Source organism: Podarcis liolepis (assembly GCF_965112155.1).
Source record: "Podarcis liolepis genome assembly, chromosome: 5".
Lineage (NCBI taxonomy): Eukaryota > Metazoa > Chordata > Lepidosauria > Squamata > Lacertidae > Podarcis > Podarcis liolepis.
Genome location: NC_139556.1, coordinates 47710395 through 47998752, shown reverse-complemented (window position 1 = coordinate 47998752; position 288358 = coordinate 47710395). Strand labels below are relative to the sequence as shown.

The 288358-nt window shown below is 41.9% G+C and overlaps 1 protein-coding gene and 3 long non-coding RNA genes across 6 annotated transcripts; 1 reads left to right on the top strand and 3 right to left on the bottom strand.

Annotated features, from left to right (window-relative positions):
- Nucleotides 1-1175: 1175 nt before the first annotated feature.
- On the bottom strand, nt 1176-4168 carry LOC310706916. The gene is made up of 3 exons (XR_014526244.1): nt 4057-4168; nt 2758-3018; nt 1176-1640 (listed from the first exon to the last, which is right to left on the bottom strand). It is a non-coding gene; the product is annotated as an uncharacterized lncRNA (long non-coding RNA).
- A 38268-nt stretch (nt 4169-42436) lies between these two features.
- On the bottom strand, nt 42437-119382 carry CHST15 (carbohydrate sulfotransferase 15). 3 transcript variants are annotated; one of them, XM_083506177.1, is made up of 8 exons: nt 118428-119382; nt 69988-70999; nt 66317-66656; nt 61898-62035; nt 59027-59183; nt 47593-47749; nt 46300-46447; nt 42437-43052 (listed from the first exon to the last, which is right to left on the bottom strand). In XM_083506177.1, exons 2-8 carry the CDS (start codon nt 70531-70533, stop codon nt 42862-42864), a joined length of 1677 nt encoding a protein of 558 aa, XP_083362303.1. In that variant the 5' UTR covers nt 70534-70999; nt 118428-119382; the 3' UTR covers nt 42437-42861. The 3 variants fall into 3 exon arrangements, with proteins under 3 accessions (XP_083362303.1, XP_083362305.1, XP_083362304.1); XM_083506179.1 differs by having other exon boundaries at nt 118238-118436; XM_083506178.1 differs by lacking the exon at nt 118428-119382 and adding an exon at nt 117898-118080.
- Nucleotides 119383-169864: 50482 nt separating this feature from the next.
- On the top strand, nt 169865-184718 carry LOC310708225. The gene is made up of 3 exons (XR_014526928.1): nt 169865-169936; nt 177978-178115; nt 184584-184718. It is a non-coding gene; the product is annotated as an uncharacterized lncRNA (long non-coding RNA).
- On the bottom strand, nt 175654-277049 carry LOC310708215. Its single transcript, XR_014526917.1, has 4 exons — nt 276784-277049; nt 272407-272501; nt 269735-269845; nt 175654-175749 (listed from the first exon to the last, which is right to left on the bottom strand). It is a non-coding gene; the product is annotated as an uncharacterized lncRNA (long non-coding RNA).
- Nucleotides 277050-288358: the final 11309 nt, after the last annotated feature.

The following is a 288358-nucleotide window of genomic DNA, read 5'->3' as shown; positions in this document are numbered from 1 at the left end:
TCCTTTTTCTGGTTTAATATTCTTTTCTGGTTTAATATCTGACAGGCCTTTTTGAAAGAGATCTATTTTCTGTAGCTCACTTAGGAGATACCGTGGCCAAAACAAGTTTTCTGCTTCCAGGAACTGTTAATAGTACTGAATATATTGTTTATTGCAGGGAATCAAAGTGTACTGAAACCCACTGATTGCTACATAGAGAAATTTGGAACAAAAAATATGGCATGATCATTTGAGAAAACTTGGCAAGTTTTTGTATACTTCTTTTCTTCTGATTTGTGTAAATTGACTTGGGGAAGTTCTGATTTGATTACTAGACCATCCTTATGATAATGTGCCTTAGGTGGGCCTGTGTTGCTGGAAGCTGGCACGGCCTATCCTTGAAAAGCACAGCAAGAAGGAACTTAATGAAAAGCATCGAAGAAGGCTGCCAATTGTGATGCATTCATCCGGCAGGACAGTCAGAGATCTCTAAATCGGTCTGCTTCTACTGTTCATCTGAGGGGGAGCCACATCAATAATCAACATGCAAAACAAATCAAGGATAACAAGTGAAGCTGAGGCAGGGCTGCAACAGCATATGCCTCTAAAAGAGTAACACTAATCATGGGCTTAAAGATATGCAACTCAAGGTGGCCAGAGCTGCCTCTACTGTAACAGCAACATGATTTCCCATCACCTGAGATGCCACCATGGCTATGGCTTCACATTGAGTAGGGTTCACTTTTTCTGGCATAATGCCGCTTCCAGTTTCATTTTCAGGCAATATTAGATGCCCTAGACCAGACCATGGTCCAGAACCCAGAAAACGGATGTCTTTAGCTATCTTCATCAGCCTGCAAGTCACAGAATTCATTGCCACACTCAGGTCAACTAGGGCACCATGAGAGGAACAAGGGTTTCAGATTTGTTTTGAGCAGTAATGAAGGGCAAGCTTGTTAGCGCAGCCATCTTAGCAGCTATCTTCTCAGGAAAACCAATTCTTGTGTTCATTTGAATACAAACGGAAGTGCCAACAGCACTGATAAGAGCCTAGTGATTCCATGTCTGACTCACTGCACCTAAGCACTAAATTCCTGCCCAAGGGGAAAGGGAACTGCATCCCTTAAAACAGAATTTAAGATTGGAAAAATGTGAAACTGGGGGAACCAAAATTGACATATTTGTCCATCCCTAGTTACAACAAAATTAATAAAGGATATTTTGGCACCTTAAAGACCAACTATTTTAAATGATACAAGATTTTGTAGGCTTGAGTCCATCCGGTGCCAAGAAATCTCATCCATGAAAGCTTATGCTAGCAGTACACTATAATTCCCATCAGCCTCAGTCACTATGGTCAGTGTTGGGGATGGTGGGAGTCCCAAAAATATCTGGAGGGCATCACATTGACTACCTCTGGCTTATGCCACAATAATAATAAAAAGATCTTTAATGTGCCCCATAACTCTTTGTTCAAAATGGAAGGTGTTGCAATATTTCACTAATGAACAAAAGTTGCAGGAAAATTTTCTGAGAAGTCAGAGTTCTAGCATTATGTTGTAATACTGGTGTAACTATGAAGGATTGTTTGTGCAGCACTTATCTGAACCAATACAAAAGGGCAAAAGTATTATGTAAACACACCACCACATGATACATTCCTGGAAGACAAGAAGAAAGCAGGAATCAAAAGGACAGCTGCAGCAGGGTGAAGATCAATAGCAAAAAAATAATAATAATTGTGTGCTTCTCAGTTTCTGCGGAATATGCTTTTTCAGATCTTCATACTGTACTTCCCATTATATTTTACCTCTTTCTCTCTCTGATGCCATTTGTGTGGCTGCAACCAACTGATTTTGTTGTTGTTGTTAGAAACACCAGTCTCCCAAGGCTATATTAACATTTTATGAGGTTTTGTGTTCCCGTGGGAGTAAAATGATTCCACAGTTCACCTTTAAAACAGAAACTTATAAATAGAAGTTTTGGCCAACCGTGCTGTGTCTTCAGTCAAGGTGTTTCATGAAAATATTTTCTATTCAAGCTGCTTGATGTTGACATCTATATTGTGGTTTGTTAAGTTGCAGTACCTTGTGAGGTCTGAACCAAGAAACTGTAGTTTGTGCACTACTTGAAAACTAGGTTATCAGGATCTGATCCTGGAAGATCCAGGCTTGATCCCAGTTACTTCCCAGAGAGTCACAGGTAGCTGCTCATGGTAGGTCTTATATTACTGGTCACCCATTCCTTCAGAAGTAATCTGTCAAAGGCCACATGCCACTTGTATAGGATGAGAGCCCAAGGTGGGCAGTTTGCAGGATTGCATAGCAAACTTGCTCACTGACACCCCATATCTCTCCTCCTTTCTCTGCTCCCCCTCCCTCTCTCCATCCAGTTTGCATTCTCATACTGCCTTTCCCTCCTCCATTAACACAGATTACAAGTGACTGCTTGCAGTTGGCTTTCCTTCCATTGTTTCGTCCATTTCCATTTCCCCCTTTCTACTGTCCCCCCTCCCCATCCCAGGCTTCCCCAACCCTCCAGTTTCCTGCCAAGTTTTTTTCGCCCAGCCTTATTCTGTAGCAACAACATCTTCTCTACCTCTCTACCCCTATCTCTCACATTCACAAAACAGGAGAATAAATGACCCCAAGGAGGTGAACTGGGCAGCTATAGTGAACCTGCAGTGTCCCAGAGAACTGCATTAAATTAGACTGGCGACAACAGGTTCCCAAGCACTGCACTAGGGCATGCATGTAATGGATCAGTTTTAGGACTTACTGGTGTGACCTTGACCATTTATGCTGAAAGTTATTATATGTTCTATGTTCTTGAGCAGACTTCTTGAATCCAATATATCTTGGTTAATCAAGTCACATGAATATTGTCATGCAACCAGACAGGTTTCTTAGGGTCCTTGGAGATTATGGCAAAGAATGTGCTGTCAGTTGACCCATCAAAGATCCTATAGAGAAGAAGCTTGTCCCTTCCAAACATCATTTCTCTGCAAAGTTGTTTCCAAGCTGAACAAGTGTTGTAAGACTGCAAATGAAAAAAGCTGATTATTTGGGGTTGCATTTTCCACCTTGCTCAGGTTGAAAGTGTAATTCAGATTAATTGCAGCTGGACAGCTGGAAACACGCTCCCCTTCTACCAGCATCCTTTTCTTTGCTAATGCCTACAAGATGATGATACGTTTATATGTTTGAAAGGTAGACTTCTTTGATAAAATGTATGTTCCACTGAAATTTATAGCTTTCACACGCAGACCAGATGAACTAGAAATAGCAATCTGGCAAATATGATCTCTCTCAAAATAATGCTTGACTCATTCTGTGATTGTTACTTCAAGTTTCAAACCCCAAATATTTATAAATTCGTTTTTATTGTGCTTCTTGCCATATTGGTACACTAGCCTGTGTACAGCACATTGTCAAAACAGCAAAAGGTGCGTCTTTCAAAGTCCACACCTCTAAAATAGACACCTTTTTAAACTAGGTGTTTTGGGACTACAATTCCCATCATCCCTGACCACTGGTCCTGTTAGCTAGGGATGATGGGAGTTGTAGTCCCAAAACAGCTGGAGGGCCAAGTTTGGCCATCACTGAGGTAAAGGCATGACTTTACTGCAATATATTTTATTTCTCCTATCAATGGGGAGCCTGATCCAATCATGTGTGAATGAGGGCGAGAGAGCAAGCGTTCATCTCATTGTCAGAATCTGACAGGAAGAGATGGTGAGTGGGAGACCACGCTCCAAATTCACACTCGGAGAAAGGCGTTTGGAAGCTGACGAAAGCCACTTCTGTTAAAATGACTTTTATTATAAAGGAGGAACAGAATAACTTTTCTCCAGCATAAAATGCCCTTACAATACCAAATCCTGTCTTGTGCAATAAACTAATACTGCAGTCATTTCCCCCAGTCCAGTTCCTTAGGATGTTGTGAAGTTCCCTGGCTGTTCCTGTGAATGTTATGTTGCTCCTTGGCATTGCTGCTAGCCAAATCCCAATTCACCTTACAGCTCTTCTCTCTCTCGTCATTATTTTTCCTCCCTGCCTCTATCTACCACAGTCACACCTGGAACTTGGCTGCAGGGTCCCCTCACTGAATGTGCTTCACAAACTCACAGCAACACTTTCTTCTTCCTTCCTAGCCCACCCTTCCTGCTCTTCTCTTCTCTTCCCCCTTCCCCTGCCTAATTGCCCCATTGTCACTTTCCCAACATTCTGATTCCCTTGGCAACAGTTGCCATGACTGCCCAGAACTCTCTTGCCCTCAGCTAGTTACACACACACACACACACACACACACACACACATATATATATATATATATATATATATATATACCTATCCCATTTTTCCCCAGGCGACTAGCCTTATGAAATACACGAAAACCAAAACAGAAATGTTCAATGTTCAATAAATTTGAAAATATGACTATACCTATGTCATCTGTCCCAGGGCATTTCCAGGTGGGGGTTTCATATTGCAAATGGGTTGTTCAAATGTCATCACAACAGCAGCTAGAGGGGTGTGGTGTTAGCGTTGCATTATCTGCAGAAAGAGTAAATCCAGATTAAATGGGGGAAATCCAGGCTGGCATTTTGATGGCAATGATGTCATGTGAAGCCTACAAAAAAAAAAAATTGCATGAGGTGTGCCTATCCCACAAGAAACACCCACCTGGAAGCACGGGGAAATACATTTAAAAAGTGTGGCTTAACAAAAGTTTTCCAGGTTCTTTAACTGAGCAATTTCTGAGTTCAACCAGAGAGAGCTATTGATTAACACTCTGCTCTGCAACTGTTTGCAAGCCTGTTTTTGTAAGCCTGACAGTTTGTTATCTGGATGTGTTTTGCTCATTAGCCTTAGGTCAGTGTGAAGCATCTTTCCAAGATAACACAATGTACTTTGAAATCTAAAAACCTAAAAAATAGTAAGAGCAGGTTTTATCTCTGGACTCTTTGAAGAAAATTAGGAGAAAAGTATCATGAACAAAATGTGCATAAGCAGAAATCAGGATTTGGCAATCTCTTTTAGAGGTGATGGTTTTTTTCCACTTCTGTAAGTTGCAGACCATAAGTAAATTATGAATTTTGTTCCTTGGGCACATTCTAAACACGGCAGCATTAGTTAAGAAGCTCCTTAAAGCAGTAGCGCAGTCCCTTGGGGAAGCAAACAGAACAAGGTTAACTTTCTTGCTTAGATGCTTTGAAGACAAAACTGCTTGTGTCGGCTGTTGCCCATGAAATCTCATGCTAAATTAAAACCAATTTGTCACAAAGATGCTGTAGTCGGCTATAGCACTCTGAAATCCCAAATACACAGGGCTGATATTTCCTTGCGATTTTGGTCAGCTCCTTGAAGATCTTTCGCTTCCTCTCAAATTATCCTGTCAATGCTATGGAACGGTTCGCAGGCCAGGAAGGTCCCCAAAGATTGTTTAACGCAACCTCTTCCCTCAGGCAGATTCCTCCAAACATTCTTGGACGTTCCCATTCCACCTCATGATGAGCGTGGTGTATTATAAAGCGAAAGCTAGGAAGGTTCCCTAAGGCAGGGAGGCCTGCTTGGTTCAAGGGATACATTATTCAAGTACAAAAGTGCTTGACTAGAACATCACAACTACTATTCCATTCTAAGGCAGTTTTTGTATGCCTGTTTTTTTTTTGGGGTGTATGTGCAGCATGAGGACAGTCCACCGTGGCTCCCTTTTGAGAATCTATAAAACAACCATCTTGCCTGGATAATCTTTTCATTAGCACCAAACTTGTGTTAGGGATACTCTTGAGTCTGACAGCTTATCCTCACTGAGAGGAAATTACTTGAACCATTAAACGAATTCACCAAAGGATGAGTGCAAAAGAAATATCTTTCATGGGACTGAATGGAATCATTTTTTAAAAACATTGCCATCTGTATCACCCGAACTTTCCACAGCAAACCAAAACTGTTCTGCACGTAATTATCTTGGTCTTAGGTAGGTGAGAATGGAGGTGGGAAAGAGGAACTCGGCAACAGAATGGCACATTGTGCTGTCACGCACATGTTTTTTGCTCCCTGGTAATCGACATGGCAGCAGGTGACAGCAACTTATGGCAGGCAATTAAAGTGTGGCTGCAGAGTGTCAAAACTGGATACCTAGCTTGCAGCGGCTATCACTGCCCCAGATTTGATCTCCAGTCTCTGCACTTCAAGAAAATAGTTTCCTTAAGTCCTAAGAAAAGTGTTGTGTTTTTCCTTTAAATTCTAGCCTTGGAAGTGTGCTTACCATTCGTTTATTCCTAGGGTCCAGGAGAATTTTTAACTATCCTGTCTATTTCCCTACTGCACTCCTATATTCAGTGTAGGTGATATCATTCAGTGTAAGTAGGAACAAGCAAAGCATACCATGCCCCAAACAAGTTTCATTTAAAATAAGATAAATAAAATAAAATAAAAATTGCTCTACAGATGAAACCAGGCCACATGTGCCCAAAGTTTAAACAAGCAAAAAGGGATATCAGTCATTCTAACCTGGGAATGTGGAAGTCCTCAAGTATGGAGAAATTGCTGAGATGCTTCCAAGTACCATCTCCAATGGTAGGGGTTTTGTGATCTTTGCTTAGTAGTTTCCCACACACAGCTGTGATCCCACCTGCTGCCTGAATGTGGCCTTCAACGGGGGGGGGGGGGGAGTTTCCAACTACTAATCTATTGGCTGCAGGAGCTGTATACTCATTGCACCTCTTCCACTCTGAATTAATTGTAGAAAAGATCAAGCATGTTCGCATTAGTATTATTCTAAAATTCAAAAGCTCTTCGGAGAAGAGCAAAAGGACGTGATCATTCATGCTCCAAAGAATATGGAAATAGCAAGTAAAGACCTTAACTTTAATGTCATGTGAGCTGTAAACATCTACAATTAGCCACATGCTTCTTCTAGCTTACAACTTTAACTTCATGAACCCATATTTTGCCTTTTTCTTTTAAGACTCAGTTCTAGTACGTTGCAGTTTAGGTCTGAAGCTGAGATCAGGGGTAAATATCACAACTAAAAGAGAGAGGGGGAAAAAACTCTCCTCTGCCCTTTCAAAAGCTTAAGCAAGTTGAATTGTTTTCACCTGTAGCAACAGGAAGGTAAGGAACCAAATGAATTCTGCTGGGAAATCAAAATCTGGGGGCCACCACAGAAAAGACTCTGTTCCTGATGCTGCCAACCTTTCTTCAGATAGTGGCATCTCTTGGAGCAGAGCCTCTCCTAAAGAAATCAGCATTATGGTTAGGTTTACATGGGACAAGGAGACCACATGCGGCTAAGGTTGTTTAATGCTTCAAAGATCAGTGTCAGGGATTGAATTGCACTCAGAAACCAACATGAAGACATCGAATATCATTCATCACCAGAGGTATGTACTCAGAATTTTGGGTTCCTATTAAAAGCCTGTTTGCTGCTGGGGGAGCTGCTGTTTTTAAATGCTTTTCAAGGGCAGTCCTATGTAAAGTGCATGTTAATAGAAGAAGGATTTTCTTGCTGGTCAGGTAGGGCTGTGGGTAACCCTGATCTGAAATCCTGGAGAGCTGCAGGAGTGTAGAAAATACTGAGCTTGATGGATCAATGTTCTGACTTGGTGGAAGGCAGCTTCCTATGTTTCTCATTTTAATCATTCTCTTTGCTTTGCATGAAATCTCTGTGTGTAAATTACATATTCTTGCATTAGCCTGCCCTCTTGTGGTATTCTTAGCTTCAGAACTGACAACTCATCTGGCAATTAGGTTATATCCTGATACATTTTAAAATCAACGTTCACTCTTCTTTCTCCAAAAGCTCCAGGCCACATTTTCACTGACTTTATAGCCCTTCTAGCAGGTGAACTGCTTAACAAACTCAGCACTAATACAGATGTCTTTCCACCTGAGCTTCAGGTGGCCTCTCCATCTTCCTGCATTTGGATGTTTGCTCAGGTTTGTTGGTTTTGGTTTGTAGTCATAATTACCTTTTTAATAGTTAGAGAAACTGCTTGGAGGCAGGGGGTGAACATGTGACATCACAGGGGTCAGCCAACCAGTGCCCCGTGCAATTGGCTTATGTTGCAAACAGGAAGAATCAGATTTCTGGGATTTGGTCCTGAAGAGAAGACTACAGTTCCTCTTCTGGTGTTCCACTCGTGTGATGAAAAAAGTGGGGAGAGATCGCAGCAGCCCCCACTCATAGAATCATATGCGTACATAGTCCTCTATTGCATGAATGGCAAAAACAGTGGTACCTCTGGATGCGAATGCAACCCGCGTCTGCACATGCGCAGGTCGCAATTCGCCACGTCCATGCATGCGTGTCATTTTGAGCGTCTGCGCATGCGTAAGCAGTGAAACCCAGAAGTAACGCGTTCCATTACTTCCAGGTTGCCGTGGAGCATAACCTGAAAATGCCCAACCTGAAGCATATTTAACCCGAGGTATGACTGTATGCCACTGATTGGGTGCCTGTTCACCTATATAGAACCACCTGTACCTTCAGGTGTTTGCATGGAGCCTCCTGTCAGAATCAGTACATGAAAGGAAAGGGTCCATAGGGTCATTAATCTTGTGAGCAGAGCCCCTGAAGGAGGTGGTACATATGTGTCGAATATGGCAAGTGGAATTTCTCAGTGGGATTAATAACTCAAAGTTGTGTATGTCATGCACAGCCTAAGCCTTCAAAAAGAACTCTCTTTTTTGTTCTTGTAATAGGTGTGTTACTCTCTTGCATGCATCCAGTTACAGATAGGTAGCCGTGTTGGTCTGCCATAGTCAAAATAAAAAAATTCCTTCCAGTAGCACCTTAAAGACCAACTAAGTTAGTTCTTGGTATGAGCTTTCGTGTGCATGCACACTTCTTCAGATACAACTTTCTCTTGCATGCAAAAAGTGAGGAGCAGGACTTCCGGTTCCGGTCGCGACCAGCGAGGAAGCGCGGAAAACCTGCTCTCGGTTTTTCGGGCTCTGCAGAGGCTTGGGGGAGACGCTAGGGCGCAGCGCACCCCAAAAACCCCAAGGGGGGCACCCTTGGGGGATAGGCACCCAGCAGCGAGGTAGCGGTCGTACCGTTCTCCCGAGTTCGTGCGAGGAGAGACGAAGGACCGCAAGCGCGAATTGGGCGAGGCAACGACTCTGCAGGGCAACGCCTCGAGCTTCGGCTGAGTTCAAGCGACGGGCCGCCTTAAGAAAGGAATGGAACCCCCAGCGTTTTTTTTTTATGTGTTTTTCCTTTTAATGAGCAAGGCGTAAAGCCAATGTTGGAGCTGGGCGATTCCTGGTGGACTTTGGACTGTGTATGGGAGTTCGTTCGGTGGAGGAAATAAGACGGTGCAGTCGGAAAGTTGATGATTTGAAGAGGTTTTTGAGAGTCTGTCTGAGTGAGAGTAACATGTTGTGAGGACTTAAGAACTGCTAGATTCGGATATTTAGGACTAATCGGTCCCTGGTGAGTGTTACAGTTTGTTTTGTGGGGTTGTTTTCTTCGTCTTTTTTTTTTTTTTTTTTTTTTTTGCTCACGTTGCTCACGTTGTGGCGCAGGGGCGAGCGGCCTTTGGTGTCTGCAGACCACAATTTTACAAGTAAGACCCGGAGTGCGTGCGATATCCTCGGAAGGGAGTTAAAGGCAACACCGAAGGAGATAGCAGGCACAAGGCATAAAACGAAAGGACTTTAAAGACTTTAAAGACTCTGTGTCTGCGGCTACACTTTATCTGCTCTGCCTCCTCTTTCCCCCCAACTGTGTTTGCCGCCCCTTCCTTGCGATGGTTGGAACTGAATAGGAAGATTTAAGATAGAAGAGGTGGTGCGTTGATTTAACTCAACCCCTCGCGGCTCAAAGAGGCTGGTGTATTTTATAACCTGGAATTTGGCTACAAGGGACAAAGTGGATTAACCCGGACTAGATACCTTTAAGACTTACTCGCCTCCCTGTGGCTAAAAGAGGCTGGTGTAGTTTATTTGACCTGGACTTCTACTGGGGGGTTCTTGAAATTTGAACCGTGATTATAATCTGGAAGTCATCTATAATCTTGAACTGGGCTACAAGGGATGAAAGTGGATTAACCTGAAAGCGGATTAATCTGGACTAGATACTTTTAAGACTGGACTTTTACGCCCCGCCTACGGATGGGCTAGGTGGATCATTCAGGGGTAAAGAACGAGAACGCTAGGAGGTGTAGGGGGTTTTCTCCCCAACCTTTTCTAGTGGATTGACCACAGGATTTTCGCCCCAGCTTGCCTGAAAAATCTGCCTGGACATTACTAAACTTTGAGGGGAGTAGCCAACCCCCGCCTGGGCTTTATTCTTATTTTTTGAGCTCACCTCGTGGGGTTACTATTGACAACTCCAAGCTGACGACGGTTACTAACAGGGGGGTTAAAAAGGGAAGGAAGTAACGGTAGGGGGGGAGTGAGGGAAGGGGGAAGGGGGTGCGAGATCTGGTGATGATGGGTAGGGAGGGGAAAGAGCCGAAGAAAGGGGGAGGGACCCCGGGAGAAAGAAAGATGTCGCGGCAGGAGGAAATTAAAGATTTAGATAATCTGTGGGCCAAAATAAAGGAGGAGTTCAAGCAAAATGTATTATACATGGAAAACAAATTAGGAGAGGTCCAGGAGATGATCGACCAAAAGATAGAGGGAGCAGTGGGTGAACTCTCAGCCAAAATTCAAGATCTCTCAGTAAAGTCCAAAATGATTGAGGAATCTAACAAAAAGCTGCAGAAAGAGATGAGGGAACAAAAAAAGGAGACACTGAAGGTAAAGGAAGAATTGGGTGAGCTTAGCATCTCTCAAGACAGGATTTGGGATAACTTAGCCATGGCGGATATGCGGTCAAAACAGCTCCATCTTAAATTCAGGGGAGTAGCAGAGGGGAGAAACGAAGATATTAGAGGGAAAATGATAAAAGAACTCTCTAACTGGTTAAATTTAAAGGAAGAAGAGGTGGCAGCTACGGTGGATAATGTATATAGAATGAGTAGGCCTAATCATTTGAAAGCGAGTAAGTTCTTGGGGGATTGCTTGGTGATTTTTAATTCTTCGGAAATGAAAAATTTAATTTTGAGAAAGAGCTACAATAACAGACTAAGAATTGATGGAAGGCCTATTATCATTTATAAAGAAATACCGGTCAGGCTACTTCGTAAAAGAGAAGGATATAAACAAGTGGTAGCAGCTTTGAAGAGAAATGAGATCCCATTTCGCTGGGAGTTCCCGGAGGGGATCAGCTTCTTCTATAAAGAGAAAAAATTTAGATTGCTGGATACACAGGAGGCGGATAAGTTTTTGAGAAGATATGAAAAAGATCTGGGAAGGATAGAGAATAGATTAAGGAACAGGTTGGAAAAAGAGGATGGAGAGATAAGAAATATACACGAGGAGGAGAGGAGCGCAGAGGGGGAGGTGGTGGAATCAGATGAAGAGGATGAGGAGACCGCAGTGGGAGCGGAGACTGTAGAAGAGGGGGAGCTCTCAGGAAACAAGGGAGAGAGTTCATAGTCGTCGAATTCGGTTAAAGGTTTAGAAGTAGACAAAAGGTAAATCATTACACACTCACTGAAATTTTTATCCTGGAATGTAAATGGGTTGAACGAGAAAGTTAAAAGGAATAAAATTGAGAAAGTCTTGAAAAATAAGAGATATGATGTAATCTGCTTTCAGGAAACTCATATTGCTAAAAAACACAAACATATCTTGGTGAATAAAAAATTAGGGGTAGATTTTATTAACTCCGATATTGGGGAAAAAAGAGGAGTAGTAATATATGTTAAAGAAAAATGGGAACCGACTCTGATTTGCAAGGATGAGGAAGGAAGAATTTTAGGAATTCAATTAAATTTCCGGGGGGAAAAAATTAATGTTGTAACGATATACGCTCCGAACACAAACAGAGGGGAATTTTTTGAGAAACTTGAAAGCATGTTATTAGAATTGGATAACCGAAAATTAATCTTGCTTGGGGATTTGAATGGCGTCCCAGCGCCGGATTTGGACAGGAGTACAGAGAAGGGAAAACTGAATAGGGGAAAATTGCCGAAATCATTTAGGGATATGGAAGAAAACCTAGACCTAATTGACATTTGGAGACACCAAAACCCCACCTCTAAACAGTTTACTCATTATTCCGAACCACATCAGAGCTGGGGTAGAATAGATCAGATCTGGTTGACAAGAGCACTCTCTATGAGAGTTAAGAACTGTGAGATTCACCCTAGGACATTATCAGATCATTGTGCTCTAGATATGGAAATAAAAAATGAAGTGAAGGGACAATATAGATGGAGGATGTGCGAGAACTTATTTGACAGTGAAGAGGTGAGGGAAAGAATTAAAGGCACCCTAAAAGAATACTTAAACTTAAACCTGAACAAAGAAACCTCTATAGATGTAGTCTGGGACGCCAGTAAGGCGGTCCTGAGGGGTCTCTTAATACAACAAAATAATTATAGGAGAAAGGTAAGGGAGCGTAAGAAAGAGGAGATCCTCTCTCAATTGAGAAATTATGAGAAAAAATTAACTAAAAACCCAACAGATGAGGCTGCTAACCGAGCCTCCAAGGTGTTACAATCTCAATACTCAGCAATACTAAATCAAGAGATAGAGTGGAAAATTAAATTTACAAAGCAAAGGTATTTTGAGTCGGCAAATAAAATGGGGAAGTTACTCGCCTGGCAGTTAAGAAAAAGAAAGAAACAAAATACGATAAATAAAATAATACTGGAGGATAACATCATAGAAGACCCAGAGGAAATAGAAAATAGGTTTACCCAATTCTTTGAAAAGCTATATGAAAAAGGAGGGGAAAACAGTGTAGAGATCAAGAATTATTTGGAACAAAACGAAAAGAAATATATACTAGAAGAGGATAGAATACAATTGAATAAGGAGATCACAGTAAATGAGATCAAGGAGGCCATTAGTAGAATGAAGACCGGGAAAGCCCCCGGGCCGGACGGTCTGTCCGCAAAATATTATAAAACACTAGAAGAACATCTAGCCCCGGTCCTAAAAGACGTGATCAATAATATCTTCCAGGGGGGGGAAGATCCCGGCCTCGTGGAAGGAGGCTTATATAACTCTGATCCCAAAAACAGAAAAAGAAAAAACAGATATAAAAAACTACAGGCCAATCTCTTTGCTTAACAACGATTATAAGATTTTTGCGGACATCATGGCCAGTAGACTTAAGAAGCTCCTAACGAAGTATTTACACAAAGACCAAGTGGGTTTTCTCCCAAACAGACACCAGAAAGAAAATGTCCGCCACATATTAAACATCATTGAATACCTAGATATGAGAATAGATGTCCCGGCTGCACTAATCTTTATAGACGCCGAAAAGGCCTTCGATAACGTCTCATGGGAATTCCTATTACAATGCTTGGGAAAGGCAGGCATTGAAGGTCCTTATCTGAAAGGCATTAGGGCAATATACTCAGAACAACAGGCCAGGCTGATTATAAATGATAATCTGACGAAACCATTTAAGATTAAGAAGGGTACAAGGCAGGGCTGCCCTCTGTCCCCCCTGTTATTTATAATGGTTCTAGAAGTTATTGCAAATAGAATAAGGGAGGCAGTGAATGTGAGGGGGATAAAAATTGGGAACAAAGAATTTAAGCTTAAAGCCTATGCTGATGACCTGGTTCTGTCTGTGGAGAACCCAGTGGATAGTGCAAGCAGAGTGGTTGAACTTTTGGAGGACTTTGGTAGGCTGTCCGGTTTTAGATTAAATAGGAAGAAAACAAAAGTCCTTAACAAAGAACATGACTGAACAGGAGAAAATTCATTTGGAAGAAAAGATTGGCATTAAAGCTGTGAATAAAGTGAAATATTTGGGAATTTGGCTCTCACCTAAAAATATAAACTTGGTTGAGGACAATTACAGTAAGGTGTGGCAGGATATTAAAAAGGACTTAGATACCTGGCATAGACTAAAACTCTCATGGACAGGGAGGATGGCAGCCATTAAGATGTGCATCCTCCCGAAATTATTATTCCTCTTTCAAAATATCCCGATAATTAAAGGCACCTCCCTCTTTAAGATCTGGCAAAGAACCCTGACCAAGTTTATTTGGCAGGGGAAGAGGGCCAGAGTAAAGTTGAAATATCTAACAGACTCGCGAGAAAGGTGCGGATTTGCGGTCCCAAATATTAGGTTATACTATGATGCAGCCTGTATCTGCTGGATAAAGGAGTGGGCCACCCTCAGAAACTCAGACCTCTTAGATTTGGAGGGCTTTAATATAAGATTCGGGTGGCATGCCTACCTATGGCAAGATAAAGGGGAGGTCCACAGAGGATTTTCTAACCATATTATCAGAGGCCCATTATTGGAAGTGTGGAAGAGGTATAAAAAACTGATTGAGAAAGGTATCCCATGGTGGCTTTCCCCAACTAATATTATTAAAATAAAAAAAATAAATATGGCAGATGAAAAATGCACGTATGAGGATATTCTAGAAAAGACAGAAACAGGATGGAGGGTGAAGCCTTATGAGGTACTGAAAGATAAAATAAAAGACTGGTTCCACTTCCACCAGATTCACGCCTTATGGGGTGAGCATAAGAGACTGGGCATGAATGAGAAAAAATCGTGGTTTCAGGTAGAAATCCTGGAAAGTAATAATAAATCCCTCTCAAAAATGTATAAACAATTATTGGAATGGGACACTAAGGAAGATCGGGTGAAAGGGGTTATGGTAAAATGGGAGAAAGACATTGGTCATAACATAGATTACAACAAATGGCAAATACTTTGGACGAAAGGTGTAAAATTTACAGCTTGCGTAGCTTTGCGGGAAAATCTAGAGAAAATGGTTTACCGTTGGTATTTGACCCCAGCAAAGCTAGGAAAAATGTATAAAACTGTTGACAACACCTGCTGGAGATGCAGAGATAAGGTCGGGACCTTCTTCCACATTTGGTGGACCTGTGATGTAATAAAAGAATTTTGGATGCAAATTCATGACGAAATGAAAAAAATTTTGAAATATAACATCCCCAAAACCCCCGAGCTGTTTCTTTTAGGGTTGACTGGTAAAGAAATAAAGAAAATAGATCAAACCTTTTTTCAATATGCCATGGCTGCAGCGAGGATCCAAATAGCACAAAAATGGAAAACCCCTGACTTACCTACTATAGGAGAGTGGCAATTGAGGCTATACCAATACATTGAACTAGCGAGATTAACACAAAAAATAAGACAACACAACTCGAGTAAACTCAAAGATGAATGGAATAAATTTTTAATTTATTTTGAAAACACCCAGGGAATAAATAATTTATCAGTAGACGATAGCTGAAATCATCGATGTATATTTGCTTTATTAAAACTGCAGTAATAATATAAGAATTGGTAACTCCAAGACCGGGCTGGACGGAAGCTCTGTTAATTGTACCTGCATTTATGGTTCCTTCGTCTCTCTTTTTCTTTTTTTATTCTTTTTCTTTCCTTTTTTTTACTTTTATCTTTTTTCTCTCCCTTTTTCATCCCGTATTTTCTTGACGGGACGCTTTTTTAGCCTGATGGAACACTTTTTTCTGATGGAATTCTTTCTTTGTATGTTTGTACTTGTAATACTTGTAATGTATTGTAAACTGTGCATGTTTTCTTAATAAAATAAAATAAAAAAATAAAAAAAGTGAGGAGCAAATATCCCCATTTCTTTCTGCAATAGCATTTATCTTCTTAATCTTGGTAGAACTGATTTTTCTTTTGTTTCAAACCCTTGACGATAAAGTACATAGTATCTCAGACATTTAAAAACAATGTAGAAAGTATCTAAGCTTGCATACTGTGTAACAGTATATAAAGTTACTTTTGAATATCACTCACTAGCAAACTACCAGACTGTGGAATGTGACTAAAATACATTTGTTCCTGTCCTGCGTTTGCCAACACAGGTGGGTGGATTAAATTATCCTCTAATAGCAAGAACAAGGAGCTTTCCAATAGGTCAGAAAAGGTTGCTAAGAGAGCAGGAAGCTGTCCATCTATAGAGCCACATGGAGCTGAGACAGATAAGATGGTACACCAGGATTGTCTATGCACCACTTGCATTAGTTCTGGCCCCCCAACTAACCCTGCCACTCAACTCCTTCCTGGAACATCACCTGGGCCCTGATCAAGAAAATGTGTTTGGCTATTGCCCCCTTTCCCAAAAGTCTTGTTCCTTGTGGTCTAAGACTCTGCTTGAACACCCTTTCATCTCTTTTCTCAGGATTGTGGGGTTAATTTGGGGGTGAGAGGTGGAACCAGCCAGAATGCATTTGCCCCCTAAAATCTGGAATCCCTACAAGTGTGGCACTTTCCTTGGTGGTATATGAGGAGGTTTATGAGTCTCCACTGGCCCCATCTTGATTCCCAATATAGAAATTAGGGCCAACAATGGGACCCTCCTCTGAGCAAGAAGATCCTACCTGGATTTAGTTGTAGTTCCTGTAGGGCAGTGGTAGAAACTTTTTCCAGCCTCTTGAGCAACCTTGCAAGGGACATATGCTAGTCGTGGCTGGGGCCATAGGCAAAAGTGGGGCAGATATGGCTCTTACATTTACACAACAGGATTCAACCTCAATATGTTAGCCACCATCCATCCTCCAACTGCCTCCAGACACTCACACAGGACCTTCTCCGCCTTCACTGGTTCTGATTTGAAAGAGAGGTAGAGCTGGGTGTCATCCGCATACTGATGAACACCCAGCCCAAACCCCATGATGATCTCTCCCAGCGGCTGCATGTAGATGTTAAAAAGCATGGGGGAGAGGACAGAACCCTGAGGCACCCCACAAGTGAGAGCCCAGGGGTCTGAACACTCATTCCCCCCCCACCACCACCACTTTCTGAACACGGCCCAGGAGGAAGGAGCGGAACCACTGTATGACAGTTCCCCCAGCTTCCAGCCCCTCTAGACGGTCCAGAAGGATGTTATGGTCGATGGTGTCAAAAGCTGCTAAGAGATCCAGCAGAACTAGGAAACAGCTCTCACCTTTGTCCCTGGCCCGCCGGAGATCATCAACCAGTGCGACCAAGGCAGTTTCAGTCCCATGATGAGGCCTGAATCCCGACTGGAAGGGATCCAAATGGTCCGCTTCTTCCAGGCGTGCCTGGAGTTGTTCAGCAACCACTCGCTTGATCACCTTTCCCAAGAATGGAAGATTTGAAACTAACAAATGTAATAAATAATAATAGCTCACATAATCTTCTTTTTCTCAGTAATAAAAAATAAAACATCAGACCTGTTATCATTACAGGTACACACTTGTAACAGGCCTGTATCTATAGCTTTTCAAAAGCAGCTGTCATGTTGAAGAGAGGAGAGGCCTATTTATTTATAAAATACATCTAATACATAATAAAACCATGTGAAATATTGTTAATTATCTCTCCACCCCACCCCACCCCCACCCATGGATCCTGAAATGTAAGGAGAAAGTGACTTTTTGGTCTCACTCATCTACTGAAATACAGAGTGCATCCATTGAAGTCTCAGTGGAGTTAATTCCCTCTTCAAATTAAATTTAGCTTAATCAAATAAAGAGTTTTCCAAGGAATATTCTCTTTCTATATCAGGATGTTGGTTAACATTGGCCAAAGAGGTTAGGTCTTTTTGTATAAATAATATGTCCCTGGGGCATTGCTTACATTCCAGTTTAGTACCGTGCCATCAACATAGTACCCAGAAACCTCTGTAATTGGATGAATTGAGCAGTTTTGTAACACCAAGCACTTAATCTGGTTTGATCTATGCACATAAACATAGCCTTGGAAGTTGCATATGATTTAATTTTAGCAGGAAATTAAATAGACATGAAGAGCTCATCCTTTCTGGGAGTGCTACAGTCACTTCTCAACATCATCAGCATAATGACGTGAGCACTGCTTTTCTGTTGCTGAAGATCCCTCAACAGAGCCCTTCTAGCCACTTCTCAATATGTGCAGAAAAGCCTGAATTGTGGCCATACTGACTTCCAAATATCAAGTAAAAGATCCAATATTAAATATTAGTTCCTATCAAATAGAATCGGATACCAAATGTCAAGTGTCAATAATCAAACCCTGACAACATTTTATTTATTTTTTAGCCTGATGGCCATTATAAAATTACTTTAGGCTATATATGAATCTCTGAGAATACTGGAAAGTTGTTTGGTATCCCGGTGGTCCTAATCAGAGAAACTTGAAAACCAGATCTCTGTTTGGGAATATTCTACAGCCTACAGCATGCTCCCTTTCTCCCTCCTCTCCACATGAGTAAAATATCACAGCTCCTCATGAGCCTCAAGCGATTTTTCACTCTATTTTCTCTGCATTGAAAAGGATCTCCCCTTGCTCTCCACTGTCAAAGCATTTGTTTACTAAGCCTTTGCCAGCAACATGTCATAATGAATTGATGACAAAACTGGGTTTATGTATATAATGTATGTATGTATTGTTTCTGTTGGGGTTTTTCGCATTTAAGAAACAGAAGGGGTGTCACGGCTAAAATGGCCGCTGTTTCTTTAATGCGAATAAAGCTGGGTCAGCATGACTCAGCGGCCTGTAGCAGGTTGTATATATAAAGTGAGAAATGTTAGTTTGTGCTGAGGCTGGTGTTTGGGTTGGTTAGTGCTGGTGTGTATAGTTATTCACTGGGGATTGCCACAGAATCTAGGGAAATCTGCAGATTGAAGTCCCAAGTGACAGTATAGATAAGATATACAGTAATTTGCGCACCCTGGGACCTTTGGGTGAATGATAGATTATAAAAACCGTATTTTTTGCTCTATAACACGGACCAGACCATAACACGCACGTAGTTTTTAGAGGAGGAAAACAAGAAAAAAATATTCTAAACGAAATAGTGGATATATGATTTTTGTGGTTCATACTGTAGCCACAGACATGTGATCTGACAGTGAGTTTGGAGTAGCCCAATGCAAAAATCCTGAGGATCCATGTGGATCCATGCTTTGTAACCACGGAGGAGGGAAGGAAGGGGAACCATGGATCCTCTGCTCACGACTGCAGCAGATCCCCCCCCATCACCCACAGGCATTCACTCCATAACACGCACAGACATTTCCTCTTACTTTCTAGGAGGAAAAAAGTGAGTGTTATGGTGCAAAAAATACGGTACTTTTAACAAACCAAATCAAATTAAATAATTAAATTCAGCTGCTGGGCATGGAAGCCATTTCGAAGTTTCCACTCAACTAGCAAATTGCAGGCAAAAAGTTGGGCTCCAACGGAAAGTGCCCAATAAACTCATCCTTTCATACAAAGTCTGCTGTGAGCCAATATATCAGTGAGAAACTGAGGTATTTCCCCTCCTCACCTCCACCTACATAAGCAAACCTAAGTTTGTCACAATTGCAATGTAGAGCTGCAGCCAATCAGAGCACCCCAAACATAGAGCTGAAGCAAATTAGGTCACACTGCTGAGCATATCTGTGTGATGCTCTTACAAAAACTTATTTGTTGCATTTCTACTCTACATTTTAGGTGTTGTCAGAGATTGAGATCTCCTGAGAATAGATTTTTCCTTAGAATGTGGGAAGCCAGCAGATTGACCATTGAATTTCACAGGGTGACAAGGCCACTACTCTCAAATGTGTTGGCTCTGTCATTGAGTTTTGCTTTGACAAATAACAACTGGAGTGATTCTCCATGTTTTTAGGCTTTTAATTATTTTTCTCCCCTTTTAATTAAAAATGGATCAAAATGTTCAAAAGCATGGTTGAATTAAAGTCAATAGTCAATATAAACAGAAGTCATTTCCCTTCTTTTAAAACATCTTTGGCACATGCCATGAAAGTGTAATTTACTGAAATGTAACTTGTGCACCTTTTCTTTTTTAAAAAAGAAGCACTGTAAATGCATAGCAAATAGGTATTTTTAAAATGAAGAGCAGAGCAGCTGCCCCCATGAATCTGAGAAAATAACTTTTCTTACTACAGGAAGAACTTGGATTTTACATACAATATAAAAGTGTTCTGAGTAAAAGAGCTTTGGGGTACCATTAGTAACATGTGCTTAGCATTTACCATGGCAACTGCTACTTCAGTAACAAGGAGCAAGCTGAGATCTCCTAGAATCTAGCACACAAGTTTTCATCAATTTCTTATATGCCTGTAATGTGTAACTAACGGCTAACTTCATTTTGTACTATACACAAAGAAGAAAAATCAGTTAAGGAGACTTGGGGGAACCGCAAGATATACTTGTAACACATGTCTGGGCTTCATTGCTCTGTGTGGAAACTGTTGGGAAACTGCCAGGGAGATAACGTCCATCATGGCCCCCAAGCCGGAGTTCTGGACGACCATCGGCCTCCCGTAGTCACGCAGATCCAACAGTTAGGGGCACAAAGCCTTTGGAATTCCTAGCCACATTCCTAGGCTGGGTGCACCCTCTTTCAGCAGAAAGCACAGTCAAAAGTTTGCACCGCAGAAGAGCAGAAGAGCATAATTTACAGACTTTATTAGAACATGAACAGAACAAAAGAAAACACGTCCATTCTGTCAGCGTCTCTGAGCCGACTGAGAAAACGAAAGGAATATCAGCAGAACATAAACATCCTGTGAATAGGACATGCGCAGACTCTGTGACTCCCCAAAGCCTGCTCCCTTTTAAGGTGGAACGGAAATATCCTAACATCCTCCCCCTTTCCGTGTAACCTGTTGTACCTGTGGTTCACCCAATTGCAACCTTTGTACATAAACCTTAAGTTGTTCTTTGTTAACAACCTTAGACAACAGATCAGCAGGAATTTCATTTCCTGGCATGTAGGACACCTGAATAAGTCCTTTCTGAATACACTCCCTTGCACGATGTAGCTTAATCTGCAAGTACTTGGTTCTCTGCTTGCAACTCTCGGAGTTCAGCAAAGCCAAACACGATCTATTGTCTTGATACACTTGTACAGGACATTTCACAGACACTCTGATGTCCTTAAACAGTTGCATCAACCATTCACAATCCATGAGTGAAAATGACAGAGCATTGAGTTCTGCTTCACAGGAACTTAGGCTCACTGTTGTCTGCTTCTTGCACAACCAGTCAAACAGGCAGTGGTTGTACATGTAGCATACTCCAGAAGTGCTTGTACCATCCGTGGTGTCACTTCCAAAACTTGCATCTGCAAAGATTTCAAGACCTCCAGTCTTCTGACTGGTGAACCTCAGCCTGTAGTGCATAGTCCCTTTCAAATAGCGAGCTATGCGCTTCAGAGCTTTCCAATCCTGAACTGTAGGATTGTTGGCATGTCTGCTAAGCAGATTACAGCTTACAGCAATGTCAGGTCTTGAACATCTGGCAATGAAATTCAGCTTGCCTAGAATGCATCTGTATAGCGTTGTGTCAGAAAACGCTTCAGCAGTACTATCTACCTGGTAACCTGTCACCATCGGTGTATCTGCTGGGTTTGCATCAACCAAATTCAACTTGGTTAACACATCAGCAATTTTCTGTGTTTGGTGTACCAGAAAATTACCTGCTTGGTCCTTCTCCACCTGCAGAGAAAGATAGTTGGATACCTCACCAAGATCCTTCATGTCAAAGTGCTCCTTCAGCTGAGCTAGGGTGCTTAGGTAAAAAGCCTGATTCTTCCAAAACATCAGAAGATCATCAACAAAACATAAACAATACAGTTTGTTTTGCCCCTCCTCCTTGACAAACACACATGGATCAGCTTTGCCCTGGTGAAAACCTAGAAAAAGCAATGTCTCAGTGAGTTTTGTGTTCCAACACCTGGCACTCTGCTTAAGACCATATAAGGATTTCCGCAGTTTACAGACCATTCCCTTCTGTATCTCCATCCCATCAGGTGGAAGCATGAACAGCTGTTCATTCAAAATCCCGTACAAAAAAGCTGTATTAATGTCGTGGTGGGAAACATGCAGTTTCTCCTCCGCAGCGACCTTGAGCATCAGCCGAATGCTCTCATATTTGACTGTGGGTGAGTAGGTCTCGTGGTAATCCTGTCCTGGTACCTGTGAAAAACCTCTGGCAACCAATCTGGCTTTGTGTCTGACTACCTTGCCATTCTGGTCTGTCTTGGCCTTGAAGACCCATTTGCTGCCAACCAGTCTCATTCCTGGGACTACCGGTACCAGTTCCCAAGTTTGGTTCCTGTTCAAGGAATCAACTTCAGCCTTCATGGCATTAAGCCAAGGCTCAGCATCTTTAGAGGTCAACTCCTGAACCTCTTTGAAGCTTGAAGGTTCCCATACCTTCTCTGAGCTACTAAGAACAGCAGTTGCTGTCTTAGCAAACTCATCAGCATACCTCTTTGGAGGTCTGCCTTTGGTCGCCCTTTCAGATCTGCGTACTAGACGCAAGTCTTCTGGACTCATCTCCTCTTTCTTAGGAGAAAAGTGACCAATGGTGAACAGTGGTTCTTCCAGTTCATTGTCAGACGCATCAGATGGTCTGACTGAGGCTTTTGCGCTCTGGTAGTCTGCTGTGTCGTCACTGTCACTGACATCAGCAGCAGCGCCGCCCACTGAACTGGAATCCGAACTCTGATCATCATCATCATCATCATCCTCATCAGCAGCAGCAGCAGCTTTCTCATCTTTAGCTGCTTGCTTGACATCACCTTCATCCTCCTCTGGGTAACTCTGGAAAATTCCCACATTTTCCCCCCACTTAGGATTGTACTCAACACTCCTTGTGAACTTAATGGACTTAGAGTCAGTCATCCATACCCTGTATGCACCTTTTTCGTACCCCATGAACAAACCATGTGCCCCACGCTTCCCAAGCTTGTTGGTTTGTTGTGTACGTACCCACATGTCAGAACCAAATATTTTCATGTGTTTGGTGTTGGGTTTCTTGCCAAACATCTTCTCATAGGGGGTACAACCAATGGATGATGACAATCTGCGATTAAAGGAATAAACAAAATTCCCCAAAGCCTCCCCCCAAAACTTATCAGGGAGATTGGCATCATGCAACAAGGTTTTGATTCCTTGCAGCAATGTTTGATTTGCTCTCTCCGCAAGACCATTCATCCATGGCGATCTGGGCGTTGACATGTCATGCTGGATTCCCTTCTCAGTCAGGAAAGCTTCAAACTGCTGAGAAGTAAACTCCCCGCCCCGATCAGTAAACAAAGAAGAAATACGTTTACCGTGCGCATTCTCCAACCAAGCACAGAATGCCTTAAACTTTGGAAACGCTTGCGATTTCTGTTCGAGCAAATACACATGAATGTACCTGGAAAAAGAATCAATCAGAATCATGAAGTACCTTGCTCCCCCTAAAGAGGGCGCAAGTGGCCCAACCAGGTCCGCATGCACTAGCTGGTAGGGCTTGGAAGCCTGCCTGCTAGACTCCTTGCCTTTTGGAGCAACCTTCACCTTGTTCTCTGCACAAGATACACATTTCATGTGAAATTTACAGGGTTTGATGTTCAAACCCTCAACCACCTCTGGCATCTTGGCCAGTGCCTTCCAAGAGAGGTGACAAAACCTTCGATGCGCATCGTGAATGCAACCTGCATGAAGAACTTTGTTAGTTTGTGCAACACAACAAGAATCAGCATTTGACACAACAACAGTGTCATCATAAGTTATATGGAACAAACCATCCATAAACTTTGCATGCAAATAGTCCTCTTTGCCTTTACTGATGACACAGACGCTCCTCTTGAAGGAAATCTGAAAACCACGCCCAGTAAGCTGTGGGACGCTCAACAAGTTGCTTGCAGCGCCTGGAACATACAGTACACCGCTGATGGTTGTGTGCAAACTTGCAAGTTTCACAGTCCCTTCTCCTGCAATTTGCAACGTCCTTCCATCAGCCAGGTGGATCTCACCTTCCTGAGGCTTGAAGGAGATAAAGAGATGGCGGTCCTTCGAGATGTGGCGATTCGCACCTGAATCGACAATAAACCTGCCTTTGGCTGTTGGAGCAGTCCTTACAGCAAGCAAACCCTTGTTTTGCAGTGGTGTGGGCTTTTGCAGCTTGCCCCCCTGCTTCTGGTCAGCAGACGTGCCTTTAGCCTTTGGTGAAGCTGTGCCAGTAAACAACGCTTTGTTTTTCCCTGGCGCCGCGGGCTCTTAACCCTCCCTCTGCTCCTGGCCATCTGCAGGTATCTGCGTCTGCCTCTGTTTACCTTTGCCTTTCCGGCCTCTGCAAAGGCGTTGACCTTGGTTCTCACGAGAAACAGAGCTCTCAGCTGCCGACTCCTTGGCTCCCCCTGGAGGCTGGAATGCTGCCTGGGACGACGTGACGGTCAGCTCCCCCTGCAGCTTGCAACCGGTGCCTTCAGCATCCCTGCATTCTTTCGCATTCTGGGAAACAGCTAGGACCTCCGATGCAGTCAAACTCTGGGCTGGGATTATTGGCTTGTGAGCTTTCATCAAAGCAGCCCACATTGCACGTGCAGTGGTGTTGCCAGCCAGCGTCTTAATTTCCTCAAGAGAGACGGATAGGACTATTATGTCTATCGCTTTCGAATCAGCTGATCTCCATTTCTCTGTCAGAGGAACTGGGGGGGGCTTCAGAAACGACATGCCATACCCCAAACTGACGCAGCAAACTCTCACACCATTTTGCCCAGGTTTCATAATTCTGCCCATGTAACTTAAGGCATTCAGCATTTCCAGAAGCTTGGAAAAACTCCATTTCCAGCTTTCTGCTTTAGCCGTGAGTCCTTTTAAGCCTTCAAAGACTCCTTATCTTGGCAGCCCATTAATCACGAACTCTTTGGCTCGGCTCCCAGGCCAATTAAGCCTTGCCGGAGTTCAAAAGCTCCTTGCCGAGGTAAAACAGAAAAGCGTCCCTTTCTTTCGCTTTCCCCACGTACCTCAAACGCAGTCTGTTGCAGCATTACTCTCCTGTAGGTGCTGTGAACCTGGGCCCATAACCTTGTTGTTGGGAAACTGCCAGGGAGATAACGTCCATCATGGCCCCCAAGCCGGAGTTCTGGACGACCATCGGCCTCCCGTAGTCACGCAGATCCAACAGTTAGGGGCACAAAGCCTTTGGAATTCCTAGCCACATTCCTAGGCTGGGTGCACCCTCTTTCAGCAGAAAGCACAGTCAAAAGCTTGCACCGCAGAAGAGCAGAAGAGCATAATTTACAGACTTTATTAGAACATGAACAGAACAAAAGAAAACACGTCCATTCTGTCAGCGTCTCTGAGCCGACTGAGAAAACGAAAGGAATATCAGCAGAACATAAACATCCTGTGAATAGGACATGCGCAGACTCTGTGACTCCCCAAAGCCTGCTCCCTTTTAAGGTGGAACGGAAATATCCTAACAGAAACTTCAGGAGAGCAGTAGCAAAACAATCCACCTCTCAAAGAGAGATGGGATCTGAAAGCCACATTGGCTCAGGAGAAATGCACTAAGAATTACATAAATTACATTTATTTCTTTAATTTGCCACAGCAAAATGGATGTCCTTTCAAAGTCAAGCTGAGGGTTAAAAGACAAATGGTGTGCTTTTGCTGCTGCTTATTATGGTTCATCTTCAATGACTTGCTTCTTTGTCTAACCATTAGGAATCACTATCATCTACAAGGATTCCCAAATAATTGTTTGTGTCTACTCCTGGATGTTCTCTGCAAGCAGCTTAAAGTATCTGCAAAATAGAATAGAATAGAATAGAATAGAATAGAATAGAATAGAATAGAATAGAATAGAATAGAATAGAATAGAATAGATTCTTTATTGTCATTACCTTAATGCCAGTTAAGGTAAATATTTGTGGTCTCTCTGTTTCTTCTTCCCAGTGATATCTCTCTCTCTCTCTCTCTCTCTCTCTCTCTCTCACACACACACACACACACACACACACACACACAAAATTTCCAATGAGCTGAAATGTTTTGAAGGCTAAGAGACAGTCCTTCAAAATCAGGTATGTTCCTGAAAGGACCAGCTACTCATCTTGCCACTGTGGAAAACCGGTTTTTGCACATCCTTCCCCAACTTGGTACCCTACAGATGTTTTGGACTACAACTCCCATCAGCCCCACTGAGCCTGCCCAATGGCCAGGGATTATGGGAGTTGTAGCTCAGCAATATCTAGAGAGCACCAGGTTGGGGAAGGTTACCTTAGAGCACAGTTAGCCAATGGGATGTCTTCCAGAGAAGGAGCAGAGCTCTTAAGGGGAAAGGCTACAGCTCTGGAGTTAGTGCATATGTTATGCATGCAAAAAGTCCCAGGTTCAGTGTACTTTAGTTGTCAATATTTGTTTTTAAAAGTATTACTAGTTTTATCTGTGCATTATTGATTATTGTTTTATGTAATTGTTAAAACAATTTTGTGGATTTTTGCTGTGTTTTATCAGTAATTATATTATGCACATCACTTGGAGAGTTTTGTGATTAAGTGGTTTATGAATATAAATAAGTAAAAATAATTCCCTAGTGTGCTCAGTGAAGGCTGGAAAAGACTCCTGCCTCAGACCCTAGAGCAGGGGTAGGCAACCTAAGGCCTGAGGGCTGGATGCGGCCCAATCGCCTTCTCAATCCTGCCTGCGGATGGTCTGGGAATCAGTATGTTCTTACATGAGTAGAATGTGTGCTTTTATTTAAAATGCATCTCTGGGTTATTTGTAGGCATAGGAATTCGTTCATTATTATTATTTTCAAAATCTAGTCCAGCCCATCACATGGTGAGGGACGGTGGACTGGCCCACGGCTGAAGAAGGTTGCTGACCCCTGCCCTAGAGGGCCATTGCCAGTCAGGGTCAACAGTATAGAGTTAGAGGGTTCATTGGTCTGACTTACTGTAAGGCAGCTTCCTATGTTCAGATCTTGTTGGACTACAACTTCCATCAAAACCTCAAACTCACAATTCCTTTGTCCCCAAATAGAGGAGAAAATTTTGGATGCCAGTTTGCAGGACAGAATTTTCTTTATTGCTTACCTCAGCTGGGGGGGGGGGCGGTCCATCACTAAACCTATTTTGCCACTTGCAAATAGGTTGGGGGATTTGGAGAGGCAATTTTTTTCCTCAGAGCTACAGAAGTAGTAGTCTGAAGAGGTGGCTTTGCATGGGATGGTTGATCATGTAGCAGCGTGTTTGCGGTCGTCTCTCTCACGGCACAAGCCTATGCATATCTACTCTGACGTAGTTCGATGACATTTACTCAAAGCTAAATTTTATAGGGGACGCAGGTGGCACTGTGGTCTAAACCACTGAGCCTAGGGCTGGTTGATCAGAAGGTTGGCGATTCAAAAACCCTGTGACAGGGTGAGCTCCTGTTGTTCGGTCCCAGCTCCTGCCAACCTAGCAGTTCGAAAGCTCGTCAAAGTGCAAGTAGATAAATAGGTACCACTCCGGTTGGAAGGTAAATGGCGTTTCCGTGTGCTGTTCTGGTTTCACCAGAAGCGGCTTAGTCATGCTGGACACATGCCCCAGAAAAACTGTCTGCGGACAAACATCGGCTCCCTCGGCCAGTAAAGCGAGATGAGCGTCGCAACCCCAGAGTCATTCGCTACTGGACTTAACTGTCAGGGGTCCTTTACCTTTAAATGTTATAGGGTTACAGCTTCAGTCTCTCTATTTCTTACATGTGTCTACACTTGCAATAGAGAATATCTAATGCTGTAGGTCTCCGTTATACCGGAATACCTTTCCCCACACTGACTTCAATACTGTATGTTTCTAACTTGTACATAAATGAAAACTCTTGTTCCTCTGGGTTAAAAACAGCAAACTTTTTAAACTGGTGGAAAAGAAAGCAATAGTGCCCTCTAGTGATTTGCCAAGCACTGAGCAGAGCCGTGTAATAATGCATCCTAGGGAATTTAATCTAGGGCCATAAATGGATTCGAATTTACTGATTTGTTGCATAACAGATAGCAGGACTGTGCAATTCTCACTGCACTGTATCTTTCATAAACTGCAGAATATCATTGTGATCTGTCAAATTACAATCTGTCTATATCACAGTCCTGGTTATTCAAATCAGTTCTGAGAACACTTACAAGTGCTAATCTGAAAGATTCCAAATCCATATATGAAAAGCATTTCACTCCTCATAAATTAAATAAGATATATCAGCTGAATCTATTTTGTTGGAGATGCAGGAAATTAAAAGCAGATTATATCACATTTTCTGGAGGCGCATCAAAATAAGAAATTTCTGGAGCAAAGTCCTTAAAACAATACAAAGAATAGACCATATCAAGAAATCCAAAATATTTACTTTTTTGTTTACTAAAAACAAAAGTGGGAGACATAGACTTGCAGCTTGTTTCCAGCTTGCTTCTGAGAGCTAAGATAGGTATCACACAATTATGGAAAGAAGAAAGACCCATACCTTAAGAGAGTGGATACAGAAGTCCTGGGAAATTGTTTTGTTAACTAAATTGATCCACCAAAGGAAATAATCAATTAAGCAACAAGAAGATAAATACATGAAAAATGGGCACTTTAAAAAAAATACTGGAACACAGAAACAATCTAAAACAATTGTGCTTATATGGAAATCAGAAGTTGTTCCTGCACTATAAAAAATCATTGTGTGTTAATTTGGGCCTGGCCTCCTCCATCCCAATCCTAAATACTGTACACATGATTTTTAAAGGAGTATTTGTTCATGTGTGCACATACATAAATTGGAAGAGGAGAAGTAGTAATATTACATACAGGAAAGTTGATGGCATTTCAAAGATTCTTAACATAATGATTATTATTTGATTATATTTCATAACTCCAATGAAAACTATATCCAATTCAAAAAATTCATGCTTGTATGAGATTATTTGCAAATCCTATAATTAATGTTTCTTGACTGCACTAGTTTGATTCACTTTCATAATTATCCTTGATGCTTCATAATAATTAAGTATTTAGAATAAGCGGCATGTGTAAAATTTAGAGAGTTCATTCCAGAGATTTTGACACCCCTGTAGTGAATGAGACAGTGAGCTGGGTTGCCAAATCTGCTTCTCTAGCCAGCTGCTGGGCTAGACTACAATTTAGATTCCTTGTAGTTATTTAACAAGGTTGGTGATGATGGGGGGACTTTTTTCTTCAGCACATTGCCCTAACTGATGATCAGAGAAAACTAGGAAATGATGGCCTTTAAAGATGAAGCCCAGACCTGCTAAACAAAAAGGACCAAGTGGATCAGATATTGCCAAATCCACACGCCCTGATTCTTCCTCATCAAAAATGCTTCCCTCATTCCCCAATTCAGTTGACTCCCACCCCACTCCTGACTAAAACCCATCCAAATACTTTACATTCCCTGACAGTGATGATGGCAGTTTTAGTTCTCCTGTTGTGCACCTTTCCCTGTTGTCTACCTTTCTGGAGCAGCCAAAACAGCACACACTACAAGAATACATAAGAATAGCTCATCGGGATCAGGCCAGTAGCCCATCTAATCCATCACTCTGCTCCCAGAGTGGTCAACCAATTACCATAAGATAATGGGAAGCCTGCAAGCAGGACCAGGGTTACTCTTCCCACCTGTCATTCCCAGCAGCTGGCCTTCAGGCAAACTGCCTCCAACAATGGCGGCAGAATATCATGCAACTGTGGTCCATGAACCCCTTCATTCAGAGGGTCCATGGCATGTCCCTTAAAATACAATTGAAAATCGTACAGCATCTTGCTACAACAGGCAGTAATGTTGAGTATCTGCCAAGAAACTCAGCAATTTTCAAGTAGTCTATAGAGGAAAGTTTGGGAAACACTGGGTCAGACCATGCTTATTGCAAAAAGATCTCTGTTGCAGCAAGGCATGCTGGGATGAAGGAGCGACAGCTGTTTTCCCTCTCGAGATGTAAAAGCCAGCAGCAGTTTGGCTTTGCCACTAGCATTAACCAGAGCCCAGCAGAGAACAGAAGCAAAGAAAAATGGAGATATCTTTATATTAGCAAACCTGAAGATTAATTTTAGGTGATGCACAAGGCATGGAATCTATTGAAGCCAATTCAGGTAGTGATGGGTGCTGAGCATGTTGTTCTTGTTAGGGTGTGAAACCTAAGACGCTGGCAAGTTAGCAATGTCATGTAACTTTAAGTAGTCAAGCTCGTTAAGTTGTTAAGTTGCTCAGTATATAAAGAGTGTTTGTTTCTCTGTGGTTGTGGGGCGTGAAGCAAAAATGTCCGAAAGCTCCGGAGGTGTTTCTGTTATCTTTCTGCAATAAACCTGTCTTTGGAAAGACAGGCTTCCCTGTGTCCTTATTTCTTTGCTGCTGAGACTCTGAAGCTTGTACTGCAACAAGAATCTCTGCACTGGACTTAATTAATACTCTGCAAAGAGAGCTGTTGCTGGTGGCGCAGCGGAAGTGTTTACTGGACCAGTACACAAACTCTCTTAGGTTATGGACCCCTTCTACATTTCTACAGCTGTATTGTGTGCAGAGAAAGTGAAAGCAGCTTTCAGATGAGAGAAGACCGGCTTGGTCGTAAATCCAGCTCTTAAAGGCTTCAGAGGAGGCTGGAGGCGTCTGAAAAGTGAGTAAAACAAATCCCAAGGGGAAAGAGAAGAAAGGGCACACAGAGGGAGTAGCAGCAGACCCCAAGAATGGCAATGGAAAATTTCCAGGTTCCCTTTACAAAGTTGAACTCTGCTAATTACGTGCAGTGGTCTAAGAGGGCTCAAGTCTGGTTGGAAGCCAAAGAAGTGTGGGCTGACTATGTCCAGAGGCGAAAGCCGTTTGTGGCTGTTGCAGCAGATGCCACAGCAGAGCAACGGGCTGCTGCACATGCTCAGAACAGGGAACATGATAAAATGGACACTAAAGCTAGATGCATGTTGATGGTATCGATAGACGATTCCCAATTACCTCATGTGGAAAATTTAAGGTCTGCATTTGAAATTTGGGAAGCTCTTAGGCGAATTCACCATAGAGCCACGCCCGGAGAGAAGGTGAACATTATACGTGCTTTGTATGAGTTGAAATTGAAGCCAGGGGATAGTGTGGTTGAACACACGTCACAGATGACTGAGTATTTCAACCGACTGTCATCTTTAGGTGTGAATTTTCCTGAAAATATTAAAGTTTATACTCTGCTTAGCAGCCTGCATGCAGGGTTTGAAAACTTAGTACTAACTTTACAAGTTTTGCCAGAGGACCAGCTGAATATGAATTATGTGACTGGTAGATTGTGTGAACAAGAATATCAACATCATCGAAAACGTATTGATAATTCAAATACCCCAAGGGTTGGATGTTCAGATAATTCCCAGTGTGGGGAAACTAGCAAGCAGAGCTGTAAGGAAGCCTCACAAGTGTCTGCTTTGGCCAGCAAGTCATGTTTTCGATGTGGCAGCAGGTTTCATTTGATAGCAAAGTGTCCAGAAAAGCAACAGGAATTTCAACAGTCCAAGGCCAGTTTCCAGAGTTACAGGGGAAGATGACGTAAGAACTACAAGAATCAACGATCCAGAGGGGGAGCAGGTGCTGATAAGGGACTATCTGCAATGGCAGCACAACAGAGTCCTAAAAGAAGCCAACAAACTTTGAAGTGGATAATTGACAGTGGAGCAAGTCACAGTTTAGTTCCAGCGACATCTAGTGGCCGCTTGATGAACTGCAAGACATTGCCAGTTGCAAAAACTGTGACTATAGCAGACAATAGTAAACGAGAAATGAACCTTAAAGGCACAATTTATGTTAACTGTTTGCAAACTAACCTTCCTGTTTTTGTTCTTCCAGGAATGAAGAATGGACTTTTGAGTGTGTCATGCCTGGTAAAAAGTGGTTTTAAGGTTGAGTTTGAAAATGATGTGTGCAGCATTTCAAAACAGGGGAAGGAGCTAGTTAAAATTCCCTGTGAGGATGGGCTTTTTGTTTTGGATGAAGAGCAGTTAGCAGCAGGTAGATGTTCAACAGGTGAAGCGCAAGCTAAGTGTGTAAATAAGGCTCCTCATACAGGTTGTGCACATCTACTACACAGAAGGTTAGCTCATATATGCTTTAAGTATGTAAGAAAGATGCCAAATTTAGCTGAGGAGTGTAACATTAAACCCTGTCCAAATTTTCTGGATTGTTGTGCTTGTAAACATGCTAAGGTTAAGACATGTAACTATCCTAGATCTGATAGAGAAAGCAAGAAACCCTTTGAACTTGTGCACACAGACGTGTGTGGCCCTATGCCAGTCAAATCGCTTGGAGGTGCAAGATTTATGCAGATTTTGGTGGATGATTTTTCAAGGGCTAGTTGGGTTTTCTTTCTGAAAGAAAAATCACAAGCAGCTTCCATCCTGATGGATTGGATTGAAGAAGTCGAATGTAAATTTGACACCAGGGTACGTAAAATACAATCAGATCGTGGTGGGGAATATGTGAACCACACGCTGGAGACATGGTTAAAAAGGAAAGGTATAGTTCATAGACTTACCAATCCCTATTCACCACAGGAGAATGCAGTTGCCGAAAGAAAATTTCGAACATTACAGGAAGCCATTGCTGCTTTGCTGTTTGATTCTGGACTTCCACAGCGTTTTTGGGCTGAGGCTGCACTGTATGCGAATTATACTTTTAACAGAGTGTACAATAGCACAGTAAGCAACACTCCTTACTTCATGCTATTTGGGAAAAAACCAAAAATTGATCATCTAAGAGTTTTTGGATGTCGTGCTTATGTGCTGGTGCCTAGGGCACAACGTAGGAAAGGCGATCCTAGGTCTAAAGAAATGTTTTTCTGTGGTTATCAAGCAAACACAAAAGGTTGGAGATTTGTGAATGTAGAAGGCAATCAAACAAAAATCACAATCAGCAGAAGTGCGGAATTTTGTGAACAGGATGGTTGGAATAAAATTCATGGGAATCCTGACATACTATTTGATGTGGTGAACAGTAGCAATGAAACTCAGGCCCCAGGGCAGGTATTAGTTCCAGAACAGACTGAGGAATTTAAGTCTGAGGACGAGGGTGAGAAATCGCCTAGTTCACCCAAGTCTGTAAAGTCAGAATCTTCTAGCTCTAAAAGTTCACCTATACAGCAAGAGAGACGTGTAAAGTCAGAATCAGAAAGTTCTTCAACTACTAGTGACAAACAGGTGACGACTAGTGATTCTGGGTCAGAGGGGGAAACTGAAGGAACATCGCAGGAACTGTTAAGGCGTTCTCAGCGTACCAACAAAGGTAAACCTCCTGAAAGGTACCAAGCTATCAGTGTTTGGGCTGGTTTGGCAAATTGTGAACCTGAAAGTTTTGAGGAGGTTGAGCAATTACCCCAGGAGGAGGCCAGTAGGTGGCGTGAGGCCATGCAAAAGGAGTTGAATTCTATGAAAGAACTGGGTGTGTTTTCCATCACCAAACTGCCAGAAGGTACCAAGGCAGTAAGTTGTAGGTGGGTGTACAGGATAAAGACAACAGCGATGGGGAAACCAGAGTACAAAGCAAGGCTTGTAGCTCGAGGTTTTACGCAAAGAAAGGGGTTACATTATTCCGAAGTCTATGCACCCACTTCAAGGAGTGAAACCCTACGGGCACTATTAACAGTTGCTGCTCAGAAAGGGTTCAAAGTGAATCAATTTGATGTCTCTACAGCTTATCTTCATTCAGACTTGGCTGAAGAGCTCTATATGGAGCTACCGCCAGGATTGAAAGTTGGTAAATCAAATCAGGTATGGAAACTACATAAATCTATTTATGGACTCAAGCAATCTGCTCATAATTGGAATGAGTGTTTGAATGATGTTTTGGTAGGCATTGGTTTTAGCAGGAGCAAGGCTGACAATTGCTTATATTTCAGAAGTTCAGGAGATGCTCAAGAATCTTTGCTTGTTTATGTAGATGACCTGATTTATACTTCAAAGACACAAGAACAAGTAAAAAAACTAGCCAAAGAGTTAAATAAACACTTCAAAGTTAAGAATCTTGGTGATGTGAAGGTCTATCTTGGTGTTCAGATAGATAGAACCAAAAATGGCAGTTTTCTACTAAATCAAAAAGGCAAGATATTGCAAATGTTGAAAAAGTTTAACATGACGGAGTGTGCAGGTGTTAGAACACCAATGGAAATGGGTTTTGTAAAAGACAATGAGTTCAAGGATAGTGCTGAATTCAAGCATGCTGAAATCTTTCAGTCAGCACTGGGAAGCTTACTTCATCTTTCGCAATGGAGTAGACCAGATATTGCTTACGCTGTTAACTTACTCAGCAGAGAAGCTTCGAAACCTAGTGTGAATGCATGGAAAGGAATTCAAAGAGTGTTAAGATATTTACAATACACCAAAGATTTTTGCCTTGAATTATCTTCGGAAGGACAAGCACAGATTACTTGTTGGGCAGATAGTGATTGGGCGAATTTAAAGGATAGAAAATCAGTGTCTGGCTGTGTAATAAAATTTGGTAACTCTCTGATTGGGTGGAGATCCAAGAAACAGAACCTAATTGCTTTGTCGTCAACAGAAGCTGAGTTCTGTGCCTTATCTGAGTTATGTAGAGATCTAGAATTTTACAAATGCTTGGCACAAGAGATGTATGAAAAGGCCATCACTCCAATCACTGTATGGGGTGATAATCAACCGTGTCTTAAGTTAGCACAAAATGGGCAGTTTAAAGGTCGTACAAAACATTTGGATATCCGCTTTCAAAATGTTTGTCAAACGGTAAAAGCAGGAATTGTTAAATTAAATTACTGTCCCAGTCATGAAAATCAAGCTGATGGTTTTACAAAACCGCTTGGGTTTCAGCGGCATGAAAACTTTTGTGAAGAAATGGGTCTGAAGTAATTTTTGTTTTTTGTATTGCCAGCGAGAGGGGGTGTTAGGGTGTGAAACCTAAGACGCTGGCAAGTTAGCAATGTCATGTAACTTTAAGTAGTCAAGCTCGTTAAGTTGTTAAGTTGCTCAGTATATAAAGAGTGTTTGTTTCTCTGTGGTTGTGGGGCGTGAAGCAAAAATGTCCGAAAGCTCCGGAGGTGTTTCTGTTATCTTTCTGCAATAAACCTGTCTTTGGAAAGACAGGCTTCCCTGTGTCCTTATTTCTTTGCTGCTGAGACTCTGAAGCTTGTACTGCAACAAGAATCTCTGCACTGGACTTAATTAATACTCTGCAAAGAGAGCTGTTGCTGGTGGCGCAGCGGAAGTGTTTACTGGACCAGTACACAAACTCTCTTAGTTCTTTCCCCTGTCATTAGGCAATAAATTGAAAGGTGGTGGTCTTAAACTTTTGGAGCAGCTGCTTTTGATATTCTTTAGTATTCAAAATGTAACCATGGTGCATATTTGTTTATTTATTTACTGTCTTTATAAATGGAGCTCAGGGTAGTTAAAGTCACAGTATACAGTCATAAGTGCAGATGTAGCGTATAGGCAATGTACCTTTTGCAATTGCCACATAACATCATTTCCTGGCCAATCCTTCAGTGTAGCAGCACCAATGTTCTGCAGCTCCCTGGCTGTTAGGATTAGGCAGGTGCCTTCATTGTATTGTTTTCCATGTCTGCTATAAAGGTTTTTAAAGGCAGGCCTATCCAAGACACATAATTTATGATGCCTTAATAGCAGGATTTCCAATTGTGCCTTTAAGGTATGTCTTTTAATTACAGGCTGCCTTGTTGTGCCACAGTCCTGTAGAAAATAACAGATGCCCCATATTTGCACAGAACAATCCAATGCCACAGATTCATAAAAAAAGCCCTTTGTTGTTGTTGCTTTCCAAAATTCTGATCTTGTACGCTGCAGGATCCCAATGGCTTCTAGCAGCTTTCAGCTCAGCGGTCTATTAAACCCCCACCAAGTTGACTTGTGTATGAATCATTTTAAGCACCATTATGTTGATACAGCACAGGGACAAGGCAGCTATTTCATAAAATGTTAATGTTTCAAAGGCAAGCCTGGATAGGGGCTTGAGGAGCTTGTCGCTATCGAAAATAATGATTACCATCAGCCTAGGGCAGGGAAGTTTCACACCCAAGAGCCATACTGGAAACTTAGTTACTTATCATCATCAGAAGAGGCCATGGCAAGTTTGCCACTTTTTGTTAATGTACCAGGGAAATCTCCCAGCACATCTCTTGCTAGCTGAGCCCTCCAGTTGACTGGGAGGATAAAAGGGGGCTGATCTTGCCAAGCCAAATTTATGCTTGCTCTTATACAATATCAGGGGCTCATATTGCATCCATTAATTCCTTTTCAGCATCTCTGGACTGCTTTTCAGAGAAAAACCCAGCTGACACAGAACATAAAACATTGCACGACAACATCCTGTTTCACTGCAATGCAGCCATGTTAAACAGCAGTTTCAAACATCTCACAATCCCGTCCAACACCCATATAAAGCTAACTAAGCCACAGGAAAACCATTTTATGCCAAGCGTGCCGAGTCCTCGTCAGACATGTTCAGTCTGAAGAGGGCTTCTAGATGTGAATGCGCTCAAAGATCCCAGCCGTCCAGAACCCTGTGTGATCACAGTTCATGATTATGGAGAAGTTTCTACATGTATTCAACCAAAGCTATACAGTGGTACCTCGGGTTAAGAACTTAATTCGTTCTGGAGGTCCGTTCTTAACCTGAAACAGTTCTTAACCTGAGGTACCACTTTAGCTAATGGGGCCTCCCGCTGCCGCCCTGCCACCACTGTGCGATCTCTGTTCTCACCCTGAAGCAAAGTTCTTACCCAATGTACTATTTCTGGGTTAGAGGAGTCTGTAACATGAAGCATCTGTAACCTGAAGCGTCTGTAACCCAAGGTACCATTGTATTCAGACATTTGCATGTAATGTAAGGCAACCCCTCATGTTGAGGTCAGGACTTGCAGGCACAGCCCCTTCTCTCCTCCAGGTTTTAAACCACTGGCAAACTGGCCCAGTCCTACTGAGATCTAGTGTGTTTTGTGTTTCTGGTCTTGGTCTTCAGTCCTGACTTGTTCAGTTCTGCCTCCTCAGGTTGTGCTTTCTCTTTGGTCCCTACACCTGGCTCGTTCTACCAGGCCAGCCTTGGGGTTTCCATTCTGTTCTGGATTGCTCTTTAGTCCTGACTCCTTGTTCCCAGTTACGGGCACAATCCAGGCCACTGTCCATGCCTTGACACTTTATTTGTATGTTCTAAGCATAGGAATACAGGGAGCTGCCTTATATGGAGTCAAACCATGGGTCAACCTAGTTCAGCATTGTCATTACTGACCGGAAGCAGCTCTCCAGGATTTCAGACAACAAGCAGAACTTCCCAGGGATTGGACTTGGGAACTTCTGCATGCAGAACATATGTTCTACCACTGAGCTATTGGTCTTTCCCTTATATCAGATCAATAGACAACAGAGATATCATTAAAAGAAAAAGAAACTATACAGGGATACATATGGCATCAAACAATTTCCTGTCATGGTTTGAAACAAAGAACAGCTGATCAGAACACAGTTGTTCTTTGAGTATCCTCACTGTGTGTGTTTTGCTGACAGTTATGAAGCTCTACAGGCTCACAATTGGTTGGTTGGTTGGTAGGTAGGTAGCCCACAAGAGCGTACATCATAATTAATGTGCTAGTGTTTAGATACCACAATAGGTATTTTGTGTTGCCTTATTTCATGCGTTATTTTCTGGGAGTAGGCGGCCCCATTTTGGAAATTGCACCAGCCCCCCCCCTTTAATCTAAATCATAGTTAAGAGTAGACCCAGTGAGATCAATTTACTTTAGTGGACCTACTCTGATTTAGTCGGATGCAACCAATAGAATATAAACTAATATGATACATGGCAATTCAGCAATTTTCAGTACTCATGGCTGTAGTGTAGATCCACCCTTTTTCGTGACAAAAATGTCCTATATTTAGGTTGAAGAGTCCAGAGAATATCGAAACAGCAACCTCCTTTCCACCATATGGATCTAAACTTACTTGAAATAATTTCAGAAAGTCAAAAAAAGAGTTTGAAGTAGCAGAGAAGAAACTCATCTGTTTTGCAAACTTATTGCAAAGAACAGTGTTATCCCTGAACGCAAGGTGGCAGCACAGCACTTGCCTTTCCTCTTTTTAATCTATTATTTCAAAGGCCAGCAGAAAAAGATAGTGCTTTCACTAGGGACAGACATTGTTCAGGGTAACGTTAAACACATGTACGTGCTCAATCTGGACAAGGTATCTAATGTAAATTGCTTTCTTGCAAAGAGCTTAGTGTCTTCTTATACACACACACAAAATGCCTCTGGCTTAGTTGGGAAACTTGGTTAATTCTTGGCAAGGTGACAGACGCATAGCTTGAAGGAACTTCTTTGTTTATCTTGAGATTATTAGGTTGAAAAAAGACATGCCTGAGCCCTGGGATCAACAGGCAACAATGCCTTGTTTTCTACATAAATATAAAAGTCAGTTTGTCTTGTTTCAAGGCTAATTTTTTCTTTGTGGTATGATTATACTCTGTTTCTGCTTCCAGCTTTCCAAAACTCATAGATATATTGCAAAGCTTTACTAAAATATTTTTTGCTACTAAAGGCACAAAACAAGAGGTTAGAGGATGTTTTGAAATCCACCCTTTCCTGAATCTATGTTATCTTCAGCCTCCCCTCGATTCCCACAGTTAAAGAGAAATTAGTGGAACTAAATGATAAGTCCTAATTAATTTGTATTTTGACAACGTATGAAGCTTGACAAGTACTCTGGCAATGGTGCAAAACCTTGGTCCAGGAAATGCTAGTCTTTTACGCTAAAGTGCCACTCTGAATAATGCTGCTGGAATATTTGGGATTTGTTCAACTGGTCTTAGTCCAAACCAGATTGCAGTGCCCTGTAGGTTACTCATTATCTCCTTACCCTTGAGAACAGTATGGTCAAAACTCTGAGGCTCGTGGGAACGTGATCCTGGACCATAAACAAGTACCAAAACATGGGACATATAATGTTGGGAAGGTAGTTTTAAGAACTTGTGGGGAAATTTTCCCTTACATTTATGATCTCTTTGTAAAAGGAGAGCAAGCAGGCCCTGGGTCACCCATTTTCACTGGTGGCCCCAGGGCTGGTGAATAACCTCCCTGAAGAAATTCACTATGCAACTGGACTTCGTAATTGTAGGCATGCTGTTAAAACTTTTTACTCTGCAGCTTGTTGGTGTTTGGTGGAACTATTGCTCTTGTTTGCTGTGTTTTATTACTCAGTGCTGGTTTGATTGTACACTGCCTTGGGTATCATTCTTTCACAGAAATGTTATAAATAATATAGCTATATATATATATACAGGGCAGACTATCCTGACCAGTAGTGTGGGTTGGAGAGAGATCTGGGATACATCCACTTGACTCCACTAAGCTCTGCCAGCAGGCCGTGCATCTGAACTACAGTGGAATGGAGGCAGGGTGAAGAAGAGTTGGGCCACCCAAGGATCTGCTGGCTCTTAAGCCTGGAGTTGGCACAGCAAAAAAATCTGGGAGGGAGGCTTCTGTCCTAGATGGCATGAGCAGTGGGGCTTCATATATGGCAGTGGCTCCACCATTTTGTTCAGCCATGCTGCTTGTTGGTCTAGAAGTTAGGCTTGCCCCCTTATTGCTCCCTATAACACTAGATCCCTAAGCAAATACACACCCCTGAGCTTACGTTTAGTGGTGCATCATCAGAACTCGCTATGCATTGGGCCCATCTATTTTTTTCAGCCTCTAATCTATTTCAATTCTCTTCACTGCATGATGGGCTGAGTCACATAACTTGGTGTGAGATTTGGCAGAAAAATAGAACCGCAGCCTAATGGCCAAACTGCCCATTACATGAAGCACACTGTTTAAACATTCAGTTAGGATCTGCCACTTCAGCCCCTTAATGAATGCAGGAGGGCCATGGCAGAATTAACCTCCCCGCTCCCCCATTTCCTGCTCCCTCTCTCTAAAATCACCCTCCCTCCAGGTGCTTTTTGCCCCGTAAGGTATTGATGAAGCAAATAGCACATTCTAGATGCCTTTGTTGGTGGTAAAGAAACTGGAGGGAGGATTTAACCCCCCTACCCCGCATGCCACAACCCCATCTAGTCTTGACCCAACCACCCCACCCCCTCTTAACAGCTGCTTTTCTTACAAAGGAGAGCAGGCAAGTCATAAACATGTGTTGCACAAGGACTTTATGTAACATGTAGTTTGTCCCTATGATGGCTCCCTAGTGTCATGGCTAACAAAGATGCTGAGGAATGTGTGAGATCTGCAGAGAATTACCCTCAACATCCTCCCATACCTTTAATCCACAGCTGCACTCCAAGAAATATTACCTGTCTGCTTTTGCTTTTCCCCTTGAGTGGGATCCATGCTCTTAGGTATCCCTGGGTTTCTATGCAATAATAATGAAGGAAAGAGGCCTTTCAAAGAGGTCTCCAAGAAGCAAAGTGTGAACTGTAGGAGAGAAAATGGAAATAAAAATATAACAAAATGGATGAGAGTCTCATGGGTAGGGGTGTGAGAGAGGGAGAGGGGAGGGGTAATGGAGGGAGATATTGAAGGAAGGCTTCAAGAACGAATGTCTGCAATGAAGATCTCATCACACTGCTCCAGGGTCCTGCAGGGCTGTTTTCCTTTGGAGTTAATGGTGATGGTGGTTGTTTTGTTTTGGGGTTTGTTTGTTTGTTTTGCAGTGTGTGATATGCTTTTATCTGTGCCTGCTTGCAACAATACTTTTTATCTGTTAAGTTAAAATTTATCTTCCCAATGTGCTTGCATCAGTATTTTGAATGCTACAGTTAATATTCCCTTTCTATTTTGGAATCAATACCTTTGGGGTGGGGATAGGACAAATTCTCCATCTCTTTTTGTCTTTCAGATTTTCATGTACTGTATGTTACTGAGGTGCCAGCTAACTGGCTAGGGCTGAGCTTCCTGGATGCTCTTGGGGACAAGAAACACTTTCTGATGGAGTGGTGTGAGAAGGCAGCCGGTGATCATTCCCTCCTGGTCCCACTCATCCCCATCTCTTTGAAAGCCAAGTGGAGATAAACTGCATTGCTAGGTGGGTGCCAGTGTTGATACTTCCTCTCTTTTTTACATGGTTATTAATGATGTTGCTGTTGGGAGAGCATAGATTATACAGTGAACTAGTTAAGCTGATGTAAACTAGGTCTCATGGCAGCTATCTTAATTGTGGTGTAGGCCTAGCTTGCACATTGTTTGATTGTGTAGCCTAGGGGTGTCTACTCCACAAGCTGTATTTAGCCTAAGTGATATGTGGTGGTCCCTAAGACCTCCAATAATGCAATGTTTGTGGTGGCAAAAAGGGGGGGACTACTCTGCTATTGACAGGCAAGGTGTGCAAAGGAACCCCCCAAGGTTTTCAGAGTAGTTAAGCCTCAGCATTTGTGGTTGAGAAGCCAATAACAGAGTCAGCTTGAGAGTCATAGGTCTGTTGCTTATTGCTACTGCAGTCACAACAGCTTGTATCAGATACACATCTCAAATAAGCATCCTGCCCCCTTCCATGGGAAAGCTTGGCACCGTTTTGCTTTACTGTGGGCTGTGATGTGTTACTTCCATTGAGTCCTTTCTGGGGAAAGTTTCTTTTTCTTTCTTTTCTTTTCTTTCTCATGCAAAACATTTTTTTAACTAGTAGCCATTGAGAAGGGCATATGGGGTGTTGAGGAGGGGTAGTACCTCTGGTGGGGGACTCAACTCTCACCTGTGGCTCCTAGAAGCTGTTAGCATGTGACAGAGGCCACATCCCAGGAAACTGCTTTGACTAAACCAGTTGAGGAAACTGCTTTGACTAAACCAGTTGAGGGTAGCCAATGGGTCTCAAACCCTTGTTCAGATAGGGGCTTCCCATGCATGAGGGGGAGATAATGTGAATAAGTACTACTTCAGAATGGATTACTTGGACCCTGAGAAGTTCCTTGGGGGGAAGGCTCAAGGAGCTAATCAAAAAGCTCATTGGTCTAGAATGGACAGTGAGGGAAGTCAACTCAATATGTGTATGCATGAATTTGTGTGTGTATGGGTATGTGTGGCGAATTTGTATTGTGTGTGTATGCATGCACAACTTAGAGCAAGTGCATGTTTGGTGGCCCAAACCACTTTGTCCTAGTTTGTGGCCATTCTTGAATGCTGCCCTTGGGCTGAAAATATTAACCACACCTGGCCTAAGCTAATCATCAGGCCTAATCATCAGGATTTTAGGCTGTGTACTTCAGTGGAATATTGTAATTCTATAGCTAGATCTGCTCTGTAAGTCAAACTCCCAGTACTTTCGATAGCTTTTGGATGAGACCCATATTGCATAGGGACAGAAACAGCACATAACTATACCAAACGAAAAGCAAAGCTATAATTTCCCTCCCTCCTTCTTCTTTTATTTTATTTGATTGTAAACTTATTATGACTGGATCATATTCTTACATCAGTTTGAAAGTCAGCCCTCTTTTCAATTAATATTTTAGAGTAAGTCACCATTGAGAAAATTCTTCTCTTGATCACTGTTACAGTGGAAGGATTCATTCTGCTTTGGGCTTACTAAAACACAATCATCCATTAAAAAGTTACTTGGTTTTGAATTAAGTTACACAGCTCAGGCAGATTCAATAGGTTTATTATGGGCAAAGAGAACACATATTGAAGAGTTTGTTGAAATTAAAAACAGACTTCCAGATGAAAATCAATTAACTTTTAATGGTTAAAAAGCTGTTTTGAATAGTTTCAAAAGAACGCGAGACATATCTTAAAAATTAGAATGAATGTGCATTTTTAGGTGGCTAGTGCTTTCTGTACTGTAACAATAGCTTAAAAATGGCATTTCAAAAACCATAACCACAGAATGCGAGACTGCTTCATATCAAGGCTATTGGCGCACTGTTTGCTGAGAGAGAGAAAAGTTTACAAAAGACATTGATAGAGCTTTATGTTCTTCTATGGCAAATCTGATATAACTTCGTTGACATATTGTATGCTGAACGTGGAGACAAAGATTTAACTGCAGTAGGCTTGCTTGGCCTCAGAGTGGGCAATTGCTTACAGCTGAAAACAAGTTTTAAAAATAATCCCAAGCACTGTGTTTGTGGTACCGGAATTGACACATCAGGATTTTTTCCATAAAAAAGCTTCATCAGAAAGAACTTGAGCCAGTTTTGTGTTGAAAGGCTGATAGAAATCTCGTAGAATTTCCTTTGTGATAGGTAACATGGGGCCCAAATTGCGATCTTCAGGCCTCCTAGTGTTTGATGCAGGACTTTTGGTAATTAGAGCTTCTTCTTTTTCACTTAGAGCACCTGTAGTAAAATTAAGAAAAAGAAAAAGATAACCACAAAATATGCTTGTATAGCTTTCTGTTATGCATTTCCTGAAACATTTCTAAGTTAAGTGACATGAGATGTATAAACGTGGCTTTTGGACATTATAGCTTGTTGTCTGAACAGGAAGCATGGCTTCTTGGCAGTGCCTGAAGCACACACCACCCCTTTTATTAGGACCAAACTATACATGGCATGAAATGTTTGCACGCATTTACTATACAAGATTTTGGTTTTTAAATTGTTGTTCTTTTGTTCTTTTCAGCTGGTAGGGATAAACAGCCCCATGGAATGTAGAGAGGAAGCTTAGCCTTTTCTGTACATGCACCAAAAATCCCCCATCCGCAACTGCTATTGATGCCAATGGAAACTTCTCTGCTAGGGCTAATATAGCAGCTTTGGAAAGAATGTATATGAAGAAGAAGAGCTCTCTGCTGGATCAGGCCAAAGGCACATCTAGTCCTGTGCCCTGTTCTCACAGTAGCAAACCAGATGCTTGTGGAAACCCTAGAAGCAAGACTTGAGCACAACAGCACTCTTCCTACTTGTGATTCCCGGAAACTGGTATTCAGAAGCATGCTGTCTCCAACAGTGGAGATAGAACATTGTCATCATGGCTAGTAGCCACTGATAGCCTTGTGCTCCTTGAAGTTGTCATTAAGGACCTTTTTCAGTGCGACTCCATTATGTGAGGAAAGGGTTACCGTATTTTTTGTCCCATAGGACGCTCCGTCCCATAGGACGCACCTGGGTTTTTTGGGGGGGAAATAAAGGGAAAATTTTTTTCCCTTTATTTCCCCCCCAAAAGCAGGTCAGGGAAACAGAACCAGGTCAAGGAACAGTGGGATGGCGGCGCTGCGCCTCCCTGCTGTCCCCCGAGCTTGTGGGGCTGGCCGATGTCTGCCTGGCGCGAGGGGCGCTCTGCTTCAGGGAGCCCCTCGCGCCAGGCGGCAGGCTGCTATCCGCAGCGTGGGGAGCCCTGCGGGGAACTCCTGCAAGGCTCCCCACGCTGCGGATGTCTGCCTGGCACGGGGGGCGCTCTGCTTCAGGGCGCCCCTCGCGCTGGGCGGGAGGCTGCTATCCGCAGCGTGGGGAGCCCTGCGGGGAACTCCTGCAGGGCTCCAACACACTGCGGATGTCTGCCTGGCACGGGGGGCGCTCTGCTTCAGGGCGCCCCTCGCGCTGGGCGGGAGGCTGCTATCCGCAGCGTGGGGAGCCCTGCGGGGAACTCCTGCAGGGCTCCAACACACTGCGGATGTCTGCCCGGCGCGGGGGGCGCTCTGCTTCAGGGCGCCCCTCGCGCTGGGCGGCAGGCTGCTATCCGCAGCCTAGACATCCCTGCGGGACCTCCCGCAGGGCTGCCTAGGCTGCGGATGTCTTCCTGAAGCCTGGAGAGCGAGGGGGTCGGTGCGCACCGACCCCTCTCGCTCTCCAATCTTCAGCAAAAGCCTGCATTCGCCCCATAGGACGCACCCAGATTTCCCTTTCATTTTTGGAGGGGGAAAAGTGCGTCCTATAGGGCGAAAAATACGGTAATTCTCCCCTTCTCTTGCACAATGGCTCTGGTTATGTTCACTGACATTCCCACTCTTTAAGGAAGGGAATTCATGCATATTGAATGCTTGCATGCATTTAACCTCAGATCATTGTTTGCCCCATAGGAGCGTGAGCTTGAGATGCAGAAATAGGGGTTCTAGCCATTTTGTCCTACTCAAGAGTACCCCCCTTGAAAAGAATGAATATAATTAACTTTGGGCCTTTATTTTCAGTGAGTCTACTGTGAATAGAACTTAGCTGGATACAACCCTAGGTATGTTAGTTCAGAGGGACCATGTGAAAACATGAAGAGTGTGACTCCTGTTCCACTTGCAAGCCATTCTAAGTAAATATGTGTTCTTTTATTTCTTTACACAATGTAAAAAAAAAAATTCCCTGCTGGTGCTGGATCGTTCTAGCTCAACACCCTAATTCCCACATATTAATACAAGTTTAATGCAACTGTTCTACTCCAGGTTATGTTCTGTAGTATTTAGACAGTTTTTAAATACTTAAAAGTTAACTGCATTTAAAACATAATATGATTCCATCCCCCATGTATCACTTAAATCATTTTGCATCGTAAGCAGCATGAATTGTTCATCTATTTTTAAAATGTCTAAACCAACCTTCATCCAAACAGAATAAATCCTTATGGCTGATTGTTTTCTCGGAACAATTTAGCATAAAATAATCATGAATGTACATTCTTTCTCCTTTTTTCTTAAAAGTTATCCTCTTATGATGGAGCTCCTGATGTCAGGAAGCATTTATGTCACTCATGCATAGAGGTCCAGCACACCCTCATGCAAAAATGATAGCAATTCACTTTTGAAATATATTACATGCTGCAACCTTTTGATGATCTAAAGCAGAGGTAGGCCACCTTGACATCTGGGTGGAGCTGAATACAAGCCCAGGAATCAGCTCCACTTGGGAGCAGTTCCCAGCAGGACTTGCATTGGTGCCATTTAAACAAAAAACACCAAACCCAAGTCCCATTTGTAGGGGAACAATTGGAACCACACTCAAATGCTCCCGATTGTTCCTTTGCAGTTGCAGCTTTCCCTTACCCACAGATGGCAGCAGGTGGACACGGCAAAAGAAAAAATGGCCTCATGGGCCAAATTAGAATCCCTGGTGGGCCTAATTTAGCCTGTGGACCACGGTTCCCCATGCCTGATTCCCAAACCTGACCTAAAGGCTGCTATTTAGCATAGCAGCACATGTTGATCAGTTTCCACATAGAAATGGTTCACTGAAGGCCATTTTTGATATAGATAATCACTAAATTGCTCCATGTGGAGGGGGGGAGTGTGCAGCCATAACTTGATGCAACTGCACTACTTCATAAGTCTGTACATCTGCCAGTTCTTCCAATGAACATGCAACATTCTTAAATGCAATATTCTTATACTATCTGTATAGGAAAGCATGTGGCAAGTGACCCAAAGGTAACATGAACCTGTGGATTAAAATTAAATTTAAAATAGCATACCTCTTGGTTAAAGAATGGCTAAATTTAAGCAACTTGTTTTTCTTTAAATTTGAATATATGTGATCTAACTACAGAGCAATTACCAGGGACTGTCTGAGAGCAGATTTAGGAAGGGGGCTGAAGCAGATCCTTAGAAAAACAGGGCAATTTCATTAAATGTGCTTTAATCAGAAAGGTCAGAAAATTTCCTACCTAAATCCAGAAACTGGAACACCATGTGCATAGTAAACTTAACGTTGGATGCATGATCCTCCAAGCGGAGAACTAGTATTTGATCTTTATTAAAAACTGTCAGCCAGTCCAAGAGAAAAACAACATACAGACCAACCTGGAGCCTTACCTAAAAGAATGAAAAACAAAATAAATTATTGTTTTAAGAAAACACTCCAAATGAATTGGCCATGGCAGACAACAATAAGTGAGATTATGCAAGGCATAGTTTTATTGCAGGAATGTGACATACTCGTGGGTCACCATATTTGCTATAGCAGAGGACTCCCATTCCTGAAATTAGACTTTGGAAGGCTAACTTCTTACCTCCGCCTCTGCACCCATATTAGGCTTGAAAAACAGCAAGAAAATCATTTTTAAAGCCTAAATGGAGATGGGGAGAAAGTGAGTGTGCATGTGTTGTGCATACTTGCAGGGATCATGCGTACAGCTGCAGCACTTCCATTGTACCCACAACAGTTTACCTGGTTTGCAAATGTGCCCACGGACCCAGAAAAGTTGGCAACCCTGGCATACATGCATCAGGAAAGCCCAGAGGGGAGATGATAGTTCTCCCTCAGCTGTTATGCTGCCCTCCGATACGGGAGGCAGCATGCAGCCACCATGGCAAACAGCCATTGGATTTGTCTAATCCCCTTTGAAAGCCAAGCTGGTGACCATGACCATATCTTGTGGCAGCAAATTTTTTATCTTAAGTATGCATTGTGTGAAGAAGTACTTCTGACTTTACAACATTCAGCTTCATTGGATAATCTCCTGTTCTAGACCAGTGTTATGAGAAAAGTAGAAAAATGCCCCCGTCTTCATTTTCACTGTGCTATGCATAATTCTATACACCTCTATCATGTTCCCCTTTACTTCCCTTTCCCTCCAGACTAAAAAGACCCAAATGCTGTAAAGGGTCCTCACAGCGGAGAAAGGGGATAATAGTACATGAAAGCACCCATTAATGCTCTAGCTGGGTGCTCACCTGATGGAATGCTCCCTTCTTACCAAAGATAAACAGTTAAATCCCCAATTTAGAAGAAGATCCAGCCTTTTGTCTTCTATGTGGATGGATTTATTTTTAAGCAGAAAGACTTTGTCATATGAACCACCAGGTTCAAACACAAGTTTATGAAGATAGTGGTTTTTTCTGGTGTTTTCCCCTAACTCTGTAATATATTTGTTACATATTCTAATATGTGATAATACCAGCTTCATGAAATTCTATTGTCTAAGAATCATATCAAGTGAGAACTGAAATGTACGTACGGGCATGGCATTGTTAATGGTGTTGTTGTACACACAGGCTCTCAGGGAGTAATCTGCCAGGCAATTTTCAAAGAGCTGCAATGATTCAGCCACTTTTTCATGGAAGTCTTCTACAGATTTGTTAGCACTTGCAAAGTAAAGATAATCAGAATACAATCTGTAAATGAAATAACACAGGAACAATTGAAGCACAATTGCAGCTAAGCCATCCCTCATCATCATCATAGTAATAAACCAATAGCTATTGTCCAGGCAAGAAAAGAAAGAGTGCTATTTGTATAGTAAGGCTGTGCTTTAATTTCTTGTTTATTCCAGCAGAAGTCTCACAGCTCCATTCCAAAGAAAATTAAACTGAAATGCCAGGCTGATCCAAGTTGCCTATCTGGCAAAGGAATCCTACAAGTACCTCACCTTAGTGGAGCATACTTCCCAGCATCTTCCCACCATCTCTTCGGTCATGCCAGGGGTGTCAGATGAGAACAAATATTATAGGAACAAGATCTAATAATACTATTACTTGTCTTCTTTTTGCTAACTTACCATTTTTATCTCTCAAACTAGCCATATGAACCACACGATTCAGATCTTACCCCATATTGCTCCTTGCAGACTATATTCCTTGCTGCTCTTATTCATTCTTGTTTGCTACCACTTTTATATTGATTATCGAAGTCGCATGGCCACTCTCATTAGTTTTGCTTATTTATTAGTCACTCCTTTCTTCGATTCCCCATCTTCAGTTATCTTACTCTCAAGCCTCCCTCACCTCCAAATACCCTTCCTTCAGGGTCTTCTTTTCCAGTCCAGTGTCCACCGAACACTCTTTTTCAGCCACCTCTCCTCTGGTCTCACTATCTGTTGATTCCCTCCTGCTGTGGCCCCTTCCCTGACCTGTGCCTGCTACACAAAGTCACACTCATCCCTAGGAACCACCTTGACCTTGGAATTTTGATACACTTTACTTCAGCCCACTGTCACCTTTTGTTTTAAAAGATGTTTTAAGGTAAAACACCTGCTAGCAGCTTCAAGCTTGTTTACTTTGAAAGATATCCCCCCTTCCTTTCATGTGACGAATAAAAACTCTATTGATTTTCATGAGAAGGAGGAAAAGAGAGTGCAGCAGAGATGTCAGAACAGCCAGAGGTGGGAAAGGAGGGTCTCACTAACTGCTGTGTCTCTGTGTGGTATGTTATATCAACAGAGCCATGTACGAATGGGAAGCTCTGTCTGTAGGTGTAATGAAAACAAACAGAAAAGTGTGCCACTCCCAGCTTATATTTCACTTACAATACGGACGTGCTGAATATTTGGCCGTGCTTAATATTTTGCTGCCTTAGGCAGCCGCCTGTTTTACTGTGCATGAAATAGTTGGCTGTGAAACTGGAAGATATGAGAAAAACAGGAAGGATGGAGCCAGCCGATTCATTAAATGCGGCACTTTGAAACATAAACAATTTTCCCCCACTTTCCCTGCAGAAATGTGTGTGTAGAAGAAGGTTACTCACTAAAAGCACATTATCAAAAGAAATCGAGAAAGGTGAAGTTTGCAATTTCTGCCTTGAGTAACATCAGTGCTAGCTAATAGCGCTTGCTATCTAGGTTAGACAGGCGAGAAGGTGGCCAAGAAAGTGAGCCAAAAGGATGGCTGGCATATGCAGCTCATTTAGATGGCTCTTTCTTGCCAACACCATTTAATCACATTCTCTAGATCCAAGGTGGGGAACCTGTGGCCATCCAGATGTTGGTGGGCTACCAATCATGCTGTCTGGGGCTGATGGGAGTTGTGGTCTAACAAGATCTGGAGGACTGCAGTTTCTCTATGCTTGCTCAAGATGGTAGGAAACTTAAACAGATAAAAATAAACAACATGATCATACATATCCATTCCAAAATAGAATGTGAGTATGAAATTCTGTCTCAGAATTAAAATCTAATCTTATAGGAGGGCGGCAGCTTTCTGTACTTACATAACCATGAAGTTACCCCCTAGAGCTTAGGATCAAGAAATAAGAATTGCAACTAAGCTAGTCACAATTGTGATAGAGTGGAAATCACTTTAACGTCTGGGATAATCTGGACATATGGCAACCCGTGCTGGGAGTGTCATTTAAAAATAGCTCAAAAGCTTCAAAAAAAATGGGGGGGGGGCTTAACAACTTTCCTGTCCGGGTTTTCACTTTCTGAAATATGGCAACCCTGCATTTGATTACTATTATGCAATTTACACCCATAACAGCTAATATTTTGCTTGATACCAAGGAATATTCCTCAAAAAACTGGGGATCTGTCATTCATTTTGATTATAATCAACTTCAAATATGTTTCTCTCTGTGTGCTTTCTGTTGTTATCACTTGTCTGAATATTAGCAGAACCATGCCCAGCACAGTATGCTCTGTCAATGGTCTATCAGTTATACTTTTTTAAAACAAAAACAATTCACTAAAATGTATATCTTAAAAGACCAATCAGATTCTTATAACCAATTTTCCCATTACAGGAAACTCATGCCTGTATCTTGGTTAAGTACAATGACCTTTAGAGTCTTATCTCCTTCTCCAAACCCTTTAACTGAAACCAATCTGCTTTCTGATGACCTTTTCCTGAATAGTCTGTTTATGTATGTGTGTCACAACAGAATCCTATATATGTTTACTCAAAATTAAGCCTCAGAGATCAGTGGAACATACTCCCAGGTAAGTATGGATTAAGATTGCAGCCTTAGTTTCTCTTGGTAGAACATTTCTCCAAAGAGGGAATGAAATTGATTTTCCCAAGAGTTGTTAGAGATACATATGTTCATGTTTGTATGTCCAGATAAAATATGGTTTATGCACAAGCCTTGAGCTCTCAAAACTCCCCTCCCTCTGCATGGCCAAGAGGGGGACTTTGCTGAACTAGGGAACCTGGTTCACATTGACTATGGTTTATTGAAGCAGTACAGCTTGAGAAACCAAGGTTACAACTTCCTATGTTTTTGAGACGTACCATTATTAGAGTTATACCACAGTCCCTGCCTCAGAGAAAAGGAGGTTAAAACTGTTAGCTAACTAAAGGGTTGATTAAAATGAAAAGCTTAGGAAGTCCTTCTCCCAGATGCAGGGGAGAAGAGATGGCTGAAGCACACCCTACACAGTTTAGTGATTAAACTATGGTACAGCAAGGGGACTTCATGTAGACAGAGATTCTCATACAGTGGTGCCTCGCAAGACGAAATTAATCCGTTCCGCAAGTCTCTTCGTCTTGCAGTTTTTTCGTCTTGCGAAGCACGGCTATTAGCGGCTTAGCGGCTATTAGCGGCTTAGCGGCTATTAACGGCTTAGCGGCTTAGCGGCTATTAACGGCTTAGCGGTTTAACGGCTTTAAGAAAAAGGAAACAAACTCGCAAGAACTCGCAAGACATTTCGTCTTGCGAAGCAAGCCCATAGGGAAATTCGTCTTGCGGAAAACTCTTTCGTCTTGCGAGGTACCACTGTATTCTAATGAAATCTGTATAAGTTGTAGGATATTTCCTTATTTATTTATTTTGCTTTGTGGGACATCTTTATAAAAACCAAATATTTGCTGATGAGGATTTCAGCTGCTCTTGCTACTTATGGCTCACTTGATGCTGCTACCGACTGCCATAATCTATCACAATTAAGTGTAGGTGCACATGACTGCCTCTTCATCAGAAAAGATTGCAGAGGAAATGGAACCTAGCATAAAAAGTGGAACCATTTCTTTCAAGCACAGTTCCATATTTCAATTCTATCAGCATAAATACTTGGTTCTTGATGTGTTCCCTATGTTAACAACTTTGCAGAAGCTGTTTAATGATAGCAAAAATGAAAGGCTGAACCAGGCTTTAAATAAATGTTCACGGGTGGTCACATGGGCCTGCAGCTCTCAACGGTGTGACTGTTCCTCTTCCCTCTGTGTTGTCATGGTACAGAAATGTGTTTTTCCACAACTAAGGAAACATGCAGCTACATGGTAGCTGCCTGCTTGTCTCTCTAATGCCAGAAGGAAAAGAGAAGGAAAACAAAGGCATTGGAAAGGAAAAGTGAGTGAGCAGGCATGCCATAACACAACAGTCACATGAAGTGCTAGGGCAGCAGAAGAGCAACTGCAAGTGCAGCTGCCATAGTGTTCTGTTGCATTTCTAAGTTTAAACTATTAAATAAATTGCTGTATGAATCCCCTTGTTCGTGCAGATTCTAGGAAAGGAAAATATGTGCACTGCAGCTACTGCTGGAATATTAAGGGGAATAGCAGTGGCGTAGCGTGGGGGGTGCAGGGGGGCCGGCCGCACCGGGCGCAACATCTGGGGGTTAGGGTTAGGGGGCGCAAATCCACTGGTTAGGGGGCGCAAATCCACGGGTTAGGGGGCGCAAATTACTTGCCTTGCCCCGGGTGCTGACAACCCACGCTACGCCACTGGGGAATAGTACCAATGAGGAATATCGAGGCATTACCACAACCATGGCCATTGTATTCTCTTCCAGTACCCAAGATAACACAGATTCTCTATTGGCCAAATACTAGTATCTCTGAAGATATTTTACAGCTGAGCTACGTAATTATAGAATTCCATGGCTCAAAATGACTGGAAGTCAATTAGTTTACAGGGGGAAGCTATGCTGTATATCAGTGTACAATTTTTCTAGACATAAAACACATATTTAACTCCAGTCCAGTTTAGGACTCTTAGTTTTTCTTTCTCCATCCCTACAGCATTCCTCTAAAGAAAACCCCAAAACAATTAAATAAATAGTGACAATAATATTGCAACTCATTACCAAACTTGGAGAGACCTGGTTCAAACAAAGACATTGGATTCTTATCTCATTATACATGACTTAGCCATTTTTCACCCTCTCACCCCTTGCCTTTTCCTGTAAGACCTATTGCAGTCGTTAAGAGTCGTCAACAGGCTCATCTCAGCTATCTGCCAATCTACCATTCCCACCACCCTTCTGAGTAATACCCCTCCCCACCTTCTCTCTCTATATAGAAGGATCTGGCAACTTCTGTTTCAGTGTATCTGAAGAAGTGTGCATGCACACGAAAGCTCATACCAAGAACTAACTTAGTTGGTCTTTAAGGTGCTACTGGAAGGAATTTTTTTATAATAATATTGGTGTAACCTCCCTTAGGTTAGGATAAAACCAGCATGTGGGTCTTTACTCTATCCATCAAATATTTACATTATGGCAAGGCACAGTTATGCTACTTGGCTGTCAGGACTAAAGAATTTACAATTCAGCAGTACATATAGGGTTAGATTTATCCCGTGGTGAGAGAAAAAGCACAATCTATTGTAATGGAAACTGTATCCATTACAAGTGGACAAAATTGGTATCTCCCAAGTTAAGGGGGTATATTACGATATGAGACAGACACTAAAGCAACAGCTGGTGAATATTAGAGTCATATTGCAGAGCATTTCCAGATCATTTACAGAAGAAAGCCACTTCATCCAGCTCTCTTGCATACAATTACCATCTGTTAACATTCAGAGGCCACAAAATATATTTATCAAGTCAACAGTGCACTGTCTGCCATGCAGGGGGCCATGAGGTGACTTGGGCAATGGGGAGCACTACTGTTGACAGCTCTTATTCTATGTAGTGCTGTTGATGAGAATAGAATTCTAATAAGGAAAACATTCACATCAGGCAGTAGTGTGTTTTCCCTATGACTATCTTTCAAAAAAGAAAAAAAATTAAAAGCCAATTTACATTCTAATATTTGATTTTTATATATGTGGCCATGATGCAGGAAATGCTGATGGCACTGGAAACTGATTTACCACCTTTTCTCCCATTTTGTAAAAATGACTGATCTGGAAAGAGGCAGAGCCTATGGACACAAATCAAATGAGACAAGGCAAATAGTCTATGAGCCTGATCAGATTTTACTTCCTCCCCTACTTCCCACTGTACCTCCTTTTCACAGGGGGAAATGAATGAACCATACGTTCATCCATTTATTTGAATATGGCATGACTAAAACTTCTTGGAAGGAATTTAATGTCACAATGGGCCAGTTTAAGATTTACATCTTCCCTTGTATCAGGAAAAGAACATGTGATCTTGCATGAATCCACAGCTCTCCCTAAGTATAAGCTGATCAGAAACAGCATATGAACGGAACCTTTAAATAGGGATAAAAGTTATCATTTCCCTACAAAAATAATCTCATTCCTAAATTCCACAAGTTACTATTTTCAACCAGTGGTGCAAGTAATTATAGCCTCTTTAATAGTTTTATACCCCGACCCCCCTTCTCTTTAGATGCTAATGTGTATTACTTCACAAATGTGGTAAGCTAGCCCTCCTATATATAGAGTCTCTCTTGTTCAGTCTGCTGAGTTTGACCTTCCAGCTCTGTTCTAACCAGCACCACTGTGTTAGAGATGAACAAAAATCCCCATGTTCCACTTGAAAATCATTTGAGTTTTCCAAGCATTTCCACTGAGAACATTTTATTTTCAAGCACTCGCAAAAGCCTTCGAGCTTTTGTGAATGCTTGAAAATAAAATGTTCACAAAAATCCAATGTGCCCACTGAACTCAATGCAGGCATCATGCCTCCATTAGTTTTAATAGACAGATTGAAACCTGTTGTGTACCCCAAAATGGCTGATGAGGGACAAAAAGTGATAACAGCTGGGAGCAGCTCCTGCTTGAAATCCTGGAGAGCTGTTATCAGTCGCTGTCAACAAGACTGAGCTAGATGGATCAGTGGTCTGATATGTTAATGTTTCAACAGGCAGATATAAACCTGCGGCATTCTCTCAAACACCTGGCAGGGGGGCAACAAGCAATGCACTATCTAAGAAACTTTAGGACTATTCCTTGGAAACTGAAGCCAGCACATTAAAGCCTTGGGGAAGAGGGGAACAGAACTGATGCAGGAGACTTGCTCAAGTCACCTTAGAGAAAAGTGTATCTTTGCAGCAGCAGAATAAGCTTCTGATCCTGCAACTGTAGTATTCTCATTGCACAAAAGGAAGCAACAGTGAGTGATATTGCAGTGGTAGGGAAGCTTGCTTGTTTCTTTTTAAATACAAAAAGGGGAGATATGTGCCATGAGGCTAGAAAGGAGGAGCACATAGACTTGTGGGAGACAACTATGTGCTCCCTTGCACCACTTTTTCTTTTCAAGGATTACACAAATGCCTGTATAGCATTGTGGTAGGAATGGAGAAGACATGGAAATAATAGCTGACAGAACCAAGAAAAAGAACAACCACCACAAATACAAATACACCTTAGAGTTGGGGGTCCCAAAGTATGGTCCATAAACTTCACCCAGATGGTCTGTGGATTTGTAGTTGAAGATGACATATTCATCACATTAAATATAAGTATTGATTTTTGAATTGTACTTTTATTGCTTCTTTTGTTTCACATTTTGCATTTTATTATATTAGGATCTGAATCCTATGGCATTCAAACTGCAATACAATGAAGTACAATATATGAGAAAAAAGAGCAATAAAAATAAAATTAAGAATCATATAGCATCTAGCACAGCACATTTCAATTGCTACAACAGGCAGAAAAAATAATTAAGTGATCCACCAAGACCCTGGGCAATCTTCAAGGGGTCCATGGGGTAGAGTGTGGACAGTTTGGAAACCACTGCCTTCGTGTGCATAAGCTCACATCAAAAGATGTGGCTGAGTATTGCAGATGATATTTTCCTTTACTATCCTTGCCTGGGGCCTGCAGAGCAACATATATTGCTTTCCAATATATGTTGCTAGCCTCTGCCTAAAATATACACAAAAGAAGAAAAGAACTGAGCATGCTTTTAGTAAACTGAGGAAACAAATATTTCCAGAAAACAAATGTTATCACTTCAAGCTAGAAATAAGCAATACTTTGACCAAAAACCATTGGAATAACAGGTGGGGTTTGGGACCTGAATTTCAGCTGTCCTGCATTCCTCAGATGTCCAAAGTTCTTTATAGTTTCACCTCTTTCTGCTGTAACAGTAAAAGGATGAAAGTCATGGAATCCACTCCTAATAATGATTTTTTTTTTTTAATATTTTTATTGGGTTTTCACATTTTATATAGACAAAGACAAAAAACACATAACACCAAAACAAACATAAAAGACAACAAACATGCATAATTCCCAAAAATCTTATTTTCTAACCCTGGTCCTTGACTTCCCCCCATCCCCTCCCTTGCATCCCTATTCCCAAATTTATGTCAGCAAGTTAACATTTCTTTCCATCTTAGTATTAATCCTTTTATAAAAACAGAAATAAATTTTCCCTAAGTTGGACCCCAATTCTCTTCCCTCGATTCTCATTTTTTCTTGACTAATTTTCTTATTAACTAAACCCCCTGGTCTTGAGTGTTGTTTCAATTTAAATACTTCCCTCCCTCCCATCCCCGCTTTGCGTCCTTTCCCAAAACATGTCCAAAATAACAGTTTTTAGCCTGGATTCCGCACATCCGAGGCTCTCAAATCCCTTTCAGTCCCTCTCCGCCAGTTTTGTTGGTGGCCCTTTTTGTCGGTCATCAGATCTCGAAAGATTTCTTTAGCGGTCAATCCAGTCAGTCCATAGTCTCTTCCCATATTTAAAGACAACTGCTGAAAAATTTCCACAAGGCCTAAGTCTTGATGATAGTCAAAATCAAAGTCTATGTGGAGGCCCCATTTGTACTTCTTTATTTCAAATTCCTGAATTTTATAAACTCCCAGGGCCTCCACTTTCGTCTTCTGTGTCTTTCGTAGGCTTAAAATGGATTTAATCCAGTAGTCTCCTTGCTTGTGTTCTCCAGATGTCGGCTTCTGGTTTGTATTTTCCCACATAGCTTGTTCTCTTTCTTGTTGTGTCTTTTCCTCTTCTTTGTTTGTTATTTCAAATTCAGCTGTGGGTTCCTTCTCACTCTGGTCCTCATCACATTCAGCAGAACTACTTATTTCCAAATTCAAGGTCAGCAATTGTTCAGTCATAACTGTAGTCTGCTCCTGTAAGGTTCCCACCAGTGCAAACATCCTTTCGATTTCTCTCAGTATCTTTCCACCCACAGCCATTGTAATTCCACAGAATTCCCCCTAGAGGGAATCTGGTTACTTAATAGTCTTTTCTCCAACAATCCTCTGTCCTGTTATTGTTTCTTTGTTTCCCCCACTTTGGATTCAATTGTAGCTCCTTTTAATCCGGAGAGGTCTTAAGTAACAATTTTTCCACTATTAACAGTCCATTTGACAGCATTGACAGCTGTCAAATTCTGCTCCTCTGTACAGGCTCCAAAGCAGGTCGCTCCCGGGCCCGGGAGGGAGGGTTGTTTACCACAAAACGAAGGCTCTTCCAACACTCCACTCTCCTGCTCAAATTCACCTTTCCAAATCTTGGAAGTTACTGTCTCTTTGAAACTCACCCTTTACCGGGTAGGCACTCCAGCTTAGCTCATAAATCGTTGCTCTGGATCTTCTGCAAGGGGGGGGGTGGGGACTTCCTTTTAGCACACCCCCCGGTCGTCTCTAATTCAAAAGGTAGAATTTTTAAAGTTCGGTTCCAAATTACTCACGGGTTCTTTTTTTTTTCAGTCCAAATTTCAAGGAAGGAAGTCAGCGCTCTCCAGTTATGGCTCGCGGCTTCTCTCAGCGGCGGTAGTAGACGACTCTCAGTGCCGCGCCGTCCCCCGTATCCCCTTTCGCGGATCAGGGGGGGCGTTTAAGGCACCCGCCGAGTCTTCAGTCCGCAGGCATCCGCGCCTGCGGTTTTTAAGGGTCCCCGTGTCGCCGGCACGGCAAAGACCCATCCACCGCTGAGCCGATTCCCTCCGGAGCTCGGAGGGAATCCGCCATTTCCAGATCGCGCCAACCCGGAAGTCCTCCACGCCTAATAATGATTTATATACTCAGAGGAATGGTTGTTTGAAATTTAAAGCTTTGTTCTGATTTATCCCAAACTAATTATAAAAAGCAGACCTCAGCACTAGTGGGCCTTGCCAGGATGTAAGAGCTCCAAATGCCAATGCCAAGCCTGGATGTGGTGACCTTAATATAATATTACTATTATCTGTCATTTTACATATGATGAGACGTCTTTTGAATATAGTTAATGAGACCTGAGCTTAATCATATCATCAAGGCTTTTTTACTTAAATCCTTAGGAAAAGACGGTGCTATATAGTTCCATAAAACTGTCTATACCAGTTGCCATGGGCTCTTTCAGGAGGAAGAGCAGGACAGAAATGTTACGAATAAATAATAAGAGAATACCATGTGACTGTTGAAATATATCACTTTACCATTTTAAAAAGGTGAGAATTGGACCATGCAATACAAGGCAAACAAATCCTTATATCTCACCAAAAACAGGGATATTAAGAAGCCGGTGGAATCCTGTGAAGAGGGTTAAAATATTTATTCCCATATTACTGCTAAGGAATACATGTCAGCAAAGGCTGAAGAACTGTGTTTCCTTTTCTTTCACTACAACTTGGAGTGGACTCTTGACCAAGGTACACACTACCTTGTGCAGGGGAGGAAAACCTGTTGACCTTTATTTCCATGCCTTATAGCAGATGGGATACATTTGCCTTTTTCACACTGAAATTGCCCTAAGCAACTGGGATCTCCACACAGTTCCCGGTTTCCATAGTTACCTGCATCTCTGCTAATGTCAACAAGATGAAAGATTATCTGTTATGGGAGTTTTACTTGTTCAATTTTACAACTCATATCAGTTCAGATTGCATACTGTATTAACTCTTTCCCAGATCATGCACAAGAATTAAAGGTATTCAAAGTTTTTCCAATATATAGAAATGAGGGTTGAAAATGTGATTAATTCATTCAGAATGGGAAGTCAAAGCTACCAGAGACTGTAATTCACCTTATTCTGAACACTAAGCAAAACAAGGAACATTCGTCCTTTGGTCCAGAGCCACATGCCAGTGGTGGGTGTGGCTACTCCACCCTCTCGCATGCACTCACACATCTTCCTAAGGTAAGCTAAGTGAATTAGCTGACAGGGAAAGGGAGGTGCCCCCCTCATCAAATGATCAATCTGATAAATAGTGAGGGGGGCAATTTGCATCAGGGCTGGGTGGAGAGGTTCAAACCTCTCTGCCCTCTGTCGTACCATGTCTACTTTAAATTTTCTTTTCTCTATTGCTGTTACCAATGTTGTTGAAGTCTTGGGGGATTGCATCAGGCTACTGGGCTAGAGCTTCCTAAAGAATCCATTTCTACACTAAAAACACTATAGCTTTCCAGATTGTATTAGTCATATTAAAAACAAGTTTTTTAAAACAATGGATTCAATGAGGTGGTACGAGTGTTTATGGAGTCGAGTTGCAGGTGAGTTATGCTGCTCTCAACTTACCAATTTTGGGGGCAGCTGTCAACTATCCATGAGAACAAATAAAAAGAATAAAATACATTTCTTTGATACTATGTAAATATTGCTTGCTAACCTTTCAACAGGATCCCTAAGCATAACAATCAGCTTTGCATTTGGCTGGAAGGCATGGATGAAGTCCTGTATTAAGAATGGAGGCTCCCCTTCTGTACTGTTGTCATAGAAGAAAATCCAAGCGTTGTTGTCCCACATTGTCGAAGCACTCGCCTCTCCTAGGAATGACAAAAAGCTGCAGATCAGGGTCACTCTAGATGACTGGCTCATTCTGAGCACTGTTGTAAATGCACTGCAGGACCAGAACATTAAATGAAATATGCTAGGTCACTTCCTATTCTTGGCTATGGCAGCCAAAAATGCACTTCTTAATAGTTGAGGGAGTTGGGTATGTCTTGGGCGGAGACTGAAAGGAAATACAATTGAGATCCCTGCATTGTATTGGATGATCCTTGGGATCCCTTCCAACTCTACAATCATTTGATCTTCAAATATCTGAAGGGCTACCACATGGAAGAGGGGGCAAGCTTATTTTCCACTGTTCCTGAGGGTAGGGCCCAAGCCAGTGGATTCAAATTACAAGAAAGCTGATTCTGACTAATCATTAGGAAGAACTTTCTGACAGTAAGAGCTATTCAATAGTGGAACAGACAACTTGAAAGGTAATGAAAGGTCTTTCAAAGGAGGTTTTTAAACAAAGGTTGGATGGCCTTCTGTCACAGATTCTTTAGCTAATATTTCTGCATTTCAGGGGGTTAGATTAGATAACCCCTTGACTTCCCATCCAACTCAGAAATTCCATGATTCTATTGTTTCATCATCTCTCTCCCCCACCCCATAGGACCACAACACGAATTAATGTTTGTGAGGAGGAATCTATATTTAACCCATGATGAATTAAATGCTGCTGCATTTATATATCAAATGAGAACAGCACATTCCAAAATATACCAATTTTTCATAGACGCTAAAAGCATACAACATATGATGAAACTGCCTACTTTCATTAAAAATGGCTCTTTAATGTCCTTAGCCAGAGATTAATGGGAAAAAATCATGTTGTGCTTTCATAAACCATTCTGGTAAATTTATCATAATAAGGATCAAAAATAAATAAACCCTGTCTAAAATGCCTGGAGCTGCAAGGGTAATGTCTTGTGTAGGGCTTCTGAAACCTCCATGGCTTCATCTGGCAATATAATTACAACCCAATAAAGATTTGATTCAGAGATGTTTTTGATTGTAAAATTACTTTCCCTGGTAAAGTTAGAGGGATGTTTATAGTTTTAATTATATCTCTCCTTTTTAATCATTTGACGTTTAATAATGTGGCTCCCTAAGAAAATCTCAGATTTTCATATTTCCTATAGATGGATTCTTGACTAAATTATATTTTTAACAAGGTAATAAAAAAAGTTCATTATAATGAGCATATTAATTCAGATGATTTCCTGTAAACTTTATTAAGAAGAGGCCATGTAAACATTTTTCTTAACAAAATGTTCAGCTCCTTGCAAAGGCAATTGCTCAAAAAAAGTACATTAGCCGTTTGAATTAGCATTCTTTCCCTTACAAGAGACCGATAAAATAAAAAATGTAGCTTGTATGTGTCCTTGATAATAAAAGTCCAGAAAGAGCACTTGAGGCACAATATTTGTTTATAGAAAGAGCAGTGAACCTGCTCATATCACAACAAAATAATGAGGCCTAATAGCTTCTTGATTTAAAAAGTCAGGATATGTCAATAATGTCATAATAACTTTCGTAGGTCACAACAGCTTAGACTTTCCCCAGTCTCAGTAGACAATTGAATAAGTTGGTCCCTTGAAGGAAATCCAACCTATCCCATCTCTTATGCCTAGCAAATGTTTATTGTCACTATATTTGGTTCCTTTATGTAACTAAACAGCAGCACAGCAAGCAGAAATTACAGGTGGAGGTTCCTATTAACACCACATCTCCATCCCATGAAAAGTTTTATTTCCTAAAGTTTCCCAAGGCATTTGTGGAGTCTGAGCAGACTTTGTTTCCGACCTGCTGATGCCACACTTGCAACTATCCTGCGCTGTCTTCCAAAAAAACAAAGTGCTGTTGCTGAATTAGGGTGACCAGATGCAAAAGAGGAATCCTGTGCCTTTAGCATTGTGTAGAAACAGATATTTCAGCAGGTATAGCTTCTCATGCAAACTACACCACCTGAAATTGCCTCTCCTACCTTGCCTCTCCTTAAAGGTGCAAGGACTCTGTCCTCTTTGGCATCTGGTCAACCCTGCACTGAATGGATCCTAAGGGAAACAATAGAGCTAAAGTCCCATATACGTTATCTCATATATTCTTCCATACCCATCAAGTTAATCAGATTACTTATTTGCTTCATATGATGTCATTTGCTGTGGTTAAATCAGTAGGACGTAGTGATGGAATGCATCTAGATTTCACTAGCAAGTGAAGGTATTTTTTATCCACAAAGTTTTTGCCCGATTCTGCATGTTTGTATTTCTTTGTAGTTATTTTTTATTTTAGATGGACAGGATGTTGCATTGAACACTATATTGTTGCCAAGGTGCTATAAAGTGTTATAAATAACTAAATAATATTAATGCATTTTTAAACAGCCTCTATTTACACTGAAAACAAGGTGCAAAATTAAAGATTTATAATGCTCTTCTTTTCAGACAGATGTTTGCTCAACTTTTCATTACTAGTTGAAGGCACACTTTCATGATGCTGTAAAGCTTGCATTACCCTTTTGCCAACAGAAGTTGTTCCAATAAAATGCCTTATCCACATTTTTGCTATCGTATACTTAGCTTACATTGCTAAGATACAGAGGAGATCAGTGAACTCTTATCTTAGTACAGATAACTACCGATGTTATTAAAGCAAGTCTCATACCAGCAACATAAACCCCTATAAGCAGTAGTTTCTGTACCAATAATTATCTTGTTGAAGTCTTTTGCAGTGTCCCCCTGCAACACACTCTGAATCTGATGAGCAGCCAAGTCAAACAAGTCCAGGTAATCTTCCACTGGGTAGCGATCATGAAATCCATCCCTCAGACGAATTATCCCTGAAAGCAAAAATAAATAAATAAAGTGAGCCTGGAATCTACAGTGGTACAGTAGAGATGTTTACTGCTCTGCCTTTTGGACTATTTGGTGGAAGACCCTGTTCAAATAGCATAATCATAAATAGGATACGATAGTTATTCAATTATACTGATGGTTCAACAAGGAAGTAACATGAATAACTATTTTCTTGCATGGTAGCTGCAGCAGGAATACTGCTTGCATAGAAACAGAGCTCTCAAATAACACCTGGTATTGAATTAGTGGACACATAACATTTGGGAATTTCTTTTAATGAAGTCAAAAGAACCAGGACAGAGACAAAATGGCAATATAGCAAACTGGATTTGATGTGATGTGGTTAAGTACCTTCAAAAGAACTTATTTTCTCCAAATTATAAACTACTGCTGTGAAATGTTCTGAAATTTAAAGAACTGATTTACTCTCAAGTATATCAATCTCATTTTGTTTTTCAACTTACTTTATAAAACACTATATTCTATTATTTTTTCAAGTTCTTTTTTATTGTAAAATTAAGAGTAATAAAACATGTCCAAAACTCTAAATAAGGATATGATAAAAAGAGTCAGAATGGTTGCATGATTAATTTCTACATAATCTATTCCATGTAGCAAGTTCTTTGTAGTCTACATGTACATGAACATGAATAAATTGTTCTTATTTTTTCTTTAAGCCACCTTGAGTTCCTGTCAGGGGAAAAGGCAGCACTATAAATAAATATATAATTACAGTTATACATATGTGTGCATAAATACGGACATTGATAATTGTGTATTTATTTCACATAAGTGTAAATACTATTTACATCCTGGCCACATAGTAACAGAAGCCACCTTGGTGCTTGCTAGGGAAGCTCTTAGTGACAAATCTAAATGGTGTAACCTTATGAAGAAGACCACAGGATGACATTAAATAAGGAAGTGCTAATTAGCATGGTCCAGGGGTCCTTTACCTTTAACCTTTGTATTATAGAACCGGCCCAGTAAGCCAGAAGCAGACAGAGCACAAGGAAGGTCCAATAAAATATTTTATTGGAAGATGCTTATAAAAGGAATCTCTTTCTCTTTCTAGATTATGGTTGTTTCATTAGGCAGAAAAGTGCATGAGAACCATGAGTCAAAGAAAGTCTGCCTAGTATCTTCTATACTAAAGCACAGTCTGCCACTGTAGAAATGAATGAATAAGGAGATATTAATAGGTCAGAGCAAACTACAAAGACTTCAGAGCAAAGAACCGGGAAATGCAACCAAGAGAATTATGTAGAAGGCCCAGAGGATTCTGGTTTTAACCAGGTATTTATTATCATGCCAGTATTTGTGAAGCTGCTCCAAAATATCTAGGTCCTGGCACATCTAGGCCTGATGGTGAATAGACTGGAGGCTGCTATAAAGATGTAGACTGGGTCCTGGAGTCAGGCAAGGAAGTGAGTACCTGATTCATATCGAGCAGGCTGCAAACTTCACACTGCTCCTGTACATAAGCATGGTATGGCCTGCATGCTTTGAATTAGTTTTTCATGGCCTCCTTCTTTTTGGATGCTGCTGGAGCAATAGCCCAAAGGACCTTATTTGTGCTGTGCCAGGCACAGTAGTCATAAAGGCTTCTTGCTTTTAGTGTATAGCAGTGATGATATATACCTCAAAAGGCCTTGGAGGTCTCTGGACAGATAAAACAAGGCATGGCATGGTGGGCAACCCAAGCTGTATCAAGACACATCATTGCATTAGAATTTAGTAGCTCCTCCCAATTTTTATAGTGTGCTCTGCCCTGTCAGAACTCCAAATCCATAGCTAAATGCCAAATATTTGCAAAATATGGAAGCAAGCCTACTTATAATATAACTTGGAATTCTGGAGGAAAGTGTATTTTTTGCTATTATGTTAATGAGTTTCATGTTCTTATTTTGTGTATTTATGTTGTAAGCCACCCTGTGATCTTCAGATGCAGGGTGGTATATAACTTTAATGAGGAAGAAGAAGCAGAAGAAGTCTGGTTTGTGGGTATCCTTCCATACTGTTACATGTAACTTGTTAGCATGCCTGTGTTCCACTCAGAGTGGCATACATAGTCTTCTTGGCCAGATGGCAAGCCCAGAGTTTCTCAACTTTGGAGATGTACCTGCCTGGTCCTTTCAAATAATTCTAAAACAGTTGTTGTTTGCATTTGGCCTCAGAACATGGAATTTTATTTGAAATAAATTCAAAAGTTGTTTTATTGGGCCAAGTATAGAACTCGTATAAGAGACAAACCACAAAGAATAGGCTTGAAAGAACACTGCATACCAATTAAAATCCCTCTGAAATTAGTTCAGCTCAATTTTATTGAGTTTGTTGCTTCAACTGCCTTAGTAGAGGAAGCCAGTTGTACCAATTTAGTCCATTTCAACTAGATTGACTTCACTCATACTTGAAGGCATTATCGAATATAATCTGAAAAGCAGTGGTTTCCTATTCAAACCAATTTGCAAACAGAAGAAGCTCTGTTGTGTATTCGTTCTAAGGCTTTGTCTGAAGCAGGGGGAGGGCGTGCACAACTGAACTTATCCCCTGTGTGGTATAAACCTCAGCCTACTAGGCCATCTATATCACTAATCATAAGCCAAAACACTGGTGTTAAAATCCATAGAGGCTAAACTGTTCCCTTGTGTCTTGAGACATACTGAGCAGAACCAGACTGAAGTGACTACAACCAGGCTTGGCAGGGAGGGAGCTCAGTTTTCAATAATAAAAAAATAATGAAAACATATTTTCTACTGCTTTGATATTTGAAGATTTGAATCCTTGCAACTCTTGCAAGCAAATAAAAATAAATCTGTTTCCTGAACTAAAAATCCTAGGAAACCCGTCAGCAGAAGGGCAGCAGGGTCAGTGTCAACATTCATCGGCAGAAGCCCAAGGATTCCAGGTGCTGACGCTGGTCCTGCTTTCAGATAATCATTGTAATTGCTTCCAACCCTCACTCCTGCCAAACTGGCACTCAAGCAAGGTAGATATTAGAAACTGTTGTCACTATGTCCTTGAATGAGCTCATCATCAGATGGGAACTAGCACTAAGTCTGTTCACCTTTCAAACCAGGCCAATACAGACTGTGGAGTCAAGCTCTGTTATACAACACTATGCAGCTGAAGCATCTGGGCAGGCTAATCACACATGCCTGTATTCTGAGATAGCTCAGTCGGTAGAGCATGAGACTCTTAATCTCAAGGTTGTGGGTTCAAGCCCCATGTTGGGCAGAATATTCCTGCATTTCAGGCGGCGGAACTAGATAACCCTTGCAGTCCCTTCCAACTCTATTATTCTATGCAACTGGCACCTTTCCTCCAAGGGAAAAGCCATGCAATCTACCTTATCCTTGTGGCTGCATCATCCACATACCAGCCACAGGCCCAGCACCAGAGTTCCATGGGCAGCTGCCCATGACATGAGCCCTTTGCTTTGGGAAAATGAAAACCACTGATTCTCCAGCACTACAGCCTTAGCAGCTGAAGCACCCAGCATATTAACTCCACAAAATAAACTACTCCTACACAGGGACCTCACATAGGGGGCTTAAAACAGTGGAGACTAGCAGAACTTGCTCACTAAACTGCCCCCCCTTTTATGATGATGATGCTGCATATACCTGTCACTTTCAAGGTTAAGGGGTGAGAGTCCCTGGGGGCAGGAAACCAAGAGCCCCACTAAACCTGGTATTGATCAAGCCACATGGAACTGTCAAAAAGAAAAGCAGCTCTCGTGTTACTGCAAGGCACTGCCTGAAATGGATTTTTAGCATCAACTCCTTTACCTAAGCCAGAGCAGGTATTTTGAAAGAACAGCACAAAAAGGCAGATTTGTATAGACATCTGCTTATGGCCAAACAACAAACAGTGCTACCCATACTAGGTTTTTCTAGTTGATGACAGATTATAAATTTGTGCAATGTTAAGACTTGTTCTGCACACAGCTGTCAAGCAACCTGGGCATTATATAGATCAATTAATTAATATTAGGGCAGGCTATTGTTTATACCAATCCAGCTGATAGGCTTCTCTATATTAGGCTACTGATTTGGGGGCTTGTTACGTGCACTTCCAGTGTGTATCCAAGGCAATTTGCCACAGATACAGACATTAAGGCTAGACCTATTGGTTTCCAGCATTAGGTCTACTGCTAAGTAGGGATGGAGAAACTTAAAAATGAAGAGATGCTGCTTCCAAAGGAAGATTTAAGAATTCATTTCTGCAAAAACAACTCTGGGTCAGCTAGTGTGTTTACTCACCAAACCTTTTCCTTGTCCACCAATGAGGCTCCTTAATTGCTGAGAATCTCACATCAGGATGTAACCTGAGCCTATCATAAAGGTCTGTTGTTCCGCACTTTGGCTGGCCTATGATGTAGAAATGGGGAAGGCAGCGTAGCCGGTAGTGCTTCTCCTTGTAATGATACAAATGGCTCCAAAACACCTTTCTAAGGTAATCAAATATTGTCCTAAAACGTTTGGAATACAATGCATATGAGTTTGTAGCATAAGGATCCCTAGTAGTGTTTCCTTTGTATTCTTCATACCAACAAGGATTCTTGCTGTTTGGAAGAAACTTGTTAGGAATTACGGAGAACATCTGCAAAACAGAGAATAAAAGCTCTCATTAAGGCAGGAAACGAACATGGTACCACTTCCGGTTATGATAATCCTATTGTTTACACATTCCAGACATTTTAATGTTCCGATAGCCTATGCTGTTGCACAGATATAAGACCAGGAGGATATGTAGAGCTGGCAGAGAAGAGGAATATATTTGTAAAGCCCAGCTCTTAAACACAAAAAGAAGTGATATGGTTATCTAAACCTAAATATTGCATCTATGCAGACTTCCATAGATAGAATTGTATTTTAAGAAATTAATTCCTAGAGCAGATGGAATTCATCTATGTATAACAAAATTATAATGCATCAACAGAAGGAATAATTTGAGAAAAGCAGCACACACTACATAACACAGCAATTCTCTACAAAAGCTTCTGCATAGCAACCACTATTAAATATGAGGGGTTGGGAACCTTTTTTTAGCTCAAGGGGCTTCTGGGACCCACATGCCAGTGCTGGGTGGTACCAGAAGCAAAAATAGATGGAGCAACAAATGTGAATTTTACCATTGTACAGTAGGCTAGTTTCTATACACATTCACACACACTCTCGCTCTCTCATCTATCCAGACAAGCAAACAGCATTAGCAAAGTTCAAGGATGCATTTCCTGCAGGGAAAGGGATTCAAGAAGGGTGCAAACCAGGACTGGTGGGGCGTGGGGCTGGAAGAGGGATGTAGGAGTGACAGGCAGAGTGACCTGAATGCTGCATTGAGATCATACACCCCTAGACTACAATCAGAAGGGCCAACAGGATTTTCTGGGTCCAGTATACTGTATATGGATTGGCCACATTGACCTACTCACAAAAGAGACCACAGATTTGTATATGTTTTGCGTGATAAAATGTCTGACAGCTAGAATGTGAATATCTTTCCCCATACTTGCACTTAATCTGTTGAATTTTTGCCTTCCACACAGCTTTCTCCAATGCTAGCCCATAAGCGAAGCCTAGCCTGAAATCATGTACTACTTTTACCTGGGAGTAATCCCCATTAAATATGAAGATACTTATTTCTGTGTAGACACTGTACAGTATTTCATTGTACCTGTAAGTTAACTGCAGAGTGAATTCTTAATGTAAGTCTGGTCTTTAGTTCCTGCACATTAGGAAACATATAGAAGACTATTTGCAACAGTTTTCACATTTTGCTTTTGCTATTTCTGCTTTTCATCTTGTTTTAGCATGGGCAACTGAGAACAGAAGACCTGATGCTACAGTTGTAGAAACTGTCACCCTGAGCTATATCTGTAATGAGTTTGCACAGCGATTCACACACTGCTTCCAACATGGTCATATCCCTGCAGAAACGTAAAAGAAACACCACATAATGTTCTATAGTATCATCAAGCATTCTGCCACCTGGGCGTCTGACTTCACACAGGTCACTTTCACGTTGCTTCCACTATAGCATCCTACAGCAATAACTGGACCTAGTAAAGACACAAGTTTATGTTGTATAGGGCTATGATACTACTGGACAGTATACCAGTGGCTGCAATAATAGTCATAGATTAATTTATTGGGTGAATTATAGGGTAAAGGAAAACCAAGGTGAATTTTCAGAGCCAAAAGCAATAACAGAAATCTTTGGTTTATATGGAACTAATTCAGAGATGTATGGAGTGGTTGGGAACATAGGAATCTTCCTTATACCAAATCAGACCATTTTCTCATTTAGCTCGGTTCTGTCTCTACTGACTGACCACAGGTCTCCAGGATTTCAATTCCCAGGCAATCACTCACAATAGCACTAGTTCAATGCTTATCTAAGTGAACCAAAGAGGTACATATTGAGCTTCACTTGATATCGCATAGGAAGGATATAGTTCACCAATATTAATAGTGAACCTAAACAGTCACACCTAAGAGAGTTTCTCAGCTTGGTATTGTGAACACTGGAAAACCTGGCTGAAGGTTATTGAAATGTGCAAGTCCAATAAGATTAAGCAAACTGGAAGATATGCATGCAAGGAAATAATAATTAGGAAACACTGGTTTAAATGAAGATGAAATACATAGATCAAATTAATGTTCAAGTTTAGTTAATAAAACTGTACCACTTTCATTGTAAAGAAACTAGTTGTTTAACATAAATTCTATACCTTCCTGAAATCCCTCAGAATTATTTTAGCATTTTAGAGTCCTAAAAGTCTAAGGAGTAGATTGTGCTTCAAAGTGTTCATATGGACCTTTAAGCGTGTCCCCATTCAATAATTTTGTCTTCCCACATACTCCTAAACATCTGTTAACACTCTTCATTCCTGAGCATCTACAAACTGCATATAAGAAACCTCCTTGGAAGAATTAGACTTTATCTAGATAAAGTATTCTTAGAACTTTCTGTGTTCACTCTCTTCAGATCTGATTTACCAATTACAGTGGCAACCACATCTCTGTTTCCTGTACACCAGTAAAATTGTGAGAAAGCATATAGTGATAAGCCCGTTTTCATGTCTGGTATTTATATAGCAGCAATTGCACAAATTAGATGCATGAAAGGAGGAAATCTTAAAATCTCTTTCCATGATGGGCTTTGCCAACATGAAAAGAGATTTTAAGTTCTCATGCTTGCTTACTAGGCTCTGGGAGGCTCCCTCAAGATCCCACGGGGCCATCTGAAATCTCATGAGATTCCATGGAAGCTCCCAGAGCCTGAATGAGACCTTCTCACAACCCAGTAAGCCTGGTTTCATGGAGGGCAAGGCCAACTTGCAACACCAGCTTCAGAAATGTAGGAAGCGTCATGCAGGGGCAGTTCTGGAATTGTTCTCACTATATGCAATTTTGGCTTTACTCGCAATCCTCCAGAACGTACCCCCTGTGCAACTTGTGAGTCTATTGTACATACAATTGATAAAAATCACTTCATTTAAGGGTCTGATCTGACGGGCAGAATGTCTATGATCATCCAGCTACAGTAACTACCTCACTGTTTGATCTGATCTTCCCATATTTCCAGAGGAAAGTTATAAAGCACCACAGTGGCTTTCCCTAGGCTCCAACATGTGTGTTCCAGCTTCTGAGACTATCTATTGTTCTCAATCATATCTACTACTGGGTCATATCAAAAGCATGAATGAAGAGATATACACCTATACAACTGATAGGGAATCCCAAAACCTTGCTAAATGTCAGTGTTAACCTAAACTGAAGTGCATCTGCCTTGATTCCTCAGTGAGTGTTAACTTAAGAGTACATTGGCTTATAACAGCATCACTCTGTTGGTGTTGAATAGATACTACAGAGAGTAATGGTCAAGGTTACCATTTTTTAATAAATAGTTCTCCCTCTTGTATACTCACATGCATCTCTTGTTTCTTCAAATCTTCTAAGTCTGGAAGATGTCTAGTTATAAACTCAATGTTTGTAGTAATTGTGTCAATAATTACTTTAATGCTTGGATAATCCTTTGCATATGAAATATTCATTTTAGATGCTTGGTAATGGTCTTTCATATCACAGAGGCTCTCATTGTCCATTAAGTTTGAACTGCTAGTAAAAGCTCCATATCGTAGTGCTGGCTGCATCAGCAAGAGGCCACGTTTAGCTCCAGTCAGTATATAGGATGCCATCACTAGCATCATTATTAATAATCCAAACATTAAACTGCATAGTTTTCCTTTCTTCAAGCAAAACAATCCAGTCCAGCTTTCACTGTGATAAGTCCTTACTTCTAGCACTGCAAGCAAGTTCATCTGTTTGCTATCCACGTGCAACAGAACTTTATTTTTATCTCTGCACAGAGAAGGACACTCTTTAATATTGTGAGTTGGCCGCTGGCACTTGAAACACTGTCTGTGCAAGTCATTTGATAACAATGCTATGCAACGTTGAATGCAATGCTTCATATTAGTACCATTAAAAAATTGGAGTAAGGAGCCATTTCAAATGAATGAAAGTCACTTTCTACAAGCAATCAAGAAACTTTGTCAAATCAGTATATATATATTTTTTTTTAAAATCAGACTAACCAAAATAGATGGCAACTACTGAAAATAATATGGCAATGTATTAGAGGCACATTATACTTGATCTGGACATACAAAATTTTCTTTTTAAGATGATGATGATGACTTCAGGTTTTTCCCATTGAACAAAATGAGGAGAGTGGGATTTCACTGTAAAGAGTGAAGAGACACAAAAAACAAAAGGAGCTCATTGTCCTTTCATCAAAATTAAACAAATTTAGGTATGTGAGAGAATAGGTTCTTCTTGAGATTTAAATATATTCCTTTAAAATGTAGGTTCCAAGACAGAGAAATGATCTGGAGTTCTTCATTTTTATAATCACTTCAGAGGATTCTGTTGTGTAACCTAGAAGAGAACAAAGAGAGAACGTGAATAAAATTATCTGTCCAGAAGTCAGATCAAAGTGTTACTCACTTTATTAGGCAATGGACTATTAACCCTGGTTGATGAATCTATGCTAAATTGCATATTCAGCAGAAAGGTAAATTCTGAGTACTGGGAATAAGTATAGATGACTTGGAAATAATTTGGACAGGAACTTGAAGGACTAACTACTTGCATGAACTTGCTGAAGTACTCAGCCCCTTTTGAGGTGGTATCTATCCAGTGCCCCATCCTCTGAGGTGAGGAGGATAGCAACAAGAGTCAGGGCCTTCACCAAACCATAAGGCTCCCCCCACCCCATAATTTGGGGGGGGGTTAAATTTCTGCTTTTTACTTTGGTTTTTAATAGCATCTGGTGCATGCTTCTGAACTGAATTTGTTGTGTGTGTTTATCTGATTGATTTTTCCTTGATTGTTTTGTGGTATTGTGAGCCATCTGAAGAATCCCTGTGATTAAGAGGCAGGATATAAATATTTGAGATAAAGAGATAGAAAGATGAGGTACGTGGAAGGGAAAGGTGGTGAGCGTGTCAACTGACAATTTTATGCTGGGATACTCTGAAGACTATGGTACAGATTACAAATAAGATTAAGCTAAGCAATCATCTGGGTCAAGATTACCCAGTGGGACATTCTAAAGGCCAATCTAATGGATCTGTGGGGCAAGAAAGTTGTTTAGAAAGGGAGCAGCATCTGTGGTTTGTGTGAAGGCTCCACAGGCAAATTTTGAACAAAGAATAATACTAGCACAGTGTATTTTTGAGTAGCAAAATTCACCAAGTTTGTATTGGGCAGGAAGAAAAAGCCATGGTTAAGGGTTCAGGAATACAGCAGCGCCTAGAGATTCTCAAAAATGAATTGTGGCCACAAAATGATTTCTGTTTTCCAGTCCTTGCTTGGACATACTCATTATTAACCTAAGCAACAAAGGGGTAATAAGTAGGATACTTCTGGAGAGAAAGTAATTGAATGTCTCTCCTTTTCAAGATCGATAAAGAATATTAAGCAGTAGCACCAAAAAAAAAATGCATTAAACTGTTGCAAATAAATTTTAATACTGTGGAGGTAGCATATTCCAAGAATTCAAGGGGAAATGAGAATATGGCTATATCAGACCGGTGCATTAACCCTTTCTCTAATGTGCAGTTCAAGAAGAAACACTTGGACCTTTAGGTATGTATAGCACTGGGATTTTTTTCTCTTCCCCACCCCATGAAACAGTTGTGCTACTTGTGGTAAATCCAAAGTCTCACTTAAGCGCACAGAGCCAGCAGCACAAGTCTTTGAAACAGAGCCTTAATTGCTTACATTCTATTAAATTAAAATGTTGATCACAATTGAATTTCAGCAGGACAGAAAAGCCTCTGATTCCATTCTGACATACCATCTTTAAAGTATCTATAGCATCAACTAACATTTTGTTTATATCATGATTTCAGAGATGTAAACATTATGACCAATCACATTTTACAAAACATAACTGAAATTATGTGTGCTACAAGAAAAAAAATGAACCAAGAAATCACTTTAAACCACACACACTGCTGCTTAGGGATGCTATACTCTACGATTTCATTCAACATTTATTAAGCACACCAACCTGATCCCCACTTCCCAGATGAATACATAAGATTGTAACGTAGTTGTTGCATTGTCTTCTATTGCTTTTGTAGGAACTCTACAAGCTGAGTTAATGGCGAATTAAACTTCATTCTTGACGAGGCGCGGGAGCCCACACTGATCAGTAACCAGCTCCTTCAGCCAGACCACACCTCTGACTCATAGATGTTTCTCTTAAAGTTGCCACATGCAGGAAACTGTATTAAGTTGCTAATGCATGCATTAGAGCAGGCATCCCCAAACTCGGACCTCCAAATGTTTTGGGACTACAACTCCCATCATCCCTAGCTTACAGGACCAGTGGTCAGGGATGATGGGAACTGTAGTCCCAAAACATTTGGAGGGCCGAGTTTGGGGATGCCTACATTAGAGATATCCTTCCGTTTTCCATTAGGGATACTGTTCTTGGCTCAGAAAATGTATCAAAATATGCATTAAAATGCTTAGATGAATATAAGAATATGTTTAATTTATGTAAAAATGCATATAAAATGTGTTTTAGGAGACTATATGTACAGAAATGCATGTTTTGTTGGGGAGAAAACGTCAGTAAATGTGAATTTTTATACATTGTTTTAAAATGCAGATTGACACGTAAACAGGGTAGACTAGATTTAGGAATGGGCTTATGGATGCAAAATACACATGGACCAGAAATAGATATCCATCTATCCCCAACTGTTGAACCACAGAAATAAAATGAAAATTGTGCACATAAGAACTTAGTCTACAAATAGGGTTCCCTATGCTGGCTAATTGGCTATGGAGTTTGAGAAGTGCAGAAAAAACTTTCCACTACAGCAGAAAAATCCCTTATGTTTAAATCATATGTTTGATGAGAGATAACCTTTTGAGGGACACCTAAACAACTTGTGCAAATACCAAGCTTTTCCCTCCTTTTTGTGCCAACTCTTGAACACTGATTGGACCCAGATCTTAATAACTAACACAGTCATAAGTGTCCCTTTCCATGAGATGGTGATCGATAAGGTAGTGGCCTCTCAAGTCAAGACATTATTGGAAGTTTCTATGCCAGGTACAAAAGTTAAAATAAAAAAATTCCTTCCAGTAGCACCTTAAAGACCAACTAAGTTAGTTCTTGGTATGAGCTTTCGTGTGCATGCACACTTCTTCAGATACACTGAAACAGAAGTTGCCAGATCCTTCTATATAGTGAGAAGGTGGGGAGGGGTATTACTCAGAAGGGTGGTGGGAATGGGTGATTGGCAGATAGCTGAGATGAGCCTGTTGATGACTCTTAATGACTGCAATAGGTCTTACAGGAAAAGGCAAGGGGTGAGAAGGTGAAAAATGGCTTAGTCATGTATAATGAGATAAGAATCCAATGTCTCTGTTCAGACCAGGTCTCTCCATGGTTTTAAGTTTGGTAATGAGTTGCAATTCAGCAGCTTCTCTTTCCAGTCTATTTCTGAAATTCCTTTGTAGTAAAACAGCTACTTTGAGATCTTGTATAGAATGTCCTGGGAGATTGACGTGTTCTCCTACTGGTTTCTCTGTTTTGTGATTCTTGATGTCTGATTTATGTCCGTTTATTCTTTGGCGTAAGGCTTGGCCTGTTTGTCCAATATAGAGAGCTGAAGGACACTGTTGGCATTTGATGGCATACACAATGTTAGACGATGAGCAATTAAATAGTCCCGAGATGGTATGTGTGATGTTGTTGGGGCCAGTAATGGTGTTGTCCGGGTGTATGTGGCAGCAAAGTTGGCATCTGGGTTTATTGCAGGCTCTGGTGCCAGTGTCCGTGTTAAGTCTGGTTGTAGTATTATTGTGGGTTAGGAGTTGTTTAAGATTGGGTGGCTGTCTGTAGACAATGAAATAGACTGGAAAGAGAAGCTGCTGAATTGCAACTCATTACCAAACTTAAAACCATGGAGAGACCTGGTCTGAACAGAGACAGAGAGAGAGATTTTATTACGGCCATAGGCCCATACAGATAAAAACAAGACATATATAACAGCTTGTGCACGTGGGAAGAAACAGCCGCTAAAACACCACTATAACAATAAAATACTGTAAGATGGAATGACATACTGCGCCTTAATTAGCTTGTAGTGCTCCTTGGCAGCGCTTTTGGGTAAGGACAGCGACCAGAAACCTAGCCACTTTCAGGGTCGTATGGATATCCTTATCCTGCAAGATTTGGGCAAGGTGGAATTTTGGTGGGATACCCTCTAGCTTCTCTATGATTGATCCCAACAAATTTGCCCGTGGCACATTGAACAAGGGGCAAGTGAACATAATGTGCTGAAGCGACTCCGGCGTCTCCTTATCACATTCGCACATGGCGGAGGCTTGGCCCTTTGAGAATCTATGTCTCAAGACATTGGAGGGAAAAACGTTAAACCTCACTTTGGTGAAGGCCAGCCTATGGGCAACAGTCGAAAGGGAGGTGAGGTATGATGGAACGCAGTAAGTTAAAGTGATACCAATGTTCTGGGGCGAACAAACACCTCCCCCCAGCGTATAATTTCGCTGTAAATCGATGTCGTCCAGTCTTTGGCGGATCAGTCTTTGAGCAGTGATTTGATCTAGTTTTAGGGAATCTAAGGGAGAGATTCCATAACTCAGGAGTTTGGCATGAATTCTACTAGTCCAAAGGCTGGAGAATTCATCTCGCCATAAGCATTGGACAAGGTAATGGTCTGGTAATCTGTGCCACAATGATAACCAATAATTGAAGACTTGCTTCCACAGGCAAGTTTCTAAGGATGCGATCTTCAATTCTAATCGCATGGCTGCGTTGCTTACTCACAGGGGGAGCATTAGGAGCCGACGTAGGAATTGGTTTTGCAGAGTCTCAAGAGGAGTAAGATCTGTCATCACGGCCCAGAGCGGGGCAGCATAAGCAAGCACGGTAACCACTTTTGCCTTGAACACCTTTAGGGCCGAGGGAACATGCAAAGCTCCATCTGAAAAGAAAAATCGGAGGAGCACATATGACAGAGTTTTGGCCTTGTTAAGTAGGTGTTGAATTTGTGCTTTCCACCCCAAATTGTATTGAAAAATAACTCCTAGGTATTGAAATTTTAGGACTTGCTCTATTTTTGCTCCACCAAGCTTCCATTCGTATAATCTCCGACTTCTGGCGAAAATCAGAATCTTAGATTTAACATGGTTGATGGTTAATTGGTTGAGTTGACAATACGTGGCAAAGATCTTCAGAGCTCTGGTTAGTCCAACACGTGTATAAGATAGAATTACCGTGTCGTCCGCATATAAAAGGAATGGACAGCGGTAATCCGCTAGTCTAGGCGCGTGTGTACTTGGAGATGAGTTGACTAGGGGTGCTCGCATGTCGCTGATGAATAGGTTGAATAGGCAGGGAGCCAATATACATCCTTGGCGCACTCCCTTGTTTATTGGTATCGAATTTGTGAGGTCGCCCACAGGAGTAAGTCTCACTCTGGCAAGGGTACCTTCGTGGAGCTGGCTTATAAGCCATAAGAGTCTTCTATCAATGCCGTGTTTCACAAGTTTCTCCCAAAGAATATTTCTAGGAACGCTGTCAAAGGCTGCCTTTAGATCTAAGAAGGCAGCACAAAGGTAGCCCCGGGGGGGGGGGGGACAAGTACTTCCGTGCCAGATGGTAAAGAACTATCGCATGATCAGTTGTAGAACGTTTAATTCTGAACCCTGCTTGTTCGTGACCAATCTGGTTAGTCTCGTCTGCCCATCGCAATAGTTTAGTCAGCAAAAAGCTGGCATAAATTTTCCCTATAATCGAAAGGAGGCTGATGTTACGGTAGTTTTCCGGCTCCATTGGAGAACTTTTTTATGAATTGGTACTATAATGGCCTCCTTCCATATTTTGGGGATGAGACCAGAAGCGTTGATTGCGTCGAAGGTTTTGGCCAAGATGTCAGCCCACCATTTTGGGTGTAGTTTGATGGCTTCAGCAGGGATCAGGTCGGGCCCTGGGGCTTTGCCCGGTTTCAGCTGGGCTATTAGCTTGGCTATTTCGTCCGGATCGGTGGGAGGCCAAATAGGTAGGTGGGAAAACAGATGCATCAGATGGTCGGAGGGAGCATCTGCCTGTGAGAAACATTTCTTCAGGAACAATTCCCATGTCGGTGCTGGGATGACTGCCCTTGGGTATTTCCTCACCCTTCTATTGATCAAAGACCAGAATTCCCTGGATCTATGTGGTTTTGAAGCAGTAATCAAGGCCTGCCAGCGATTGTGTTGCCACTTGCGTTTGGCAGTTTTCTGCGTGCGTTTGTAAACTTGCTTGGCTTGTGCATAACTAGCTGGCAGAGTAGATGCATCGGAGGTCTTATATACATTATATATAGCACGAAGGCGCTGTCTTGTTTGTTTGCACTGAGAATTATACCAGGGGGCACCGTAAGTATACTCGTTTCGATTTAATATTTTGGGCGGTAACCTGAAGAAGGACGTAAGATCAGTCGTATGCTGGTGGAAGCGTTTCAACACTATGCTATACTCGTCTGAGGCAGAGCCTATGTTGGAATGGGGCCCGAGGATTTCTTTTTGAAAGAATTCCTGATACCTTTGAGCCTGGGTCTCCGACCATTTGATTCCTCTTACTTGGAGAGATTCGTTGGTTACCATCTGGGTCGCATGTCTATGGGCCTCCGACTGCCAGTTCAGGGAAAGCTTGGCTACAAGGGGAAGATGATCACTAGATTGTACATTCTCGATCTTAAAGGTGGAAATACACTTAAGTAGATCACTGGAAACCAACAGGTAATCGAGGACGCTGTTTGATTTAACGCTCAGGTGAGTGAAATCCCCTGGAATATCAAGAGTGGCAGCAAAGTTGGCATCTGGGTTTATTGCAGGCTCTGGTGCCAGTGTCCGTGTTAAGTCTGGTTGTAGTATTATTGTGGGTTAGGAGTTGTTTAAGATTGGGTGGCTGTCTGTAGACAATGAAATAGACTGGAAAGAGAAGCTGCTGAATTGCAACTCATTACCAAACTTAAAACCATGGAGAGACCTGGTCTGAACAGAGACATTGGATTCTTATCTCATTATACATGACTAAGCCATTTTTCACCTTCTCACCCCTTGCCTTTTCCTGTAAGACCTATTGCAGTCGTTAAGAGTCGTCAACAGGCTCATCTCAGCTATCTGCCAATCACCCATTCCCACCACCCTTCTGAGTAATACCCCTCCCCACCTTCTCACTATATAGAAGGATCTGGCAACTTCTGTTTCAGTGTATCTGAAGAAGTGTGCATGCACACGAAAGCTCATACCAAGAACTAACTTAGTTGGTCTTTAAGGTGCTACTGGAAGGAATTTTTTTATTTTGACTATGGCAGACCAACACGGCTACCTATCTGTAACAGGTACAAAAGTTGTTATTCACCCAAACTTTTAGTTAAAGTAGTGCTCCTAACTTTGTCAGAGTAAGATCAGTGAAAACTCCAGTCCAAGCTCACGAAGAATCTATTTATATGTTATTTGTAAACCTCCTTTCAAGACTGCATTTTTCTGATTCAACCAATTATTCTGATTCAACACGGTAGCGAGAACAAAGTTTGCTAAATAGGACACAGAGGAAATCAGATAAGATTCAATATGGTTGGTAGAATACATGTTATTAGACGCCTGCATTTACAGGTGTTTTGACTTACAGAAAATCTTTCCGTCTGCAATTTGTCAAAAAAAAAGAGACAAAGAACACAGCATATAAAGAACACAGATTCATGCTACTGTATGTTTGAAAAAAGTTTGTAATCAAAATCAGCAAATGACAGAAAGTGGAGCATTTGAACTGCTTCTTGTGTTGAGCACCGGCTTATGTCTGATTAGAATTAGAAGACCCAGAAGGAGCCTTCAGAAATGTTCAAAAGCATTATTAGAGATATATGTGCCAGTGCATAAATAAGAACCTTCATATAACAACTCCTGAAAATAAGTTTCAAGTTTCAATATGATTACTCACATTAGTAAAAGGAACACATGGATGGGTTTTAATGACCCTGCAGGCTTTAAACTAAGATGTTAAGAAAAGGGAAAGAAAGAGAATTGCAAAAATAGTAAGCTCTCTTCATAATGATTGCATAATATGATTATGGAACATTTAAATAAATGGGATGAATTATTTAAATAAACAAGACAAATATGTGATTCACATTTTACAAGGGTTTGTTTCACTGTGATCAAGTAGTATATTTGCACACCAAGAATGATGGAATACTGTAAACTGCTATAGTAGCTAGAGAATAGGAAATTACTCACCCTTTAAAATTAACTATTAAGAGCAAACTTTAACAGTGACATGTAACATTTTTTCTACATGTTCAATATCATGGTGTTTTAGTATACAGTACTTGCAAACCATATGCAGCAATCCCAGCAGAAAACTTTAATAAACTTAAATCAGGATGAAGGAAGAATCCATTGTATCTGGATTTATACCAAAGTGTATTGCTGCATCTTGCATTGAGTGCCCATTTATGTGTGAGTGGCTTGTGCAGTTTATTAAAAGTAGCCCAATCAATTATATGCAAAATTATGCGCTCTGTGTGTGTGTGTTATAAAAGAACCAGGCCCCATGCAGTACTACTACATTTCTGAAGAGTAATTTTGCAAATATTAATACATGCATACATATTTCTGGGTAGTTTTCCAACAGCACTTCCCATAACACAGCAAGAGAGTAAGAGTAGCCTGTAAGAGAGGCAGTGACAGCCAGTGTAGATAAGTGGTTAGAGTGTTGGACTAGGATCTGGGAGACTAAGGTTCAATTCCCCACTCAGCCATGAAGTTCATTGGGTGACCCTGGGCCAGTCGCTGGCTCTTAGCCTAACCTACCTTCCATGGTTGTTGTAGAAATTAACGTGGAGAAGGAACAACCATGTATGCCATCTTGAAGTTTTTTGGGGAAAGGAGGGGGAATGTAAATGCAATAAAGGATGTTATCAGATTACCAAAGTACAAAGCTGGTACATCAGCTATACCTGATGAAATATGCTATAGGCCACAGAAGTCAGTTGGGTAGCACCACGAAGCTGCAAATCTAATGGAATAGGGACAACTAAACACTCCTTCCCAAGCCAGACAACCCCCCATGCAGCAGCAGCAAATATTCTATATTTTACAGACTGAGCTACGTAACTGCTCTTGATATTATGTTTTTGTACACCTGAAGATACAGCTGTGACTTCAGAAAACTGGTCCAAGTCTTTCAAATGGGACGAAGACCAGAATAGAGCTATTTTTAATGTGTAAAATGTCAGTGGGTATCTGAATGACTTGGGGATGGAATCCAAGCAACTCAATTCTCACCCTGATCCATCAACCTGCTCTCAACTTTTGTCTGGAGCTACGAAGATGCTATGAATAACAATTTGTTAAAGAGGAGATTTGGAATTTCTCTTCAAGGCCCATCAATGCAACACTTGTTAGGAAGCTCCATTCTTGAAGCCAGACAAAGCTTCTATGACTGACATTAATTCTTATTCTTCTAAAAATGAACTGTCAAAACTATATTAAAGAATGCAGAGCTATGAATCTTGCATAATGCTTCTAAGCCTTGCCCCCATTCCCCACACAAGCAAATTTATTGTGACACTTCATATGGAAACAAAATGAATAATAATTTATTAGACCTCTACTGGAATTTATTGGAATGCTTTGAAAGGTATTTGCATTTGACGAACTATACCATTTGAATGTGCATGCAATGCAGTGATGATAGATGGCATCGATAGCTGGAGCTTGTTTCAATATGGATCTAATTTGTGTCTGTAGTTCCTAATTCAGATACGCATGTGGATCTCCTTAGCTTGATTAGAATGATTTTTTTTTAAATGAAACATTCATATAGAATATTACAAACCGGTGTGAGAGCCCCCGTTAATTGCTACACTAGTAGAATGATGCAACAGGGAGGCAGTACATGTCCAAATCTCTCCAGCTGTTTTGAACTACAACCCTCATCAATCCCACCCAGCACAGCAGGTGTAGTTTTGGTGATGACTGTTGTAGTCCGAAACATTGAAAGGACACCAGGCAGGCAAAGACTGACCTAGAAGGTGATGTATATTAATTTATTAGGTTTGTGAAATGCTCTCCCAAGGGAGGCTTGCCTGGTACCTTCATTATACACATTTAGGCAAAACCATTCATTTTCTGCCAGGAGAAAGACAGGTGAAATGTGTCCTTGTTGATTCTCCTTGACCTCTCAGCAGCTTTCAATACCATCGGTGATGGTGTCCTTCTGGAGCAGTTGTCCAAGTTAGGGGTGGGTGGCACCACTTTGCCGTGGTTCTGGTCCTACATCTACAGGTTTGGTAGTGCATGTGCTGGACTGATGTCTTGTTTCAGTAATGGACTGGATGAGAGTCAATAAACTGAGATTCAATCCAGAGAAGACTGAGGCACTGTTGGTGGGTGTTTCCCTAGACTGGGTGGAAGGTTGCCCCTCTTGGTGGGGTTACTCCTTCTGAAGGACTGGATACACAGCTTTTGGATCCTTTTCTGTCACTTGAAGCCTTGATGGGCTCAGTGGCACAGAGTGCCTTCCATCAGCTTTGGCTGATGTCCTATCTGTGCCTCTATCTGGACAGGGATAGTTCCACCTTCTGCTGTCTATGCTCCGGTAACCTCTAGGATAGAATATTGCAATGAGTTATATATAGTTCTAGCTGGGGCTGATTGGAATTGTAGTCCAAAACATTTGAAAGGCACCAGGTTAGTGAAGGCTGATCTTGAAACATTTGGTTGGCCACTACTGTATTTAATGCCAGACCATATGGACTTTGTACTGTTCCAGCAAGGAAGTTCTTATAAAGCATGTCCTTCTAGCCCAGTAGTGTGGAAACTGTGCACTCAGTAGGACCAGATGACTGCTTCTCCAGCCCTTGCCTTCAGTTCCTTTAGCTACTATGTGAGTGTTATGTATTTATGAGATGAAACATTTTTTTTTCCTCAATAGCTCCCACAAGAATAGACAATTCTTAATTAGCTCAACTGGTGCCCTTTGCCAGATTTCAAATGTACTGTTTGTCAATAGTTTCTTAACCGTCCTATGCAAGCAATGCAAATTTTATTCATGCCTTATTGTATGACATGTCAACTCAGAAATATTTGTGCAATTAAGATTCCAGTCTGTAGTATTTATACTACAGATTGCTGTGCAGAGGTCCCTTAAGTTATACAGTAGTCATCAACTGCTCTCTTGGAGTAGCAAATGTTCTCCATTTATTAATATTTTCCCCTCAAGAGCTACTGTGAATTCAGTGTGATAATAAATTTACAAAAAGTATATGAGTAACTAAGTGAAAAGGTTTCTCACAGCTATATTAGAGTATGAATAATGAATTCTTTCAAGTTCAAATCGTGTGACCAGAATAAATTATGTCAATTAAATAGAATAACAAGTTTGCTTGATTAGTGTTATTCTGGTTTCAAAAAGGAGTGGAGGAACATGCAAGCTTGTTTTTAGTACAGTTGTACATCAGAAGTCAAACAGAATCTGTTCGACTTCCAAAACATTTGGAAACCAAGGTGCAGCTTCTGACTGGCTGCAGGAAGCTCCTGCAGCCAATCAGAAGCCGCGGAAGCTGTGTCGGACGTTCAGGTTCCCGAGAACATTTGCAAACTGGAACACTCACTTCTAGGTTTGTGGCATTCGAAAGCAAAACGTTCAGGATCCAAGGTACAACTACATTCTTTAGTATTTCAATATTATTTTCTGAAGCCAAGAAACCAGATAAAGACAATATACTTGGGAAAAGGACAAGAGCAGTGGGTCTCTCTCTCAATGCCTGATACAGAAAGGTGGCTTCACCTTTCTACAAAAGTGGTGAAAGCTCCCCGCCCCCCACCCCAATTTCTCTGAAATTTGCACAGTATTTTTGTGAACTGCTTTTTCCATTGGGGGACATAGCTGAGCACCAAATCTGGAGTGGCAGTTGTCACTGGTGATGGAATTTGTTCACATTTGTCTATGAATTCTGAAATATTTAGGCTCCTGATGTAAGGCAAAGCAACATTTGCTATCCAGGGAACTCTTCTTTTATAAACCATACATTTTCCTTGAACCAGACCAAATTTACCAACACATTCCTCCTCCCTCTTGCTCTACTCCTTTAGAGTAAAACAAATTTTGACTAATATGGCAATCCTCTATTGCAACAACAGTGCTCTCTCCATTTGTAATTCCAGCAACTGGTATACAGAGGCATACTCCTATAGCATTTTACACAGAAGAATTCAACAAGTCCCATTGAATTCAACAAGTCTTACTTCTCAGTAGATATGGTCAGGAGCACACTTGTTAGGCCCTTTCAGCCATTTCTTCCCCTCAGCATTACCTGGTATCTCCTGCTGCTACCAGCCAGCCAACTCCAACCCTACTTCCTTACCTGGCTGAAGCTCCACAAAGAAGACCCAGAACGGTGCCTCTACTGCATACCCCAGCCAGCTATAAACCCACTCCCCTCCCTATGCTGGCCAGAGCACAAGCACCCTAAAGATGGCTTCTATAAAGGGCATGTTTCTAGATTACATTCTCCTTGACTCACCCCTTCACTCATGATCATCTGGGCTTTGCCTATACAAATAGCAATATTTCACCAGAAATTTAATCAGTTCCTTAATGTATTGAGCACTTTGGTGTTACTGTTTCACTCCAGCTCTTGGCTCCTAGTGTGCTTTGCAGCTTTTACAATCTTGTGTTAGCTTCATTTCTTCAACATTCCTGCCTCTCCTAAGCTCTTTCTGTGCCAGTTTCTTGGATTTCAAAAAAAAAAAAGTCAATTGTAATAGTAACAGAAGTAAACAATAACATTCCAAGATGGTAATCTCTGCAGCGATCCATCAAAGAAAGCTTTTTAAAACAATTTTTTAAAAAGATGCTGGCAAAATGTCAAAAGGGAAGTGTCCAGCAGATTTCCTTTAGGAGTATGTCCCACAGTGTGGGTGCAGAAATAGAAAGGGGGGGAGGAATCTTGTTCCTTTGCAGTGAAATATGAAAGAGAACTTCACTAATCCCAGGGACTGGGGAGAGCCATATGATAAAAGGTGTTCTGATACCAGCTATTAGCTCTGACCTTTTTATGTGGTGGGCTACTAATCTGTATTGTTGTGGAAATTTGACCACATAACAAGTACTTCCCATGCCATAATATGCAAAGGACACTAGTGCTAGTCCTTTAATAATAGCGGTTCATGGGTAGAAATTGGAAGACCTGAAATTGGTATTATTAAAGACTGGGTTTGGGTTTTTTACATTTTCCAAATTCCTGTCTTAGGTTTAGAGCATGGCATAGCACTGTTCTGCCAGTACTTACTGTGGATACGGTAAATAAGCCTGATATTTAACATGTATGGCAATAAACTGTGGCTTGAATGTGAAAGAAATTTCACTGGCCATAGTATGTGTGAAATGCACACATGGATAACTTGCGAAATATGTTCCTGGAGACCAAACTGAGTGAATACTTCTCAGAAAAACAATTCTCTCTCTCTCTCTCTCTCTCTCTCTCTCTCTCTCTCTCACACACACACACACACACACACAGAGAGAGAGAGAGAGAGGGAGAGATCTGGGGGGGGGGGGACCCGCTTTGAAGAATTCTGTCAGAATATTTGTGAAGATTGCCATCCACCATACCCCGGCCAATGCCCTAGGATGACCCTAGGTCCAAGGCATTGTAGAGCATGCAAAATCATGACTCAACACAATTGCTGCCATTTCCACCTAAAGAGGAGGAGGAGGAGGAGGAGGAGTGGTGGAGCCAGAACCTTAGGGAAAGAAGCTGTGCTATTTCCATTGCTAATTTACATTAAAAAAAACTGTTAGAGAATTTCACATCTCTCTGAAAAAATGGTGAAATGGTCCCCCCAATTTCTCTGTCCACAAACAGGGTGGAGAATTTCAAGAGTCATTTGTGAACAGCTCTAGACCAAATCCTACAATGAAGGATGTCATCATGTTCTATTGTAGTACATCATCAGTATAATGGATGCCAAGTGTTTGGGGCCCATTCCAAGATGCAGGAGCAGCTACAATACACTCACTGCACTTTACAGAAGACCTCCCTGATGGTGTTGTCCATTCCATTCCATTCCACATGTACCCCATTCAAAAGTAGCTTATAAGGTTCCCAGAAATACATCCATTCAAAAAGACCTGAGCTTTTTAAAAAATTGTATTCCAAAGGGGGTTGGACAGAACCAGCCACCACCATTTGAAATAGTTTAAGTGCTATTCAAGTTGCAACTTCTGCAAATGAACTGCAGGAATAATAAAAAATGAGCTGTATATGGTGTGTGTTTTTAAATGTAATGTCGTAGATCAGTAGACCAATACTCAGCTGAATGTTTAAAGTACTGGTCTTCTCTGATTAACTTTTTGTTAATAAACTTTGTATGAACTTGTAGCTATTTACTTCTGAGCAATCAACAGTCTGCCAAAAAAGAAAATCAATTATATGAGAAATCACTACCCTCTGTGACCGTGCCACAAAAAGGCTTGAGTAATGGTTTTGAAAGCCCATATGACATGTTGTGCTGGTCAGTGACCTTCTCCAGCTAGAGCACTCTGGCTCGATATAAAACTTCTCAAAATTCAGCCGGGGGGGGGGTGGACATTTGTAACATGTCTGTCAAACAGTTTCCTTGAAGGCAAAACTAACAGCTAGTGGAGTTTTAAGACGGCTATTAAAAAGAACATTTGGTAACAGTCAGAAAATATATACACAGCCTGCCTAACAGTTGTTCAGATATAAACTTGCCATCACAGTTAAGTTTTTACAAAGGCTACAAAACACAGCATTTTCACTTAAATAATAGTTTTATGGATTGCACTGTAACTTGTTACATTTGTCCTAAACGATTCAGTCCAAATATGTTGAAACCTAACATCACTGCTGTATTCAGTGAGAACAGGAAGCCATCTGTGTAAATCAGCATAGCTTCATAGTTATCAAGAGGGAAAACAGCTATTTAAGTCTGCTACTCAGGATCATTGTTACTAAATTCATTCCTCTTAAAGGAAGCTACAGAAGTTTCATTTCTATTACTAACTACTCTTGTTTGCCACAAATTCTTATTCAGCTGCGCTTCTCTAGAACCCATTCTTCTGTTGCTTGGTTTTATTTTCAAAAAATATACTTCCTATTAGGATATAAATGAGTACTTTTAATGGCACACCCAAAGTCAGAAAGGTCAGATTAAGTGGAGATTCAGCTTGAGCTTTTCTAACTCATATCAGGCTTATAAACCTCTGCAACTGAGCTTTATATTTTCATGTTCTGAACACTCAGAATGCACTGTTGTTATTGTTGACATCCTCCTGTCTCAAGAGACAATGGAGTGAGTTAACAGCATCATAGGGACCTCCCCAGGGTGCAAGCCTGATCAGTGTGTATGGAGGTCCTGGGCTGCCTAGAGAACAAGACCGCCCCCCCCCCCCCCGGTCTCACTGATGTGGTCTAAAGGAAAGCAGAGCGATATGTTTGGCACCAGCTTAGCTGCAGGAGCTGCTGGAAAGAAGCATACAAGGTGCCATCCAGCCATTTTAGGGACTCCACTCTGAATTTATGTAGGCTTCTCCCAAAGATATCCCACAAGGCAGCAAATGTTTCTTATGGCAAGAGTTTATCTTCCCTAGAAGGGCTACCTTTTCAGGTTGATAAGCCCTATTTGCCCCTCACTACCCTCTGCAGCAAAAACTGCCTTCTTCCCAACTGGATCCACTATCGTTCTCATTGGCTCAATCTACCAGATTTAGCTGTCTTCACATGCAGGAGAATCATAGAATTGTAGAGTTGGAAGGGACCCTGAGGATCATCTAGTGCAATCAACAATATGCAGCTGTCCCATATAGGGATCGAACCTGTGACCTTGGTGTTGTCATAACCACACTCAAACTAAGGTTTTGAGACCCATCAGCTACCCTTACCTGGTTTAGCTGGTCCGTTAAAGCTGCTGTCACATGCTGACAGCTTCTAGGAGCCACAGGTGAGAGCTGAGTGCAGAGTGAGGACCAGAGATGGACAAACTACCCCAGAAGGAGCATTGTGTGTACTGCCTCTCCTCACACACCCCAAAATGCACTAGTTCTTAACTACTGCCCTACTCCCTCAAAGCCTCAATAATGCAACTTTCTGTGGCAGCTGCCATATCAGTCTGTGATTCAGGGTGATTACATATCTCTTACACAATAGCTTGATAGAGTAATTAAAACTTACCCAGGATACCAAAGTATAAACCAGGCATAGGCAAACTTGGCCCTCCAGATGTTTTGAGACTACAATTCCCATCATCCCTGACTACTGGTCCTGTTAGCTAGGAATGATGGAAGTTGTAGTCCCAAAACATCTGGAGGGCCAAGTTTGCCTATGCCTGGTATAAACTAAGTTAACTGACCCTGGCATCAAAGGTACATTTTCAAAAATAAATAAAAATTTGTTTTTAAAAATTAAAATTAAAATTTAAAAATGCTTAGTGTAGAAAATATTTACCTCTTGCATGATTTTTTTTCCAGCTTCTATATACATGAAAGAGCACAATTGGCACATGTTGGTAAAAATGCTCAAAATTATGTGTGTTTGAAAATATATATATAGACTTCCTACTTCTGCAGCAACACTGAGCAATCTTCCCAAGCATCCCACGCTACCCTGGAGATTATACACTAAAACTAGGGGTTGGGGTTAAAAACACATTCCATCTGCAATCTCACAAAGACAGCTTGGATATATTGCTGCAACAAATTCATAACAAACCATACATTTTTACAGCACAAACTTTGTGTCTGTTTAAATACTGCTGAAAGCTTGCAATATTTCAGTTCCTCTTCAATGGAAACTAAATACACCACAGGCTTAAATGTTATAATATGCTGTTTATGGTAATTAATTTTCACTCCCTACTCATTGAAGTATTCAACTGATACAGAATGACAGCTAGAAAATGCACAGAGACCAACTGGAAACAAATTATGATACAAATTATACCAAAGTAATTTGCATATTCATGAGTTTAGTACTACCGAGGGTTGTGCTGCTGGTTTAAGCAAATCTATCTCTTTTTTTCTTTTTTTTGGAATGTAACAGAATGATAGAGAGATCTTTCAAAAGCCAGATTAAACTGGAATGGACAGAAATGGCACAACTGATCCATTACAAAAACATTGTGAAGTTGCAATACTTTCTGAAAGGTCACTAAAATACTATCACCTACTTGTGATATATAATCTCAGAACCTGTTATTCCTATACTCTGTGATTATAATCTCCATCAGTATAGAAGAAAGTGGTCTGGGGTGAGCGATTTTAGCAACTATCCCTTGTCATGGTCAGATCACCTTCCGGTAAGATTTAGATTTTCAGTGGTTTTCCTGCTCTACGGAGCTGGGAGACATATTAGAATGGTTCATCCTTGGAAGCTGATGGAACTAATTGATTTTCAGATGGCTCTGGGGGGATTTTCTGGCTGATATAACTGGCACTGCTGTTGAAGTCCGGGTTGATTTGTGGAATACACAGATGACCTGGGCCATTTACACAATCACTCATGAGCACCCTCTCCCGCTTGATGTAGCCTAACTGTCTCCTTGGTATGCACCTGGTATACATCGGGGAGAGCAATGAAACAAGCTAGGATAGGGCTAGAAAACAAGTGGAGGAAAACTCCAGAAGAATGCAACTGAACACTGGTAAGAACCCACTACTGAGCCTACTCAGTGGCAGGGAAGGCAGCAAAGAAGCAGCACTTCACTGTTTCCTTGAATGCTCACTATGCCATTCAGTAGTATGTGGGCAGTATGAGGTCTTTTAAAGTCTGGCCTGAAGGAGGGGGAAGAACCAACAGTGGTCCACTGCAGGCCCATGCAGGGCGGGGGGGGGGGAGCAGGTACACTTGCCTTTGGCATCAGAAGGCTAAGCTGGTTGGCAGACACTGCCAGGGATTGACTGCTTTTTTTGTTTCTAACAAGACTCCTGCCATTGACCTCACCCAAGCTCTGCATGGGCCAGACCCACTGCAAATATTTTGCAAAGCACTTTTAGAATAAAATCACTTGCATCTTCTGAGATATCTAGAGCACTGTAATTCTCAAGTCTCCAAACACAGTTCCTTAGGAGAGCTAAAGGACATCTTCTATAGGAACTGGCACAAAATATAACATTTCCCCCTTACTTAACTCATTTTCATATGAAAGAAGATTACTTCATTTTATCTGAGCTTAAAGGGCTTCCACTTGATCTATACCTGGGTTGGGCCAGTGGGTGGGAAATCAATGACCGATGTATACATCCAACAAAAGATTTGAAGGAAGAGGGCCTACAGTGTTTAACAAAGGGTGGAAAGGGGGGCACTTTTGGAACTTAGAACTGCTTCATATACTGCATATTGCCTACACATATATTTTCCCATGTGTGGGAAAATTTTCCCATGTGTGGGAAAATACACTGTTGTGTATTAAAATTGCACAAGAGTCTATTTTCCTGAAAGTATATGTGTCTATAAGCCTTTGCAGTTTCTATGCATCCTTCCACAGAACATACTACCTTTTCTATATTCCTTCCGAGTCTTGATTATTTACTGACCTGTTGGTTTTTGTATTCCTAGACCGAATCCTATTATTTTGCCTCTTTCTTGCTTCATTTCTCATTTCTTCTGTGGATCTCCTATTGTGGTCTAGACTAGAATCTTTGAAGACCTGCATCCCTGGCACTGCTCTATGAATGTTGCAGGTGCATATGCAATGGTGTCTTCTTCTACATACAGGTTCCAGTTGCATTGTTACCGTAAATCTTTTTTTTTAATTAGTAAGGAAGACAGCAGTGGGACCTATGGACATTGTTTTTTATTTGAACCTTGGAGACTAGATGGTGTATGCTTTAACCCCGCAACATAGATCTAGATCCTCCAAAATGCAGAGAAGTTTTGCTCATTTGCATTTGCCATTAGGAGAAGAACACCGGGAGAGGGTATTAATTCCATTTTTTAAAAAAGAAAATTCTGAAGAGACAGAATTATCATTCATTAGTCTCACAATAAACCATTAAATTGTTAAGATCAGGAGACAGCTAACTAGGGATTTTTAACCTAGACTGACTTCATATGATATGAGTTAATGAGCTGAATACATAAACTTTTAATAGCTGGGGAAATGATATAGCATTTGATCTTAGAATCATGCCTTTGACAAAGATATCTGTGAAGCATACAAGCCATAGCTGCCATCAGCTCTTGAAGTGCTTGGACAATTTTGAATTGACAATTATATAGACACCTGGTCGTACATGATAGACTTCTTATCCCTTTTCTTCCTAGCATATGTACATGAAGTCCAAACACAAGTTGGACAGAAAGAGAAGATATTACAATGAATTTGAGGAAATACATTTCTTCCCATTTTTCAACTAACTGGATTCCATTTAATTCACACAAGAACAAGATGTAACAAAAATGATTAGCTTTGTAAGTGATATGACAGCACCAACATGGTATTGGTAGTACCCATGATTTGATATATTGTAATATTAGCTTTGAACAATCTCTTGTGCTCATTTTGCGTTTTTGCTACAAAAACGTTAAGTTACTCAAGGCATTTCCTGACCTGAAGATACAGTATTTTTTATAAATCTCCCTCTCCCCCTTTTTGAACCCTGAGCTTGATTTCTATACATGCATAGGTAATTAGCATTCTGTTTGTCTGCAATGCAATGAAACTCAGTTGAAAACTTAGATACTGTAATGACATTTAGTAAACATTTTCAGGACAAAATTACATATTTCAGATTCAATCATCACCTTAGCCTCTACATGCATCTTCAAAGTGGTGTGGTAATCCAAAAATAGAATGCAGTGCCAGACCTGCCTTGAAGGTCAGAATTAAAAGGTGAAGTACATGCTCAATACCCTTTCCATATTTGTGAAAACTGCAGTTTGAACACACGATCCTGCCTTATACCAAGTCAGACCACTAGTACACCTAGTTCAATATTGTCTACTCTGACTGGCAGTGACTCTCCAGAGTCACTGTGTGCATGCAGAGCATGTGTTCTGCCACTAAGCTTTGACCTCTCCCCAATTCTGCATCCATTCTTAAGACAAAACAAATTTCAATCCACTACTTCCCTCAATGTTGAATAGTCAAAATAAAATCTGGTGTTCATTTCCGGGGCACCATACTCATTTCAGCTATGAACTGCAACATAAACTGGGACAGTTTATTGCAGCACAAAGCAAAATTTCACTTAAAGACAGAGAACACAGTAGCCTTATCCACATGACAAGATAAGCCTTGGTTGCAGCTTCTGCACATTCACACAGTCTAAGTAAACCATGGTTTTGCTTACCATGTTGTAAGAACCATAATTTTCCATAACTGCTAGGCCTATGCATGTCTTTCCAAAGGCATAGAAACGAAGCATGTAAAATATGTTGTAGTACGATATATGTCTTAGAGCAGGGGTAGGCAACCTAAGGCCTGGGGCCGGATGCGGCCCAATCGCCTTCACAATCCGGTCCATAATGGTCCAGGAATCAGCATGTTTTTACATGAAGTGAATGTGTCCTTTTATTTAAAATACATCTCTGGGTTATTTGTGGGGCATAGGAATTTGTTCATATTTTTTTCCAAAATATAGCCTGGCCCACCACATGATGGTGGACCGGCCCACGGCTGAAAAAGGTTGCTGACCCCTGTCTTAGAGACTAACATATTATCCTGAAAGCTGGTAGGCACATTCAGGCTGCAATTTTATGCTTATGTTCAAACATGAGTTTGTCCTGCCTCTCCCTGCATTCTGCAACACACACCTATTTTTAAAAACAACTATCAAACATTGTCACTTACCAGTATATTTCTGGTCCTAATGTCACCTTCTGCAATTCTCAGAACACTTAGAAGGGGGAGGGGGTAGGCTTGTTCCATCAGAAGTAAAGCCTCTGGATGAGTAACGTCATTTACATGTGTCTAATTAAATGTCTTTACATGTATGGAATAGCATTATGAATTAAATCTGGGCATGTCATGATCTGAAGCCTAAGAGAGATGACTTTACAGGACAATAAATGCTAATTACAGACTATTAATATTTTGACCTCTTCCACACTTAGTGCAGCTGAATAGAAGCCAGAGGAAAAGCTTCACTAATTCTGCATGGATTTTAATGAGCCAGAAAGATTCTGGCTTGCCCTTTTGCTGAAAAGACAAATTCCACAACAGCACATCAGGTAGAGTTATTTTGTCATCAGTAACTAAGCCAAGACAAGCTCATTAACGTGTTTTTAAAATGATTCTTTTCCTGTGGTGTTAACCACTTCACTCTTATTAATGCAGAAAAATGTCTACACCAATACAGGCTTGTCAAGTCTTTCCCCCAACCCATGAAACTCTCCAAGAATTTTGAGTAACACAGCAAAGTGATAACGCCAATTTCCCAGGAGCTGCACTGACTGCTTATGTGCAACCAGGCCCCATTCAAGGTGTCAACTTTGAACATACAAAGCCCTTATTGGCTTAGGATACAAGCACTTGATGGAGTTCCATGTCTGCCAAGCCAGCCTTGTGGCCTGCAGAAGAGGCACTTCCCATCAAAAGGTATGGCTCATTGCACTGTGACTTGTGTTAGGGCTTTCTCTTTGGTGGCAGACTATTAGTGCAACTTCCTCCCTCTGAAGGCACAGCTGATGATTTTGCACTGTCAACATAAAACATATGTTCCCTCCCAGGCATTTGGCCTTGGGCAGGGAGGACGGGATACAAACAAATATTATTATTAATTATTATTATTAATAAGCCGGGGCATGGCTACTTTAATGTACACTGCTGAACTGTTTTAATGATTGGAAACTACTGGAATCCTATGAAATGAAATTCAGTCTAGAAGTACCATCAATCAATCAATCACCATGGTTTAGCATTATGAGCTATTGTGATAAGCCATACAATATAAGCCAAATCATACTAGATGTTTTATACCCTTCTTCTCCATTCTCTTAAAAAGGTATGGTTCATGCTCTAGTTCAGTAGCAGACAGCAGGGCAGTGTAAGGTAAAGGTAAAGGAACCCCTGACCATTAGGCCCAGTCGTGGCCGACTCTGGGGTTGCGGTGCTCATCTCGCTTTATTGGTGTAGATAGGGCTATATTGTTCACCTGCCTTCTGAACAAAGAGCATCAGTTCCTGCGAGGGAAAGGAGAGGGGCAAGGTTCAGGGAGCTCAGTGTGGTGCAGGGATGGCAGAACAGGGATCATATTTACTCTGCTGCTGCACCACACTGCTCTCTCCATACCTTGCCCCATCTCCCTCTCAGGAATCAGCACTGACACTTCTTGTTTGGAAAGCAGGTGCTCAATGCCACCCCCTACCTGCACCACCCCACTGACTGCTACTGCCTTGGTCATATATCATCTACAAATATCTTTTCTCGGGTCTTGAGTAGTCTCACCTTGGTCACCTCACATCTGTCCAACACTCCAAAATATCCCACCTTTCACATTGTATTAATTACATGAAGATCCTCCTTACACTGGATTCCAGTCCATTCCTAGATTCAGCACAAGCCACTTGTCTTTGCCATTTGCACCTCACAGACTCCATTTGTCTCGCACCTTTTCTCTGTCATTTTGAAGCCACAATGCCCATGCTCTCCACCATGCCCTGTTCCTTCAAAAGCCTTCTCTCGTTTCCTCATATACTTGCATCTGCCTCCTAAAACACCTGCATGATGCCACCTCTTCATTTTTTGAAATCCTCCCTCAAAACCCACTTTTCATGAAGCTTTTTGGCACAACCCCCTAAATCCCCATGTTCTGCTGCAAACTGGCCTGTAAATTGGTCTGCAACTAATTCTAAGCATGTGAAGCTGAAACAGATTTCTTCACTAGGAGGAATTCAATACCACAGTATTACCATTGTTTCCTCAGTGCAAGCAGTTCTGTTTACCAGATGAAATGGACTCTCCCCCCTCCCCTCACATGCTGTTCAGAGGGTGTTCACATGTGTACCCTCGAACCAAAATAGGGGCGCATGGGGGAGGAGAGGACAGCAGCCCTGTAGCACTAGCAGGACTTGTGCCACTGGCTCCTGATAGTACCACTATTTAGTGAGTCCAGCCCACTGTTTACCACTGCCACCACTTGCTTCCCCCTTCCCTTTATAGCTTGACTTTTCTGAATTTTAGATTGTAAGCTCCTCTTTCCCTTGTAATCTGCAAAGTGCCATGCACACCGATGGTGCTGTATTAGATGGTCTGAAGATGCAGAACTTTATGTATCTTGTTCTCACAAATAAGGACTAACTGGTAAATGAAAATATAGAATGTAGCTGGACACAACCAGTCATGTGATGACTGAAATTGTGACTCTGAAGAAGGCAAGAAAGAGAAGAAGCCTTGTTCCCTTTCTATTAAAAAAAAAAGCTGATTTAATGGAGCTAGGGGAGTGTCAAGAAATAACTAATGTGAATCGAATTTAAAAGGGAAAGGAGTTCAAGAAAGTGTTTTGTTTCCCCCCTGAAAGAGACACATCTGAAGTCACAGGGGAGAACAGTAACATTACTGCTGAAAATAAGAGAAAGCTCAAGCAAGATGCATGTTCATACAATAGCCAAACAGCAAACAGCAAAGGCATGATATAAAATATGACAAATAATAGCAGAAAGGCATTTGCAAACACATTTCTAAAGTAAGCAGTTAAAGTCACTGGTCTATCATGCAAAACCAGTTTATTATGAAAAGAATAAACTTCAGGAAGCCTCGGGCTTATGTGCTCTTATGTTTCTCTTCCAGTACAGTCACAAGGAACAGTTCAGAAGTGTTCACTTCCAGTTTTGCTTAGGCACACACATCATCAAACCCAACAAACCATGTTTAATGTTAACTAGTAGTTGTTTCAAACAAGTGAATAGATTTGAAACAAATTGTCACATCTTTAAACAACCTATAGTTTAGTGCAACATTCAGGCATGGCCAGTGTGGGGCCTACAATGGTTATACTTACTACATTTTTGGTAACATGCGTAGTTGCAGTAGCCTCATTCACACTAATCTCGGTTTCTGTAGACTCACAACACTTAAAAGCTACCAAACCTCTTAGCACTAAACATACAATAAAATCAAACCAGACACTGCAACTGCATTTCTAACTAATCTCAACTGAGCTGAACTAAGAACTAAACTGGCTAATAGTAAGTTACTTCACTTTAACTCATGCAAGAGAACCACAGCACTGATATGCAGAAGTGTAAAGCCAAACACTCTATATATTACAAAATAGTAAATGTCCTGTCCTGTATAGATTTTTTGTGAACATTTTTGACAGGTTCAAAGCTTGTCTCCTTCCCTTCTGACCTTTCCTCATAATTGCTTTAAAATCAAAGTATTACTCTCTCACTTTGAGTTGTCCATAGTTATCCTTAATTATTTCAGCAGGTACCCAAATTTATTGGCTTTATAGCATTGTGATGTCATCACATTTACCATATAATCCCTGATTGGGCTGCACTACTCACCCATGTAAGTAAAAAGAGCAACAATCAGAAAAAAGAGTGGCAGATAATGGAAACAACAGTATCAGGTGATGTTATTACATGGATATAAAGTGACAGAAGAATATCTTCAAGCATTGTGAAAATTGCTCTACTCTTTTCTTTTTAAAATAAACTTTCACTATACTTAGCTGAAGCATGGGGTATATTTTAAGCTACTATTGTCAACAGTGTCATTCTCATTGTTACTTAACTCTCCACTTCTGCAGAGCTAGCTTCAAAACTAACACTTGTAATAATTATAGTCCCATGTACCTCTATTATCCCACTTTATATGAACTCGTTTCTGGAACCCCTTGAGAGACTACTTCCCCGAATTCCTTCCAAAGCATACAATTTATGAAGCAATTTAACATAAAACATTTCTCAAGGTTCCAAAGATGTTTTCCTTACAAGAATAAAAAAAAGGATGTGGAATGATGGATTTAATATACTTTGTGATTACTTCACTTTTGAAAGAAAATGAATTCAGAAATGACATCAGCGTAAGGTAGTTACCAACATGGCTGCAGCAGAACAATTCTTTTAGCTTAAAGTGAGCTACCAATTGTTCACTTCTTGTAGCAAGGTGTCCTCGCATGTGGGAATGCATCTTGCTCCAAAGTATGAAGTGGTATATATTGAAACCGCTGCTAAAATTGAACTCCCCCTACCCGGCACTACCTGTTTAATTAGGTATTGTATCAGATGATGGTCTGCTTCCAAGTTCATATATTCAGAGCCAAACTTCATGCTGGCAAGAGACCCTGCTCTTTAATCATGGGTCTGCCCTGGTAACTTGAATATGGGGAGATTTACAGTGCAAATGGGAATGTAAGTCATGACTCCTATAGAGACATTTTGGTGAAACTGGTCAGAGGGGAAAGATAAATGGGACGAGAATGTGGATTCAGCTAGGTAGAGGAGCCCAGTGGCCATGGGGGAGGCTATGCTCTTGGAAATACTGAGCTGTATCTTGGGGAGGAGTACAATGGCAATAACTGACCCAAGTAACATGTATACCAGTGGCAGTAAGGACAGCATGTCAGGGAAGCTGATGAGCCTTTCCCCTCATCACACATACTTATACAAGGCAATACTTAATGCTAATCCTACTCATTGAAGTTAATGGACATGAGTAACTAACATTCATTAATTTCAGAGGGTCTACTCTTGGCACTTTGACTACCACTCTCTGAAACCATCCCTTCAGCCACTTTTCTTCTGTCCGCTTCTAGCACTGGAGACCAGCAGAAAAGGTACAAATGACTTCAGGAGACAAGCCAGAAGTGTGTAAGCAGCAGGTGGATAAAGAACAGCACTATCTACACACTTCTTGAGCTATAAATCACAACTGCTGCTTTACATGTAATTTGGCACATGTACACCTGCTGTCATCATGTGCATTTTGACCTTGAGATTTTAGCAGCAGTACATTTAAAGATATGTAATTCCTTAATTTGCTACAGGTTTTACCAATCAATCCCTGTAGAGTCAGTTCAGGCTTAATTCTAGTTGTACACTTTAAACTTAGACTTTTGTAAGTTGTACACTTTTTCTATTAATTTCTCAATCCTTTTGAATCCATTCTTACCAAGAGGACATGTGTGCAAAATACACATGCAGAAACTAGCTTCCTCATATATTTGCCACATAAGTAGATCAAGAGGCGTGTCTGTGGTATTGTTATAGCAGAGATGGGGAAAGAAACAGGGTGTTCATTCATCTGATATCCTAGAAACGTGATGTTTCATACTGCTCACTTTATAGATATATTTTAGTATTTACAAACACTATCTGTCACGTATAGCTTGTTCTGCAGCAATTATCAACATAAAAATCTAAATATTGGCTATGATTAAAAAAAACTGGTGGTGTTGATTACACAGAAAAAGAGCAAAGGCTACAGCTAAGAGACAAGGACTTCTGTCATGCTTACAAATATCTTTGCTACAAATCAAATGAGAATTGCTTTGGAGGGAGGGGGAGGAATAAAAGGGCAGAAAGCACAGGTGGGACTGATAAAGAAGCATGGCAGAATACACCAGCAACATAGGTATCTACATTTTGCTGCCTGAAGCCTGGAACGCTGTCTCCACCACTACACTGGTATCAGACTAGGAACAAGAGGTCATATTTCTGCAGGCAGTACCCCAGCTTAAAGGATGCAGGGCAGGCTTAGTGGATACAGAACAGCCATATTTCCCAGCACCTTGCTGCAATCCTCACCTCCTGTATCTGCTGCCTGAGGCAGTTGCCTCACTCTCCCTAATGGTAGGGCCACCACCATTACCTACTAAAACTGATATGTGGAAGAGTTGGTGCAATTTATCCTGCTAAATGCTGGGAAAGACTGGTGTTGGCTGCTAGTTAAGATGTCCCACACACTACTCAGATCAAACCGAAACTACACTAGATAGATTACACAATCCGCTTGTAGGAAGCTGAAGTAAGCTGCAACTCTTCTGTTTGGGACAAACTTCCACAACCATGAATAGCAACCCCATTCCAACCTTATGAGTGTCTTTCTTGGTGGCCAGTCCCCACATCCTTTTCCTAAACTAGGTAACCCCTAATGTCCTCAACCAACCCTGACACAAGGTAGAAAATCTCGCTCCTCTTTCCCCTCTTTCTTGATCTTCCCCCTGAATCCCTGTTTGATTCCCTATACAGTGGTGCCTCGCAAGACGAAAAGAATCCGTTCTGTGATTCTCTTCGTCTAGCGGTTTTTTCGTCTTGCAAAGCAAGCCCATTGACGGATTAGCGGATTAGCGCTATTAGTGGCTTTTAGCGGCTTATCTGCTGATCGGATCAGCTGATAAGTGGCTTAGCGGCTTAGAAAAGGGGGGGAACCCGCAGGAATTCGCAAGGCACTGTCGTCTTGCGAAGCAAGCCCATAGGAAAATCGTCTTGCGAAGTACCTCCAAAACGGAAAACTCTTTCGTCTAGCGAGTTTTCTGTCTTGCGAGGCATTCGTCTTGCGGGGCACCACAGTATTGATTTCACAGTACCTTCTCCACCACCAACCATAAAATCTAAAGCTAATAAATGTGCCCACAGTCACGTTCCCTGTTCTTTCTTTCAAATTCAATTTTTAAAAAATAACTAAATTGCCCAAAGGCTGAATGAGAAATAGAACTTCCCATTGGGAGCACTTTTCAAAATAAAACCCATTCTAAAAGCAAATCACAGATCATCAAAGTCCTCAGGATTCAAAATCAAAAGTGAGAAAGCGGATTTTATATTATCCAAATTCTGCCATAAGAGCACTGGGCATAATACATGCACCATAGCTATAGTTCTTTATCTATGGCATCATCAACAAATTATACCCTCAGATATGAGACAGTTGGTGGGTGAGTTTGTATCCACCTGGAATCTTCTTGCAGGGGTAAGGTGTACAAATCTAGCATAAGAAGTACCTGATGTTCTTCCAATATCCTGCTCCATTTTGTCACTTTCTCTTTTCTATTTCACTTGTTTCAAATACTTGGCCACATGGAATTTTAAACACAGTCATAAAGCTGTATTTTTAAGAATACCACATTGTTCCTCTTGGACTACTCCAAACCAGGTTCCCGCCATTTCTTTCCGCTCCTCTGTCAAAGCTTACCAACCCAAGCCTGATCACAGCAACCCTGTACGGCAGCTCCAAGAGGACTGCCCAAAAGTGTAGAATTACTGCTTTAGATTGATGTCCACTTATTTGGGATTAGCTACCATTTTTACATTGAAGCTTGCCTGTCCTAACTGATGTCTAGAAAAGGCAGGAAGTGGGCTTGTATAAGTCCCAATTGTGCCACTTGTTCCCAACACTTGCAAGACACAGGACCAGGCCTTGGCTCTTGCAAAACGTAAAGAGGACATCCAAATCCACCACTTCTGCTCTCTCAGCAACCTCCCACTCACTTCACAGGCTTAGCTGCAGTTGAAGCAGGGAATTCTTTTTACCTTGCATTTTGGAAAAAGCACTTTACCAACAATCAGTTCTGGAGCACTATGTCTATAAATTAATGTCTCATTCCTTAGTGCTGTCACAGGCAGGTCTAAATTATGTGCATATGTTTTCCACTGTATATAGTCACCATGGCAGGGCACAAAAGGTGAGAAGCTGACAAGGAGAATTATTAAAAGAAAAGTGATGAAAAAGAGAGAGAGAATGTCAAGAGTGATATGTCAGCAAATCCAGGTACAACTTAGTGAAACATTTTAAAATCTGATTTATAAAACCATAACTTTGTTGAAGGACCTGGCACTTTGAGGATAGATATTAGCAAATGGCTGCAAGGAAATATCAGCCTCCATCAAGGGCTAAGCGAATCCTAGCTGTTCAGCCCCACCCCTTGCCTCACATGACTCAGTGGGTTCTGCCACCTAGCAGGCAGAGGAGGTAAAAGGAAAACCACAGTGAAGGCCAGGGGTGCCAACTTGCCTCCCACATTGAGAGGGTGTGGTCATGTGACATGTCATGTCACATGCTGCCATGTTTGCTTGTCCCAATCACAGCCCAGCAGCTCAGAAGCTGGGCTATGGCTGGGACGAGTGAGGCAAAGATCTTCCGCACTTGTCCCAGCCACCGCCTGGCTCCTGGGTTACTGGGTGGAAACTGGGGTTGTGGCACATGGAGGGGTGTCAGCCCTCTCAATATGGGGGGGCACAGCCGTCTGCCAAACAATACTGAGGGAGCTGAAGTCCCCAAAGCTGCTAGTGAAGGCCAAGGATTAGAACAAGAAATGCCACCTCCATAATCCTGGCACCATAGGGACACATGACTAATATTTCTGTTCCTGATTCCAGACACAAATGTGATTTTTAATATTCTGAAAATATAGCAACTTGTGCAAAACAATGCATTGGATCCAGTTTAGCCATTCTGGCAATAGAAGGATTCCTTTTGTGTACTATTTATGAAAGTCCCTGAGATACAGAGTAAAGGCTCCCTGCTAGAGGAAGCATGGAAGCGAATGTCACCAATCATTCATTGCCCCTGCAGCTCCCTGAGCTGCCTCTCATTTCATCTCCTACATTTATCCCACCTTTCTACTGCGATAGAGCCCAAAGCAGCATACACCTGGATTCCACATATGGACACATATGCAGACTTGCTTAGTTTCAGTAAGGTGGCCATCTCATGTGCCTTCAGACCACCCCCTAGAATTTGACCTGCTCTTGAGTACCCCCAAAGCCCTACTGAAGATGTTAATGTCCGACAAAGTGAATGTGGGCATAATATGGAATACTGTAAGCAGGTGAGCTTAGCATGTTTATGTGTGAAGCTTAATTAAATTATTATTTAAAATACTAACTAAATGGCATGTATGGCCTTAAATGGGAATAGCATTTACTCATTGAGTAAATACAATTTCTGTAAGTTAAATTTTTGAACATATTACAAACTGGATCTCAGTCATGCAACTCCAATTAAAGTCAACTGAAGATATGCAACAATAATTCTGATTAGAACATTGAGTTTAGGAATTTAATTAATTTAATACCAATTTCATGTTTTCAGAACACTTATCTTTTCTGAGAACTCCTACATACACAGCAGCTGCAATTTTCATGCTGACACCACTAGCACAATATTTTGTGAGCAAAATGTGAATATTTTGGGAACATATACATCTTTGCTACTGTTTTTTTCATATGAGCATGCTAGTTCTCTTCAAATCATATACCCCTACCAAAACTGGAATCTTGAACTCTGGCACCAAAGTCAAGTATATTTTTACACACTAAGCAATTAAAAGTGGAACCCTGCAACAAAATGCTGAAATGTTGAGTGCTTCTGTTCAGGTTTCAAGCCACTCCATTCCATCCCTACTTTCTCATATTTTTGTTCCCCTGCAGTCAAGCAGCCAGCATTCCATGCTCACAGACCATGCTCGGTCCTCATTGGACTGTTCTGAGGGCGTGATCGCCATTTGAACATGTGTGTCGCTTCCCACCCCCATTTTGGGTTTCTTTGGGGTTTTTTGTATGTGGAAGGGAGAGCATAAGGTGAGATGAACGTACTTATGCTCCCAAATACCTTAAATTATTTAATTTCTCTATTTATGTCAGCTCCCTTTTTCACCTCTGGGGAACAATAAAAATAGCTTCTTGATGTGAACCAGGAAGCTATTTATCCAGAATGAGATGGTACTCAGAATGCCCCTGTTCTCCTGCTCTAGCAGCTTCGGTGTATCTTCCCTCCCATCAAGATGTCAGTTTCCACCCACCCCTCTTCATCTCTCAACCTTCCAATCCATTGAGCTATCATGGGACTCTTTTGAGTAATTTGCTTATTGGGGTAAAAAAATTCCTTCCAGTAGCACCTTAGAGACCAACTAAGTTTGTTATTGGTATGAGCTTTCGTGTGTGTGTGCACTTCTTCAGATACACTGAAACAGAAGTCACCAGACCCTTATATAGAGCGAGAGGGTGGGGAGGGGTATTACTCAGAAGGGTGGTGGGAATGGGTGATTGGCTGATAGGTGTGGTAAACGTTGATGACTGTTGACGACTGTTAACAACTGCAATTGGTCTTACAGGAAAAAGCAAGGGGTGAGATGGCTAAAAATAGCTTTATCGTGTATAATGAGATAAGAATCCAATGATTCAGACCAGGTCTCTCTTGCTTATTGGGAATTTTTCCTGCAAGTCTTATTTACTTGTGAGTATCTCAAACTTACCCCATGTCTTCTGGTCTGCCTCGCCTGTCCATAATTAATGCCGTTATAACTACATAAGCACAGGAAGACTCAATTTGGAATTAGTATAGAAATTATATTATATTATATAGTTAAAACAGCAAAGTTGACTTTAAACAGTTCAACCAGAAGAGGGAGAGAGGTCTTAGCTATTCAAACTTACTTAAAATACGGTAGCTTCAAGCTTAAAATAATATAATAAATATCTAAATGTTAATAAAAGCTCTACAAATATCATCCTCATGGAAGGAGATGCAAGAGGTTTGCCACTAGATACTGAAAAACTGATGACCTTTGGGACGTACATCAAGAGTAACAGAGGTAAGTTTTAGAATAAAACAGGGGAAACACTAAAAGGTCTGAAAAATTTTAAAAGTTCAAATAAATGCATGATCTCTAAACCCATATGAAGATTCTCAAAGGACAGACTCATATTTTTCACTTTCTTGAATTAGAACAAGAACATGGTACAACATGTTCTCCATCTCCAGCTTTGCATCAATATGCAAATTGTGCAAAACCACATGGAACCAAAATATGCAAATTAACAGCCGGCCTCATGGAATATCCATTCAGTGCTGAATGTTCCTCATTCCTGAAAGAGGGAACAATCTTTCCACTTCTGATTAAACACAAAAACAACAGTTATTTCCTTTGCTCACTGCTGATGTTAACTAGAACCATACTAGGTGTAAAAACACAACTAGTCCTAAATAAAAGTGCAGCAAAAACTAAAAGTTAGTGCAGCCTAATGTTATAGACACTAATATATGAGCAGATTTGTGAGTCATATCTTACCTCAGTCATGAACTCAGTTGGTAGTGATGGTAGTAATAAAAGTGATGATGATGATGATGATGATGATGATAGCAGCCTGTTGTACAGATTATAATGTGTGAATTAATGCAAATCAAGAGGTGAAACATTTCCTGGCCTATACTCTTTAAGGCAGGGATAGCTAATAAGGTAACCTCCATGTAATTTGGACTACAACTCCCAACAGCTCCAACCTGCATGACCAATGGTCACAGATGATAAGAGTTGTAGTGTACATCATCTGGAGGACACCACATTGGCCACCTCCAGTTTAAGGCTACAGGTGGGAATTACATATCTAAATGTACCCTTACCAAAATAAATAAGTCATCTGGGAACGCTAAAAAACAGCATGTTTTGGACCCACCTGGGCTTAGCTTTTTTCCTGACATACTAATTTTCTACAGAGCAACACTGGTGTGGCATGTAACCAAATAGTCTTATCCATGGTTGCTCCCATACTATAGGTCAAGGACATCCACTTTAGTGCCCTCCATGTGTTGCCCAACTCCATCTCTCAATATCCCGAACCAATGCCCATGCTAACTGGGGCTGACGGGAGCTGAAGTCCAATGACAACTGGTTGTTGCTCTAAGTGTTAGTCAGAACCAGGCCAGATGGCTAGTCTTCTTATCTAAAGTTGGGTTCAAAGGGAGTTAGTTGAACTTAGGTCCCAATAAAATCAATGGGACAAATTAGCATCATCTTAAATCTCATTGCTTCAAATGGAAACTAAGTGCAGTTATCTTGGACTAGACCTACACTTAGGCCACTTTTATGTTTGTTTAAAATAAATGGCCTTTAAATTTGTAGTCATGAGCTCTAGAACCAGATATTGAAAAAAAGATTTGCTTTTCCAGATTCTGAAAAAGACAGAGCACTAAACTGCGTATTGTATGAACTTTGGTACACCCAAGCATTGCCAACTTTCTAAACATGCCATGCTCATGGATTCCCAATTTCTGGCTTTGAACAGATTTCAGACTCTATGGCTACACCCTCTGTAATGGCTAATGATGTGCAAAGTCTCTGTGTCCTTAAAATATACACATCCCTATTTCCTTTGGTAGCACACACTGGATTTCAGTAAGACTAGGGTTTTACCTACATTCTGCTGCCTTTAAATGCTTGAAGCAATACTGTACTGACTTGTTACTAATTCTACATATATTATGTGTTGTGGTTATATTTTTATTGCTCTTTCAAGATACAACAGGACAAGGGACCATAGCTTAATGGAGTCACGTGTGCTTTGCATGCAGATCAATACTTGGCATTTCTGCTTAAAAGTGTCAGAGAACTGCCAGTGTGGTGCAGTGGTTAAGAGCAGTGGACTCATAATCCAGTGAACAGGGTTCGTGTCCCCGCTCCTCCACATGCAGCTGCTGGGTGACCTTGAGCCAGTCACACTTCTCTGAAGTCTCTCAGCCTCACTCACCTCACAGAGTGTTTGTTGTGGGGAAGGAAAGGAGATTGTTAGCTGCTTTGAAACTCCTTAGGGTAGTGATATGGTGGGATATCAAATCCAAACTCTTCTTCAAATGATGGGAAATATCCCTGGCCAGAGACCCTGGAGAACTGCTGTTTGTCAAGGGGACAGCACTGAATCAAATGTACAAATAATCTGACCTGGTAGAAGCCAGCTTCCTATATTCCAAATGAGTAAGAAATCTTGATTCAATAGGAAAGTACACAATTCTACCACTCTAAATTGTGTAGATATTGTGAAATGATTCTACATCCTAACATATATGCAAATATCTTTTTTTAAGGTATAACTGTTCATTAACTAAAAATTATTTTGATAATTGCAACTGTGTAACAGAAGCACAACATTATTGTGGTACTTCCAGCTGATGCAGACAATGATGTCCTCTGTCTTTATCTTACATTTATCTCCCACCCCCACCCCTAATAACTTTAAAATAAAGGGGATCAAATTAAACGAGAAAAAAACCTCCTCAGGGATGAGTATACAAATGAACACAAAATATTTTAGAACAGATTCTGGAATGCTTTTGCAATTTACAACCCAATGTTCCAGTGCTGGAGGATAAAAGCCTGAAAGACTAGGAAATTATTGTGCCCACTTAAAAGGCTACTATTAAGTAACTATTAAATCCTGGCAGAAGCTTTTTATACATTTCATTGTATAGTGCCAGAATGAGATATCTCCAAATTGTAGCTTGTGCCATCCAAAAATTATATATTATTTAGTGAGAACATTTTGATGTGCTAAAACTGTGTTGGATAATTGTTAGTGAGTGGCTGTGGAGGAGACATTCACAGAAAATGCTTCAATCATAAAATTACTTAAATTTGATTTAACAAAACTGAATTGCAGTGACATTCAGCTAAAAGCTACTCATAAAATATCAAGAAACCTAAAAGAACAGTTACAACACACTGCTCTTATGCTTTCACTACCTTGCTGATAAAGACAAGCACTTTACTCAAGCAGTGGCAGCCCATGAGGTAGGGTAGAAAATGGTAAACAGCCACAGCCTCTGAGTGGCTATAAGAGGGGGAAGGAGCCCTATGAATTTGCCAGTAACCTTAGGGGAACCAAGGCTGGTGGAAATTCAGGCAGCAGCCTATACACCAATGATGAGGTTGTTGCTGGATTACAACTCTCATAGTCATGAGCCTTTGGCCATGCTGGCTGACACTGATGGGAGTTGAAGTTCAACAATATTTGAACGGCCACAGGTCTCCAAGACCATTGGACCATACAATTTCAGGATGCTGCTGACTATTCACCAGCTGTGCTCTTGTGTCATCCTGCAAACAACACTTCCTTCCTCTAACAGATGCTCATCAGAAAGGGTCCAAGCTCTCTTGCCACTCAGTCTCTGCCTGATATTGGTCACTGGTGTTTACTGCCCCCACCTTATCAGCTGCCACTGAATCCATGATGTTTCTGAGACATATAGTACGTCTATAAATTCATTACACATTATCTGCACACAGACTTTAGGTCTCTGTAATCAAAAGCTGGCCATAGCACAGATGGAGAACTCCCCCCCACCCCGCCAAGTAGGAATCCCACAATAGTTTGTACCCACATCCTACAGGTAAAGGTAAAGGTCCAGTCGTGGACAACTCTGGGGTTGCAGCGCTCATCTCGCTTTATTGGCCGAGGGAGCCCGTGTACAGCTTCCGGGTCATGTGGCCAGCATGACTAAGCCCCTTCTGGCGAACCAGAGCAGCGCACGGAAACACCGTTTACCTTCCCGCAGCAGCGGTACCTATTTATCTACTTGCACTTTGACATGCTTTCGAACTACTAGGTTGGCAGGAGCTGGGACTGAGCAACGGGAGCTCACCCCATCACGGGGATTCGAACAGCCGACCTTCTGATCAGCAAGTCCTAGGCTCTGTGATTTAGCCCACAGCGACACCCACATCCTACAACTACTTAACTAAATAGTACCTGGGAAACAACAGCACCTGTAAATTCTGTTATGGAAAATGACCATCTCTGATGACTAGGGAAACAAAAGACATATGGACTGAGATAAAGGAGGAAAATGGCATTTTAAGTGTTACTGCTAAGCTCTGTAGCAAAAAGTGAATTATGCCATCTATCAGACTACACTGAAAGGTAGCACCATATCTGGCTTCTGAACTTAAACATTGTAACTGCACAATATGTATTTTAGTTACTGCGGTGGACTTCTTACTGGACTTACAGCTGCATACTCCTATGCATGGAAAAATAACTCTCCACTTTTTTTTTCACCCTCTGTTGTTTCTTTCCCTCCGTTCTCTTTATCTTTTTATCCCACTTTGTTCTATAGCATGGGACTACAGACCTAAGCTACAAGTGATCCTGCTTAGTATCTTTGTCTGTGTATAGGATACAGAAAGCTGTCTTCTGGGTGCTTCCACATGGCAGTTTATTGTGGACTTGGTTTGGCTCGTGCTCAAACGTTTTTCACAGTAATGATATATCGCTATTATCAAAATGGCAGCCCATACTCCCTTACACTCTCTGCATCAGATATAAAGGTTTCCTTGCTGGGTCTTAAAAGTCAGGTTAATCTTGGGGGGGTTGAATTAAAAAATCAATTGGAAGCCTCATCACTTCATCAACTCTGAACCAACCTCAGATAATTGCTGGAGAAGTGGTACTGTGGGAGCAGGTCTGTACCCATAGGCAGACTGAGGGGAGCATGACCAATTTAGTCACACTGGGCCTAGAGCTTTGGGGGCATCACAGGGGCACCACAACTATTATATAGACTGGAAGGTGAGAGGCAGAATGAGAGGTGGGGGTGCTGGATTTTGGCATTGCACAGGGTGTTGCTGAAATTTGAGACCCCAAGATCTGCCACTGCTGTACCATATGCCTTTGGGGTATGTGGTGATAGTACCATTGTGGAAGGAAACTTTGATTCATATATGCATGCCAAGATGCTTTACTTTGCACTAAAACAGCCATACCTTTCTTAGGCATATTTTCAGAATTTGCTTTCCAAAATGTTTGAAGACTTCCTTGCAGATTACTGTCAATATATGTATTTAAAATAGCCTTACAAAATGCACTTTGGTTTGTATATTTTTATGCATCTCTGAGTCACCTGAAGCTCATGTTACTTGATTACACATCACACATTTGGCAATTCACTGAAACAGTTTAAAAGCCAATATAGTTTTGGAAAGGGGGGAGGGAAACACCTACAAGGGAAAACTGTCAAGTGTGACAGTGAATTCACTAATGTGAACTCTTTACTGCTAGCCTGATTTATTCTGACTCATTTCTTCAACCTGAGATACTCTGTGTTTTGTTGCCTTCTAAATGTGTGTGTGTGCGTGTGTGTATAATATCGAAACTATTTGAACAGATGGAGAATGTATTGCAAAAAGCCTTACAAGAAGTATTGTGGTGAATTATCCAGAACTATGTAAAATGGTTTCTGCCGTATGCATGTCTTGGGTCCTTGAACCCTGTGTTCAAGGCCTTATCTGAAATAACTGTGATATCAGCTCCTGAATCTATTTAAAAATTAATGGTTGAACCAGATTTGTTTGTTTGTTTTCTTGTTTCACATTCCCCACGGTAGGAAAAACAGAGGAAGGAGGAGTGGAATTGCACAATGTGTTCATATCATGAAACACCAATGTCCAAAAAGCACACATTACAGGGTAGATAAAAGTCAGCAACTCAATGCAAAAACTATCACATTTCGAACCAACATGGTTTATTGTCAAAAACTGGAAAAAAGACATTGCAGATTCCAGCTACTGTTGCTATCAAATCTAGAAGACTTAACAGAAACTGATGACATCTTTTTTTCACAGCATAAAGGAAAGAACTGCCATGCATGCTTTGTAACTATACAAAGTTAGAAAGAGAAACAGTTCGTGTTCACTGCAAATGTGATAGAAGATCATAATCTGGATAATCTCCTCAGTAGTAGAATGGCTGCCCCAATTTAACTGAACTATTCATTTTTCCTTGTACAGGAAATGGTTCTGTTTTCTTTGTCAAGTTAGGAATCTACAACTTTTAAAACTTAAATTCTGACAATATGTCAAGGAAGACTTCAAGGGCACACCAGCCAGTCAGCTAGTTGGGGAGGGGGGGATTCTATTTTAAGCAAGAAAAAAACAGACACTACTCAATACAATTCCACACAAATACAGTGCTACAAAGTTCAGTGCAGCATAGGGATTAAACAATATAAGGATATTGAGGGAACTTTGTTGTCTTACACTCCATTTCTGAGCATGAGTCGAAGTGGTGATGTTTATCTTTAACACCACATATGACAAGTACCTGACGTGACATCTGCTCCCATTCGAAACTGTCCATGGTATCCTTGCCATTCAAGGCAAGGCTATTGGGTGACCACAGATTGAATCTACTCAATCTGAATTCCCTCCCCAGGGAGACCTGCCTGGCTGCAACATGCTTACCTCTCAGCACCAGGCAAAGTCGTTTGTATTCCCTAAGGCTTTTAACTGTATTTGTTTATTGTGTTGTTATTTATTTTATTGTAATTCAGTTTTGTATTTTGTCATGTTTTTTGTGAACCACACTGGAAACTTTGGTGAATTATATAAGCGTTTTGAAGAAAATAAGCAACTTATGTGATTATGATTTCTAGTGTGCAGATAGCAGGGATGGGGACAAGGCAGCATCTTTGTTAAATCAAATGCTTGCCTACTGCACTGGTGTGAGTGCTTCTCTACCCTTTGAAAGCAGAACACATATATAGCAAGTGAGAGGTTAGCATTACAGGCACACACCATATGTTTACGTTTTAGCCATTTTCATCCATTCATTTTACCTTTCCTAGATCGCAAACAGTTAATTCTCTAAAACTCTGGCCATTAGAGTTGGTGTGTCTTCTCAAGAACTCATTCTTCTTAAAAGAGTCACAATTTTTCACAGCATTTCAGGAATACAAGGGGATGCGAGAGATCTGCCAATAATTTTCAGGATGTGTTTCTTAAAAGTAATCCCCGGAAAGTGCAGTATACATTTGTCTTTTCCTTTTAATGTCCATGATAATAGCATCATGGATCCCACCCTTAACCTCACAGGAAATAACATTTACCATCTGGCGCAAGTTTGCCTTCACATAATAGCTATGTGAGTGGCAAAAAAAGGCACAAACCTAATCTGCTGGCACTAAACCAAAACATTGAGCAAGCCTGTGCAACTAATACAGCCTGTGCCCTGGTTATATTAAGTGTGTGTCTCACACACCATGATCAATAACATGTCAAAAACAGGAATGTAATTAATGAACTTCCATGTGTCTTCTGAATGCTAGAAGGCTGCTTTGTAAGTGCATATAATTAGTCAGTTAGTTAGAGCTTTCCCCATCACTCCCAGCAAAAATCGTTCCTTTTTGCCTATTTTTATGTGATTGCATATTATTCTTGAGAAAGTTCAACTGCCAGATCCTTACATACACCAAAGGAAACAATGCAGGCAGTCATAAGATGACACAATCTGCCCTTCACAGACCATGACACAGTACAACTACAGAAACAACTCAATTAAACTTGGGGGGGAGACATGAATAGCACTAAGAGCAATAACAGCTCTGGGAAATGACACCAAAAAAAAAAAAATCAAGAGAGGCTTCTTGGCACCTACTGGTAATTTTTGTACTTACCAAGCAGAGCTTATGAGCCCCACAATCTTTGTCAAATCATTCAACATTTTGAACACTAAACCCATCCTAATCTCAAGGTTGGAGCCCCATATTGGTCAAAAGATTCTCCTTAGCAGGTGTTGGACAAATGACCCTTACAACCCATTTTCTAGGCCACTTATCTCAAGTAATGAAATAACATTACAGTAATATTGAGGTTAGGGACGCGGGTGGCACTATGGGTTAAACCACAGAGCCTAGGACTTGCCGATCAGAAGGTCGGCGGTTCAGATCCCCGTGACGGGGTGAGCTCTTGTTACTTGGTCCCTGCTCCTGCCAACCTAGCAGTTCGAAAGCACGTCAAAGTGCAAGTAAATAAATAGGTACCGCTCCGGCGGGAAGGTAAATGGCATTTCTGTGCGCTGCTCTGGTTCACCGGAAGCGGCTTAGTCATGCTGGCCACATGACCCGGAAGCTGTACGCCGGCTCCCTGGGCCAATAAAGTGAGATGAGCGTCGCAACCCCAGAGTCGGCCACAACTGGACCTAATGGTTGGGGGCCCCTTTACCTTTACCTTTAATCTTGAGGTTATGTTTTATAGCACCTTAGAAGTTCACACCAAAACTAAGTAGCTGGTTATCTTCAGAATATTCCTGTAGTACAAGGAAAGGCCTATTCAAGACAAAATATCCACTTAATTCAGTAAGGACTATTCACCAATACTGCTGTATACACCAATACTTTTTTAGGAGTCGAAGGTGATGAAAATAGTTATTACAGGGACAAATGCGTTTGTATACAAACCTACCATTTTAACTATTAATTAAAATTGTGTATTTTAACAGAACAGGTTGAACCAAGATCAAGGAGCCAGGTGGGAAATAGAAAATAATTTGCAGATTAGACTGATATGACTTTTTTCATAATGATTCATCCCTAGGCAATGCCCCAGGAGTTCTGTTTGAAGCACGCCTCTCAACTTAAACATTTTGAAAAAATAAACTCTATGAGTCTGTGATTCTATGATATATGCTTACAAGCAGCTAGGGGAAAAACCACACTGATTTTATACCAGTTCCAACAAACAGCCAACCAACCTTGAGTTACCAACCAAGTATGGCATTAAAACTAACTTGACTAAGGAACATCAGAAGTAGACCCAATTGATTCTCATGACTGCTAGGAGAAGCGCACCTACTCCCTTTATCCAAAATTACGGGTAATTATGCCTTGAATACACAACAACAGAAAAGTTAGCACTAAGGAAGGTAAGAAGTGAGAAGTTTCAGTTAAGTTAGAAGTAAATGTAGAGTAGGAGTAGATGACTTGAATCAAGAAAAAGCTAAGACTGAAAACTCATTTATAAAGTGCTTCCTTTTATCATGAGAGATAAATAAAATTAATTTTGAACACCATATCATGAATCATAGTTAGCAGGGCAAAGCAGCATTCCCTGTAGTGTTTGAATGAAATGTTGTACTATAATTTATTACAGGAGATACAAGGAAATCAAATGTGTTTGCTGTACTAAAGCCCAAGCAATTAAATGGATATTCTCCATGTTTCAGTAATGATGATATTCAAGGAATCTAAATAATTATGATTTCCATTGTATTATTATTTTTTAAAAAAAATTTCCCAAAGAAAGCATCCTTTAATAAATGCAATGTGGAAAAACTGTTTTTATGGAACTGCCAAGAAAAACAATCGTTTCATTAAGGTTAACAGATTTACTTTCTCAAGGATCACTTGCACTTGGAACACAAAGGGCAGATTAGAATCAGCAACCTTTCTATAAACACAACAATGGTACGAATTAGCTGACAACCTGACAGCATGATCCTTCCCCTCCCTATTGCCATTCTGAAGCTGTGTGCTGCTTCACCAAGGGCAATGCAGCACACCCTGCCAGTGCACACGTGGTACTCCTATCCCCCACATTCAGCAACCCAACAGCCAACATGTACTGGGAATTTAGAGAGAACTGAGCTGCTTGATGGTTGGACGTGAAGGGTACAAAGTTATTAGTGAAGCACTGAGCATAATCCTATGTGACCCCGCATAGTGACAGCCAACCAAGCTCAGGGCAGGTAGAAAGGAGGGAGATCCACATCAGATATACAGTGGTACCTCGGGTTACATACGCTTTGGGTTACATACGCTTCAGGTTACAGACTCCGCTAACCCAGAAATAGTGCTTCAGGTTAAGAACTTTGCTTCAGGATGATAACAGAAATTGTGTTCCAGTGGCATGGAAGCAGCAGGAGCCCCCATTAGCTAAAGTGGTGCTTCAGGTTAAGAACAGTTTCAGGTTAAGTACGGACCTCCGGAACGAATTAAGTACTTAACCCGAGGTACCACTGTATGTACATATGAGTTGTGGCACTCCCTCCCCACATCTTCATTATACAGTTTCCGGGCTTCTGACACGTTAAGTCACATTATTTTTCAGATTGCAAGGTGTTTTAAAACTGTGTTTCAAGGTTGTAATCAGCCCTGGGACCTTAGGGTGAAGGGAGGGTAATTGTAAGTGCTAAACATGCACAGGTTCTGCACGGATGCAAGAGAGATTATGTCATTAGTCTGAATATATAAGTAGGTTTTCACTGGATGGATTCTAATTATACCTAGACATATGCAGGTAAACATATATAAAAATAGCAAACTAATTGTCCGTATGCCAATCTAACATTATTTTCTTGCCCATAAATCAATGGGAGTCACTCTTTTCAGATAAAGCACAAGGAGATGCAACTGAGGGCACTTACAAGGAGGAAGGTGGTCTTCCTGACACTTCCCAAGGTCACAGACGTGAGGTGCAAATTCAGTCTTCATCAAAATGATGTCTTCAGTACATTTTCTCCTAAAACTAAAGTCAATGGTTCCTATTGACTTCTTTGGGAGCCAGTAAAGGGTTGTCCACTGGAGTAATCTGTCCCCCCAGCAACAGAAATGGAGGGAAAGATTTATGGGGACAGGGGAAGATATTAACAGGGAGAGGGGGAGAGAGAAGTGGGGACCTAATTGTGAGTGCTGAACCAATGTATTGCCTTGGTAATGGACACAATGAGAGCCAATAAACTGAAGCACAATGTAGACTGAAGCAGTGTTAGTGAGTGGTTCTCTAGAATGAATGGCTAGGAGGTGGCCTGCTCCCGATGGGGTTACACTCCCTTTGAAGGAGTAGGTACATAGCTTGGCATTTCTTCTGAAACCATCACTGTCTCTAGACCTCAGTGGTGTAGAGTGCCTTCCATTCACCTTGGCTGGTGGCCCAGCTACACTTCCATCTGAACAGGGATAGCCTAATGTCTGTTGCCTATGCTCTGGTAACCTCTAGGTTTTAATACTGTATTTTTAAATAGTTCTAACCTGAGCTCATGTTGGAGAATGGGTAAGAAAATAATTAAATATAGTAGTAGTAAGTAGTAGTAGTAGTACAGTGCTACCTCAGGTTAAGAACTTAATTCTTTCTGGAGGTCCGTTCTTAACCTGAAACTGTTCTTAACCTGAGACACCACTTTAGCTAATGGAGTCTCCCGCTGCCGCTGCACGATTTCTGTTCCCATCCTGAAGCAAAGTTCTTAACCCGAGGTACTATTTCTGGGTTAGCAGAGTCTGTAACCTGAAGTGTCTGTAACCTGAAGCATCTGTAACCCGAGGTACCCCTGTAATATATTTTCCTTCCAGCTCTTATTTTTCATTTCAGTGCCTGCTGAACTTCTATCCTCCAGCCACCACTCCAGCCACCACAATAAATATATTCATTTTAAATGTGTATTTTGAGCATATTCTCTCACAAAATATGCATTTCAAGTGGAACACAGGCAAGACTGAATAGGTCACTGTTCCCCACCAACTTGATGATAAGCAGTTTTCATCAGGATCTCCTGTCCTCAGTTCAGTTACTTATATTTTAATCTGTTTTATGTCTTCAACATATTGGTAGACATGGAAAATGCTCTCTGCAATGCAGAAACTACTTTCAATATTTTGTTTCTCAAAACAACTACTACCCTAATGTTGAATATTATTTTCACAGTGTTTCCACATTTTCTGTTACTTTCTTGTCTTCCCCAACAAAGAACTAAATGCAAAGTTATCAATGTATCAATTGTATCAAAAGCCAATGTCAACAAAAGCAGTACATGCAGCAGAGAATTAGTCAAGTTAACTAAAACTATTTGTAAATGCATGTTTCTATCAAATAAGAGGTATATTTAAAATGTGGGTTTTATTTATAATGCTTTTGAGTTATACAGTTTCATATTTTTCTTTGACTGTTAAGAAATATTTGAAATATCATAGCTGAAATTTCTTAATTTGCTCACTTGCTAGCCTTAAGTCGCTTCTTGTTGGGCAAAGATAACAAAACCTGTTACAGGATTTCATATTGCAATTGGAAGCATTTTATAATGCAAGTTCGAAGTTTTAACCTATTCTTATTTCAGTTAAGGTAAATAAAAGTTGGTTTTGATGTTAAATTTTGTATCAGTTTCTAAACAAGGGCTGGAGAACCTTTATTAGCCTTGGGGCCACATTTTCTCATGGATAGCCTTTTGGGAGCCATATGTCATTGGTGGGTAGGTCCAAAGGCCAAAGTGAAGGCAGCCAGAACCAAAAGTGGCGAGAGCAACAGATGTGATTCTTATCTTTGAACATGACAACATTCCAGTCAGGCAAAAGTCAGTGGTTCCTACACCCACACACCTCCAGCTTCCATCCAGACAAGGAAGAGACATCACCATTTCAAGGATGCTTGACAGTCAGGCAAAAATACTCAAGGAGAATGAAGAACAGGGCCAGTGAGTACCATGGGCAGGAGAGAGGGGCATGGCCTAGGAGTCCCAAAGGCTGGACAGAAAGGATTGTGGGGGGCACATTTATCCACACATCCAGCCTGAAATTCCTTACCCCTGTTCCAAACTGTACAATTACTGGTTTCAGACATTAGGCTTTGGCTCCATATTGAGTATATTTATAAACACTGGAATGGTTTTCAGGATACCCTCAGGGTCCAAGCACAATAAATACTGTTGTGTTCAGTGACCTTTATATAAGCAAAGCATTCTTTTCAGCATGTAAATTAATTTTCTTCTCTTGGCTTGTAACAAGCCAAATGACTATTTTGACTCAGTGCCCAACTGTAGGAGAAAGTAAGATAGTGGCAGAGAATAGGACTGAAACTTTTAAGATATCATAAGACAGCCAGTTTTGAGCAATTATATTCAGCACATTTAATGAAAACTGGTAATTATAGTGACTGGTGATTTCAGGAATTCCCCTCCGTAATTACAGTAAGCAGAAGACTAATGTTGTTCAATGAAATGTTTGTCTACAGAAATGAATAAACAAGCACATCTTATTCTGTCATCTCTCCAAAATATTTACTCTTCATGAAAAATCATTGCTAACCAGTAATGTGCAAAATTGAGTCATTCTTTGATTAGCCCAGATTTACAAGTTGCCAATGGCTTTATATGTCAGAAACAAGAGATATATATCTTAGATATGCTTCACATAATGAAGGTAATTCACTGCTATATAAATTCAGAATGGATATTCACTGACATAAGATCTGAAACTGTTGGAAGAAGTATTGAAGCCATGGTTTATGAGATGAACAATAAGTGACAGTATTCTTTATGTGAAGACTTGAAGAATGACTTTGCTAAAGATACCAGTATTTGTCTTTCAAGTCTACCAATAATTATGATCTAAAGGGTCAGATGTCTACAAAACAAAGTATCATAATAGTAAAATGAAAACATTTATCACCAATATAGCAATGCTTAAATTTAATGGTGATTAGATGCTTAAAGTTTTTGTGTTACAGTGGTACCTCGAGTTACAAACACCTCAGGTTACAAACGCTTCAGGTTACAAACTCCACTAACCTGGAAGAGTTACCGCAAGTTGAGAACTTTGTGCCAGGATGAGAACAGAAATTGTTTGCCGGTGGCACAGCAACAGCAAGAGGCCCCATTAGTGAAGCACGCCTCTAGTTAAGAACAGTTTCAGTTTAAGAACGGACCTCCGGAATGAATTAAGTTCGTAAGTAGAGGTACCACTGTACATAAGAACTTGTTAATGAACTCTGAAGCCAGTTTCAGCAGCAACAGACAACTATTAAGTTCATCAGTTTGATGTGAATATTTCATTATTATCAGAATATATTTACTAGTTTTATCCCCATAAACACTTTTTCTGGAACACATATCTATCTTGATTTGAGTTAAATGAGGGTGGCAGCAGGAAGAACAGCCAAGCCGCACTTGAGATACAGGCTATTTCACAATTCTTTTCTGACAAATCACCATAAAAATGCTGTAATTAGCCAATCAGCAATTCTCAGTTTTATAGTGGTGAGCCCAACAGGCAACCCAGCGAGGTGGCAACAAAATTGCATTATCTTAGTTATTATACAACTCTTCTAAGGCCTTGCTTCAGACACACAACATTTTGAAAGGGCAATTTTTTTTCTTTAAAAAAGAAAAATCAAGTACCCTTTTCATTTCACAGAGTGTAAATGCTGAGTAGCACAGCCTGCCTACTGAATTAATGGATGTGTGTATTAAGAAACAGACACAACGCACTGCATGCCTCACTGTTATTATCAATAACCTAAGAAGCAGTGAGAAGGGCAATTTTAAAACTCTGCTTAAAAGAGGATTTTAAAGGTTCACATGCCAAATGCAAAACAATGTGCCTGCTTTTCTGACTTTTCAATGCTTTTCCCCCCCAGGAAATTGCTGTCATGTGTTGCTTTACAGGAGAGGACGGAAATGAGGGGAAAGTTAAAAGCATTTCAAGTTCATCACCAAGTTGTCGCTGAGCAGTGACTACCACTAGCAGAAAGCATGAGTCAATGACTGACCAGTGTCTCTGTGTCAGATGAATCCACAAATTGTCTTCTCTACAGATGCTGTGGCCGATATTGTCATGGCAGAAAGCTTTTTGGCAAGCAGTCTAATCAAGCAACCGAACGATACTATGTCAAGAAACACAGTTCTCCACAAACTGTGCTAATATATAAAGGCCACTTATAGACACATTCACCAACTCAAACACACATGCATTCATATATAAATGGGTCCATACAGAAATTTCCATATCCTTATAATAGGATTGTCAGATCAAACGATACGTTAGAATGATTATTATTTCAGATAGGCTTATAAAAGCTGGCATTCATTCAAAAGCCAGAATGATTTAGCAAAACTTCATCCAAAAACGTGTGTATCTCTATACACCCTCAAGGCAATAAAAAGAAGTAAATGCTTCCAGTTAGCAATACAGTATGTTTCGTGCTTGTTCTAATATATAACAGTAAAATATAGTCATATAGGTTTATGAAGCAGCGAGGGCTTATATGATCCTGTTTAAATATATGCTACTGCATTGACAGAATGCCTAATCTACATGCTTCCCAAGGATTTTACACAAATACTATCGACCACACCACACTCCTGTACAAAGAACTCCTACAAGCAGCCAAGCCTGCAGCACGCCAACTCAGCGTTTGAGAGTGTCAGGACAAATATCCCAATCACGACTGTGCTTCTGGTAACGTGCCATGTGCATGCGTTATGCCTTTGCTCCCATCCCTTCTTATCATACTTGTCTAATATACCTTGGAAGTCCAAAGAGAGGGCAGTACTTTTCAGAGCCCTATAGCCTGCCTTGGATATGGCTAGTGCTAAATAGATGTCAGAAGTACAACTATCAGTGGCACTAAGCGGGCAGGAGAAGAAAGGCAGAAGGAGCCAGTGCATTATGACAGAGTTCTCCCAAAATAACTCATCCATGTTCCTTACAGTACCCCAATAACCCTGTTTGGATAAGAGCACGGTTATTCTAACGTCTCTTAATTTCTGAGGATTTCAGCTACTGCATCTCCTTAGCCTGTTGACTGTCAGCCCGGTATAGTGGTTAGAGGGCACCCTGGTTAAAATTCCTGCACTCCCTGGGTAGCTTTGGGCAAGCCAGTCTCTCAAAAAGCCAGCCTATGGCAAAAGGCTCTGGAGGAAGGGAATTAGGGGCTAAGATCCTACAAAGTGCCTTCAGCTGCTGGGAAGGAGGGCAGAGTAAAATCAAAGCAGCAGGGGCAAAGTTTCCTTTTGTTGCTACACCTGTGCCAGCCTGCGCCTCCTGCCAGGAGGGTGCAGAGACGACTCCCAAGGCGCCCCGGGCGTCTTCAGCGCCTCTTCCCCACGCCCAGCCGCCGGTGCCTGGCTCCGCTTCCCTCCGTGCCCCTTGGGCTCTCCAGAGGGGCACCGCGCGCTGCCACCTTCCCGGGCAGGTCTCGCGCTCCTACGCCTGCGCACTGAGGCCGATCCCCCCTCTCCTGCGCACCCCACCCCCTCCTCGACTTGCTCCACACAACTTCTTTCTTCCCACAAAGTGGAGACGAGAGCCGGGGTGGAGCCCCAGTTCGCGCGGACGCCGGAGCTCTCGCCTGCTGCCGCTGACCTTGGGGCGCTTCCCCGGCGGCGGCGGCGCCGCGCGCTCACCAATGCGGGTCCCAAACGAGACCCGGCGGCGGCGGGGCGGCACGTGCCGCGGCCTCCTTCCCCTCAACTTCTTTCCCCTCAGCGTCGCCTCGTCGAGCCTCCACGGCCAGCATCTCTCGCCGCCCGCGCCCCGCCTCGCCTCCACTTACCTCGCTCTTGTTCGCCCCTTTCTTCTCCTCCTCACACTTTCCTGACGAGGGGACGGCGGGATGGGGAGGAGGGTCGAGGAGTTCGCTCCGCTTCGCAGGCAGCGCAGCCTAAGCCTCCCGGCTCCGGCTGGCGGCGGTGCTGTCGCGCCTCTAGCCGCTTGTTCGCTCGCGAAGCCGCGCTCTGCACCACACGCCGGGCAGCGGCTAAGGGGAAGGAGGGGCGGGGCGGAGCCGGAGCCCGAGGGAGGGAGGGAGGGAGGGAGACGTGGTGCCTCGGACCTGCCGCCTTTCCTCAGCGAACGGGCGCGAAGCTAATTGCCTGCTGTTACAGGGAGAGCGGCGGCGGCTGGGGCTGCTTCCCTCGCGCTCGTTCCGGGCTGAAAGAATGAAGGCGTTTCAGGCGGTTACCGGCGGCGGCGGCGGCGGCGGCGAGTGCCACGAGCCGAGCGCCAAGAGAGCCCAGCCCAAAGCTGCGGGCTGATACTTTCCGAGCCCGCGGCCGCCGCTCTCGAGTCCCCTGAGGCCGGGGAGCGAGTGAGTCTCCGCGAGGCTAAAAATAAAGAAGTTTGATTAAAGTTCCTTGGCGCTCTTCGGAGCAGCAGCCGCAGCTGCCCAACCCAAGGGTGGCACCCTCGCCACAGCGCCGCGAAGGGAAGGAGAGGCTAGCTTGGACCCTTACTCGAGGCGCCGAAGCCCAGGCTCTGAGGAAGAAAGGCAAAGGCACGTTTCTCCCTACGGAGATGAGATGCTGGGAGCCTGGGCCAATCCAGAGTTCCCAGCGCCATATACCTCTTCCCAGCGCGTGTGCGAGGAGATACACACGCCGCGGAACCTAAGATGCTGCTGCTGCCGCCGCCTCCTCCTCCCTTCTTCTTTTCAAGCACTTCCACTCACCGATTGCAATGTCAAAATCCTGAAAGGTTTCGTTATCTTTGCCTGAGGAGAGAAGATCTGAAGGCTGCTTCACCTGTCACAAGATCCTTACTGAAAAGTCGGAATTGGCATGCAACCCATTCCTGCACTATCACATGTGTATAAGATGTTGCTGAACGGCCAGGCAACAAAAAAAATCACCTAAGTGTGCTGCTGTCATATGCAATGATCTAAATGCAGCATGCAGGCGAATTATTTGTGTAGAAATGCTTGTTCGGTGCATTTGACAGTTGTGCAGGAAATGCAGTGGGGTACAAAGTATCTTAGGTTGTGCAGTGTAAAGAACAGAAAAAGGAACACTTTTTTGGTTTTTGTTTTAGTTCAACCAAAGGTATGGCCAGCCCCATCCCATGGGGGGGGGGGGTGATACAGCAATTCCTGAATTCTCTGGCTCTGCCTCTCTATTCTGAACCACCAAAAGTTTGGACTGAAATGTCTTACACTGCTTCTGAAAGATGCCCGGCTTTGTCAAGTTTCCAGGACATGAGAAAACTTAGTGCATATTTTGGAAGTAAAACCTGAAAATCCATTCAGATGTTATCTTTACTCAACAAATAAAAGAAAGTTCATCCGAGAACTGCCATTTCTCCAAATTACACTCGTTTCAGTTAGAGCTGTTGATTTAGTAACAAAGTTTCTTGATGATTAGCCCTCTTTAACGATTCATTAATTGAGTGATTCAATATTACTTTGTCCCCATATTGAAAAACAAAAAGTCTCTCAGCCTCACTCACCTCACAGAGTGTTTGTTGTGGGAGAGGAAGGGAAAGGAGAATGTTAGCCGCTTTGAGACTCCTTCGGGTAGTGATAAAGCGGGATATCAAATCCAAAATCATCCTCCTCCTCCTCTTCTTCTTCTTCTTCTTCTTCTTCCCTGTCACCCTCTATCTAAATTTGCATCTGAACAGATGTTAAAGACTAGGATTGAGGTTGAATCCCAACAAGACAGAAGTACTGTTTCTGGGAGTTAGGAGACGGGCAGGTGTGGGGGACTCCCTGGTCCTGAATGGATGTGCTGCTGAAGTTTCAGGTGCACAGCCTAGGAGTCATTTTGGATTCACAGCTGTCCATGGAAGCGCAGGTTAACTCTGTGTCCAGGGCAGCTGTCTACCAGCTCCATCTGGTACGCTGGCTGAGATCCATATACTAAACAAAGGAATCAGTAGGCCTGAGAGAACAGCAAGGTTTGCAGAAGTCTGAAATATCCTTAGAAAAAAGACCCTAACAGAGAGACCCTAACAAATCTTATTAAAGTCTCAGTATGCTAAGTGGCCACAGAACATTGGGGGGAGGCTGCGGTTAGTGGCTTGAATCCTGAAAAGAGGGTATTTCACACTCTAGTATTTTGTTGTAGGTGCCATTTTTCATTCAATAACAACCAACTCTTTATCTTAGATGAATCAGCCCAAGACACACATCAATGACTGCTCTAAACTGCATCCACTATTTTCAACAGTGTTTATTAAAGCATTTGTTTACTAATTTTAACTGTGTGTAAAGGAAATTGAAAATTCCTGCCGCTTTCTTGGATGTCATTTATTTATTTTTAATGGCTAAGGCTGCAATAATAGGTTAACTAGAAAATAAGCCCCAGTTTGACTTATTTCCATAGAAACATGCATAGGAATTAGTTAGAAAGATAGGCATCCCTGTGCTAACTAAATCTCCTTCATCAAGACCAAGCAACATGCCAAACTATGGCCTTACAGACTAACTTCATTGAGCATCCATAGACCATTCTGGATGCTACTCTTCTGTACCTGCAGTTTGAAAATAACTTTCAGAGCACCTGAAGCTGCCTTTGCATGTCATATCTATTCAAACAAGCAGAAACCTTTGCTATTTTTTCCTTGTTTCTCTACCCTACTGGTAGGAAAAGTGAAATCTGCAAAATGTTTATTTAAAATATGGGTGATCAAGTGCAATGGCTTCCAACCAGTTTGTCATGTAATGGACCCCTTGCCTTTATTTTATTGTATTAAATGTCTACCCCACCTTTCAGCGCCCAAGGCAGCTTCCAGATTAAAAATGCAAAAACACATTAAAAAGTAATGAGATAAAAACAAATACACCACTTAAATCATTAAAAACCGCTGCAAGAGAGGAGCATAAAACAAATGGGTCGGTTTAAAAATACATACGTTGCCACAGCACATGTTAAAAGCATGGCAGTGGGGTTTTTGGAGGGTTTGTTTATTTAAAGGTCTTTGCCATCCTACAACACTCCCAAATGTTGAATTTTTCAAGGAGTGTAAATCCCCGCCCAGCATAGGCCTTCACTTCAAGCCCAGTTCAGATCTTCTACTAGGTGGAAGTATTTCTGTCTTACAGGTATACCTCAGGTCCTTTGCTACAGAGCCATCAGTCCAATGGGATCTTTTGATTATAAACCACTTTCTTATTGATGAATACATATGTCTCTGTTCCAGTGACTTCCAGCTGCATATACCATAAAATGTGGTTTCTTGGATTGCTTTAAATTCCTGCTTCAGGGATTACCGTTTGAAAGCAAAGCAAATGTAATCCTTATAAGAAACAAGATGTCTCCATTCTGAAGAAAATCAATTCCGTTTTGTAATTTGAAAAGCACAGTAACAGCATGAAAGATTGAGTAAAAGCACAGAAGTGGATGTACTTGTTATGAAGAGCATCTGATCCTAGAAAGTGAAACAACACAAGGCTTTTATTCGGCCATCTATTCACTCCATGTTTCTGTCTAACCGTTTGAACTTTGGGCCTTACCCAAATTCTTGGCCCAGTTTTGAAATTGTAAACCTTCTGAAAACCCTTTCCAATGCTGCTGCTGAAGAACCCCTGTGCACTCACATCCTCCCAACATATGAGTCGATACTGCTTCCCTGCTACCTCTCTTTCCTAGTACAGTGGTACCTCGGGTTACATACGCTTCAGGTTACACACTCCGCTAACCCAGAAATAGTGCTTCAGGTTAAGAACTTTGCTTCAGGATGAGAACAGAAATCGAGCTCCAGCAGCGTGGTGGCAGCAGGAGGCCCCATTAGCTAAAGTGGTGTTTCAGGTTAAGAACAGTTTCAGGTTAAGAACAGACCTCTGGAACGAATTAAGTACTTAACTCGAGGTAACACTGTAAGCAGCAGCAACTCAACTGTCAACTGTTTGCCACTCATCAGCTGAGAGTATACCTGCTCAACACTCCCCTGCAGCTTCTTTCAAGGAAGCATGTCCACCACCAATGAACCAGTGTTAGAAACTCAGGTGTATAAGCTAATTGCCAAATGGGACCTTAAAGCTAGGTTACTGTCATCACAATGGAATGTCTAGGTGCCATTTCGTTTTGCAGTAGAATTTCTTCTTATTCTTATTTTTATTATTCGATTCATTTCTATACCACTTTATATTTTAATGGGGGGACGGGACTCAAAGCAGTTCACAACGCATTGAAACAGCAAATAAAACAATCCAGAATAAAAACAAATTCAAGCTTCAAGGAAAATATTTTAGATCCTTCTCTAAGAGACATTTTGTTCCCCATTTATTTATTTATTTATTTATTTATTTACTTACCTACTTTCCTACCTACTTAAATTATATAGCCCCACAGCAGAAGTACTCTAGGCAGCCAGTGTGGTGTAGTGGTTAGAGTGTCAGTCTAGGTCCTGGGAGATCACGGTTCAAATCCCCATTCAGTCATGAAGCTCACTGGGTGACCTTGAGCCAATCATAGCCTCTTAATCTATCACGCAAGGTCACTGTAGGCATTAACTGAGGAGAGGGGTGAACCATGTACTCCTTGGAGAAAAAGCTGGGATACAAATGAAATAAATAACCTATTCTACTGGACCTGCACCAGTTGCAAAATGTGCCCGGCACCTTGGGAATTTCAAGCACTACAAATAACTCCAATACGCTTTCAAGGAAATTCAGGGTCTACCAGACCATAATTTGAAAACCACAGTGTTTATCAAATAAGAGCTATTAACAAATAACTATACACATAACAGAACACCACAAACTTAACCTCTGGCTTTAGAGATCACTCAAAACAAAGCAGTCTAACATTTCTTCAAAAAGCAGCAGTTCAGTGGAAAGCAAAGCACAATAAAAGTCGATTGTGTCACATGCTCAAGTTGTAACCTACCAGTCTGAGTCTTTTGCTCCTTAGAACAAAGCAAATCACTGTTAATCAGAGAACATATGCTTCAGCCTTGCCAACACTGCAATCCTATACCATGTCCACTCAAAAGTAAGTCCCACTAAGTTCAATGGGGCTTACTCCCAATCTATGGGATCTTGTTTCAGGCTGAGGCCAAAATAGCTTTTCTGTTTAATTCAAGGCATCCAGAGCCTTCTTTATGTGTTCTTCACAAGCGTGTGAGAATATAGAGTCTCGGAGTGCAAGGCTGCATATAGCAGGCCATGGCCAGTGTTTCTGTTCCTGCTGGTTCCTTTGCATGTTGGGTAGGAAGGTCTGAAGGGTGATTCTTTGTATGGTAGCCAAACATGCTTAGAATCACCCCTGATAATGCAGAGTTCCTGATCACTAGAAGGATCCTAAGCACACTCACTTGAATCCAGGTAGAAGATACCGTCAGATTTTTTTGTGCAATGCAGAAAGTTCAGGGATGAAATGGATGGGACCAGAATGCTGGGATGGGGCTGGCACCCACGCACCCACGCCCACATCCCCACCATGCTTTAACACGCTTCTGAAAGATGCCTAAAGAGGGCTGTAATAGGTATAATGCAGCGCTGAGATATAGAGATAAATCTATTTCTCGATAGCCATAGGATAGAGTGGGTAGGGATGCAGACTTTCAAAGCATCCCAGAAATCTTGATGGAAACAGCTGGCTCCATTGAAGGCTCTTAAGGCTTCTCTTTATGCAATTCACAAGTCTGACTAAAATTAGTTCGCTCTACATAGGAGGCGAGAACAAGGGGAATTGTGCGGCCCAGCTCCATTATAACTATTTCTGCAATGGTATGCATAAAAAGGCATTTTACAAATTCTAGCATATTTTCTTTTTTTAAAACCCATTGCTGCAGCAAAGAGTTTAAAACTCTTGCCATTTTGCTCACAGAGAATGTGAGGTCTCCTGCCTAAATCTGCACATCAAGTGATTGATAAAAGTACTCAACCATCTCACATATTGCCTTGGCTCCATGTATCTACACTTTGCATTGGTTTTTCAGCTCCAATCCTGTTTCTCTGCAGGCTGGGGTGAGCATGGGGACAGTAGGCACTTTCAGCTTCCTTTCCTAACCACCATCACCCCCTGTTTTCCTTATATATTTCATTTGCACACATTTCCATTCCTCTCTCTCTCTCTGCAGGTTTAGAGGAAAGAAGCTGATGCTTTACAAATGTCCAATACGAATTTGATACATGATGGAATTAGTGCCATGGAATGCCGTTGAAAGAAATGAATGAGGCAGCAATGCCAATGTGGAAATAAACCCTATAATCATTCACAGATCCCAGGAAGTGACTGTAAAAGAATACAACGGAACTGTATGGGAGGGAGGCAGCTATGGAACAGAGCAGAATGAATGATTGAAGTGCTCCCGATTCTCTCTCATCATTTCTCGCAATAACTCTTTCTGCTCAGACAGTAGTCATTCTGTTTTTCACAGCATTCATCCTACTATTCCATCCAGGTCCTTGCTGCTCTGCACAAACCTGGAAATCTTCTTCCCCATAGCTTCATTCTTCCCATTCCCTCATCTCTTCCTCATTGTTTTCCTCTTGCCCCTCCCAAAATCACCATCCCCTTTGCAGGTGGTAAATTTGCAGAAACATTTCAGAAACCTTTTTCCAGGATGCAGGGCAAAATGTGTTTCAGTCATGGGGTGGAGATTACCAGGTACTGGTGGCAGAAGTGGGTTCCTCCCTTCAATGTTGTTTTGCTACCACCATGCTTGATAGCATGTAAAACACATCACCAAATTTCTTTATCCTTACAAACAACTGAGAGTGAGATTGCCCAAGGTCAGTCACTGAGCTGCAGAGATGGGTATGGATTTGAAACCTGAACTTTTTCATCCCATCTCATAAAATGCTGTGCACTGTACAACACTGATATTATCACTGCTTTGTTTCCTATTACAGCATTGATCTAAGAATCAACATTTTAAGTTAGTGTTTTGCTTAAAAGAATCGTTTGCAATAACTGCAACTCCCACAAATTCAGCTTTCATCCTCCTCTGCTTATGTATAGTTCTGGGTGGATCAAGATCAGACGAACTTTGTTTGAAAAGTAGCTGCCACCTACTCTCATGGTTTAAAAAAAGGTTTAAATGGCAGGATCAAGTTCACATTTACCACAGTGGATTTTAAGTGTACTTGGGTGTACTTTAAGTGTACACATATTTTAAAAAGCTGTGAAAATGCTTTTTTAAAAAAACATTTTGAAAAATATATTGAATTTGGCATAGCTCACTTTCACCATCTAGTTTCACATTTGTATATGGCATTTCACAACACATTTAAAACGTTTATTTTCAACTGTGTAGTCGAGTTTCTCGCCTCTCAGTAAAACACCTGACTGCGACACTAATTAAACCTGTAATTTGAAAAACTTACATTTTTTTTCTGTTCCTGCTTTGAATTAGATATGTTGCCTCTTCAAAAGAAGGGTGTGCATCACAGAATAAATCATGAACATGATTATTCTTTAGAAAGCAACTTATGTACACATATTTTAGCACACACTTTCTGATTTATTTATTTTTTTAAAAATAATGATGATATAAAGTCTATTTTCCCTAAATCATATTGGAGCAAAATATGTAATACCACTTAAGGTTGTTAGTACCAATCCTGGGAACATGTATTTAATTCTGTTTTGTTATCTATATTACTTTCTTCCTCCAAACAGCACAAAGCAGCATCAATTATGCTCCTTCCTCCCCCTGCCCCAAACACAAACACACACTTTTTCCTCTTAACACCCCTGTTAGGTGGTTTAGGCTGAGAGCTTCATGGCTGAGTAAAGAGTTGAACCTTGGTTTCCCAACCCTAATCCAACATTCTAACGGGGGGCCGCCAGGGGGCTCATCGGAAGATGGCTGACAATACCATCTCTCCGGCTCACACGAGGTAATTAAGAGGCTGTTATGGGAGTATGCAGCCTCCCTCGTTACCCCAAGGAATGGGGAACGCTGCCTTGCCTGCTGTGCCCATAATTCACCCCCAGATTCGAAAGGGGGTGAGGGCACTAGGCACAAAAGCCCTCGTGTGGGTCTGCTCTCCTGGACGCTGTCTCTGATCTGCGCAGCTAGTTGCAGGAGCTCAAAATAAACAATCAGAACAGAAGCAAACGCACATACTTCAAGCGATGATCGGGAGTAAGGACTGCTAACTAAAGAGATCTCTGGGAAGAGGAACGACGGGCTGGACTTAACAATAAATCAAGAAGAAGAATAAAGCAAGAAGAAGATTCATCAAAGGATCGGTATGTCGGAGCGAGACTGAAAAGGAGGGGGGGAGAAAAACTTCTTTTTTTGTCTTATGTGAGTACCCAATAATCCCCCCCCAAAAAAAAGAATCGTTGCAATTACTGATCACAAGCAGGAGGAATAAGAACTGTGTGGAAATTAATTACTATGCAAGGACGTGGCTTATGGGAGCATCGGGAAATGAGAGTAAGTCCTTTGTGACACAGTCATAAAAAGAGATTTATCATGGCAGGCCTGCCCGCAGGAATCCAGGGGGAGGAGGATTATGGCTGTTACTATGTTGGAGTGTGGGTTCGGCCTAGCAGGGCCCCCTGAGAAAATTTATGAGGGAGCGGCGGGCCTGGGGAGATCAGGACAGACTGTCAGAATGTTTTGTACGGAAGTGTTGAAATGGCGTCTGTGTACTTTTATGGCTCTTGGATGAGTGTAAAATCCACACAGGATATAATAACGTTTGTCTTCAACCCGCTTGTGGAGATTATCAGAGATCACAAAGAAAGGAGATAACAACAAGAAGATGAGGAAAACAACAAAGAGAAGATTGAACAGAACTGTGAATATTATTTTGACAGAACTGTGTAACTAAAGCAGCAGCAAGAGAGATGATCGGATCCCTTTCGGAGCTCGAAGCATGGGTACCCCCAACAAAAAATTTTAAAATTTGGCTGTGTAATTTGGAATTATTGTGATTTGGAATTAATGTGATGTGATTGGCCTGTTAATAAAAATTATTTAAAAAAACAACAACATTCTAACCACTACACCATAGCAGGAGAGTGAATGATCATCCCTCTGCCTAATAATCCTTTTGTCCATGCATACAACACCTTCACTCCTCCCTTCATGTAAGCAGGCAAACCAGTGGAGAAGCAATAATTAAAAACTTCAGAATGAACTAGAATGTTAAAGCAGTTTGCAGCTGGTTTATACTGGCATGCTCTAAAGTCGTTAATCAGTTTCGGTGAAATAGGAAACTACAGTTAATTAAAGGGTTCCTGGGCTGGATCTACACTGATTTGTAAAAACGCTATTAAAGGCTATTAAAAAAAGTTATATAGCTCTCAAAGCAATTTCCCATTGCCGACGAATCACTGCTCTGCAGTGCCTCTGATGTCACATTTTTATAATGCATTTTTAACGTTATAACCAATGACTGTGGATTCACCCCTGGTTTGTTTGCCAGCTTGAATGAAAGGGAGAAGTTTAAGGGTTGTGCACATGGGCAAAAGTATCATCCATATCTCAGTTTATCAAGCCAGGATACAATAATCCCAATGCAGCTAGTGACTCTTTAATTTAAATTACTTACTAGTAAGAAATCCACTTAAGAGAGGAGCCACCTTTTGCAACTCTCATCTAAAACACCCAGTGTACACATTGGTATCAGCAGTGTACTAATTATTAGTATGACCATCAACATTTCATTTGTATGTACAGTATGCTGCCTTTCCATATATCAAAGCATGCTCAAGGTGGCTCACAACATGAGACAATTTACATAATTGCAAGCATAACAAAAGTAGCCTTAAACAATAAATAAAACACATCAAAAAGTACACAACCATAATCAATTTCCACATAAATCGTTCTATGATCTAAAAATCAATATACAAAGAAACCCTAAACAATACCTCAACCCAAGTAGCCTCAGCTTTTGTAGCTGGAGTCGGTTAGGGTCCCACTACCCACAGCCAAGTGGGAAAAGGCCAGCAAGGCAGGGAATAGGTCTCCCAGGACTCACAGCGAATATGTGAGTAATAATGTTAATTACTATTTGTTATTTCTGAAGTTCATAGATTAACAAGGTACTGGAAAATGAAACAAAATTTAAGATTTTTTTCTCAGACTTACAGTTTGAAACAAGTGATACTCAAGAAAAGGAGAGGCGTGAAAAGACAGAGGAGAGATACCAATGTGAGAATATTTCAGTGAATAAGTATGCTTTTAACATTTAAACAAATTAACAGGAGCCAGATAACTCCATAGAATCCTTGCAGTACCGTAGATTCTTAAGGCCAAACTAATGAAATCCTTCTTAAAAAGGGCAAAACAATAATCAGTTTGCAATATGTCTCTGCTGCTGTACAGCAATTGAAAAATGTTTCATAATCTGTTAAGATGTTCCAAGGAGTAAAGTCTGATGACTCAGCCTTTTCTGTAACGCAGGTGACTAAAGTTGAGCCATAGTTTGAATTGATTGCTAAATGCCAATGATTGCTAAATTAAGCATTGCTTTATTGTATTTTCTCATTATACTTACTATACTTATCATTTTTTGTGCTCAAAGAAACCTCTACAATATGTAGCAACCTGTTCTGTGTCTGCTTCTTGAGAGCAAAGAATGCACATCTACATGTTCATGCACACATGCATGCAAAGGTCATGAACCTTGAAAGATGTTGCATTAAATCCTGAAAGAATCCCAAAACACCATATTCTACTACTGTAGATTTGTGATTGAATTACTGTGGAGGCAGCTGATTATTTTCTGCATGCCTTGGCCTTAAATTACTGTCATTTTTAAAATTGATAATTTTATCTTTTTTTGTAAACCGCTTTGAGGCTTTTGTACAATCAAGTGGCTTAAATTTTTTATGAAAAAAATATAAATAAATAAACTACGCATGCCACTAAACTTTTCATTTGAGTAGCAACTTCTGTTTTTTAATTGCTAGTAACAATCATGGAGGCATTTTAACAGAGCAATGGCAGGGAAAGAGAGTTGAACATCCTCTCTCACATTCCTGATACACAAACACACACTTTTGTGCTATTAGCAACTGAATTAACAAAAATCCACATCAACAAATATGTTCATCACAATAACTTGGCCCTGATTGTGACTTTGCATAGCAGTCTATGTCCAATTTGTTGGTGCTATGAACTGTGGGACTGACAAAGCATTGCAATAATAGAATCCTAATGATGTTGTTGTTTAGTCGTTTAGTCGTGTCCGACTCTTCGTGACTCCATGGACCAGAGCACGCCAGGCACTCCTGTCTTCCACTGCCTCCTGCAGGTTGGTCAAACTCATGCTGGTAGCTTTGAGAACACTGTCCAACCATCTCGTCCTCTGTCGTCCCCTTCTCCTTGTGCCTTCCATCTTTCCCAACATCAGGGTCTTTTCCAGGGAGTCTTTTCTTCTCATGAGGTGGCCAAAGTATTGGGGCCTCAGCTTCACGATCTGTCCTTCCAGTGAGCACTCAGGGCTGGTTTCCTTCAGAATGGATAGGTTTGATCTTCTTGCAGTCCATGGGACTCTCAAGAGTCTCCTCCAGCACCAGAATTTAAAAGCATCAATTCTTCTGTGATTAGCCTTCTTTATGGTCCAGCTCTCACTTCCATACATCACTACTGGGAAAACCATAGCTTTAACTATACGGACCTTTGTTGGCAAGGTGATGTCTCTGCTTTTTAAGATGCTGTCTAGGTTTGTCATTGCTTTTCTCCCAAGAAGCAGGCGTCTTTTAATTTCGTGGCTGCTGTCACCATCTGCAGTGATCATGGAGCCCAAGAAAGTAAAACCTCTCACTGCCTCCATTTCTTCCCCTTCTATCTGCCAGGAGGTGATGGGACCAGTGGCCTTGATCTTCATTTTTTAATGTTGAGCTTCAGACCATATTTTACGCTCTCCTCTTTCACCCTCATTAAAAGGTTCTTTAATTCCTCCTCACTTTCTGCCACTTTCTGATGATAGTGGACCAATATAACAATACATATGACTGGCCAACACAATACTATAACACTCAGTGCAGCATTGCGGTACTCAGACTAGCATCAGGCATCTGAAAGTGGCTCCTTGTCCAAATGGACAGCAGTGATGCCGTGCAAGGGCACTTTAGAGAGGCACCTCCACCTCAGAGTAGGGGAAAGATAGCAGAGGATACATGCTATAAGTCTGATCTGAGACCAACACACATCTCCATCAACCAGTGGTGACATTAAGTGATTAGAGGCAAGTTTACTAGCAGCTGCAGCAGCACATGCCATTCACTTTCTTGCAACCTGTAACTCGATATCAGCCTTCACCAACCTGGTGCTCATCATATATTTTGAAGTCAGATGCCAACTCTTATCAGTCCCAGTCACTGCTGACTGGGGCCAAAACATCTGGAAGGCATCTGGCTGATGAAGCCTGCTCTGTATGATTAGGCTGCCGGAGGGTGTTTTCAAAATTACACATTTCAGATTAATTATCTTATGTGAATTAAGTTGCCAAGGGATAAGTGATTAGCATAGTAAAAAATATATATGTAGATCCAACTATTTCTATCTGTATTCTTGGAGAACTCTCATTAGGTTGTTTGTCCACAGACACAAGCATACTAATATGCTTCAGAAAAGGAGAGTATCCCACCTTTAAACCAAAATTTCATCACACTGAATGATGGCTAACAAATCTAGCACAAGAGAGACCGAGAGACAGCGAGAAAGGGACAGAGAGAGATTGTTTTTCTTCTGAAAAGAAAATAACAACCAAAGGATTCATATCTCAGATTTATTTGTGGAGCAGAAACGAGCAAAGTGAGAATCCCACAGGTGCCTCAGCCTACCCATGTCTCATTTACAAGCCAAAATGGAGCCTAAGAGCCTTTCGAATGCTATGATGTACACCAAGGAAATAACTTGCCGTGAATGAAAATTGTTAATATATTGGAAGCAGCCCAAGACCTACGTATGTTTTGGTGCTACAAAAATTGAAAGAAAGGGAATTCCTGTCTATCTTTCCTTCTCTCAGTACAGTTACATAGCACTGAGGCAAATTATGCCCACTACTTATGCCTCACTCTGGGAGAAATGTAATAAGCAAACTCCAGACAGGTTACTAGCCTTCTTTCAGTGGAAATGTTTTAAATCTTAAAAACCAGATTTTTCCCTTACAAAATTGCCCTTGGGAATCACATTTGTAGGCTCGTAAATTCTGGACTGAATCCTGGAGCCTAGATATTCAATCCAAACTCTGTGCAAGTTTGTTCTAAACAAAGGCTGAGGCAATATGCAACAAGGAAAATCCAATATGAAATCCATCACTTGTTTTTAAAGAGCTTTCACTTTCCATGATATGGTGCTTAGTTTCATCCTTTTATTCCTTATTCATAACAATGACACTAAAGCTGCAACTCTATACACGTCTACTCAGAAGTCAGTCTGTCCCATTGTTCCCAGGTAAAGGGCTATAGACCTGCAGCTTAAATAATTGCTTTGACATAATGTTTACATCATTCAACAACTTGTTGATCAGCATCATTTCTTTCATAGCCCTCACTGAGAGAAGTTATACATATTTAGCCCTTTCTAATCTTTTCTCATAAACCACTGTCCTCAGACCCTAAATCATTTTTATTGCTGCTCCATGAATTCACTTCAATTTGTCTGTCTCTTGCAGGCAATAAAGTTCCCAGAGTAAAATAAGACATACTTGACATAATCTCATCACATCACTATAGACAGGGAGCATTATTTTCAAGAGACCTTTAATTAATTATTAGAATTTTATCAGTGTTTTAGAATTATAGAGTCAGTGGGAATTGATCCAGAAAGCTTCAAAGCGATAAAGATGGCATAAATGCTGTAGAGATTTAAGGGCTCCGCTTATATTAAGGAACACTGCGCGCTCCTTTTTCAGTGGCATAAAATACTATTAAAAACAAAATTTTAATGTGCAAGTGGAGAGATAGGAGCCTTAATAACTTCATTAATAGAAAAGCCCATTCTTTTCTTTTTTTTTAATCTCGGTTTTAAATCCGATTTAAGTGATTCTAATTATTATGTGCTGATGGCATCATTACAGACTTAAGTGCGTAGACTTATACCGGCAGTGGCCGTGATCCAGGACCATAGAATTGTCAGTCAATCAAGGAAAAATTATCTATTTAAGATTCATCACATTATCATAACTGACTGCTTAATACAGAGCTTAATGTACTGGCTGTCCCCCCTCCATTTTAACCTTTCAAAATGCTGTGATATAGGTTAAGCTGAGAGAACATGACTGGCCAAAGATCATGTCTGAGTGGGGATTTGAACCCAGCTCTCTCTAGCAACACGTACACAACACAGGTGCTCTCTGTTATTTCTGCAGGTGGAAACATAAAAGGAAACAATATGTTTTCTCCTATGATGCTAACAGTGCGTTTCATTACAACCAAATGGCATTTAAATGTTGTGAAACATACGTCTTGTCGCCAAAAACCCACTTATGAGATTTCTGGAAGCACCCTTACTTACTTCTTAAGAAATATCCCAAAGAAATTGAGAATAACCATCTGAAGGAATATCGATAGTTATTATATGGAGCTACAATTGGCACCAAATCAACACAGGCAGATAGAAATTTTGTGGTTGCATATTCAGGATGGTAAGACTGAGAAAAGCATTGCTTTAGCTCCATCTGGTTGGTACAGTACTCTTCCTTCAACTATGGCCAGCCAAATGCCTGCCAGGGCAAAGCTGCATTCCTCAAGGTTCAAGAAAACCCATTCCAGATGTTCAGTGGTGGCAAAATAACATATCAACAGCCCTCCTGAAGTAGATGTGCTAATTCCATTGGATGAATGTAATGAGACAAGCTCTTGCTCAGCTGCTTTGTGTCAGTTAGGATCACTCTGGGCACCAGCAGAAGGAGTAGTTGCTATGCAATGTACGGTTATTACATTGTCCCTAGATGTAGCATTAGTCCAAGAACCAGAAGCAATGGTTGTGAAAGATTTCCTGACTAATACATGGAATGTTTTGTAATAGCCAGAGACCTCCATTCAGACATAGAATTGTAGCGTTGGAAGGGAACCCAAGTCCAACCCCTGCAATGCAGGAATTCTACCCACAGCTGTCCCTAGGTGGGCTCGAACCACCAACCTTCTTGTTAACAGCCAGACACACTGGCCCATTGCACCACAGAATGTTCAGGATGCTCACTTGCAGGACTCTTGCTCAGCGCTAGAAAAAAGGAGAAAGACTCTATTTCATTCTATTGTCTTCCTCTGGCCTTTTTTGCTTATTCATTTATTATTTTGTCCCACAAATCAAGGTGACTAGATAGACTAAAATGAATAAAATTCCTTAAAAACAAAAGCTAGAAGTGGTTTGTGGGTTGGGGCAGACCCACTACACTAGCATGCCAGTCGATGGATATTTATTGCTTACTGGAAAGAGGAGGAGAAGCGAAGATGTCTGCATGGTGCAAACACATTGGTGGAACCGACTGAGTGCTCCTGCCGGTGCATTTACATCATGTTGACACACTCGCCCCTCCTGCTAAGCAAAAGCAACCCATTTGCTGGCAAGCTAAAGCAGAGCTCTGCTAAAGTGAATTGCTTCCACACAAAACCCCCCACCCCAATATGCATTCAGATTAATAAGTTAATAATATCCTACATGAGAAGCAAAGTTGGCCCTGAGCCGATAAAAATTGCATAATAAACCAACAATTCCCTCACTGTGAGAAGCGAAGCTACAGGGAACCAGGCAGAGGGCCTTCTCAGTAGTGGTACCCGCCCTGTGGAATGCCCTCCCACCAGATGTCAAAGGAAAAAACAACTAACAGACTTTTAGAAGACATCTGAAGGCAGGCCTGTTTAGGGAAGCTTTTAATATCTGAAGGACTATTGTATTTTAATATTTTGTTGGAAGCCACCCAGAGTGGCTGAGGAAACCCAGCCAGATGGGCGGGGTATAAATAATAAATTATTATTATTATTATTATTATTATTATTATTATTATTATTATTATTATTACAGCCTTTCTTAAAAAGCCAGGTCTTCCTCAACTATCTGAAGCAGTGTGGTAATGAAGAACTCATTCGTCTGGGCATCAACCTAGATTTTACTTTGGCCATCCAAAGTAAGAATAGTGATGGCCAAGGACAATTAAAAAATAAAAGGGGGGAGCATATGAAAGCCTAAGGATCTATTCTTCTATCACTGTCCAGAAATGGTACTTACAGGACCAGTGAAGAAGAAGCCTAGCCTGTCTGATGCTGATGCTCTTTTCTTAAAGCACCTGGTTGTGAGCCATTTGTGGACCCTGGCCAGGCACGTGCTGCAGTCTCTTGCTGAAGCTTTGGGAACAGGATGGTGTTACAAAGGCAGAGGAAACCAGCTCAGATTCTTGCCCCCTCCTTGCCCCAAGGTGGTTTCTAGTATGAACAAGTCCTACAGATGGTTCATCCAAAAACATTTTATATTCTGTTGGTGTTAATCAGAGAGAAGCAGTCTGAATAAAGCAGTGGGTTTTGTTTGTCTGTCTGCTGAACCCTTTACATGCAGCAACTTTCCTTTGGCCAAGCGAGCATGGCAATCTCAAAAACAGTCTGGGGGGAAAATTACGCTGCCAATTTTCCAGCGGCACACGTGTGAGGGTGGAGTGACCTTTTGTAAATGCTGCATGTTCAACAACACAGCCCTTGCTTTTTCAAAAGGCTGTTCGCAGTGGCTTTGAATGGTTTCCTAAACAGGTGTTTTCCTGCACTTCCAACAGGAAAACTTGCAAGGGATTTAACAGAAGGAAACCTGTTTGTCTGCCTTGCTAAGTCCATCACAGAAACACAGAACTTGGAGACCATCTATTCCAATCATGTGCTCAGGGAAAGATCTGCAGTGCATGGTGCAGCTACAACATCCTTGAGAGTTGGAGATACAGCATTTGCCTAAATGCCTCTAGCAAAGGAGGGTCCACCACTTCTTTACTCTGTTCTATTCAAACAGCTCTTGCAGTTAGGAAGTTTCTCCTGATATTTTGCTGAATTGTGCTTCCCTGTGATTTCCACCCATCAGTGATCGGGAGCTGTGTATCACTACCTATCTTTTGCACTGTGCATGAATGAAATTTAGTAAAACACCATAAACAGTTTATTTTGCTTGCACATAAAGCATAAACACTTTTGTTGCACACTTTCTTCCCACCTCCCCTACCTGCTCTGCCCCCCAGGCAGCAAAAACAGCAAACATAAGAAGGAGGGTAGGGCAAGTAGGAATCACACCAGCCAACTACTTGCCCTACCCTCCTTGTTATGTTTGTGGAGTAAGGGCATGTAGTTCCATGTTTACAGAGGGCTTTCATTTAATCATGTAAAGCAGCTGCAGTTGGCTTCAGGTTGGGAGGGAGGAGGGAAGATATTTAACCCTTTCCTTCTCTGTTTTCATCTGTTCATATCATTCCCAATTGGGTGCTGTTCTTTTTCTCTCCACGAGAAATAAAAGGTTTGAGAAGTGCAAATTAGGTGGTTTGTCATTAAAAAGCAAACCAAATTTAATGCATTCCCCATCTCTGCTTCTCTGTAAGGGCCACCCAAAGCTTTGATGTCACTCCACATGGGATTGATACAACAATATTCAGCTCTGGGGTGGAAATATACCACAGCAACACCCAACACTTATGTCAGTAATACAGCTGGAAGGACACACATGGCATATTCTCTCTCTCTCTCTCTCTCTCTCTCTCTCTCTCTCTCTCTCTCACTTTTTTTAAGCAATACAAAATTTGAGACGCGCAGCTTAAAAAAAAAACATTTCTTGGAATAATGTGTTCCACTCATTTGTGCAGCCTTTTCATTTCCACGGAAATGTAATATATGTGAATGTACTTAATCTTGTGCCCCAGGTAAGGAATTGTAGGTCATTGGGCCATTTTGTGTGCACTTCAGTACCCAGCATAATTTGTCCTTCCTAATTCATTTATTATTCCTCCCCATCTCCTGAATACAAAATGCTGCCTTTAAAATTTGATCAGAGATGTATTATGAGTTGTCCTTGAATCGCACAGCTTATCTGCCAACCCACCTCCTTGCTACTTGCCTATCTTTCCTTAACCCCTTCTGCCCACGCTTGTTCAAGTCATAGCTATGTGGTGCATTCTATATATTATTTTGTATTGCAACAATTTTTGTCCTGTATTTTTTCTGCCTCTTTTTTCCATGGCTTGGCTGCTGCTGGAACACTCTTCCATTTATTTCTATGAGGGATCTGGAGATTTAAGATGTGCAAATCATCCCAATAATCAAAAGTCTTCTAAACTAAATCTTAGCAAAATGTACATTCCATTTCTCAGGTTCGATGCCAATCTTCCTTTCATAAGTCACTTCATAAGCCCAGTCATACCCATGAGCTGTACACAGGACCAGCCTTACCATGAGGTGAGTGATGCAGCTGCCTTGGTAGGCAAATACTGAAGGGCAGTGAGTGGGGAGAGTTCTGTGTGTGCATTGCAACCTGTCCTGAGCCTACTAAATCAGGTCACTGCCCTCAGGGTAAAGTGGAGGATGTTGAAATAAGATTGAACTATCTGCTGAGCTCCTATTAAATATCTTCCAGGACCACACACACACACACACACACACACACACACTATTGTAACTAGACACTGGAAGGACCTATCAGGAGTGAACATTGACCACTGCTACCAAAATGTATGGTAAACCACCCTCCTAGAGAAGTTAACCAACAAACTTAAATTAGCATGGGCACAGGCAAAGGAGGATGCCTTCACCCTGGGGGCGGAGAGCAGGAGGGAGTAGGGCTGGGCATGCTGACCACAGGGGCATAGTGCACATCCTGGGGGTGTGGCGCACCGCCTGCTGGGGCATGGCACCCAGCGCTGGCGGGGGGGGCAGCCGCAATGGCACCCTGCCGGGATCATGCTGTCGGGGGTGGTCCGCTCCCACCGCACACCTCTTCCTCCCCCAGTGCTTCACCCCAGTATGGTTCCCATTTATCACATACATAGCACAGCAGGACAATGACCTACCCCTCACCCCAACAACATACAAATCAATATGGCTAATCTGACCCAACAACCTAATCTCACGCATAGAAACAAGCCTTTTCTCTGCTCCCAGCTCACTTCCTGTATCCAAACCAGGTAGAGAGAAAAGTGCTTGAAGCAACAATTTGTGGAAAGTGAAGGCACAGCAAAGGGAAGATTCAGTTTCCCTCTCCTATATGCTCCCATGATTCTCCCATTTTGTATGCAAAAGATGGTGGATGCATACAAAAAAATGCCCCCGTTATATGCCACCCTGCCCTTCCAAACAGCATATTCACCCAAGAGCAGCTTTGATTAAATAGTTTCATTTTGCAACAGTTCCCTGAATACTATTTCAAGGATGCATTTTTTGAATATCTATTAATTTTTGACACATCTTTTCAATCATGTAGTCATTTCTGGATATCATTCCTCGTTGTCATGAATTGTGTTTCTTTAGAATATTAATAGAAACATGGGAAAGCAGGCTCTTGTTAAACTTTTTCTCAGAGAACTGCAAAATGGGACTGAGAAAGAATTTAGGGGTGTTGGGGGTTTTGCCAGGGCAATTGTGGGAGAATGGATTAAACCATAAATGCCTAATGTTTTGTTGTTGCACAGACAGGAGTGCTGCTATTTTTCTATCAATAGGCTGAAAACAGTAGCATTGGCTTATTTGTATATGCTATGTATGAGAGGGGCCTGGCTCTCATTTAGACTGTGAGAGGCCCTGGGTACAGACTAGAGATGTTCATCAACCATACCACCTTCCTTCAGAAGATAAACCTTGGTGACTATAATGCCCTCTTGATCCCTGCCATCTGGAGCACAGCTGCATCAGCAACAACACCAGCCCTGAGAATGACAATTTCCCAGGCCTACTGACACCTGAGGGTTATTGGGACAACTCCAGGCCTACTGGCAGCTAGGTCACTGGTATTGCAGAGGTCCTAGAGATGGAAGGGAGGGAGGAAGGAGTCTTCTTTCTTTCCTGCCTTCTGACTTTGCTGCTCGAGGGAGTGGGAATCAGCTAAGTGGGTGGCAGGGAGGGAGAGATGGTTAGTTTGGAGACTCGCAGCAGGATTTTGGAGGAGGGTGTGACTGGACCCTGTTGTTCTGCTAACAATATAATTTGGGCCATTAGAGACATTCAAAAAATTACACAACCAGTTAATCCCTGGCACGTCCAGATAGGATTGGGAGAGATTCCTGCCTGAAACCCTGGAGAGCTCCTACTAGTCAGGCCCCATCTGCACTATACATTTAAAGCAGTGTCACACCACTTTGCAGAACCATGGCTCTCCCCAAAGAACCCTGAAAAGTCTACTTTGCCATGGGTGTTTAGAGTTGTTAGGGGACCCCTATACCCACAGGGGGGGCGGCGCTGTGGGTTAAACCTCAGCGCCTAGGACTTGCCAATCGTATGGTCGGCGGTTCGAATCCCCGCGGCGGGGTGTGCTCCCGTTGCTCGGTCCCAGTGCCTGCCAACCTAGCAGTTCAAAAGCACCCCCGGGTGCAAGTAGATAAATAGGGACCGTTTACCAGCGGGAAGGTAAACGGCGTTTCCGTGTGCGGCTCTGGCTCACCAGAGCAGCTTCGTCACGCTGGCCACCTGACCCGGAAGTGTCTGCGGACAGCGCTGGCTCCCGGCCTATAGAGTGAGATGAGCGCACAACCCCAGAGTCTGTCAAGACTGGCCCGTACGGGCAGGGGTATCTTTACCTTTACCTATACCCACAACATAGCCACAATTCCCACAGTTCCCTAGGAAGAGGAATTGATAGTTAAAACACTCTGAACATTATAGTTATATGAGGGGAATAGGGGTCTCCTCAACACCATTAACACCTCTACTTTCCAGAATTGCTTGGGGCATGACTGTTTAAAGTGGTATGATGATGCTTGAAATATATGCAGATGGACCCCGAATGTGGACAATACCAAGTTTGATGGACCAGTTGCCTGATCCAATAAGTTATGAGGCAGTTTCCTATTCTTAAGGTGGGAAAGGGAGCCTTAGCTCAACATGCAGAAGGCTCCAGGCTCAATCTCTGGCATCTCCCATGTATGGTGGCTGGGAAAGCCCACTCTCTCCAAGACCCTTGCACACCCTTCCTGCTCAGAATAGAAAGTCCTGGGGAAGATGGGCCATTGACCTGACTCAGTATAATGCAGCTTCATGTGCTAATCCAAACTTAGTGGCTGAAAGAACAAAGGAGAATTGAAGGGCTCCTGCACAGTGGCTAATTTCTTGCTGAATCAGGCAGCCTGGTATAGATCCAATTTCTGCAATTCCTCAACCTTGCATGAGAAATGGCAATTGCTGAACAGAACTTTGAATGCAGGGATACCCTGCCTAATAGACGGATGGGATATTTATTCCAGATATTAAGCAGCCAGCCTCTCCTGCTTCTATTCAGCCAAGCTAGACATTTGGTCATCCAAGGGAGGAGGAGGGGGACGGGGAAATCAGAGCTGTAGTTGCTAGGCAACCACAGGATGTGCTTTCAAATTACCCTCAGACCAAAGTCAGCTTTCATTCTCATCTGAACTTGGCAAATGGTCAACCAGGTCCAGTTCCTCTGCAGCCCCCATGAGCGATGCAAAGAGGGAAATTGGAATAAGAGGAAGTAGGGAAATTGAGGTCTGGCTTCACAGGGCAAAGGAGGCGTATTCCTTTCCATCCTGCCTGCCCCCTCTCAGACACACACAATAGTTCAGTGTGTTTCTTTGTGACTGCCTTGTGTTAGGAAAGGCAAGTTTGATACAAATCAAGATGGAGGCTGAGGCTCTTCTTCACCCGCAGACTGTCTCATGTGGCTCTCTCCTTGAGAGCCAGTGTGGTGTAGTGGTTAAGAGTGATGGACTCGCAATCTGGGGAACCGGGTTCACTTCCCTGCTCCTCCACATGCAGCTGCTGGGTGATCTTGGGCTCCTCACACTTCTTTGAAGTCTCTCAGCCCCACTCACCTCACAGAGTGTTTGTTGTGGGGGAGGAAGGGAAAGGAGTTTGTTAGCCGTTTTGAGACTCCTTCAGGTAGTGATAAAGCGGGATATCAAATCCAAACTCTTCTTCTTCTCTTCTTCTTCCTTTTTTGTTCACCAGATGTGTGATGTGCATTGTCTTGCCTTTTCTTACTTGTCCAATGTCAGCATAACTTTTAAAGGACAGAAAGTCTCCAGAACTTTAAGAAGAATCCAGAAAAGTGGCTTATATAATGACAGAGGTTTGTTTTCTGTTACAGTTGTAGCAGTTGATGTTTTTCTCTACCCCTACATTAAAAAGTTGCCCTCTCTGACATACACTCATCTCTACTATTCAAGATACAGGAAGTGTATCTCATCCAGCTCTCCCCCTATGTTGTCTTAAAATGTTCTTGCAGGGTCTTTCATGGAGCTTGTCATTGGTTGAGACAGGAAGAAATCTGAGGCTCCTTTTAGACATTGAGTACCATGAAAACACAGATATTGAAGGTTTTTTAAAAGATCCGTGGCCCTGCATTTATAACTACTGTTAATTTACCTTAATTTATAAAAGACTATGGTACATATGCATAGGTACATAGGCACTCATTAACATCAGCAGTCCATGAGGATCTGGACATGATTTGAAAAAAGAGAGTAAAATCAGCTACTATGATGTCACAAAGAAAAAAGATTTTGGTTTTATCTTCCTTATTGAGCCATTACTATATATACTCGCCTAATATCTTGATATATAGACTGCTAAAAGCCAGCATATTTTTGGAATTATCACAACTATCTTTATTTTTAATTGTGATTTTCATTAGGGTCCAATAGCTATTCTTCATGGGACTTCTTTTTCTTTCAAAAGCATTGCATTCAACCTCACTGAATGAACTCATTTGTCAAGAATCAGAGTAGCAAGAGGTTTTCTTAACTGATTTGCATTGAAGGAAGTGGTTGGTTCTGCAGCCACAATACTGAGAAGTATTGCAACAGTACTATAAAAAGAATAAGGATGTTGCAAAGTTCAATCTAAGGGCCTTAGTCCTTTGTGTCCAAAGGAGTGTAGTCAGCTAGATTTCTGTGAAACAGGACCCACAGTGACAAAATTTCCATGAAGTGCTAAACATAGAAGTGCTAAACTTGTGTATTTTTATGACTTTATTCATAAACCATATACAATTCAGGTGGATATGTAGAGGTTTCAGAGAGACAAAGTAGAGGGCAAGATATTACGATTGTGTCAGATTGCTTCCTTTGTACAGTGGTTGACTTGCAGCCAAAATCATTGTTTTGCCATGCATGTTCTCAGATTCCCAGGCTATGTAGTAACCAATGTTCTCATAGAACCAGAGATTTTCCAAGTTACTGGTGCAATTCAGCTGAAAGCCAGGGTGACCAGAGGAGGAGGAGGAGGAATCTTTTCTAGCTGCTGTTGTATAGACAGAGTTTAAGGAGCTGTTGAGTTCCCCATCTCCTGCATAAAATGTTTCACTTGCTCATATGGTATTTTTCTGTGGCACAGTGTTGAAGGACCAGCTAGATCAGCCTGCCCATGGAGGTTTCTTATAAATCCAGTGGGATCCTGAATGCCTTTGAGGAGTTTCCATTTGGCACGGCTGGTACTGCTGATGGTACTCAATCAGTTCTGCCTGGAACTGCATTCCCTGTGAAGGAACAGGTTCTCAACTTGAGGATATTCTTTGATCCAGCCTTGTATACATAAGATATACATACAGATTAAACATAAAGTGTCAGACACATTTGCCTGCTCTCATCAATCTCTTTTATTTTATCTGATTGTCCTCATGTTCAGGCTCTCACAACTTAAGTTCGCTAGAGTGCATTGAAGATGACAATATTAAAAGACTAAGACACAAACAGAAGACGGCATACATGCAATTTGCCTGTCCCAGTACAGTGACTCTTTTTAGCTGTTCAGTAATTATGGCTTGCAATGTTGCATGGGTGGTGTTCCAATCAAAGATGACATGACACTTTGACACTGATACTAGCTTACTATCTGTTTAAGTTATCATATTAGTCCTCCTCACTTGTCTCTGCCAAGAAACATGCATAGTGCTCTGTTACCAGCAATGCTTCCTCCCTTCCGTGCAAATGTTAACATAGCTGTGCCTGGAACCTTTCAGAAACAATTTCCCACCCCATAAGTGAAATGTATCACTTGCTTCCATCAGTAATCATGTATTGAATGTGCTAAACTCAGTGCCATGCCTTCTTTTGCACATTATTGCAACACCCATTATCTAAACTCCAATTAATTTTCATGCAATTGAATAGTTTCTTCTTTATGTTAATGCTATTGGATTATATTTTTTATTAAATAAATAAAAAGAAATATATTTTAAAAGAAACTTCAAATAACTTATTTTTAGGTACCTAAAATGCATTATATATCATCCTGGTAAACTACAGTCAGTTTCAAACTGCATGAGCCGATCTTCATTATTTATTTATTTATTTACTAAGTAAGTAAGTAAGTACGTAAGCAAGTACTGCCCAGACCACTCTTTACCAAATAGTTACAGGGCAGTTTACAAATTGAAATCATAAATACGTAACATAAAACTTTAAAATTGGCAGAGCAATCCAAACTTGCCATTGTCACAGCTCTGCCAAGCTTGCCCTACATCTGGCCACTCATGGCAGTGGAAGGTTGGCCATTGGTCTTGCTGATGGAAACTGGAGCCCATCAGAGGGACCATGGGTTAGGCACCTGCCTAACCTATCAACCTATCACAGGTTGATATGGAAGGAAACACTTCTCCAAGTACCTCCAAGCACTACTGGTCCAGTATTGTCATTGCTGCCTACTTCAACCTGGCGCCCACACTATGTTTTGGCCTACAATTCCCATCAGTCCCAGCCAGCATGACCAATCTTCAGGGATGATAGGAGTTGTAATCCCAAACATCAGGAGAATAGCAGGTTTGGGAAAACAGGTATACTCTGACCAACAGCAGGTTGCCAGGGGATTTCCCACCTCTGCTACTTCAGACCCATTCAGTTGCAGATGCCAGACACCGGATGGAATTCAACAAAGTACTAAGGGGATTGTTCCATCAGTGCAAACATTACTGTTTGCCCAGTGGAACAATCTCCCCTATCCTCCTCCTGCACATTGTTCTAGGAGTTCTCTAGGCCATCCAGAGTGGATTTGCAGGAGGTGCAGGAGTCCTTGTGCTGGCTTCTGCCACAGGAATAGAACAGTTGAATCTAGCCTTCTGAGCATTGAATCTTCTCTATTAAAAACATGTGCTCTGTCACTGAGCTATAGCTCCCCACTCCAGCAAAGGTGAAGTAGCCTGTCCTCCTTGATATCTGGTCACACTGGTAGCCACCATCTCAAAGTAAATGAGGTTGATAAGCAATTGAACTTCTGTGCTTAGTATCTTGCTTGCTGTATCTTTTGTGAAGAAAGCAGAGCCAAGAAAACTTCATACACTTATGGTGAAGCACTCATCTGCCCTATAATTTTAAATGTTTGTAAATTCTAATGGTTGCCTCTTTTTAGAAGCACTGTGTACCCGGACTGTATGTACAGAAATACACTGGATGATGTCTGTTTATGCAGTTTAATTAATACCTTATAACATTTGCTGTGAACTTTAGTGATATGCTTCTCAGGTCTCTAAGAAACTGTTTAGGGACATCTAAAGAATTTGCTGACATAAAAATTGCAAAGAATCTGTTTATTGTCAACTTACTGAAAACCTGATATTAGGGGTTGTGCTAGGATGCTTGGGGGGGGGGAGCTGGATGTTGCCATTTGTAAAATGGCTTGAATTTTTAGCCTTCTTTTCATCACAATCCCAGGGTGAGGTACAATAAAATAGAACTGAAGCTACACATCTCAATAATAATTCATAAAATCTGGAGCAGGTAAAAGCAACAGCAGAAGCAATAACAGTAGCGATGCCAGAACCTGGTCAAACATCAGCATCCTATAAAACAGGTGTGGGGAGCCTTGCTTGAATATATGGACCTTTACATAAGAATGTAAGAAGAACCTGATGGACCAAGCCAATGACCCATCCTGTTCTCACAGTGGCCAAGCAGAAGCCTGTAGGAAGCCCACAAGCAGAACCCGAGCACAAGAGCATCTCCCCTGCTGTGGTTTCCAGCAACTGGTATTCAGAAGCATACTACCTCCAACTGTGGAGACAGAACATAGCCATAATGACTAGTGGCCATTAGTAGCCTTATCTTCCATGAATATGTCTAACCATCCAAGTTGGTGGGCATCCCTGCCACTGTTGGGACGTAAACCGCGCTGGACTTCTGAATCAACTTGGAAATGCCAGGCAGCTGCGTTCTCCCCCACCAGCACCCTCAGGATGATTCATCACTCTTCTGTCCCAATGCGCTTCTGTGACACACATCCAAAGATATATGCACACAATACTGTAGCAGAGTCCAAGCAGCAGAAACTAGGCATTTGAGGGTTAGAAATCTAAGGTAATTTATTATGTACAAAAATCAAGTGTTACAGAACAAAAAAAATGGCCCCTCTCTCCTTCTCCTCCGAGAGAGAAGAGGAAAAAACAATAGTACAGCATAACGGAACGGTGTAACTGAACTTCCGTTCTCATGACTCCAATGGTACAGAATGTCGACACAGACTTGTGATGAAAGCAATCACACATCCAGTGACGGGAGGAATGAAAATCCCAACACAATGATGTCACAATTGTTGATGGCATCCACCTGTCTTGGGAGACAACAGGAGTGTGCTTTAGGGGGTGAAGTCAAACAGCTGGAAGGTTGCAGGGTCTGTTATGGCTGTAGAGACCGATACGGGAGAGACATGTTTTGTTGCAGCTGGGGCAGATGAAGCCATCCTGTTGTGCTGCCGCAGATTCACCACAGTGTTTCTTCTATCTGTGCTCCTCCCAGCTGTCATTTCTTCTCTGGTCACTGCTGGGAAGACTGTCTGTTTTCAGGCAAGGGACTCCCACATGGCAAGGCTGATGTTGCCAGCCTTCATGCCATGTTTGCAGACATCTTTGTAACACAGAGCTGGTCCACTAATTGGCCTGGTGCCTGACGCCAACTCCTCATACAGCTCATCCTTGGGGATCGTGCCATCTTCTATTCTGTGAATATGACCAAGCCAGCATAGATGTCACTGAGACAGGATTGTGAACATGCTTGGAATGTGGCTTGGGAGAACACATCTTTGTAGGAGACTGTCCTGCCATGTGATACCCAAAATTTTCCTGACACAGCAGATGTGGAAGGCATTGAGGCATCATTCCTGGTGGTTGTAAGTTACCCACGACTCACTTCCCTAAAGCAGCATGCTCAACATGTAAACCTGGTATACCTTCATCTTGGTACTGGACATTAGCATCACATTCTCCCATACCCTTTTGGAGAGGTGAGCCATTGCTGTGGCTGCCTTGCCAATTCATTTGTCCAACTCAGCATCGATGGAGAGGCTGCTGGTTATGGTGGAACCAGGCAGACAAAATTGCCTACCATCTCAAGCATGTGGTCACCAATGCTGATGCGTGGAGTGCTGGTGACATCCTGCAATTTTTTCCATTAAAAATTCCATCAGTTCAATTTCATTTCTGACACTAATATATTAAAGGAATCACTGAAAGATAATGGAATTATTCTACAAGAGAATCTGGCCCAAAGGTATTTCCATTATTGCACACATGAAATCATTACATGCAGATACTCATTGTATTCTTTTCACAGCTAACAAAATGATCTTCACCCAAATTTTCACATGCGATGTGCGTACTGAAGACAGGGGGGAGAATGCCACAAATTCTATTTGAATATGAACACTTCTCCCAACATTGAATTTTCTTTTGTATCAAGGTTACTTCTGACTTTATTAGTATTCATTTTCATTTACACTATTGCAAAGTCGTTAATGTGATAAGAGTCTTCCTATCTTTCTCAACAATGCGTATTCATTGAAAGCATGCACAGAGCAAATTGGTAAGATGATGGAACATGGCAAAGTACAATGCAAAGGAGCCTCTAGGAAAAATAATATGGATTTCTCATTCTTTTCAGCAGCTTCAGAGGAGCCAAGCAAGATAACACCGAACTGAATTCATCAGAATCTGCAAGTGTTTGGAATATTCAAGCTGCCCATGAAAAAGACTTGAATGGGGGGGGGGTCCTTTTCTAGGAGACAATGACTTCCATGACTTTCAGGGAGAACCTGCCCTGCAGTATTATTTCATTTAAAATGTTACTGCTTGCTTACAAATAAGAGAATGTGTAGGAATTAAGGATTCATTAAGTATTACTACAACTAGACTTGCTCTACTTTACTCTGTTTCAGAAGAAGGCTAGTTCACCACTCTTGTCAATCACATTCAGGCTTGGGGCAACTATGAGGAAGAGTAAGCAGTAGATGATGGGCAACATTAAATATGGTAAACTTCCAGTTACACAATTTATTTTTATTTTTTTATCTTTCTGATTTTCTGATGCAGGCACCAAGGTGTCTTGAGCCAGCCCTGGTCATATAGTGGATACAGCTTGCAAATTTATCAATGCTATATCAGCTATATCATACAAAACCAAATTAAACTAGGAAGCAGGAGAGGAATCCCTAACACTGCTCCATAGCAACTAAGACATGACAAATGTGGCAAAGTAAACAGCATCCAGAAGGAGATCCTGAAAGGGGCAGACTCCCTCGCTATGAATAGACAAAGGATGGGGAAGTGTCCACAAGGAGAAGGCAAAGCACGGAGGAAACATTGCCTCTAAAACCACTAGTTGGAAAATTCCCTAAACCCATTAGCTTAAAGCTAAGCATTCAGAACGTCATTCTTTACTGCTTAGACGAAGAGATGGGAATTGACTGGGCAAATCTTTTGGAAGTAAATGTTTCCTGGATCCTAGATGCTATTACTGGGAAATCAGATTAAAATTTATCAAACGATGCCCTCTGTACAATTATCTAGCTCTTTTAAAACTAATGGTGCTTTTTGTTCTCCAGATTTCAGCCTCTTACATCTACTTTATGGGCTTTATCTATGACATGATCCTCTCTGATGAGTGAAGAGCAAAGAGGACCTCCATGGCATGATTGGTGGTGTTGTACAGTTCAAAGTAGATTATACTTCCGCTAATGCAGCTCAGCCCAAAGCATAGTTGAGCCTGGATCCTTGTGATTTCAGCGAGGCCAAATCAGTTTAAATGTGATAGCTGTGATGTGGATAAGACTATTAAAATGTCCCTATAGCATCAGAGTGGGAATTACCTTCGTCTGATGGCACAGCTGTAGCACCCCATGCCATCTGCTCAGGTCTTCCCCCATGCAATCATTGCCTAGTAGGCTGGATGAGGGGCATGTGAGGCTGGGCTTTTTGAATGGGACAAAAACACTGTGGAGTGAAGCTATGGGAAAGTGGTTCCTGCCCCAATGCTGTAGCCTTCAGCTTCTTTTGAATATTGGTACAATTCCCAAAACAAGCAAGTGCAGCTTCCTTCTCTATACTGCAACAAAGACAGATTGATTTAAAAAGATCTAGGCCTAAAGTTGCTCACTAATGAATAGCCACAATGATGAGCCATTTGCAAATAATGTAAGCAGTTTCAAACACTGCTGCAATTAAAAGATGCAATATCTTGGATCATTATTCTTATTCATTAATTTTTTGCTTTGGCTTCCAAATAGCCAATCTTCATGTCAAATATTTCCATAATTTGTTATATCCAGCTCTTGTTTATGGAGCTCTAAGGCAGAGAAATGGAATAGCTTTTTAATTTATGAACATTTTTATTATTCCCCCCCCAAAAAAAATATTACATCTAATGTATTTCTATCTCTAAATTCATTTTAAATGATACTTTGAGGAGATTACATTTTAAAACTATTTTAATGCAGGGTCATCTTCTTTGAAATGCTGATTCACATTTATATGACATTAAGCATAAGATGGGTGGGTGATGCAGGTGAATAACTTTTTTTAAAATGCCTGTATTGTGTGTATCCCAGATGGCTAGCCTTCTGAATTCATTTCTGCTTTCGTATTACAGGTTCAGCTTTCATTCTCCCCAGTACAACCAATCTTCTGTAGACATTCTTTTCAGTCAAAGATATAAAACAGAAATGGTCTTTGGGGCTGAACTACAATTGATGTTACATGCATGGTGGGTTTTTAAAAATGGAAATTGCATCAACTGGTGGATCTGATTGTTAGCTGGTCCAGAACAGGTATGGTGAGGGAATTTAAAGCTGCTTCAACCTGGAGAGAAATACCTTCACTAGGTCATAGACCTAGAAACACTTGGAAGGGACCTCAAAGCTTGTATCTGCACTGGAAGGAAATCCCTGATTGTTATCCCTAGTTTGCCCAGTGGTTGCTGGGCAAATGGGGCACTGCCCCACCAAGCTTCAACCAGCCCCACCTGCTCATCTTCTTACTTACAACCTCTAAATGGGGAGACATTGCCTGTCACCTTTCCTGTGCAAATTGTAGCACATTGTGAGAATGGTCCCTGGATGTTTATACTGGGTAAGGAATTTTGTACTTTACCCAATAAGAGATGTATGCCCATGCCTGAATGTGAGGACAGGGAAGCAAAAAGATTATCGAAACAGCATAACCAGAGCATCACTAAAGAGAAAGCAAGCATAAAAGGTGTTGTCTGCTTTTACATCGACAGCAATTTGGGCTACTCTGGGGCCTCTACTCTGCTTCTTTTTAACAGGGAGTATTTCAGCCTTCAAATATGTACCATTTTGATTTGCTAGTTGCATGCTAGTCAGCAACATCGACCATACTGTAAAATTAATCCCTGTTTCCCACTCCAAGTGTATTATGACAGAAATGATGCTCCATAAAGATGAAGTACCACATGTTGTCTTGTACAAAAAGCAATCTCCCAGCAGTGGGGGAAACAAAAATGTTTTGCTCAGGCATGTCCAAAACTTAGATAAGCTGACAGACACAACATGTTAAGTTTGTCCTTGGTGTTTTCAGGCATTTCTGACTCTGCCCGGAACAAAGAAACCATGAAGCATTCTCCCATGCAAGATACAGTTCAGTGAACTTACTCTTTGCCTTCATTACTGCATACTTCTCAGTACTGAACCAAAACTTCTCAGAAAAGAATTTTATGAGAGTGTTATCTCCCTCACCCTGCAACTGGAGAAGAATTCCACGACCCAAGAGAATATACTGTGAAATGTACACCCCCGCACCATTTCACCTACTGCACTTAGGATGGAGAATTTCGGGAGATGGTGATCTTGCAACACATGCTCCTTTCAAATTCCCAGAAGCTTAACAGCATTAAAATCCCTGAAGAAGAAGAAAAAACATGAATAGTTTTGGGGGACATTTTTCTCTCCCAAGCTAAATATCACTGTATCTCAGGGAAGTACAGTATCCTTAAGGCATTGTGCTGTGCCAAAAAAGGGGCATTTAATGAAGCAATCCTAACTCCCAGCTAGGAAGCTGTGGGGTTGAATGAGCAGAACTGCCCAGCCAGAGCAGAGGGGGCGTCCTGTTATTTACTGGGTTTGTGCTGTGTCAATTCCAGGCTCTAATGTAAAGACACATGCAGTAGCTGGCTATAGGCATGGGGCAAATAGACCAGGGTTTGAAAATCAAACAGGTATGACTTATTAAAGCTTACCATAAAATAAAATGTTTGTTTGCAGATTACTTCTATAACAGTACTTAACTGCTTAAATATACCGCAGCTGCTGAAAAGAAATTACTTTGACTTCACTGATGTTACTGCTGCTTTAAAAGAGGTGTCTATCTCTACAACTAAACCATTAGCCAATTACTATATTTAGCTCCTCCGCAGTTAAATCACTGGCTGATTACATCATGTCACCTGAAGTCTTCTCTCAGGTCTCTTCCCCACAGTTATCTTACGGACTTTACAGATATTTTTACTGTTTTTCACTGGATTCAACATAATAGTTGCACTAGCAGGAGCCAACACAAGAAGTCCCTAGAGCATTGAGCATTTCCCTGTCTCCTCCCCATTCTTGTGTCCCATCCCCACTTGGTTCAGGAGGAAGCCAGGAGAGTTTAACAGCTTCACTTCCAAATAATAATAATAATAATTTCTCTCATCCCCAACCATTTTATAACATGTTGCTTCTCATCACTCACACTTTGACTGGGACTCACTTTGACTGTGGAACAAAAGAAGTGCTCAGAAGAAAAAGTCCCTTTTATCTACTGCTGCAGCAAAAATGCATTTCCTAGCCTATACTAGTGCTGAGACCAGGATTCAACACAGGAGTAGCATATGAGTTCCCCTTTCACCGTTATTTGTGTAAAGGCCCGGTAGTTATTTTCTGATTTCACTTGTAGCGATCATTATCCTGAAGCCAATTAATGGATATGTCAGGATTTGCCTGTTCCCCTGTTCCCTTACTCTTATGATATATGTACTTACCCTTTGGCTGTGGAAGTGCTCGCCAATTGACAACAGCAGTTTTTAACATTACTAATATATTCCATGGTGCCTATTCATAGAACGTCTCTTGACAGGCATTAGTAACCATGGTAGTTTCCTAACAGTAATAGAGCTGCTATCAAAATGGCTCTGAGGCTAGAGTAAGAGGCTAATTTTCAAAGGAGTGCAATTTATTCATATCACACTGTTGCTGACATAAATTAGTTTACATCCTCCACATCAACTGGGTAGCAGTAGCAGATACTGTGCCAGCATAATGCACCATTCTTTATTTAGTTATTTACAAAATGTATTACTAGTATTTTTACTAGAAATGACCAAGTGGGGGATGTCAGGAAGCCAGTGCAAATTTTAGTATAAGGGGAAACAGTGTACAAGGGTCCTAAGAAAGGGTGAGGATTGTTTTTGTGTATGCATTGTGTCCAAAATAAGGTTACCAGATTTTTTTCAATTAATCTGGAGACACTTTTCAACTTCAATGGATTTTGCATGGAGACTGATTTTTAAATCTGGGAACTGTCCCCGGGAAACAGGGACGTCTGGTAACCTTAGTCCAAAACCAGGAAGCAAAAAGCAAGTCAAAGTGTCACAGATATGCGTCACACTAAGACCCTTCCCATCTTTGTCTCCATCCTCTAGACAGCCTCCATCCAATTTGCTGATATCCTGCAGCAACTGTGATGTCCATAACTTTACATAGTATTCCTGATGAAGTATGGCAAAATAATAATAATCCCTTTTTATTTAAAAGGTCCAAACAATGTATAAAAAGGGGGGTGTTATGTACTGAAGTTCTCACCCTGGGCCAGCAGGGTGATACTGTAGATAGTTATGCAATTAAGGGATTGAAAGTGACGTTCAGTGATTGGATAGTTTTAGAAAGTTGTTACAATTATGTGTACTGGAGCTCTATATAAGCAGGCTGACTGAACCCTTCAGCTCAGTTCTGTTCTGGCCTCTGAATAAACAAGAGCTGGTTGAAGAATCGCTGTGTCGTGTGATATGTTCACCCACAACTTAACAGGGAGAATCTTAGGAAGCTACTGATCTGGACTATTACTGTTGATGTGGCTTTCAATTGTGTTAGACTTTTAGCTATCACATCACACTGCTCACTCATGTTTAGCTTTTGGTCTAGTAAAATACATTTGAAATGGAGGGGGCGGACTTCAGAAAACACTTGGATAGTAGATGTCTGTGATAATTAGCACACTGATCCAACAAGAAGAGAGAGGGACAAATCTGTTTCCAATCTGTAATCTTATAAGAATGCTTCTTCTTTTCAATAAAAGGGTTTTAAGATTATCCCCTACTTCAGAGATGACAGACTCTGTATTATGTTGATCTGCTTGATCCTTCGCATGAGCTTGTCATTACAGACACATCAGTTCCCTCCACGTTTGTAACTCTAGTTTGTATACCTTAAAACTCAGGTTTGATCTATCTGTGATAAGAAAGGGTTGTATTCTCATGTGTGGGGAGGGGTATCCAAGTACCTATATTTCCACGTGTGTGTTTTTATACTTTTGTTGAAACAAATTAGGATTTGGATTTGAAATGCATAAATTCTGGTCGAAGGGTTAAGAAAGTTTTAGTGAGATATATCAAGTTAGTAATGACTCTGAATCCAAACTCATGCTATGTAAATTTATTAAAACAAGCAAAGGTAGTGTCCTCTTCAAATATTTACTCTGATCCTGTTTGTAACTGAAACTGAAATGGAGAACTCTTAGAAATTGAAATGATTTGGATACAGATTTTGGAGCAAAATTCACAAAGATAGCCTCTCATATAACCTTCCCACATAATGCCTGTGGAAAATCAATCTTCAGTAGGGTGTAAATGACTTGGGATAGCACCCATAATGTGCAATGAAGGAAGTACTCTGCACCCACATTGCTTCTTTAATGGAGCAGACCTGTGTGCCAAATAGGAACGAAATGCACTCCAATATTAGGTATTCACAAGTAGTTTACAGTCATAAAGCTTTAAAGAGAGCCATCGGAACATGCTGCCTGCTGCCAAAAGATGGCGAGCATTGCAGAGCATTGTCTGCTGGAGAACTTGCAGCTTTGCCAATGCTTTTAGTTTCTGTTTAATAAATCAGTAGACATTTTAATGACTTGACCCGGACTCATCATTTCTTCCTATGCCAAAGGATCTAAGAATTTAATGAGCACAGATACGTTATTCTTATCCAAGAACTTGGAGGAGGTAGGGAACATAGAGTTTGATTTTATGGTGGGCAAATGGTGACTGCACTCTGTTCTAACTCGGAGGCAAATTTAGGGCACCATGATCAGTTCCTCCTCACAGGGCACTGACCTGAGAGGGCACCTTCCAGCCTCCTTCCCAAAGCCTAGCAAGTGCTTGCTTCAGGAAGGAGGGATTTGGTCCTAGAGTCATCCTTCCTCCTTTCCAAACCCTAGAGAGTGCTTTCCCAAATTCAGGAAGGAGCTGGGAGGGCTCTAGGACCCTGTCAGAGCCTCGCACCTTCTTCACAAAGCCCAGTTACCTCACTTAGCCAGCTTTGGGAAGGCAGCATGAGGGCTCAGGGTTGGATGTCAAATTTCGGCCATGCACAGGATGCCATATTGCCAAGGTCTGCCCCTGTCTAACTTCATGCTATGTGAATTTTCCAAACATAAAGAAGCAATTTGTAAAGATGGAAAACAGGCAATAGATGCACAGTCACTGAGCTTGGAGTTATTCAGAGGCAAAGGCCACTGATTGCCATATGCTACCACAGATGGTCATCTGCTGTCTTTGCCTCATAATTACTGACTACACAGAGCAAATCAGACAAATCCAATCACTTGGCTGGCAAGGGATAATTTTGGCATTTAAAATGTATTGCCACACTTAGTGTTTTCGGCTTGCAACTTGCGTGCATCTCTATGCCTGAGCACGGACTTTTATATACATGAATCACTGTTAACAGAATGGAGATGCAGAACTGCAAATTCTGACATGTCAACTTCTACCTGTAATGTGAGAATCAGTGCTGCATAAGACGGACGACTTGAGTAAATCACACCCCAAATTGTTACATTACATAGGAATCCCATTTGGCAAATCTTAGATAAATTTATTGTCATTGTCCGTATATACACAGTATACACAACAACGAAAATCAAACACCCACCCAAAGACCGGGTTCACATATACATTTGTACGTATCTCCGACACTCTCATCCTATTCAGACATAATCTATAAAAACATAACATAATCCAGAATATAACATGACCTATTAAAGGCATAACATAACCTAAAACCTATCTCATTCCTTCCTACTCCCTGCTTGCTAAACGTTGCAACTGGCCCTGAGATCATTATTTAGTGCAATCAGAGCTCTTGGATAGAAACTATTCAGAAGGCGTGTAGTTCGTGTTTTCATTGTCCTATATCTTCTGCCCGAAGGCAATAGTTCAAAGAAGTTGTGAGCAGGGTGGGTGGGATCTCTCAGAATACTATGTGACTTCTTCAAGATGCGAGACGTGAAGATCTCATCCAGGGTTGGTAGTCGGAGCCCAATAACATTCTGGGCAATTTTAATTGTTCTCTGTAAAGCTTTTTTATCTGTTTCAGAGCTGCTCCCATACCACGATAATATACTATAGGTTAAGACACTCTCAATGGTACTATGATAATAGGACAGAAGTAGGTGCTGGGATAGATTCAGTCCCCTGAGCATTCTCAGGAAATACAACCTCCCCTGCACCTTCCTCACAACCATATTAACATTTGCAGTCCATGAGAGGTCCTCCGAGATATAAATGCCTAGGTATTTAAAACTACCAACCCTCTCCACTTCCTCGCCATTTATGTGCAATGGTAAAAATACACTTTTCTTTCTCCTAAAGTCAATTATGAGTTCTTTGGTTTTTTTGGTGTTAAGCATAAGATTAATTTCTTAACAGCATTGAATTAACCCCTGTACTTCTTCCCTATAAGCAGTCTCATCGTTCTCACTGATGAGCCCCACCACTGTTGTATCATCCGCAAATTTGATGATTGTGTTGGACTTATACAGTGGGGTGCAATCAAATGTGTACAGGGAATAGAGAAAGGGACTTAGCACACATCCCTGAGGGGCTCTTGTGCTTAATACTAGAGTAGAAGAATAGTAAGGTCCCATTCTCACTGTCTGCGGCCTATCAGTCAGGAAATTCCTTACCCACAGACAGATCTTCTGATGTATACCCAAATTGGTCATTTTAAGAAATAACCTGTCTGGCAGAATTGTATTGAAGGCAGAACTGTAGTCCACAAACAACAGCCTTGCGTAGGTTCCCTGTCGTTCTAGATGACTCAATACAGTATGGACGGCGATGGAAATGGCATCATCAGTAGATCTGTTTCTTCTGTATGCAAACTGGAACGGGTCTAAAGTGGATGGAAGACCAGCCTTAATATGATCTAGCACCAATCTCTCAAAACATTTCATAACGACAGATGTTAGGGCTATTGGTCTATAGTCATTGAGAGATACCACCACTGACTGCTTGGGGACTGGCACTATAATCGATGTCTTCAGGCAGGTAGGGACAAAACCCTGCAACAGGGATAGGTTAAAAATGTCCGTAAATACGCCGGCTAATTCTGCAGCGCAGTCCCTAATAACCCGTCCCATGATTCCATCCGGTCCAGCTGCCTTCCTAATGTTAACGCTCCGAAAGGCACGTTGTACGTCACAGGTCTGTAATAAAAGTGGTTGTCTATCAGTAGTAGTTTCTGATGATGTGTTGGTGGCCAATGCTGTAGTGACGGTAGTTCCAGTTCCCTCCTCAAAGCGGCTAAAAAATTGATTCAGTTGATCAGCCAGGTGCGCACTGCTGCTAGCCAATTCGTTTTTAATATTTTGCCCTGTAATTTGTTGCAAGCCTTGCCATACTCGACGAGGGTCAGAGCTCTCAAAATGTTTTTCGATCCTCCGGCAGTACATAGCTTTGGCGTTCCTAATGCCCTTTTTCAATTTGGCTCTGGCTTCTCTATACTGTTGCGCATCACCAGAGTGAAAAGCAGCATTTCTTGCCTTGAACTTAAATCTTGGTTTTTATTTAGTCCCTAGACAAAAATCCTTCAGTGCTGACAATATATCCCCAAGTTCAATAGGCTCATTTTAACTTTTTATAGAATATTGTAAAACCAAAATATTATATGTGCACTATACATTCTTTTTTGAAAAGCACATCCTGTTTGTATCTATGTGAAGTGATGCAGGACTGTGAATCAACCAGGCCAGACACCACCACCCATCAATTACTGTCATTAAAGGGGTTAAGCTAGGAAGGAAAAGGAAGGAATTGGGAGAAGAAGCCAACATTCGCAGTAGAAGGCGTCTATAGTTGCTGGCAAGAAATGGAAGAATACTGGCTCCCTGACCTGCTGTTCTGGGGAAATCCCTGCTTATGAGCTTCTCCTTGCCCACCACACCGAAGTTAGGACTTGAGAAAAAGTTAGTCATGCAAAACTCCACTAACCATGCAAAAATTATTGCTTTCTTCATCAGGACTGGGTTTTGTTTTGTTTTGTGTTTTTTTTAAAGAAAAACCTCATACCCACCCTTCCTCATATGGTTCCAGGACATGTTACATTATAAAAATGTAGCTTCAATTAAAACAAACAAAATAAAATAATAAAATAACATAAAAAAATCCTTCCAGTAGCACCTTAGAGACCAACTAGGTTAGTTATTGGTATGAGCTTTTGTGTGCATGCACACTTCTTCAGAAACACTGAAACAGAAGTCACCAGACCCTTATATATAGTGAGAGGGTGGGGAGGGGTATTACTCAGAAGGGTGGCGGGAATGGGTGATTGGCTGATAGGTGTGGTAAACCTGTTGACAACTGTTAACGACTGCAATTGGTCTTACAGGAAAAAGCAAGGGGTGAGGTGGCTAAAAATAGCTTTATCGTGTATAATAAGATAAGAATCCAATGTCTCTATTCAAACCAGGTCTCTCCATGGTTTTAAGTTTGGTAATAAGTTGCAATTCAATTAAGCTTCAATTAAAACAATCAATCAAAACAATTAAAACAATTTAGCACCAGAAGAATAGGATGGGTCCTAATCAAGTGTCAAAGGTCGGGGGGGAGGTGTATCTTCAGCACACAGCAGGGTATATACAATGGTGATACAAGATGCACCTCTGTGGACAGGAAATTTCACAATTCAAGGATTTCCACAGACAGTTCCCTCTCCCAGGTCCCCATTCTGCAGACGGCAGAACTACAAAAGGGCCTCCTCTGCCAATCTTAACAACTAAGAGAATCCATAGGGAAGGAGGCAGTCTTTCAGATAGCTGGCTTTGAGCATGGATGTGAGCATCTTGAATTGGGTGTGGAAACAAGCTGGCAATCAGCGCAGCTGTTTCAAAACATTTGTTCTAAGAGCTTTACATGCCACTTGGTTAGCAGCCTAGTCACTGCCTTTAGGAGCAGTTGGTGTTTCCAAGTCATCTTTGGGGGCAGCCCCACATAGAATGAGTTGCAATAATGCAGTTTGGAAGTCACTAGTGCATGGAATACAGTGGTTGAGTCATCTCTATCATCTCTTTCCAAATTAGGAGTTTTGGGATGCCTAGAGTTATGTGGGCTCAGACTAATGCAGGGCCATCCACTCCCCTCCAAACTGTGATCACCATTCACCAAATACAAATATAATGCTGGTCAGAATGGTTGTTTCCATTTTACTAAATTCAGTTTGATCCAGTGCATGAAGCCCTACTCCTGCCCTCAAATACACACAGCAGCTGTACCAATCTCTTCTCACTATCTCCCAAGCAAACTGGGGAAGCCATAGGCCAGTCTTTACAAACGTAATGAAGAGTGTTATGCAAACTTTCAAGTGATATCAAAACTTCTTTTGTTTGGGTGTATTGCTACAACACAAAACCAGCACTGACAATACATCTATGTCACAAGAAATATTTCGGCCCATTAAAATATCCTTCATTTTATTACAGGAAAATAATTCCAGTATAAGATGGCTTTGTGAGATCATAACAACTTATTTCTGAGTGAAGGAGGAGGAAACGCCAGTTTTGGCAATCATATCGTTGGAGGGTAGACTATTTCACAAAGTCCTTGTGACTGGCCAAGGATAAGAGATGGACATTTTTTAACAGGGGAAGCTGAAAATATTTGAACGCTTAAAGTGCTTGAAAAATACATGTTTTTTTCCACCCTTTTCTATTTCGTATTTTTGTCCTCTTCCATCTCCTATTATCTGCCCACACCCTATTTCCTGTTTATTATTTCCTCTATGAAGGACAGTGGTTGAGTCAGCAATTAAGCTTATTTCAGTTTCCTGAAAGTTTGCTATGAGTAAAATGCTGTACTTTCATTGCCCTGTCTTCTTACTTTTGACAGGGTGTCAGTCATTACTTACTGGAAGATCTTTCCATGCCTCTCAGACAAAACTTATTATATTTTTTTCTTAGGCTTTTTTCTGAGGGGACGCAGGGGTACGCATACCCCTAAACATTTTGTGAATCTAACTTTGGCCTCATTGAGGGGCAGTATTTCAATATGAGTAGGAAAATGAGAGTACCCCTAAACTTTTTTTTAGAAAGAAAGAAAAAAGCACTGCCTACAATGATAATAATCATAAATGCAATTTTTTTAAAGTATGAATTAATTTTCATGGAACCTGCAGTAAAGTATCTATTTCAATGGCAGTTGTCCACCAATTTCCATATGTCTGTTTCCCAGAAAGCTTTTAATGTTTTTTTTTGATGAATCACAGCACAAGCTAGTTAGTAGTTTAGATTGCAAAGCTAAATACACTTACTAGGGAGTAAGTCCCATTGAATATAAAGTGTTCAACCAAACATGTCTAGGGCTGTGCTGTTATGCACTTTTAAAAACATACCTTTAGTTAGTCATAGTGTAGTGGTTAGTGTTGGAGTTGGATCCAAAAAACCTGGGTTCAAATCTTCATTCACCTACAAAGCTCCCTGGATGTACTTGAACCAGTTACTACCTCTCAGCCTATCCTATCACACAAGGTTATTCTGAGGATAAAATGGAGACAAGGAAAGCAATGTCAGCTGCCTATAGTTTACTGGAAGAAAAGGAAGGGGTAGAGGTAGCAAATAATAAATAAAAATAAATAAATAAATAATAAGTGAACTCAACTCAGCCATGTTCATCAATTTAAATGGGTCTACTCGAAGCAAAACTTAGTTTAGCAGACAATAAAAATCTGTGAGAAGATGGAGCCACATTGTGACAAACACATCATGACTCACATCCCTGTTTAAGCGACTGTCTTGTGTGAGGCATATGGTATCTGCAGATGCCCATGTTAGGTTGCACTAAATTAAATTGGCCTAACTCTACCCTTTTGCAGATAATGTAGTGTTTGATAAAGCTCTGGTGCAATTTAAACCTAAATGCTATCTCTTCTCTTCCTTCCGTGGCATGGAGGCAAATATAACATGGGTCAGGCTGAGAATTTCATTCCACAATGGTTGTTGCCAGATCAGAGAATGGGATTCTTAAGTAGTCAGTTACATGTACCCCACTGGTAAGCATAAGTACATTGCAATTGCACTACCAGCGTGGCACAACTGAACGTTCTTCAGCTTACAACCTCAATGTTAATGCATAACAGTCTGTTCACCATTTTAAAAACGAAGGAGGCTGCTTCGGCCTCAAGCCCAGTGTGATTCTCCTAACTATTTGTCTGAAAAGAATGAAATGTGCCTCTTTGTTTTTAGCTGCCTTCTGCTCTTTTGTTCTTCTTATTCATGAAGGCATCATTCTTTTATGAGGAAAAGATTGTGCAGCATTATATCTATTTTGCAGAAGTTATTTTGTTTCTGCCAAAACACACACACACACACACACACACACACACACACACACAGCATTTGCGCAGCTCAAAAGCTTTGGTGCTGTGATCCAAAAGGGGGTGGAATCTCATTTTTTTGGATGCACTGCATGTTAGCTGTCTGTAGTTGTTTTTTACCCTTTGCATGGCTTGCAGTTAGGCAGAGCTTGTCGGGAGCTATTTTATGTCTGAGGTAATGTTCCCATGTGAAGGGGAATTTCCAGACTGGAAAAGAGGATTAAACCACTAAATCATGGAGGCTGAAAGACCTGAATTGTTTCACAAGGGTCTTTGTGAGTACTGGGCTGAGTTGTTTTCCTTTCACTTTGTATCATGAGGGTGTTTTCACACGGCAGAACGATGCCAAGATCAATCCAAGGCTGAGCCACTGCAGGGCTGAAATCCTGCCACATGACTTCTGCAAACACCCACCAAGGCAGCATTTTAGATCCCTCTTTACCAATTGGAATTTGCACCCCACCCAGTCTTATAGGCTGGAGAAAGCCTAAAGCATTTTTTTAAAAAAAAAAAAATTCCTTGGCTTGTATAAACCTAACTCTGCTACTGAAAGTGATTCATTCCCCTAAGTTACTCTTGTTTAACTTTCCTCACCTCTAAGTCTTTCAATGATGGATTTTAAATAGAAAAGCCATGATCTGGCCTAGGGAGGGGGACCCTCCAGGTCAGCCCTCCCATTTGACCCAGCCAGTGTGGCTAATGGTCAGGACAATGGGAGTGGTATCCCAGTAGCATCTAGACAGACATGTGTTCCCCATCCATGACTGGCCAAAATTAAGCTATTGATTTAAGCACAAATTTACCGGTATATCTCTCTCATTGAAATAAGGACCTGTTGGAACAAAACACAGGACAGAAGTCTAAGAAATGAATCAGTGGAGAAAGTGTTTGCATTTGCATGATCCATACCTATGAATGGGGGATAAATTTGGTTCAGTTCAAATTTAAAGGCAACTCTATGTACCGTAATTTGCACTTTCTAAAACAAAATGCAAACAGAAAGAGAGCCATCCTGCAAAATTTGCACTTCTGAATTTTCCAATGAAGGTCTCCAGCAAAATGATGTGTACAAAAGTGCATATGCCAAGGTAAAGTGCGTATTGAAAGACACATTTAGTGAAAATAACATACAAAAATGTGTTATATTAGGGAAATATGAATATTAGTGTAAATGCTGGCCACATGGCCCAGGAAGCTGTCTGTGGATCAATGCCAGCTGCCTCAGCCTGAAAGCGAGATGAGTGCCGCAACCCCATAGTCGCCTTTGACTGGACTTAACCGTCCAGGAGAACTTTACCTTTTAATTTTTACTGGGAAATAAGCAGTAGGAAGGGAGGGTCAGCTGCATCAAAACCATCAAGTTCAAATACAGTGCCAAGGGAAGAGAATCAGGGAGGAGAAAAGCAGAGGAAGATAATACCTAAGAAAAAGGGAATATGAATGGTGAAAAAGAAAAAGGAATTGAAAGAAGGAAGGAAGAGAAAAACTATTGTGTTTATCAACATTGTGCTGTTTTCCTCTTCTGCATTTGCATGCTATTCCTCCTACCAGGCGTCATATGCAGCTCATCTGCTAAGTCTAGTCACAATATAAGCAGCTGGCAAACAAGACAGCCAGCGACGCAGAACTGAGTGCTATACTATGTCCGCTCACATGTTGCTCAAGCCTTTTCACCCATGTGATGGCGGCTAATAACATCACTTAAGACTGGTTACTGAAATCTGTTTCACTGTGAGGATACACGCTCTGCTGAATGGAGCTGCCAAATGTAACTGTGCAATGAAATATATATGCAAGAAAGCCTTTCAATGCAAGTCGATTCATGCTTGTATTAAAATACAGGCCTTTTCTAAATATACTTCCCATCTTTCTACAGTCTTTTTATATTCTTGTCCACAGTGCTCCTTATTCAATTCCAATAGTGACTTCTTCTTTGGAACACACTTTTTAAAATGGATAGGCTTTATTTATCAGCATGTGTCAGAGCTGCTTGAAGATCCTAGCTCACGGAGGATCACACTAGCCCGCGATCATTAAGTAAAAGTCTTTATTGAATTACAGTTTCCATTCTCACGCTGCTGCGCGCAACTCTACGCCTAGTAGCTAGGTCGGCGAAGCTCCGTCTGAGTCTCCGCCCCGTGTGCACCAACTTAATATCCTAGCCTTGCTCCACCTTTTCCGCCTGACTGTCCTCCTCTGGGTCCCTCTACCCCCCGGGGCTTCTTCCTTCCGGGATTCTTCTGACGCTGACCCGGACCCTCCTGCCTCCTTGCGCCGGGCTTTAGGACCTGGTTCCCTTTCGGGGCTGCTTACTGCGCCGCCTTCCTCTGCATTTGAACTTGGCGCGCGCGCCCAACCTTCCACTTTCCTCTTAACCGTTTCTTCGCTCCCCGATGGAGGTGTGGCCACTCCTGACTCATGTCCTCCCTCCTGTGGTGAGCTGCCAGCGCTTCCCCCCTGGCTCCCTTCCTCTTCCCTGCTTCCTGGCGGTGACGCTGGTCCCGATTTCCAGCTGCTCCCCCCTGAGTCCCCTCTGGCTCTATCTTCCTGGGGTGCCCCCCTAGACTCCCCCCTTGCCCTGGCCACTGGTGCTCCTTTCTGTGAATCCTCTGATTCACTGGAAAGACTAGGAGATCTCGGGTCGTCGTCATCACTCATCTTTTCTTCTGCCTCCTCCCCTTCGCTCTCTGTTTCCTCCCTTGCCCGTGCCTCTGCTCCTAAACCCCTGACATCCATCCCCCCCTCGAAGCCCCCCATTCCCCCCTCCCCTCCTTCCGGTGCTGGAGCTGGGGGCTGCTGTTGCAAAGTGACGAACGTCGGATATCGGTCGCTTCCCGTGGCGGGCCTCCATCTGAACTCTCCCGGGTCTTCCTCCCTGCTCTCGTCGACGACGGTCACCTCCGCTTCCATCTCTGTGCCGCCGTGCTCGAAACCAGGGTCGTCCCCGAAAATGTCCATGTCCGTCTCTCCCTCACTTCCTCCTGGCGGCGTTGCTCGTCCTGAGCATTCCAGCCACTTTCTGCGGAACTGCTCCTCTGGCCTATCGTCCCACCAATACGAGGGTTCTGAGGCAGATCCCGAGGGTGACCCCTCCGGGGAACGGACGTCTCGTGTCGGTTCCTCGTCCGAGTCGAACCCCCGGAACGTGCTGGCCGAAAGCGTGGGCGTGAAAAGCCAGTCGTCGAAAAAGTCTGCTGGCATAGGTCTATGTGGGAAGAGGGCATGAAACTCGTCTTTGAGCAGAGGTTCGTCTAAGGCGTAGCCCGGCACCCAGCTGTTCGCACTGGCCGGGGTGCCCTCCTTGGCGAGAAAGTATTCTACCCCCTCTTCCCCCCATCTGGAGTCCAAAATCTCCGTGACTTCGTTGATGCGCTCCTTCTGTGCCACTCCCGCGTGCCCTGTTCTGTCTCTGGCCGGACTCGGCGCCGTTCCGGGTTCCTGGAACCTGTGCGGTGCCTTGTAGGGAGTGAGCACCGATCTGTGGAATACCGGATGCATTCTGGAACCCTCCGGAAGTGCCAGTCTGAAAGCTACCGGGTTGACCTGCTCTTCGACTTGGTAGGGCCCCAGTTGTTTATGCCCTAGTTTCTTCTTGGCCAACGACCTGGCCGGCACTGCGTGGGCTGCTAACCAAACCCAGTCTCCCACGTGGAGCTCTTCTCCAACCCTTCTGTGCTTGTCTGCTTGTACCTTGTATGCGTGCTTGGCCAGCTCCAGGTGGCGCCTCAGCTGATCGTGGACTTCCTGCAGCTCCGACGCGAACGCATCTGCTGTCTGCGGCTCCCCCTCCCCCATTCTTTCCAGTCCCGGGAAGGTTCTGGGGTGCCTCCCGTTGTTGGCGAAGAACGGCGTGACCCCCGTGGACACGTGCTTCGTGTTGTTGTAGGCGAACTCGGCAAGCGGCAGGTAATCCACCCACGTCGCAGGCTGTTGATTTGCATAACATCTCAGGTACTGCTGCATGATGGCATTGACCCGTTCCGCTTGCCCGTTGGTCTGCGGGTGTCTCGCCGACGCCAGGTTGATCTTGACGTTCAGGAAGCCCATCAGCTTCTGCCAGAAATTCGAGATGAACTGCCGCCCCCGGTCGGACAGAATAGACCGTGGCAGACCGTGAACCTTGAACACGTGGTCTATGAACAGTTTGGCGGTTTGCTCCGCCGTGGCCACCTTAGCACACGGAATGAAATGCGCCATCTTGGAAAACAGGTCCACCACCACCAGCACTGCCGTCTTGCCCCTTGAGCTGGGCAGATCCGTGACAAAGTCCAGGGCCACCCTTTCCCAAGGTTCGACCGGAGTTTGCAGCGGTTCCAACAGTCCGGCCGGCGGTTTGTGCACTGGTTTGGCCCTCTGGCAGGTGTCACACCTCGCCACGTAGTCTGCGACCTCCCCTCTCATTCCAGGCCACCAGAAATCCCTGGCTACTAATTCCACCGTCTTCTCCTTGCCAAAGTGCCCGGCCGTGGGCGCGTCGTGCAGCTGCTGCAGCACCTTGGCTCGAAGTTCGTCTCCCGGCACGTAGATGGCCCCTTTACGGATGAGCAATCCATCTCTTAGCTGGAAACCGTCGGCCGCTGCCTTGCCCCTTTGCACCTCTGCCATCTTTGCTTGTGCGAAGGAGTCCCCCTGCAACGCTCGTCGCACCGCCTCTAGGTCCACGGTCGCCGCGGCGCACGCCCACACTGTTGGTGCGAAGATGTGCATGGCGGCCGCTGGTGTTGCGTCCTCCAGATACTGTGGCTTACGGGAGAGAGCGTCTGCCATGATGTTGGTGTCCCCCGGGACATACTCTATTCGGAAGTCGAAGTTCGCAAAGAACTCAGCCCAACGTATCTGCCTCTGGTTCAGGAACTGTGCCGTGCGCCAGTGCTCTAGATTCTTGTGGTCCGTGCAAACCTGCACCGTGTGCTTGGCGCCGATCAGAAAGTGCCTCCACGCCTTGAACGCTGCGTGAATGGCCAGCAACTCCCTGTCCCATATGGTGTAGTTCTGCTCGGACTTGCTGAGCTTCCTGGAGTAAAACGCTCCCGGTCGCCACACCCCCTGCGGGTCTTTCTGCAGCAGGACCGCCCCCACGGCTCTGTCCGAGGCGTCTGTCTCCACCCTCATCGGCCTGCTGGGGTTGACATGAAGCAGCTGCTCTTCCGACGCGAAGAGACGCTTGAGTGCCTGAAAGGACTGCTCCGCCTGCTCTGTCCAAATGAACTTCTTTTTCTTGGAGCTAAGCGTGTCAGTGATGGCCGCCGTCTGCATCGCGAAGCCCTTGATAAACTTGCGATAGAAGTTCGCAAAGCCGACAAACCGTTGGACCTCCTTCCGGTTGCGCGGGCTCTTCCAATCCAACACCGCTCGAACCTTGGCGCTGTCCATGGCGAGCCCCTTGTCAGACAGCTTGTAGCCCAGAAAATCCACCTCCGGCACGTCAAATTGGCACTTCTCCAGCTTGGCGTAGAGCCTATGTTGCTTTAGCCTGCTCAGCACTTCCTTGACGTGTTTGTCATGCTCCTGCTGCGACTCCGAAAAGATCAGGATGTCATCTAAGAAACAGACGCACGTCTTGTAGAGAAGTCCCGCCAACACGTGATGCATAAATGCTTGAAAAACGTGGGAGCCATTTTGCAATCCAAAAGGCATAACTCTATATTCGTAGGTCCCCAGTGGCGTGAACATGGCTGTCTTCCACTCATCACCCTCCCGCATGCGAATGAGGTTGTACGCCCCCCGCAGGTCCAACTTGGTGAACACTCTGCCCTTCCGTACCTTTGCGAGGAGGTCGTCAATTCGGGGCATGGGGAAGTCCGATGGCCTAGTCACACTGTTCAAAATCCTGTAATCCACTACGAGTCTCTTTTGGGGCGTGTCCCGCTTCTTAACAAAGAATACGGGACTGCCCCCCACTGCCCTGGACTCCCGGATGAAGCCGCGCTGCAAATTATGATCAATGAACTCCTTGAGTTCTTGCAGTTCGTCCTCTGACATGGAATACAGTTTCCCTTTAGGCAGCGCCGCCCCCGGCAGCAGGTCAATTTTGCAGTCATATGGTCTGTGAGGGGGTAGCCTGTCTGCCTCCTTCTCGCAGAAAACTTCCAAAAATTCAGCGTACTTGTGGGGAATCGCTTGCAGCGTGCCTAGCAGCAGCTGTGACTCCTCTTCCTCTCCTTCCTGCCTGGGCACGATGCAGTGTTCAGCACAAAAGGAAGAGCCGAAGGTCAGCTGCCTCTGGTACCAAGCCATCGTTGGGCTGTGCTTGTCCAGCCAACTCATGCCCAATACAATGGGCGTGTCAGATAGTTGAGTGACGTTGAAGCTGATGATTTCTCTGTGATTCCCAAGTCGCATCACCATTGGTGGCGTCTGCTTCACCACTTGCCCCCCGAGCAGCTCCCTGCCATCCACCGTGACAACCTGCAGGGGCAGTGTGGCCGGCAGCAACTGCACAGCGTGCCTGTCGACAAAGTCCTGCCCTATAAAGTCCGCATTGCTGCCTGAGTCAATGGTGATTGGCACGTCCATGGTGATTCCATTGGGCAGCTGGAGAGATGCTGTGAGCCTCACTACTGGTTTGGGCGGGAGGGGGTTCACGGGCTGTAAAATCTCTGGGGACTGCGTCACTAACACGTCTGGCTGGGCCCCAGTGCCTCTTCCTCCAGCCAGACAGCGTCGTTTCCCTGCTGTGGTCCTCCTTGCTGCGTTGCTGCAGTCACCATTGCTGAGGCTGCAGTGAGCTTGTGGGGCCTCTGGGGACACTCTTTTGCCATATGCCCTGGCTCCTCACAGACGTAACACTTCCTGTTCCCTCTAGGAGGCTTCGCTTTCACTGCTGCCGGTGCTAGGGCTCTGGTTGCTGACTGAGCCCTTGCACCTCCAACCTCCATAGGTTCGGCTCCTCCTCCTGGCGGAGGCGTGGATTGCGCCCGCGCTGCTTCTCTGGGAAGGAAGGAGGGGCCCCCGGTTGGTTCGCGCCCTCCACGCCCTTCGTCCCTGCTCCACGGACGTCCTTCCAGCCTCACCCCCACTGCCAGTGCCCTCTGAACGACCTCCTGGGTGGTTCGGGGTCTCTCCCCCCTCGCAATCTCATCTTTAATCGAGTTGTGCAGCCCCTCCCAAAAGAGGTCTCTTACAGGAGTCGAATCTCTGTCCCATTCCAGGGCACTGACCAAGGCGAAAAAGCGGGCATGATACTGCCTGACGCTGGCCCTCCCTTGTCTCAGCCCATGCACCTCCTTCCGTGCAAGATCCACATCAATACTTGATAAAAAACACCCATCCATCGCTTTAATAAAGGCATCTGCATTCTGGAGCGCCGGATCCTTATCTCTCCATAAATTGCGTAGCCATGCTTTCGCATCCCCATGCAAATGGGACATGATGAACCCCACTCTCTCTTGTTCATCTCTAAAGTCTTTATGCAGCAGTTGCAGTGCGCACAGTACGTCGGCTCTAAAGTTGGGATACTGTTGCAGGTTCCCATCGAAGTGAGAGACCAGCCCGCCTGTCCATCTCGCCAACCCAATTCCCTCCTGCCGGGGTGTCTGCTTTGTCAGCACGTCTAACCTGACCTGGAGATCCCTGCAGGCGGCGGCTGCCTCCTCCTCTCTCTTCCTGGATGCAAGAGCCTCGGCGTTCAGTTGTGCCACTGCGTTTCTGAGTTCCTCTATCTGCTGCTCAGCCGTCATGTCGTCTGCCGTTCGTGAGCTCGCTAGTAGGCACCTGTTTCTCTCCCCTCCTCGAGGCTGTAGATGCCCACAAGAGGGAGACGGAGCTTACTGTCAGAGCTGCTTGAAGATCCTAGCTCACGGAGGATCACGCTAGCCCGCGATCATTAAGTAAAAGTCTTTATTGAATTACAGTTTCCATTCTCACGCTGCTGCGCGCAACTCTACGCCTAGTAGCTAGGTCGGCGAAGCTCCGTCTGAGTCTCCGCCCCGTGTGCACCAACTTAATATCCTAGCCTTGCTCCACCTTTTCCGCCTGACTGTCCTCCTCTGGGTCCCTCTACCCCCCGGGGCTTCTTCCTTCCGGGATTCTTCTGACGCTGACCCGGACCCTCCTGCCTCCTTGCGCCGGGCTTTAGGACCTGGTTCCCTTTCGGGGCTGCTTACTGCGCCGCCTTCCTCTGCATTTGAACTTGGCGCGCGCGCCCAACCTTCCACTTTCCTCTTAACCGTTTCTTCGCTCCCCGATGGAGGTGTGGCCACTCCTGACTCATGCCCTCCCTCCTGTGGTGAGCTGCCAGCGCTTCCCCCCTGGCTCCCTTCCTCTTCCCTGCTTCCTGGCGGTGACGCTGGTCCCGATTTCCAGCTGCTCCCCCCTGAGTCCCCTCTGGCTCTATCTTCCTGGGGTGCCCCCCTAGACTCCCCCCTTGCCCTGGCCACTGGTGCTCCTTTCTGTGAATCCTCTGATTCACTGGAAAGACTAGGAGATCTCGGGTCGTCGTCATCACTCATCTTTTCTTCTGCCTCCTCCCCTTCGCTCTCTGTTTCCTCCCTTGCCCGTGCCTCTGCTCCTAAACCCCTGACAGCATGGAAGGGGAGTAGTTGAGCCTGCCAGCCAGGCATTCAATGGAACCTGAGCCAGCCCCACTCTCATCGTATGATGGCCTTTAACCCAGTGCAGGGTGAGCTCTGCAGAAGTTTGCCTGTGCCCCCTTCCCCACTTCTACTTGGGCCAGCGAAACCATCAGGGTTGCAGATGCAGCAGTGACTCTCGAGTCTTCTTGTGTCTTGTTGCTCCCTGGCAGAGGTTGGGATTGCAACCCTAGAACCTTGAAAAGTCTAAAATGTGCAGGAACCTCCACAAGGACAGGAAGCTTCCTGCTTCAGAGGTTTGCCCTCCAACAGCTGGCAGAGCAATGAATCAGCAGCAGGGGCAGAGCAGAGCACTCATCTGCACTGGTAACCCCATGTTTACTTAACACAAATGCAGATTGCTTGAAGAGCACTGTGGTGCTTCTCCACAGTCACCCATGCCCTCACCAGCTTTTTCCTTCTGCTATATACACTCCTCTGGTGCTTTTATCAATGATTCAGTTCAAGATGTTCTGCTTATATTCAGGAGGACAAGGCCCTTCCTTTATTCTTCTTTGTGCATTCTGAGTGAATGACAAAGAGGAACTCAGGACATGATTTTTATTGGTCCATTGCTCAGAACACTGACCTTTCTTTTCTTTTCTTTTAAAAAACCCTTTCCACTCCCTATCTAGCTTTTTAGTCTATACATCATCTAGGGAAGGGCAACTCTGACTATTTCCAATTCATGTCACTTTTCCTTCTGTTGCATGCCAGCCTCACTTCTGACCCATTTCCACATGAACATGCACATTTTTAAATAAATTTTCACTACAAAAAAGTTTTTGTTTTTGTTTGGTTTTTTTACAAAATACACATTTGTGAACAAATTTTATCCCCAAATACACATTTTGGTACATTTTTAAGCTGAGAACTGCCAGATCCAAAGATCAACTGCATTTCAACCTGTGCATTAGTCTGCGAGATGTGGATCTATACACTGGTACCTCGGGTTACATACGTTTCAGGTTACATACGCTTCAGGTTACAGACTCCGCTAACCCAGAAATAGTACCTCAGGTTAAGAACTTTGCTTCAGGATGAGAACAGAAACCGTGCTCCAGTGGCACGGCAGCAGCAGGAGGCCCCATTAGCTAAAGTGGTGCTTCAGGTTAAGAACAGTTTCAGGTTAAGAATGGACCTCCGGAATGAATTAAGTACGTAACCAGAAGTACCACTGTATTCTGGGATGAATAAATTTTGCTAAATAAATAAAATTAAAATGTTGTCATGTGCCTCCGAGTTGCCGCATGTTCAGCAAAGCAACTACCGGTATATCTAAACTCATGTATTTGCTCTCTGTCTTTCTGAGAACCACAAAACTGAAAGTCAAAACACAGAGACACTTGTTGAGGAGATGCTGCTGGCAATGGGAACATTTCATCTGGGGTTGCTCTTTCCATGACCAGATAAGGTTACTTTCAAAATATCTAGACTGAGGAGAAACACAGTGGTGGCAGTGTCTCTCTGAATACTTCATCATCTGCAGCATCCAGTATGGCAGAGAAACCATGGAATTTCTGCTACATCATCTGCAAATGCCTGCCCTTGATCTCCAGGTAGCAAAGATTTTGTTTGCTTTACGCCTCACAAAATTGGTCTGGGCTATCAGTTTTCCCGCTAAACATGGAGGTATAGTCTGGCCCAATTTGTTGACAGCTGAAAGTGCTTGCTACTTAACTTAGACAATGAGGCGTGAGCCAGTTCCAAAGATGTTAAGTACATCTGTGCTCAGAAATCAGGCACGATTAGGCCAGCATTTTAGAATGAATAGGAAGATAGCATGAGTTGATCTTCTTCAGGGGCTAATGTGGCCCCTGTAGCTAATGTGATGCCCTTCAGACGATGGCCGCAGCTCCAGCCAGTGTGGTCAATGGTCCAGGATGATGGAAGTTGTAGTTCAACAACATCTGGAAAGCAACACATTGACTACTGCCTATATTGGGGTAGGCAATCTAAGGCCTGTGGGCCGGATGCAGCCCAATCGCCTTCTCAATCCAGCCAGCAGACGGTCTGGGAATCAGCGTGTTTTTACATGAGTAGAATGTGTCCTTTTATTTAAAATGCATCTCTGGGTTATTTGTGGGGCATAGGAATTCATTCAAGGGATGCGGGTGGCGCTGTGGGTTAAACCACAGAGCCTAGGACTTGCCAATCAGAAGGTCGGCGGTTCAAATCCCCACAACGGGGTGAGCTCCCGTTGCTCGGTCCCTGCTCCTGCCAACCTAGCAGTTCGAAAGCACATCAAAAGTGCAAGTAGATAAATAGGTACAGCTCCGGCGGGAAGGTAAATGGCGTTTCCATGCACTGCTCTGGTTCGCCAGAAGCGGCTTAGCCATGCTGGCCACATGACCCGGAAGCTGTACGCCGGCTCCCTCAGCCAGTAAAGCGAGATGAGCGCCGCAACCCCAGAGTCGATCACGACTGGACCTAATGGTCAGGGGTCCCTTTACCTTTACCTAGGAATTCATTCATATATTTTTTTCAAAATATAGTCCCACCCACCACATGGTCTGAGGGACAGTTGACCAGCCCACGGCTGAAAAAGGTTGCTGATCCCTGACCTATATAGTCCAAGCCTGCACAACTTGTATCCCAACATGGTGAATGCTGCTTATCAGTTTGTATTGTGACTGGCCAGGTGTTTAACAAACCCTTTCATTTGCAATCCCAAACAGGCAGTGAAACTACTGCCTTGTAGGCACTCAAACCCATTTGGTGTAGGTTGTTTTCTGCTGCTCCAGAGAAGCGGACACGGAGCAATGGATCCAAACTACAAGAAAGAAGATTCCACCTAAACATTAGGAAGAACTTCCTGACAGTAAGAGCTGTTCGACAGTGGAATTTGCTGCCAAGGAGTGTGGTGGAATCTCCTTCTTTGGAGGTCTTTAAGCAGAGGCTTGACAACCATATGTCAGGAGTGCTCTGATGGTGTTTCCTGCTTGGCAGGGGGTTGGACTCGATGGCCCTTGTGGTCTATTCCAACTCTATGAGTCTATGATTCTATTCTATGGTGGATTGCATTCAGCTTGCAAGGGGTAGGGTGTTGAGGCAGAGGAGAAATTCCATTTGGTTCTCATTTTAATGCTAACTTACCTAATTAAACAACCTGAAAGCTAATGCTATTCTAGGCTGCATCAACAGTAGTGTCCAGATCAAGGGAAGTAATAGTTCCACTCTCTTCTGTCTTGGTCACACCATACCTGGAGTACTGTTTCCAGTTCTGAGCACCACAATTTAATAAGGATATTGACAAGCTGGAATGTGTGCAGCGGAGGGTGGCCAAAATGATCAAGGGCCTGGAAAATGAGCCCTATGAGGAACTGTTGAAGGAGTTGGGTATGTTAAAAAGCTGGGTATGGAAAAGAGAAGACTGAGGGGAGATGTAATAGCCATCTCCAAATATCTCAAGGACTATCACATGGGAGAGGAAACAAGCTTGTTTTCTCCTGCTCCAGAGGCTAGGACCTGAAGCAATGGATTCAAGTTATAAGAAAGAAGATTCTAACTAAACTTCAGGTAGAACTTTTTGACAGTAAGATTTGTTTGACTGTGGAACAGACTCCCTCGGGCGGTTGTGGACTCTCCTTCCTTGGCGGTTATTGAGCAGAGGTTGGATGGCCATCTGTCCTGGATGCTTTAGTTGAGATTCCTGCATTGCAGAGGTTAAACAAGATGACCCCCGGGATCCCTAAACAGTCCCTACAGTTCTATGATTCTATGATTCTAACACAACTATCCATTCGTATTCACACGTCTCCAAATATTGCAATGCAGTTTTCCATCCATTTTTTTTAAATTTATTTTTTTACAAAAAGGCATACTGTATATTATGGGAAAGTGTGCATAAAATTGCACACTTGCAAAAATGTGTGTACAGTGGTACCTACCTCTGGTTGCAAATGGGATCCGTTCTGGAGACCTGTTCGCAAAATGAAAAGAGCGCAACCCGTAGTGGTGTGTCTGCGCACGCGCGTGTTGCAATTTGCTGCTTCTGTGCACAGGCATTATGTCATTTTGCACTTCTGTGCATGTGCGAGCGGTGAAACCCGGAAGTAACCCTTTCTGGTACTTCCGGGTTGCCACGGGAAATAACCCAAAAGAACACAACATGAAGCAAACATAACATGAGGTATGACTGTATTAGGAGACATACACACTAAACAGCTGATGCATTTCCATGAAGACATTTCACTTTTTAAAAAAAATGCAGATGCGATAATGTGAACTAAAATTAACATTGGAAAATGAGAATATGTGAGAAACTGAAAAAGGATGGATTTGTCCATCCCTATTGGCATGGCAGGGCAGGGGGAGGAACACAACTTCTGGTCTAGTGAAATCTGGGAGATTCCTTTCCATTCATGAAACCTGCAACACCAGAATTTTATTGTTGTTAAACTAGCCCAAAGGTAATCTATGCTAAATATGTTTGAATCCTTCTCACCACAATTTTGGCAAAATATTTTAGTTATCAGGATATAAAGGAAACACATTTTCACAGAAACATTAGGGACACCAAATGCAGGGCCACTATCTCCCGCCTCCCGACACGTGATTTTAGTGTCTGTTAACATTTCAATGCAGCTTCTCATTAAATATAAACAGACTTCAGAACTATCAAATCCAGGTGACATTGGCATTCAGCTTTTTTTCCTTTTTTTTTTTTGGCAAAGCAAGATTTTTTTGTCACATTTTAGGGAAAGAAGCAGATGGCTGGAAATATAAATCTGAGTAGGTGTTTAAAAATCCTTATGAGAGTAAGTACTATGTTAATAAGACATGCCACTTGCTATATTCCCTTGCTATATTCTGAATGCCAGTAGGTTTCTTTAAAATCAAAGGAAATAGTGTTTTTTTAAATATATATATAATATTATATTGCAATCCATCTGCGCTGAAACTGTTTTAAGAACAACCCCATGTATAGTGAAATATGCATTTTGTGTCAAAATATTATCATTAGTGATTACCTAATTAGTGTCAATAATAGAACAGAACGTTTTCACAATCAAGTGGATTATGGCCCTTCTTCTTAGGAAGGGAGGATCAACCTAGGTAAGCCAGACAGACAAGGGTTTAATTTGAATAAGCTATCTTTGCTCAGCTATAGAAACACTAAGTAAACACAAGGCCATACTATTCACAGTTGTGCATGTCAAACTACATGTTAAATGGAGATAAGAGTTCACAATCCCAAAACCACATTTTGAAACAATGTTAGCATTCATTCACAGTGATATGAGACTCTGGCACCTTGTTCAGCAGTAACTTTCTCAGCAGAAGGAACCTTCAATCAGACTTCTGGATCCAATGTATAGGACTAACTCACATAAAGCCTGTTGACCCACACATTCACTGAGGGTTCAGTGGTGAGATAAGGGACTCTATCTCTGATGTGTCAGATGGGGGGGATGCGTAACTAGACCTCTTGAACTTCACATTCACCCTACACAAACTTGAGAATAGTGATGAGATAGGACTCTATCCCTGACATATGGGATTTGGGGAGGGGGACACTGTCAGAGTCTAAGTAGCAAGTGCATGTAACGAACTTGAATAAAACATTGTGAGGACCCAGGTTAGCCCCACCCTGCATAATCTATCACATGACGCAGTGCATGCACACCATTTGAATGGGAATGCCCATCAACTTTGTGGGGGCCCAGCCTCCCCAAATCTTTTATTGTGGGGGCCAATAGGAGTTGGCTCCTATGCATGTGACATCATATCAGATTTTTAAATTTTGGTTACAGGAAGGGTGTGGTTTTAACTGGGAATTAAGTGGAGGGGAAAGGAATGGCTAACCATTTACTCCCACTACAATGGTAATCATAAGAGCGCGCGCACACACATAACACAGAGTTTGGCTTATAAAAAGGAGCAGATGAAGGAAAGGTGGACTGCTATACCTACTTCAGGTACAAGAGAGCCCTATTTTGGCTACCCTTGTGGAAATGCAGGAAACAGGGATACATATGACATTTATCATACTACTTGCCATGGACTTCAAGCATTTTCTTTCACAAACTGCCAAAGCACGTCTGGACTGGTCACCCCATATCTACACTGTGCAATGGGGAGAAAACTCCCATTCACTTCCATGGGAGCTTCCCCACCCCACCACCCCTCTGCTTGCTAAGTGCAGGCATGAGGAGCAAATAACCCCATACTAGGAACCTATTCCAGATGTTGGCATTTTTGCAAGAAAAAGAACGAACTCCCAGGTGAACAACATAACTGACATCATACACGGTTTGCATTTTAGAAGTAGCAGCCAATGATGGTCCAAAACATTTCTATGAAACACAGCTGTATGGAGGATCAGCTCCAGTGTGATCTTGTTGGCAGGCACTGCTCCCAGCCATGATTTCTGTGACTTTGGTTCCCTTTGCTTTTTCTCTGGTATTGCTCATGAGAATCGCCTATCAAAGTAGTCATGCTTGGCCAGACATTACTTTCGCCACCCAGCTGTACCCATATGGACTTCCTCTGTGAAGGGTATGAAATATACTATCTGAACTGGGTGATAATCTTTCTTTGATTTGGAAAGTGAGTGAACATGCGTCTGGCTTTTGTTTGGACTCTTAAATGAACTTCAAATTCATCTTACTATTACAGTGGGATGTACGGTGCCCATTTCCCAGTATTTTTTCAGATCCAGAAATAAATTCCTCACCCTTTTTTATTTCTGCATATTCCTCACAGAAATTAAAGGAAGCTTCTGTTGGTAAAACCATAGAAACATGAGCCTCTAAGTTAAATCAGATGGCATGACTGAGTAAAATGCTGTTCTAAGGGTCTGACTGAATATATATATATATATATATATATATATATATATATATATATATGTTGCAGATGTTTTTTATTTCCATCCACCATACATTAAAAGGCTTATCCTGTGCTGTTGAAAAGTAAGCGGTTTCTATTGATGTGGTTTCTTTCAGCTGCATAAAAAGAAATAAAAAGTATCCATCAATGTTTATCTGATAACTCTTAATCTGTGGATTGCTGCAGGCTGTAGGAATGTGTCCTTTGCATTCCAGACCTAGTAGGATCTTGGCTTTAGAACACTAGTGGGTTTTCCCCGCCCTTTCAGTCATTTATAAGATTAATGGAGCAAAATACCTGGAATGGTTTGAAGATGCAGAGCCCAGAATTTCACGTCAGTTTCCAAACCACCCAGCCTGGCATCACAAGCATAAAGGAACACCACAAAATTTCAACTCACATGAAGCCAATTACAGGCCAACTACCTCAAGTACTTCACGACTCCCCATTTCTCCATGTGTCGTTTGACCATCCTGGGCATAGCTTAGCAGAGGGCTCTTTGCTTTCATGTACACAATGCTGCATTGCAAGTTGAAACCTATGGGAAAAATTGAGGAGAATTGTGGGGGGAGGTGGGGACCAGGAGCACTTCCAGACAATCTGTGTATTAAGCATTCATCTTGATTTGTTAGTTTTTGGAAGGATATCTTGTGGTTATTTCTGACCTGTAAATAAGCCACCAGAGGTTTTTTGTACAGTTATTTGCTTCTATCCAGGAGCAGCAAGAATGGAGAACACTCCAGTATGCACGGGCATATTACATCACATATTCAAGAGTTGAATAGACGACAAGTTCTGGGGTTCAAGTTAAGCTCTTGCCCTCTTATTGTTGGTTGCCTAGCGAAGTTGAGAGTCAGGGTGGGGTAGTTCAGCAAATGCATACATCTCCTACATGAGGCGTGGCAGCAAGATGCAGGCTCTAGCAGTTGGCTATAAATAGCCTGTTTGAAGTGGTAGATGAGAGGAGTGAAGAAGTTGATGCAGCTGGAGCAAGGCGCTATGGCAATTATTCCAGTGGCAAAGTTTCAAGCAGGCATCGGGGGCAGGGAAGAAGTAGCTGACATAAAAGGCAGAAAGGATGGAATTGCAAGGAGAAAATTAAAGCTCAATAAGGAAGCCTCAATAGGTCAGGAAGGAAAGGGCATATTTGAGTAAGAGCATTGTCCCGATTTACTAAGTAATAGCATTTTTCTTGATCCATAAATATTTGCCTCAGTAAGTTTCCAAAGGTTTATTAGATGATAAGAGAAGAAGCACATTGCCTTACTTGCATTTACTGTGGATGTAATTCCAGAATATGCCCAAACTGATTGCACCCTATGCTTATTGATTTTTACAGGGACTAGGACATGAAGCAACAGACAACCTCACTTAGGAGCTGTTTTGGAAGGCCCCAGGAAGGGAAGGCATAATTTGGGGCCCCTATGTCTATTCAAGAAATATGATTTACAGATGTAGGGACACCAAGTCATGTGGGTTTCCTTCCCTGCGGCCTTCTAAAGTAGTATCTAAGTGACATTATCATGAAAAAGATAGAATTTCCCTACCCCACCTCCTATAATTCAAGCACTACCTTTTTTGTGAAATGGTGAATATTCAATTCCACAGTAGCTAGTGATGGGCACCAGTTTGTATGGCTTTAGTTTGTATGGATTAGACCAGGGCTAGTCAACATTTTTATACCTACTGCCCACTAATGCATCTTTCTTGATGGTAAAATTTCCTTACCGCCCACCAGTGCTGCAGTAACATGCGCCGTAGAACCCCTACTGCCCACCTGAAATCCTGAAACAATCATTGGGTTTTGATTGTGGTGATTGCATTTTACATTTTTAATGTATCTGAGAAGTGATTCGGCTGTTTAAGGTTCACTATCATAATTATTGGGGGAAACAAATAAAACCAATGTTCACATCACACTGTGTGTGTTCTGGTGTTTTCTTGGTCTTCTTAAGTATATTTTTTTACTTTTGAAGAGCAGCTTGTAAAACTCTGAAGACAGGATGGAAGGAATGCTGAGGTCCACGAGAATTAATTGAGAATTGAAATGTTAATTGAACTGAAAAGGAATGCCAGTTGACCAAGGGGTCAAACTTGAGCTTGAACTGGTTCCTTTTTAAAAGGGGCAAATTAGAATTGGAACTAATTTCTTTTTAAGACTAACTTTTCAAGCATTGATCATGATTGCTATATTACCTCCAGTATCAGAGGCATTTTGCCTCTGACTATGAGTTGCTGGGGATCATGAATAGAAGAGTGACATTGTGCTCATGTCATCCTTTGTGGCCTCCCCATAAGGATCTGAATTGTCACTGTGGGAACAGAATACTAGACTAGGTAGACCTTTGGTTTGGTCCATCAGGGTTCTGTATTATGTTCTTATGATGCTATTGGCAGACCTTGTGGGGATAATCCCAGAACATTCCCTGGTTGCTTCCTCTGTGTGCCTGCCTAACAAACTCCTGATGAATTCAACAGGACAGAGGACATTATGATCCTATTGGCAGCCCTTATGGGGACATTCCCAGGTTTCTCCCACTGTGCGCCTGCTTTTCAAACTCCTGATGATTTCAACAGGACACAGGATATTGCAAAACCTCCTTTTACTCAGTGCCTAAAACATATGCATGTAGCTTGTACTCGTGGATGAAATTCCTTACTGGATGGAGGAGGATTCCTCTTCGGAGTAAAAATGTAATGCAGAAGGAGAACCATCACTGAGACCAACTCCATATTGAATATAGCTTCCCTTCTCTTGTCTTGCAGGCCAAATGGCAATATTTGCAAAATCAGGACTAGTATGAAGTGATGACAGATTAGTATTGGGCTAAGCTTATTTATTATGTCAAAAGTCGGGCTTTTTTCATCCGGAACTCGCCAGAACTCAGTTCTGGCACCTTTCAGGTAGGTGGCATTGCCATTATAAGAAAACAAGGGAGGTGTTCATGGTGAGTTTAGGCACCTCTTTTTCCTCAAAAAATAGCACTGGTCAAAAGGAAAGGCTAACCAGAGAGAGCAAGACTAGAGGACAGTCTGAAACCTACCATATTCCCAAGTAATGGATTTTGATCTATCAGCAGTAAGGAAGGGAGGGCGGGAGAGAGATTCAGTGGTCTGGTTGATTTTCCCTTGTTAGTATTCTTGCTTAAAGAGAGGTGAAACAACTTCCTGGGGGCCCATGTCCCTCTGGAACATGATCAGCCATCTTGTCTGCCAGTTCCCTCGGTCCCCTCCACCGCACTCCACATTTCTCCTTTCACAGAGCTGGGTACAGGGAGGTTCGATAGCAGCTAAGCGGACTTGCAAAAGATGTGCACTGTTCCAGCTCTCTACAGCAGACAGGCAGAAATTGGTTCTGGATCCGCCGGTCCACCTCTGGATAATTATCAACAGTCAGAAACAGTTGCTGACTCCCAATTAATAGCAACAAAATGACAGCCCTCCCCCACCTACCTTAAATTATATTGATGAAATAAAAAAGGAAGGGGCTTAATATAACCAGGAGTGGGTTGATGTGTGAAGGAACTTTGAGTTGCTGGGAATTGCAGGCTTCCTATAGGCATCTGGTTGGCCACTGTGAGAGCAGGTTGCTGGACCAGATGGGCCACTGGCCTCATCCAGCAGGGCTCTCGTGCTCTTATGTCCCCCTTTACTTACCCTCTTTCCAAATTAAAAAGCCTCAACTGTTTGGTTGCCTTTGGCTTTAACTTTGGCTCCTGTTTGCTCCTCCCTCCCCTTCTCCTATTTCAGTAGGTTTGTGAAAGTGTGGGGAAAGGAAGGAGGGACCATTTACTTCTGTGACCACTGGGAATGGGCTTTTCCAGGGGGCAGAGGGATTTAGAGTCAAGAAGATAGGCAGTGGCTACAGGATTTATGAACTATGTTCTGTTCCCAACATTCTTCTCCATCCCTAAGAAAAATGCTATTACAGAAATAGTGTGTGTGTGTGTGTGTGTGTGTGTGTGTGTGTGTGTGTGTGTGTGACATTGCGTAGTTTATAAATATATATTTTTGTGAAGATAGGTTTGTTTTTGACACCAGGATGAAAAATTGCAAAATCGCCACTGAGGTCAGCTATTTACAAGTTTCTATTTTAGTAGCTAGATCAAGAGGCACTTCGGTTGCTCTCTCCATAGTTTTTCATTCTAAAGATAACTTCAGTTAGAGGAGAGAAGGCTCATTTAAATACATTTCCTGGGGAAAATGAATAACCTTCTGCACAGAATTGCCTTTTGGGTACAAATTGCTTTCTTTTCTTCCAAGGTGACTTCTTTAGAAAGTTTAATTAAATTCCCATTTGGCTATTGACAATTCTTCTGTCTCACCATACCCATAATTGAATGATGGATGATTACGCAGTTTCCTGGGTTGTAATTGGCAGATATTCCCATTTGCTTTCTTTCATTCTTCCTCGAAACTGTGGTATGGCTTATTGATTACCAGTTAGTGCTTATTACATCATACTTACCAATACTCTATTTCCAATGGGGCAGAATCATCAAAGGCTTCAGCAAATGTAAATTTGGAACTCAGAGACAGGAACCCATGCACTAGAGTCAACCACTTGAAAACTCACATATTAATGTAGTGGGTTTTGCCTGATGAGTTCCTAATTTAATTGTGGACCCAGAGGAAAACAAGATGTAGATAGACTATTTAAGAATATGTGAACCGGGAAGAACCCATAAGTGAGCCATTCCTGTTTCAGAGTTCAGCTAGAGAAAATAATTATTGGGCTGGAAATATAACCTTCAAAGCGGTCAATATTTCAAAAAGGGGGGGGGGACATAACCATATATTTTATGGTTGTAAGTTGTCTTAAATGTTTTGGTTTTTTTGCATCTGTCTATCTCGAGAGACAATGGAGTATACCTCCAGGGGTGAAGTCTAGTATTGTTTCTAATGCCCCACCCTGGGACTTTAGGGTGAGCAGGGGTAATATATTCTTATTCTTATTCATTATTACACACGGGATATTGGAATCTTCAGGACAGACAAAAGAACCTACTTATTCACATAGCACATAGGTAAACGATGGAATTTGCTCCCACAAGACCACCAACTTAGATGGCATTAAAGGAGGATTAGGTAAACTTATGAACGGTAAGGCTATCATTGTCCACTAGCTTTAATAGCTGTATTCTACCTCCGTTGTCAGAAGATGTATGCCTCTGAATGCCAGTGTCTGGGAATCGCAAGTGGGGAGCATCCTGCTTTTGAGCTTCCCAAAGGTGTCTGGCTGGCCACTGTAAGACAGGATGCTGCAATAGATGGGCTACTGGCCTGATCCAGTAGGCTCTTCCTATGTTCATATGTGCAACAAAACATTGCAAGGTGCTTCACCTCCTAGCAGGAGTGCTTCCATTAAAAGTTAGAGCCACCTTGCCTTCCTTTAGGATACACTGACCTGTAAGGATCTCAAGGAGGGTATTTAACTGTCCCCTTTTCCCATTGTACTTTTACAGCCAACACACAGCATTCAATGGCAGGTGAGAATGTTCCATCTTTGTTAACGTAGTATGGGTTGTTGGGGTGGCGGTTTCCCCCTTCTTTATTTCCAAAAGTGTTTTAATACTTCTGTTAACTTGTCCCCTGTGTGTGCCAATATATGCCTCTTGTATCTCAGTGGAATGGTCTTGGCTGGGAATGATTGTGAACAGTCTTCCTTCAAGAAACTCTGAGGTATCTGTGTTTGACATAGAAATAAAGACCCCCCCAAAAAAGTTTAAACAACAAGGTTGCAGAAAGTTTAAAGATTAAAAATTCCACAGTGCAAAAGTATTTGTATGAGTGGCTATTTCTAAGGTCAAATCAGTTCATCTGTTTCTGAGCATTATTAGTAGCACTGAGAAAAGATAAGAAAGATCAAAATAATTGATTTTTAAAAACCCTTTCTGTGTTTTAATAGTTTATCATATACTCTGATAACCTTTCTGTTGTAGCCTGAATTTAAACTCTACAAAGTGTAAAACTCATTAATTTTTTACTTAAAAGTGTCTTTAATCTTGCTAGTTTCTGCAAGCTATTTGTTCCTTTTCAAGATTGCTCTTTTCTGTGAAACACATATTTTTACCTCAAAAAATTAAACCCTATCACACACTATATAGACAGTTTCTTTTCATATGCAAAACTCTTACAATCAAAGGCAAAATCTTTGAAGTACAGGTTTGAAAACATCTGTCCCCATTCTTTTGGCTTTGGAGTCTAATTATCTCAGAGCAGATTATGATTGCTAATTATGAAGCTAAACTGCCCAGTTCAGTTGCATCCCCTTCCTATCTATTTACCACAAAGTAAAATATGATTCTCAAATGGGCAGTGGTAACACACACGTGTGTGTGTGTGTGTGTGTGTGAGAGAGAGAGAGAGCGAGAGAGAGAGAGAGATTCAAATGCCAGCAAAGCAAAAAAATTCCATGCAATATCAATATGACAAAAAAAAAATCTCACTGTACAGGACTTGCCAACCAGGCACTGGTGGACATGGGTGGCACTGCACACCTGGCTTCCCATCAGCCACATTGCTGTGCTTACTGGGAGGGGAAGGGTGAGGGACAAGGCAGCACAGAAATTGGTGTGCTACAAGTGCAGTGGGAGAACCAATCTGGGGCTCCCACTGCAATGACCTTCATACCATTTCACCCAACTCCCAGAAAGCACAGCAGAACAGCTGATAGGAGGCCAGGTGTGTGGCACTGCCCCTCCCACCATCCATCCCTTTGGCCACTTTGATGCCTAAGGGCACAATGGCACCTGTGAACCCTTTCCATAACACCCGCAAATCCTCTGGAACACAGCACACTCACACACACACTGCCCTCTTGGTCATGAGGTGGTGAAGATGGTTGCCCTTTTTTCCTGTGAGAAGTTCATAGAACTTCATAGTTGGAAGAGTAGTGCTCTTTCTCACCTTCTTTTCAGTTCTATGTGCTCTTCGTAGCTCAGATTAATTCTAGATCCAGTGGGGAAGTGATGTGTGGGCTCTCTCACTTTCTGTCTCTCTGGGGGCAAGGGGCTGATCCAGGAGAGGAATGGTCAGATGGGGTGGCATGCATGACACTCACCCAAAACTGCAAATGTGCCCATGGGTCTGATAGTAAAGTAGAATGTATATTTAAGATTAAGAGGGCAAAAAGAAAAGTCAGGCACTAGTTCTTTTTTGCACAGCTTTTGTAATGACCATCACAAGATGTGAAACCATCGTTTTAAGGTGGATTTTCAGAGTATGTTGCATTAACCATGGCTATATGTTGAATTTGCACTGAGCAGAACCATGGTTTCCCCATCAGTCACTCTGCTTACAAGCAAGTAAAACTAGGTCTCCCTCCTTCACACCCAATTTCCTTGTATGTTTAAAAACAATAAACCGTGGTTAGCATGGTTAAGAGTTCTGAATATAATGGCCCTAAATTATAAGAACACAGGAATGCTCCTATAGCTAAGGTAAGTAGCAATAATGAAGTTCCATCATTATAAGCCCCAAAATTCTATAGATTCTAAAAATGACACCAGTTGGACTAATAAGTTGAACTGTGGCCCACGCCATAACCGTGTATGTACCCTGCATTAGAAATCCCACACCACAAGTTCCAAATACCTGATCCACACTGAAACACCTCACAAACTCTACCCTACACTGAACCCCATCTATCCCAGCCCACACTGAAATCCTTTCTACACAATCTACCCTACATGTGTGCGTGGACATTGTACACACACACTAAACGACACACACTCCACCTCATACGGAAACGCCTGTATCCCTGCAACTCCATCTTCCCCATCAGGATTTGCACCTCAAAGACCAAGCAAAAGTGTGGCTGCATAGAGGGTAAGGTGTAAGGAAGGATGTAAAAAGGCAAGTTTTCTATTCCACCCTGTCTTTGTTGCATGCAGTAGTGTTTCCATTCTGCTGCACTTCACCTCCTACCGAAAATGATATTATTCATCATACTGTTCCGTGTAATAAAATTATGCAACTTACATAATTTGCACAATTAATTACATGAATTACATTGTCATTACGTTCTTCTGGCCCATTAATTTCAGTGCAAAGGAAACACAGTGCAAACAAGTAAGGACATAATTAATTATGTATAATTTGCAGACCGAAAGCAATAACAGCAAATCGTGATTTCCATTCTGAACATTCATTGGTATTCTCTTACAGTTTTAAGCAAGCCCAGTTTTGTGACATAGCATATCATCAATGCAGAACATGGGGCACGTCTGTTAAGGCATCAGTCTTAGCTTCCAAATTCCTGGCTTTGTGGAACTTGAGCCAACATGAGATAGTCTTAAGTCTGATCTTAAACGAGAGGTTGTTTGATCATTGAATTCATTACTGAGCAGTGCAGAATCCTGTAGCTAAAGAGCAAGATCTGCAGTTGAGTGTTAATTCTTGTTTCAAAAGAATCTGATGCCGAGCTGGTGGTTACCACCAATGCTTTCTATTGAAAAAGAATGGTGCAAGAGAGCAGAAGCAAACCTGGAATCCATGCTGCCAAAGCTACTATTTAAATTTAGATGTGAAACAAAAGACGTTTCAGTTATTCCTAGACTGAGTAACAATATTAAAACCTTGAGTTATTTGCAGGTATTGTGGAGTATGTCTCTGAGATCATTGTAACCATCCCACACAAACCAGCCGTTCTCATTTTTTTTAGCTGAGATCTGTATTTCAAAATTTAGAGAATTGCGACAGGTGAAGAATAATTACATTCCAGTCCATGTATATGTCTGGGTGGTGCATATTACCATAGATCAATTCACTTAAATATGCAGCCCAGCTGAAATTCTCCTCCATCCCTATTTCCACCTAAGCTTCTCCACTTATGCCTTCATTTATGCCTTCATTCAGGAATGCTGCATTTGAAGTGTCTGTTTTTCATCCTCTCAAAATAGTGAGTTTGATCATAGCCAATAGTCTTCACAGCTAAGTGTTAGTTTCAAGTGGTCTCAGCCACTTCCTGCTCACTTGAAGCAGATGTCAATCTGGTTTCTCACACCATGTGAAGGATGCAACATCATGGCTTACTAATTAGGGTGACACCTGGTTGACTAGGAAAGCCACAGTATTTTGAGGTGGTTTCAGGTTGGTAGGTAAAGGAACTGTTCAGACAGGAGAGGAAGGGACAAAATTGTACTTTGAAAGTGTTGTGGTGGATGCTGTGTAGTTGATCAGTCAGGGTAATTACTGGGGCATGGACCTTAGGGAGGTCAATTGGATAAAGGTCACAATGAAGAAGTCCCGGGGCACTGCAGGCTGCAAGAATGCAACTCACAACTCTCTTGAGATGATTATAGCTATGAAGTCAAAGCATCAGACAACAGCTTTCATTCTAGCCAGCAATTATTTTAATTCTTATTCCAGGGAATGAATTACGTACTCAAATTGCAACTTGTGAAAGATCAAGTACTTCTTGGACCACACTAAAGAAAGAAGAACAGTGAAGAGTTTAAAAGTGCAAATTACTTGAAAAGCAAACTTCCTTTTTTAAATAACAGAGTGGACTCCTCTAACAAGGAGGCCAAGCCTTCATCACTAGCATCAGTTATATGCTCTGTACTTCTATACTTTTAGTTATGTAAATTTACCAGGATTTACAAACACGGGATACAGACACAGGATACAGATACAAGCTTGTACAGAAGTCACGTAATGTTACTTTAATACTTCTGAGTATATATGTATATATATGTATAGCACTGCAATGCGAATCAAGCAACTTTCTACCATCTTCAAAGGTTTAGAGGCACAAAGGCTAATAAGATGATCTCAGTTTGCAAATGCAATATGCAAGTCCAACAGCGGCTTAACCTTTTGCATTCTTGTTTCTGCTGCTGCAGCAGCTAAACAGAAGTAGATTGGGCTGATGTCATTTCATACCTTCCTTGTGAGTCAAAAGGAAACTTCAGGTTTATTTTGCTTACCCAAGAGATTTTTGTGGCTTCTACAAAATGATCTTGGTCATCTTACTACCCAGTTCCAAATACTGATGTGCTCTGGAACCACCACTGAGTGTGCACACTTGTAAACAGGCCCCATTTCCTCTCCCCTAGATCACACTCATACAATCACTTTCCTCTTCCTGTATACATAATGTGTATAAGGGAGATATAGAATATTTGTTCTGAGACAGGATTGTTTAGTTACTATAGCCAGGATACAAAGTGCAGAAAGCTTCCATATGTGCTGGGAAGACTCAGAAACTCCCTTCTGAATCCACACTCTCCCAACGGCACCACCAGACAATATTTTATCCGGTCTCGAATAGCATGCAATCACCACAATGAAGAGCAAACTAGACATTACTTTGACTGTGTGTCTAGCAGCTACATACGTGGGGCTGTTTTTTGTCTAATACCAGGTATGGATTTTCATTGGCACCACACGAGAGGAGATGATGTTCAACCTTCTCTCCCCAGCCACACACAGCAGTCTTTTGGCAAAAGCAATGACCAGGTATAAATTCAGAGGATTTTTAACAAGTACTTGCAGATGGTAATGGGTGGAATGGAGGCTAATAAACTGAATCTTTGGATGAGTGGAGATTAAGTTCAGATTCAATGGGTCTGGGAGATGGCATTCAATCTGTTCTGGATAGGTTTGCATTTTCTCAAAAGGAGCAAGTTTGCATCACTAACGTTGGAGGCGGAAGTGACTGTTTTTGCAACCCCAATGTTGTCTTGCTCTTACCCCTAATGGTAAGTGTTATGTACTGAGTTGAATAGGATCCAAACTGCAGCAGTCTGATTGGTCCTAGAACAATAGGATTCAGAATGCAGCAGTCTGATTGGTCCTAGAACAATGCAGCAGTATGATTGGTTGGCAGGAACCACCCAATCCTGCTCCAGATAGAAGTGAATCCACAACCTGATTGCCTTACAGTAGAATTCCGGAATTAGCCAATCATGTGCAGCCCATTGTGTAAATAATGTATATAAAGCAGATACTGTGAGGGGACTTTCATTCATTCCTCCTCACCACTATGAGCTGAATAAAGAACATGAAATCACTTTGCGACTCTGAGTATATTTCAGTAAGCAGCAGCAACATTGCTGCCAGGAGGCTATTGCTGCAATCCCACCCTAGCAATAAAGCTGAACTTGCTATGCACCTTAGCTGGGTGGGAGGTGGAGGGTGCCTTTTGATGTTCTGTCTCCGGGACAGCTCTGCTTCTTCAAATCCAACATGTCATTCCGCATCTCCATAAGTGAAATCTTTCACATTTACATGAGCTGCCATATGATGGTATGGGAGTACTGCAGATCTTTTCACTTATTCCTTCCAACTAACTACACAGCCTGCCTTTTCCCAGGACTTCCGCAACCTGGTTTTACTTGCCATGCCAATGAAATGTGTATTGCGTGCTTCAGACTATGGCATGGAGATGGTGGTCAGTGGTTCTTCTAGGCCAAGTACACAGCATACAGATGCCCCCAAAGAACCCTGGGAACTGTAGTTCATTAAGCATGCTGAGACTGTAGTTCTGTGGCAGGCAAACTACAGTTCCCAGGGTTCTTTTGGAGGGTCTTTTGGAGGCACAGCCCTAAACCACGCAGGTCTCAAAGGATTAGGAGGGTCTGCAGCAAAGTTTGCTTATAATAAGGATGCAATATATAATAAAAATATTTACAGAAATGTTCTCTTTAATAGCCAGAAAACTCAGGACTGACCTCAGTAAGATTAAATCATACTCATATTGAAATGATTCAAAATATGTTGCAGAGTGTGTGTCTAGCTTGCTCGCTCTAGCCCACAAGCCTCTTCAGCGTAGCATAAACAGAACTGAGAAACACAGGGTCCTTTTTCTCTCAGTTGCTCAGATCTTCACAGTGGTATTGATTGTTTAAAAATCTGTAAAAATGAAAGACCTTAAAAAAAAACCAACCCTTTTCTGTTCTGTTAGATTAACTATATGCTTTAATATTTGTCCCTTCATTGGATCAAATGTAATTAGAAGTTGTTTGATTATGCACTGGGTTTTCAAACTGGCCTGGAGCTTTATAAAAACATAACCAAATTAGATCTATTTGTGTTTGGCCGCGAGCCAAGAAAAGGAAAAGTATATGCATTTTTAATACATGAGGCTCGGAAAGTCTATAATAGGAGGTCAACAGTTGAGAGCAGAGGTATGATATTAGTTATTCAGAAGGAGTCTGGAAGGCTCCACACACACACACACACACACACACACACTTTCAAACATTTCAATATGGAAAGAATTGACCTTGAGCAGCGCTGTGGCATGAGAGAGGTTTCAAAATAGGTAAAGCTTTGTCTATCAAGCGAAAGACACTGGTTTGCATTCTAAGTTAACTTATGTTACAGTTCTGAAGATAGGGTCGGAAGGAGGGAGGGAGGAAGAACCAAAGGCAGATGTGTCTCCACATCCAAAATCTTGCTTCACTCTCAACAGTGACAGGGCAGAAGCAGAGGACAAGGCCATCAATGGCTACTAGTGCTCAAGGACAGAGAAAACAGCACTTCAAGTGAACCAAGCAGGAAAAAGGAGGGGAAACACCAGTGCTCACTAGTACAATAAATCTTGAATGTACTTTAGTGAGCTACATGAAAGACTTCTTGAACCAGTGAGCACCAGAGCTTCTCCTCCTTTTCCACTGCTTCCCCCCTGCCCCAATCAATGGCTACTAGCCATTATGGCTATGTTCTACTTCCACCATTAGAGACAGTATGCCTCTGAATATGAATTGCTGGGTAATACATGAGGGGCATATGCCCTTGCACTCGGGTCCTGATTGTAGGGTTTCAATAGCATTCTGCTTGGTGTGATCCAGCAGGGCTATTCTTGTTATCTTAGGGAACTTTTAGGCTGTCATTATTTTTGGTGGACATTCATTCACATCCTGGCAAATCCAGGCTACTCAATTAAAGCTGATTTGGAATTCTTGCAAAACAAACCCATTTCTCACCAAGACTGGACTTTTTGTAATAAGGAAAGCAATGAGGAGATATACTAGAAAGTGTGGGATAATGCTTGCACTGATGCTCTTATGCTCTTAATTAAAGGCAGAGTGGTGCTTTCGCACTCCTTACTCCTCTTCCGTGGAGGGTCCTGTTATGTCCAAGCATCAAGGCAGTACTGAATGACAAAGGCTTTATTATAAAATAAGAAGAATCACAGGAAAACTGATTGCCTAACCCAACTGTTTCCCATTGTTATTTTCCATCTCTTTTTATAGACTGACTCCCTTCCCCTGGCTATTACTCCCAGCAGACTTCCAAGAAGATTTAAAGGAAAACTCCATACTAAATCACCACAGGTCTTCTCAAATAACAGATGAGCTGCTTGGGAGAAGAGGAATCAGGAAATGTTCCTCTCAGAAACTTATTTATCTTAGGATCCAATACCAATTTGGGGCAATTTCCCCCCTCCCTTCTCCAGTAGCGTGCTTTGTCCTATCTCATAGGGTTGCCATTGGAAACAGCATCATTGAATTTCTGGATTTTTAGAAATATGGCAACCCTACTACCTCACCTTGTTCAAGAAGGCCCCAAGGCACTCTGGAGAGGCTTTCTGAGTGAACATCTGCCTGTCCAGGGGAGGAGGAGCTGGGAAGCTTGACCGTTGAGGGCTTTATGCTGCCTTTCAGAAATTGACTTCAATCACTGTAACATTTCTAAAGCAACGCCACAACTGTGTTTCTTGACCCTACAAAAGGCAACATACCAAATCTACAGGCATTTACATTTGCTTTCCCAAGAGAATATAGAAATGCACATTGCCAGATGAAAAATGGCACCATTGTCTTCTCCCACCCCCATATACTTGATAAAGCTATTTATATTTTTCAAAGAACATTTCCATTTTCACAACATAGGCTCATTGGGGCTCTTGAGGATTAAGTGTAAGATGCCAGAATCTCTGTGTTGTTGTTTTGTAATCCCACAAGAAAAAAAATGCTTATATTTCAAATTATTTGGGGGGGGGGGCTCCCTAGCAGCCGCAGTGTGAAAAGATGATGGCATCTGTTAACATATTGATTGCTTTTTAGCACCATTTTAAATTAGCTTCCTGTTCCCCTTCATATGTTTTTTCCATTACATTAAAATAAATTAAAGTTCAATTATCTGGAAGACCTGTGCTGAGCGCTCTTTAGGGAAGGAAGGGCGAAGTGATCAGACAAACAAACAGTTACGAGCGTTTTTTGCATGGATATGGGCATGGGGGGGTCCTGGGAGGAGCCGATTGCTGCAGCAACCTGAAACTGCTGCTTCATAGATGCACAAATTCTGCTGGCCTGTGGCAGCAACCAGGCCAGACTATTTTCAGAAACGGTCACTGATTGCAAAGGACCCATCCTTTGACACTTCCTCATGAGTCATGCATTTCAGGAATTGCTCATAAGTTTGGAGAGGTTCCATGTTGTTGCCACACAGGAACTGAATTCGGTCAGCAAAGAAGTAGAAGACATAAACAGGAAGATGCCCTTCCTATAGAATTGCTTTGATTCTGAGGACATCAACTTGTTTCTCTCTTCAGGATGGTTATTATTACTCCTGGTGGGAAAGAACATTCGGCATCTCGATTCTCATTAACTAAATTAAAGCTTAGCAGAAACAGTGCCTTGTAATTCTTCCTAGAATCGTGGATTTAAAAAAAAATACTCTGGGGATTTAAGAATGATTTTGTTGCTGCTGTTTCTCTTTACATGACACCAGTGTTACTTTAACTCTCTTTACCACCCCTACCCCTGAGCAGTATGTTATTAATTGCATTTAAAGATTTTTTTTGGGGGGGGGGAGAGATTACAAGCTCATGTTTTCCTAAGCATCTGTTAAGGGTTTATGACAGGTCCCAACTCAAAATTTTACATGTTTGGATTGGTCCTCAGGGAAGGCTGCTTGCAATTCAAGCCAGTTCTCACTTGCCCAGTTGAGCTCCTGCCAAGTTAGCTTACCTGTCTTCTTTCACTGCAAACAGCTTCACTTGAACCTTCTGTTAGTCTTCTACTACTTTAGAAGTGCAGTCATATTCATGTCTATTCCAAAGTAAACCCCACTGAGTTTGGTGGGACTACCTCCCTGGTTAGTGAGTATAAGAGAATAACCTAGCAGTCATAGTTTTCCCAAAGAATCTCAGAAAGTATAGTTGGTTGAGGGATCGAGAATTGTTGTTTAGAGATCACAAGCCACCACCAACCCTGATCACAGAACTTTTCAGAATTTAATGGGGAAATGAAATGTTAAGGCAGTTTCAGCCTGTTCTATCAATAGGCCCAGGATGATATGTATGCTATGTATTCCGCAATTTAAAACAATGACTTTATGTCTGCAGGCTATCAATACTCTGCCATGGAAAGCTGAATTTGGCAAACTATAAATTATGCAAATTCAAGAAATTTGAATAGTTTCTCCTTTTGTATAATTTATTTTGCATTTTTAAACTTTTGCATAATTTATTCTGGTTTTGCTCGTGGCTTGGGAAGACAGAGTATATTGCAATGTATATTGCTTTCTCATTTCTAACAGCTGAAATTCTTATTCAACTACTTTTCAGCCTTCTGAGATTTCAGCAGTCCTTGCTCTCACAACTTCAGTGTCTCTTCACAGCCATAGGAACTAGAAACTTTATATATATATATATATATATATATATATATATATATATATATATATATATAGTGTGATTCTGAGAGATTGGATGCTGTATAAAATAACACTGTGCATTTTTTCAATGCATTCCTATGGTATTGCAGCACAACACACACAAAGCCCTTGATTACTACCATTCAAAATGGCATTCCAGTTTCAGGGCTCCAGTCACCAGGAGCAAACAGGGGATTTGGGTGGTTTTTAAATTTCAGTGCCAGAGAGGTGAGGAAACTCACTGGCACACACCTCAGCTCCCCTAACCTATCCCCTGTCGTTTTGTTTTCCTCAGAATGTCTTAGAATGATGATGTATTATTTTCATGATGGCCACCAGTGGCTGCCATTTTCTCCCCAGAAGGCCTCTCAGAACGGCCAAAAGGATCACTGGTCAGTTTTGTTGCCTGATTCTGATTCTCCCTCCCATGCAAAAGAAGCAAGACCACCAAACCACTGCCTTAACCAATTTGTTTAAAAGTTCGATTTTTTGCCAGTCTGGAAAAGTATCTCACAGGTGACACATCTGCAAGGGGCCTTGGAAGGACCTGCTGCACAGTTTTTCTGATTACACTTGCCTCAGACTTACATATCTGAACAAATAAAAATACACATGCACATGCCATCACCTCATCATCAATTCCCCACCCAAAACGCACCTGTGAATTAGGTCAATGAACAGTCCCAAATATATGATTTGACTTTTCTCAGGGCAAAATATTCCAAAGCAGCAATCTTTCATTACATCCTTCCTTCAGATCCCAAAGGCAGCTGGCTAAGATGTACAGTATGCTCATACTAATCTTTTCTCTTCACCTGCCAAATGGAGAGGTTTGGAAAAAAAAGAGGACAAATGGCTTTGAGGCCAAAGACTGCCTGGAAGTCTGACTACCCTGCCTCCTGTCCTGGGCCTGGATGTGGCAGTGAGCTATTTCTTGGCACCCTTGGCAGTCCTCGTCTTTTTGGACGGGCCTTTCCTGATCTGAAGCCTGACAGCCAGAGCGCGTGATTCTTAAGAAGCCTTTTGATCCATACAAAGCGAGACTGAGCTGCCATTCAGTTCCAGCCCTTTCATTTGCCTTCTGCCTTTAAAAAAATCCCTGTGCAGAACAGCACAGAACTTGCACGTCTCTCGTCCTGCTTTTGTCAGGAACATGGAACTATCCCCAATGGCAACCTAAATACAAAGGCCTTCATTCCAAAGCAGTACGTCAAAGATCCTCCCCACCTTGGGGAAATGTGTAAAGCATTATTGGAAAACTGAGCCTATGAATAACTTAACGGAATGAGAGGCTTGTAAGGAAGACATCACTTTATGCTGATCAGATCAGATCAGAGATTCTTGACCATATTCCACAGCGATCTGCGCCTTTAAATACTGCAAGCTCACTTCATGAGTGACAGGGAGAGAGTCGTGACTCAGATATGCATGTCTTGTCTGAATAATCTTCTGAGTGTCAGCCTCTAACAGCCTCATTTGCAATACAGTTAAACCAGAGTATATAGGTTTGGGCTGATCAAAGACAAAAGGACACAGGGGAGACTCAAGACACTTTGGAGTTTGATGCGGAACATCCGAATGGCACCCACTAGTTAAGAAAGGTTGCTTTCAATTAGGGCAGAGGTTGGGGACCTCCAGACCTCCTTATCTGCCCCTTGGGACTCTCCTTAGGCTGCCCCCAGTTCCCCACCTGCACTGACCACTGACCCTGCTCCATGCCCTCCTGGACTGCTTTTGCTCAACTGAATTGAATCTTTGAAATGTAGTAATGCTTTTTACTTACCTGGATGGAGGATGGAAAGTGGGGTGGGGTGGGTGTGGGTGGGTGTGGGTGCATAAACCTGACTTTTATGTGTCTGCAATGTAGCCTAAGAGCCACATCTGTGGTCCTGTTCACGTTTGGCTCTGGTCTTGCCTCTCTAAAAGTGAATGTGACCCTCAAGCTGAAAATGTTTCCTTACCAGTAGGGAGTTCTCCTGCACAGTGTCTATAGAGATGGCCAGAAGCAATGGAAATCATAAAAACATAGGGAGCTGCCATATACTGGATCAGGGCATTGATCTATCTAGCTCTATCCTGGCTACCTTGACTGGCAGCAGCTCTCCAGGATTTCAGACTGGGATCTCTTCCAGTCCTACCTGGAGACACCAGGGATAGACCTTCTGCATGCAAAGCAAATGCTCTACCACTGAGCTACAGCCCTTCCCATGCTTCGACACTGCTCCTGTTCATACCGTCTGTGACTTGTGCAGGGGAATTGCGTAGCACATTGTGCTTATGTGGTCCTAGATCTCTGCCTCACACTCTGCTGGTGTTCAAAAGAGTGCCCACTGTGGCAGCAGCCTCACCTTGCCTGGTGGCAAGGCCACCTCTGATGGGATGAAAGGAAAGTTCCTATGTTTACACTCCGCAGAGACTTTTTGCCAGCACGAATTATACTGTGGGATTGGACTTGAATGGGCTACCTGAACAGTTTGCCCCAAGCGGCAGACTGTAATTTTGCATGCCTTAGTCCAACACATGCACTAGGGAGATCTGAGGTGTGCAAAAAAACCCCACAGATTTGTGTCCAGGCATTGTGACCATGGTTAGGGTTGTCGTGTTCATCAGCCTGGGATCAGCTTCAGTTCTTAATAATTTCTTAAATGCATTCTCACAACAGTCAGATATTTGTTAGAGTACAACTCCCATCATCCCTGACCATTAGCCATGCTGGCTGGGGCTGATGAGAGTTGTAGTCCAAAAGCATCTGAAGGGCACGACGTTGCTACCCCCGATGTAACCTTAGCAAGCTGACCTTGATAAATCTCCCTCTTTCTCCCCCTCTTCTGAAATGCCATTCATCTTCCCTTTCCTCCGTGGAATAAGCCCACTCCCTCTGTCCTAAACAGCAATTATATTTTTGAACAGGTTATTCACAACATGAAAATACTTAAGACTGCCTGACTTTGTTTTTAAAATGCAGCTCCACCTTCGACAAGGGTTGGTGCCCTGTAATTTACTCTGTATCCACGGCAGCTCGGAAGGAGCCCTTAGCAGTCGGAGTGAGTCAATGAACAAAAAAATCCTTTTAGTGCGCCTTGGCGTAACCAGCCCTCAAAAGAACCATGGTGTCCGTTGTGCTGGGAGCCAGGATATTTGTAAGGCTGAAATTATGCACAGTAATTGCCCTATCCAGCTAATTCAAGTCTGCAGCATATTACAAATTCCCAGCGTACGAATTTACTTAAACAGATAACATAATGGGTAGAGTTTCTAAACTAGACTTTATAGGTGTTTTAACATTTCCCCCGTGGAACCATAAAAATTAATAAAAGAAGAATGCCGTGGTTCTCTTCTAAGCACAGAAATCAGCATTAATGGAAAGGCTTCTATATTTAAAACCTGTATTTACAACAATTGCTGACCCCTGCCAGCCACAAACCAGACCTTTCAGTAAACCCAGGAGCATTTCGCAATGCTACTGCCTCTAAATATAGACTGTTATTTAACACCAGCAGACTATGAACACAATCTTGGGCAAGCCCCACTGAAATGAATAGAAACTGTTTGAGATTACGACAGTGCCCTTTACCACTACTGCCATGGAGAGATTTCCTGGATGGACAATTTAGTTGGGCATTGGCCCTACTAGGTCACTTTAAATTCAGCAAGGCTCTGCCAAAAAAAAACCCCACCACCCTCTGAGCATCCCAATAACTGGTGCAACTAAGTCTCCATTGTTCTCCCAAATGTCCTATGGTATGGTCTGATGACACATGAGGTCACCACCTTGCTGAAAACGAGCAACTCTGGGTCTCGTTAGTGCCTGGACAGGAGACCACCTGAAAAACCACATGTATGCCGCATTGAGGTCCACGATGGAAGAAAGGTGGTGTATAAAAGAAAGGGAGAAAAGGACCATGGCTCAGTGGTAGAACATCTGCTTTCCATGCAGAAGGTCTCAGGTTCAATCCCCAGCATCTCCATTGCCTGAAACCCTAGAGAGCTGCTGCCAGTTCCTATAGACATTGCTGAGCTAGATGGACCATTGGTCTGACTCTGTATAGCTTCCTAAAAATAAATTAAAATTGCATGGAAGTGTTCTCTCATAGGGAAAGTGCTCCAAGCCTTTGGTCATTTTAATTGCCTTTTGCTATACCTTTTCCAGTTCTGCAGTTTTTGAGACAAGGTAACTATGCCAGTACACAGTATTCCAAACACAGCTCCACCCCAGAAAGGCATTACATTACTAGCCTTTTTTCTCCCCAATCCTTTTCCTAACAATCCCTATTTGGAACTGACATTTTCCATTGCCTTCGCATGTTGATGAACATCAGCTACAAATACTGTAGGTGGAATATGCATGCAGATCTCCCTGGATTAGGAACAGTAGTGTTTAAAATAAAAGCAGTAAATTCTTCAATGGTGTTTCAGATTTCCAAATGTTGTGGGTGTTTCACATTTAGGCCACAATCCTAGACACAGTAACCTAAGAGTAAGTCCCATTGAACTCAGTAGGTTATACTTCAGAAAACACATGTACAGGATTGCTCTGTCAATCAACTGCTAGCTGTCCCCTCATTTTCCTCTCCTGGTCCTCTGCTCCTTCCTCAGACTCTTTTCCTTTGTCCCTTTTTTAAAAGGAACAACTTTGTTCCTTTGATACCGAAAGGACACCCAGATGTACAATATTCATGCTAACTTTTCCTTGGTGACCTTGCAATAGCAGGCAGCTAGCCTACTACAACCAAAGGAAAATATACATTTCTTTAAGATAGCTAGATTCATTTCATGATTTGGCAGTAAAACTAGGAGGCCAGGGGAGGATAACACTTTAAAGCCACCTAATTTGTCTGCTTTAAGTTGGCTGTAACAGTGAGCGGTTTTACAGCTGAACACTTAACACTAAATAATGTCAATGTTCTGTCTAAGTGTTATTCACAGTTCTGTATGCATAAAACGGCCTGGGTTTAATCACAGTTCACAATGGGAAGGGGTAGTATTAATTACTGAGAAAGGCAAGGGTTTCAGCAAATGTGATGAGTAGCCCCAGAAAAAGCCTCATGCTTGCTCAGTCCAGTGCTTAAAGGATGCCTTCACACCTGAAAAAAGAGAAAAGCTTTGGGAAACCAGGTCCAGCTGATCCCAGTTACCCTGCCTGAATCTGATAATGTGGCTGTCCTATTCACCTCCTGATGGATGGAAGAAGCCATTTTATCACACAAGCCTGTAGTTTCCAGGGAGGAGAGAACTGTGTCATTTGGAAAAACAGGCATAGACACTACGCTGCAAATTCTAGCTCAGTTGGTAGAGCAGGAGACTCTTAATCTCATGGTGGTGGGTTTGAGCCCCACGTTGGGCCAAAGATTCCTGCATTGCAGGGACGAGGTGACTCTTGTGGTCCCCTCCCACTCTACAATTCTATGATTCCCTGGGAGGTAGCCAAAGACTCATGCCCATATGCTGCTACTCATGAAAATTCTTATTGTTGAAAAGCCTCACCCACAACACTCCCTATATGCAAAGTATCACTGTTCTCATGCTGCTATTAGTGATCTTGGTTGGATCAAGAGCACTGGGGAAGAAGTTGTAGTCTCCTCCCCCAGTGCTCTTAGTGTACAAAAAAAACAACAACCTACTATCCCTGCACTGCTTTACTATTTCCCCCACTACCCTCCTGATGGCTGATCAGCTGGGCAGTGGGGAAGGGTAGCCAGGTCTCCCCTGGGCTTAGTGGGCCACACAGAGAACAGCTGAAGTTTGCATATGGCTCACAGCCCAATGGTTGCCCAACTCAACCTTAACAGTTAAGGCAAAGCACTTTTATTTTGTATGTTTGAAGCATACCATTCGTCTGGGGAGAATCTAATTAATGAAACCTATGCAAGAGACTGAATGCAACCTACCTACGCTACAATAAGGTATTCAAGTGAAACCAAGCACAGAAGCACATTGATTCCATGGAACAGTTTTCATGGAGACATCTTATTGTTACCTTTTATTTCACACCAGTAGCTATGACTAAAAATGACCAGAGCTTGAGTGTCAACAATCAGCAAGCTGTGTTTAAAAAATCAACACCTTTTAATTCCCCAGTCCATAATTGACCACAACTGTTATCATTGCATATAAATAAAGGTACTATAGGTTTAGTGCTTTGGTTTTAACAATCCATTCTGGGATGAACCTGCCATTCAGGGTTCACCAAGGGAAGTAACTCCCTGGAAAAGACCCTGATGTTGGGAAAGATGGAGGGCACAAGGAGAAGGGGACGACAGAGGATGACATGGTTGGACAGTGTTCTCGAAGCTACAAACATGAGTCTGACCAAACTGTGGGAGGCAGTGGAAGACAGGAGTGCCTGGCGTGCTCTGGTCCATGGGGTCACGAAGCGTCGGACACGACTAAATGACTAAACAACAACAAGGGAAGTAATCTCATTGAGCACCTTCATCCAATCTTAATTGCCCCTTCCAGGATACTATAAACCAGTGGTTCCTAAACTTTGTCCCCAATGGACCACTTGAAAATTGCTGAGGGTCTTGATGGACCACTTAATGGTTTTTCTGTTTGTTGAAACCATTGTAATGCACTGTGCTATGTGGTTTTCGTTGCTTCTTTTATTTCTTCTGTGTTGTATTTTACAATCTTCCATAGAATTCAAATATTAATACAGTAGAATATAACATAAGAAATAAGATAAACCATTAAAATCAGTGTGGATATTTAACGTGGTGGGTGTGTCATTGCTCGCCTTCAACCACAAATCCACAGACATATCTCAAACCACTGAATGAAGCTTCTCCATAGAACTCCTGCTATAAGTTGTTAGGGGTCAAACAGGACCCCTCCCTTTTACTTTTTAAAAAAATCAATATTCCATAATATTGCAAGGTAGTATTTCTGAATAACCTTAGAAGTCCCCCAAATATTCTGAAACCTCTACCTTGTCTCCCAATAGATACTTTGAAATGGAATGTCCAAAGTTGGGTGAATATTGACAATTTCAGATAAATTTTGTTCATGTCAAAAAACTCAGATATACACCCGAGTGAATGTTGACAGTCACCTAAATGAGCTTGTCAGTACTCATTGGTGTATAGCTGACAAGTGAAGGCATACACCAGTGAGTTCAAACATTCACAGGCTTTGCCTGGGAGGGTCAACATGCACACGTGAATATAAATATTCTTGGCCAGTTACTGTAATCCAACAAACATGCATTCAAGCACGCACAATGAAATGAAACCTGCATTCTGCAAGCATAGGATGTGTGTTGCTTGCTATCCAAAATATGAAGAGGAAATGGAAATCCAACTTGCTCTGTGTTAGAAAACTGGCCTGTATTTGTAAACTAAAATTTGTGCCCCCAAGTTTGACTGCTCAGTGTTAGAAAATACACAGTCAATCCTCTTCAGGCATTCTTCAAACAATGAGGGGGCTATCAGGGGTGCACCTGCTAGCCCCCAACCCCCACACCCCATCCCTGTTACTGCCCTACAACCTCCCACACATTGAGGAGAAAATATCTGTAGTGGGGAGCCTGCTGTACCCAGGCAAGCAACTGGGTAAATTTGAACTCTACAAAGTTGGGGGTCTGGCAACAAGGATATGATAAAGGGGCAGATTTAAAACATCTTTGCTCACAGGATTCTAGTGGCATGAGCAGACTGTCTGCATGGAGTTTGTTTCCAGCTGTACCTAGCAATCCATGTGACTAAGCCTATATGTGTAGCACATTTCAGTTTTCTGGGTGCCCTTGGACATTTTGGGGTAGGAACATAGGAAGCCACCTTATACTGACTCTTCCTGGAGATGCCGGGGATTGAACCTCGGATCTTCTGCATGCAAAGCAGGTGCTGTACCACTGAGCTATGACTCCCTTTCTGTACACTTCCCATCTTCCATTTCTAGGAAGAGGTTGCCAAAACTCTCCTTTTCAAATTTTGCTAGTAATCAGCATATCTTGGGCAGCCCTGACTCCATTCCGCTGCACTTCAGCTCCTCCCAAAACCTAGGCTATTCATCTCACTCTTGTAAATTAAATAATTTGCATAATTACATAAATTACATTGTCAGTATGTTATTCCATCCCATTTATTTCAGGGCAGAGGCAACACAATGCAAATGGGGAAGGACATACTCAATTATGTACCATTTGTGAACTAAACGCAACAACAGCAAATGTTGCTGGTATTTGCTGGATTGGTTTCTATTCCAGGGACAAATAAGCAAACACTGGAAATTTCTGATTTTGTCAGTATTCTCTGATATCCCTACCCATGAGTGCAGCCATTTATTTTTGGACCCTGTGACCATTTACCTCTATGGTAAAAAGCACAGCACTTGGGCTACTTTGACAGCTAGAGAAAAGCACTGAAGCTTCCTCAGAGGTGCCTCCAGAAGAATGGAACAGACTGTGAGTTCAGAATATGCAAATTCACAGGAACACAGGAAGCTGCCTCATTCCAAGTCAGACCATAGGTCCATCTAGCTCAGTAACTGGCATCAGCTCTCCAAGGTGTGAGGAAGGAGACCTCCACAGCGCTGTCTAGAAATGCACACTGAATCCCACAAAAGTCCTTCCAATATACAAGCCCTCCTTCCACTGAACCTATTCATCATAGTAATGGCCACATTGTAAATACATGTCTATTACAGAATCAGATTATTGCACATTTGCCTCACGTCAGAATATGAACGACAAACATATTCTTATGATTGTTAAGGGGATTGTGTCAAAAGAAGAAGAAGAAATCCAGGTACTGGCTATTCACCATCCAATCAATTAACATCCATAGAACAAAGTGCTTGGAGAGAGCCACTTGGTAGAGTTTCAAGTCCTCTCTCCCCACCCCCAGTGCAGAATCAGCAATGGGACAGGAACGCAACCGTGATACATTTCTTCCAGCTGTTATACTGTGCAGCTGCCAATAAGATCAAGCCCCCCCACAGCACCTGTGAGCCTTTCACTGTCCACCAGCAATGATAAGACATACTGTAATTCACTCTGTCTGGAGGAGCTTAGTAAATGTGTTTTCCAAGTGTTGGTGGGCTACGGTAAAGCTGGGAACTTAGTCATCTGACTCTCGGAAATCCCCGTTGACCCCACAGGGTGAAGGAACATAATTTAACCACCTACACTTTGGCTGGACAAACAGAAACTGATGGTTAGCTCATCATCTCAGTTTTATCACAACGAAAGCAAATAATTCGAGAACTACAGCATCGCCAACAAACCACTTGAGCAGGGGTGTCTAAACTTAAGCAAATTAACTTGCACTTGTTGTCACTGAGACAGTTGTCCAATTTGAGTGCTACACTCTAGTGACTGTAATGGAGGGGGAAGAGTCGGGGGTCAGACAGCCAGGCTGGTTGGGGCTGATGGAGTTGTAGTGCAAAAACATCAAGAAGGTACCAAGTTTAGGCAAAAGGCTGTCGGACACCCTAAATGCCACATTGCACTGATTCATCACAAATGGAAAAGAGCCATATGTTCCCAGTTTCAGGATAGGCTACATATTGACATAGTCATGTACCATTGCTTTGCGGGCTCTTATAATGTTAAAAACTCACTTTACAAGTTCCAGGAGACATAATGGTAAGACCACATGCTTTTAGAGCAAGCAATTCAACTTCCTGAAGAAATGAAGTTGATGAGAGCAATGAAAGACTTGCAAAGTACATCCTGGCATGAGAAGTAGAACATCATTTATCCGAACAGCCCAAGGAACATCCAGAAAATAAGAAAAACAAATAGGAGGAGGCATCTGTTTTAAAGACTGTGCTGACACAGGCATAGTGACATGGGAATATATTCAAGTATTTGAGAGATTCAAATAACCTAGATTCAAATTCAGTGGTGAGTAAGGTACAAACCTACCATCCCAAAAATGCCTAATCTGCTGAATGAAAGCCTTCAAAGACACCATGCAGAAAATTCTACCTGACTTAAGGCATCAAGTAAGCCTGAGGTAATTGCCTAGGCAATAATTCTACATGCTGATAGTTGTTCAGATCCAATAGGCATAATCTTTCACTCACAGGTCATTCCTTTTAATCACACAATACACCTAATTGATACTGCACAGCAGAAACGAGAGTTTGCAAGCTCTGCTGCCTAGAAGAGGTCATACTGGAGCTAGCTGTGGGTTTTGTTCAACTTTTACACTGCTCTTCCCTTAAAAGTAAAAGGTGCCTGAAGAGACAACATATCAGAGGAAGCTTTACAGTCTAAGTCAAGGATTATAGATAGCCATTGCACAATGCCTGCTCCTACTGTGGGCATTCTGCAGAAGCATCTTCCTCTTTTATCATCATAATCCAAGTGGCTGTTGTGTTCATCTAACTTTCCTTTTTATTTTCTAGTGGGAGGTTAGAGAAAGAAGTCTGAAAGAGGGTGCATTTTTCTATTTGCTGAAGGGGAGGGTGGGTGCAGTATCTCTTCCATTATCAAAACATGAGCATCCATATATTACACACACACACACACAAGGTGAGGAAAGAATGAAGGGAACACTGGCTTGAAATAATAGGGCATATGGAAAAGGGAGAACCAGCGCAGGTAGATTGCAGGGTCTGGGTATGTTCAAATAAAGAGAGGAAGTCCTTGAGGTATTGCAGTCCTGAGCAGTTTAAGGCATTATAGGTCAAAGCCAGCACTTTGAATTGGGCCTGAATACTAATTGGCAGCCAGTGCAGTCAGGCCAGGATCGGTGTAATATGCTCAGACCATCTTGTCCCAGTGAGCAACTTGGCAGCTGAAGCTTCTGAACCATCTTTAGAGGCAGCCCTACTTATAACAAGTCACCAACTGCCTGCACCGTGTGCCCCTTACTTGGCCTATCTCCCACACCATATCTCCCCCTACCCTGAACCACTGTGATTTGGGGAGAGGGTTGCTCTCCATAGCTCCTCTCTTCCCAGACACATCCTACACCCTTTTGTTTAAAACAAAACAACCAAGATTTGCAAAATGTATTTGGACACCAATGGAAGCAGTTAGATACCCATCCTAATTCAGTTCTGATCCTCTTATCCAATAATGCACATCTTCCCTATTGAAAGGCAAGTGTAGCTGAAGAAGCCTAAGTTTAGAGTTTGCAGTATACTAGTCTCAAACTCAGGACGGCTCTGATAACCCATGCAATGTACAGGGATAGGCTTGCTAGAGGGCAGGATTTGCATATTTTTATTTTTATTTTTAATGAGGCTTGCTCTACAATCCAGCCCTATAAAGGTGAATACACAGCCTTCGGGCAACAACATTTTTTTAAGAAGTGGAGAACGGGAACAAAGTTAATTAAATGGCGGAACACTGCTGTGGAGGGGGGAGAGGCAAACAGCTTTGCTAGCTTTCACCAGATTTGCTGCTATTATGTTTAAAGGCTGAGTGCATCTGTGTTGAGAACTACTTTGATGGAAAGGAGGCATGAATGATCAGCTTCTAAAGAATGATTTTACTTCTAAAGTAAAATTATATGTATTAAAAGCTGAGCTTGTTGCCAGTGACTTAAAGATGCTATTGTGCTCATGGTGCTCTCACAACCACAATCCACAAAATAGTTGAGACTGATACCATAGATGGGCTTACTTAGTCATATTCATTAATTTCAAGGGTCTAATCTGAACATCACCCAGAATATTCAGATATAAATCTAAATCCTAAACACAAGTGGACAGTCTACCAATTCCAGTATTTTAGATTTGCATGTTGGTTTTCATGATTGAATTGTGCCAATGATTTCAAAGGGACTTAACTGGCATATAAATGCAAGTACTGTTGCTTCGTGTTTACTGGATTTAGTCTGAAGTCTTCCTCGTGTTAACAGAAATAGCCCACCAATATACTTTGCAAAGAAGATCCACTACAGGTTGGTGCCCAAAGTGTATGCATTACTAAAGGAGCCTAAATAGGAATAGGTTTTGGAACGTGTCACTGATTATTTATTTGTAACTAGCAAAACGCCCCCATTTTGACTGCTTAAACAATGGCACCATATTGGTTTTGGCTTCAGACCAACAACAAACAAAAGCAGATTTCAGTCAACAAGAGAAAAACAAAATACAAACAGGAGCAAAGGAAGAAGAGTTGAAGACTAAAGAGCAAATTCCATTGCCAGCAGACCAGGGCTGTGTGCACATTACTGTTTATTCTGGCTCCAGTGTGCTCCCACCAATGGTGTCTGAAACCATGTAGGCATGGCATTAGCCACAATCTATATCTATCCTGTATTTTCTTTAGAAATACTGCTGTTTGATGCCGTTCCCCCTCAAACTAGCTTCCAGCCAATTTAAAAACCTAAGACACATTTACTTCACAGTTTAACTGAGGTTGTATGCATTTGAGACAGTTGTGCACGTGCTGATGGCAGCTTCACAAACAGGAGTTTGGGAGGGAGGATTGCCGACGCTGGGAAACAAATCAAGTAATCCACATTTGGGGAAGACATTCCTGCCCCTTCTCTTGTGTGTACACCTAGGTGACTTGTCGCTAACATGTACATAGCCTAGATCTGCTCATTAAATCCTTAGCTGGCAGGTGAAAGATTTGAAAGAAAAACAGCTTCTTTCAGAAGCTGAAATGGAAGCATGAAATTGGCCATAAAATCAGATACAAAATAATGCCTATACCAAAAGCCCAAACAATTTGATATCTTTTGCAGGCTACAATTGTATTAAATGAACTGATATCTGCTCCTCTACTTCCATTCTGATAGGCTCATTTTTTCATTTCCCCCCCATGGCTATTCAAGTAGCCCTATAATAACAGATGTAAGTTGCCATGAAAACGCTCACCATTTGTTAATTCTAAGCCTCGTCTCCACAGCCAATGACGGCCCTTCATTTCAAATTATATGTTAGAGCTGCTTCATATGTGTGGCCAGGAAACATGCGGCACAAGAAGGAATTAGCAGCCTCTTTGTTATTAGAAATATCTGATCCGCGGTCTTCACTGCTCAAGATGAAAGGGAAGCTAAGAAGTGCTGAAATAAGCTGTGCTTGCCAACTGTAATATTATAGATAAGCAGATGGATCTTCCAGTCTTCTGGTTATTGAGCATTCATCCAGATATGCCTGCACAAAGCTTACATGGTTAGAAAATGTTTTTGTTGAGCATTCATTCTGATTCATTTGCTGGGAAGTTATCTGACAATGATATTAATCCTGATTTGTTTGTGTGAAAGTTATATGCTTTTCCGTGAATCAATTGATATTTATTTATTTATTTATTTATTTATGAAATTTATACCCCGTCCTTCCTCCCAGAGGAACCAACACACTTTTTAGTGCATTTCTCTGTTGCTTTGCACAGAAACTGCTTTCCACAAAAACTACCAAAAGTCTGTTGTAGGTTTTTTAAAGTGGTTTAAAGGACATTTTAATCCACTTTAGTTGCACGAAACTAAATGTCCAGGATGCAGTTGAATCCATCCCACAAAATGCCGGCAGTCCAGAGGAGATTTGTCCTGCCTTCATTGAATATATTCTCTGAGACAGTATTGTAGCAAAAGGAACAGCCCCACCACATTTCTGTTTCTGGTCAGGTGTTACATTAATAAGAATGATGTTCTTCTAGAATTTATGGCTTACCCTGCTGTGCCAATACAGCAACCAACACAGCCCACCTTAAGCATGTATTTGCGAGCACAAGACTCAAGATGGGTCTGAAAGAGTCAAAAGCTTTCAACTGAATGAATAAAAGTATGACATTATATGAGTAAAGCTGACATATCCTTCTGTGAAAACACCACCCTATGGTGAGACAAAATGGCCACCAGACTCAGCTCTGAAGATTCTGCATTGGAATTTTAGCGTGCAAGATCCTTACAGGAAATGAAGAGAGAATTAAATTGGCTTCTAGGCCTAGTAGAGTATCAGATATTCTGTTCTCCAATTTGTATGGAGAAACGGACTCTTCAAACACAGCAAATCCAATTCAATTATGCTATATTAGATGCATTCCCAACTTGATTGTCAGGCTTGTGGTAATACCTTTAAATCTATCTGTTCTAGATTTATAGCCAAATCTCAATGTAGCATCTTGTTGATTTTCCGTCACTTTAAATATTTAAAGGCTGCTGCAAATTATCTTTCAATGAACACATTCTAGGCCTTGCCTCTCAGAATTTATTGAATAGGTGGGTATGCTCAGCAATTTAAAGGAGCTCTCTCCACTTAAGGAGTTTCTGAAAAATTCTAGATGGGAGTTATGTCAAGTAGAACACAGCCCACCACAGGACTCTATGGAAGATTGAACATTAAATTATTTTTATAACAATAATATGAAAATATGTGCCTATAATTAAATGCTAAATATTACATTTATAGTGTTATATTTCACAGCAAATTCCTGTTCATAAAGTCCAGGTAGGTAATCCTGCATTAAATATTCTGTTATGGGTTCGATCCCCTAAAATTCCAGGGTGCCAGGCTATCTGTTTTGCCACTTAACTCTGCAGGTTCTTTAAAGGATCTTTGGTAGTCAATATATGAGGGGAAAGATATTTTTATTTGAACAGAATAGGAAAACCTCCTCAAACAGCAACAACGAAAGCACTAAAACACTAAACCTTCTTACAACGAGAAATAACCCCAAAGAAACAATTCCCCCTACCAGACTTTCATCCACACCTTCCTCAGGAGCTTGGCTTAGAGAGGTACCATCAAAGAACAAAGGTAAGTGATGAGAGTCAATATTCTGTCAAAAGGGAAGCATTTAGCATCCAACAAGTCTCAGCAATGTCTGCCCTGGCTTGGTCATGTACACAGAATATTATTAATAGTAACAACAACAACAACAACAACAACAACAACAACAACAACAACAACAACAACAACAACAACAACAACAACGTTATAATTTGTACCCCACCCATCTGACTGGGTTGCCCATCTGAAAAATGGCAGGATCCCCAAGGAAGTGTTCTATGGGGAGCTGGATTCAGGCCCTAGGCCTGTTGGTAGACCAACTCTTTGTTACAAAGATGTCTGCAAACATGATGTGAAGGCTGGAAACATTAACCTTGTAACTGCAGGGCCTGGAGACAGACAGTCAGGTTGTGTATCCATAGCAGTGACCAGAGGAGGAGTGGCTACTGGGAGGACTGCAGAGAGAAGAAACGCCATGGTGCATCTGCAGCATCACAACCAGATGCCTTCATCAGCCTCACCTACAACAAAACATGTGTCTCCCGCATTGGTTACAGCCACAGTAGACACTATAACTCTCCAACTGTTAAGTTGTGGGTGAACATATCAGACGACACAGCAATTCTTCAAACAGCTCTTGTTTATTCAGAGGCCAGAACAGAACTGAATTGAAGGGTTCAGTCAGTCTGCTTATATAGAGCTCCAGTACAACGTAACTGTAACAATTTTCTAAAACTATCCAATCACTGAATGTCACTTTCGATCCCTTATTTGCATAACTATCTACAGTATCCCCCTGCTGACCCAGGGTGAGAACTTCAGTACATAACACTAACAGTTTGACTTTACCCTCAAAGATGCACTCTTCCATTCTCTCCTGAGACAGATGTATAGGAGAGGCTGCACTGAGAGGCCGGGGGCCATGCCTGGCTGCTGCTTTGGACCCAAGCTTGCTGAAGCTGTAAGAGGAGCAATGAGAGATGCTCCTGGGGTGTAATGTTCTGCAGCCCCTCCATTGAAACACAAATGTGGCTGAGTGCCTGGATCCCGATGGAATTTTGCTACCGCTCAGCAGAGATTGGGGTGGCATGTAACAATTCTTTTAAAAAAAATACTCCCTCAAGAAATACACTATAAATATTGCTATAATAAATATCCTATATATTCCTACACTAACTCATTCCCCGTTTTTCTTTTCTGTCCCCAGCTTGAATTCTTCCTTCGCAGTCCCACCTTGAACATTCAATGACCTGATGCCGTATGACAACGCTTAACTACCCACAAATCATTTCCTGCCCTTGCTATAATTGCATGATAGATAACACACACTTTTCTACATTAATTTCGTCATAATGCAGGCCCTTTTAATCTATCTAATTCTTAAAGGACTAGCCTCTTGCGCAAGTGGATTTGGATATGTCCATAGCTTACAGACACATTGTTGAGGATCGTATTTCACCATCTGGGACAGCTTATTGGCCTCTGAAAGTGCCCATTAAGAGGTGGCAGATATTTTCAAAGTGTGCTAACATGTTTTGAGAACATAAAAAGGCTTGCTGAATAAAACCTTACATCCACCTAGTCCAGCTCTCTTATTTCTGATAACACTGAGCTAGATACCTTGGAAAAAGTTTAAAGGGTTTTTGGCAGCAGCCTTCCCCTATTGTTTCCTTCAGCAATGGTATTCAAAAGTATAGGTGGGCTCTGTGACAAAATGTTGTGGTTTATCCTCACCTTCTAATAGGAGTGGTCCTGTTTAGGGTTCCAGCCAGCCACAATCTCTTCAAAAATACACCATTTTCGCCCGCCCCACCCCCTTAAGTTTTCTGTTCTTTTTCAACTGAGACTCAGCAGCCCTTAGTGTGCTGCCGTAGAGTTGTTGTTTTTTAAAGTTTTCCTTCTTAGATTTTCTTTTAAAGTATTGTTTGTATGCCTGCAAACCTTGGGGTTCCCCTAAGCACACTGATTTACCCCCTTACCATTTCTATCAGCACTCACCACCTAAGCTTGCTATTAAAGGTAAAGGGACCCCTGACCGTAAGGTCCACTCGCGAATGACTCTGGGGTTGCGGTGCTCATCTCGCTCTATAGGCCAAGGGAGCCGGCATTTGTCCACAGACAGCTTCCGGGTCATGTGGCCAGCATGACTAAGCCGCTTCTGGCAAACCAGAGCAGCGCACGGAAACGCCGTTTACCTTCTCGCTGGAGCGGTACCTATTTATCTACTTGCACTTTGACATTCTTTCGAACTGTGGGCAGGAGCTGGGACCAAACAACGGGCGCTCACCCCATCACAGGGATTCGAACCGCCAACCTTCTGATCAGCAAGCCCTAGGCTCTGTGGTTTAGACCACAGCACCACCCGCGTCCCAAGCTTGCTATTAGAGGGAATTAAATGATGCCTCAGCATGGAGATCTAACTATCATTGCCAATGTTTACGTACTTATTTAAAACATTTGGAAATGCAATCAATAAGAAAGTGCCCTATGACAGAACATTCAAGAGAAGAGTACACTGCTAATGTTTTGCCGCTATGAGACCATATTTAAAGTTACTATATATTTTTTTTTAATGAAAAGTGAATAAAGATAACTTATTTCCTGCATAACATGACCATTATAGTGTATTCTTATCTCATATTCCCAGTTTGTTCCTATGAAATTATATTGTTATTTTTTTATTTATTGATCATGAAGCTGACTACACCTATATCTGAAACAGTGACATATATAAAAAGTTAGAGTAAGTTTGTGTGTGTGTGTGTGTGTGTGTCCACCCCCCATCGTTCTGCCCGGACACTGAGGTCCAGTGCTGAGGGCCTTCTGGCGGTTCCCTCACTGCGAGAGGCCAAGTTACAGGGAACCAGGCATAGGGCCTTCTCAGTAGTGGTGCCCGCTCTGTGGAACACCCTCCCACCAGATGTCAAAGGAAAAAACAACTACCAGACTTTTAGGAGACATTTGAAGGCAGCCCTGTTTAGGGAAGCTTTTAATATCTGAAGGACTATTGTATTTTAATATTTTGTTGGAAGCAGCCCAGAGTGGCTAGGGAAACCATAAATAGTATAAATAATAAATTATTATTATTATTATCAAGCATAAACATAAAACAGTTTTAAAACAACAACAGCATATACATAAAATCATTTCAAATCCCAGACACATACCATCTGGGATACAGATTTCAGAAGGCTTGCTGAATGCTCTCCCTGCTCCAGCATCCCTTTCTACTATATACCATTTTATTTATGTTATATTTCTCTGAATCCTAGAAGAATTTTGTACATTTCAAAGTGGTAAGCCCTTTGTATTATTTATTTCATCACACGGTGCAGAAACTGATTTAAAACATGAACAATCTGGGGACAGGAGAATGAGCCATTACGCGGGTCAACTGCGGGTTAATTAACAAAGACATTTTTCATTGTTAGAAGTTGTTTAGTTGTTCCACATGGGTTTTAACAGTTCCCTAATACTCTGAGAATGCAGCCAATAAATAATAAAAAAGCCACCTTCTTAGCACTTCCTCTTATTCTTAAAAGCAGGACGCAGTAATTCAACCCTTTCCATTTGTTACTTCTTTAAACTTTCGACTCACATACAACATAGGTGTTTCTTAGAGGATAAAAAATATTAAAATTAAGCTGCAGGTAAAATTACCATAATTGCCTGTGCTTACCTCCAACTACAAGTGCTCATTCAGATCAAAGGGCCAGATTCAATGAAATAGTTGCACTAATAGGAATCAGTGCAATGAGTCGCAATAGTGCAACAGGGCTTTCCCTCAACTCCTTGCCCCACGTGTCTCCTAAGCCACCCCAAAATCAGCTCAGGGGGTCAGGAGAACCCTGCAGAACAGCATGTGGTGGAGGCGAGAGGGGAGATCATTCCATACTGCAAGCAGAAATGTTTGCACTTACAGAACAATCAATATAACATGACACTGGATTCCTCCCAAAATGTCTTACATCAGAGAGTGTGTCTCCAGACTTTCAGCAGGTCTACAGAAATGGTCTAAAAGACGTTCCCTCCCTGCCAGCTAAGTATGCACTACATATTGGAAGCTGACTGACTAATGAGTAGACGGGAACATTTTCAAATGATATCTGATTGATTAGATGCCAGTTTTAGGTGGATTGCTGCCCAGGCTCATTTAAGGGGACATGTTTTTAAATGGAAGTTTCCTGGCAGTCCTTCAACGCTGCAGCTGTGTCATGTTCTCACAATCTACTGTGACATAAATTGTGACACTTGACGCTCTGGTGCCATCTTATGTGCAATGTGTTACCGAGCCGGTGATAACAGTGTGCCAAATATTCCAGGCTGCAATTGTTATAATGGTTTCCAACAAGTCTGGTCTAATATACATGGGAACAAAAGAAGCTGCTCTACACTAAGTAGGGTCCGTCTCGCTCAGTAGTGTCAACACTGTCTAACAATGGCTCTCCAGCGTATCGGACAGGATTGTTTCCCAGGCCTACCTTGAGATGCTGGGGATCCTTCGTCATGATGCAACAGAGATGCTCTACCACTGAGCTATGGACCTTCTGCTCAAAGTATGTTTTGTTTATGAGTGTAAGGTATCTCTTGTTTGCAAACTTGGTAATGCTGGCCAGACATACATCCTCCATCATATTTGCCATCTCAGAGTGTGCAGTTGCTGAAATCTGACCCATTGAGTTCAACAGAACTTGGAAACTTCCCTTTTCAGCTATGCTAACTGCAATGTCAACCACTGTCTGCCCTACTGGTAGGGTTCTGTGGAAGGAGGGGGCCCACACCACATCTACACTTCTGCCACTGACAGAGGACACAGCAGAAGGTGATGGCAGGACAATCAGGTCTGGCTCAAGCCTGTGAGTTACAATGGCAGTGAGATCAGGTCACAACAGATCCTAGGCTGGTTCAACTTGCCCCACTTTCAGAACCATTTGAGGGCTTTCCGCATAACTGGGCAGAGGAAGGCTCCCACTCCATCCAATTCCTCTGCCCCCAGTCCAGCAAAATGGGGTTGGATGCGCCATCACACATCCCTTTTAATAGATAGGGGGCTTCATGTAACCCACCAGGATTTTCTTCCAAAATCATCAGATATTCTACCCTTAACAACAACAAGCAAAGAAATCCATCTTCCCCAAGTGCTTTGTAAGAGCTGTTGCTTTGTTAGACCCATCTAACTTCTTTGGTTGCAATCCTTTGCCCATTTACATGGGAGCAGGCCCCACTGAACTCAATGGTATTTGTTTATTTAGGTAATTTATAATCAACTCTCCATTAAAATCAGTCCCGGAGCAGGAATTGGACACGCAGAGACTTGAATTGCTGAACACATAAGAGCATATGGGGAAAGCACTGAACTGAATAATAATAATAAAAGAATGAACTGGAGCTAGTTTTCAAACTCTAACAAAGTGTGAAGTGGAAAATAACCAGATGTTGCCACCTCTGACTCAACCTGTCACACAGGAATGTTCAGGGCAGGAATAACTGTATTAAAACAGAAGGAAACCCCTTATTCAATTGCCAGTGTGATAAAAGCAGCAGTAGAAGGACTTAGGAAAAATAAAAGTTGCCTTCGCTCCATGTCTCTGTATTTTGTAAAATATCACAATCTCATTGAAATCGGGACCAAACAACACATTACAGAAATCACATGGTTTGCTCTTCAGTGCAAGATTTTTCAGACACAAACAGCCAGCATGGAGCCCTAATCCAAATTGGGCCTTGGGGTGTATGTCGGGGGGGGTGTTTAGAAGTTTTTTTATCCTTATCACTGCCATTATGGTCTCAATCCATATTGGAGGGCTGTACCTACTATTTGCAATGAGGGGAAATTCTTATTAGCTGCAATAAGAGCTCCCCACCACCACTACCACACACACACACACACACACACCCATTGCAAATAGCAGATGTGAGTGAGTGATCTGGATCAGGACTACAGTCGAGGCAAAGGGATAGCTCCCCGCCCCCCACTTCCATGTCAGAGTCCCAGTCTAATTGACCCCGCATCATTATTTGTGAATAAGAAATGTTGCACTTAAGGACAAACTACATGATTAACATATTGTGCTGCTTGTCCTTAAGTGCAAGGTTTCTCATTCACAAAGAGCAGCATAGGACACAGTTTTACCTCTGAGGTAGGTAGGTTGGTTGGTTGGTTGGTTGGTTGGTTGGTTGGTTTAGTATACTACCCTTTATCTGTGGGTACTGTAAACAGAGATTATATTAATCTTTTAGAACATCTTTCTGGCTCATTCCAAATATTTATTTTAAAAATTGTATGAAAAATTATTAGATGAGGAACTCCTTACATGCACAGGATGAAAATAATAATAATAATAATAATAATAATAATAATAATAATAATAATAATAATAATAATAATTTGCAATACATCTCAGCCAAATTCCAGAAAGTTTAAGTTTTCATCATTACTGGAATTGCAACGTGTCCCTGGGCTGTGCTTCTGGTCCTAAAAATTGTAATGAATCCAAGTTAGGATTGGTTGGTTCTCTGAATCTTGTTTTGACTTTAGCATCTATTATGTGATGGTTTGCCAGTTCAACAGCTGGCAAATCCACCACTCATTCATTTTGTGGCTGAGCTCAGAGCAATAACAATTATCACTCAGGAAGATATTTGAATCGGTACAAAAAAATGTAGTCTCTTGTTTCTGAGCTTTCAGTCCTGGTCTCACAACTTTTAAAATACATAGTTCACTGTGCTTGTTCAAAGGCATGCATTTAGAATGATTCACAATAAACATATTCTGTTGTATCTCCTGGTCTATTTCGTTATTACAGAGTCAGATTCCATTGTGAATCTTTCTGAAAGGGAAACTCTCACTCTTTTAGATGTATCCTGCTTCAGACAGCCTTTTTTATCTAACCCATAATCATTCTTTTCACAGCACATCCTGTCTCATTTTTGTATCCCATGGACAATCTTCGCTTTGCTCTTTTCTTAAACTTAATTGATTTCGCTTGTCCATCAGCCTGTATACTTGATCTCGGATCCAAGCCTCTTTTATCTTATCCATTTGAACTGCTGCACACCTTCTTCGGCAATTTCTATGATGTTGGGTTGAAGGCACAAGTTACTACTCACCCTTTGTACTTCACAGCACATTCTGGGGGTGTTGTTTTTTTAAAAAATTGACTCCTGGTTGGTTTTCTGCTTCCAGATACAGTGGTACCTCGGGTTACAGACGCTTCAGGTTACAGACTCCGCTAACCCAGAAATAGTACCTCGGGTTAAGAACTTTGCTTCAGGATGAGAACAGAAATTGTGGCCCCATTAGCTAAAGTGGTACCTCAGGTTAAGAACAGTTTCAGGTTAAGAACGGACCTCCAGAACGAATTAAGTTCTTAACCTGAGGTACCACTGTACTGAGCATGTGCAAAGTTTCCTTGTTTGCTGAGCCACAGACCACAATTCTGAGACTGCAGTCCTCATATACACTTGCTGTCAGGGACTGGCTAGACAATGATGAATGTTGGGAGGCTCCAAGTAGAGAACTCCTAGGGAAGCTTCAGAAGAGGAAAGCTCAGAGCCAGGAGAGTGTTGGTGGGACACGGGAGACAGGTCAGACCATCAACCAACTATGTAAAACTTGAAATGATAATACATTTAATACAATTGATCTGAAACTTTGTTGAACTTGCTGTGTAGCTTCCATGTGATGCTGCTATAATGAATCAGAAGCCCCAAAGGTGCCAACTCCCTGAGGTCCTGTGTGCCCGAGCACCCACAAAATTCGCCACAAAGGGACTGGACACCCACGAATTTCGGTGCCAGGGCCATACATGCTGCATGACACCCGTGGCTCCGGGCACTCACAGTTGCGGGACCAAGCTGGCACTCCTGAGAAGCCCTATTGTGTATATGGAATTACATCTGTAGTTGTCTGGATGTTGATTCCAGCTTTATTACTGTGAACATCTACTTTCCTGGACACCTGGACTAGAGTGATGGCCTCAACATATATCAGAAAGACATGTTCAACCAGGTTGCCTAACATTGTATCTGATACACCACATCACTCCCAAAGTCAACCATTTGATTGAAGCCACACTTATTTTGTTACAATGTAGGCCAGTTTCTCTGTGTATGAAATTTGTACCTAAAACTAGAGTGCAGCTTCTTTTGTAAGCAGGATGTTTATTTCTTCAAGATGTGACATCTTAGGCCCACTTCAAATTGCTCCTATCATGTCCATGCAGAAAGCACGTGAGAATGTGATGTGTCACCTACAGAGAATGTGATAATATCACCCAAGGCATTCTGAGTTACAAATGTGGTTCCCTAGCAGCCCATTTGGCATTACAGCAGAACATTTTAAATTTTCAGCTCCAGGAATCACGGAAATCAGACTCACTTCCAGGTAAACTGTAACTAACCCCATAAGCAGCTTAAGTCACCCGTTGCATTCCCCATGTGACACCGAGGATGCACTTATGGCAAAGAAGACTGTGAATGTCTGAAGCAGCCCTTAGCTAGTCCGTATTAAGCTTTAGTCATTTTTCTGGTTGGATCTAGATTTATATGAGACACTGGAATTATATGCACATCTGCAAATACTGAAAGCAAATGTTTAGACTTTGGTGGGATATATCAACTCCTGCAACCCAGGGTGGCTGCTTTTCCTTGCAGAGGATTGAAGCACTATTTTGAGAGTATTATGTGTTGCAGGATGTTCTGGTGCAGTGCTACTACCCTTTCGTTGTCTATGCCATCCCATATCTTACATGCATTTTTTACAGCATGTGTTGTGATATGTCCAGATGATTCAACTATACCAGGTGATTAGGCTATAGAGGGGTAGGGTTGGCTTAACTATTGCTTCTCATGGGATCAGCTCCCTGCTGCACCCCATCTCTGATATTAATTCCCCAGCGATGCAACAGTACGATCCCAGAACAGTGCTGTAGCTACAGTGTTCAGCTGATTTGTACAGCAACTCTTGCTTCTGATTTACCCAGCCATGTAATTGTGCAATAAATCAACAGGAAGAAATAAACCATTTTGAACAAGGTAGAAAACGAGCACATCCTTAGCCAGGCATTACTTTTGGTGTCAGAGAGAGTGGAAAATAACAGCAGGGTCAAAGCCAAAGGTGGGAACAGTGCAATCTATGACAGGATCTGTGTTTCCCCTCATCAGACTTAATGCAAGATCTCTGTAAACTGTAACAGTGAAATATGACCTCTCTACCCCAGGCCAAAGAAACAGTGCGGCTTCATCAGTTCCTAGGATCAGAAATGAGCTGAATGTACTAGAATGCACATTAAATAGATATTCATTAAACTGCCAGTGAAATCAAGGCCTGAAAGACAGGAGAAGAACGCATGGCATGGCATGATAACCAGATGCAGTTGCTAATCCTGAAATATAGATCCATCCGAACCTTCAAGTCTGGTCTGATCATTAGGTAGAGTGAAGCAGATTGGGGTGTAATTAAAGGAAAGCAAATTGTTTGCTGCTAAGAAATATATGTTTTGATAATACCTATCCGGGGAATGCGGTGAAATGGTCCACTAGTAAGAACAACCAGCCATTGCTATGCCGTGATTAAGTGAGGAATTTCCACATATACTATAAAGGAGACAACCCTGTTGCCACTGCAAGTGTGTATGAACTGACTAAAAATCCACATCTGGCACAAGCTGCTAAAGCAAGTCAAAACAGCTAGCTATTTTATTATTTTGTTTCTTTGTTTGTTGCATTTATATCCCATCTTTTTCTCCAAGCGTTTGTTTCAAACCCTGAAGAGGCTGAGAGGAAGGGTATGTCAGAAGGAAAACAAATTGATACTGAGTTATATATATATATTAGCAACTTTGTATTAATGTAACTTTTTTATATGTAACTGTGTGTTCTGCACCACAGCAGAAACCAACAGTTTGTTGGAATAAGCAAGAGCCTTTAATTAATACAGTACCCAAAATACTGAAAGGAATAAAGTACTAGAGCATGTAGGAACAGAGAGCTAGGTGCCCTTTCTGAGTTGTCTATTTCAGTTTTGCTTCCACCTTTCCTGCTTGCTTCTGTAATCAGTAATGGCTGGTGTTGTTAATTCAAATATACAGCTTAAATTTTACCAGCCTGTTCATTTTCCATGTTGTGAGGCAAACACTTCCTCTGCAACAGTTTCTACTAGTGAACTCCTTCATTGTCACATACCACATCCACCAGTTGTGTCAGATGGCCCTGAACTCAGGTGCCAATGATGTTTAAAGATTGTATTAGGTTTATAAAAAAAAAAAAAAAAGGTAAAGGACCCCTGGACAGTTAAGTCCAGTCAATGGCGACTATGGGGTTGCGGTGCTCATCTCACTTTCAGGCTGAGGGAGCCAGCATTTGTCCACAGCTTTCTGGGTCATGTGGCCAGCAAGACAGAACACCATGACGGAAACCAGAGCGCACGGAAATGCCTTTTACCTTCCCACCGCAGCAGTATCTATTTATCTACTTGCACTGGTGTGCTTTGGAACTGCCAGATTAGCAGGAGCTGGGACAAAGCAACGGGAGCTCACTCCACCATGGGGATTCAAACAGCTGACCTTCCGATTGTTAAGCCCAAGAGGCTCAGTGGTTTAGAGCACAGCGCCACCTGCACAATTAAAGATTGTACTACCAGTACTACAACAGGGTAAGTCTTCTCTAATGGTCTACAAGTTTTTACCATGTACACTCTCTGAATCTGATGTTACAGATGTGATGTGATCTTAATGCTTCGTATTCACTGGTTGAAGGATTTTGTCTGTCACTGTTTGCAAACAAAGCAAAGTTACTGAGCTAGCAGAAAGAGTCCTGTGGCACTTGAAAGAGTGACAGATTTATGTGGCATATGCTGTCATGGACCACAGCCCACTTCATCAGAAGTATGAAACGTATCCTCATGCACATCATGGAGTATTCTAGGGCAGCCTCCTTGTTCTGGCAGAGCTGTAACCTACACTTGTGATTTAATCATTAATACTTGAACTTTCCCGCAAGAGAATTTGCAATTTACATTCATTAGCAATTCTTCAGCAGATTAATTAGATGACTGCAAATTGAATTTTTTTTTAAAGCGAAGTAGCTTTCTGGTTATTCATCAGGATGTGGGGAAACACTAAGAGAAAGCAAGTTACTTGGGGAAATATGTCAAAAGTAATGTTTTCTTCCATTTTTAAGCCTGTTGACATCACTGAGAACAGGGGGCTGGCATACCTAATCAGTTCTAATTTTTTTCTCCATGCACAAATTGGAGTTTTTTGGTGCAATGCTAAATTTTTTTAGGGGGAAAAATAGCCATGTGACATATGTGGAAATGAATGCTAATAGAAGTAACTCCTTTGCTGAAAATGCTAATTAAGCAGTGCAGTCCAATGGTTATGCTTCCATTAATCATGCTTCAGAAAACAAAATCAAGTCTTTTGCCTTTTCTGTTCACTATCTGAAATTCAACAGAGCTGAATTCTAAAACATTCTCACATTCATTTATAGCTTCCTTTGTCATACCTCTTCTCAAGAAAGGAAAGTGATCATTTCAAGAAGCTGAAAATGGCAATTATGGATCTGTTTCTCAGAAGCTTTTTCAAATGTTCGGTTACTGAAATGTTCAGTGTTTGTCAATAGGATGGATGCTGCAAGATGTAAGAACAGAGAAACCAGTGTGGAACTAGAATTCATGGATTAAGATATTATATAAAGATCATTTTTGCTGGAAAGCTCTCTTAGCTTGCTTGCTAGCCTTTACTAAACAGGATTGCTAATGTCTATTCCAAATTAGTGAGAAAGACTATCTACATGCAGGGGACTCCCTAACTCACTGAGGGTTTGAGACCCATCAACTACCTTCACCTGGTTTAGCTGGTCAGTCAAAGCCATTCCTGGGGTGTGGCTGCTGTCACATGCTGACAGCTTCAAGGAGCCACAGGTGACGGCTGAGCACAGGGTGGGGAACAGAGGTAGACACACTACACCAAAAAGAGCACAATGTGTCCCGCACCAGAGGTACTACAAAGTTCATTTCACTTTTGTACAGAGCTTAGTTTATACCAGAAGAATAATGATGAAAATGCAAGGGAAATATGCAGCTGGCAAAACCCATTCATCCTTAACTGGGCTTCTCAAAAACTAACTTGTATTAATTTCAGCAGGAATTATAATTTTAAAATGTGTTGGCTTGCCACTCAAGAATGTTACAGATCTGCACTGTTCACAAGGGGGAGGATGTTCCATCTTGTATTTGTGTGTTTTTAATAACTCTCATTTGCTTCTGAGCTGATCTGCGCTCTCTCTGCTTTAATTTGTGTTTCAGGTTCCAAGCTGCTCTATATAAAACAAAGCACCGTATTCCCTGTTCACTATACAGTGGTACCTCTGGTTACGAACTTAATTTGTTCCAGAGCTCCGTTCTTAACCTGAAACTGTTCCTAACCTGAGGGACCACTTTAGCTAATGGGGCCTCCTGCTGCTGCTGGCGCACAATTTCTGTTCTCATCCTGAGGTAAAATTCTTAACCCAAGGTACTACTTCTGGGTTAGCGGAGTCTGTAACCCAAGGTGTTTGTAACCCAAGGTGTTTGTAACCCGAGGTACCACTGTAATGCAGAATCCTTTGGGGGATGAAATTTACAAGCACGGGACCACCTCCAGAGTGGATTATGCCTGCCAAATTGCAGCAAATTCATCAAGGGTTTCATTGTCCTTTGTAATACCTTATGGAAGGTGGAAAGGAGGTTTCTTTTGCCCATTCTTACCTTAAATTAATTAAAGGTGTGTATTTTTGCCTTTACAAGCTTCACACCAGACTTTCCTCTGGGCCTGTCTTGTGATAAACCTTATGATGTAAAGCTGCCCCAAATGTTGCCTCCAAAATTCTGAAGAGCTATTGGGAGCGGGAATATAAAGCAGAGCAGCACAGAACTTAAAAAAAAAAAATCTTAAATGACACTTTCAACTTTTTTGTTTTTAAGTACAGTGGTACCTCAGGTTAAAAACTTAATTCGTTCTGGAGGTCCATTCTTAACCTGAAACTGTTCTTAACCTGAGGTACCACTTTAGCTAATGGGGCCTCCCGCTGCTACCGCACAATTTCTGTTCTCATCCTGAAGCAAAGTTCTTAACCCGAGGTACTATTTCTGGGTTAGTGGAGTCTGTAACCTGAAGCGTCTGTAACCAGAGGTACCACTGTACCCTGTTTCAGTGGTTTAACAGCAACAGCAGCGAAACAATCCAGAGTTCTTCAGTGCTCCTCAAGCAGCCTTTGGGCTGCCTCACTTGCTCCAAAGTTTATGGACATAGAGAATCATGGAATGGTAGAGTTGGAAGGGATCCCCAAGGTCCAACCCCTGTAATGCGGGAATCTCAGCTGAAGCATCCATGACAGATGAATAAGTGATATGGAAACATATGGAGCTATAAGGTACCAAAAATACAGGAACAGCAGAGCCAGCGGCGGAGGAAGCCGATCGGGCGTCTGGGGCTGCGCATGTGCCCTGCGCCCAGGGGCGGGGCCAGCCAGGGCAGGATGCTCTGCAGGGCCTCCGAGGAGTCAGTCTGCCTGCCTCCTCCAACTCAGCAACCCTACAGCTGAGGGGGAGGCGACGGGCGGACCGTTTGGGGCACCGCGGAGCCTGTGGGCGCCCAAGCCACTGCGTCACTCCCAGGAGAGACGCGTGGCTTGGGCATACTGCAGGCCTAACGGTGAGTGCCACCCGGCATTTTGTCATCCCCCTCCGTGGTGACACCCAGGGCAGATCACCCCCCACTGCACCGCTCCTGAGCAGAGCAACACAAGATTGGGGTGATCTGAGGGGAGGCATTATTGGCACTCTGGGAGATGGGAAAGGCTCCCCAATGGCCCTGATTCACCTCATTATTTGACCCACATGCACAGCCAACACACATCCCTATTATTTACCCTTCTCAGAGCTGGTATTCACTTTTAGCCCTTCAACATGGAAACCAATTTGTTGTTTCTTGGATATATATCTCCTTTTCTGACTCCCATCCTTCTCTGTTCCCTCTTGCCTTCTGCTTCTATTCCTCCTCATGTCAATCCCTCCCCATTATTATTATTTTAAAGAATGGTGATGATGACGATGGTAGTAAAAACCATTAAGGTCTGAACACGACCCAGGAATGCCTGGCAAGAAAAACAACAATAGGATCTTGCTGTGGCTCCAGCTTTGCAAGTTGTTAACTTGTTTGGCTGCAGCAAACATTAATTCAGAGGCTGATGCTGCCAAGTCACAAAGATAGAAGACACATTGCAGAAAACAGCAGAGAAATGTTTAGAGCTGGGGGGAGGACCTGAGTTCTATGGTTCTGAATGACTGCCATATTTGAGGTCATCACAGAAAAATCTTCCCAGAGGTCAGATTGAGCAGCAATGATTCCTTCTCTTGCACTCCTTCTCTTGCACAAAGTTCTGGAACTTTGAATTGCAGCCAAAAACGTATGTAGGCTATACTGGCGGATATGTAACTCCCATCATTATTTTTTCCCCAAATGATAAAAGCATCCAGTGGGAGGGGGCACTCTAATTTGATAGCAAAGAGGCACAGGTTGTGAAGGTGGCAATCTGGCTCCCAGTAAGTTTCCGAGCACAATTCAAAGTGTTGGTGCTGACCTTTAAAGTCCTAAATGGCCTGGACCCAGTGTACCTGAAGGAGCATCTCTACTCCCATCGTTAAGCCCAGACACTGAGGTCCAGCTCCAAGGGTTTTCTGCCAGTTTCCTCACTGAGAAAAGCAAAGTTACAGGGGACCAGAAAGAGGCGCCTGCCCTGTGGAACACCCTCCCATGAGATATCAAGGAAATAAACAACAATTTGACTTTTAGAAGAATGGAAACAAGAGGAGTTACCGACCCTTGAAGAGTGGAGAATGAAACTTATGGACTATGCGGAATTGGACAAATTGACTGGGAAGATTAGATATCAACGGGATCACAAGTTCATCGAGGACTGGGGAAAGTTTACAGATTATCTGAAAAGCATATGTGACGAACAGACAACGCTAGTGGGATTTAAAGAGGCTTTGTGAAAGTTAAAGATGTATTGTAAAAAAGAAATAGAACTGAAAGGATAATATTAAATGGCAATATTAAATTTAGAGAATGCGTAAAAATAGAAAATATGGATGATTGGTGGAGAAGCTGGTGGAAGTCCAAAAAGCTGAAATTTGTGAATATTGTTTGAGATGGCAAATTTGTAAAAGGAAAAATTTAATCAAAATTATTATTTAAAAAAAAATAGAAGACATCTGAAGGCAGCCCTGTTTAGGGAAGTTTTTAATATTTGATGTTTTATCGCTTTCTTGTTATTATTAATATCAATATTCTGTTGGGGAAACCCAGCCAGATGGGCGGGGTATAAATAACTATTATTTTATTTATTATTATTATTATTATTATTATTATTATTATTATTATTATTACTATTATTGGTTGATCCTCCTCAGTACACTGTTAGTGTGTGTTGGAGGTGAGCACCAGAGTTCAGCTTGTAAGAGCCAACTCACCATGACCAAGGTAGGCCAACAAAAGAAATGTAGCTTCCTAGTGCTGACAAAGAACTGAGGTAGAGGGAAGGTTGTCTTTTAACTAGCTACCTGACTGCTGATCATTTAATAAAACTATGGCCCTTAGGTTCAGTCCAGCTGATGCATCTCATGTTTTCATTCCAGGATGCTGGAGTAACAGAAATTTGGAGCTGCCATTCAAAAAGCAGCAAAGAGCCAAACTTTACTTACAAAGTTTGACTAACACAGAAATGCATTGGCTGCCTGTCAAGCTTCTCCAAAATCAATGCAATTTGCTGGGAGGCTTACAGATTGGTGCTGCCTGCGGAGTAACTTATAACAAAGCCAACTTCTTACCTGCAAATTAGGTCCATTTCTTCAGGTGTCAGCATCCATCCGGAATGTAATGAGATTTGTTCGCATTTGTCTTGAAAAGTCCTTATACGTTTTAAAGCCCAAAGCAGAATTAACTAAATTATTTTTTCCCCAGTTCCCATGAAACTCACTGGGCCTTACTTCTGAGCAGACAGAAATATAGGATTGCAGTGACATTCACAAAACTGGGTGCCTAATTTCCACAGCGGCAGGATTTATAGAATTATTAGCTTGTGTGTGGTTTTGCATTACTTCAGCTAATGCTCAACAGGCTGCATTATTTTAACTAATTCTCAATAGGCTGAGCAGCTTGCTATTTCGCATGATGTCAGAATATTTCTGAAGAAAGTTAGCCCGCTCAAAGACTGAGCCAGTTTGTCATTATGCTTACTGCCGGACCATTGCTCATTATCACTTCCCATTCAAATAGCTGCTCAGTTTGCTGTTGAGATTTCTGTTTGTCCGCAGACAGTTTTTCCGGGTCATGTGGCCAGCATGACTAAGCCGCTTATGGCAAAACCAGAGCAGCGCACGGAAACACCATTTACCTTCCCGCCGGACCAGTACCTATTTATCTACTTGCACTGGCGTGCTTTCGAACTGCTAGGTGGGCAGGAGCTGGGACCGAGCAATGGGAGCTCACCCTGTCATGGGGATTCGAACCACCAACCTTCCGATCGGCAAGCCCTAGGCTCAGTGGTTTAGACCACAGCACCACCTGCGTCCCTTTCGAGATACTTCCTAGTGGTATGCTATTTAGATTCACAAAAAGGAAGAGTTTACATATTCTTCTCCCAATGCCCTGCTTTTTTTGTTTTTATTTTTAAGGCAGGTGTTTTAGATGTTATAAGAAAGTGTATGGCAAGCTTGTAGCAAATACTTTGCACAACATTATTTTCCAGCCACCTACATTCTTTTTTTCCTACTCTGAAACACAATCATTCATTACGTGCTAGCTTTTCTGCAGCACTCTTTAAACTACTATAGATAATACCATTGCAATAATTACACCGTGAAGGGGAAATGAATAGGGTTCTTTTGGATACTGACAGGAGACAAAGTATGTATTCATATGAAATTTCAATGAAAGGAGAATTGCTGAAGCAGGGAAATGAAAAGATACGGGAGAGAAAAGGCAAACTTTGCTCCAAGCCACAGACAAAGTGATATATTACTTTAGAAGGGATTAAGATCTATAGGGCCCAGCAGCTGAGACACTAGCTTAGGAATTGTGTGTGTTTGATTTCCATTTGGCACCAAAGACCCACTGCATAATGTATGTGAGATGATCATATGCCTATGAGTTTGTCAATTCAGTCTCGTGGCCACACTTCCAGTGTGTGCACACCCTCTGGATGCCTGCACTCTAGAAAGTTCACTGTAAGTAAAGACCCCTGGTTCCATACAGTTTGCACACTAAAAGCAACAGCAGCAATACGGGTGGTATTTGCTGGATTGATTTCCATTCCAGATACAGGATGAATAAGCTAGCATTGCCAATTGCGACCCATTTCTATTTCTGTCAGAATTCTGCAACATACCTAATCAAATCCTGGGCATTTGCCAGTATTATATTTATTTGCCAAAGAATCCAGACTGTTCCTGTTGGTCTCACCACAATACTTGTTTGTTTGTGGATTTATCTGTTTATTTTTAACCATACCCTCAGGCTCTGTGGTCAGGTCACTTGCATTTGTCTTATAACTTCTTGAAGAATCAAAGTTGGGTTTTCCAGGCATTTTCTTCTGGGATCATTTGTCCTAAATGCTTATAGTCAATTAATCTCTAATAAATTCATCTTTCAAAATTCTGTACTCCTTCAGTATACATGAAGGAGCATCGCCACCCCCATTGCTCAGCCCAGGCACTGAGGTCCTCCTCCAAGGGTCTTCTGCTGGTTCCCTCCCTGCGAGAAGCCAAGTTACAGGGAACCAGGCAGAGGGCCTTCTCGTCAGTGGCGCCCTCCCTGTGGAGCACCCTCCCACCAGATGTCAAGGAGATAAAGAAGTAGACAACTTTTAGAAGATATCTGAAGGCAGCCCTGTTTCAGGGAGTTTTTAATGTTTGATGGGGGTTTTAAATGTTTTAATATTTGCTGTAAGCCACACAGAGTGACTGGAGAAACCCAGCCAGATGAGCTGGGTATTATTATTATTATTATTATTATTATTATTATTATTATTATTATTATTATTTTCAGTCTGGCAATAAAATGGTATATGGCAAGGATGAGAACCTGTTACCATCCTGATGGCTTGTAGAGCACATGGCTCACATACAAGCTTGTCCCAGGTTCAGTGCTCTGGTGTCTCCAGTAAAACTGGGAATGTTTCCTACATGAAACCCTGAAGAGCTCATGACAGTCAACATAGATAATACTCAGCTAGATTGACCAATAGTATAAGCCAGCTTCTGATATTTCTATGTTGTTTGGTTGGTGCAAGCTGCTTTCGGAAGGCAGCAAACTTGAAAGGCGGCTTAGAAATTTAAAATGAATGTATGTTCTTTTTCAAATAACAGACTCCCGGTGGAAACAATTCGTATCAGAAAGGTACTAGAGAACCTATGAAGCTAGGAACACTTAAAACACCACAAGCTGTTGATACTATCAAGTTATCAGTGGGGTGGAGGGTGGGGACTTTGCTGAGGGGAAAGCACAAAGTGGCATACCAAAGGCACAAAACCTCAGAAATGGCACTGATGTGTTTGAAAGGCATGGATATCGCTCAGGTACATGGTGCGCCGTATTTCAAAGCAGATGAAGCAATCCAGCCAGTACAGCATCTGCCATGAACAGTCCCCACAGTACTGAGATAAAAGATCGCGAAAACAATAAAGCAAATGAAAAAGGATGGCACTGTGACAAAGTGACAGGCAGCTGCAGCAGAAAAAACTCGGGAAACATTGTATTTATTTGCATACACTCAAGAAATTTAAGCATGGGTATTAAGAGTTTTCTCCCAGGTGCCTACTACAGATGAGATCTTACCTGGTTTTGTCAAGACAAATGTATTTTCTGTTGAATGCAAAGGGTGGGTAGCGGCAAATTTCAATAGATGAAAGCAGGCTCCCCACACTGGTTTCTGGACCTCAGAAGGCCCTCACAGATGGCACAGGATGCGTTTTGGGATGAAATCCATGGGAGAGCAACAACAGGGTGCATTCTCAGCTCTCAATGGAGTTAGTAGGCATGCATTGCACTGTACAGCTGTTTTTATGTGTTCTTTATTATATTGTAAATCACTTTGGAGTACCTCACGGGAAACAAATCATAAATGGAATTGTAGTAATGGAAATGGAAATGTAGTAATAGTAATGATGGTGGTGCCTTGAAAAGGATAGCATTCATAAATCTTATTTAGAAGTTCTGTTTGTTTCCAAAGAGTATGGGACTAGTAGATCACTCCCTTCATGAATTTCCCAATTACTGGCATATGGGGTGGGGGTGGGAACCTGCTAAAGAAATTGTCTGTCTGTCTGTCTACTAGTGCAAACAAATACCTTTCACTGCCATCATGACTGTGCACTGACTTATGTTCAGAAACGCATGTTCCTTGGTAGCACTGCTCTTGAGTTATTGAAAGCTGAAGTTGCAGAAAAAGCTGCAGATCAGCTGGGACACAAATGGAGCAATGCTAAAGCCCCCTATGACAGGCATGCTAAAGAGCTGTAAAGCTGCATGATGGAGAAATAGTAAGAGGAATTATTTCCTCAGGACAAGATATGTCCTTGGATAAATAGGAACTTCCATAGGGAAGATAAATCCCCTCAACATACCGTTGAGGTTAATGGACACATATATCAACTAAACTGCAAATTAATTCATTTGGTGGCTCATCAAGCAACCACAGACACCCCAGGTGTGTCCGAAGGTAGGAGACATAATCCTTCAACTACCCACCATTCTGACCAAAATCCGTACTCTACCTGGCATTCTTTTTGTAAACTTTGAGGGTTCCCCCCATCAAGTGATATATAAATTTCATGAAACAAATAAATAAATGAAAAGTCAACAGTACACACAATTCCACAGCCAATACAGTACAGTAGAGCATATCTGAATGACAAGAAAAACACAACTATAGATCTAGGTCTGTGAATCAAAGACAAGTTTCACAGTCAGCCCACTAAATGACCTGTAGCATAGCATTTTCAATACCACTCGAGTCATCGTAACAACATAGAAAGTTGCCTTATGTTGATTTAGATCTGGGATCTTTTGCATGAAAAGCAGATAGCCTACCATTAAGATCCTCCTCCAAAGCATTTGTATTCTCTTGAATAATTGTGACAATGCACACTCTGGAACTGGCTGAAGGAAATGCTCTTTTTTGCCATGTTCACAGAGCGAAGAGACTCAGAAAAGCAATTTTCACACCCAGTCTATGCCTTATGTGATCTAGGTTTTGTGTGTAAGATTTAGTGTAAAAGCTACCATCCTTGGCTGGTGTCCTGGGTTGGGCCACGGAGCCTACAGAGACCAGACCAAAAGAAAAGCAGAGAAAAGAATTGGCATAGATTTAAGCTCCGTTTTAAAAAAACCTGTGTGAAATATCCACCTGTATGAAACTAAGATTACACCAAAGTTCTGTGATCCTCTTAAAAGAACCAGAGAGTGCACCCTAAGCTGAAATACATCCAAATTCTCCATTGATTACTTTTCATTGACTTAACTGGATATCCTGTTGAGTTCACAGAGCCTAATTGTGCAAATCACTATTCAGTAACCTAGAGGGATTCACAAGGAAGTAGGCCCAGATACAAAATTCATTGAAATTCATAGGCGTCTTCCACTGTCTTCATAGGTCAGGCCTTCAGCAGGGAGTATTTTCCTGAGAAAAGGCAAGCAGTTCCTTTTCTTTTTTTCATGTACTATACTTGAATGTGTTATTTTATTTAAGGGCAAGTTTAAGTCAAGGGAAAGAGATGGGAGGAGGGGAGGAAGAAATGAAGATTTTTTTAAAAAAAAAAAAAAAGGTGTAGAACAAAAATAGCACTCTTAAATGTGTGCTTTCTTGGAACGTTTCCAAATGACTGTAAACTCTCTCTCAAGGTTTTGAGATGCAGGAAAATAGGGCTGTTTATGCCCTCCATTGCTCTTTTATGATGTGCAGAGACAGCCTCGTAAAGATTGTTGTTCCTTTGTAATGATTCATCTCTTTCCCCCCCCCCCCAAAGTATTTGGCAACCGCTGGAGGTCCTGGAGCAGGGCCATCTATGAAGCTTCAACTCCAGCTCTCCAGAGTCCTGTGCAACGCAGAGTTTTAAACTGGAGAAATGTTCAGACAGAGATTCGACTCCTTAGTGTCATATTGTATTGACACAGGAGAGTCAGCAGAATTTATGAAAATAAGAGATTGTGAAGATGAGCGCTAATGGAGTTAGTCCGTTAAGACGGATCAAAGCACTGACTCAACTTCAGATGCAAACACTGTGGATTCACCTCAGCTGCTAAATGTTTGGCATAGCATTCAAATCGACTCCGCATAAATACATTTTTAAAATTAACATTTTCTTGTATTTATAGCCCACTTTTCTTCCATTCCTAGAGCCCAACGTGGTATGGATGTGGTTCTGAGGTTGTCTTCCATTCAGTCACTGGCCAGACCCAGACTTGTTTAAGTTCAGAAATGTAATGGCTTCATGTGACCCCAGATCATACACATCCATTCATTTACTTATTTCATAAAATTTATATGCTGCTTGATTGTAACACACACACACACACACACCCCAAAACCCTCAACGTGGTTCATCCATCCACCAGTATTATAATTATTTTGCTGAAACAAAACTGTTCCTTAGATTGCAAAGGTACAGCTCAATTCTGTTCACCAGTAACATCACTGTGTGCAGTGGGGCTTACTCCTTATTCCGCAAGTTTAGGATTTACAACAAATATCATGATATAGTGTGTGTCTACTATGAAGTTGAGCCCCTTTGAGTCCAATGGAAATTATATTCTTGACAACTGCATACAGGATTGCAACCTTTCTTTATATACGGACCACATCAGATGATCACTTGTGATGTTTATCCAAATGCAACTTATCTGAACAGATTCAGATGCCCATGTCATTCATGTGAATGGTTGTGATTATCATATGACAGTCTGATTGTCTGGTGTTCACAGCATGATGTGACTCACCACAAAGTAATCCTTTGTTCTCCTAAGAGAGGAACAAATTTTCCTATGGTGGAGATGGTCTTGGGGTTTGAGGGTTGTTGTTGTTGATTTCAATAAATGCTCGGTTTATTTATTTCATTCTGTTTATGAATCACTTCCTATAAAACAGCTTGAAACAATTCCATATATATATATAAAACCAATTTCAAATCTAATACAGATACATGACCAATATTCCCATAGGCTCCTTTGGGGCTGTGGTGGTGATGGGAATAGGGAAGAGATGTTTGAGAAATGTAATGTGCCGAGTAGTTAAAGCAGTATGTGTCACCTTTTTCTTTTGTAAGGAGCAAAAGGAAGACCTGATATCAAACAGTAACAAAGTCTCTGTTCCATCTCTCCAGTGACTATCTTCTGGGGTGTAAGCAGGTGAGTGGAATCTGTTCATGAGGCCTTGGAAAGGTATAATTAGAAGCATCTGCACTGCTGTTTTTAGCCCTTTTCATGAATTAGGCTCCAAATGTTCAAATACAGAGAGGACAGCTGCATGAGTTGGCCATGCACCTATTTTCATTGCCCTTTCCAGCTCTGGCCTCAGACCTTCTCATATTGGGCTAAAGATCTGATGGGGAATCTGTACACGTTCCGCAAATTCACATAGCATCCTCCATGCAACCGGGTGCAAGTGGGGTGATGGCTCTGAATCATTTGGCCCATGTTCATCTGATTGGGCAGAGGTTTCCCCTCTGTGCATAGGGGTCTTGGGATGAGGACAGCAGCAGGCAGTAGGGACAGCAACAGTGGAACTCTCTGCAGAGGACCTTCTTCTGTTTTGAATGCAAGCTCAAAGTCATCTTGAGCTATTTCATTTATCCTAAAAAGTTTCTGAATGGCATACACATTTACATGTAACAAATAAGCTAATAAAGCCTGAAGGTTCTGGGAAAAAATTAATAACAAATGAAACTGTGGGTGGGATTCCCCTAATGTGCCGCATCAGCGAAAGCCCAGCACAATGACATCCACTTGCGCAATGGGCCTTTCCCTCCTCTTCTCCCCCATGCACCCCCATGACTCCCAGAATTGGCTCTGGGGGGGTTGAGAAAACCCCCAAAACAGCACACAGGGGGTGGAGAAGGGGGGAATCATTCCATATGACAAGCTCCAGTGACTGCAGAGATGAAACATTTGTCAGAGCACAATTCCACCTGATATATTGTGCTTCTACATAATAAAGCTTCCTTCTTCTACACAAAATACTTGGAAAAGAGAGTACTGCTTTCATAGGAAGATACATATTCCAGATATGCTCAAAAACACAAACACTTCTAACACATGCCAAAATGTTTTCTTCCATTGTAGAAACCAGCTGTGGAAGTATCAGTATGAAACAGTCTTTTTTAAAAAAATCCATTTATCATCCGATTTTTGCAATGTTGCTTTATCAGCCTGTTTGCCAAGCTTACTTGTGTATGAATGTATTGCTGCTCCAAGGTTAGAAATATTCGTTCTGTTTTAATATTATTATTTTTCACTTGTGTTGAAACTGTTAAAATTCACTTGTTGAAATTGCATTTACAGTCCTCAATTTTTTATTTTAAAAAATGGAGAAAGTAAGTGGACAGTGATAAGAAAAGGGTATGTCTGCTGACACAGATTCAAGAAGATTAGATACTTTTATGCATTCAATTTCGATTTGAGGGAAATAATAGCTCAATCATACTTAGGGGGAAAGGAAGGCGTTCCAATGAGGAAATCCTATATGGTCAATTCTGCTCTGGATAATGTGAAAAAGATGAGAGCTGAAAATACTAAAGATTATATCTTCCGATGACATCAACATGGCGAATGAAAAGCTATAAGACATGGGATGGCAGACTGGATCTCACCAGCAAGCTCTACCAAGCATAGATATTCTAGACACAAAATGTGCAGTTCAGAAACTTCTCATGTCCAGTCAGAAAAATGTAGAGATGGGAAAGAAGGCACATTATGGTGTATGTGTTTATTGATTTTTATTTATTTATTGCAGTTATACCCCACATTTTTCCTCCAAAGTGTTCTAGGTGGCATGCGCTGTTCTGCCCCTCCTCATTTAATTCCCGCCACAAACCTGTGAGGTAAGGACAGGCTGAGAGGCAGCGACTGATCCACAGCCACCCAGTGAGATGCATGGGCAATTGGGGTTTGAAACCTGGTTTCCCAGGTCATAGTCCAGCACTCCAACCAGGATAAAATGGAGATAGGGAGAACCATGTAGATGGCACCTTAAACTTTCTGGAGGAAAGGTGGGATATAAATGTAATCGGTTTATTTACTAATGCAGCCTTAAAAAGCAGTTTAAAACAAATTGCAATCACAACTACAGTGGGTTCAAGAAATTTATATCCCAAGTGGCAAAGGTAAAGAGGTGCATCTTTAACATACAACCCAAGCTGTACAATGAAGATGTCAAAGGTTGCCTCTGTGGAGAACAGCAACATAATAGGTACAGAGTAAAAGACCCCAGCAAAGCTTTGAGCTTTATAACCTCAACGGCTTCAAACTGCTGACTGAGGGGTTTTTTCAGTCTTTTAAAAAAAGTTCGGTTGTTGCTCCTTGAAAGTGTTAGCATACTGTTAAATATGAAATTCACTCCATTAACTCAGTTTATAAAATATGCAGTACGCTGTGGCTTTGAATAACTAGGAAACCTACAACGGCCTTCAAGAGTTCTAGCTTACAGATCATTCAGGTTTCAAGTCTGAGGGGTTGCATGGGTGTACAACATCTACATAGCTATTTAATAATAACAATAGTAATTTCCTAGCTAGGTTTCCAGTGGAGCAAGTGCTGCCAGTAGTTAAAAAAGCCAATATTTCAGTTAAAGCAAAGCAAAACAAAATGTTACCTACTATAAATACAATCACAACTGAGAAATTTCCAGCATTTAAACAGTCTCCTACCCAGTGTTTGCTGACCCGCAGTGGGTCTCCAGGGTTTCATACACGAGTCTTTTCCAGCCCTACCTAAGGATGCCAAGAATTGAACCTGAGACCTCAGGTGCTCTGCCACTGAGCTTCCCCTAAGCCATAGCCCTTTCCCTACTCTAACAACATCTGAAGAGCATCACATGTGCTACCTCTGCTCAACGACATAATGAGAATTTGAGCAAAACATGTAACTTAATGAAGCTCATTATACACAACACCAGTGTTTTCTCATGCAAACATCTGCATTGTTATTCTAGAGCATGATTTTATTTGGGTATCTGCTACCTTTAGTAGTTCGCTGCCTAAGGAATGCAAGTTGGGGAAATAAACAGGGTGAGGAGACCAAATGGAGGCTAGAAGAGAGGGCAAGCAGAGGTGATGAGACAAACATTCAGCGTCTAGTTTCATTATAACTGTCTGAGGTGTCTGCCTGCTCCATAAATAGAAGAAAGCAGACCTCTCATTTCATTTCATTCATGTGGTTTAAGAGACAACAGGCCTCACCAGCTGCAACACAAGATATCACACACACACACACACACCATGAAACAGGATTCTTTTATCTCCCTCTTAGGAAATGAAAATATGGACAAGTTTGCTTTTCGAGGGTGCAGAAAGCCACAGAAATGTGAAAGGCACTTACATAAATAATACTCACATTTATTTCCCGCCATGTCTATATTTACCTTTACTCGCCACTTTCAGTAGCATAAAACGGAGCATTTCTAGTTTGTCACAAACGGGCCTTTTATTAAAGGCCAGGGTTGAAATACCTTTGTAACAATTCTTCCTATCAATAAACAAGCAAGCTTTGCACTATACAATCCAGACTTTGTCACATTTAGGGTTAGCAAGCTCGTAACCTCATGTTTGGGCCAGATGGTTTGCATTAGAATGGGCACCTTAAGAATAAACACTGCTCTCTGCCTGGAAACTCATTTGATCCATCTTGCCAGACAATGTACAGAAAGAGCAATGGCATGTAGGCTGCTCAGGAAAATTAAATTTGCTAAGACTTAAAGGGCCTTCTTTGTTCTTTGGTTAAAGCTAATGTTTTCTTGTTGGGCCAGTCCAATTAATCTGTGGCTATATCCAGCACTCACTATGCAGATTGCCAATGGCAAAAACTGAGTATCCCAACACACGCTGGGTAAAAGTATGTTAAAAACTGCACCACTGATTGAAATGTCCTGAGAAATAGCTACAAATCATGAACACTCTTATAGAGTGCTATAGCTGTTGGTTGAACTTCTGTCATTAGGCAGATTCCTGACCAATTCCCCAGGATATTTGGTTGCTGGCTAATCAATGGGTTGGGATTTGGTCCTCTGAGAACCTGAGATTCCTCTTTGGTGTTTTAAATGGGACATGCAGTACTGTTGCCTAAACATTTGAGTCCCTCTTCATAACCATTTGTAAAAATAAAATGCTTTACCTTTTTATTATTATTATTCTGTCCACTAATGAACTTTGACTTGAGCCTGGAAACGATTTGATAGCCAATGCAGTCATGCCAGAATTGGTGTTATATGCTTGGACTATCCTGTCCCAGTCAACAATCTGGCTGCCATAGTCTACACCAGCTGCAGTTTGGAAACTTCACATGTATAACAGATTGCAGAAATCCAGCCTAGAGGTTCCCAGAGCATAGACAATGGACGTTAGTCTGTTCATGTATAGTCTGCCTTTCATCCATGAATCTCAAGGCACCATTCATGTGGTTTCAAGACCGCCTTCCATCTAGGCAGCAGCCAGACACAGGCAGTGTAACTTCATCAAAGTTCCATCAAGGGTCTTCCCATTTTCTGGGACAAGGTCTCTAACATATAGAACAACTTATCAAATAGATCACCATTGTTTTATGGGCTCATCCCACCCTCCTGTCAGTTTCCACCAAGAACACCCAGCAAGGATGTGGAGAAGTTCCATGTGATAATGATCCACATAGTGACCAACTCCCATTGTACTCTGACTGCATACACGCTTATTGTTTACACTGCATCCAGTATCTATCCTGTTGTTTCTTATAAAATACTGCATTTTGATGCCTTTCCCCCCCAAACCAGCTTCAATATTAATTGAGAAAAAGAACGACCTAGCTACGATTTAAGCTGGTAATGTGTACACAGTCTCAGTGTAGAGCACTTGGCAGAAGGAGGCTGGTTTGAGAAGCATCTGTCATGGCAAGAACAACATGAGTCAGTCTAGGGGGAGAGAAAAGCCATTCAGTCTACTTAACGCAAGCCAAAAGTCAATCTAGGGGAGAGAAACCATCTAATCTACTTAACACGGGCCTCTGGTTTGAGAACATTAGGAAAACGGATGCTTTGTCCTTGCAGAAACTGCCTGCATTACCCAGTGAATGCATTGTCCATTTCTACTGAACATGTGCAAACAACATGAAAAAGTCAGAAGACAGAGTGAAAGAATCACAAATCGCAGACCGCAGGAGGAGGAGGAGCATGGAGCTCTCTCCCCTGCGCCTCCTGCTCCTTGCTTTTCTCTGGAGTTCCTGCAGTTTCATATGAGTGAATACATGACAAGCAGCCTTCTAAGATTTGACAAGTACCTATGTACTGTGTGAAATGAATATCTGCTTCAAACAGAACAGGAAGAGGACGAATAACTTCCCAGGGGTCTGATAATATTCACTCTATTTTGAAAGGTTAAATTACAAAATATACTAGGATTTCTATCTTAGGGCCTGTGCTGATTTAATACAGCTATTCTGCTAACCATGGTTACGGGTTCAGGACTGGGTGGTAGTGGGCTTTCTCTTCCCCCAGTATCTCCTCTCTCAAACCGATCTTTTCCCTGCTTTCTCTCACCAGCTTTAACCAGTTTGAGGTTACATTGGCAGCAACCTTAGTCTTAGCTAATGCACACAGCATGGGGGGGGCACACAGGGTTTGAAGCTAGTAACAACACCCTGGCTGTTTTTGAGTCCTGATAACATTAACCATGGTTCAGATCAGTACATAACAATGGTGACGGTGTCAGGGGAAATACAAGCCAAATAAGAAGTTCTAGGGAGAACTTCTACAGCCTAGTCCCATTTACTTAAGCACAGTTCAGTGTTCAGTTTTTGTTGAATATATATCTGCTGCTATTAATGCATTTCCTTGTCATAGGCCTCTGTATAAAAGGTATTACTGATGGCAATTTCCACTTGGATGGTACAGAATACATAGTTGAGGGGGTGGGACTTAGCACCAGTTCCTTATTGTCTTCTATATCCATTGGCTATTCTTGATGATGTCCAAACAAGTATTGGGTTGGATATGTATCTATTTCACTTGGAGAGGACACTCTCCTGGATGTGTTGGTGTATGACTAGGGGTGGCACAAAGTTTGTTGTGTGCACAGCCTTATTCATTTTTACATATTTTGACGTTTGTTGTATGCACATACAGTGGTACCTCGGGTTACATACGCTTCAGGTCACAGACTCCGCTAACCCAGAAATAGTGCTTCAGGTTAAGAACTTTGCTTCAGGATGAGAACAGAAATTGTGCTCCGGCGGCATGGCAGCAGCAGGAGGCCCCATTAGCTAAAGTGGTGCTTCAGGTTAAGAACAGTTTCAGGTTAAGTACGGACCTCCGGAATGAATTAAGTACTTCACCCGAGGTACCACTGTAGTAGGTTGAGTCATATAATGGAATCACAGTTTGGGCATGTCTTCAGAATCTTCAGAACCTACTGAGAACCCACAGTACTCCAACAACATGTAAACAGTAGCTGTTTATATTAGACTTCAGTCCCATTCATTGTAGTGGAACTTTCTTCCATACAAGTGGCATAGATCTGCCAACTATTAGCATTTCCATATGTCATTTTCAGTGCAGCTCAAATATAGCAACACTGATTTGTGTCTTATTTGCCTGTGACTCTGATTGAGACTCAAAAGAAGACAGCTGGCATTGCACAAGTACAGCAGAAGGTTATAGCCATGGAGACTTGTGTTTTAAATTTGTAACACAAGAGTGGGGATTTTTACAGAGAGGAAGAAACATATTGAGGCCTTTCATGTTCTTTGAATTCGCTCAGCTTGGAAGTCAGATAAATTGTGCAATCCCATTGTGTTTATAATTGAGGCTAGTCATTAGTCAAAGCTAAATAAGCCTGAATCTACATCTGTGCTGCACCACATATCTATCTTTATTCCAAAGTTATCCAAGTAAACAAATCAATAGAAAGTACCAGTATGTTGAATTTCCCTCTCACTCTCTGAATTTAAAGAACGTATCTTGTTAAATGTGTATATTATATAGTACACTTGTGACTTAAATTACATTCCTTTATAGATCTTTTCCTTACCAGTCTCATTCACCATCCCCACCCCACCAGAACATACAAGGTTCTATATATGAATCTAGTAAATATCTACTGGTTTCAGGTTGCCATCCCTGGTACATAAAAGTCCTATTTTCTTGTGAGTATGAAACTATTTCAGTCATTACTAAAGCTCACTGGGGCTCCCTTGTAGTTAATCATACAGCACAAAGGAGCATAAACATCCCTGAGGAGCACATGAGTAGGTGGTGTAACTTCTCAAAGACTAGACAGGGTAAATAGAAATGTTGGCTGATAAACTGAAAACAGAAAAGCAAGGCTTTCAGAGTGAAAGGGACCTGAAGAAATGGGCAAAGTAGGTCAGCAGATAAACAAGATCTCCCTTTTCCCTTTCTCAAATATTATGGGCACTCCCGATATTGAAGGGAATCCAGATCATTTACAATTCTGAAATTTTCCACGGATGCCCTCCCTTTTTAACATTTCTTTGCTGGGTTCACAACTAGGCCACAAGTCAGGTTTCAAAAAACGTTTCTGTGGTTTGGAAATCAAACCAAGAAAATTTGTCCTCCAAAGAACCCTGAAGAGGCACTGTGGGTCATCTTTGAGCAGTTTTGCACTTAAATTCACTGTAGTCACTATTTAATTTAAATATTTTAATTTTTCACCATGTAAAGATGTACACATATAAAGACGTTACTACATGCTGCTGTAATAACATGCAACTACATACCATGATAGTATGAAAACTACCTTGGTCCCTTTTTGCTAAGTCAAACAGAGTGGTAGAAGGCATGCAAAAGATCTTCATTTCATTTCTCAACATCTCCAGGTAGGGCTGGGACAGACTCCTATCGAAACTTGGGAGACCAGCTGCTGGTCCCTGCAAACAATGATAGTACAATAGTCTGACACGGTATAAGACAGTGCCAGTTCCCTATGTTTCTATCCCTAATTAATTTTAAATCCAGGAGTTTGTCCTTTAGCCTTTGCAAAATGGTGCAGTCAATGGCAGCAAGCAGATTAGCAAATAAATGGATGGGAAGGACAATTCCAACTCTGTTATTTTCAATTGCACAATACAAGATGAGGATGCTTCTCCATCTCATTTCTGAAACAATTCTGCCTTTGTAACCACTAAACACTGTGGTGATCACCAGACAAATGGAATTTTCTGAGATATTAACTGTATTCATTTAGCTGTATTAACAATGAGCAATGAAGGCTGGTGGTGCAGTCCTTTCTGAAACTTGATAGACCTAGTAGTTAGATTGGTGAAAGAAACAGCTGCATCTCTTTGGCAATATTAAGAACTCTCCACAATACTTCAGAGAGCCTGTTTAACTGCATCAACTATCCAACTGCATCAAGTACCCATTTAAAGGATCATTTAATAAGCAGTGCAATTATCTGCATTTCACATCAATTCACATACACACACACCTGACATCTTGATAGAATTGCCAGTTTTTTAAAAGTCTGAGTTCATAATCCCATTGCACAGATTAGTTTCAGGCCCACCTGTTCAGCCATGGGCCATATGCACCATGCATACCAATGCAGGCTTCCTTGTGGTCCTCACTAGCTGGATGGGGAATCATGCAGTCTTTGTCCATTCATGATTCCCCAGCCTGATTTGGCAGCCAGGCCTGAGAGTTCAGAGCTGCATCAAGCAATCAATGCTAGTGCTGATCAGCTGTTCAGGGTGGAAAGCAACAGAATGAATGAAATGCCCCTGATCCCCTTAAATTTCTAATCCACATGATTGACGATTGTTCAACCGGGGATATGTACTCATGACCTCACTTCCTGTGGATAGGGCCAGTGGCTACAAATTGCAAATGTTCTTCATTGCTTCTTACTAAAAGCACATCCTCTCCTGCAACTTATCGTTCTAGGACTACAGTCCTTTCCAAATATATTGTCACATTCTCCCTTCTTCTGGAAGCCCTGGAATGTTGCACTGCTCAGAGATTGGGATGGCGTGCAACACTGTTTTCGATATGGGCAAGAGTCTCCACTATTTCTATCCTTGGTCATCCATCCCTTCTGACTCTGCTGTAGGAAAACCTTGCTGCACTCTCTAAAACATCTGTGGGCACAGTCAATGATACAAATATTGCAGTGGGAATTATGATAGCCAAAGGACATAATCTTGGGTCCTGTTTCCAAGCTAGTGAGAGCATTTATTGACTTCCTTAGATCCCTTAAAGTTATGAGTGATAATCAATATGGTTAGAAATCCAATCTGAGCAAATATAATGAGTTGTGAATGGAATAATATTCTTCTTCACAAGCTTTATGATATTGTGCTGCTCAGTCGATTCTCCTGCCTTAAAATACCCACTTCCCAGATCCACTTATCATGGGATTTTTGTTGCTAAATTACATGGGCTGCACATCACCCATGATGTAGGCATGTATTTTTCAACCCATTTGAATTTAAAGCACATCTAAGTAGTGACTGGATCTGCTCAGGCCCCTACTCAAGGTGTAATACACTAGAACAATTCACTAGAAATTTATGTTCTACAGCCCCAAATTAGTATATTGTCTATTTAAATATAGCTTAATGCAAAGACAGATTGTTTTGTTTTGTTTTTAAGTTGTTTTATGATCTGGGATGGTGTGAACAATGAAGAGAAGGTTATAAAGAGAAGCTGAGGATGGCATACTTGGCTCTTCATCCCATCTCCTGTTTTATCTTCACAACGATCCTGTGAGGTAGTTTAGGCTAAAGTCACCTAGTAAGATTCAAAGCTGAACTAGATTTGATCTTCCTAGTCATGGTCCATCATTTCTAACCATTGTGCCTACTTTATGGGAAAACTTTCATCTTTGTACTCATGTATCTATGGAAAAAAAAACCCTAAACAAAGGGTTCCTCGTTGGCCTCTTTTTTATATTCTTCTATTTGTTCTATTGATTTCCATTCTAATATTTTAAAAAAGCTCAAAGTGAAAACAGTTGAGACAGGATACATAACTGTGAGGAATCATACTGGGGATGTATTTTTAGCCCATTGTGGCTTCTTCTGATCTATGAACTTCATGATTAACACAGGAATAAAAGGCATGTTCAGACTCCTGTTGATACCCAGCATGCACTGTGATCACAGGAACATAGGAAACTGCTTTTTACCTTTAGTCCATCAGGATCATCGTCTATACTAACCGCCAACAGCTCTCAAGAGTTTCAGACAGGTGTCTTATCCCAGCCCTACCTGAAGATGCCAAGGAGTGAATCTGGACTCTTTTTCACACAAAACATTTTCCCATCCAGTGAACTATTGTCCTTCCCCTCACTCCTCTTCTGCTCTCAGCATATGGCACATTGTAGACGAGATAATATGGGTTAATATCCCCATAAGGTAGTGAGGTTCAGCAGACCCTGCTGTTCTTCATTTAACAGCTCTGCTATCCTATAACTATGTCTCTGTATGGATTATGGGATGTCCGAGATATACTGAAAATGATCCCTCAGCGTTTTACTCATAATTATTAGGTTATTAAGTAAATGAGGTGTGCATTCATTTCAGAATAGCATGGAAGAAATGCTCTGCTTGCGAGCTTGTGCTGTAGATGATAACAGCCAAAGAACTCTGCATTTGCCATATGCTATTGCAGCCAAAATCCTAGAGGGTAATAGGAAGCAGCAGGCTCATCTGAATGGCCACCGGTTTCAGTGGCAGTGAAAAGAACAAAGCTGAGAAACATTACATTTGGTTTTAGCTCCATGAGCATCATGGGTTTAGAAGGTGAGCTGATCTAGTACTTCCAGGGTACCAAGCGAAACTGAACAAGCATCACATTTAAAACACCCAGAGCAAACTGGGGCAGTGGATCAGGAATCAAAATTCTTATGTGTAATGTAACTTCAGACATTTTCATCAATGGCCTCAGGAATTTGTGTAGTTGCACCACTACAGCCAACCATCTCGTTGTTACAAAATACGCTTTTAAAACCTAGTAGCGGCATAGTGCAGCTATGACATTAGAAGCTTAAGAAGCCACCTTATCTAAATACACAGCTGATTGGATATGCTCTGGTTTAATGACAAAATTAAATGAATATGACTCATAAAGGCTTGTTAGATAGAGCTGGTGGGAAAATATTCACTCAGGGTATGCTGTATGATAATTTTTTCAGACTGTGATGGAATCATGAAATCCTTAAAAGAACACCTGGAGTGTGAAAGGTTTAAGTCTAATAGCTTTGTAAAATCTTGCCCAGCAGGCAAGGATAATAGCTTAATGTTATTTGCATTTAAGACCAGAGATTTGGGATTCTCTGCAATAAAACAGTAACAGTAAAGAATCTATTTAAGAATAGGAAGAATGCTGTAATAAACGGTATCTTTTTTATAAACATGTATTAGTGTGATTTTATAATGTGCTTTGTGTGAAGTTTTAATTTTTTAGCACTGACAACAAAAATAATGTGTAGCACAATTTTGCTAGCATTTCATAACCATGCTATATTACATAATGCATAACAAAAAAACACATTTCTAAAATACAGTATGCATATTCCTTTAATAACAAGTTCTATACACCGAAATGTTTTTAAGTTCAATACAACTAAAAAATAGCATTTAACATATGAATCAGTAAAGTTGTCTTTGCAGTATTTAATACAAAGTTCCAGTTAACTTTGACGCTATCCTAACTCTCTGTTTTCTTCTTGGTTCTTTGGTAATGAGTTACTTTGGAAATAATTGCAAAATACTGTATTTTATCCAGTGACTGTTTCAGTGCATGTTAGTTTGAGAGCACCCAAGTTTTTGTATGCTTGTGTTTTCTTGGCTATATTAAAAGTTGACATCCCAAACACAGCTGTAATCTGCTAGAGAGGTCTATCTTTCTGTTATAGATAGCAATGCTTTAGATGATTTTATATATCATTTAAAATAAATCCATAATATACTTAGTAAGACACTATTCATCAGTGTTAGGGAAATACCAAAGGTAGTTTTCAAAATCTGAGTTTGTAATAAGTACTAAAGGGGACACATAAAACTTCCACTACAAGAGACCCTAAGTCTCTAGACTTGTTCCATCAGGTCCAAATAGTATCAACAGTAATATTAAATTATATTCTTCCATACATTAATGCAAATAATGCATATCTTTTACTGCATCTACACCACCACATGTCAGTTTTACTTATCAAACTCTACTTGATTTCCTATTGGAAAATGCAGTCATGATTTTGAAACGTTTAAGCCCTGACTACAGTGGCTCATTAGCTGCACATTATCCATTCAGGAAAAGCTCTGATGAACAACAATGATCCATTCAGTTCCACGGTTGCTCCTACATAATAATAAAAAGCACTGTGCTATAAAATATTAACAAACGTGGTCTTATGAAAGCAATAGGATTGTACTTAGTCAAATGCCCTTCTGCTAATGGCACCATTGCAATAATGCTGAAGTAAAAGCAATTTGAGAGAAACTTCCCAAGATGTTTTGCAATGTGGCAAAGAACAGGAAGTACAAGCCTCACATTTTGCCTTTGAAAAGTAGGCACAGCTGAAAGCAATGCTGTGTAACTTTGGATAGATAAAACCAGTTTTATCCTTCCAAATAGTTTTAGAGTTTTTCAATGCACATCCAGTAAACCCTCAATCTGGGATGCTTTGTAGTCCCTAGTAAAAGTAAAGGTAAAGGGACCCCTGACCATTAGGTCCAGTCGTGACCAACTCTGGGGTTGCGGCGCTCATCTTGCCGTTTACCTTCCCACCAGAGCGGTACCTATTTATTTATTTATTTACTTGCACTTGATGTGCTTTCGAACTGCTAGGTTGGCAGGAGCAGGGACCGAGCAACAGGAGCTCACCCCATCGCGGGGACTTGAACTGCTGACCTTCTGATCGGCAAGTCCTAGGCTCTGTGGTTTAACCCACAGCACCACCAGCATTCTGCACAGAGCAGCAATATCTCCTAACAGAACAAATATCAGCCAGGGGAGGAGTGTTATCTGAAAATGACATGAGGAAAGGGTCAAAGTCACACACACACCCAAATCTAAATTAGTCTTGCTTCCTTCTGGCAGCTATTTACTTAAATGTGAAGGGTCAGCAAATCCAGTCAAAAGATCCCCATCATCTTATCTAGGCTCTGATATGTGACACACAGCTGTAATGTACAAGTGGGGTTTGTTTGTTTTCTGGAAGCCTGTTGAGTATTTTGAGCCATAGCAAACATGATAGAATACGAACACAAATACAGATGACTGTTTGGCACCGATGGGACCTTTTTCCTAAGACTTCCAGCCCTGTACAGAAGCCAATCTCCATGTTGATCTTGGTGGAGGAGTGAAGTGACAAGTCTGCCCTTCCCATGTGCTGCCTTAACAATGAGAACTGAGCTTCCTGCCCCTCTAATTCATTAAGGAAAACCAGATACATAGCTGCCTGCTACATATTAAGCAGTGTCTAGGCAAGTTCTAAGAAACAATGCACTTTAATTTGCCAAGGATAGCACATGAATAAGTCCAACTGCTTTATTACCAGTTTTATTGCTAACCATAGCATCTCATTAGGGTCGGCATTCTTTGCCATGGTTGATTTTGCCTTTAAAAGCATCCAAAAGGTTAGTATAAGAAGAGCCTTGCTGGATCAAGCCATCTAGTCCAGCATCCTGCTCTCACAGTGGCCAACCAGATGCCCATGGAAAGCCCACAGGCAAGACATGGGCGCAAGAGCACTCTAGCCACAGGCATTCAGAGGCACACTGGCTCCATTACTGGTAGTCATACTCAGCCATTATGACACTGATAATCTCCTCCTCCATGAATTTTTCTAACCCCCTTTTAAAGCTAGCCAACTTAGTAACCATCACTTTGTCTTGTGGTAGTGAATTACATTTTGTCTCTCCTGGATCTTCAAGTATTCAACTTCAATGACAGAACTTAGGTTCTAGTATTATGAGAGGGGAAAACCTCTATCCCAGGGATAGAGAGACGGCCCTCCAGATATTGCTGGACTACAACTTCTACCATGCTTGATGATGGAAGTTGTAGTTAAGGAACATCTGAAGAGTCAAGGGTTCTCCACCCCTGCTTTCTCCACACCAAGCAGTTTTATGTCCCTTCTTATTCATATTTTTTCTAACCTATAAAGTCCCAAATGTTGCAACCTCTACTTGTAGAAAAGCAGTTCCAAACCCTTTGATCATTTTGGCTATTTCCAGCTCTACAATATTGGGTGGGGCGGGGGCAATAAAGTGACCAGAACTGTATGCAATATTCCAAGTATTGACAGCTTCATTTTCAATCCCTTTTCTCCCCAAGACAGAATTTGTCTTTTTTTACAGCTGCCACGTGTGGAGTCAAAATTTCACTGAGCTATCCATCACAACCACAAAATCTCATTCCTGGTCAGTCAATGCTAGTTCAAACACCATTCGCAAATATGAGAAGTTACAAAAAATTGCCTCCGTGTGCAGGCCACACGATCAGAAAGGTATTCTGATCACATCTTTTGAAAGCCTATTTGCAAGCAGAGAAAACCCGGTCAATGGTCACATTCACACCATACATTTAAAGTGTTATCATGCCACTTTAAACAGTCTTGACCTCTCCCAAATAATTTTGGGAGCTGTAGTTTGTTAAGGATGCTAAGAGTTGTTACAGGAGCCTATAATTCCCCTTACAGAGCTACAATTTTCATTTTTGTGTGTGAAGACAGATTTATTGATAAATCAGTCTAATAATCATAGCTTAGGGGGATATAGGGGTCTTCTCTGAAATTTCTTTCCTCAGTCAGCTTTTAAATGTATAGAAGGGTAGGGGAAAGTCCATAACCTTACATCTCTCGCAAACAAACCTTACTTCAACAGTCTGCCGTTGCCTAAAGAAAACATTTATAAAAAGGTAAAAACCCTACAGATGTCTTTTTAAGACTTGTTTTGCAGCCCTTAAGATGCATAAAAATAAATCTTCCTCTTCCAACTCTTTCTGCCTAGAGAGAGAGAGATGATTTTACCCCCTACCAGCTGGATCACAGGCAAGTAATACATGCTGCCTATAAAGTCCTGCAAGAACAACCACTTGAACGCCACCAGCAAAACAGCATTCCCAGATTAAAATGCAATAAAAGAGAAATATGTGATAATGAAACCTCAACAGCTCGCCACAAGATGCTTACCAAAACGTTATCCTTCTGAAGGATTCCAGCCTCTTGTCTTCTTTTTCTTTTTTACACCAGATGGTCAAGGGACTCAATGTCTCAGTTTATATAATGTTCAAACTTTGCTATCATGAGGCCTGTCTCAGATTCAATTTTCACCTAAGCTAGTTCTTTTCGATGTTATGAAAAACGCAATAACTAATATGTCTGTGGGAGTTTTGCTATCACCATAGGCTTTGCAGGGAGAAAACAAAAATGTGCCTGTTCTGAGGGTTTATTTGGGGACCACAGAAAACATTTGCTAGGAACATTTTTAACATATGTCATGTCTTTATTTTATGCCTTGGAAATATCAGCTCATCCTTTTATCCTTATTTCCACAAGCATTGTTTTCAAATTAACACTTCCATTGGACTTATCAAGTGAAAGTGTAAGTATTTAAAGATTATTGTTTACATTGTTCTGAGAAAAGCCTATCATTTTTATTAGGGGCTTTCCTCTTTAAACTAATGGTTTTCTATTCAAGAGTAAGGCATAACATATTTCAGGCATAGGCAAACTCAGCCCTCCAGATGTTTTGGGACTACAACTCCCATCATCCCTAGTGGTCAGTGATGATGGGAATATTTCTGTTTTTGAGGAGGGGTGTTTGTTTTGATTGGCCACTTCTCCTGTACGGTATTAGCCATTAAACAGCCTCAGCCCAGTATACCTGAAGGAGTGTCTCCACCCCTATCGTTCAGCCCGGACACTGAGGTCCAGCGCCGAGAGCCTTCTGGCGGTTCCCTTACTGTGAGAAGTGAGGTTACAGGGAACCAGGCAGAGCGCCTTCTTGGTGGTGGTGCCCGCCTACCCTGTGGAACGCCCTCCCAACAGATGTCAAGGAAATAAACAACTATCTGACTTTTAGAAGGCATCTGAAGGCAGCCCTGTTTAGGGAAGTTTTTAATGTTTAATGTTTTATTGTGCATTTAATATCCTATTGGAAGCCGCCCAGAGTGGCTGGGGAGGCCCAGCCAGATGGGTGGGGTATAAGTAATAAATCATCATTATCATCATCATCATCATACATTTTCAAATAGTCTCCTATGTGCTCAGAAGCCCCACACTTTAAGCTCTCTGCAGCGTGGCTTCCAGTCTAGAAGCAGTTCTTGGTGTGCCATGTGACTACATAACATCACAAAGTCCAGGGGTTGAGGAACCCCAAGGGTCACACTCATAGGTGCCAGCTGTTAGGGCTGAGGCACTTTTGCCCCCGCCCCCAGTGTTCAGAAGGTGTTCAGCTTCACCCCTGGCTCTTCGTGACGTTGCACGTGTGACAGCAGGATGTCGCATTGGGGCCCCTCAATTATCTTGAGAAGATAGCACCTCTCGATACACTCCCTTCAAGGAAACATGCCAGGGACCATACACCTGTGTTGGGCAGGGTCAGAGGCAAAAGTGGCCAGAGCAACCTGTATACCTTTGTACTGTAAGCTAGTTTCTACACATACTCACACATCCCTCTCCACCCTGGCATGACTAGAGTCATGACCAGGGTTCAAGGACACATTCCAGCCCAGCAAAAACATCAACGGAAATGTGCAGCAATGCCAGTGAGGACATGGTCTAGGGAGAAAGAGTAGCCTGAAAAAAATCCCAAAAGCCAGACAGAGAGGCCCGGAGGACCACATTTGGCCCATGGGCCTGAAGTTCCCCATCTCTGGCATAGTCACTTGGAGATCTAGGGACGCGCTATGAACATGTGTGGAACTTTTTGCTACAATGTGGGGTTTTTAAATGTTTTTTAATGTGTTAATGTTTTTTAATGTTTATTAAACATCATAGAAAATAATAAAATGGTCAACAAAATTAACAGCAAACACGCATGCCTTCCCCAGGTAATTAATGTACGTCTCTTCTGAATAATACCGGGACGCGGGTGGCACTGTGGGTTAAACCACAGAACCTAGGGCTTGCTGATCAGAAGGTCGGTGGTTCGAATCCCTGCAATGGGGTGAGCTCCCGTTGCTCAGTCCCTGCTCCTGCCAACCTAGCAGGTCAAAAGCACGTCAAAGTGCAAGTAGATAAATAGGTACCGCTCTGGCAGGAAGGTAAACGGCGTTTCCGTGTGCTGCTCTGGTTTGCCAGAAGCGGCTTAGTCGTGCTGGCCACATGACCTGGAAGCTGTACGCTGGCTCCCTTGGCCAATAAATTGAGATGAGCGCCGCAACTCCAGAGTCGCCCACGACTGGACCTAATGGTCAGGGGTCCCTTTACCTTTACCTTCTGAACAAAATGGTCAAATGGACCAATATTCACATTCTTTATGCTCTTGTCCCAACAGGTCAGCCCAAATTTACCATGTGTTAACAATAATAAAGGCCTCTCAGTCACCTCATACAGTAAAATAAGGTAAGTGCAGCCTCCTGTCCTTCAAAAAATTTATTTGATATCAAGACTTTAGCTGCTGCCCATGACGTAGTGGTTAGAATGTTGGGCTAGGACCTGGGAGAGCAGGGTTCAAATCATCATCACAATTTTTAGTTACTGTATTTATTCAAATCTCATGCTCACCTTTTGGGGTCAAATTACATTGCAAAAATTAAGGTGCGCATTAGATCCAATGGTGCATTAGACTCGAGTAAATACGGTATACTTCACCCATCTGGTGGTTGCCCCAGCCACTTTAGGTACCTCCCTACACACATAAAAATAATCATAAAACACCAAACATGAATAGTAACAATCAGATCCTATATTAAAAACTCACAATAACTTTAAAATAAACAACTTATATCAAATAAAGCAATATTCAATTATTCATTAGAATCCCATAGTAAACAATAAAATTAAACATCAGCAAATAATAATTTAACGGTTTACACTTACCAGTTACAATAAAGAATTACTAATCAATGAAATAACAGCAAACCACAATGCATGAAATATCACAAAACATACAAAACCATGTAAAAGGATCAAATGGAGAAACAGGATCAAATGGAGAATCCCCACTCAGCCATGAAGGTCACTGGGTGACCTTGGGCCAGTCATCACCTCTTAGCCTAACCTACCTCACAGGGTTGTTGTGAGGTTAAAATGGGGAGAAGGAGAACCACGTAACCACCTTAATGTCCTTGGAAGATAAATTAATAAGCAAATAAACAAATATTTCCTAATATTTGGAATGTTGTCTTCTTCGATACTGGCCAAAGTACCACTATTTGGATGCATTTTCACAGGGTATCCAGAGGACAAATAAATAATCATCTGGCTACCTTTCCCCCCTCTAAGAGAGCAGGATGTACTGGGAGCAGTGAATGTTAGTCATGTGTGATACTGAGGATCTCTCTGTTCTGACATAGAGAGACATCAGATGGTGGTTCTGATGCAGCTATACAAATCGGACAACAAAATTCAATATCAGATATAAAACACGCCAGTGACATATCTAATTTCACGTAAACTGGAGCAGTAAACAAGGGTCATTGGGCAGTTTTCTAGATGCAGTGCTTCGTTTCTGTAAACTACTTTATTTACTTGTGTTTAGTCTACACGATGTTCCAATTTAATGAAGGATCTGGCATAAATCATAGTTAAAGACATGCCAAAGATATCAAAGATTTATTTTTATTTTTTATTGGCTGGCAGGTAGACCATGAATCCCATGCTAACTCAAGTGAACTGACAATTTCAAGAACTTTTGCTACTGCTGCAGTAAATAGTACATTTGAACCAGATTGTTGTTCTGCCTGTTTATGTGCCGTGAATAAACAGGGCCTTCCTCTGAATGCCTTCCATTACCAGTTTCTGCTTAATACCAAACTTTCAGTGACCATATTATAATCCTTGCAGACCTCATAATTACTACATAGCACAGTAGCAGTAAACAATCTCATTGTGTTTACTTCATCACTCTTACAAAAGACTCTTAAACTACATCTGCCAAAATCATTGTCACAAATAGAAGTTTTCTTTCCATACCTCAAATCCACCTTTCCCTCCACCCATAACATAGACAACCCCTTTCCACTGTTGCCCTACGTTGGTCTTTTTTCTCCTTTCACTCTCACTTTCTCCATCTTTTTCTTTCATTGCCATCGTTCAGCTTTCTAACATCTCCTCCCCATATTTCTGAAATGATATCTAAATCAAATAAAGGAGAAAATGGTGGCTCTAGCACTAGTTTTGATCCACCAGTTGAAGGCCAAGGTGTGTATATTAGAGAAAAGCCATTGGTTCACCATTCCAATTCACTGGTGGATATATAGATAGAGAATATTGTACAACCCAGAACTATATTCTGGGATCCATAACAGCTTGCTGTAAACTGGTGATGGTAATAATCCTGCATTACATTTGCCTCAAAGCAGCTGTAGACACTATAAGGGAAAATGTAACATATAGAATCACTATAAGGCTCATATAAATCAATTTAAGGTCCAACAGGCATAATTCTTTATAAATATGTCAACTGATAAATCCTGTTGCTTACCAAAGCCGAATAACTTTTGCACATGTATATTCCGTTTCCATATATGTTTTAAATTGAATCCATCATGGCTAACTTGTATATGAACTGGGTTAAGCCAGTTTTCAATACAGTAGGGCAAAAACATTAATATAGAATTCCAGTTTCAGAAATGTGCATTAGTCCTATAAGTATGTTATGAATTTTAGCCTTTGAAGTAGCCTTGGCACCCAACTGTCAGTAATCCATCAGCGAGCCATAAAAATGCCATAGGTCTGCAGATCTGTTGTAAAATGAGATAGGAACATCTGTCTGTTCTCACTTTATTATTCCTACACTGTGAAATATGACACAATATATGAACAGTTTTGAATTTTATAGATACGAAAAAGACAAAGTAAGCAATCAAACTGATCAAGATGTTGTTAGGAATTGTAAAAAGAAAGGAAAAAGAATTGGTAGACGATGTACAAAGTCAACACATGCTTTTACAGTGAGAGATGGCCAGTTTGATTTCAAATCACAGAAACAGGCAGGCATGTTTCTGTTACGGAAAAAGCCCTTCCGTAAATAAGGGTTTAATTGGAGCCACAGTGAGAGCCTAGATGGGATGCAACATTAAAGCCAGCAGCTTTAATTCTAGACGAAGGGTGGAAATGGGAGGTGAAACTGAATGGAATAAACTAATGGAAAGAAATGATGCAAAGAATAAAAAGACTAACATTCAAGTAGGCCCTGAGGTCATGGGATTCATTAGGCATCACAGACCCTAGGGAGAAAGTGAAGAATATGGATGTACAATGAGATGAAGAAAGTAATCATAGATACAGGAAAGAGAGATAAAATATAAAAGCAGGATGAGCTCACAGAATTCTGTTAGAATACTCTGGCAAATTACAGGAGAAGCAACGGCAAAGGACGAGGTGAAATTTTTAGCAGAAGATGAGCAGTAAAAAAACTGTTCTGAGTGCAAAAAAAAGAGGAAAGGTCAAGAGATAAAGTACAATCAGAGCTGATATAAGAGCAATAATTTATTGACAATAGCTTCAGACTTGGCTAATGGGGAAAAGGAAGAAAGGAAGGAATGGATTGTCCTTCTCAGCATGCAGGAAAGATGCCAATATCAAATGCACATTCTTTTTAAAGGACAAAGAAAAAATATATATGGCAGAAAATAATTATTACTCCAATAGCACATGAAGAAATTAAACAATTGCAGGAACGCCAATGTCCAGATTTAGACCACTCCAGACTGTGAAAGGAAGGTTGTAACACAAGGCTCCACAGACTATAAAATTATCATATTGTTTATTCATGAAAACATAGTGAAGAAAACCTAGTGCTCATCTTTCAGATTTCAGTGAGTTACTCTGAAATAATGGAGTTGTGGATTACAGCTAGTCTACTATCCTTTCCCCGCCCCCTCAGTTTAAGGAACAGAGCTGGTGATATTTGATCACCTGTAAAGAACATCAAGACTGAAGATTCCACTGTCGGAAAATGTGAATCATTAAATGTGAAACTAAAACAACAAATTAGCTTTGTTGGGCGGGGGTGTCACAGAAATTCTGGGTCTTTGAGAATGTTCTAGCACTCTGATATATTGTCACAACACCTCCATTTTGTCCCTACACCTTCATATTGTCTTTCTTTAGCTGCCAAGCTGGCAATGGCTAGTAGCAAACAGCAATGGTGCTTGGCTATCCAACTCACTATCCACATTCCATTGAAATGAAGATCAGAGATAGTCCAAGCTCACACGGTTCCCAGATGTCCCAATCACACCTTCACCACAGGGCAATCAGGACAAGACCTAGACACTCATAAATGGACAGTAACGAGAGCCCTGTGTGCCTTTGCAACCTTCCCATCTACTTCCTGCTCAACCAAGAAGCCCCCTGCAACCCTTTCTCAGCACCATCTCTGGTGCCTCCAGCCCTTTTGATTCTCATGGAACTTATTATTACTATTATTATTAGCATCCTAGCCTTTTGTTTTCTTCAAAGTATAGTTGTCTTTGGAATCTGGTGTTTGGTGTGCTCTCAGATGTGGTAAAGCAGGCAGACACTCTGCCTGGCCAACTCTTCGAACTCCCATCTTTGAGAAACGTCACGATATATTCTTGGCCAGTTGGAGCCCTTCTGTTGCTTGGGGTATACCTGATCTCCTGATCAGCATCCTGAATGAATGGCTGCATTCTAACCTGTCACACATGTGGAGATCCTATTTCTAAGAACAAATAATGTACTTTAGGACTAACAGCAGAGCTGCTCTCTGAAGCGTATTCTGGTTGCAAAGCGAATTTTATTTAAAAAAATGTTTTTTCTTTTCAATAGATCACAGATGAACCATCATCATTTTAACTATTTGTAGGCTGCTGGGGGGGGGGGGGCAAATGACCATGTAAATTATTTGCAGTCAAAACTAAGAGAAAGCACAGTAGTATAAAATTATAAAACTTCATCATATTAGATGATAACAGTTTGAGCTATGAAGTGGTAAATTATGAACCTTTCCCTATTTAAAAGGTAAATATTTGGGAGAAAGGTCAGTGTCTCCAGCAAAAAATGATTCTTTTTCAATCAGCCATGCATTTATAGATTCCCTAAATACTCTTTTGCTTAGCATGGGAAACATTTTGATGTTCCTAGGAAGACAAACAAATAGCAAGAAGGAATTGCCAAGATGATCTTCAAAGAAAGAAACTATTTACATGAGCTATTTTAAAGTAACAAACAAATGTTGCCTATCATTTGTGCAGAGATATTATCTTACTTCCGCAGTTTGCACTCAAGCATATTTTTAAAAAGTCTGCTTTCACTCTAAGCCAATAATATACCAAATCAACAATGCACATTTCACTCTTCTCTGAACTACTATCATCTACCGGCATCAAGTGCATATATTTTCCATGCTTCTTACAATCACTAAATCAAAGATACTGGGCTGATTAAAATGGTTTTCTAAGTATCCCCCCCCCCCCCAAATCTGGATCTTACTTGCTTACCCCAATCATAAAAAATGTTATCACCTAACAGCACCAGGTACATATATTTTCCATAGTTATTATTTATCACTAAATCAAAGATACTTGGCTGATTAAAATACTTTTCTAAGTTTTATTGCAAACTGAAACATATTTACCAACTCTAGTCTTAAACAAGAATCTTTGTTCTGCATTTTGTAGATACATAAACATTTCTGCAATATTATGCTGCCATCACCTATATAATTGTGAAGTGGCCTCAGTCATCAGGAAAAACCATTTTGGACCACTTGGCAAGCTCCATCACAGTCATCTGCTAAGCCATTATACCAGGACCAAAACCAGGAGAAACTCATATCCAATATTCGACTCCACAACTTCCCCTTCCACCCCTCTCCACAGAGCACAAAATGCCCAGGCATAAATAACCAAGGAAGGAATAGTGAGAGTGTCCTTTTCTTAATATAGAATGCTGTAGTCAGGCATGCAAAGTGGATTCCATATTTATTGCTGAAATAGATCCCCATCATTTTAAAGATGACAAAAACAAACAAACATAGATGTAGATGACAGGTTACTAACCCCCACTTTGCGGGGCTGCAGCTTATATGGGAAAGAAAGAAGTTCAGAAGATCTACTGTGTTGCCCTAATACAGTACCCTATACACACACCCCAACTTGAGTCACACATTGTGGTTTTGGGACTCCTGTGGCCCACTCCTGTGTCATTGACTACAATGTCCATCATCCCTGACCATTGACCATGTTTTCTGGGGCTGATGGGTGCTGGAGTCCAACAACAACTGGAAGCCCATGTGTATTAAAGTGCTCCTGTGCCATATATTTTTTGTCCTTTGGATTAGTTAAAAGGCAATATGAGAAAAGAACAAGAGCGATGCTCCTTGGAAAGTAGAACTGATTGAAACTGGCTCCCCAATTTCACTACCTGATTTGCAGATAGCAAGATGGAGGAATCTCTACAGAAATATAGCTGCAGAATTTTCAAACAGTGTGTCATTTCTGAGTTCAGCTGAACTAATAATGAATGAAACTATATTGAATGAAACTATGTTGTTAGCTCTTACTGGAGGGTGAAGGATAAAATGGGCAGGAGTGTCTTACCCATAGAGGCTAGTGGTGCGGGGTGCCAGGGCCCCAAGTTCTGGAGGGCACCAGGGAAGAGGTGGAGGCTGGACGCAGCACCTCCTGGCATCAGCTCGTCACCCTCACCGGCCTCCGCCATGCCGCGCCGAAGCAGCACTGCGCCCGGAGCCTCTGTCTGCCGTGGCCACCGCGGCATGAAGTGGCCAGCTGAGCTGGAAGGCACCACATCCAGCCTCTGCCTCTTCCTCGCCGGAGAAACCGTCCTCCAGCCGCTGCCTGCCTCCTCCAGCCCTGCCGGCAGCACCGTCCTCCCTAAAAAAAACTGGGAAATGTGGGGGGGTGCCGGAGAGAGCTTTGCACCATGGCACCGGATATGCTTAAGATGGCCCTGAAAATGGGCTAAGAGAGGAGGAAAAAGTAGAGACCGATGCCCATGGCTTCCTTTGGCAATATTAAAATAATTTAAAATAATAAAGCTGGATCTACCACTGTGTCCTCTTAACAAGCTGTCAAATTGCTGGAGGAGATGTTGCTAAATAAGCTCCGGGGGGGGGTGAAATTCTCCAACTGTTCAGGGGAGCCCAAAAAAGAAAATTATCACAAAGGTTATCATAAAATTATTTTCTAAGGAATTTCACCCCAGGTCTAGTACTAATGAGAATGTAACTCAGGTGGCAAGCCTAGATAGATGTGAAGCTAGGAGGTGAACTGAGCTCTCACAGAGATAGCTGCTGTGGTACAAGCAGCTTTTGAATTTTGGAAGCAAGAATAGCAGGTTAAACAAATAAAGAAAAAAGCACCCAGCCTGCCTGAGGTCTCAGCTTTATTTATAAAATGTCAACCGAAGGACCGCAAACTGGTGGGATTTCAAGCTACTCTCTCTTCATGCCACTTCATAGTCAGGAAATTCTAGACAAACAGTATCAAACCAGACAAAACAAGCCAGAAGAAGGACAGGGAAGCTTTGCTGTCTCCAGGGCATCCTGTCCTGGCTTCTGGGCAGTGAACCTGCTCTCACCTTTACAAATGAAGCATTTCATAGATATTTAAAAAAACAAAGAACAAGACTCTTTTCCCCTTGGTGCTGCACGAAGCTCAAAACACTTAAGCTTGAATTGGAGCACATGTTCCAGAAAGTGATAGCCAGCCTTCATTTTTAAAATCCAAACAAGCACTTTTCCCTTTCAAGTTCTCAGCCTCCAGTATGTTTACTCTTACCTCTCCTCCCCACTTACACGCAAACACACACATCTCGGCCTGGGATAACTGTTCTCTGCTTGCTTCCACATGCTGTCACTGTTCTCTTTCTGCAAGGGTGTCTCTTTGCCCATAAAATAGCCAAGGCTTGCAGATAGGGATCTGGAAAGTCGGGACACCCAGTTGCATAGCATCCTAACTGAATGAAGTCCCTGTTGAGAATTAACTGCTTATCCATAGGGGTTCCTTTTCAGACATATACACTCAACATGTAACTGTCATGGATGGCGCTACCCTGAGCATGGGATATCATGGGCCCAGTCAGTGGAAAGTAGACATGCGTTGGAAGAACCCTGCTGGATCAAACCAATGGTACCATCTAGTCCAGCATCCCGTTTCCTACTCTGGAAAACCATGTGCACTTCAAACAGGAAGGCAGCAGTCCTCCCTCATGGTTCTTCTAAAGCAGGGGTCAGCAAAAATTTCAGCACTGTCGCACAGACCTTGTGGGGGGCCAGACTGCCCCACAAATAACCCAGAGATGCATTTTAAATAAAAGGGCACATTCTACTCATGTAAAAACCCGCTGATTCCTGGACCATCCACAGACCAGATTTAGAAGGCAACTGGGCCAGATCCAGCCCCCAGGCCTTAGTTTGCCTACCCATGTTCTTAAGCAGCTGGACCTGGTGGCTGAATAGAGCCATCGTGACTAGCCACCATTTCCACAGACTTTTCCTCCATGGATTAGCCTATCCCCCTGTTGAAGTCATCCAAGTGGGCAGCTGTCATTGCTTTATGTGCTTGTGATTTCCATCATTTAACTACACACTGCATGAAGGACTTCCTTTTGCCTGTCCTGAATCTCCCATCATTCAGCATCATTGGATGATCCCAGTTCTAGTATTATGCAGGAGAGGAGTTTATGCCTCACCATGCATAATTGTGTAGTAAAAATCTTATCATGCACACAGACAGACAATCACCCTTTTCTGAAGCTAAAACATAGCCTGTCACAGTCTTTCCTTGTACGACAGGTGCTCCTTCTCAACTTTACAATAACCTTCCTGAGACACGGTGACCAGAAATATACACAGGATTCCAAATGTGGCCGCATAACAGACTGTCATATTTTCCAATACTTTCAAAATAATCTCTGAATTTACCCTTCAGGAAAACTTTGGAATTTCATCCTTCAGCTTTGCAGAGCCTTCCTTATAAACAACAACAGCCTGTTTCCCCAGAATGGCTGCTGAAGAGTCTCTGTTGCCTCTTATGATTGAATTGATAGTGCATCTTGAATGTACATCTTCATAAATTAACAGACTTCCACATATTAGACATGGATTCTAATTGGAAGAAATGTGATTACAGATAGAAAATAAGAGTAAAACAAACAATGGAAGGGGTAATGGCATCCATGTGGAGAGCTATGGAAAGAGTACTAAACTAGCCAGCATTTCATTGGACCACTTCTTATCTGCACTACACACTGTGTTATGATTCAGCATAATGGCAGCAAGCAATGACATTGCAACTCAAAAGTGTACACAATCCTGAAAAATAAGTCTCACGCTCTGTTGCTACTACCCTGCCACCTGTTGAGGTTGAAATCCTATGCACACTTACGAGAGAGTACAGTCCATTGAATATAGTGGGACTTACATCCAAGGAAACATTGCATTGCACATCTCAAACAGGCATCAGTCACAGAGTACAGGATGCATTACAGTTTGATGAGCTGCCTTTAGAGCAGCTGTGAAGGACCAGCAAGGTGAAAACTTCCTAAAGATGGAAGGGAACAAAGAAAGCCCAGGAAATGCAGGTCATGATAGCCTAATTGGCCTTTTCCTACTAGAGTGTTTTGACTGTTTTTATTTTAGAATTATTGTGCTATTAATTAATCAACCTGATCATCACCCACTCTGAGCTGTCCAAGGATAAGACCTGCTAACTACTAGGGCTATAAACCATATGTCCTATTTCTTTTCCCAGCAGTCTTACAATGTGTGCCATACTTAACATCACATGTGGCAGCACTTATGTAAAATTGCATGTTTAAAAAATAGCTCAGAAAGCTACAACAACAATGCTAACCTAAAATGCACTGAGATGAGCTTGACCCTTTTTGCTTCAGGAAATCGCTGGCACAGTCCCAAAGCTTTGTAAGCAAAAGCCTGAGGTTTTACTGGTGTTTTCACACCCTTCCAGCACTGGACACAATCCAGCCCAAATCAAGCACTTTGTGTCCGCTGAGTTCACTGGGAAAGAGTCAAACACACATTTAACTCTTCCATTAACATCAGTACTGTTATGTACTGAAGTTCTCACCCTGGGCCAGCAGGGGGATACTGTAGATAGTTATGCAAATGAAGGGTCGAAAGTGACATTCAGTGATTGGATAGTTTTAGAAAGTTGCAACAGTTACAATTGTTCTGGAGCTCTATATAAGCAGGCTGACTGAGCTCCTCAGCTCAGTTCTGCTCCAACTTACAAACAAAGAGCTGCTTTGGAAGAATCACTGTGTCGTCTGATATGTTCGCCCCCAACCTAACAAGCACCAAAAAGAATATGCCTAACTTGGGCTGGATTTTGGGCTTTGATTCTTTCAAGGCATCAGAGACCTTAAGGATTCTTGTGCTGTAAGGCAAGTCCATGGCTTGTTTGTATAAAATGTATGTGATAAAGATGAAGGGAAAACATGCTCATCTTAGCAACCACCAACATTATATCAAAATGAAAGCTAAATGCAAGCTAATTTCCCCTATGGGCTCAGCACCTGTTTTATGAGGCTTTGATCCTACATTTGTAATATTACTAATTTCCCTTTCTGATACTTTGACAACATGTTTGCTTAATCTGTGGATGCTATTCATTCTCAAATATAGGTAAATGATGACCTCATTACATATGTCCCATGATTTACGAAACAATTCTTTTAGCTGTTTATCTTTGCTAAAGCAGCAGCTGCGCAATCAGGGTTCTCAAGCCACAAGTAGTCCTTGTCAAGAAATCCCTTAGAAATCTCCTTGGTCCTTTACCTGGTTTCTTGGCTCTTATGCTGCCCAGTGCAGATTTAGCTCAGAATGAACATCTGGGCTTAGAAACACCCTGCAAAGCCAGAGAAGGGCTTGCAGGAGTCCAGATTTGCAGGAATTCCAAAGGAAGATGCCCAAACCTCCAGAGTGATCAGATCTAATGATTTATCAAAGAAGGGTATAAACTTACAGCAAAGGGCTGAAGGATTCCTCCTCTACCCGGCTCACAGCATTCCATGGGGCAGACTCCACAGCAAGGAGATGGCTTGTCCACACCCAAGTAAAGAAGCACACAATCTCTACAGCACCAGGCAGGCTATGTCACATGGGAACACAGGTGACTGATATTAACCATTACCTCCCCCTCTAGCTATGCCTATGAGCTTAGTGCTACACTTATGAGCTCAGTGCTACAGCTGCTACCAATTAGGTAGGGGTCACATACCTAATTTTAGTTTTGTCTCCTTCTGAATACTTGGGGTAGGCATAGGCAAATTCAGCCCTCCAAATGTTTAGGGACTACAACTCCCATCACCCCTAGCTAACAGGACCAGTGGTCAGGGATGATGGGAATTGTGGTCTCAAAAACATCTGGAGGGCCAAGTTTGCCTTTGACTGACTTGGGGTAATACCACATGTGCAACTCAGCAATGCAGACTCTTGTACCAGCCCTGAAGAGCTGCTTCCAATCCATGTAGACAATACTGAGCTAGGTGGACTAGTAGTCTTCATACAGCTTATCAACTTCTTATGTTCTGTGGAACAAGTCTCTAGTTTCAAAAAGCACATTTGCAGCACCATTTCAAGCAGTCTCCAGTGGCCATATCATCAAAAGCCTTCTTAAGATTGACTGCAAGCATCTTCTACAGATGCAACCCATGTTTTGTTTATGCCCCTGGCTCCCTTCCGAACACATAGAAAATGTCATAGAAAAGGCGCGACGTAATGCAGTATTCAGCTTGGTGTGCCAGGAGCTTGCTACAGTGTCCTGGCCCTCCCCAGCCAAGAATGGGACACTTCTGATAGTTAACTCTTTATTGACACAAAAAACACTTGAAGCAGCTTCCATGCTGCTCTGGATACACACACACACTTCTAGCCTCTAAGAATCTGTCCACAAATCTAGGCCCTGGGGAGCAGTTGCAGCAACAAAGAGTCACCCCATCCCATCCTTGCAAGTTTATATACCCACTCCTGATGGGTTACTTGCCCATAACCTGAGACTTTTCCTGCACAGAATTCACCATTGCTCTTCCTGCTTCAAGCCCCTCCTTATTCTAGGAGACAGTGGGGTGGGGGAAGGTGGGGAGACTACTGGCCCATATGTTGACTGAACAGCCTCTTCTCCTTCTGCCACATCTGGTGTGCTTTTCTCCATCTCAGACTGCCCTGAGTATCCCTTCTTCCCTGGCTCCTGTCTTGCAGGAAACATCAAACCCCATAAATCACTGGTCCCCTCTCCCGGGTCTCTCTTCTGGTCCCCTGCCTCCGGCCCACACTCTTCAGAGTCCTGTGAATCCCTGGCATACGGTGACTCATCCAGGAGACTTTTTAATTTATTTTTTACACTCGGTATCAAATTAACTTTTACATAAAACAGGATTGCTCTTTTTGATTAAGCAGGACCCCATATGATCAATGAGAGGTCAGGGAGTCTCTAGTTAAAAATGCTGATTAGCTTTAATTTTAAACTTGGATTGAACCAATGTTGAACCAGAAAATAACAACAACAAATTAATTAGGTTGCAGATGGAACAAACTGTGTCTTGTTTTTTTGGCTTCTTTTTCTCTGTTAATGGAAAGTGATAATCACCGTGCTTGATAATGTTAAAGAGATTTGAATGAATGCGCTGTTACTTTCATGGGTTTATTCCAGTTGCAACTTGTATGGTGGTAAATGAGAAGGCTCTCTTAATGAAATAATTAGAGTACAGTTTCTAAAATGGCAGAGCAATTGAGATCAGAATTAAAATAATCCTGTCAATTATGAACATTCTGTAATTTTGATAACTTAAAGGCATGTGATTTTAAAAAAAACCACAAACAAACTTTGGTATTCATCACAAAAAAAAGTTTATCTTCCTTAAGATGTCTCAGTTTAAGCAAGAATGAGAAAGACACAGATAGAGGAAGCTAGGTTTTGGGCTCTATGAGCATCTTAGGGTGCTGGATGTATCCCTATAGATTTGCATACTCTCCAACATTTCTACAATGAAAATAGGGACATCCCATTCTATAATGATAATTTTACTATTTATACCCCACACATCTTACGGGGTTGACCCAGCCACTCTGAACAGCTTCCAACATATATAAGAACGTAATAAAACATTAAACATTTTTAAAAAACCTTCCTGATACAGGATTGCCTTCAGATGGCTCGTGGGTTGGATAGCTCCATACCCTCCAACATTTCTCCCATGAAAATAGGGACATTGAAAGGAAAGGGACATTCCATTATCAAATCAGAAACCAGGATGGCTTCTCTAAATCAGGGACATCCCTGGAAAATAGGGGCATTTGGAGGGTGTGGATCTGATGAGGGAGCAGTGGCTGTGTCTCCACCTACATTCTTCCTGTATACCATAAATATGGTAATTATTGAAAACACCATGCAAAGTGGTGATTTGCTGCCCAAGGGAATCAAATGTGCAGAAGCACTGTGCCCCTTGACATTTTTACTGCTCAAAGAAATAGATTGTTATGAGCTTAAGGTTTCTTGATTACCAAAGAATGGACAGCTAATATGTAGCAATGTATTTTAATAAAAGAACTCTACTGTTCATTGATTGCTAGGAAAATCTCTTCACTGATGCAGTTAGAGAGGGGCACATCCTTCAGCAATCTTACTTTTTAAATAATCCAGTTTTGCAGTTTGAATAGAGAGAGAAACGAAGCGTTAAGATGCTTAGCAGAGGTTAACAAGAGTCTAGGGCAGGGTCTCCCAAACTTGAGCCTCCAGCTGATGTTTGACTAAAACTCCCATAATCCCTAGTTAGCAGGAGCAGTGCTTAGGGATGATGGGAATTGTAGTCCAAAAGCTACTGGAGACCCAAGTTTGGGAAACCCTGGTCTAGAGCACTGGCTAAAACAGTGGCTCTCTGAAAATGTAATTCAGGATCAGCTATTTTGCTGCCTATTTTCAAGAGCCTATTTACTTCTATTGCTTGTATATGTGTAATTACAATAAACGTTACAAAGATACCACAAACCTCCAGTATTTTCCCAAACAGAAACTGAACTCTGCAGCGTAGCCCCTGGATGTCTCACCACTGGGGAAAGCGGGTGGCAGCATGTTAGCACTGGTGCGAGATACACTGATTCTTTGAAGAGAACTGCAAGCTGCCGAATGATCAAAGATTAAGCAAATACTAGCACTTCTGAAAATAAGACTGTCAAGATAGCAGTTTCCAAGACAAACCAAAGCAATTCTGGAGATACTAAATACCTCCCATACACAGAACAGGAACAAGCCTGAAGTCCCACTGTGAAGAGGTGAGAACCTCATTTGATCAACAGTTACAAAGGGTCAAAGCTGACTCATAGGCCCAGCTGCAAAGCACCCAGTTGGGGGTGGTTGAAGAGGTGGGTGAGCAGCTGGCAAGCTTTTGAGTGTGGATTATTGAGGTCAATTGCTAAGAATAAACAAACTGTCTCTGCTCTGGAGCTGGTCAGCATAAATAAGGATGAAAAGCAGGAGGAACAGCCTCAGGAACTGGAAAACTGCTGGGGAAAGACTGTGCCAAAGGAAAAGCAGAAAGGACACAGGTTAGAAGCCTGGAGGCACAGTCAAAGAGAAACTTAGTTTAGAAGCTCCGCCTTGTGTTCCCATGAAAGCAGATGGAATACAACCGGTACTTTCCTTTAACAGAATGGAAGGCAACATCTCAAGATGATGGTCAACCAGATTCTACCTCAAAACCCAGAGACAGACCCTATGAAAATGTCCCTATTTTCATGGGAGAAATGTTGGAGGGTATGGAGTTATCCAACCCCTGAGCCATCTGAAGGCAATCCGGTATATGAAAGTTGGTTTTTTTTAATGTTTAATGTTTTTATATTTTTCTATATGTTGGAAGCTGCCCATAGTGCTGGTGCAACCCAAAAAGATGAGTGGGATAAAAATAGTAAAATTATCGTGATGGAATTGGACATCCAGTGCTTTTTTCTGGGGGTACGCAGGGGTACCCCTAAACAATTTGTGAAGCTAAGTTTGGCCCCATTGAGGGGCAGTATTTCAATATGAGTAGGGAAATGAGAGTACCCCTCAATAATTTTTTAGGAAAAAAAGCACTGGGGACACCCCTATTTTCATTGGAGGAATTTTAGAGCAGCGGCGGAGGAAGCCACTCGGGCGCCTGGGGCGGCGCGCCCAGGGGCGGGGCAAGCCGCCCATAGGGATGGGGTGCACCACAGGGCCTCCAGAGTCTGCCTGCCTCCTCCCACTCAGCAGCCCTGGGGAGGAGGCAGCAGGCAGACTGTTTGGGCAACACGGAGCCTGTGCACGCCCAAGCCACTGTGTCTCTTCCTGGAGAGACGTGTGGCTCAGACACGCTGCAGGCCCCATGGTGAGTGCCACCCAGCATTTTGTCACCCCCCTCAGTGGTGACACCCCCCCTTCCTCCACCCCTGTGTTGGAGGGCATGCAGAGACTGCTGATAGATAGATAGGGATTAACAAAAGGAACCTGAATCCAGATCAAATGTCGCTGTTGAGGGTCCAAGAAGTCTTTGAAAGATGTGGTTGCTTGTTCTAAACTGTGTGGCACAACCCAGTGAAAAGAACACCTTCATACGAGGTATCACTTCTGTTACAATGGAATTCACTTTTAATGACCTGCCATTAATGACCTGTCATTTGGTCTATTCTAACTTTCTGATATTTTTCTTCTGCCTTATTTCGAACCACTCTGCTCAACAGTATAAATTAGACAGCCATGTTTCCACCTTAATGTGTAATTCTGTCCTATGTACAGCTACTTTAAGGGCATAGGCCTTGGTTGCAAAAGCAGGCTTGTGCCTCAGTACCTCTTTTTATAGGAAATGATGCAGAGCCAGAAATGCACAGATAATGTTTATAAGCCAATTTTACACAGATATTATTGAATTAACTGTTCCATGAAGCAGCATTCTATGACAAACCGTTCTGCATGCTGGATTTCTCAGGTACATTTCCTTCAGTGTGGGCTAAAATAATGATGTCTCTCAGACATTGTTACTTGAATGCTAACAGCTCTCCTCCCCCCCCCCCCGGCCCCCGCCGCCTTGAAATCATTTTTACATTCTTCTCAAGGAAAATGTGAGATGCTCCACTGAAATAAAGGCATTTGCCCATTCAGAACCACTCAGTGACATTACCACTCATACGTGCATTCCAAGGGTCTCTTCTTCAGGGCTTTAATGAGGCATTGCCGAATATGCTGTATGTTTACAAAAGGCCTAACAGATAATGACTTTAAAAAATGCAGAAGTGCAGCTGCCAGCGCAAACGGCCATAACACCAATTATCTCAGCAGCGCTTAGTCATTATGTTGATTCAAAGGCAAAACTGATCCAGTGGGTGGTTTTCTTCTCTTGTGTGGGGGACTGGGGGAAATGGGTGAGTTCCTCTCTCCTTATTCCCCAGATTCTTTGTATTTCCTATTAGATCTTTCCCCAGCTGGATACACTGTTAATTCCCGGGCAAGTTCTCAGAGGAGGTTTTAGACAGATAAAAACAGACAATATGGATATAAAAACAAATATGGTCTCCCACCAATACTTAGCGGGGTAATGATCACATGCATTATGCTAGGAGCATGCTAACTTCCAGTAACACAAACCATATGGGTATCACTCTCTGCCTGAAGTTCTTTCTGCTAAGCAGCTTTCATGCAGTTCAGTGGGGGGGGGGGACATTCTGTTCAAACTTCCTAGGAGTCACTTCAAACAAAAGATTTATCATGTGCCTTGGCACCCATATCGCCATAGGCATGAAAATATTAGCAGTCAAATGGAATTTGTGCAGCCCCTAATGACCATAGATATGCAAGTGTTTCCCAGAACTGTGCTTTCTTGAGCACCAAGTAGGAAATCTATGCTTTCAAACACCTGTCAATAGCCACGATCCAAAAAAACCCCTCCAAAAAGTATGATAAAGTGTATGACAGATTATTATGAAAACCTATTTTGGGGTATCTCTGATAAATTATTATATAGGGACAGGCTAATCCAGTTTTTGCTTTTTTTCTAAAAACAAAAACCTGAAAATTGAAATATGTATTTTGGGAATTATTTTCTAAAAACATACACATTTTTTAACCTATTTTCTCTCCACTTATGCGTTTCTAAATATATTTTATCCTAAAGTATGAATATTGTAACACATTTTTGGTCTTTTTTTGAGCCAAAAACCGCATCACAAAATTCAAAATAGTGCAAAATCTAAAAGGAAATGATGCTCCATTCCACAAACTATAGCATAATCCTAAAGACGTCTGCTCATAAGTAAGCCCTATGTAAGAAGTGTTAGGACTGCAGTGTGGCTCAGGTCAGTTCATACTAGAATCTGCAAAAATGGAATCCCTCAGGTATGCTCATTACGATACAACTAGAAGTATTCTGAAATGAGTTATAGAACTAATTTATTGTGCAGTTGTACTTTTGTATTTTTCAATGCATAAAAAGATATTTCATCACAAATATATTTTTGTATAGAACAGATTGATTTTGTAATTCAGTTCCAGGACGACTTCTAGCTGTACAGCAATTTATCAGAGAGATATCCTAAATTAGTGCCTGTAGTATTTTAATTTATCAAAGAAATGTGTAAACACATACACCATCTATCACTTGTCCGTTTTTCGTCAACAAAGTAAAAATGAAAAAAACATAATTCCTTCGGTCTGGAATTCCATGTCAGAACTGTCTCACATATCTCAGAAGTAAATAGGAAGCCTCTTACACCAGGAATAGATCAGCTGATTCATCTGCCGATGGCCACAGCATCTATTGCTACCTGTCAAACATATGTCACAGCTGGAAGACATTAGATAGATGAAAAGCACAGATATGTTTAGAGTCCTATGACGGAGAGACATTCATACTGAAAGGAAATGGAATAGTGACATGAGTTTAAACTCTCCCCGGGATAGCAAGTAACACTTCCAAAGGAAAAAGAAAGAAAACCAGTGGTGTACATTTACCAGAGATATATGTTTGCATTGCAAGTTAAATAGCAGCACTTAAAAAAATAAATCTGGCCTAGAGGGTCGTTTCAATGAGAAAAATGCTCTCGCAAGTAGACATTCTGTGTTTTCTAAGGCATGAAATCGGTGCAGTGTTAAGAAAAACTGTGTGCTTGAACTGTGAAAACACTGAGCACTGCTTCAGCAGAGGTTATGGATGTATTTAATTCCAAAGTCCCTGGGTGGCAGAGCTGCAATAATGAATGCTGCGGCTGGACAAGTAATATCAATAATTAATGGTCAGTTTGCTAATTCTCATGAAAATGGGCAAAGCACATTTTTATTCATGGTGCAGATGTTCTCACCCTCGAAAACCTGCAGGATTTCAAAAGGATGCTTTCAATGAATAGGGACACAGGAACCTGCCTTGTATCAAGGCAGACTATTGGTCCACCTAGCTCCGTGCTCCCTACACCAGGGATGTGGGACCTGCAGTCCTCCAGATATTGTTGGACTACAGCTCCTATCATCCCTGAGCATTGGCCATCCTGCAGTCCGACAAGATCTAGAGGGCCACATGTTCTCCACCTCTTATCTCTACTGACTGTCAGAAGCTTTCTAGGGTTTCAGACAGGGGTTTTTCCAGCCATACATAGAGGTGATGGAGATGGTGAACATACGATGGAGTCTGATTAACATGGCAAGCTAGTTGACACATACAGCAATCACAACATGGTGACAATATTAAAAAGCTTTCGTGTGGTGGCTTTGAGGCTTTGAGAAGACCTTCCTTAATCACCTGGGGTTCACTGCTGTTAGAGAAGGGATCTTGGATTAAATCATTTTCAACCCAAGGATCACATTCTATTGAGGGCATTTTGCCAGTGCTGGGCAGGATCAGGAGGCAAAAGTGGCATGGCCAGAGGCTAAAGGGCGTGTGATTCATATTTTTACAATACACTACATTCCAGCTTGGCAGAGGTATCTACACACACAAACACACATCTCTCTCTCCTTGATCCTGACAAGCAAGCGGCATTATCCCAGATCAGTAACATCTTCTATGTTACTGTAACCTATTCTCTGAGGTCTAGCTCCAAGGGATTTCTGGCGATTCCCTCACTGCGAGAAGTGAAGTTACAGGGAACCAGGCAGAGGGTATTTTCAGCAGTAGCACCTGCCCTGTGGAATGCCCTCCCATCAAAGATGTCAAAGAGGTAAACAACTATACAGCCTTCTGTAGACATCTGAAGGCAGCCCTGTATCGGGATGCTTTTAATGTGTGATGTTTGGTTGTGTTTCCACTCTGTTGCGTAGTGACTGGGGCAACTCAATCAGATAAATGGGGTACAAAAAAACATATTATTATCATTATTATTATTATTCTAGCCAGGCAAAAGCAGAGCAGATTTGGTGAGGGGTGTGGCCTGGATAAAGGCCTGAGGGCATGATAGAGAGGCTTAAAGAGCTGCATTTGGCCCCCAGACCTGACATCCCCCACCCTAGCTAAAATAGTAACCTAATGTATTTATTTTAAACATTAAACATTAATGCCAATGTTACTTCAGTTTAGACTATGGACAACTGAGCACTGGTGAATTACAGTATAGACCAGGGGTTCACCAACTGTGGCTGCTGACCCCAAGTGGTCTGCAAGCTTCATTCAAGTAGTCCACTGTGAAGACTAGCGGGAGCAGCACCCTAAATACTCATTGATTTAAATTGCATTTTTATTGGTTCTTTTATTTCTTATGTTGTATTTTATTATTTATTGTTGTATTTTATGTTGCATTTGATGCCATTCGAATTGTAATAGAATATAGGAAATGAAAGAAACAAAGAAAATGCCATTAAAAGCTCACAGCATCTAGCACAGCACATTACAAATGCCACAACAGGCAGAAAAATCATTAAGTGGTCCACCAAGACTCTCAGCAATTTTCAAGTGGTCTTTGGGGGAAGGAACCTTGGGAATCACTGCTTCAGAGCAAGCTGAAATTGTATATACTAGAAGAATTTGTTTTAATGTATATGACTTTTTTTAAAAAGGCGGAGGGACTACTTTCATTAAAAAACAACACACCTTTTCATTTCTATGGTTACTCAGCTTTTCCTTTCTGGTGTACACCGAGACTAGCTAATAGTAAGGACAAAAACAATGCAATAGTGGAGATAATGGAATAAGCACATGAAACCCTTATTGCAAAGTAGTCACTTTGTGGCTACATTGTCAACAAAGAGTTCACTTAAAATACTTTTGTTCTGGTTTTGCTGGAAGCAATAACTCAAAGGAGTTGACGGTACAGTGAAATGGAAGGAAATGCAATACTACAATCATTTTAGAAGCTACTACAAATTAAAGTCATAGTCAGAGTTCCAATTTAAAAAGAAATGAATCATACCAGGAACAGGCATAAAAACCTTTGAGGAACATAGGAAGTTGCTTTATACCGCATTGAACCATTGATGCCCTTTGCTCAGTATTTTCTGCACTGACTGGTCATGGTTTTCCGGGGTTTCAGATGGGGACACTACCACTCTCACCTGGAGATGCTGGTGATACAACCTAGGACATTTTGCATGTAAAGTGCTTTACTACTGAGAGATGGCCCTTTCCTTTTTCCCAACCTTTGTGTTGTTGAGCATTCAAAGGGAGAGTAACAGTATTTCTTAGGAGATTTTTCCACAGGCAGGGTAAGCTCACCTGTGCTTTGAAGAACACAATTTCCTGTGCAGAGGACTTGAGTTCACTCAGCTTGGATGAGCGAAAGGTCTCTACAGAAGATCAAATGACCACACAGAGGTTGGGAGCTAGGTCAGTGGAGTCTGATGCTGACACTCCTTCCTGCATTCATTTCACCTGATAAGCCATCTGCTAAGGATTATGATGCTCTGCCAGTCCTGCACATCAAGTCACTGGTACATTTAAAAGTTTGCAACCCTATGTACACAAATCCAAGATGATAACAGAAAAGTCCATGCTTCTACTCCTTATTGGTGCCACCTCTTATGGTGTAGAGCAGGGGTAGGGAACCATCTTTGGCTCTGTGGACTAGATCCATATGAGGATCAGCCTTGCGGGGCAAATTTGAGAGATGGGTTGCATGGCATTTTAGACACAATAGACAGGTAGATTGCTTCACTTACACTTGGGCAAGCTGCAAGGAGTGTTGCCAGCCCTATGCTTTGCAAGCTTCTCCACGCTACTCCTTTAAGCTCCCAATGTCAGAGGTTTCAAGGGGCAGCACAGGGAGGCTTGCGAAGAGTAGGACTGGGAGGGAGAAGCATTTTCTATTGAATGAAATTCACTTCCCACTCTTTGAACAAGTGCACTCCTATTGCCCAATAGTTAGGAGTCTGCTTTTCTCCAGCAAAGGAACAATGTGGAGACCACTTTAAGCTCCTGATTGTTCTTTTGAATCCCTACCCTACCTACCCCACACTTGACAACATGTATGATATCAGGTGTTGGACAGGTAGCCATGGCTTTCCCAAAATGGCTTATTGGGCCAGGTTTGGCCCATGGGCAGAGGTTCCCTAAACCAGGTGTAGAGATATGTGTAGCAGGTTCTTCAGTCCATCTCTCAATAGGCAGGAAGGTCATATTGCTGAGCCGAATCACTAAAAAAAAAATTCCAACTGAATGTTAACACTTTCTTATTTTGAAAATGGTATGGTTAGAATTGATTTCCACCCTTGCCTTCTTCCTCTCTTTCGACATTTCTGCTGAAACACCATTCTCCCTAAGTGGTTTTCTCATGCAAGCATCATTAGCTGAAATGTTGATAGAGGAGTTTATCCAAAGTATGGAACTGAACTAATATCCAAACGCTGCTTTCTGCTCTTTGCATCCTCTTAAGCTCCCCCACAACCATCACTGGCACATCAGCTGCCGGTAAAATAGAATCCGATCAATACCACAATGGATAATAGCAGCTTGATGGAAATCAAAAGGGTACTAAACTTTCAAAAGGTCTTCATCCATTTATGCTGTCCCCTGCAGAGGTTGCTAAAGTATTTTCTTCCGAACTGCATTCCACCACCTCTGGCTAGCTTTACTGTGGCATTTTTAGATAAACCCGTAGGCAACAATAGGTAAACTAGGTAGAAATGAAATATTGTTTATTGTTATACCACTTATTGCCAGAATAGGCTTCTAAGCAGTTTACAAATATAAGAACCTTCACTAAAATATAAACTTCCATAATTAAGATACACAATCCCAATAAAACATATAAACATCCATACCTAAAGTATGCAACAAACAATCCCTTTTTAAAAAAACACACCACAGGGGTTGGGTAAGGGAATGACTGTATAAACAGGTGTGTCTATAATATCTAAGCAGTAAACGCCACATTTTGTATGGCAGTATAATTCCCCCCATCTGGCTATGGCACCCAACATGATTTGAGACCTTTTTTCAATACACACAGGTCCTATAATCAAAAATAGTGTTAGCTTTGTCCACAAAGATACCTAGATGACCTTTTATGAGTGACACTTTCCTCAGACCTATCCTGAGGGAAGGTGTGTGGTGCATAGAATGAATGGATGGAAGACTGAATGAATGAGGGATGCTAGTGCTTTGTATATTGAATGAACATATTTAAGAAAAGGAAGAAGGAAGACATCTCATGGCTTCTTATCAACCTCCTCTCCCCACCCACTACAGTCCCTGTAAAAGTCTCCCAATATGCTTATTATTAATTTTTTTGAAGATTCAACTAACCAGCCTCATCAACAGGGACACTGCAAGGACTTCCACTTGTGCAATGGAGTCCCCCCCCCCCGTGTACCTCCACAGACACACACCCACCCAAAAAATTGGCTCTATGGGTGTCAGAGAACACCCAAAACAGGGTGCAGAGAGAGAGGAGGGGGGCTCATTCCACCTGGCAAGCTGAAATGTTTCAGCAGAGGGAACAATTAAGAGTGTGATGCAGTATTCCACACTACGTATTTAACATAGAGCATACTTTGACTCTAACGTGATGACATTTGCCATCTACGAGCATTCAGTTCTCAGGGCAAGGGCGTCAAAAAACAACACTGATCTTTGTAGTGATCCTAAGTGCTCTAAAGTTCCCTTCACATCGGTTGCATTAAGGGAGACCTATGCTATTAGGATGAAATAGGTCCATGATGCTGGTTCTGAGCCTAAAATCTAACACTGAGCAGGGTAGGTCTGTTTCCAACTCACACTGAGCTTAACACACAAAGATTTTCATGCCTATAGAAATTTATCTCTATTAGCCTGTCCAACTTGTTGCCTTCCAGGTTTTTTAGACTCCATTTCCCATCATCCTAAACTAACATGGCCTATGATCAGGGATTATGGAAGTTGTAATCCAACCGTAACTGTAGGCCAAGAAGGCTGCTCTAGATGGTGTCTGAGTGGGGTGGGGGTGCAGGTTTTTTGCTACTTATTTTATAGATGCTAGACTTGCCATACATCAGCAAAATTCCTGACATGTCCTGTTTTCCTTGGGTGTGAAAATCGTGTCAACAATTTGGGTTTGTTCCCCAAAAAAGCCCAACAATTTTTGGTGGGTTTCTTTTAAAACAAAAAATTGTGGGTGTCAGAAATTATACTTTTTGAAATATGGCAACCCTGTAGATGTAATGTCGGGGGGGGCACACGAATTATCAGTGCCTATTTAAATCCGCAATTGTTTGAACAACAAGGTTGTCATCACCTGCATCCTGCTTTCGGCTATTTTCATTTTCATTTACATATGCATATTTAATTATCGCCTTTGAACTTCATTTGGGTGTGAAGTTCTCAGTTCAGAATGAAGCTTTCTCTTTTCCTTTACAAAAGCTTAGCTCCATTCTGCCATGACCTGCACCTTTTAAAATACATATTGATCCTAAATTATACTATTTAAAAGCTTGACTTAATGTACTTTTTACACCCTGAGTAATGGCCAGTGTTCAAATCCTTTTATAAATAAAAAATATCACTTTATCTGCAGTTTTTGTTTCCCCTTTAATGATCAAGGGTGAGGGGAGAAATAATAAATTAGGGCTGAAATCCTATATATGCTTTACCTGGAAGTACATCTCATTGAATTCAGTGGGACTTACTTCTCAGTAGACATGCATAAGATTGAGTTGCTAAAAGGCAAGCTGAAAAATTTAATCCTATTAGGTTTTTAAAGTAAGCTCAGGGCAGTAAATTATCCTAACCCTTGAGCAAATCCTGTTCCATAAATTTTGAGTAGGCTCTTCATCTCTCTCTCCTCACTCTCGTCTTCCCATGAACAGCAACGTAAAGGAAGATGATGTGTGTAGGAATGTTCTGCCTCAACGTTACCTTTTGAGGAGTTTTTGTGCTGTGTTTCAGACAGCCACAGATTGGACGGAAGAAAGTATGCAGTCCCTAGCAAAGAAGCCAAAGGAAAGCTAAGAGTTTGTTCAGTGCATTCCATCCTGTGTTGAATTTCCCTCATCACACTTTTTAAATAAATACTGAGAACATGCTCACTCCCTTTCTGAAATCTGTAAAAAGACTGAGATGATCCTGAAGGTTAGTAAAGCATGCCATCCCATGTCCAGGTAGCTGCATTGCCTTAAGAAATGCTCTGCAGAAGAATGCATGCTTAGGAATCCTTGTTCCCTTTTGTATTTCTCCATTGACCAAGACAGTAGTAGTAGAACATTGTTCATATAACTCAACCTGACATGTCAGTCTGTCAGTACATTATGGCATCAAGCAGTTCCCTTGGTGTCCCACCCAATAATATTGTTCATATCTCATTAACTGTTAGGAGAAAATGCTACATAGAAAATTAACGCAGTGGGCTTTTACAGTTTTTTCCCACTTTTAAAAATTAATGAATTAAGGATAGATGTCACTCCCACTCCTCCTTGCTTATGGGTTTAGTCTCACCCAAGTGGCAGAAATGGCTTACCACATATGAATGATTCAGGCAGCTGTTGACTGCCAGACTCACTTTTTTCCGTTGTTTGGCTTGGCTGATGTAAGAGACTCCCGTCAGTTGCATACATTTGGAGTCAGGAATCTGGAAGGGAAGGTGGAAGGTGTAAATACAACCTATGAATTTGTATATTTGGCTGTTTTAACGTGCCCCACTGCCACAGATTCTATAATATACATCCTCCCTGCATGGAGCTATTTATACTTTTCCTTTCTTAATGGAATCAATTCACTGCAGAGAGTCCTAACCACCAGGCTCTTGGAGGAAGCCAGTAGAAAATTCAGAATTGCGAGGAAACCTGAACCAGAAAGCACCAGCAAGGGTCAGAAAATGGTATGTGGAGCTCACATTTGAAAGCCCTAAAGTTAAATCCTAGCTTTAATGTTTTACCTAGGTAGACTACCACATTTCAGATTCAGTTTCTGCCCTCCCTTCTGGCCTTCTGAAATGGCAATAATGTTAAGTTGAATGAGGTAACAGCAGTAGCAACATCCAGGTGCTAACTGGAAATAAATTCCATGCAATGTCAAAGGACATTAGGGCCAACAAACTAACAACATTTATGTAGGTCAATATGAACACACTCTGGCTTCATCCATGAGGAAAGTTTATCAAAAGATGAGTATACTATTTACTATGAGCATGTTCATCATGAGTATGTCTAATCCATATAGCCATAAATAAATAACAAGAAAAGAACTTGCCAAAGCTCTACAACTGTCTATGACAGACCTATTCTGCCAAAGACGATTGGGTAGCTATGCCCTCCAGGCCTTTAAAAAATAATAATCCCTGTGATTCTCACATGTTTTTCACATCCATAATAATTTTATTCTGCTGTGACTATAAGTGAGGGTTGCATGAAATTGCAATCAGACATTGTATCAGATGACCTGATGTGTTAATCAACACTAAAGGTACACCACAGGGAGCAAAAACAATAAATTTTAGTTCAGAGACAAGTGTTCCTATTGTTCCTTTGCAGCAATTAAAAATGAAAACAATGGGAGATATTTTAGGAGGGGAAAACACAAAGAGGATTAATGCAGAGATAGCTTCTTTGTTCCCTGTGTGTTGCATATTGTGGGTAATGTAGATTTTTCTTCATCTGAAGCACAAATGAACTTGTTGAGTTCTTTTTATTTATTTTCACACCATTCATATTTAGTGTAAACTTCCATATATTGTGTGGTCCTCCAGAAACTGTTGGACTGCAAGTCCCATCGGACCCAGTAAACACAGCCAAAGGGCAGGGGTGGTGGGAGTTTTACTTCAGGAGAAGCAGGTTCCCCTGCCTAGCAATTAAAATCTATGGAGAGGGCATTGTGGCTATACTCCAAACAGTACTTGATGGGACAGTGAGCCATGTGGGGCCTTCATGGTGGTGGCACCCTCCTGGTGCCGCTCAAGTTGTATCAGGAGTCTTCCATGCTTCAGTTCTGTAGGTTGCCCAACATGCATCTTGTCATTTGGGCCTTTGAATCATTGTGAAAGTGCAAAGAGTTTGATTTAATGCACAGCCTATCAGATGTATTTTCTTACAGCTGTTGGTTTTAATGTTTCTGATACGTTGGTTTTAGTTTTGTGAATTTTGTATCTTATATTAAATGTTTTACAAACCACTCTGGCTTGTCGTTTAGAAAAGCGGTATAAAAATTGAAACAATAAACAAATCAATTTTTAAAAATTGGAGTGTAAACCCTGAAAAAGAGAGTTAAGATGCTCATTTTCTACAGAGTGAGAAAAACCATTTGCAGAGTAAAAGGAATAGCCAGGTCAGAAACGAACAAGAAGTGCCTGTCAGCTCAGTTTCCAGAGAGGTTAGGAATCAAAGACCTTTCTCCTTGCCAGAAATTCCAAAGGCTGGGGAAACTTCATTGATCTGAATGGATCAGCAAGAAACAACTCTGCACAAGGCAGAAACTGTTCAGTTTTTGAGAAGCAAACTTCTCTTGGGCTGTGTAGACTTTCTCTTTCATGGGTTTGAAGGGGAAACTGTCAGTGAGAAATGTATATTTTTCCTCCAAACTAATTTACACAACTCTTACAGATAAGCAAACTTCCACAAGAAACTGCCAGTGGCTTTTGATATTCATACAGAGGCAACACTTGAGCTACTTGCTCTGGATTCTGCAGGTGGGACTTCTCCTGGCAAACTATGCAGAGGTGCCCCCAGCCTTCTTTCTGCAGAGTAGGAAAATGGTGTGTGCAACACATGCCATTGCGGTGACAGTTAGCATAAAGCTTTGGGTTGAATAGACCTGGAATAAACACATGAAACTAGTTCTTCTGCCTCAGCCTGGTCAACCAAACAATACAGCAGAGATGGGAAACCTGTGATCCTGCAGACGTTGTTGGATTCCAACTCCTATCACCTGCAGCCAGCATGCCCAATGGTCAGGGGCGATAAAGAGAGTTGCAGTCTGGCAACGTGTGAGAGGCCATATTTTTCCCATCTCAGCAATATAGCCCAAGGAGCTATAAAGCCAGCCAGTCTTCATAAGGGTGTAATACATTGGTGAGGCAACAGCTCACTGTTGGGTAGTTCTGGCTAGACTTGGCTACAGGGAGCTGTCCAAGGTCTTTCCCAGGGGTCTTCTGCTTTGCCCTAATAACCCTTACTTAGACTTGACAGTTGGACTCACCTTACTCAGACCCTGGTCTTCAAGACCTAACAGTGCTTCTTAATTTGTGAGTGCCTTGGACTCTGTCTGGCCACTGCACAATTTTGGACCCCAACCTGAGAGAGAACAGGACAGGGGTGGTTTTCTTAAGGATAGGCTCCCTCTATGATTTCCTATAAAATGTTTCTGCTATTTATGAGATTTATTACCCATTCTTCACAATATAGTCCCAAGGCAAGTTATATTAATTTTGAAATACAGTATTGAAATCAGTTAAAAACAAACTGCAGTCAATAGAGGGGGGGGCATCCTAAACAATATATCTCAAGTGCCAAAGAGCCACATTCATCCTTGGACTGTCCTCCCCCAAGGCATGCCAGTGGTGAACAGCTCTCTCTCTCTCTCTCTCTCTCTCTCTCACACACACACACACACACACACAAAATCACCTCCCTCCACTGGTTTGAATAGAGCAGATAAGGAAAGGTTATCCCCTCAAATGATTGATTTCTCCATGCATCAAATAATTGACCCAATGTTGAAATAGGAGGCATCAGGGTTCTGGCCTTCCATCATCTCAGTCCTGTGTCTACTTTTAAACAATTTTCTTTGCTACTGTTGCCTAGATTGGTGTGGGTCTTGGGAGCAACCTGGGATGGAAAAAAATTGATTTCTTTCCCCATTGGACTCAGTGAAAAGTCCAAACCTTAAAGAAATGTCACTGACACCACAAGGGAAAGAGAACTCTGTTGGTTCCTGTTTCTCTCTGTTTTTCATTTTTCCATTCTTTTCCAATTTTTGTATGCTATTTTCACTGATATATGCACTGTATGCACATCTCTACCTAAATATGTGTCTTTGTGTATACATTATTTCACTGGAGAACTACATCACAAAGTTTGGAGAAGTGCAAATTTCAGATTCTTTTAGCAAGTGTGATTGAGTAGGTTCACATAAAAATATAACTGAACCCCATTTCTCCTTCATCCCTAGTTTTTTTTATTACTTTTATTTTCATTTATGACAAACATTTCAAACAGAATCATCTTTACATATTTCAGCTTTCCCTTTTTTCTGCGGTTCCTTATATTTAGTCTATTTTTCTGCATATCCCAATTTAAATCTATTTTATATTTTATTTCCATCCTTTTCATAGATGTTTTCAATACTGCATGTTTTTACATTAATCCTGCAAATGACTTAATTTGTTTACAATGAATTTGTAAATATTCAATAAATGATTTCCATTCCCCCTTAAAGACTTTGTTATCTTGATTTCTTATTCTTCCGGTAAGTTTTGCCATTTCTGCATATTCCATTAGTTTGAAGAATGGCTACAGAAACTAACAGAAACCTCCATCCCTAGTTATCACCAAAATTCTCTGCAAAATTCACCAAAATCCTCATTTGCCATATTTTAGTCAAACTTATTTGTAATATTCGGAATGCAATGCAGTATAGTTATGCAAATTAGCAAATGTATTGTTGCATAAAATCTCTGCTACTATTTGCAAACATTTGACAGATTGGTATTGACAGTAGTGCATTTTAAAGTGTAATACATTCTCTGCCACATTGACTAGAATACGCACTCTGAATATATATGAGGCAGCTAGTGGGAGATGACAATACTATAACACCAAGGCAGGTGCATACTCTTTAGAACAGCTGTAATGAACCTCTAGCACTCCAGATGTTGCTGAACTACAACTCCCATCACCCTTAGCCATAGACCATGCTTCCTGGAGCTGAATGGAGTTGTAGTTCAGCAACAGCTGGAGAGCCAAATGAGCCAGAGTCCATCCTGTTATCAACTGAGAAAGGAAGGAGCAGCATTCTAGAACTGTCAGTGCTGCTACAGCTTCTTCTCAGCCAGCTGCATTGGCAATAAAATGACATAGAGGTGGAACTGCAGAGCCTCTCTCCTGACACCAGCTGGATGTGCTTGGTAGAGTGATTTTCAAATGCAGCAACAGGGATTGAGAGTGTGTAAGGAGAGAGAAATATATGCTTACATAATTTTTTTGCATGGGATCATATGGTTATAGGGTTCAATCTTTGTTGTTTTGTTGTTTCTATGACTTGTAAACTGGGCTGTGTGTAGCAATGTAAAAAAGGGTTACATCAAATAAGAATGAAATTAAAAAAATGAAATATGGAGTGATGGCAAGGAGGAGAGGAAGAATGGGAAGAGCTATCCCTGCATACAAAAGCGTTGGTGTTTCAGGAAAGTGCAAACAACAAAGCAGCAGGAGTAACAACCTTAAGTGCAATGATGGAAAACTCAGGAGGAATCTGACTAGGCACAGGCCATTTAAAAGCATCTCTGGTGCACCAATGGCAGCCAAGCAATTTATGCACCACCACCACTCTGTCTGGGTAGCACCAACCAAGAATATTTTTCCATATGGTCAACAACCAGTTAGAATCTGGGAGAAAACGTACCCAAACAGAGCGGTCTGCTTTTAAAAATGAATAAATCCCAGCAGGTATTCAAAGAATAAATGAGATGGTGTTTTGAGCTGACCTGGGAATTCATTTTTCTCCTCTTATCTGCAGTGTTTCATATTTTTTCAAACAGTTTCATTTTAATTATTTAGTAAGCAAGTTGTATGATTGTAGTTATGTGATACTGCTTCAGCTTACTTTCAAAAGTTTCAAGCCATCTGAAGATATACACAGTATGTGTGCGTATGCTGTGTTTCAGGTAGGGAAACAAAACGTAATAAATAACTAAATATAAATAAAAAATCAATATGTGTTGCCTTATAATGAGCTGAAGATAAAATTTGTTCTCTTCCGACCCTATAAGAAAAATGCTTTACATAATATTCAGAGGAACACCCCTAGGTGGAGAAGAAACGGCATCCCATCACAAGGTGTTCAGTGCCCAGATGAAACTCATGACATCACTCCTGCAACCTGCCTGAAGTACAAAACAGGGACATCCTTTCTCCCTTTCGATGAAAAATTGCTCACTTGACATTTACATGCAATCTGCCTCTGAGAACTTATCTTTATGCCCCTGAGATAGTCCGAGCTAGGGGACTAGTGGATAAACTCCCCGCTAGTAAAGGAAGCAGTTCCGTGGGATTTGTTTCCTCCCATTCTGCTGGCAATTTGGCAGAACAAAATAGCGCTGCTATTTCACACCTCACAGAGGAAAAAAATGTTTGTCAGCTGTCAGAAATGGTTTGTGCTAATGCCCCTCCAATCTAGCCAAGAAGACAGCAGTAAGAAAAGAAGTGTCTAGGAAGCTTGCCTTTAATGAACCCTAAAGAGATTTGTTGATCAAAAATAGTGCAAATTCCAAAGGTTTCAGGCTTGGGCCTATAGGCATACCTGACCAAAGCCTCAGTGATGGTGCCACTAGAGAGGAGAAGACCACATGCCATGAATAGCTAACTCACTTCAGAAGCTATTGGCTGACTTGTTTACTTAGTTTTGAGGTCACTCTGGATGAAGCATAGCCCTAGCAGAAAGTATAGCCCCTTCTACCCACTCTTGCTATAAAGTATTTGCATCTGTCATGCGATCTGGGATGGGGGGTGGGGTGAGGATGAGCTCAAAACTTGCATTTGCCCGTTTGGAGACCAATTACATCAGCCAGAAATGTCTTCCCTTCCCTTCTATTATCTCTTCTCCCATCCAGGGCTGAGCCAACATATTTTGCTGCCTGAGAAGGACAAGATGGCGCCTCATGCCCCTCCTCCCACATCCCATGTCTAGAAGCTGACCAGACAAACAGTTGAATCTTACTTTAACACTGGTGACAGGTGGGGAATTGCGGGAGGTGGATGATTCAGTTCCCATTTAAAGGCAACCCTCCATAATTTGCTCTTAGTGAAACAATACACAGGCTGTCCTTCATAGTTTGTACTTCTCTGAATTTTGCGGTGCAGTCCTTCAGTCAAGTAACATATAGAAAATTAAATATACTGGAGTGAAGTGTGCATTAAAAAAACTTATTTGTAAGAACAGCATACAGAAATGCAAGCTACTGAGGTAAATTGGGGGGGGGGGTGTATTGGAAGAATCTGCACTAACTTGCTGGTGAATTTTCGTGAGGACTTAAAAAGAAAAAGAAACACCAACCAAAATGTGGAGAACTGAATTTAAGATTAGGGGAAACGAGAAAGTAAGAGAAAGCAAAACTGGCCTATGTGTCCATCCCTAATGAAAGGACAATATCATCGACTGCAATGAAGAGCAGCAGGTTAGCTTAGAGGACACAGAGCAGGCCCCATGGCGTGCCCATGGCCTTCAGCACCTTGCTGCCATGCCCCCAACAGCTGCTGCCTGACACAGCTGCTTCACTCAGCCTAATGGTAGGGCTGGCCCTGCTAATCTTTTGCTTAATTCAACCTTAGTGACAGCATTACGGCTCATATCTTTCACCTCTATTCCATTCACCCCTCAGAGTCTGTTCTCCTGTCTCTGCTTCATTATAGTGTTTTCTTCCATATTTCTACTTCACCAGCTGGGTTTTAATGCTGCCCTCCCAATCCCTCATCTCTTCTGCTGGTGGTATTGGTGCATATCAGCTTCCAGGTACACCTGCAGGCTCTCAGCCATTGCTGCTTTGATATCTTGGAACCACAGCCAGCCCTGTCTGGCCCCTGCTTCAGAAGGATGCAGTGGAAGTCCTCCACTGAAGCGTGTCAATTGCTGGAGAGAAAAAAGCACCGGTAGTTCATTTGTGCATTAAATGTTCTTATATGCATTCAGCATTGTCTGTTTTGAGGAGTTTTTTCTCCAAAGTTTAACATCAGCAGCCAAGGAGAACGTGGATCACATTGTTATTTTATACATGCTTGCCAATTTTCTGGCTCCAGAATAGGAAAAGGACATCTGCAAAGCTGCAAATTAAGAATTTTGAACAGTTTTAGATGATTCTTTGGGGAAGAGAGGCAGACTTATAATAATACTTGATAACAGATGTTGACCTTAACGTATTTTGGAGCAGTGATTGACCAAAGAAATGTCTCGAGGGTAATCATTTATGCCAGCATTAACCAAATGATTGATTTAGGCAATGATGTGTTAAAAAGTAAACAGAGAGAGAGAGAGAGATTCTAACACAATAGAGTTGTATAATAAATGCCTGTGATGTATTTTTATAATTTAGCCATGGTGAATTTAGACTTCAAGGTAAAACAATTTGGAAATAGACAGCCAGTGTAGTGAGCAATGGTTGGGAATGTGGAATCCATGGCAAGGGGTCTGACCAACCTCTCGTTGCATGCCACTACCTGAATGAGGCAAAGTGGTGTAATGGTTTGAGTGCTGGATTGAATTGTATTCTCGACTGCCTTCTTAATTTGTTCTTAGGTGTTTTGTTTCTTTTCAAACTTATTGTTGCGTCCTTTGCATTTTCTAAATGCCTTTGGACTATTTTCTGAGATCGCCTAGCCCATGTGTGATCTCTGATTGAGTCCTTATCTACCGCAATCTGTCATATGTGCGATTTTTGCTCAAAGTGGTTGCTCAGAAATTCACCTAATTAAAAAGTGCTATCCATCTGTAGAAGCAAATATGAAATGACAGTGCTTCAAAACAAATCTGCCTTTTAAAAAAAAACACCTCCCTCTCACAGCCAAGTAATAACATCTCTCTCGTTTTTTACCTGGAGTATGCAAGAGTGCTGTTCAGACGCTTGCCTTAATAGTAGCAATTTATTTTTATTTATTTTCTGCATGTGCATTTTAAAAACCTAATTTCGGTGCTTTTTTCAATAGATGCAGCCTGAAATAATCCTTGGAAATTGGCGATCTCATTCGAAGCACGTTTTAATTAAAAGTAAATTTTCCTGGAATTGATAGTACTCGCAGTCATATAAAATGGAAAAAGGACTGGGCCAGAAGGTCCGGTGGCACCTTAGAGACCAATTTAATTGTGGCAGCAGCTCCTATGGACAACAGCCTACTTCACAGTTTTAATTGACAGGAGTGGTTGAAGCAAACTGTTGGTCAATAAAGTGAAAATTAAATATGACAAGCATGGAAATGCACACATCCTGGGATACCAAAGAAGAACACAATATATAATCTACATTGACTGATATGCAATTTTAGGATTACTAAGCATCAATACAGTATAAATGGAGAAGGCAACTGCTGTTTGCAATAAACAGCTACTCCTCTAGGAAGGAGCAAACTTTTGAGAAGGATCAGAGGAAAATGGTATGAATACTTGTAATAGCCCTCTTGATATGCTTTAGCATTCAGAACTGCTCTGTCACATTCAGAAAGCAGCTAATAAGAAGTTGACTGTTCAGACACTGCGCTAGGAGCAGAAGAGGACCTGCTGCAGAACGATTCTTCTACCACTTGCCAGGCTTGTACAGGGCACAGCAGTGGGCAACAAGGTTGGGAGGCACAGTCGTTTTGGCAGGTATGCCAGATTGGTTCTGGTAGGGTGACACAGGCACACCAGCAGGGCCAAATCAGTGCTCCTGCCAATGTCCCAGCAGTGCCATGACTTTGCCACCTGCCTCAACCCCAAACTGTCCTGGCGAGTTGTAGCAATGCCACTGCTGGAAGGCTGGCTCTGCATGAGTGCCACAAGATGCCAATCATTATTTCCCCAAACCATGAGCCCAGCCAGACAAGCCTCTATAGCTAGGCAATCTTCGCTTCCTGGTACTCCACCCTGGGATTATATGATGAAGGATAGGCTAGGAATTGCCAAACATATGAAATTTTTAAAAACCCAAAAACCGTACTTTGAATAACATGTATTTATGTATTTGTCGCATTTGTGCACTGAAGTGCCTCAAAGCAACTTATGCAGTAAAACTAAAACAACAGAGACATTAAAATCAGATAAAAACAAGAATGGACAGAAACAATATATTTAAAAGGAACAAGTCCTACCAAAGGAGCACACAAAAGCCTAACTACCCTCCTCATTAAAAACCATAAGCCTGGGTAAAGGAGGACATTTTTGCCTGGTGCCAGAAACAGATAGCAATGGTGCCAGGCAATGGAAATAACTCTGGAAATTGTGCTTGGAAAGTGACCAGTAGCGATTGGAGCTGTCATAACATGGCAATCACCTGTTCCCTGCAACTGGCCCTAGTGAATAGTCTGTCTGCAGCATTCTGAACCTTTGTCACACGCAGGGATCACATCTGGCAGCAGCAACAGTACACAAAGCTGTGGAAGAGCTTTTCTTTCCTTTAGTGTGCAGTTAGACAGAAAAAGTGGAGTTGGAATTTGTCCAGGTCAAAAGCTGATAATGTCCACTTTGAAAAACTTAGGGAGGGGGAATAAGACACATTAGACATGTGTGTTTATGGAGCACTTAAATGATGGTCAACATTAGGGACACCATGTCAAATGGCTAAATTGTGCTCATGGTCCATATATGAAGTGTCCAAACCATATTAAAACCCCTTCTTCATTTTGGCCAGAACCTCCTCTTCTTCACCTTTCTCTTCAGGCAAGTAATGCTTCATTACATCCCTGAAAATACCCTTAAAGTAGTCCTGATTTTACACCTGTTTGTTGCGGAACTAAAGCAGGTTCATAAATGAATCGCTGCTTATGAAAACTACTGGCTCCTATGGGGAAATGTCCCCTAGTTCAGGATATAAGCAAGCAGCAAAGCACACTTTTCTTTTTCTAGAATAAGGTGTCTGATGGAAAATTTGTGCCATTGGAAAATTGGCTTTGAAAAAAACTCTGGTGGACTTTCGAGCTAGAAGGATCAAGTAGGGGGTGATGGAAAAGACTGAAACCCTGGAGAGCTGTTGCCAGCCAGGGCAGGCAGTCCTTGTCTTATCTAGACCCATCACTCAGATGGGTACATCTGAGTTCCCATGGCTATGGTTATGTAACCATAAAACTAATGATTTACAACTGAAGATAAATTAGCAGGAACTCATGGTGGAAAACAAAGGCTCAATATTCTACAACTGGATATTCAAGTCCCAGCTTTCCGGTCTTACTTTTGACTAATACGTCTTGGTATTACCCACCAAGCCTCTTTTATTAGCATCTTAGGTTACCATAAACAACAACACAGCATCCAATTTTCTCAAAGGTTAACATTTGACCTCTTCCAGCTCTGACTAAAGGGAGGTTTTGTTGGGAATGGCTCTGAACTTTCCAAAGATGGGAGAAATAGGGAGTACAAAGCAAGTTGTGCTTCCTCTTCTCACGCTTGTTTAGATAAGTATATCTGAAGCATCTGTCAATACACATTCTTAAGACTCTAGTGCTCCTGAGAAGGAAACAACACCAGAATTTGCCTTTCAGGAGGGAATGGCTAACCTGTGGCCTTCAGAGTTTATTTGTGCACCTAAATCACTCCACCCCAATAATGAGCGATATGGTATTCCTTTGTTCCCCTTTTGTGAGGCTGTAGGCTGGGCCCACCAGCCGCCACAAAATGGTTGCCTCTGCCTCAATTTACTCTGCACTTGGCTTACTCTGCAAAGGCAGCTCCTCTCTCCTTAGTATGATGCCACTGCAGGAAGGTCCTAGGGCTCAGTTTCCAGAGTCCCAAGACAATTCCACTTCCTTCCCCAACACTGTAATGAGAAGCAAAATTGCTGAGCATCCCCTGTCCTCTGGTGCTTAGCTAGCTTTCCATATCCCTAGTTTGCAGGTACACTACTGTATGGTAAGTATGTATGAAATTATGGATGCTTTCTAGGTGGCGAGTGTGCATGTGTGTGTGCACATGTTTAGTCACCACTCCTTCTATTGACACATGTCCCTCAGAGGAGTGACTGACTATCAATGCAGCCCTCAGAACAAAAAGGTTTAGGCAGCCCTACTTTGAGAAGATGCATGGAACCATCTTTGGTCCTTCTGAACAACCAAGGAAATGAAGGAAATGCTGCTCATTTGCGCTTTGCCCCCAAGAATGTTCAGAGTTGCCCCTAATTCTCTTATATAGGAGAAACCAACGTGGCCCAGTGAACAGATTGCTGAGGTGGACGAGGGGGACGATCAATTAGAGCTTTGACTATTCGTCAGAGTTATTTGATAGGTTTGGCCAAGCCATTCTCTTGCGGCCTTTGTTCCCCATGTGTAAAATTGGGGCTATTAAACCACAGTGCACTTGAGAGAAATTGAAAGCAGTCTGTGCACCAAATATGAAATATTGCAGGAACTGTAAAGCAGTGGGTACATTAAAGAAATTATAAACAATGAATAGTAGCTGAATTTTATGATGGTCAGCAGCCACTCCAGTAGAGTGTACATTACAAGATTTGTGTTGAAAATGCAAATGGAACAAAGTGTAGCTTATGCCAGGGGGATGTTATCAATATGTATGGTTTTAGTTCACCCGTTTAACATTGGTAGAGCTCCCAGCTTTAATCCTTGGCAACTGCACTTTGAAAAGATCTCCAGTATAGCAGAGTTGGAAAGGTCTATGTCCACAATCAAAGAAGACAGTACTGGGCTAGATGACTAGGTGACAGTACTGGGTGAGTCAGAGGCCACATCTGCACCTTACATTTAAGCACTCTCCTACTATTTTAATAGTGGTGGCTTCTCCCATAGAGTCATGGGAACTGTAGTTTCTTACAGGTGATAAGAGCCCTCACAGAGCTACCATTTCCACATTGGTTTAACAACCAATCCTTCTTCTCAAGGAAGAAGGTCTGCTTCAGATATCTCAGTAGGTCTTATTTCTGTCCACCTCCAATTTACAAAACCTCCACTGTGTTGTGGTGGGTGGTGTCATTTTGGTTGTTGTAATGGGAGCCAGAAATACTTTCCAATCTACTTCAGATCACCCAGAAATCTATCAGTTGATCTTCTTTCTGTGCACCCACAAAACAAACCCGCCACAGTCTTTGTCTTCTTTCATGGTTGGCACAGGTAGTTCCACATTGCCTTCCCCCCAGCTGCATTCATTCAGTCATTGGGGAGCAGTTGAAAGAAGCGAAACTCAATCTTTTCCAAAGCCCCATTCCCCGCCCATCTGCATGGGGAGAGGCAGAGCAGGTCGATAGCAGCTGGTGTGCTTCCTTCATGAGGTGCAGCAACAAAGGCCCAGCAAACACTAGCAAGGGAATCAAATACTTTATTGAGTACATACTATACCAAATGTTACACAAAGAAATCAGCCTCAGACATCGAGCTATTTTTCCTGGCATACAGCTGGAGGGGAAAAAATACACTAATATTTTATAAGCAGCCAATGCAGAGAAGGAAATATTCATTTTCCCTTCTATGCTTGTTTTGCCTACAATTCACCCACTGTATGTCTTGGTGGAGGTGGATGAGATTAATCTCTGCAAGAAGTGGAAAATAAATTGCCTTTCCGAATTAGCATGAACTGTTCATTTTTTCCTCTAGTCCACTTGCGGGATGGTGGGGTGGGGGAGAAAATGTTACATTTAGAGCTGTACATGACTTTTGTGCAAACAAATATGCCCATTCTGTGAACCAAGCAAGATTTGGTGGGAGTAGGCCACACATGTTTCATCATGTGTTCATGTTCAGAGCAAGAGATGGTGGAGTGGGGTGGGTTCTAACTTTTACATTCAGGGTTGTGTGGCCGAGGGTTTTTGAATCCTCTCCTGCCTTAACTCTCCAGACTCTTGTCACTTCTGGTGCATTTTAGTTTTGAAACCCTTTGCTCGTTCTAACACTAGAAGCTGAGAGAAAAGTGTGAAAATTTAAGCATTATTTATTCCTTTATTTATTTTTCTTCATTAAAGTAATTATTTTCCACCCTCTCATAAAACAGCAGGGCAATGTGTAGTAATATAAAAATATTAAAAACAGTTCAAAATGGTCATTAAAATTACTGGCTACTCTAGGGACATTTTAGACAACTGCATAAGCCTGTTGGCGGGGGGGTGGAGAGTCTATACTTGAAAGTCAATAGCAAGGCTGGCTGCCGAATCTCTGCTGGAAGAATGTTCTTCAACATGGTGAGGCAGCATGCATTGTTTGGTTGAAGGATTGGATAAAATTAAAAAGAGAAGAAATCCTCGATTTAGGACATGATAACAAATTTGGCTAGCATGCGTATTTACGCTATAAGAAAGATAAAAAACATAAAAGGTTTCATAATCATATAATAAGGAAAGCATTGATAAAGGTATGGAATAAATACAAAGATTTCTTAGAACCTAAAATACCATGGTGGTTGTCGCCAGTTGAGGCAATAGCAATGAAACCGTTGAATAAAAAAGGAAACTGGCCAACATATAGAGATTTGTTAATAGAAGAAGAGAAAGGTTTGAAATTAAAAAGTTATGAAAATTTGAAAGTTGGTTCCACCACAGACAAATTAACGAGCAGTTTAAAGAAGATAACAAAAGGGAGTTCAGCTACACTATCTCAAACTTCCAAAAGGAAATTGTGGAGGGAAACACCAAATTACTGAAGAAAGTCGCCATAAGACCTTCAGGTATAAGGCAACATATAAAGTTAATAATAAATAATAATTTAAAGCAGAGAATTCACAGGGTAAAAGAACTTAAAACCAAAGAATTGCCAGTGTGATACAATGCAGGGGCTGTCATGATCCATTTCACAATATCCATATTGAGTAAACACTTTGCACAATGCTTTTGGAGCAGCAAGGAATTAAGCTTGCTACACAAATCTAAAGCAAATGTAGCCCTTTTAAACTGCATGTTTCATGAATGACAGGTCATGAAGCTGTTCAGAGCTCTCTCTTGTCTGGACCATCTGGGATAGGGTTTCCATCCAGAAATAATTTTTACAGGCCAGGATTTCACGTTCTTGTTTGGTTGCCAGAACTGTGGAACTAAAAAGGCCATTAAAAATCCAGCTGTATACGTATTTACTGTCATAATGCACGCGTGTGTACTAAGGAGTCACTTGGGAACAGCAGCTGCCTTTGCAAAATAGTACACTTTTGCAAGCGCAGTAACTGCTATCATAGGTGCAGTGCATTCCCATGGGAGATGTGCCATTTTAGTGACATGTACAGATGAGTTTGCATGTGCAAATGACAGCTTCATGAGTTGGAGCTCTGAAGGGGGTTGCAGGAGAGGACCAAAAAGGTCGTGGGAGTCAGGTGAAGACATCCCTGCTTCAATTCTGATGTGAAGAACAGCGTGCAAAGGTGGCATGAAATGCAGCAGGGGGAAATGACATTGCTGCATTTTAAGCAGTTAATGTGACTGCAACCTTAGACAGTTGAATAATCTTAGCCAGATGGAGGAACATTCTCTTCACTAAGGAAAGGGACTGTTCATATTAAAGGACACTTTGCCTTAGGTCAGGTTTCCTCAACCTCGGCCCTCCAGATGTTTTTGGCCTACAACTCCCAAGATCCCTAGGTAGCAGGACCAGTGATCAGGGATGATGGGAATTGTAGTCTCAAAACAGCTGGAGGGCAGAGGTTGAGGAAGCCTGCCTTAGGTAGTTTCAGGCTTGTCTACTGTACTTTGAAAGGAACTCTGCATCTGCTATGACACAGTCTACAGTTCCACGGTTTTTTAAAACAGAAAGGTGACAAATCATAACCTAGGAACATTATCATGTTGCAGTGAGGAAAATACAATTCATTTCCAGGTTCTCAAAAACTCATTCTGATTCATGTTCACTTCATGATTTGATTGCCAAATATTAATTGAAGGGCATTCTGCATTATCACAAGATTAGCTCTAGTGTGATTTTAAAAATTACTCTTATCAACCTCATTCTTTACGTTAATCAAACTAAAACCCAGCCGAACTGGCTAATAGGGTCACCCAAAATAACAGCAGAGACATCTGGCAGTATCAACTGATCCACAGTTCACTGTTCTCTTTAGCTACATGGTAACACGGGTGATGCTCATTGCATTCAAATGAGGCAGCCTTACTGTCATCAAATATTCTTCTCACAGCACCATCTTGCTGGCCAACAGTTTATGCATTCATTAGAAAAATCTGCTGTATCCAGTTTTCTTGATGCACTAAAAACAGAAGTGCATGCTGCATGTTTTTGCTAAGTCAGATACAAACCTTGCTGCTTCTAATGAGCAATTTCAGTAAGCAGTAAACTCTAAACAGCTTCCACCTAATCCTCATAATTATCAAAAGCAACATTACTGACCGACTGGTTTTCAAGCAGCCTGACTGGGTTATTTTTTCTCACTTGGCTAGCTATGCGTGTGTGTGTGTGTTATTTTTGTAATATATGTTCAAGTCAATTTCAGTATTAGGAAAGGAGCAATTTAGATTTGTACACATTTACATGGCTCAGCAGTACAGTACATGCAAAAAGTCCCAGGTTCAATCTCCAGTATCACAAGGTGGGGTTGGAAAAGGCTCCCATCTAAGGCACTGGAGGACTGCTACCAATCAGTGCACTGAGCTAGGCAGACCAATGATCTGGCTTGGAATAAGGCATCTTATTCCAATGCACCATGTGGAATGATCAATAGCTAGGGAAAGAGGTATCACCAAACAACCCCCTCCATATTTAAGCTGCACCTGATGTGGGTGTTCAGCTGCCCGCCCCCCCCCCATCTTATCTATTGGTCAAAATAACAGAGCTTGCTAGGGAGATACCTGTCCCACTGGAAAGCAGCAGGGCACAGAATTTGGCACTGGGTTTAAGGTAAAGGTAAAGTGACCCCTGACCATTAGGTCCAGTCGTGGCTGACTCTGGGGTTGCGGCGCTCATCTCGCTTTATTGGCCAAGGGAGCCGGCGTACAGCTTCCGGAAACGCCGTTTACCTTCCCGCCGGAGCGGTACCTATTTATCTACTTGCACTTTGATGTGCTTTTGAACTGCTAGGTTGGCAGGAGCTGGGACCGAGCAACAGGAGCTCACCCCGTCGCGGGGATTTGAACCGCTGACCTTCTGATTGGCAAGCCCTAGGCTCTGTGGTTTAACCCACAGCGCCACCTGTGTCCCTTGGCACTGGGTTTAAACAGCCCAATATGCAAGTCTTATTGAAAAGGATATGGAAGAAGCATGGGGGAATCATAGGAAAAGGGGGGGAAGTTAATGGCATCATGTAGATGGCCCCAGAAAGTAAGTGAATGGAGTGCAGCAATTTCAAAGTAGTATGGAAGCACCCTAGGATCATGCAGAACCTAAAGCAGCCACCAAGGGCTCGAGTACCTGTAAAATGGATATATTGAAACAAATCTGAAATTGCTTAAATGACATTTTCCATTTATGATATATGAGCTTAAATATGCCTAGGTTTAATGAGACTTAATACCAGATTATATTAAAACCCCTTGAAAACATATACCAGGAAGTCTGTAGTGGAATCCTTTACTTGCCTATATTTCTTCTGCAAAGGAAATATCTGCTTGCCATCATACTTAAAGGACTAGATGCTGCTTTTCTCTTAATTGTATACATCAGTTCTCTGGAATAGGCAGCCAATTATTGTAAACTATGTGTCAACAGCAAGTAGGTGACTAATTGTGGCCAGCTGAGGTTCATCTCAATCTCAGTCATCCAGACACACTGCTTAATTTGTTTGTGTGAAAATAATTGCTCATCTAGCAAACCTTGCCTCGTTTAGCTAATTCAGAAGAGTACTTCCCCTGAAATTATTTCCAAACACAGCCAATGTTATGATGGATAAGAGCTGTTTGTCACAAACCTTGTAGGGTGGTGAAGGTTCATTATAGATATACACAAACCATACTGTGCTAGCCTAGACCTTTCTAATTTCTTCTCAGATATATTCCTTCTGCCTCCTATGTTCCCTCCAAATAGATGGGTTCTCGTTTTCTTAAAATATGCCTCTTCTAAAACTCAGCTGTTGGTTTGAGAAGCTGTGTACACATGATGTTGGCCATGATCCATATATATCCTGAATCTGTCTGGTAGTTTTAATACATTTTTCTCAAGAGGAGGAAGCTGACAGCGTCAGCCCCTGGGCTAGTTGTAAGTAAGAAGGCAGGGCAGGTGGGGGACTGACTGAAGGCAAACTGAATGCCCTACTTGCCCCCAATGAACCAGCCTTGACTGCTGTGATGTGAATGACACTGGTTGCCATTTGAGTAACTTTAGTTGCATGGACTCTGAGAGTCTATTTCAGGGTACAGGCAAATTATGAACATCCATCCAGCTCCAAGACAGCAAATGGAGAACTCCCTTCTCTGTACCACCCTTCTGAAGATCTCTGGACTATGAAGAAGTTGCTAATGTAGGCATCAGGTCCCACCGAAAGACAACAGTTCAGCCAGGAGGTGGACTGCCTTAAAGCTGTTGCTACTAAGCAACACTGGTTCATACTGAGCATGTGTGTGAATTTCCTCCATAGTTTAACATTCATTGGGGGAAATGCCCTTTTAGTAAAAACTACAAGTAGGTTGCATTACCACTAAATAGTGGCAAATACTAAGCGTTCCCCTTGACCTATCATGACAAACGATCTCCCAAAATGCTCAGTACAAATGGAGGAATCTTCACAGAAAGTCCAACCTAAGCAAAGCTTATGGAAATAAAAGACAAAATACGTGTGAAAATGCCAGAGTAATTCATCCAATGTTTAACTCATTTGATATAAGCCATTTAGTAACCTTTCTAACCCAGATTTGGCCTGGACCACCCGCAAATGTCTGTTTCTTACACTGCCAAGTTTCAAATCAATCTGTAGGGCTATTCTTGAACTATGAGCTGTAGAACCTACTGCCCCTGATTTCCCGTTATGTTGGCAGAATGCAATTCAACCAGCTCACCCTTAACATAGAGCATTAAGATAGATCTTCCACATTTATTCTTCTGAGAAATGTTACAGCTTCGGAAGCCAATAAGATCAAGAATGTCAACCAAAAAATCCAGCAAAGAAAGTTGTGAAATTTATAAGGCAGAAATAAAGAACTGGATCATCCATATTTCTTTAGAGCAGAGGGGCAAAACCTGTGCCCTCCAGATGTTCTTGGACCTTGGTCATTTGCCATGCTGGCTAGGGCTGATGGAATGTGGAGTCGAAGAACATGTGGAGGGCACAGATTCCCCATCCCTGCTCTATTAGTAACAACATTTGGGGCATTCTAGATTAGAAAAAGGGA

Coding starts and splice junctions, on each gene's coding strand:
- CHST15 (XM_083506177.1), bottom strand. CDS start 70,533: ATGAAGCATTGCATTCAACGTTGCATAGCATTGTTATCAAATGACTTG. Junction 66,657..69,987: donor TGAAGAAACAAGAGATGCAT/GTGAGTATACAA, acceptor TCTGTTTTGCAG/ATGTTCTCCGTAATTCCTAA. Junction 62,036..66,316: donor GTGGACAAGGAAAAGGTTTG/GTGAGTAAACAC, acceptor TTTTGCTTTCAG/GGATAATTCGTCTGAGGGAT.